Source organism: Chrysemys picta, chromosome 2, assembly GCF_011386835.1.
Source record: "Chrysemys picta bellii isolate R12L10 chromosome 2, ASM1138683v2, whole genome shotgun sequence".
Taxonomy (NCBI): Eukaryota; Metazoa; Chordata; order Testudines; family Emydidae; genus Chrysemys; species Chrysemys picta.
The window spans coordinates 230,148,217-230,418,412 of NC_088792.1; the positions used below are offsets into that span (position 1 = coordinate 230,148,217).

General features: G+C 43.5%; 3 protein-coding genes and 4 non-coding genes across 23 annotated transcripts; 4 read left to right on the forward strand and 3 right to left on the reverse strand.

The window, feature by feature from the left end:
* The first annotated feature begins 36,332 nt into the window (after positions 1-36,332).
* On the forward strand, positions 36,333-80,723 carry DNAJC5B (DnaJ heat shock protein family (Hsp40) member C5 beta). The gene is made up of 6 exons (XM_005288086.4): positions 36,333-36,399; positions 37,543-37,672; positions 40,458-40,588; positions 66,546-66,759; positions 72,123-72,297; positions 79,077-80,723. The coding sequence occupies exons 3-6, from the start codon at positions 40,482-40,484 to the stop codon at positions 79,169-79,171; spliced, it is 591 nt and encodes a 196-aa protein (XP_005288143.2). The 5' UTR covers positions 36,333-36,399; positions 37,543-37,672; positions 40,458-40,481; the 3' UTR covers positions 79,172-80,723.
* Positions 80,724-85,619: 4,896 nt separating this feature from the next.
* TRNAY-GUA (transfer RNA tyrosine (anticodon GUA)) lies at positions 85,620-85,709 on the reverse strand. Its single transcript is given in 2 exon segments — positions 85,620-85,655; positions 85,673-85,709. It is a non-coding gene; the product is annotated as a tRNA-Tyr (tRNA).
* Positions 85,710-85,823: 114 nt separating this feature from the next.
* On the forward strand, positions 85,824-232,159 carry TRIM55 (tripartite motif containing 55). Of its 17 annotated transcripts, none has more exons than XM_008173220.4 (15): positions 92,592-92,764; positions 95,425-95,577; positions 104,170-104,361; positions 105,270-105,792; positions 107,034-107,206; positions 113,280-113,445; positions 115,265-115,360; positions 126,194-126,427; positions 127,813-127,835; positions 127,958-128,082; positions 133,078-133,268; positions 135,546-135,833; positions 137,390-137,434; positions 138,244-138,334; positions 158,065-160,032. In XM_008173220.4, the coding sequence occupies exons 4-15, from the start codon at positions 105,625-105,627 to the stop codon at positions 158,073-158,075; spliced, it is 1,611 nt and encodes a 536-aa protein (XP_008171442.2). In that variant the 5' UTR covers positions 92,592-92,764; positions 95,425-95,577; positions 104,170-104,361; positions 105,270-105,624; the 3' UTR covers positions 158,076-160,032. The 17 variants fall into 17 exon arrangements, 15 of the variants coding, with proteins under 15 accessions (XP_065441732.1, XP_065441733.1, XP_008171442.2 ...); XR_010598889.1 differs by lacking the exon at positions 138,244-138,334 and adding an exon at positions 162,206-162,537 and having other exon boundaries at positions 92,594-92,764; positions 158,065-158,297; XM_065585660.1 differs by lacking the exons at positions 92,592-92,764; positions 138,244-138,334 and adding an exon at positions 85,824-85,982.
* TRNAR-ACG (transfer RNA arginine (anticodon ACG)) lies at positions 86,513-86,585 on the forward strand. Its single transcript has one exon. It is a non-coding gene; the product is annotated as a tRNA-Arg (tRNA).
* Positions 90,238-90,310, reverse strand: TRNAR-ACG (transfer RNA arginine (anticodon ACG)). The gene has a single exon. It is a non-coding gene; the product is annotated as a tRNA-Arg (tRNA).
* TRNAY-GUA (transfer RNA tyrosine (anticodon GUA)) lies at positions 92,927-93,016 on the forward strand. The gene is given in 2 exon segments: positions 92,927-92,963; positions 92,981-93,016. It is a non-coding gene; the product is annotated as a tRNA-Tyr (tRNA).
* Positions 161,659-168,005, reverse strand: CRH (corticotropin releasing hormone). The gene is made up of 2 exons (XM_065585667.1): positions 163,410-168,005; positions 161,659-162,777 (listed from the first exon to the last, which is right to left on the reverse strand). The coding sequence occupies exon 2, from the start codon at positions 162,754-162,756 to the stop codon at positions 162,232-162,234; it is 525 nt and encodes a 174-aa protein (XP_065441739.1). The 5' UTR covers positions 162,757-162,777; positions 163,410-168,005; the 3' UTR covers positions 161,659-162,231.
* Positions 232,160-270,196: the final 38,037 nt, after the last annotated feature.

Here is a 270,196-nt window from a genome sequence, read left to right on the forward strand (position 1 = left end):
CTACGAGGAGGAGCCACCGGAGCCCGTCCGCTCCCGTCACTGGGAGAATCCCTGGGAATCCCACCAACCCTGAGGGTGAGACTGTACCCGAACCCCTCCGCCCCTGCTGCTACCCAGAGGAGCCGACTGAGGACCATTGGCCTGACTTCCCGGCAGAGCTACCGGACCTGCCACCGAGCCCTGGCAGAGAGGAGCCCATGCAGATGGACTGGCCCGAGCCCGGCGCGACGAACGAGGTAGGCTTTGAGGGGGATCGTGGAAGCAGCCCGGGGGTAGCCGACCCCGGTCCGGCTGCAACCGAGTGTGAGCCTATGTCAGTGTGTTGCGGTCTGGATACCCCACTGACCAGCAGCGGCAGTAACCGCTGCTAGGGCCCTGGGCTGGAACGCAGTGGAGTGGGTGGGCCTGCGTTCCCCCTGCCACCCCCGCTCACGAGTGGCAGGTTTCCCCCTCACCCAACGCTCGGCTACAGAAAGCCTAGGCGTGCCTTACCTGGGCTTCTGAACTGCTTCCTCGCTCAGCCCCTGCCAACAAGGGCCTGAGCTTAACTGTGTTTGCCCCGCCCTGATCCAGGGCCTGGGCTCTGAACTATTTGCTCGCTCAGCCCCTGCCAACAAGGGCCTGAGCTTAACTGTGTTTGCCCCGCCCTGATCCAGGGCCTGGGCTTCTGAACTGCTTGCTCGCTCAGCCCCTGCCAACAAGGGCCTGAGCTTAACTGTGTTTGCCCCGCCCTGCACCAAAGAGCCGGAGCTTTGGGACTAACTGACTGCTTGTTCCCACAGTAGTGAGTCGGTGTGGCTCCCCTCCTGCCCGGAAGGGTCGAGCCCCGGCTAAGACCTACTACAGCCCCTAATTTATATAGTAATATTCTTAGCTATACCTTAACCAATCATTCTACTAAAATTTACCTAACCAATCCGAACATATTGTAACATGATTAGCTAACCAATTATATCCCACCAACTTAATTAGTTTACACCCAGCAAAATTAATTATACAGCAGACAGAAACAATCACAGAACCAGACAGAGACCATGCAAATAAACATACAAAACAATACAGAAGTGAGGATTTCACAACTACATCTAAACAAACATAAGGATTTCCCAGCTGTGTCTATTGATAAGTGAGTTCTTACCAGACAGAAAACAATCAAACTAAATTTCCTTTTACATCTTCTAGGCTCTTCCCTTTCTCTGGAGGTGATAGATCGGATCACCTTCCTAACAGCCCCAGATTGCCTTATTTCAGTATGACTAAACAGGGCCTCAGACTGTCACAGTAAGAGAAGGCCCTTACAGAGATTCTTTCTTTTATACCTCTATAACTAAATAATAAACATACCTAAATTCTTAAAGTATGGGCCTTTACAGACAGGCTTGAATATCTATATCCTAACAGCCTCTTCCCCAACATAGGAGGAGTGATGAATGCTGGCTGGGCAGCATAGGAGTGAAAGTTTCCCATTGGTGACCTGTAAAAAAAAAAAAATGGAGGGTTCTGTTTCCCAGAGCTGTTGAGTAGGCTAACACCTTCACCATCACTAAGTCCGCACTATTTTTAAGGTGAAATTTGTGTTTATATGAAAATTATTTTCAAATATGCAAATCAGTTCATTAAATTAGTTGCATAAAATGTCACATATGGAGTTGAATGAAACTCAGCAGCTGGAAGGGTGGCCACTTACTCCATTACTTAACTTCCCTAAAATAGTTCCTGGGTCCTACATCCTATCTTAGATCAATATAAGGCTGTCCTCTGTTGCTTCAGCAGTAGACACTGCAGCACACAGTGATATGTCAAAAGAACAGGAGTACTTGTGGCACCTTAGAGATTAACAAATTTATTAGAGCATAAGCTTTCGTGGACTACAGCCCACTTCTTCGGATGCATATAGAGTGGAATAAATATTGAGGAGATATATATACACACATACAGAAAGCATGAACAGGTGGGAGTTGTTTTACCAACTCTGAGAGGCCAATTAAGTAAGAGAAAAAAAACTTTTGAAGTGATAATCAAGATAGCCCAGTACAGACAGTTTGATAAGAAGTGTGAGAATACTTACAAGGGGAGATAGATTCAATGTTTGTAATGGCTCAGCCATTCCCAGTCCTTATTCAATCCTGAGTTGATTGTGTCTAGTTTGCATATCAATTCCAGCTCAGCAGTCTCTCGTTGGAGTCTGTTTTTGAAGTTTTTCTGTTGTAAGATAGTCACCCGCAGGTCTGACATTGACTGGCCAGACAGGTTAAAGTGTTCTCCCACTGGTTTTTGAGTATTATGACTTCCTCTCCCCAATAAAATGGTCAGAAATGGGCAGCTTTTAGTACTGCCATTTCTCTTTTCTCCCCCCCCCCCCCAAAGCATTCAACAATCTTGAATCAAACACAAGAAATCACAAGTTTGTCTTTAAAATCATGATATTTTTAAAAAGTAATATATTTGGGAAGAGGTAATAATAATCACAGGCTTCCAGTAGCTGGGACTTTAAGAAAAACATTGAAAATATGATAGCTACATAGATTAGATTACATTAGACAGGACAGATAAAGCTGTATTCATTTGTTGTTTCACTTATAGAGAACAACTTTTTTTCTCCCTCCCTCCCTGGAGCTGTTTTTTTAATATTCAGCTTTTATTTCTCTATAGTGAAAATTCTTATATATATCATTATAGAGAAGGCAACATTTCTGGGTTTTGAGTATCATATTTTACATTCATTTAATATTTATAGTATATATTTTGATATTACAAGTGTAAAAAATAAATACAATGATATGTGCTTCAAAATTCCTTTCAGCTCCATGCACATTTCCTCTCACTGGTTGAAGGTGGGCCTTTAAGAGGCCAGCAGTACTCATATTGAGCCAGAATTCCTCTGAATGGGGTATCACCACTTTTTTTTTTTTTTTTTTACTAATAACATCTTTGAGGTTTAGCTAATGTTACTTACACCCCTGTTAGCAGTGATGAGCTGCTAAAATCTTAACAACCAGTTCCCTATAAAAAGTTCTGATTTAAGGGATGTGCCACAGTATGTATTTTTTGTACCAATAGGGTTACCATACGTCCGTATTTTCCCGGGAGGAATTTTTAAATTTTAAAAATTCCGCCCGGATGGCGATTTAAGAACCAAAAAGCCTAACATCTCCAGGATGTATGTTAACCCTACCTAAAGTTCTTTTTTAAAAAGATGGGCCTGAACTAGAAATGAGCTCTGTTTCACATGTGTGGGTCCCGCTATTCCCTGGGGGTGTGCTAGGGTGAGCAGATGTCCTGATTTTATAGGGACAGTCTCAATTTTGGGATCTTTTTCTTATATAGGCTCCTATTACCCCCCCACCCCGTCCCGATTTTTCACACTTGCTGTCTGGTCACCCTAGGGTGTGCACATGTGTGGGTCCCAGCTGTTCCCTGCCCCCCTCATTGAAGCAGGTATGCAGGGTTACTGCTCTGGGAACTGCAGGGCACCAGTGGACGTGGGGCTGCCTGCAGACAGGGGCGTGGGGCAGGGCTAGCTGGAAGCAGGAAGTGCGACTCGGACTGGCTGCAGGCAGGGGCTGGCTGCGGGCAGGGGGTACAGCATTGGCTGGCTGTGGGCAGGGGCTGGCTGTGGGCAGGGGGTGCAGCAGGGGCTGGCTGTGGGCAGCATGGTGGGTACTCACACAGGGGCAGCAGCTCGGAGCAGCAGGACGCAGGCCAAGCCCAGCAGAGCAGCCAGGGACCCACCAGGCAGCAGCAGGAGCCCCAGGGACAGAGGTCCGAGGAGCAGCAGCAGCAACAGGGCCAGGAGCCAGCCCACATGGCTCCCTCAGCGCAGCGCCCCCCGGCGGGCGGGAGGAGGAATTACACGCTTCCTGGCCGGAGCCCATCAAAGCTTCCCTCGCAGGGAAGCCAGTTAACAAGTGGTTCTAAAACCGCTTCAAAATTTAACAGCCGGTTCGTGTGAACCGGCTCCCTCTCACCACTGCCTGTTAAGAAGTCTTACCTTGAAATTAACTCTTATGAAATAAACTTAGATATTCCAGATAATGAGTGTTTTCTTAAGTGTCCTGTTCTAAGAATATACAATAATGATATATTCTGTAATTAATACATTGCTACTAGTATTATCGGGGCAAATTTGATCACTACAAAATTAGTAGTACAGAATCCCAGTGAACCCATACACAATCAAGTTAAAGATAGTTAATTTGTAACTGGTGGATTAAAAACTGTTAAAATTGTGATCTGTCACTAAATTCTCAGGTTTTTTACTGATCCTGCTTGCAGGCAGGGGCTTCTGTAGTGAAGTGTGTGATCTGGGCCTAGCAGCAGTCAGTCTTCAGACAGCCAGCTTAGGCCATGTCTATGCTACACAGGTTTCTTGACAAAAGGCAGTGGAGATGTACACATTGCAATGCTCTTCCCACCAATTTAACTCTTCTGCTACACCGACATAATAAAACCACCTTGATGAGAGGCATAGAGTTTTTTATGACGGTTAGAGCGATGCTGTGTCAGTGTAGACACTGTGTTGTTTGTGTATGTAGGAAATAGTAATGTTTGTATAGCTGTTTAGTAAAAATTTATTTATAGAACTAAAATGAATCTTTAATTGTCTCCTATACACAGTGGTTGCTGCTGAAATTCACACACATTTGCAAACTACAATTAATGCTTACACAGCAATCATTACAAGGGTCACTCAATGGTACTAGAAAACAATGCCTGGCCCAATGCATTACAGAAAAACACGTTATTGGGGCTGATTGTCAAAATGCTCCTTCGAAGCCTTCCTGATTCAAATAGCCCCCATTATGCCCCTCTAACAGCTCTGGTATCTGGCTGCTCAAAAGCAGCCACCAGCCGATCCAACTCAACACTCCACTTCTGCAGAAACTTTTCCCTCTTAGCTTCACAGATGTTAAGCAGAGCACAGCAGGCTGCAATGACCATGGGAATATTTTCCTCATTGAGGTCTAACATGCCAGAAAGGCAGCATCTGTGACCCTTTAATCTGCCAAAGGCACATTCAGTGGTCATTCTGGACCTGCTGAGCCTGATGTTGAAGCACTCCTGGCTGCAATCAAGGTTTCCAGTATAAGGCGTCATGGGCCACAGGGCAAGGGGTAGGCTTGGTCTCCCAGAATCACAATTGGCATTTCTACATCCCCAATTGGAATCTTCTGATCTGGAAACAAAGTCCCTGCTTGCAGCATACTATACAGGTCAGTGTTCCTGAAGATGCATGTGTCATTCACTACCCCATGTTGATGTCAGTGAAATGACCATGGTGATCCTCCAATGCTTGCAATACCAGAGAAAAGTAGCCCTTTCTGTTGATGTACTCCATCACAAGATGGTCTGGGGCCAAATGGGGATATGGGTGCCATCTATCGCCCCTCCATAGTGAAGGAATTCTATTGCCGCAGAGCTATGCACTATTTCCCACACATTGCCCAGAGTCTCAGTCCTTCCTAGCAGGCGGCGATTAATGGCCCTGCACACTTGCATCACTGCAACACATTGGACTTCCCAACTCCAAACTGATTCACGATTGATTGGTAGCAGTCTGGAGTTGTCAGCTTCCACATAGCAATCGCCACTTGCTTCTCCATCGTGAGGGCAGCTCTCATTTTGGTATCCGAAGGATAGGGGCGAGCTCTGCACACAGTTCAAGGAAGGTGGCTTTGCGCATTTGAAGGTTCTGCAGCCACTGCTTATCATCCCATACCTCCATCACGATGTGATCCCATCACTCAGTGCTTGTTTCCTGAGCCCAGTAATGACTGTGCACTGTGTGCAGCTGCTCTGAATGCCAACAACAATCTTGAATTGTTTCTTTCCATGGCACACAGCAGGGCAGGTACCACAATGTCATCAGATTTGCAGCTCATGAAATACTGCAGGATCATCACAAGACTGGAGAGCAGTGCAGGGTCCATTATTTCAGACAGAGATGGCTTCCTGCTTCATTCTGGGCAACATATTAATCAGATTGCCTTCTGTCTCCCTTTGTTCTTGTTACCCAGGATTTTCAGAACCCAAAGCAGTGGTAACTTAACTGTTTCACTCCTGGCATCATCAGGAATAAATCAATGGGAACACAGCGCTTCTGGCTGATGACAGATTGATACAAGTAAGCGTGCTCTTATCTAAAACTACTATTTATTAGAGTTAAGCACACACAGACATCCCAAATAATTACCTAAAATCTGAGATGCTATAGAGTAATTAGCAGCAGGTCAGCGATGGCCAGTCGCTTCCCTATTGGGGAGTGTGGTGTCAGGAAAAAGTCTCTCTGGATAGCTTCAGAGAACTGCTCCAAAGTACATTCTATTATCTAGTCTTTTTATAATTAATTTTTACAAAACACATAGTTCATAGTGACCCCTACTGGATCATCACTTCTCCTAACTTCAGCAAACTACTTATCCACAAAACATTCCTAAAAATCTTAATCATCATAAGCTTCTATATCAAAGGTGCCCAAACTCAGTGTCTCCACCCACTTATTTTCTTTCAGTCTCATAATTTGTTGACTCTTTTCTCCCCGCCTCCTATTCTGATTAGCAGAAACTGCAAGCCTGCAGCTAGTATTTGACCTTGCCTCCAAAAGCCCTGCTTGTCCAAATTAACCCTTAACTATGTGGCATTCTGTTTGATTAATTCATGGTGGGAGAATGCACACAATATGGCAACAATTAGCTTGATCAAATTCTGGGGTAACACACCCTTCAATTCCATGGTAACAGTCTCGCTTCACCTCTTGTCACCAGGATCCCAAGACTTCCACATCCAAGTTAAGGTCATCATCCTCCCACTCTGCATCACCCAGCGAACGCTATTAATGGATTCTTATGGTCCCCAAGATTGGCACGTGCCTCATGGTCGGAAGAGAGGCCCTTGTCAGGTGCCTACTGGCCATCAATGCCTTAACCACATCAGTGGCCTCCTTGGAATCAGTGGGATGGCCCTTGTTCATGGCGGTCCTGCTCTTTGTCTGATTCAAAAGCAAAAGCACCCGCCAGATCTGCAGTCGTGTCCACAGATCAGCAACGGGCTGAGACTCCAGCTGTTTTCCTCCCCATGGAGCCTCCAGAGCCTTCTTGTCTGGGTGTGTTATCCCTGGAGCAAGATCCGGTCTTGGCTCAATTACATGCCTAATCCTCATCTCTGGACAAGGCTGTACTACCAGGTCCATCCTCCCCTTCAATAGTGAAGGACTTTAAGGCATATCAAGACCTTTTGCGCCATGTGGCTGCATCCTTGAGCATCCTGCGTGAGAATCCCCACAAGCTGGTGGACATTTTGCAGTCATCTGCCCCTTGGAGAGTTGCCCTCTCTTACCGTGCCTCAGTGGGTCACAACTGAGAATACCAAATTCAGGACAAACTGCTGAGAAATAGGGCAGACACACACCAAACTGGTGGTTATTCCTCCATAAGATATACCAAACCAACAACAAAAGTAAACTTCTGTTTCACCACACTGGCTAATAAGAAGTCAGGTAAGCAGTTTCCTTAGATATTCCAGTGCTTGTAGCACCCCCAAAAACACTGGATTTAAAGACAAGTGGTTCTTTAAAACCAGGTTCATCAAACATAAGGTTCTTCTGTTCCCAAAGGACAAGCCACACACCCAGGTCAATATATAACTCAGATCTTACCCGAAAAGCATGCTATTGCCAATCCTTTAGTATCTAAAATCTAAAGATTTATTTATAAAAAGAAAGAAAGGTGAGACTTAAAATTGTTTAAAGGAATCAAATACATACAATAAATGCAAAGTTCTTGGTTCAGGCTTGTAGCAGTGATGGAATAAACTGCTGGCTTAAGTTAAGTCTCTGGTTGCTTCCAAATCATTGGAAGGTCCTACCTCAGTCCATTGGTTAGAATGCTCCCATTAGTATAAATCCATAGTCCAGACGTTTGAGCAGGAAAGAGGCAAAATGGAGGTGTTTCCAGGGCCTTTTATAGCTTCTGCCATGTGGAGGGAAACCCATTGTTTCAAACAAAGCCCTCAGCACAGCTAGTGGAAAATTACAGGTAAAAGATGGGAGTTTGGAGTCACATGTGCAAGTCACATGTCCATCCATAATTTTGCTTAGTCACAGCAGGAAAGTCCATTATCTGTAGATAGGCATCTCTCATGGTCCATTGTGAGTTAAGTGTCCTTTTGGTGGGCCACTCAATTTGAATAGGTTTCAGAGTGGTAACCATGTTAGTCTGTATCAGCAAAAAGAATGAGGAGTCTCAATCCTCCAACAAAAAAACTTCAAAAACAGACTCCAATGAGAAACTGCAGAATTGGAATTAATTTGCAAACTTGACACCATTAAATTAGGCTTGAATAAAGACTGGGAGTGGATGGGTCATTACACAAAGTAAAACCTATTTCCCCTTGCTAATTTTTTTCCCCTACTGTTACTCACACCTTCTTGTCAACTGTTGGAAATGGGCCATCTTGATTATCATTACAACGGCCACCTCTGTCCCCTTAATTAAGTTCCCGTATTTCAACCAGGTTACCATGAGCGATATCACTCTCCTGAGGATTACACAGCAAGATAAAGAGCGGATGTTGCTTGAATGCCAGCAAACACTGGGACCATACGCTGCCAGGCTTTGTCAGGCAATGATACCAGATTACTTGCTGCAAGCATGGCGTGGTCAAGTGTCCTACCATGGAGGACGGAATAAGGCTGCACTGCCCAGAAACCTTGTGGCAAGGCTTTTGGGGTACCTCCAGGAGAGCTTCATGGAGATGTCCCTGGAGGATTTCCGCTCCATCCCCAGACACGTTAACAGACTTTTCCAGTAGCTGTACTGGCCGCGAATGCATCCCAAGTCCTCAGGGCAAAGTAATCATTAAAAAACGCTTGCTTTTAAAACAAGTTTTATATTTTAAAAGGTAAACTCACCTGAGGTCCCTTCCCTGGGGTCATGGTCTTGGATACTGGGTTGGGAGGGTACTTAAGTCAGGCTGAGAAAAAGATCCTGGCTGTTGGGGAGAACGGAGTGCTGGGTGCTCTCTGCAAGCTCGTCCTCCTCCTCCTCCTCCTCCTCCTCTTCCCCATCCGCAGAATCCTCAGGTGTGGCTGATGAGACTATCCCCGACCCGGAATCCACGGTCACTAGCTGCTTGTAGACAATTTTCAAATAGGAAAAAAAGCAGGATTCATCAGACAAATTATTTATTTGTTCAATTCTAATAGTGACGCTATTTTAAATGATCAAGCCTAATTTTTAAAACGGAGCCTCCACCATTATTGTCACAATTATTCACTTTGGGATTATTGTTGTTGTTGTTTTTCATTCTGCAGCCTACAGCTGTACATTTTCTATTTAGGTGCTAAACTCTTAAGGGCAAAGATCTTATCTTCTTCCCTTTGTACTTGCCTTAAAAGTATACACTGCACTATCAGACACTATTGGAGGTACATTAAGAAGAAGAAAATTGGATTCTATTCAACTCTGCCACATTTGTAACCTTTGGCAAACCATTTCACCTCTGTGCCTTAGTTACACCGTGTGCAAATTGGAAATGGTTATGCTTCCCACCTTACAGAAGTGTTATGAAGCTAAATGCTTTAATGTTTGTAAAGTGCTTTGAGAATCTCTGTTGGATGTCGTCTTGAAAGTGGCCTTAAAAGTGTTTGTTTTTTAGAAGGATGTAAGAAAGATAAGGTATCAAATAAACCTTTGTTAAGCAACTGCTTAACTGATTCCCCATACCACCTTTCTTAGTTCTTTTAATTTCAATTGTTTAGCTAAAAAAAAGACTCAGTTGAAATTAGTTTTAGAGTTCATTAAATATCCTTAACAATAGCAACTATAATAGTATAGGATATAAGAGGGCAAAAATGGTATTGGACTATGATTTGGCTTCATAAATTAGAAAATTGATTGATATAACCATTTAGTTTCTTCTTTGAGTAAACGCAGACATGTATTCCAAGTAAGTGTGTGCGCCCCGCACACTGGAGCCAGAGACTTTTGCCTAGCAGTACCTGTAGAGGGGTGGCGCTCGTGTCCTGTGCCTGTAGTTCCTCCTCTGGCTATATGAAGCGGTGGCGTCTCAATCTCCCTCAGTTCCTTCTTACTGCCCATCAGCTGCAGTTGGAACTTTGTGCAGTGGTTGCTTCACAGCTTTGCAAATTTATATCTTAGCCTAGTTTGTTGTATATAGTTAATAATTAGTTAGTTTTAGTTAAAAGTTGTGGTAGTGCTCACCAGGGATGCTGTCACTGGGGTTTGAGCATTGCCCTTTGTGTGGAGTGACCCCCACGCATGGTGCTTGCTCTGCCTTGGCAAAGCCACCTTAAGGAGTATTGCTTGATCTGCAGATGATTCAAGAAGTAACTCAGGTGGTGTGGGAATTTTGCCTTAAGCAGCACCTGCTTGAGCAGGCAATGAGGCCTGACCCAGTACTGAGGCCTTCCTCAGGCCTCAGATTGCCCTCTGGCTCAGAAAGTGCTCCAAACTCCCATTCCAGGGCAGGGACCTCTTTGAAGAAGTGCAGGAGTTGTTCTCCATCATTGGCTCCAAAGAAGAAGCCACATAAGATCGATCGAGAGCACCCCAGGTCTTGGGGCAATTCTTCTGCCTCCTGTAAGAAGAGCACAGCCCAACATGGTGCTGGTTCTGGCACAAAGGATGGTGTGGGTGCCTCTGACCCTCCCTCGGTACAGGGTAGGGAAGGCATTCACCCTGTATTATTGACTCTGGTTCTGGTCTCTGGGCATCTATTGAGTCCAGTACTGATGGGAATGATGTCAGTACCAACAGTATCAATGACTTTGGGATACCAGATTGCGGTGGACCTGCTGTACCTTTTGGTTCTATCCTCGCTGCATGTCCAGGACTTTGCAAGGCTGGCACCCATAGTGGGACCCTAGTTGGAAAGTGCTGCTGAAGTTTCAGTACTGCGCCACAAAGCACCTCTTCTGGGAATTGGTATGGGACACAGTACCAGAGACAGTACAAGGCTCTTTGGTAGTTGGCTTTTCCTCAGCACCAACAAAATTGACCCCGCAGATGGTTCCATGGAGGTTGTTGCCACAGTCAACATCAAGGCACGCAGAGGCTCCGGTACTAAAACTTACACCAGGATCAACCTTGCCTGTGGCACCAATCATTTCGGTACTGGTGGTGCCAGCTACTATGGGAGCACTGAACCTGACCTCGTTCTGGGCTATGGATGAGTCAGATAACCTATTGGCTCCCTCTGGAGTTGCCCCCCCCCCCCCCCCCCCGTGTCTCTGAGGTCCCGAGACTCCTCTGCTTGAGAGTTGAGCTCCTCATTCTCCCGCTCCACTTTGTGACAGATTTATGTTACCAATCTGCCTGTGGTGTCAGGTGATCAGGCTGAGGCCACAGGATCTTTAGGGGAGGAGATGAAAGAGCACACCAAGTGTCTGAATTTTAAAGCTTTATTAATAAAATAATAATATAACAGTGTAGAGTGCTGGGGATCCCCCATGTCACTCAGAGGAAGGAAAAAGCAAAGTGTTAGTGCCCCAAGCTCTAACCCGCTTTCATACTCACACCCACACTACCTGAGGCTGGCCAAGCCTGGGTGTAACATAAGAAGAAGGGGAGGGGGAAGAGTGGATGGGAGTTCTTGTCCTGTGCACGGGTCGTCCAGTGTCCGCTGTGATCTCCAACTTGCTTTGGCTCTCAGGAGGGTTTTTAAGTCCTGGGTTCTTTTGGGGGTATTTCGTTCAGGGACCTCTGCTCCTGGTGCTCTTTGTACCAGTCCAAACCGGCTCGCTGTGGCCTCTTCGGCTTTCCCAAAACACACCGGCTCCAGAGACTTTGTTTTCCCCGCTGTTGGCCTTCGCTGTCTCTCTCGTTTTGCAATCTCTGCAGCCCTGCTCTGCTCAGCTCTCCTTTTGGTACTCATTCTAAACAATGTCAAGTCAACTTTATCCTCCATTCAAATATAGTTCATTGGGGCCCTGTTAGATTCCATGACATCAAGGACATTCCTGCTGACCAACCACTTCCAGATTATTTGAAAGCTATTCCTCAGTTTGCAATCACAACCATCCATGGCAGTCCACATGTGCCTGAGCCTGTTGGGCCACACATCCGCTTGTACCCAGATGGTCCATCTTGCCAGGTTATGTCTTTGTCCTCTTCAGATGTGGTTCAGTACACTTTATGTCCCTTTCCTGCATTCTCTAGACAGGTTGCTTTGCGTTCCTCCATCAGGCATGGAATCTTTGTGCTGATGGGAGTCTGCACACAATGTGTGCCAAGGGGTCCCCATCGCTCAGCCCTTTCCCACTAAGTCAGAGGTTACCAATGTGTCCCTTCTGGGTTGGGGAGTGCATCCTGACTTGCTGAAAGTGCAGGATCTGTGGTCAGAACAGGAGGCCACACCAAGTTTTGGAACTTCGAACCATCCACAACATGTGTCATATCTTCTGGGATTGGATCAGGAATTCAGTGGTTCATATACTCACGGACGATACCACTGCGATATACTGTATGAACAAAAAAGGGGGAGCTCACTCCAGAGCACTCTGTCTGGAGGTAATCAACCTATGGCAGTTCTGTATCAAAGAGGACCTCACCCCAATAGCAGTCCGCTTACCAGGGGTCCAGAACCATCTTGCGGATTATCTCAACAGGTTTTTTCCTTGAGTCATGAGTGGTCTTTAAAGACGGAGGTTCTTCAGATGGTGTTCACTATGTGGCATCCCCATGATCAACATCTTTGCGACAATAGAAAACAAAGTGTTGCCTAGTCTGCTCTTGAGAGGGGCCCAGCCTGGGCTCCCTCTCTGATACTTTCCACTGAAACTGGAAGTCAACTCTGTTGTATACATTTCCTCCTGTCACAGTCCTTCCTCAGGTCATGGCCAAGGTGGATCAAGCCAGACTCATCCTCATTGCCTTGGCATGGCTAAGGCAGCACTGGTTCTTGGATCTCCTTGTGCTGTAGGTTCAGCCTCCCATGCCACTTCCTCTCCTTCCTGATGTCCTCACCCAGAATCACAGTCGCACCCAGCATACAGCGACCAGTTCTCTGCACCTTATGGCATGGCTACTGCATGGCTGAACGAGGAGGAAGGGCATTGCTTGGAGGCTGTCCAACAGGTCCTACTTAACAGGAGGAAACCTTCCACTAGAACAGCCTACTTGGCAAATTGGAAATGGTTTTCCATGTGGTCCTTGGCTCATGGGACCTGTGATGTTATCTGCTTAAATATGACCATGTAGATCATTGTTGCAACCACGGTTATATATTTGCAACAAATCTTGTACAAAGGTTGTCAAGTAAGGTATCTATGGAAAGGTTATGATTTGCTGAATATGATTATGCTAGTTGTATGCATGTATCATAGCTTTAAATACAAAAATGAGTATTGGCTCTATACCTGGATTTCAAATATTTGCTCCTGGGGTAACGCCCACAAGGTATTTAGTCTGCATATTTTGGAAGGACTATTCAAATTGAGTGGCCCATCAAAAGAAGATTTAACTCACAATGAAAGATGCCCATCTACTCTGAATGGACTTTCCTGTGAACGTGCTGTTTGAGGTATAGGTAATGGCTTATACTGTGTCTAGGTGGAATCATGCATGGACATGTGACTTGCCCATGTGACTCCAAACACTATCTTGTCACCTATGCTTTTCCACTAGCTGTGCTGAGGGCTTTGTTTGAAACAATGGGTTTCCCTCCACATGGCAGAAGCTATAAAAGGCCCTGGAAACACCTCCATTTTGCCTCTATCATGCTCCAGCCTCTATCCTGCTCCAGCTTCTGGACTATGGACTTATACTAATGGGAACATTCTAAACAATGGACTGAGGACCTTCCAATGATTTGGAAGCAACCAGAGACTTGACTTAAGCCAGCAGTTTATTCTGTTACTGCTACAAGCCTGAACCAGGAACTTTGCATTTATTGTATGTATTTGATTCCTTTAACCCAATTTTAACTCTCACCTTTCTTTATTTCTTTTTTATAAATAAACCTTGAGATTTTAGATACTAAAGGATTGGCAACAGTGTGATTATTGGGTAAGATCTGAGTTATATATTGACCTGGGTGTGTGGCTGGTCCTTTGGGATCAGAAGAACCTTTTGTTGTTTGAGACTGGTTTTAAAGAACCACTCATCTGTAAGTTTAGAGTTTTGGTGGCTATACAAGGACTGAAATATCTAAGGAAACTGCTTTTATGACTTCTTGTTAGCCAGTATGGTGAGACAGAAGTTTACTTTTGTTGCTGGTTTGATATATCTTATAGAAGAATAACCACCAGTTTGGGGTGTGTCTGCCCTGTTTCTCAGTAGTTTGTCCTGAATTTGGTATTCTCAGTTGTGACCCATGGAGGCATGGTTACAGGACCCACCTGGTGGAGGCTTCCATTCAGACATTTTGGAATACCTGTTGCATCTTCAAGAATTGGGCCTAGCACTCAGTTCTCTGAGAGAGCACTTGGCACAATATCGGATTCATCCACCTGTCCAAGGGACATCAGTTTCCTACAATGCCATGGTGATGAGCTTTCTGAAAGTCTAAGTGCCAGTGGGACCTGAATACAGTTAGTGGCTCTAATGTGGTCTACATTTGAGCCCCTTTCTTCCTGACCACCGTCCCTCCTGTTTCAAAAGACTGCATGCTTGATAGTCATTACTTGTGCCAGGAGGGCGTGAGAGTTTCAGGCCCTAGTGGCTGGGCCTCCTTATATGCAGTTCTCCAGGGTCAAGGTTACGCTTTGACTACACCTGAAGTTCGTATCCAAGGTGATCTCTGTTTCACTTGAACCAGGTGGTATATTTGCCTGTAGTTTTTTCCCCAAGCCGCATTCCTCACCACAGGAGCAATGTCTCGATATGCTAGAAGGCTATACAGCATCTAATATCTATCTGAACTGGACGGAACAGTTTTATGCTTCACCTTGCATGTTTGTCTTATATGCGGACCACATGAAGAGTCAAGCAGTCTCTGCACAAACCATCTCTAGATGGATAACACTTTGCATCAAGACTGCATGCAAGATAGTATTGGCTAAGCCTCCTCAACAGATACGGGCACATTAAATGAGAACACAATGTTGGTGGCATTCCTCAATGACATTTCCATATTGAACATCTGTAGGGCAGCCATATGTTCGTCCGTGCATACCTTTATGGACCATTACATGATCACTGCTTCTTCCACAGTGGATTTTAATGTCAGAGCAGTCCTGTGATCCTTGCTCAGGTAGACTCCATGCCCTGCCTCTGGATGGGGGTAGTGCTCGCTAGTCACCAATTGGAATACATGTCTGAATCTACTCAAAGAAGAAATGATTAGTTACTGTCACTGGTTTTTCAAGATGTGACGCAGCTGTGTATTCCATGACCCACCCTCCATCCCCTCTGCATCAGAGTCTTCCCCCTGTATGTTGGATGCGAAGGAATAGAGGGGTGTTGGGGCAGCACGCCTCATGTAGCCAGGGAGAGGCTAAAGGCATGAGTGCCGTCCCTCTATGGGTACTGCTAGGCAAAAGTCTCCGGCTCTGGTATGCGGGGCGTGCACCCACCTACTTGGAATACACGTCTGCATCACATTTAGAAGAACTGTAGTTACAGTAAGTAACTGTTTCTTTTCAAAATCCCATTACATAACCACAATAGAAAATAACGCATACTCTATTATTATCATGGGAAGGTGGCTTGTTTAGATTTTTTACTTGAGTCCCTCAGAATAGGGCCTCACATGTGACAATTGGTTATCAACTGTGGGGTTGCTCACACAGAGGAAAAGCAATCCAAAGCTAGATCACAAAACAATGTGGTCAATTGCTTACATGCCAATTCACCAAGGTCTCCTTTCCTATAGATCAATAGTAGTCCATTCTTTTTTAACCTATTTCCCAATTAATGTTAATAGCCCCAGGATCTGACTAATACTGTTAACTACCTAAAATAAACTCCTACATTTATGACAGCCTGTATAGCATGTAGTACAAGAAGCTAGCACACTTGGTTGTATTTTGTGTCCGTCTGTATACACCTAAGACTTGAAAGGCAGTATGAAACCATTCACTATGGTAGACACATATACAGGTCTACAATAGTAGTTAACAACAGTAACTTGTTCATTTTTAAAGTTACTTTATAACAGTCTTGATTGGAACCTGTTACAAAACAAAGACATACAGTATCAGGGGATAACCGTGTTAATTGCATCTGAAGAAGTGAGGCTTTATACCCACAAAAGCTTATGCCCAAATAAATGTTAGTCTTTAAGGTGCCACCGGACTCCTTGTTGTTTTTAAAGACATACAGTGTAACTCTGTGACTATCTGTAAAATACATACACAAGCATATGTGCTTTCTTTCTAATTAGGTATTTAGTTTCAGGAAGTAGTCAGTTGACTGATTTGGGTCATCACCCAAGTGAAAGTTTGTGTGTTACTTATCACCAGATCTTTGCTCAGCCATCAGCGTTCATCTCAGTTATTGTTCACAGTAGGAGTTGACACGGCAAACACAGGTGGAGTGAAGGATGATCACGACTACAGTATTTTCCTGAAGTGCTAGTGGGCAACCTGAATTGCTGGAAAATAGAGACAGTTAAATGTGCCTATCCAAGCTAGATATTTGATGTCACCAGGACTCCCAGGTGGCCAGCTCAGGACCTAGGTCCAGGTGTTTTTGACTTTCAAGAAGTGATGGGCTGCAGGAGACAGGCCATTTTAATCCTGTTTTTGCTGGCGGGGGGGGGAGGGGAGAGTTTCCAACTTAGTTCCTCTTCTTAGAGATGCTGGCATGGACCAATCAGATGATGATCCATACTTCTGAAGATTTGAAATGTCCAGCCAAAATGAAAGTCATCCTCTCTCTGCATCCAATCAGGGAACAAGACATCAGCTTTTGAGTTATTGCAACTGGGTTTGGAATTTTCCAGTTTCTTTGTGTCATACCAGAATGTAAGACAAGTTAGATAACTGTTGGTAAACCATCTTGGGACATACTTTGAACACTGGCTTGTTTGCTATAGTCAGCAACTTACCTCCACAAGTTGCTTTCCATGCTCCCATTTGTGGTCCATCCCTTGACCAATTTTGCAGTCATGTGTTAGGGAGCGGGGGCCTCAAACGCTGAAAGGGTTCAGACCATGGCCATCACCCAGCAGCTCACCTGGACCATTGGAGAAGGGTGCCAGTGAATCTCTAGTTCACAGAGGGCCTTGTCCATGAAGCTCCTGTTTGGGGGAGACATCCAATACCGCCAATTGGTTGGGATGAACAACTTAAAACCAAAAAGAGGCATAGGGAGTTGTCTAGTTTAATCCCTGACTGGCTGTTACTATGAATCCTGCCTACTTGCCTGACTCCTGAGCCCTGACTTCTTGCCTGTTCTTGGTTCTTGTCCTTCGTATCCCAGATCCCCCTGTCTGTTCCCAGTTCCTGCTTTCCTGTGTCACTCCAGGTCTTTGCTCCTAAGCCCTAGCTTGTTGCTGACCCCGGCTCTGATCTTCAGCATGGCACTGGATTTTGTCTCTGGCCCCAGCCTTCAGCTTGGCACCTGACTCTGACTCCAGCTCTGACCCTGGACTTGATTTCTGATTCTGTCACCAGCTCTGGTTCCAGACTTCTAAATCTGACCAACCACCCTGGTCTCTACAGGATTGCAGGTGCAGAATGTGCAGCTGACCACTGAGAATCAGGTGTTTCAGAAACAAGTCCTGCAACTCCACACAGTGAATGCTATGCTCTGGGTCTGTCCAGCTACACTGTCACCTGAGCTGGGAGCTGCTATCTCTCTGCCTGAATGCTTTGATGGGAGTTGCTCCAAATTCCCAGGCTTCATGAATCAGTGCCTCCTCTTGTTCTTGCTTTGACCACAGACATGCTTCCACCCCCAAATCCCGCTTCGCCACCAGCATTTATAATAGTGTTAAATATAAAAGTGTTTTTAATATATTGGGGGGGGAGGGGTCACACTCATAGGCGTGCTGTGTGAAAGGGGTTACCAATACAAAAGTTTGAGAACCACTGCACTATTGGATTCTGCCCCACCAGCTGAGCTGATTCAGATAAACCTAAACCTGGCAACTCACCCCTGAAGAGAGCACCTCTCATGTCTTAATCTGCATTACTACTGTGGCAAGCTGAGCCATGCTATTTTCAGTTGCCCCACAAGGAATCCAGTCCAACGGTATCCAGGAAATGAGCCAGCCCAGGCTTGATAAAGGGGGCTAACTAGACATCCCCCTAACACCTGAACTAAGGTCCTGAAGGAAACACACACCAGCTTCTGTTCACATGCACTGCACCTACAAGTACCAGTTGCATTATGAATCCCAAGGCATTCCCAACTACTCCATCCACAGTGGGCCTCATTGACTTGGACGCAGCAGATAACTTCATTGATGCAGATGCAGCCTGGGCACTGTAGATTTCCATGTGGCCCAAGTCCATTCCAGACCTGTTAGAGATGATTGACAGGTCCCCCTTATCCTCCAGACCACTGGCCATGGAATCTGTTCCCCTTAAGATTGTTATCCAAGGGCATTGAGCCCTACAGTTCAGTGCTATCCATTACCCAAGATCAGAGGGACATGCGGGGATCTCTTGGCTGGCCACCCACAGACCACCTTATCAACTAGCATGAACTAAAAGTTGAATTTTTCTCAGAATTCTGCCAGCAGCACGGCTTGACCCCAGGAAATGGGCAGTGTGCAGTAGTTCCCCAGCAGTCACATGCCAGGGAGCTGACTATGCAGAGCCATCCACTATTTTTGTCCTCGATTTCCATCCAAATACAGAGACTACAAGGATGTCTTAAAACAAACCAACCAACCAAAACCAAAATCAAACCTTGCCCCCCCCCGCAGGATTACAAATGCGTAGTTGAGCTACAATCAAGGGCAAACATTCAGTTCAGGCATATATATGCCATGTCTAAGCCCGAACTAGCCACACTATGCATCTTCCTTTGGGTTAACCTAGGCAAGGGCTTTATTCGAAAGTCCACTTCATCTGCCAGGGTGCCAGTCGTCTTTGTTAAAAAGGATGGAAGCCTCTGATTATGTGTAGACTATTGAGCCCCGAGTTAGGTCACCATTAAAAAATGATACTTGTTACCACTAATCCCCAAGCTAATGGACCATGTGAGCACTGCCTGGGTATGCACAAAACTACACCTCTGGGGTGGAGCATACAATTTAGCATATGTTAGAGCGAGGATGAATGGAAGACCACCTTTCAAATGCATTACTATCACTTGGAATATCTCATGATGCCCTGTGGTTTGACAAACATGCCTCTCACATTCTAACATTTTATTAATGATGTACTCTGGGACTTTCTAGACCAATATGTGGTAGCATATCTGGATGACATCGTTATTTTTTCAGACAATGCTGAACAACACACCATGCATGTCTATTCTGTCCTGAAGAGTCTAAACTAACATGGACCCTATGCTAAGCGAGAAAAATGTGCCTTTGAACAGTCCTCTGTAGAATTCCTAGGGTTCATCCTATCTCCTGCTGGTATTGAAATAGACCTGTGCAAGGTAAAGGCAGTCCTTAAGTTAGGAGCACTATGTAATGTTCATGAACTACACCATTTCTAGTGGTGGTTCATCCTGAAGTTCTCAGAATGGATTGCTCCTCTCACTGCCCTGCTCCGCAAAAATACCAGGTTCCTCTTGTTTCCCAAGGCCCAGCAGGCCTTTGAGCAACTAAAACTTGCACTTACCACCACTTCTATATTAGTCCACCTTGACATCTTGCAAGCCTTCAATCACTGAAGCGGATGCTTCCAACTTGGCAATTGAATTAGTGCTTCCCCAAAGGCACAGTCCTCAACACTTGCCACATTCATTAGCCTTTTAGTCTAGGAAACTCACACCCCTGGAGCAAAATTCAAAATTTTGGACAAAGAACTCTTGGCAATTAAGACAGCCTTCAAAGAATGGCACTGCTATCTAGACGGGGTCCAGTACCTCACAATGTGTACACCAATCATAAGAAACTTGAATATCTGTGTAGGGCCAAAGATCTCAACCAGAACTTTGGTGGGCCTTATTCTTTTTTGTGCTTTGAATTTGTAATCTCTTTTCATCCAGGAACCAAAAATAGCTAGGCTGATGCATTGTCCCAGAAGAGCAAATATTACACTGACCAAAATGACTTGAACCCTAAAATCTTCTGCATCCTCAAGCCTCATAATTTTCTGGATATGGCTCACTACCAAGATCTGCTCACCTTCATACAATAAGCCTCAGTCCATGAGATCCTTCCTGATGAGCAGGAAGTCATAAGAAAGGAACACCACGACATCCAAGATTGAGTAGCCTATCTAAAAAGACATATATATGTCCCTCCCAGGACTCTTAGGACTATCCCCTTTGGCAGGACATTTTGGCTGTTTTAAAACTCAGCACCTAGTCTCTCATGTCTTCTGGTGGCCTTGCATGTGGGCTACAGTACCTGTCTGGCTTCATGCAACATATGTGTCCACTCCAAGATGCCACACAATAAAGATCTCAGACTCCTGTAACCCCTCAAGACTCCACCTGGCCCCTGAAAAGTCACCATCTTAGATTTTGTAGTTGATTTACCTGAATCCATGACCATTCTGACAGTAGTGGACCACCTCACAAAGATGGCATACTTCATCCTCTGTACTGGCCTACTCTCTTCTCAGAAAACTGCCCAACTGTGGGTGGACTAAGTTGTCCATCTACATGGCTTTCTGGAATGCATCATCTCAGACTGTGGTCTTCAACCTCCATCCCACTTCTGATGACACTCTATTTGTATTTTGGGCATCTGCTCCTGCTTCTCCTCTGCCTATCACCCTCAGACAAACAATCATGCAAAGAGAACCAAGCAGATCCTGGAGCAGTATCTTCAATGATACATAAGCTTCCACCAGAATTACTAGTCCTTGCTGCTACCTTCTACAGAGTTTGTATGCAATAATGCAGAACATGCTTCTGTGGGGCAAAGCCTTTTTTATTAAATATGGGTGTGTCACTCTGAACCTCAGAGTAGCACCCTGGCACCCCCATATTCACCATGGTGATATGATTATGTTTTATACAAAATATGCTTTGTGAGTAAATATGACTTTAAAAGTCTTGATCTGTTGAACATTAATATCGTGTTGGATTGTATGTGCTATCATCTATGTGAAGTTATGAAGTTTAGCTATATGCGTGTTATTGAAATATGTTGTGAGGTTGGGAACACCCACAACCAGCCTTTCAGGTATAACAATGGAGTAGCCAGACGTGTTGATGGCCCATTAAAGAATATCCACTATCCCAGGAACTATACAATGGAGACTTCTCAGAGAGAGCATGTAGACAATGGAGGCTGCTTGGCTAATGAGGGTGAACCCCCACATCACAAGCATAGATCTTTCCATCAAGCTGGAAGAAACTATAAAAGAAGGGGAAGTGACATCATGACTTGGTCTTACACCCCCCGCAACTCAACACCTGGAAACACTCTGGAGGACAAAGATTTTGAACTGGGGAGGGTGATCCAGGGCTGGAAGAGAGTTCCAGGCTGTGTATTGAAGATCTGTGACCTGTTTATACCATCAGGGTGCGACACTTCTTGATTCAAATCCTATTTAGTTTATAGAACTCCGATTGTGAATTTACTTTTATTTGTTAGGTAACCAACTTTGATCTTTACACTTACTACTTATAATCACTTAAAATCTTTCTGTAGTTAATAAATCTGTTTTATATTTTACCTAAAATATTGTGTTTTGGTTGAAGTCTTTGGGAAATCTCAGTTCAGGTTACAAAGGCTAGTGTGTGTGTTCTCCACATCGAGGGAGGGGTGGACTGGGCAAGATGGTATATTCCACAGGTGCAAGGCTGGAGAGCTGGGGGGAATTGGCTGGAGCCTCTCTATTGTTGGTTCATGAGTGGCTGGTAGAAGCATTCATGTAACTCAGTTGGTTGTATCCTTACCCGTGGATGTCTGTGTAAGTGCAGTATCTCCCAGAGGTTTGTAGCTTGTCACAGCACCACAGGTTAGTGGGACAGAGGGCTCAATGGTCCCACAGTTCAGGTTGCACCCCAGGAACCCCATCACAATGGGTTCCATCCTTGGTTCTACTCAGAGCTACCTGCAACTTCCCACAATGCAGCAGCCTTTGACTGGATACAACAGACATGTCAAACCCAAGATGACCGAAAAGTTCACCTGGATGGTGCCAAGAAGAGATGCAAACAATATACAGACCATCAACGACAGGAGTGGCCTGCCATTTTGTAGGCCAGAAGGTATGGCTCTTGATGAAAAACAACACACAAATAGACCATCTCGTAAATTGGACTACTGGTTACCCGGCCCCTAGCGAGTTTGCGGCAAATTAACCCCATCACCTTTGAACTCGATGTACCCCATTCTCTCTGTATACACCCAATTTTCCATATATCACTTGTGAAGATCCACATTCATAACCCATTCCCTCACCACACCCCACCACCCTGTCAGCATATATTCAAGACCTGAATGAGTACGTTGTCCACGAGATCCTTGATGCCAGAATCAGGTGGGATAGATTCTGATATCTCATGGATTGGGAAGGCAACAGTTCTGAAAAGCACTTCTGGGAATCATCAGAGAATGTACTCACTCCTGTCCTGGTAAATGTCTTCCACAAAACCCCACCATGGAAAGTCTGGCCCACTAACATCTGGAGGGCATCCTTAGGAAATGGGGTAAAAAGAATGATTACGGACCTTGTACCCAAGCCTGTAGGTCCCCAGGCATCCACCCAGCAGCTCACCTGAACCACTAGAGAAGGGGCCCAGTGAAACTCTAGCTCACATAGGGCCCTGCCCATGAAACTCTTGACTGGGGGAGATGTCCAGACTCACTGATTGGCTGGCATGGACTACTTAAACCAGAAAGAGGCACAGGAAGTTCTTAACAACTAGGTGAATCTCTTGTTGACTATTACAATGGACCCTGCCTACTTGCCTGACTCCTGAGCCCTGCCTTCCCATCCATTCCTGGCTCCTGCCTCCCAGCCTGTTACTGTCGTTCTTATTCCAGATGCCCATCTGTTCCCTGTTCCTCCTCCTCCTGCCTCACTCCAGGTCTGCTCCTGTGCACTACCCCAGCTTTGACCCCTGGCTTGGTACCTGACTCTGACCTTCAGCTTGACTCCTGACTCTGACCACAACTTCAGTTCAAGGTTCCTGATTTTAGCCATTAGCCATGACTGCCCATGCCCTGCTCTCTATATTATGCTTGCTTAAGTTGTAGTTTCTCCGTAAACAATCTGCTAGCTGCTGAAATGTCCAGTTTAAAGTTCATATAATTTATATAAAATCCTCCATATTCTTTGACACTCTTTATCCTTGTTTTAACAGTCCATTACACAATGCAAAGTCACTTCAAGAACTGTTGTTCTCCAGCAGGGCGGAAAAGTTGTATACATTTTCCATTTCTGTTCCCCTTGTTTTAACAAGAGCAAGACTGTAGTATGTACAAGTACGGATGAGCTGAGTTTGTGCATTATTAACCAGATAGTTACATGTCTGATTATTCCACACTAGTCAAGAGTCCTTATAAACACAAGTATCAGGGGATAGCGATGTTAGTCTGTATCCACAAAAACAACAAGGAGTCCAGTGACACCTTAAAAATGAACAGATTTATTTGGGCATAAGCTTTCGTGGGTAAAAAAAACACTTCTTCAGATGATAAGGCAGAAAGCTTATGCCCAAATAAATCTGTTAGTCTTTAAAGTGCCACCGGATTCCTTGTTGTTCTTATAAACACAGTCACAGTTTATTTATTGCTTCTTTGATCATATCACACATGCATAGTCTTCTGAGGACCATTGCGACAGCCAGGGTGACCACAGTCGATGGTGTCAGGTTACCCACCAGGTATTGTGTAGTGAAGTTCCTAGATCCAGGCTAATCCTGTGGATTGCCTCTTCCAGCACAGTTGTATTTCACTAACATGATAGAATAAGCATGCTTGATTGAAAATGAGTGCATTACTTCTTCACTTTATGACAAAACTAAAAGAAATCAATATGAATGCCACCTCTTTATTTCCTAATAGGATTGCCCATGAGGTAAACCTTATAATTAAAGTTTACCATATTTTGGCCAATCTCTATTACTTATTGTTTACTTCTCTTTTATAAGAAATACAAGGTGGGAGAGGTAATATCTTTTATTAGACCAACTTCTGTTGGTGAAACTTGCTGTTCAGCTGTGCAGCTTGAAAGCTTGTCTCTTTCACCAACAGAAGTTGGTCCTCACTCACCTTGGCTCTCTCATATCCTGGGATCAACATGTCTACAACAACAATAGAAGATATTGAATTTTTCTCTTTTATATAAATTTTAATTATAATATTAGATTCCATCAAGCTTCCTATTTTACTACTGTTTGGCACATCATCTAATATCATCAGTGTTTGATATCAATGTCGTATGATTTTTAATTCATTCCCTGACAGTGAAAAAGGGAAGTCTCTTTAGCTGTACCAGTGGTACACTCTTAGGAAAGGCTCAGCAACTCTGAATTTCCTCAGACTGTTGAAGAAATCTAGCTGTTAGACCTTGGGTTTTTATGCTCTCAGACTTCTGTTATATCTTTATTAAAAGATCTTGATATCTGGGGAATTCTTAAATCGTAATAACTCATAATTTTGGGGCCTTAGTTACTTCAAAGAAAACAGATCAACACAGCCTTCCTTCTCCTGAGTTGACTCTTCTCAGGGACACACCTCTTACAGGAAAAACCCTATAGGGTTTAATCGGGATTAAACTAATAAGATTCTACAGAAATGAGTAGGGTTCTATAAAAATTACTCTAAAACCCCGTAGGGTGAAATCCTGCCCCACCAAAATCAGTAGGAGTTTTGCCATTGACTTCAATGGGGTCAAGATTTCACCCACTGAAAGTAATAGAGAATGAGATTATTTCTATACGTTTTGTTAAAACACTGCAGATTTTATAGCACACATAAAACTCTCTATTAAATTCTATAAGATGTCCCAAAGTTATCCATTCCTATTAAATTTCTATAGGATCTTTCCATATGAGAGAATCCTTCACTGTTTCAGGAAGATGCCATTTGCTTTGCCTGTACTAGCAAGGTTGAATTTTACCCAGTAATGTACACATTCACATTCAAAGTTAGTTTCTTGATAATAGTATTATATTTTTCAATAACAATTGTAATTTAATTACAGTATATTGCCCTGAATTCTCTATTTCAATCAAGAAAGTTCAGAAATCATTAAGTTCAGAAGTGTATAATGTGCCTCACCTGGAGAAAATCTTTGCTCTCTGTATCTTTATGATTTTATAAGCATGTTTATTTTTTTTTTTATAAAGGAGAAATAGTTTAACTTGGAAGTAGGCCAATTTTTAAATTTAATTCTTGCTAGTATCTTGCTTTAAAAGACAGCCTATGTCCTGTTGTCATTGTTGCATAACTGAAATTTCTGTCACACAGCTTGTTCATACACCAATAATCACTATAGCTTTGGCAACTGGTTATTGTTGTTACACTAATACTTTGTTGTTCAATCATACATTGTACTCAAATTAAATCAGACAGCTGGAACATCAGCAGTGAATTGTGTTAATTAAATCTTCCCAGTATGAGAAATAAAGAAACAAAATAGAAAATGACGTTGTTTAGTCTTAAACAGTTCTTATTAAAAATAAAATAGACTAAGTTCTTTCTTTTATTTCTATAATAGACTTGCTAAAGAGAAGTGTCTCACAAATCTGATTTCTTTTTTCTCCATATAATCCCTCCACTGAGGAGCTAATCCTTCATAGAAGGGAAAAAGAATGTATGACAATAGAATTATGCTGTGGTTTTGCAGGAGCCATGCCATGGAGATAGGTTTGTGGGTCAGGGAAAGGACTGAGGGACACAATGGATCTATAACTATGCAAATCACTAGTTAAAATCCCATGTAGGTTCAACTATAGAGGGTACTTCAGCCCTGAGATTTCAGTAGCAGATGCAGAGCTAGCTGAAAGAGGATTCAATTTCTGTATTCCTGTGGTTTTCCCCGGCACATAGTCCATTTGCTTGGGCTGTATTTTGGGTTTAGGATGTGGGCCTGTTAGTCTCTGACTTTTAAGATCAGTTATGCATCATTTATAGCTGAATTGCCATTTCACAATAAGCATTAGGAATTGCTTCTATTGAATTCCAGTTGCACAATGTTATTTAGAAACCAGTCAGTAAATATTTCCTATGATAAATTCTGTATTTCCTAATCCTTAAAGTTTGGGAAGCAGGTTACATTATGCAATAGGATCTTTGCTTTAAAATTTTTCAATACATAAAAATTGGTTACACAAAGCCAGTAACTTTATCAGATATTTTCTTTTACCAATGAAAAGGTGGATATTTTTACGGGATGGACCACCATTTCCTGAATAAATTGTCATTTACAAATATTCACACATTTTTTCAATAATTAGCAATAATTTTAATTTTTACCTGCCAGTACCTCATTTCTTAATTATATTGTAAACAAAACAGATTCCCAGGACCTTCTACTTCCATTCATACCTGTGCAACCCCATTAAAGTCAAGGAAGTTACTCTAACTTTACTCTGATTAAATCTAGAAATTGGCCTAATGGGCTTTCATTGGCTATCTTGAGGTACAAAATGAGGTTGGATCTGAGATAAAAATAGGGAAAGAACAAGTTAAAAATTACTTAGACAAATTAGATGTCTTCAAGTCACCAGGGCCTGATGAAATACATCCTAGAATTCTCAAGGAGCTGAGCCATTAGCGATTATCTTTGAACAGTCATGGAAGATGGGTGAGATTCCAGAGGACTGGAAAAGGGCAAATATAGTGCCAATCTATAAAAAGGGGAATAAGGACAACCCGGGGAATTACAGACCAGTCAGCTTAACTTCAGTACCCGGAAAGATAATGGAGAAAATAATCAAGTAATCAATTTGCAAACACCTAGAAGATAATAAAGTGATAAGTAACAGTCAGCAGGGACGGCCTTAGGGATGGGCCAAATGGGCGACCGCCCAAGGTGCTGTAGTCAGGAGGGCACCATGTGGTAGCCCAGAGGTGTGCACTGCCAGCAGAGGCGATGTGTGTGTGTGTGGGGGGGGGGGGGGGGAGACAGATTTCTTCCTGCTTCCTCCCAGAAGAGGAATGGTGCAGGACAAGTGGTGACACACAGATACTGCTCTCCCGCAACGTTCCTCCGCACCCCCTAGGGAGTTGTGACATGGGGAGTGAGGAGCAATGTCAGGCACTCCCTGCATCCAGGTCACTTTCCCTACCTGGGCTGTGTTGTGAGGCAAGTATCAGGAGCTGCTGCTCTCCTGCCCTCCCCTTACACAGCCCAGGTGAGGAAAATGACCTTGATGCAGGGATCACCTGATGTTGCTTCTCCCTCCCCCTCTCACAGCCCCTTAGGGGTGCGTGAAGGAGCATTCGAGGGGGGGAGCGAGCAGCAATGCCAAACATTCCATGTATCCAGGTCAGTTTCCCCATGTGGGGTGCAGGAATTAGGGGTGAAGGAGGCACCATGCAGCGGTTAGGGGCGAAGGGGTTAATCATTATTATTGTTGTTGTGTATTTTACAAATAATTTCAGACAAGTTCATGTGGTGTTGCTGCCCAAACGGTTTGATGGGGCTGTCAAAGTTTCTGGGGGGTTTCTTGCAACAATGCAGGCTGCTCTTCCTGCTTTGCCCCACAGACCAGACGAGGGTAGAGCTAGCAGTCAGCTTCTCACCGGCAAAACACTCGATTGGGCTTCCGCTCTATTGGAGCAGAACAGACCAGTGGTCTCCAACTGGGATGCCTTCCCGCAAGCCTTCTCAATCATTTTTGATGATCCACATCACATCCACTCCACAAAGGCTGCCCTCCAGAAGCTTCACTTAGGGCGAGGGCCAGCCACTTACTAGGCCGCTCACTTCTGACAGAGTGCAGCTGATGTCAAATGGAATGAGGCAGCCCAACTATACCAATTCCGATAGGGACTCAGTGAGGATGTAAAAAGATGAGCTAGCCCGCATTGAAATCCCCAGAGGCCTTTATTGATCTTGCCCTACTCATCTGCTTTCAGCTGCACAAGAGGATGGAGGAAAGAAGGGGCAGCCAGATGCCCTCCCATGTTCACCCACTACAACAAAGCCTGTAGAACTGAATCTTGAATCCATGCTGGTTGACCTGGGTTGCTGCTGCCTGACCTCAGAGAAGAAAGAATTTCAATAGCCGCTGAATCTGTTTTTACTCTGGGGCATAAGGACATGTCCTCACTTCCTTTCTAGGTCAAAAGAGCTCTGGATACAGACCAGCCCAGGCCCAGTAAGGGGGATATAGCATGGGCATCATCAGAGCTCCATGCTCTGGAGCCTGCCCTTAAGTAGAACCTGATCCTGGAACCATAGGGTCTCCCTGCATTTCCAATTGCCACTGCACTTGCAGGTTTTGAGGCAGACAAAGCTGATTCCCCCCGTCCCTCCGGCAGTCGGTGATGTAGACTCCAGGGCTGCTGCCAACTTTATGGATGCCCAAACCCTCCAGATCCCTCTCTGACCAAAAACCACACCCAACCTGGTGGAGATGATTGACGGGTTGCTCCTATCATCAGGACCAGTGACTCAAGAGACCATCACCATAGAGGCTGTAGGGAAATGGCACTGGGTAATAATATGCTTTAGTGTGATCCGCTCTCCATTTTTCCTGGTAGTTCTTGGTTGGAGCAGCATGACCCATGTATCTCCTGGTGGTGGAGGTGTATTAGCTTTTCCTCTGAATATGGTCAGAAAGCTTGTCTCCAACAAAATCGATTAACCTGCAGGTGACCTGCACTTGGGGCCTTAGGGTTGCATTAGACTCTCAGGAATGAGACCCCAGATGGCGGGGGCTAACCAGAAGGGAGTAGCTCTAGACCAGAATCCCAGTCTCCCTGACAAGTACTGGGACTACCTGGATGTGTCTGAAAGGAAAAACATGGATTCACTACCCCCACACAGGGACTATGACTGTCCAACAAAACAACAACCCATGGCAAAGGTACCTTATGGATGGATATAAACCATGTCTGAACCAGAACTAGATGCACTGTGCATGTATATCCAGGAAAATATCACAAAGGGCTTAATTTGGGGATCCACCTCTCCAGCAGGAGCACCATTCCTATTTGTGTGAAAAAAGGATGGGTCACTACACCTCTGCATAGACTCTTGCACATTGAATCTGGTGATTACTTGTAATAGTACTCCCTGTCCCTCATCCCAGAATTGTTGGACCACCTGAGGACTTCCAGGATCTTCACTAAGCTAAATCTTTGGGGAGCATACAATCTAGTTTGCATAAGGCTGGGAATGAATGGAAGACTGCTTTTCACACTCAAGATGGGCACTTTGAACATTTAGTAATGTCGTTTGGCTTCACCAACACCCCCACAGTGTTTCAATATTTCATAAACCATGTGTTCAGGGACATCCTGGTGCCCAGAAAATCAAAATAGGAAAGCTGACCCTCTATCTTGAAAGGGGGAATATGACCACTAAAACAGGGAGCCTATTTCCGAGCCCCCCTACCTCCTCAATCCTAGTATCTTTGTCAATGCCACAGTTCATCAAGACCTGGTCTCCCTCATACAATCCACCTTGAAAGAAGACACATTTTCCCAAGGAACAGTCTATGACATTAGGGGTTAAGATGCACTGTTACAATGCTGGATGGAATAACATACTTTCACAAGCACATATGTGTCCCCCCAGGTTGCCTCCAAATGGAAGTGGTACGACTGTGCCATGACGCTCTGTTAGTGGGTCATTTTGGCAATCTTTAGACCATCTGTATGGTTGCCCAGTTTTTTTTCTGGTGGCCTTGCATGTGGGCTGAAATCCAAGCTTACGTGGACTCCTATGAGTGCTGTACCTTAATACCCCTGGAGACTCCAGATAGGCCTTGGTCTGCCATCAGCCTAGATTTCATTGTAGAACTCTCAGCATCCAGTGACCATACAGTAGTCTTAAAGGTTGTGGATCATCTGACTAAAATGGCCCACTTCATCCCCTGAAACAATCTGCCCTTTGTCGAGGCTACAGCCCAACTCCTGGTGTAAACACGGTTTCTCTCCATGGCATTCCAAACCATATAGTTTTAGATTGAGCCCCACAATTTACATCTTGCTTCTGGCATGAAGTGCTCCGGTTACTGGATGCCCACATATGCACCTGCACCGTGTACTACCCCCAAATAGACAGGCAAACTGAAAGGATGAACTAAGTACAAGATCAGTACTTGAGCTGTTTCATGAACTATCAGCAAGATAACTGTACATGCTCCTGCCATATGCGGAGTTTTCATATAACAGCACCGACCATAGAATCATAGAATATCAGGATTGGAAGGGACCTCAGGAGGTCATCTAGTCCAACCCCCTGCTCAAAGCAGGACCAATCCCCAGACAGATTTTTGCCCCAGGTCCCTAAATGGCCCCCTCAAGGACTGAACTCACAACCCTGGGTTTAGCAGGCCAATGCTCAAACCACTGAGCTATCCCTCCCCCCAGACCATGCTTCTATAGGTTGGAGCCCCTTCTTTGCGAGTTATGGGTTCCACCCCTGTTTTCACCTGGTGCTACCAGAAGCCTCTCTGAACGCAGGCACCACCAACTGACTCCAACAGCTCTATCCCTTTGTCATGGGGTGCATCATTCACAACTGGGCTGACGCCTCCTCCTGGTCACTCTGGGGATTAGCTCCCAAGGCCAACGCCCCTGTCCATGGTTTGCACGCTGCCACTTCGACTCTGGTCTGCAGCTCCTCTCACTCCAGGACCTTCAGCGTCTCATTCATGACTTAGTCCTCAGGCTAGGTCATTCAGCGTTCCCCCTTCTGGGGTACAGTCCATCAGCAGTCCTAGGCAGTCTTCCCGTTCACTGCCTCAGTTCTATACCATGCCCTTGGTGGCTGGCAGGAGAACCGGGGCCCGCCCTCTTATCCAAGTTCCAGTGCAGGGACCCTCAGCACAGCAGTTCTGGACTTCCTCCCTCTGCCCTCACAGCTCCTTCCCAGGATTGCTTCCTACTCTTCCTGGTGGTTCCCCCACTTCTCTGGGAGTACCAGCTGCAAATCAACTCACTCCTCCCAGGGAGTAACAGCAGACTATCTCCTTGCAGCCCCCAAATACTCCTCCCTCTTCCCAGGAAGTGACTGCTTCCTACAGCTTTTCCCAGCCTCCCCTGTCTGTAGTCAGCTTCCTAGCTTTATAGCGCCCGCCTGTTCCTGTACAGGTGAGATTCTCTCTGAGTAGGTGCCTCCAGCCAAAAGCTCCCCTGTTTGCAGCCTAACTAGCTGATTGGGTCCACCAAGCCCAACTCAGCTCATGCGGGGCTAGTGTGGGGAGCTCTAACCCCATCACACTCATCCAGAAGGAGCTCAAGAATCTCGCAGAAGAGGCAAAAAAGGCTTACAAGAGGGATGCGGACTGTTGGTGACAGTGAGCTCCAGTATTCACAGTAGGCCAGAAGGTATGACTTGCTACAAAGGTCTCCAGACCAGTCGACCCATCAGTTCCTGGAACCCTTCCAAATATGCCAGCAGATCAACCTGGTTAACTTTAAACTACAGCTTCCCCCGTCCCTCAAACTATATGCAGTTTTTCTGAAATCCTATGCTGAGAATCCGTCTCCTGACTGAACCATACCACTACCTCTACCAGTCAAAATCCAGGGTCATGAGGAGTACAAAGGGCATCCCATCCTTAATTTCTAATGGATGGATGTCTGCCTGTACTATCTGGTGGACTGGGAAGGCTATGGCCCTAAGGAGTACACTTGGGAACCTGCTTGCTATGTCTGTCCCCCTGGGGAGGGGCTGAACTGGCATCACCATGAAGGGGGGCCTAATGTAAGAATGTGTGGGACTGGGACCAGGGAGGTTCATGACTGCTGATGCATCTGCATTGCCAATGGAAGCTCAGGCCAAGTTTTCGCTGGAGGACCCTGTGAAGGTAAACACTGGAGGAAGTACTTCTGAACAGGGCATTCTTACTCCTGGGGGCATTCTGCACCAAAAAAATAAAAATTCTGCAAAATTCTGCAAATTTTATTTGTCAAAATAACACTACATAATCATGCCAGTTTCAATTATTTTGGTGATTTATTTCAAAATACCTATCAGCAAATAAGTCTGTAACAATACAGACACACACAAAAATTCCCCCAGGAGTAGAGAGTTAAAGAAACCTCTATGATAACACAGTTCCTGTTTCTCTGCCCCCTTCCCATGCAGAGCCCAGCCAGGGGGGGGGGGGGCAGACACCCACAACCCCTCCCCCGCAGAGCCCATCTGCAGCCCCCCACCACCAATAGACCCATACCCCATCCCCCCCAGAGCCAAGCTGTGGGCCCCCCAGCCAATACACCCGCATCCCCTCCCCCCCAGAGCCCTGCTGTGCCCCCCCTTCCCCAGACATCCGTTCCCTTCCCCTCTCAGAACCCAGGAATCCAGAGGGAGAAACAGCCTCACGCTTGATCCCAGGCTTGCATGGAGTTTCCTGCGCACCGCCCTCTCCTTCCCTAAGGGCTTGCTGGGAACTGCAGCTGCCAGGAACTGTCTAGTCCCTCTCCCTCCCACAGCAGTGTCTTCTATGGGTAAGCTGGGCTCTGCCCAGTCCAGTGGCCCCTACTGGAGGCTAGCAGCATTGCAGCCCATTTCTGTGGGGGAAAGGAAATTCTGCGCGGACAACATTAATTTCTGCAAAATTCTGCATTGTGCAGTGGCACAGAATTCCCCCAGGAGTAAGGGCCTGAATGACTCTTCCCGCCCCTGCCCAGACCACAGATAAACCAGGAAGCCCTCATGGGGAGCTGTCTGAGCAATGCTGCAGACTTCCTGCTTGCATCTCCTCTAAACCTTACCTTGATTGAACCTTGACTCTGGCTCCTGACCTGGCTTGATCCTGACTCTGCTACTTGCCTACTGTCTGTAATCTGGTACCTGACTCTGACGTCTAGGTATCCTGACCCAGCTTGATTTGATCCTGACCCCACTACTCACCTCCTGGTGACGTGGTAACTGATTGGTGCACACAGGCCACCCACATCCCAGCTCTGACAGGTTCTTGAAAACTTCTTGTCTAAGTGTCAAACTTTGCTTTCATTTCCAGGAAAAATATATATTGTATAGAGTACATGCCAGGCAGTCCAACAGCTTTTGAACTAATTTTATATGGATTATCTAAGAAGATGCACTGTGAATCACTTTTTGAGTAAAATTATGGCGATCATGTCATGAGAAATTTAAACATATAGCAGATTGTTCATGCAAAGTTAATATTCCTTCATTTTACCAATTTTTTATACAATTTATTTGTTCTGAAGGATTATTAAAAACTTGCTGTTCATCTGAATTGAGACATTCTGCATGAATAGTAGCACAAGTACGTCACAATATGTTCAGAGAATTCAAAGACCTGAATGGTCCTTTACGCATAATTACTTCTTTTGCATGGATATGATTGCAGATGGGTTATCAGACAGAGTGCCTTCTTTCTAATGACATAGAATAGAGAGATTATATATAGCTGCTTTAAAAATCAGCCATTCATTAAATGATGGAATTGTTTTTGAAGCCATAATATAGTAAGTAACCATTCTGTAATAGACAAAGCTTTGGTAATAAAAGCCTCATTTCTAGTATAATTACAGAATTTACCAAGATGACACGGGGGCTAAAGAAGTTCCTCAGATAAGTGCCTTAGAATAATTCTCCGTTTTCAGAGGTTTTTGAGATAATCTCCTAAATAACTTGCAATATAATTCAGTAAGAGCACAAACACTCAAGCACATCTTAGGCACAGCTCAGCTGAAGAGGGGAAATTTTTTTTAAAAAAGGGCAGCTAATCATAGCCACGATGAACTTCCTTGCTTTGCAGACCCATCATTGTCTGTAAAAGACAAACAGGGTTCCTAGGCCAGGGTCAGGGTTTAGTGGGCCTGAGACAAAAGTGCAAAAATGAGCTCCTCATTCCATTTTTCATCAATCTCCACCATTTGCCATCTTCTCCTTATTTATTTTTAACAAACTTGTTTAATAAGCATTTGTCAAATAGATGTTTTTAATTTCTTTAATAGTTCTGTCACCATTATAATAAATTTTGATCATTTTCTTTTATATTCATATATATTTTACCAGAAGACCCAAGGCAAAGTAACGGAAGTAGGAGCAACAATGCAGGCGAGTGAGTGAGTAACTGAGATAGGGAAAGGAGGCTGGTAAGACCAGTAGGAAGCTCCAAAAGTATCCTGTCAATTATAGCTTCCAGTCTAGGAATCTGGTTGTTGAAGTAATTAGTACACAGCATCAGTGCATACTCCATTCCCCCATATTCTCACTCTCTTAGGAGTCAACCTCATCATGACTTACGCCACTCATGCTTCAGTCACTTTTTCCACAGAAACCACCATTTATCACCTGCAAAAATCCACCTATCCACTCACTTTCCCAGCTCAGCCACCCCCCACACTCATGCAGATCGCTTCCTCTCCAAGTCACCTCACACGTACCACCACCATTACCTCTTATCTCACTCATCAGATTCCTGATTCTGTAAAACCAAGGGTATCTTCTCTCCTTTTTATCATAGGACTGGGGAGAAGAAACCAGGAGTAGGAAGGCCTGGGATTGTCTCTCATAGAATCATAGAATATCAGGGTTGGAAGGGACCTCAAGAGGTCATCTAGTCCAACTCCCTGCTCAAAGCAGGACCAATTCCCAACTAAATCATCCCAGCCAGGGCTTTGTCAAGCCGGGCCTTAAAAACCTCCAAGGAAGGAGACTCCACCACCTCCCTAGGTAACGCATTCCAGTGCTTCACCACCCTCCTAGTGAAATAGTGTTTCCTAATATCCAACCTGGACCTCCCCCACTGCAACTTGAGACCATTGCTCCTTGTTCTGTCATCTGCCACCACTGAGAACAGCCGAGCTCCATCCTCTTTGGAACCCCCCTTCAGGTAGTTGAAGGCTGCTATCAAATCCCCCCTCATTCTTCTCTTCTGGAGACTAAACAATCCCAGTTCCCTCAGCCTCTCCTCATAAGTCATGTGCTCCAGACCCCTAATCATTTTTGTTGCCCTCCGTTGGACTCTTTCCAATTTTTCCACATCCTTCTTGTAGTGTGGGGCCCAAAACTGGACACAGTATTCCAGATGAGGCCTCACCAATGTCGAATAAAGGGGAACAATCACGTTCCTCGATCTGCTGGCAATGCCCCTACTTATACAGCCCAAAATGCCACTAGCCTTCTTGGCAACAAGAGCACATTGTTGACTCATATCCAGCTTCTCGTCCACTGTGACCCCTAGGTCCTTTTCTGCAGAACTGCTACCTAGCCATTCGGTCCCTAGTCTGTAGCAGTGCATGGGATTCTTCCGTCCTAAGTGCAGGACTCTGCACTTGTCCTTGTTGAACCTCATCAGGTTTTTTTTGGCCCAATCCTCTAATTTGTCTAGGTCCCTCTGTATCCGATCCCTACCCTCTAGTGTATCTACCACGCCCCCTAGTTTAGTGTCATCTGCAAACTTGCTGAGAGTGCAGTCCACACCATCCTCCAGATCATTAATAAAGATATTAAACATGTCTATCAGGCATGCTGAGAAAACTGAGGTAAAGGCTGGCCTTTTTCTCTTCTCTCCTTGCCCATGGAGAATGGCGTAAGAGTTCAGCCAGGCAGTGGGCATGCAATACATGATGCCATACATGATGAAACTTTCTATCTCTCTTACCAGGTCCAGGCTCATACCCTATTAGTCTGTTACAAACCAGGGGAAGTGTAGGGAAAATGGAAGGGCCAGGCTGGAACAGGATTCAGCTTGATTTGCTCTGATTCTGCTTGTATGACACTGCATTTGTCAGAGGCTACCCAAAGCCAGTTTTGGCCACATTTCAAACTTGTCAGAAGTTAATATGCAAATGAGAGTCTCCTATTATGTCTAATTTGAAATATAAGTAAGATATTAGACTACATGTCTTACACTTCATAGTTGTGTATCTTATCTAAAGAGCTAAAGAGCTTTGATAGATTATGAAATGCTGAGTGGTCCAAAGATTATAGAGATTATAGTGATTGGGATATACGACATTTCCAGTGGGAAAATCCTAGACTTGTAAGGTCTAGGTTTGTTCTGGTGGGAGATCCATCACAAAAACTAAACAAAACAAAAAACACCTAAAAATGGTGTTAAAAAGAAACAACTATTAAAGTTTACAAAGGAAGATTTTAACACTAGAGGGAGCTGTAAACACACAGAATAATATGTTTAACTTTTAACCCAGAATAATGGTAATATTTTTCTTGATAACAGGATGTATGAAGAAACTCACAGGATTTCAACGATTTCTGGCAAAATTTATTTATGTGATAAGGTATGTTATTCTGACCAGCGCAATGGATAACCAGTTTGTTAAACTCTTTTTCTTTCTTTCTCTCTTTCTATAGTAATTGTCTTTACATAAAATCATTTGAAATTTGAGAACAAGCAAGCTGAATGGACAAGCTAGTTTTGTGTGTTTATACAAAATAACAGGAGTGGCAGTATCTGCTGTAGTTAAAGTTTTTAAAAAAATCATTCCAACCATATTATACTTTGTACTTGAAAAATATATAGAGTATAGCTCTATTCCTGCAGTTGGATCCAGGCAGATAGATCTTTGTGTACGTCTTCACTACCCGCCGTATCGGCGGGTAGCAATCGATTTATCCGGGATCGATATATCGCGTCTCGTTAAGACGTGATATATCGATCCCCGAACGCGCTCACCGTCGACTCCGGAACTCCACCAGAGCGAGCGGCGGTAGCGCAGTTGACGGGGGAGCCGTGGCCGTCGATCCCGTGCCGTCTGGACCCCAGGTAATTCGATCCCCCCCCCAGTGTAGACCAGCCCTTTTGTCTGCACTGGCCTATGACCTCAGTGGGGCTCCATGAATCCATTTGCAAGGCTAACCTATGTTTCATATAGTTCGGTCTATATAATATATACGAGGGGTGAAGACCTTTCAGGGAGTTCAAGGATGCCCTCCTTTGGGAATTTATTTATTTATTTGTGTGCCTGACATTTAGTTCAATCTGCTCCATTCCAAAGACAAACTAATAGCTCTTCAGACTTTTTTTAATGTGCTCCAGGGGAAAAGGTATCTCTGGCAAACAAGAGGTGAGCTCCAACAGAGGCAGCGAAGTCCCCCCAAGCCTCCTTTCTGTGTGGTTATGGAGTTTTAATGAGGAGCACCCCTATAGCACATCACCAGTGTTGTTTTGGAAGTGAATATATGGTGAAATTATACCGCTAACATTAGAAAAATGAGTCTTAAAGTGAGGGTTCAGTGTCTAGACAACTTGAAAACACTGATGGAGGAAATCCAACAAACTCAATACATCTATTAGAGTTGGACACAGCAGAACGAGGGATTTGAAACATAATCAAACATGAATGTAGTATATTTTTGGTGTCATAGGCTGTCACGTAATAGCAACCTTTATGTTCATGAATTTTTTATTCATTCTTTCATAGGTCTTCCAGAGGGAGAACCAATTGGATACTAGACTAACAAAAAAAATAGTAACCAGACTCCAGTGACCTGTTTAACCCTGAATGTGAGGGATGAAAAGCAGCAGCCTTCTTGAATGGGACAGTGCTTCAGGTACGGAAACACTTTCTTCTGTTGGTTCTTGCTTTCTTTCCTTCTGAGTTAGCAGATCACTAACAAAAACTGTCAAGACACTGAGTTGATCAAGTTGTCTAGATAAGACTTTGTTCCAGCAGTTTTAGAAACAGATCTGTTATTAGAACCACAATAGCTTATTTTTGTTATACTTAACATAAATCTAAATGAGTTGAAAATGTAGTAATTTAAAAGTCGTATTATCTTAAATGAGAATGAGATATGTAATTGTTTACCAATATTTCACTCGTCTTTTTAAATATTGTGTCAGCTTTCATGGAAGTAAACAATATTCTCCTTTCTTTACTAAAAATAGGATTCTAATGTATCTCAGCGATAGGGTATAGGATCTGGTACTGAAATAGGAACTGTGCCTACCTTTATCTTTATTAACAAAGAAACTTTAACTTGCTCTAGAAAACTCGATTTGACTGTTTATAATCATCTATTATTATTCTGATCATATTTTTATAGGATAACTAAAAGTAAGTAGGCAAAACTCCCATTGATTACAACTGAAGGATGATCAGGATGACTTTGTTAGTGTCTCAAAGTTTGCACAGCTGATCAACTTCTTGAAAATTTAGTGACAATAACAAAATATTAAAAACAGTGCTTTGTGAGAAAGTACAAATTATGTTAGTTTGCTGTCCTTTAAAGTAAGATCCATCTTAATTTACCTTTGGTTTTTGCCTCTGCTCTGGTGCAATGTATCCAGCTTTGGGTAATGGAATTTTTAAATTGTGGTGTAGTTCAGTGACTTTATATTGTTGTCTGGTTATGAGAGGTTTGATAATGTCAGTGTGCCAGATCCTTCTCCCATTGACTCGAGTGTGAGCAGGATGGGTCCCAATGCTAGTGTCATGTTAAACATGTTATAGCCATGTAATTCTTAACAAATAGAACTGTAATGCAGCTGGTAAATTAATATTTTAGGCCTGAAATAACATAATTCTTAATGATTAATTTTTTTAGTATGTTTAATTCATTTAATGGGTACTTTTGCACTATGACATTTATTTCAGCTGGATGCGTGAATTTCAGTAATTCACAGGATCTTGAACCTTGCTTTTATTTATTAGAATAAGAAGTCATGAAAAAAAATCATAAATGTAAATAATGTTTCCTTAAAGAAATCAAATAGGTTTTGCCAAAGTTACATAGGTTAGTTTACTTTTGTGTGTAATCTCGTGTAACATTTTGACCAACATGATGGTTTGGGTTTTTTTGTTTGGGTTTTTTTTTGTTGGTTTGTTTTTAATGGCATGCTTACTCTTATTTTACAACTGACTACAGATAAAGAGTTTGAATTTGTTACAAAGCTGAATCTAAACCAAAATGTGGCCTAGTAAATAATATATGAAGAAAGGCAGGATAATGTTTCTAGCTCAGCAGTGAGAAGAGAGAAATGGCAGAGTAGTAGTTTTATTTGACACACTAATCTTTTAGTTCTCAGAAATGTCTGTCTCCAAAGCATGCCCACAACTCACTGTAGATTTTTCCTATGGTTATATTCTGCTGTGATCAGAGCTTTGTTGTGGCTGTTCTGTTGTCAAAGAGGCAGATCTTTCCCTCAACACCAAATTCAAGTATAGGTGCCAACAGCATATAAAGAAATTCTTCAGGTATCACGAGCACTCCTCCTCATACACTGCAAAGCGGTAGTGGAGCCACTCTGTGGGTGGTAGTTTGGCTGCCAATTCCACCTGCAGGAGGAATGAGGTTATGGCTGATTGATCTGCGCAGCAGTGTATCCAATGATTAGTCTACATTTAACCTTCATTCATGCCATGCAACTGAGGGGCCCTGTAGCAAATTTATCAAAGACTTCTTATGAATTCTGCTAGAATTATTGCACTATAAGATAAAACCATGACATCTGAATGTGAGACCCTACTTCACTTCAGCTTTTCACACACATAAGATTATTATAGAAGCAGGGCCAGCTCCAGGCACCAGCGTAGCAAGCAGGTGCCTGAGGCAGCCAATGAGGAGGGGAGTGGCACGTCCGGCCGTTCCGTGGCAATTCGGCGGCAGGGCCGTTACTCCCTCTGGCAGCGGAGGACCAGCCGCCAAATTGCTGCCATAGAATGAAGTGGTGGTAGAGCTGCTGCTGATCGCGATTGCGGCTTTTTTTTTTTTTTTTTTTTTGCTGCTTGGGGTGGCAAAAACACTAGAACCAGCCATGTATAGAAGGTTAATTCTATAATATAGTCCATTGGGCTTAATCCTTGGCCTCTAGTCCAGTCACTTTGTGCTGCTCAGGAAGCAAAAAGTGGGCAGAAATCTGCTCTAAAAGGGGTGACTTAGGTGATATAAAGCTGACAACCCATTGAAAGAAGCCAATGATCTTAGTGGAAGATTCAATTATATGTGTAGGACTTGAAAGAGAAGGGGAAAACAAACTAAACAATTATCCTGAAATGTCCTTTTACTCTGTTCAGGCCTGATTCTGCATGAAGTTAATGAGAATTTTGCTATTAATTTAACTGAGAGCAGGATCAGGCCTTTTATTTGGGACATTCGGCACTTAACCCAAGCATTTTTTGTGTGTGGCCATTTTGAAAATCACTTTAAAATAATGTATTTTGGGGGAGAGGAAGTGTCTGTGGCTTTTTTGGAAAGGTATATGCTTTTCTAATTTTACTTACATGTAAAATAGTTCAGAAAGTAACTTAACAAACTAATTAAACCGTATTAAAATTAACAATAAGAAATATTATCCTTACATCTGCAATCCCAGTTGTTCTTTTTTCCCCCTCAGTAGTCTTGGTAATGCACAGATAAGATGGCTGAACAAAGGCAACGGGCTTTATCCACATCAGGAGAAGCATTATATGAAATTCTGGCTCTGGAGAAGGGGGCAACACATGAAGAAATTAAGAAATCTTACAGGTATTTAAGAAATGTCTAAAACACAGGCAACAAAAATGTTTTATGTCACAGCAACATAGATTTTACTGTGCTGAGATATTATATGTACTGTCCAGGGAACAGCTCCTACAAACAGCAGCTATTCAAAGGAGTGTAAATCAGGAGTAACTGCACTGACGTCCATTATTGCATGTTTGAATTTAATAATGATTTGAGATTGTCAAATAACAGGCTCAAATGTAATTATTAAATCAAAGATTAATACAGCACTATACAGAATACAGAAAGAATAGATACATTCTAGATACATTGGTGTAAGGTAAAGAGCTGGCCTCTGTGTCTCTCTTCTCTGTAACTGGTGGGATACTGGCAATCTAACCTGCACTCCCCAAAGTAACTTCCCAGCCCTCTATCCTTTCATAGGGTGTGAGACAAACCCCATTTTGGAGGGGAAAATACTTTCCCATCCTTAGTTTTACCATGTATTCTGTTTTCCTAATTACTAATGGAATGTCTTTTATGGTCCACAGTTTACCTGACTGATGAGCAACAAGGAATCTCTAATCTGGTCATAAGTACTAACTGCTATGACAACTGACAGTTCTTAATGAGTTAAAAACATCCTTCAATGGGGTCATTATTTCAGCCATTACAGAACACATCTGCATTCAGAAATATCCCTTATCAATCATTCAGTTTTGCTTATAACATACTTGTGCAGACACTTTTTCATTAGTTTGAGGGGTCTCTTCCCTGGACACCTGGACTGCATTAAAATCAGAGTAAACAATAGGGTTAAAAGATTAAACACATTCCATTATTGAATTCATTTTCCCATCACCCATTAGTTTCAATTGAAAGACAAGAACTTTTTAGTTTCATAGATGTAGGACACTAAACGTATCAATACACAACATAAAAAGGATTTTGGGTAGCATATAAAAGAATTATAATCGTTTATCGTACAAAATCATTAAAAATTAATATTTACTAACACCATGGAGTTCCATGGTGTAAATTGGGGTGTAAAAGTGAGAGTAAAATCAGGCCCTCCAACATCAATAACTTACTGTATGGCCAAAATGTTCAAAAATAGTCTTTTATTGGACCAACTTCTGTGGGTGAGAGAGACAAGCTTTCGAGCTACACGGAGGTCTTCCTCAGGTCTGGGAAAGGTACTCAAAGTGTCACAGCTAAATATAAGATCAAACAGGTAGTTTAGCACAGGGGTCGGCAATCTTTCAGAAGTGGTGTGCCGAGTCTTCATTTATTCACTCTAATTTAAGGTTTCGCGTGCCAGTAATACATTTTAATGTTTTTAGAAGGTCTCTTTCTATAAGTCTATAATATATAACTAAGCTATTGTTATATGTAAAGTAAATAAGGTTTTTAAAATGTTTAAGAAGCTTCATTTAAAATTAAATTAAAATGAAGAGCCCCCCGGATTGGTGACCAGGACCTGGGCAGTGAGAGTGCCACTGAAAATCAGCTCGTGTGCCGCCTTTGACACGCGTGCCATAGGTTGCCTACACCTGGTTTAGCATAAGTAGTTATCACATATCTAAGGGACCATTCAGGGTGAAGTGGCCTGTTAATACCCCTGTAGGTATAGGACAAAAAGAGGGGTTAGTGGGTTACAGATTGTTGTAATAAGCCTTAAATAAATAAGACTGTGGTCTTAATAAAGACATTGGATTTGGCCAGGAACCCATCCTGGCAAGGGTCTTCCTGGAACACTGATCGCCTGCCAAGTGGAGATTGCCGCCTCCAGAGCCTGTGCCAGATCTGTTGAGGCTAGGGTGACCAGTCAGCAAGTGTGAAAAATCAGGACAGGGAGTGGGGGGTACTAGGAGGCTATATAAGAAAAAGACCCAAAAATCGGGACTGTCCCTATAAAATTGGGACATCTGGTCACCCTAGTTGAGGCTATCCCCTGAAAGACTTTTGCCAAGCCATGAGAAGGTGCTGCTCCCAAGCACCCCGGAGCCGCAAGGGACCTGTTCAGCCTCCCAGTAGTGGTATCACCAGCAGAAGAAGGTCTGCCACTGGTATTAATGGCCGCAGCTCACACTTCAATGCATCTAGATCCTGTGGTACTGCTATCGAAGGCCTCTGTGAAAGCGTATGCTGTCAAGAGGAAAGCCTACAATGATTTCCCCAATACCACTGTGATGGGTTAGATCACAGAAACCCTCTTGGGAGCTGCCACCTGATTTGCCAAGACTACTTCTACCCCTGCTTTCCTTGCCAGCTCAGGACTCCAGCACCCTGTCTTGCTGAGCCAGACACTCCCGTCTGCTCCAACACAGACCCAGGGTCTGAATTACTTGCCCCAAAGCTGCAGGTTTACCTGAAAGCAGCTAACAGAAGTGTTCCTGTCTTTAATATTCAGATGCCCAACTCCCAATGGGGTCTAAACCCAAATAAATTTGTTTTTCCCTGTATAAAGCTTATATAACACTCTCCCTCTATAACACTGATAGAGAGATATGCACAGTTGTTTGCTTCCCCAGGTATCAATACATACTCTGAGTTAATTAATAAGTAAAAAGTGTTTTTATTAAATACAGAAAGTAGGATTTAAGTGGTTCCAAGTAGTAACAGACAGAACAAAATAAGTCACCAAGCAAAATTAAATTAAATACGCAAATCTATGTCTAATCAAACTGAATACAGATAAGATTCTCACCAGTTCCAGAATGCTCCCTTTTACAGACTAATCTCCTTTTAGCCTGGGTCCAGCAATCACTCACTCCCCCTGTAGTTACGGTCCTTTGTTCCAGTTTCTTTCAAGTATCCTGGGGGGTGGAGAGGCTCCCTCTTTAGCCAGTTGAAGACAAAATGGAGGAGTCTCCCAGGGGTTTAAATAGATTTTCTCTTGTGGGTGGAGACCCCCTCCTCACTCCTATGCAAAGTCCAGCTCCAAGATGGAGTTTTGGAGTCACCTGACAAGTCACATGTCCATGCATGACTCAGTTTTTACAGGTAGCATCCATTGTTTACATGCTACCTTGAACGTCCTCAAGTAGACTTCTTATGTGGATTGAAGCATTCCAAGATCCATTGTCCTTTAAGTGTTTCTTGATTAGGTACTTAATTTCAACATTCCTTTCTCCAGGAACTGACCAAATGCTCTACTAAGGTTATTTAGAAATCAAGCCAGTACATAGCCAACCTTCATAACATTCATAACTTCGAATACAAAAATTACACATGCATCCAAATAGGATTAATACATTCAGTAGATCATAACCTTTATGTTACATGGCATATGTAGCATAAAACACATTCTAAGCATATTTCCATAAAACCTTATGGGAGGTACCGTCACGACCACCATCCCTGGACTCGGGCTACCTCTCATCAATCCCAACTGAATCTGTCCCTTCATTGTCAGAAGTATCTGGCTCTTCTTCAGACTTGGAGATGAGGTCACTTGTATCCCATTCAGGACAGGAAGCATACCCCCCCCATCAAAAGCTTTGGGAGCATGGGCCATGAAGCAACCTCAGCGTTGGCATCCTTCTAAGGTTCAATGGTCCAGGCTAGGATGGGTTTCCAGCGCATACCAGTGGCATTTTGGACATCATGGGGCCTCCCCCATGCCAGCTAGGACCTCCCCTCAATGGTCCTGCTTGCTATCATAGAGAACGCACCGGAGACATCAGCATCAAGAGCATCATTCCCTGGTACCTGGTACCAAGACCAGTACTGAGCAGCCAGAAGTCACTCTGGCAGCTTCTCCACCACAAGTCAGATACCAACCACCACCTCAGATGCCTGTTGCATTCTTGTCCTTGTCACCAGATGAGGCTATTGACTCACCACTGTGAGAGGACCACAGGGCTCATCAAAATCTTTTGAGAAGAATGGCCTCTCTACTTAACATTCAGGCAGAAGGTGTGTGTGAAAGCTCTCACAAGTTGGTGGACATTCTGGTATCGGCAACTCCCGGTCAGTGTGGCTCTGCCAATTAATGAAGCCATCATGGAGCCAGTCAAAGATCTTTGGCAGGCACCCTCCTCCTTGCCCCCCACAAAAAAGCAAGCTGAGAGGAGGTACTTTGTGCTCTCTAAGGTGTATGAACATTTTTACTCTCATCTCCCCCACCTCCAGTTCTCTTGTGGCGGCAGCTGCCAATGAGTGGGAAAGACAGGGACAACAAGCATCGACACCGAAAGGCAAAGACTCAAAGAGACTGGATCTGTTTGGTTGCAAATTTTATTCCTCAGAGAGTCTACAGCTCAGAATTGCAAACCAAAAGCCACTCCTGAGTCACTATGATTTCACCCTCTGTGAGAACATTATAAAATTTAAGGCCAGTTACCAGAGAACTGTAGATAGGAGTTTGCAGTAATGGCGGAAGAGCATAAAGCTGGTCACTAGGTCTGCTCTCCAGGACAGTATGGATAGTGCAGACTTGACTGTTTGAATCATGGCATCAGCTATTGCTATGAGAAGGTATTCATGGTTGCTGTCACTTGGGCTACCCCTAGACATCCAACAGACTATCCAAGACCTCGCTTTTGAAGGTCCCTTGCTTTTTTGGGGGAAAAAATGGATGACGGGCTTCATAGCCTTAAGGATTCCAGGGTGAAACTCAAATCCCTGGGAATTTATACCCCAGCCACAAAAAGAAAGTGGTTTCATCCACAGCAGCCATACAGTCACCGAGTTTTTGCTCCCTGACCCCAAGATCTGCTAAGAAAAAGGGCAGGGATTATGGAAAGCACCCTCCAATGCCCTCCTCTTCAGCATAAGTGGGCTCATTCTGTGCAGCCATCTCATCCAAATAGGCATTTTCATGGGGTTGGTCGAAGGCAATGTACCAGTTTCCATAGTTCCATCAATTCCCCACCTTTTGTTTACCAATCACTTGTCCCAGAAAAAGTCCAGAGGTACTTCAGGGAAAAGGCTTCTATTCCTGCTACTTCCTCATTCCTGAGGCAAAAGGAGGCCTCAGGCCTATTTTAGATCTAAGAAATCTGAACAAATTCCTGAAGAAAATAAAATTCCGCATGATTACCCTAGCTTCAATTATTCTTTCCCTGGAACAGGGGGACTAGTTTGCTGCCTTCGACTTAAAGAACATTTACTTCCACGTGACAATACATAACGACCATTGGAATTTTATCAGATTTGTAGTGAATAGTTGCCATTATCAGTTCACAGTGCTTCTGTTTGGTCTGCCAGCTGCTCCTTGGGTGTTCATGAAGTGCATGGTGGTTGTGGCAGCGCATCTACAAAAATTAGGTGTCCATGTGTTCCTGTACCTGGATGCCTGGTTGAGCAGAGGTCAGGCCAAGACTCCAGTCCTATCCAGCATATCCACCATCCTGTCCACATACAATGCACTGGGACTCCTATGTAAATTGGGACAAATTGCTCCTAAAACCTCTACAGATAATAGAGTTCACTGGGGCAGTCTTAGACTCCTCGAAGGCCAAGGCCTTTCTATTGCAAACTAGGTTCAAAATGTTATGGGATCTAGGTCTGTGGCCGAAAGCATATCCTCTCACCATGGCATGCAGCTGCATCAGTCTCCCGAGTCACATGGCAGCTATGTAGTTCAGCATGCAGGCTGCATCTCAGAAAGCTGCAGGCATGGCTAGCATCAGCGTGTGCCCTGAGTTGTCACCATGTGTAAAAAGTGGTTTGAGTGCCAACGTTAGTTTTGTCATTTCTGTATTGATGGATGGACCCTCTGAAAGTTTCCATGGGCGTTCCTTTTGTCCCACAGCCAGGGCCGACTCTGGCTTTTTGGCCGCCCCAAGCAAAAAAAAAAATGGGGCGGCAGGAGCGCAGGTGAAGGGGGACTGGGGGGGGGAGGGGGAGGGAGTGGGCAGGAGAGCGAGAGAAGGGGGTGGCCAGGGCTATAGCAGGGGCGCTGCCACGCGGCCCCTCCCGCCTCCTGCCGCCTGCCGCGAGGGCTCCGCTCTGGTCGGAGGGGAGGGAAGGAAGATGACTGCCCTGCAGGGTGCTCTGGTTCTCCACACCGCCGCCCCCTACAGGGCGGCTGGAGCAGAACAACAACAAAAAAAAGCGGCCGTGCCGCCCTAGGATTGGGCAGAATGCCGTCTCGAACAATCTGCCGCTCCAAGCACCGGCTTGCTCAGCTGGTGCCTGGAGCCGGCCCTGCCCGCAGCTACTATCCCTCACTCTAGTCACAGATGCATCATCCCTGAATAGGGTAGCTCATATGGGATCCCTGCAGACTCAGGATCTCTGATTGTCTCAAGCTCTAAAGACTCATGTAAATGTCAGGGCATTCAGAGTGGCACGTCTAGTCTGCTCGGCCTTCCTCCCCCACACAGTAAGAAAGAATTTATTAATTCTAACAGACAATTTGGCAACCATGTTTTACAGTGAGGAGCACGGTTGACTCAGCTGTGCCGGGAGGCAATTCGCCTCTGGGACTTTTGTACAAACAACTCAATTAATCTCAAGGCTGCTTACCTTCCAGAGCAACTGAACGCTTCTCTGATCACCACGAGTGATAACTATATCCAGATGTGGCCAGGTCTGTGGGACTCCACAAGTGGAACTGTTTGCAACAAGAACAACAGAAAATGCCATCAGTTCTGTTCCTGAGGAGGGATCAGCTCAGGATCACAGACAGATGCTTTTCTCCTACCCTGGAAGAATTTTCTCCTGTTTACCTTCCCTCCAACTCCTTTACCTTCCAGGGTAATATTTAAAGTCAAACAAGACCATGCTCATCTCATCCTTATAGCACCAGTATGGCCTTGTCAATATCAGTACATGATCCTATTAGCCATGTCAATCAAGCCTCAGCTATCTCTCCCATTGGATCCAGACATAATTTCCCAGGACCATGAGCGCCAACTTCATCCCAACTCCAAGCCCTCCATCTGACAGCATGGACACTTTATGGCTGACACCCTTTGAAAGGTCGTGCTCGAATGTTGTTCAGAAAGTGCTTCTGAATAGCAGAAAACCCTCAGCTAGGAACATTAACCCGGCTAAGTGGAAGCACTTCTCCATATGGTCTCATCAAAAAGATGTATCCCTAGAGTGGGCACCCTGAACTTTGTACTGGACTGTTTTCTATATCTAAAACAGAGTTTGGCTATTAGCTCTATAAGGGTGCATCTGTCATCTATTTCAGCCTTCCATGTCTCGGTGGATAGTAGATCTCTTTTCTCCAACCCCATCATCATCCAATTCCTAAAGGGCTTAGTAAGATTGAATCCACACATACAAGATCCCATCCCTCCTTGGGATCTGAACTTAGTCCTAGCAAAGTTGATGGGACCACCCTTTGAGTCCCTTGCAACTTTCTCTCTCCTACACCTTTCTATGGCGGTAGCATTTCAAGTGGCAATTACCTCAGCTGGTAGGGTTATATTAGCCAGTTGGTAGCATAAATTAATGCACAAAGAGATCCAGGATGAGATTATTGAGTGGAAACTGGTAGGCCACTATAACCACTGGTGCATTCTAGTAGAGCACAGGCAACTTCAACGGCTTTCTTAGCACAAGTGCAGATCATAGATGTTTGTAAAGCAGCAATTTGGTCATCAGTGAATGCTTTTGCTTCTCATTATGCCATTTTCCATCAGTCCAGAAATGATGCCTGTTTTGGAGAGGCTATCTTACAATCACTGTTCCGGTAGACTCCGGGCCCACTTCCATGCATGTTTGCTTGTGAGTCACCTACAGTGGAATGGACATGTACAATCACATGAAAAAGAAAAACTGTAACTGTTGTTCTTTGAGATGTCTTGCACATGTCCATTCCATGACCTACCCATCATCCCCTCTCTTTTGGAGTCTATCCTGTACAAAGGAACTGAGGAGGGCGAGGGCGGCCCCATCATCTTATACCAGCATGCAGGGATGCATGGTGACAGAGGGCACTCAAGCCACCCAGATAGGTACCGCTGAGGGAAAAAATCTCTGACAATCGTGCATGAGGCGTGCACACATCTACAATGGAATGGACATGTGCAACACATCTTGAAGGACGACAGTTACAGAAAGGTAGGTAACCATTTTTTTCAGATAATTGAGGTCTGGATAACTGAGAATACACTGTGTAGGTTTCTGGACAGTGGTGATTATGAAATATCCATGGCTGAAAGAAACTCAGAACTCTGGGTCAGCTTCTTTTAAAATATCTGAACAAATTACAGAGGTATTTCCTGTGTTTTATTAAGAAAAGATAGAAATGTCACATGGTTACATGTCACAATGGAACAAGATTTTGAGAATCAACTTCTTGACACCTTTAACAATTGCGTCTTGCCAAGTAAATCTACAACATGGAAGAGAAAAGACTATTCTTGACTTAGTTCTAAGTAACACAGAGAAATTAATTAAGTAAATATTTAATTATCATCAGTACCCAGGGCATACATTTAGAACTACATTCTCCCCTCAGAAGTCCACAGCCCATTGATGCCAGTGGGAGGTTTTTACAAAAATCAAGACTAGAATATGGCTTGTATTTAATACTTATGTTTTTAGTTATCATCATTTTTATTATTTGTTCAGTACTTATTATCTCAACATCGCTCAATGAAAAAATAACCTCATCTTTAGGGTCGCCACTGTCACTCCTTGTTTCTCTTCTTTCCCCATCTGCTTGTCTCTCTTTCTCTCTCTTTTCCTTTTGTGTGTATTTCCTCTACTCTTCCCTCTGCATTTCCTTACCATCAGGGCTTAATTTCTCCCCGAGTATTTCCCAGAGCAGCGGGGCTCAGGGCTTCTGCCCCGCAGGGCGCACCGGGGCTCCCGCACATTTAAAAATATTTACCAGCCTCAGGCAAACATTACTGCAATGGTTTTTGCATTGTGTGTTTGAGTGGGGTGGGACATGGGATAAGTGTCTGTGAATCCATCTGTCTCACCACACAATGAATCTATGCATTTGATAGTGATGACCCAAATCAATACTATATTATGTGATGTGGATCAACACACACTGGAAAACCCTTTATCACCCTGAGGGGATTTGGGAGTTGCGAGTAGCAGAAAAACATGGGCAATATGGTTCCTAAAAGTGTCATGGACACTGGGTGTGGAAACACAAAAGAGTGAAATCCTGATTCCACTGAAGTCAGTGGCAAAACTCTCATTGACTTCAGTGGGACCAGGATTTCACTCACAGTCCCTACATGGATGGCTCTAGCCTTGACGAATATCCTGAGATCTGTGTGGTTTAGGGGGCCAAAAACTATGTTAATTCCAAAGGTGAGGGGAAACCTTTCCCCCTGAGGGTACAAAGCTGGATAAACTCTGTGGGTGGGAACTCCTGTCTCCTAAGTGTTTTTTTTTCTCAAGCAAGAAATGATTCACATATGGTGGATAAGGATGTTAGTTTAATTACAGGCTCCAGACCATTATAAATAATAATGAATATCTGTGAAACCAGAAAAAAATAGGGGGAAATTGCATGGCAGTCGCCCATCTGGTCTGCAAAAAACAAAGCCCTTCCACAAGTCCCCTCCACTGACTTCTATCAAAACTATAATTAAAATGCCATTTGTAATTTACATTCATTTCTGTGAATGAAATATAATTTGTGTAATTGTTTTATTATCTGAGATTTGTTTTATTAACAGAAAAATACAATATCTTCCAAGCATAGGTTGTATAAAGTTTATTTAAACACCAAATCTACAGCATTTTCATACAACAATCAGTATGTTACACTTAGTTTTTTATTAATATTCCCCACATTTTTTCTCTGCTGATTAGGGTAATAGAATGCTGCAGAAGGCATTCAGATCCATCTAACTGACACATTTGTATTCTGTTAGTTATTCAAAATGTTTAATCAGGCTGAAAGCCCACTGAGAATATCATTCTTGTACTCAGGGAGGTGGAATAAAGCCATCACAACATTGTTAAATTAAAAACCTGTGAAATGTAATGAAACTGCAAGGCTCTTTACTCACAGTTTTTCAGACCACTTCACTAGAGTTTGTGTAACTATTGTCACTGTATGTCAGATGCCTCATAAAAACAAATAGTTTCATAAACGCTTTACACCTTCTTTGTGCTTTGAAAAGAGGAAACTGGCGTATGCTACCATGACTCAGATACCACAATAATGCAAATTTTGGTTTCCTAAGAACCATTAAAATGCCAGATTGCATTAGGGTTATAGGTTTGTCTTGGTACATGCAGGAAAAAGTCAAGAATTAAGAAAACTCATCTCAGACTGTTCTAGACCAATAAAACTGGGATGTGTTTTAATTAAATGGTAAGAAATAATAAGCCATATTCATTGGGTAAGAATAGTATGTATAATGTCAAAGATAGTTTACCATCACTCATCTGGTAGAACTTTTACTGAACAACAATGTACATGATGCAATATATTACTGTGGTTGTAAAATGACTTTTTTAAGGCATTTGACTTAGTGCTGCATGACATTCTCATTAAAAATGTAATCCTAAAAATATCAATGAAACACACATTAAATGGATTAATAGCTGGCTAACTGACAGATTTCAAAAAGTAGTTGTCAATGGGAAATCACTGAATGCTAGTGTTTCTGCAGGGATCAGTTCTAAGTCTGACACTATTCCACATTTTATCAGTGATCTGGAAATAAATATAAAATCCCTGCTGGTAAAATGTGCAGATGACACAAATACTAGCAAAGTGGTAAATAATGATGAGGATAAGGCAGTCATATGAAGTGTGGTAAACTGGACCCATTCAAACAAAATGTGTTTTAATATAACAGACTACAAGGTCATACCAATAGGAACAGAGAAGGCAGGCCAGACCTACATGCTGGAAAGCAGTGACTCTGAAAAGGATTATGGGGTCAGAGTGGACAAACAACTGTATTGCTGTGTGATGCTGTGGCAAAAAAGGCTAATGGGTTCCTTGGATGTATAAACAAGAGAATAGTGAGTAGGAGCAGGAAGGTGATTTTACCACTGTGTATGGCATTGGTAAGACCAATGAGTCCAGTTCTGGTGTCCACATTTGGATGTTGAAAAATTGGAGAGGGTGCAGAAAACAGCCACAAAAATTATCTGAGGGCTGGAGAAAATGTCTTTCAGGGAGAGACTTTTAAAGAATTCAATCTGTTTAGCTTTTCAAAAGAAGACTGAGAGGTGACTTGATTTCACCTTCGCTGGGAGAAAATATCAGGTACTAAAGGGGTCTTTAATCTTATGGAGAAAGGCATAAAATGTACCAATGGCTGGAAGCTGAAGAAGACAAATTAAAATGAGAATTAAGGCACAAATGTTTAATTGTGAGGGTGACTAAACAACGGAATAAACTACCAAGGGGAGTGCTGGATTCTCCATACCTTGATGTCTACAGTTCAAAACTGGCTGCTTTTCTGGTAGTTAAACTCTAGCCCTGCCAGGTGCAAGTTATTGGGCTCAATTTAGGGGTAAATGGGTGAAATTTAATGGCCTATGATATACAGAAGGTCAGACTAGCTGATCTAGTCCCTTCTGGCATTAACGTCTATGAGTCTGTTATGTTTTTATTAAAACAAGAAAGGGTGTTAAATGTCCAGTGTAAAATAACTGTTATTGAAAAATGAATATAAATATTATAGTACAGGCCAATTTAGGCAGTATCACAGTTACAATATTTGTGCTTAAGGTTATAGGGGCTTGATGCATATTAACATATATATAATGCACATAATACATATTATTTATATAATATATATGCTAAGTATCCCATAACTCCTTGCATTTTCTGCAGTAAGCATTTGGTAGATAGGAAACTTGTTAAAATCAAGATACATTCATTCTATGTCTTAGTACAAGCTAGGGAAATACCTTCATGGATCAGTAGCTCGAATGTGTAACTTATAAAATCATATAAATAATACCAGCTGAAATGTGTAACTCAGGGAGCACACCATGTGCATCAGGTGAATGTAATATTGCTGCACAGGACTGGTATTATGTGCACCATATATATATGTTAATATGCATCAAGAACCAATAACTTTAATCACAAATATTGTAAGTGTGATACTGCCTAAATTGGCATATATATATATAGATATAGATAGATAGATATGTTAGCCAGCATATATTAGTCAATACATCATACCGGTAGTCAACTACTTTTAGTCACTCACATGTGACAATGTGACTCAGTCTCATTTTTGCAGGTAACACATGGCCAGCTTCTCCCTTATGCCGAGTATCCCATCATTGGCCTATCATGTGATGTTTAATACTCCCATCTACTCTTGCTACTCAGAGAGGTGACAATTTTTGGAAGGGTCTCCAAGCAAAAACTTGAAGTGAGGCCCCCATGTCATTTCTTTCCATCCCCTGCCACTCTATCTCTTTCCACTATTCTTCCTGGATGTGTACACCACATGCATGCCTGCGGATTCCACTCACACCCCAATGTCAGTGCATACACGTGCGCACCAATCCCACATCATCACTATAAGCAGTAACACACAACCCTACACGATTAGCATCCACACCAGCCTCCATAGGTAATCCATAGAGTCAGCTGCACTTTCTTTATCTTATACAAATGAGGGCCTGATCCTGCAATTAACTCCACATTAGGAGATACCTGCATGCATGCAGAGTCAATTGCTAGTTCAGGGTTTAGCTGTGGTAGCCTTCAGCTGGACAAAATAAAGATGTCACTGTGCATGAATGAAGTCTCTACCCCATTTTTACTCTTCCAAAATATTCATGGGGGGAGGAGGGGTGGGAGGATGAGAATGTCCACAGCTTTCAAAGTAAGAAAAGGACAGTTACCAGTTCCATAACTGGCGTTCTTCGAGATGTGTTGCTCAGGTGTATTCCACTATAGGCGTGCGTGCTCGCCACGTGCACCGGTGCTGGAAGTTTTTCCCCTAGCAGTATCCGTAGTGGGGGAGCACCGCTGCGACCCCTGGAGTGGCGCCAGTATATCGCTCCATAAAGGGGGCTGCGTGCTCCCCCCACCCTCAGTTCCTTCTTGCCAGACAACTCCGACAGAGGGGAAGGAGGGTGGGACGTGGAATACACCTGAGCAACACATCTCGAAGAACGCCAGTTACGGAACAGGTAACTGTCCTTTCTTTTTCGAGTGATTGCTCATGTGTATTCCACTGTAGGTAACTCCAAGCTATCCCTGATGGAGGCGGGTAGGAGTTTCAAGTGTAAAAAAATTTCTAGGGGTTACCCGGGCGGAGCACCGCCCTACCAAACCCGGCGACATCCCTTGTCTGGGAGACGATCGCATAGTGCGATGAGAAAGTGTGGACAGAGGACCACGTAGCAGCCGTACATATGTCCTGAACAGGGACATGAGCGACATAGGCCGCGGACGAGGCCTGGGCTCTCGTCGAATGAGCCTTCAGTATAGGAGGTGGGGGAAGCCCTGCCAGGTCATAACAGGCCCTGTGATGCAGGAGAGTACCAGGTTTAGATCCCAGAGCGGGACCGGGGGTCTGGCGTAGGGGAATGCCCCATCTAACCCTTTCAGAAACCTGGCCGTCATGTGATGTGAGAACACAGACAGGCCCTGCATTGGGGGATGGAAGGCCGAAATGGCTGCCAGGTGCACCCTGATGGAGGAGGGCGCCAGGCCTTGGGTCCGAAGGGACAAGAGGTAATCGAGGACAAGCTGGATAGGTGCGGAAGAGGAAGAGAAACCTCTATCCCTCGCCCACATAGAGAACCTACACCACTTATTGCCACATGGAGGGTTTCCTATTTTCCAGCAGGACCCTTTTCACATCCTCAGAACACCTCCCCTCCTCCTCATTCAACCACGAAGTAGCCACGCTGTCAGATGGAGCATGGCTAGGTTGGGATGGAGGAGGCGACCTTCCTCCTGGGAGAGGAGGTCCGGACGTAGCGGCAGCCTGCAAGGAGGGGCCGCTAACAGTTGCGGCAGGGACCCGTACCAATGCTGACAGGCCCAATCCGGGGCTATGAGGATCATCCTCGCACCGTCTGACTTCACCTTCTGTAGGACCCTGTCTATTAAGGGGAAGGGCGGGAAGGCGTACAAGAGGGGCCCCGACCATGGGAGCAGGAACGCATCTGATATGGCCCCTTCGCCCTCTCCCACTCTGGAGCAGAATCGAGGACACTGTCGATTCTGGGCGGTAGTGAACAGATCTACCTGGGGAGCACCACACTATAGGAAGATCCACCTGGCCACCTCCTTGTGCAGGGACCACTCATGTTGCTGGGAGAATACCCTGCTCAGGCGGTCCGCGAGCGTGTTGTTCTTGCCGGGTAGGTAAAAGGCCCACAGGAGTATACTGTGGGCTATACAAAACTCCCACAGGAGCTGGGCTTCCTGGCATAAGGCCCGGGAATGCGTGCCTCCATGTTTGTTGTTGTAGTACTTGGCGGTAGTGTTGCCCGTGAGGACTCTGACCACCTTCCCTTGTATGTGCTGGCGAAATGTCATGCATGCCAGGCGTACGGCTCTGAGCTCCCTGACATTTATGTGTAGGGTTAGCTCGTCTGGTGACCACATACCCTGGGTCCTGAAATCCCCCACGTGGACTCCTCAGCCCAGGTCTGAGGCGTCCGACACTAGATCCAGTGAGGGATGGGGCTCTTGGAAGGGGATACCCCAGAGCATGTTGCTCGGGAGGGACCACCATTGGAGGTCTGCCACCACCCTGGGCGGCACTGTGACAACCTTGTCCAGACCGTCTCTGGCCTGGGAGTACCGGGAGGCCAGCCAAAGCTGGAGGGGCCTCATCCAAAGCCTGGCATGTCGCACCACATAAGTGCATGCTGCCATATGGCCTAGCATTTGAAGGCACACACGTGCCGTGGTTATCGGAAAAGTCGTGATGGAGGCGATGAAAGCCTTGAGCATCTCGAACCTGTCCCGTGGCAGGGAGGCCGTGGCTACTCGGGAATCTAGCAGTGCCCCTATGAATTCTATGCGCTGAACTGGAAGCAACGTGGATTTCTCCTCGTTTACCAGTAGGCCTAGAGCCCTGCAGGTGTCTAGCAGGAAGGTCGTCTGCTGTTGTACCAGAGCATGAGACAGGCCCTTGAGCAGCCAGTCATCAAGGTAGGGGAAGATCTGCAGCCCGTTCCTCCTGAGGTGGGCCGCCACCACCGCCATACACTTTGTAAATACCCTGGGGGCAGTAGAAAGGCCAAAGGGGAGGACCATAAATTGGAAGTGGTCCTGACCCACCAGGAAACGGAGGTAGCGCCTGTGACCCTCGAAAATGTGGATGTGAAAGTACGCATCCTGGAGGTCCAGCGCCGTAAACCAATCCCCCTGGTCTAGGGATGGAATAATAGAGGCCAGGGACACCATGCGGAATTTGCAACGCACCAGAAACTGCAGGTCGAGAATGGGGCGAAGCCCGCCCTTCACCTTGGGGATGAGGAAATATCTGGAGTAAAAACCCTTGCCCTGGTATTCCTGAGGTACCCTTTCCACCACTCCCAGAGAGAGAAGGCGCTCTACTTCCTGGTAGAGGAGTAGGGCATGCTCCGGAGCCCCGTCCGGCTGCCCAGACGGGGGACAGGCGGAGGGCTGAAACAAACTGCAGCTTGTACCCTTGGGAGATGGTACTGAGGACTCATTGGTCCGACGTGATATGGGACCACCGCAGTCGGAAGTGCGATAAACAGTTTAGAAAAGGTAACTTTATTAACTGGGTGGGGGGTACACTGGCAACAAGCCCGGTGACCCCCCTCAACGAGTCAAAAATGCGTTTTCCCTGCCGTTTGGCCTTCGAGACCCAAGGCCGTGGGGCCGAGCGGGATTGGCGTTGGGACCGACGTCTTTGATCCCTCTGCCGCTTAGGCGGGGGTTCATATCTGCCCCTAGCGTGTGGAGCAGAGGGTTGAGGCCTGGGTTTGTCCTTAGCAGGCGGGACGTAGAGACCTAGCGTTTGCAGGGTGGTACGGGAGTCCTTCATCCCGTGCAGACGGGTGTCTGTCTGGTCTGTGAAAAGGGCCTTGCCATCAAACAGCAGGTCCTGCATTATGGACTGGGATTCTGACGACAGCCCCGAAAGCGAGAGCCACGCCACCTGTCACATGGAGACAGCGGTAGCCATCGAACTATCGGCTGTGTCCGTCGCGTCTGAAGCCGCCTGGAGAGCCGCTTTGGTGGCGGTTGCACCCTCCTCAACCAACGCTCTGAACTCCTTCACCTCCTTCTCAGGAATGAGGGGCTCAAATTTGGGGAGGGCTCCCCACAGGTTAAACTCATAGCGGCTCAGAAGCGCCTGATGGTTGGCCACTCTGAGCTGGAAACTCATTGACGAATAAACCTTTTTACCAAAGGCATCAAGTCTACAAGCATCCTTGTCCTTTGACGTGGGCGCGGGCTGGCCATTCCGCTCGCGGTGGTGGACCGATTCAACCACTAAGGAGTTTGGAGCTGGGTGGGTATAAAGGTACTTGAGACCCCTCGCGGGGACGAAGTACTTCCTCTCGGCCTTCTTGGAAATAGGCCCAAGAGAGGCCGGGGTCTGCCAAAGGCCAGTGGTGATGTTGGCAATTCCCTGATGGAAAGGGAGCGCCACACGCCCCAGTACCAAGGAGGTGAGGACATTGAAGAGGATGTCAGAGGGCTCCTCCATCTCCTCGGCCCGGAGCTCGAGGTTGGCTGCTGCCCTCCAAAGCAGCTCTTGGTGGACTTTAAAGTTCTCCTGGGAAGAGGGAGGTGGTACCGCAACCGAATCACCCTGCGCCGACGAGGTGGACGGAGCGGCGCCTTCAGCGGCTAACGGCACCATGGGCTCCACAACCCGGGTCGGTGCCAGAGTCGGTGCCGGGGGTTCGGCACCCACGACTTGATCTCAGTGCCGGGAAGGTGACCCGGTTCGGCACTGAGAGGCTCCAGCCACAGAGCGATGACCTGGCGGTGCAGGTGCCTGAGGCCATGGTGCCCACTGGCACCACTGTCCCTGCCAGGGCACGGCCTGAAGCAGAGGCGCATCAGGCGCCAGCAGGGCAGCAAGAAGGAATTGAGGGTGGGGGGAGCACGCAGCCCCCTTTATGGCGTGATATACCGGCGCCACTCCAGGGGTCGCAGCGGTGCTCCCCCACTATGGATACTGCTAGGGGGAAAACGTCCGGCACCGGTGCACGTGGCAAGCACGCACACCTATAGTGGAATATACATGAGCAATCACTCGAAGAAGCTAGACTTTTGACATCCTGGGTGAACAGACCTATAAGGTCAAATTCAGTGCTGACTTATACCCTATGTATTCCCATTGATGTCATAACAGCTTATGTGATTAATGTAATTTATTATATACATTTGACATAATACATTTTGGCTCCAGAAGTCATCAAATGACTTGTACATCAAACCTCATGTTGTTGTTTTTACATTTAACTTTCTGGAAAGGAAACATTCTTTAGTCCCAGAAGGGGAGAGTTGTCATGGAAGAATGCAAAGTGAGGTGGATTTTATTTTGCACTGAACATAAATAAGGATGGTAAAACTGACAGTGGTGCTTTACCCATCTTTATTAGTAATTACAGGAAAACAGAGACTGCTTCTGAATAAAGTGGAAATGTCAGAGGGATTCACATTTAATGGAATAGTTGTAAATACTTGCAAGATAAAATGATGAGTCAGGCTCTTAGATTTGTTTTAATTAAACTTTTATCTTATGCTAATTTGTTTCATGAGTCCAAAAACCTGCTGTTGAACTAGTCTTCAGTGCAGTGTAAAAAACCAGCAATACCTGATTGTAAGTTTCTTGCCATTATTAATTAAGTTGGTATTCACCATAATGACACCGCCTAGGGGAAAATTTTGTTTTAATAAACATGACATAGATACCGCTCCATGATTTTCTTTGCAATTTAGCATCAGCTAATTTACCAGGGAAATAAAGAGTTAGCAAGGTTTCTAATTAAAAAGAACTTGTTTATATTTCTGGGGTCTAGGGTAGACCCTAAAACAATTTTTTTTTTAAACAAGTCATGGGATGGTTCCTTTAAAACAGACATTGGGGCTTGGGTTTCATAATGGCAATGAAGTCACTTGTGGTTGATGGTTACCTTATTTTCCAGGGTGTTTTCTTTTTAATTGTGAAGAAATGTAATATTGGTGAAAGGAGCCAGATTGATAGGCCTGAATACTGAGATCTCCTTCTGATTATCTACGGGACAGCTACAGCACAGACATTAGCTGGGAAAGCTTCTGCACATGGTCCTGCCAATGTAACTCTACCCTGACCTACAGTTAGGGATGAGAAGACAGATTAACCCATTCATAACCATGGTGACATGGAAATTCCCATTAAGATCTTGGAAAAAGACCACCAAGTTTTTCAATATTTTTAGATTCTGGTCCTTCAGTAGCTACCACATAAGTAATAAAGCCCAGATTGTGTGTCTGTATAGGTTAATTAGAGGGTGTAAGGAGACCCCTTCTTCTCTGGGCTTCCTACCTATATTCATGGGTCACAGCTCTGAAGGAGTAAAAGGCAGGTACTCCAGCACAATCACACCTTCCATGTTCATAGCTATTTCAATGACAAAGCAACAAAAGCAGGGCTGGTCAAAACTGCATTTGATCCAAAAAATTTCCACAAAGCAAAATACACTGCAAGAAGTGTGGAAATTTTTAATATTTCCTTACAATGCCGAAACCAAAATATTTCAATTCAAAATGGTGCAGCTCTGCCTCAGGGGAGTTGTAGTCTTGGTGCCTTTTGCTCCTGTTCTCCGATAGGATGGACTCACTGGAAGACAGCCACACTCCACAATGCACCACTTTCTTCCCTCTCTAGAGGGGTGGGAAGAGGATGCATCACAAGAGTCCCAGGCCAAGATGCATCATGGGAGATGTAGTCTGGCCAGAGATCTCAGTCCCTAATGGAGAATGGGCGCATAGGGCACCCAGAACTATAACTTCCATGAACACTGCAGTGACATTTTGAATTGAATTATTTCAGGTTTTAGTCAAAATGTTTTGTAGAAAAGTTGAAAATGTTGTGGAAATAAGTCCTATTTTCTCAGCAGCTCTAAATGCAAACCCTTCCTTTCCTTCTCAAAGCTCCTGAACACTAAGTAATAGGGGTACATTATAGGAGTCCCGAGCCATGGTGCATCTTGGGCGATGTAGTCTATCCACAGATTTTAGGTTTTGTCTTGTCTAGTCTGAACGTCTCTTTTGAAAGTCCCATGTGATGTGATTGTTTTATGTTTAGTGAACTGCAAAGTAAATAGTTGTCTTAGAATAGGAAATAAGTTATCAGCATTTAGGCATAGTAGCTATTTGACCATCCATCTGCACTAATATATTAATTGCAGTGAATATATTTTATCTAAATCAAGAGTCAAATTCTGACAGAGTCTGTGTTGATATAGAAGGCAGAGGGAGGTAGTGAAAGGAGAATCCTTCATCCCTTTGAAGTCAGAAGAAATTTTGTCCAAATAAGGGCTCCAGGACTCAGCCCTTAATTTGTATAATTTTGCTTAAGAAGTACAGGGAGAGTGGAAATGTCTACAGATATATTAGTGCAAAAACCATGGAAGCCAATAAAGTGTTTAGTGTTATCCTTAGAACCAGCCACCAATTTCCAAGAAATACCTCAATCAGTATTAATCTTAATAGCCTGGGCCTTTCCCCCCACTTAACAAAAAAGAACAGATCCCATATGCAACCTAAGGTCTTAGACACCATGGAATGTCATTAGACATGTAAAGTCAGCCTGTTTATTCAGTCTACATATTTCAGTGTTTAATATTATTTAATACTATGTTTAAGTATAGGATGCATGGTCTACTAAATACCATTAAACATGAGACATTAATGATATTAAAGGTATGATTTTAAAAATATATTTAAGGCATGCAAGAGGAGATATTATTAAGTTAAAGGTATAAGACTAAATTTCCCACTGGTATAAATGCCAGCAGAAGTGTGTTCACAGGCTTATGTCAGTATAAAAGATGACAGAGTGCCTCCAGGCCAGCAACCGTACTCCAAAAAAAGGGTTGGCCAGTGGAAATCGGCTTTATTGTCTCCTGATGGCAATTTTACAGTGCAGCTCCTGTGGAAAATAAAGCTGTACTCCAGCCTCAGTGTAAATTGAGCAAGGAGCACTGCTTGCACTCTAATGGAGACATCTCTCCTTTGGTGCAGTTAGGGTGACCAGATGTCCCAATATTAGGAGCTTTGTCTTATATAGGCAATTATACCCCGCTCTGAAAAACAAATGTCCTGATTTTTCACACTTGCTATCTGGTCACCCTCAGCGCAGTGGGCTTTCTAAGCTCAGGGGACACCCTAGCAGTGTATTTTACAGCTCCCTGCACCAGCCTTGCTGAACTTGGTTTGTACATTAGAATCATGTAATTTAACAAGACATAAATCACTTTTATTGCCACAAGAGGGCACCTCCTGTCATTTAATAATTGTACTAAGGAAACGACTTGTGTCAGTCCCTCAAAAGAGAGTATAGTCTTCCAAAATACAAAGCAGATATAAACATGAGCAAAACAAAAATACTGTCTCTGAAACCCCCCTACTTGAGTTATGAATGGGACCTAGTTATCATGTCAACAGACTTGATATATATATAGTAACTTTGATACCAGTATGTTGTGTTTTGGGTGGGCCTGGGCATGAGCTCTACTGCAGTATGATCTGGTCATGGGGAGAGCTCCCTGCAGGTCTCACTTCTTTCCCTACCAATTCCTTAAAATCTTTATAGCATCTCAGAAGCTGCTGTACCTCAAAAATATAGCCAGCTCATATTAAGTTTTAGAAGTGCAACTCTTGCAAGTCACAGTTTCAGGGTTGACTGCACCTTTGACAGCCCCCAGGTATCCACTTAAAGGTTTCAGGCTTCCTAGCAATCCCCTCTCTCAGGTAGAAACTAATGTCTCCCTACAATAGGCATGCGCAGCACATTTCATTAGGGTGTGCACCCAGGGAGCCCTGCCCTAGCCCCGCCCTGCCCCCATCCATTCCCTCCTACTTCCCGCCCCCGACTGCCCCCCTCAGAGCCCCCAACCCCCCTGCTCCTTGTCCCCTGACTACCCCCGCCTGGGACCCCTGCCCCTAACTGCTGCCCAGGACCCTACCCCCTATCTAAGCCTCCCTGCTCCTTGTCCCCTGACTGCCCCCCTAGGACCCTACCCCCTACCTGTCCCCTGACTGCCCCGACCCTTATCCACAGCCCTGCCCCCTCAGACAGGCCCCCGGGGCTCCCTGCCCCCTGACAGGACCCCAGAACTCCCGACCCATACAACCCCCCATGCTTCCTGCCTGCCCTAACCCCCTCCAGAGACCCCCCACCCTAACTGCTCCCCCAGGACATTCCTTGCTCCCTGTCCCCTGACTGCCCTGACTCCTATCCACACACCCCCCCGCCCCCTGACAGACCCCGGGACTCCCATGCCCCATCCAACCTCCCCTGCTCCCTGATTGCCCCCTCTAGAGGCCCCCCACCCCTAACCACTCCCCTCAGGATCCCACCCCCTATCCAACCCACCCTGCTCCCTGTCCCCTGACTGCCCTCACCCCTTATCCATCCCCCCGCCCCCCGGCTCCGGACCCCTTACCATTAGGCTCCTAGCAGCATGTTCTGCTCCGCGCATGGGTGGCAGGTTTGTAGAAATTTTGGTGGTGCACAGAACCCGCCCCCCCCCCAACTCCACCCCCCAACTGCCTAAGGCTCTGGGAGGGAGTTTGGGTGGAGGGAGGAGGTCTGGGGTGCAGGTCCTGGGTTGGGATTAGGGTGCAGGAGGGGTGCAGGGTGCAGCCTCTGGGATGAAGTTTGGGTGGGGGAGGGGGTCTGGGGTGCAGGCTCTGGGATGGAGTTTGGCTGCTGGGTGCAGGCTCTGGGCTGGGGCAGGGGGTGGGTGTGCAGGAGGGGGTGAGGGGTGCAGGCTCTGGGACAGAGTTTGGGTGCAGGCTCTGGGCTGGGGGCATAGGAGGGGGTGAGGGGTGCAGGCTCTGGGAGGGAGTTTGGGGTCTGGAAGGGGTGTGTGGGAAGGGGAGAGGGTGCATGCTCTGGGAGGGGGTTTGGGGATAGGAGGGGGTGCAGGGGTGAGGGCTGTGGGGCTGAGGATGAAGGGTTCATGATGCAGGAGGGGTCTGAGGGCTGGGGCAGAGGATTAGGGTGCGGGGGGATGAGGGCTCTGGCTCTGGCTTGGGGATGAGGGGTTCACGATGCAGGAGGGGGCTCAGGGCTGGGGCAGAGGATTAGGGTGCGGGGGGAAGAGGGCTCTGGCTGGGCCTGGAGGTGAGGGGTTTGGGGTGTGGGAGGGGGCTCAGGGCTAGGCCAGAGGGTTGAGGTGTGGGGTGAAGGCTGTGGGGCTGAAGATGAGGGGTTCATGATGCAGGAGGGGATCAGGGCTTGGGCAGATGATTAGGGTGCAGGGGGATTGGGGCTGGGGCTGAGGGGTTTGGGGCGTTGGAGAGGCTCAGAGCTAGGGCGGAAGGGCAGGGTAAGGGCAGCCTGCCCTGCCATTAGAGGATTGGGGGCACTAGGACCCTGGGGCAGCAGACAGCAGGCACACCAGCAGCACAAGCAGGCATGGGAGAGGTGCGCGCTGCTTTCTTCCAGGCAGGGACGCGGCGGGGTGGGGGGGAGCCCCATGGGGGGGGCAGGCGGGGGCCGGGGGAGAGACCCAGCTCCAGATATTGGTGGAGCAGCAGAGCCCCCAGCCCTGAATATTCCTGGAGCCTGGCTCCAGGAGAGAGGGGAGGGGCCAGCGGCTTGCTGCGCCGGGGAGAGTGGAGCCATTTGCCCACCCCTGCATTAGGGTGTGCCTGGGCACACCCGGCATACCCCGTGTGCACGCCTGTGCTCCCTACCTCCAGACTGGGGGTTTAGGCTTGCAGTCCCTCTGCAACTCACTGTGACATAATTTCCCCTGTCTGTCCAGCAGTTGTGGTTAAATTTTCTCCAGGGGCTACAACAGTGTATACCAACCAGCCTTCACAAAGCAAAATACATTTATTGGTAGGACAAAAGCATTAAAGAGAAAACGTACAAAAAATACAATAAAAGTTCCTATACACATGTTAAAAGCTTATCAGAGGTCACCCATCAGCCTTATGGGGCCCAGGTAAGCCAAGGACCTTCCAACTTTTCTGCAAAGGTTGTTGGAGCCCTCCTTGGACAAAATGTCCTTTTCATTTTCTGAATCATAAAGAAGGTGTGGTGTCAGTTTAAACACAGCCTTTTTATACTAAAAGCCCTTTTTTTGTCTGTTGGTCTGTGGAACACCCACCTTGACCATGTACATGCAAACCACACCAGAGGGAGATAACTCTCTAGAGTTGTTTACAGTTTCAGCAACTATCCTTAATCACCCCCACTATTTTTAGCTCCTGGAGGAGCAGTGGTAACCCTCCCCTGCTGCAGTTGCAAACAATCCCTGGCCCAAGATGTTACATTAAACCATTCATAAACTTAAGACGGTATGGTCCCCCAAAGATACTGCATATGGTTGCAGTATCTGTGAGAGTGACATCAAAGTGAGAGGAAAATACCTTACTTAAATATTTTATGCATTTTTCCTGTTTGGAAATATGTCAGCTATTTAAATACCATGGTGTTGGATGCAGTAGAAATGGAAAGACAGAGCCAAGTGCTGTCCCAGCAGAGACATAAATAAAGTTATTAGAGAGACAAGGTGAGTGAGGTAATATCTTTCATTGAACCAACTTCTGTTGCTGAGAGAGGCAAGCTTTCAAGCTCACACAGAGCTCTTTTTCAGCCCAGACCTTGAAAGCTGCTCTGTTTCACCAACAGAAGTTGGTCTAATAATAGATGTTATCTCATCCACCTTCTCTCTCTAATATCCTGGGGACAACCCAGCTACAACAACACTGCATAAAGAAAGATAGGTAACTAGCTCAGCTCTTTGCTAACACAGCTGGTATTATGCGTGGAAGGTTGTAAAGGTACTTCCTGTAGAAAGCCTTATATTGTTGATTTGATTCTAGCTTGAAGGAGAATTGAGGTTTTTTTGCATTCAGATCCTGGTAACAGATACGATAACAGGAACAATATAAGAACCTGAACAGAATAGTTAGAAACATATAGAAAATTACATGTGCATGCATCCTCCACGGAGAGGCCCGAGGGAAGATTCTAGCTAATTCTACAGTGAAGCAGAGAGAAAATTTAGGAATAAAATTGCCTTCATTACTCTCATAAAGTTTCTTCTTTGGTATAAGAAGACAGTGGTTGTTTCTGTAATTCAGCCTGTGATCATGAATAGATGACAAAGTTGTAAAAAAGCCTGACCCCTGTTTGTGCTATCATGGTAGTCAATGGAATTTCTCCAGAATTTCTCACTGGTGTACATGAAATCAGAATCTGGCCCAGTGTGTGCATGTTGAGCTATAAACATGTGGACACTCCAGTTACCCTATTACCACCTCTATCATATACTAGCCAGGTTAGTGTTTACATTTTTATGAACGTACCATCTTCTATCTAGACATAGTAACATGGTATCCAGTACTTGCACTTATCTAATTTCCTTTGGTATTGACATCAGACACTGTCTCTGGACTTACACTGCATTTCCCATGAGATCATAGGAACAGTATTAACTCATTTCAAGGGAATAAGGGAAGTTTAACACTGTGTAAAAGCATATATGAAGAGAAATAGCAGAAGCACAGGTTCAGTAGCTACTTGACAGCAATTTGTAAATGGATCAAAAGTTTTTATTGAAAGCATCGAATGAGGTCAGCCCACTTTAAAGACCAACCCCCTGCAATTTCATTATTTTAGAAACAACGGGCCCAATTCACAGTTGTTATACACCTTTAGTCATTTACATCAGAGCAAAGTGGATATAAAATGCTATCAGATCCAAACAGTAGCATTTTAAACCCAATTTGCACCAGTGTAAAATATTGCATATGGTATAGGCAATGGTGAATCAGGTCCACAGATTGCTTTTGCCTGGAGCTTGGCAAAAGGGCGTTTGAAACTGACTCTATTCAAAACCACTATTGTTTTCCCATTCTGTTCTTCAGAAGGATGCTCCCATTCTATTGGAGCTCCTGAATTTCTTTTTCTTTACTGTTGTTAGGGTTTCTGAAAGCCTAACTCCTGTATATAATACCTTGAGGTAGCTATTGATCCATGAGATCATCAAATATGTTGTATAGTATTTCCCTTCCTTTAAGGAAGGTAATTTTGAGGGAATTGAAAAGTTGTTATATTTGATACATTTGCTTTAAAACTGACTTGTTAAAATCATTTTTGGAAAGAAGAATAAGAATCTGTGTTTTTAGCATGTATCAATTTTCTGCCTGGAGGGTTTTGTAACTGACAAGGTATCAATGCCTAACACATATTAAATAAAATATAAAACATAGAGTCAGCCTTAACTACAGCAGTGCCATGTTAAGGGAAGACTTCTTTTTTCTCTCACATTAGAGCGATACTTAAGGGCCTCACAAAACTTCCTCTGACTTCAGTGGAAGCAAGACTGGGCTTGTAATCTCTACAGTTAAAGAAAAATTATGCCCCTTTTCCTCAGATGGAAAGTCAAAAAGTTTGAGAGGTAAGAAGCCCATGTCTTTACAAATTAAGAGTAAGGCGTATTTTAAGGGTGACCTCCTGGCCCTATTTAATGCATTGTGACTTTTGCCACTGACTGCAATGGGGCCAGCATTTTACCCTAAAGGTAAAATTACTCCAAGTGTTACAAATGTCAATACAGCCATGTGAATTACTTCTACTGAGGAAAGGACGTTTATTTAATATTTATCCCTATTTAGGAGAATATTTATTATTTTTCTTTCAGAAACTATCCTATTCACCTTGCTGCCATCTTTCAAATCTGTCTTAGAAACTTACCTCTGTCATCTTTGCACCATTATCCATTATCAGTTGCTATAGAGCCTCGCACTGACATCCTCTCATTTAGCTCATGCTACAGTAAAGCTGTAACTAACAAGACTCAGGCCAGACCTTCTGCTCAGAACAAAAATGCATCAACTAAAATATTTTGTAAATATTTATAGCAAAAACGCTCTTTTCCTTCTCTTTCTTTCATGTTTAAGAAAATTGGCTCTGAAATATCATCCTGACAAGAATCCTGACAATCCAGAGGCTGCTGAAAAATTTAAAGAGATCAACAATGCTCATGCGATACTGACTGACCTGTCCAAGAGAAACATATACGATAAGTATGGATCATTAGGGCTATATGTGGCAGAACAATTTGGAGAAGAAAATGTTAATGCATACTTCATGCTTTCAAGCTGGTGGGCAAAGGTGAGTGGGTAAAATAAAATCCTCTATTCTCTTTTTTAAAATGTACTGAGCAAGCTAGGAAATCATGCAGTCTTCTAACTTAGTTTGGCCTTGGTTCTGCAAAGTGTTCCATGTGAATGGACCTTTACACTCATGTGGAGTCCCATGGGAGTTCATGGGGCTCTGCATGGGACTAGGAGTCCCCCGATGTGAAACAATTTTGAGGATCAGGGCCTTAAGTCATAGCAGCTTTATTAAACAATGGCATGTCTTGAATGATTAGAAACTCGCAAAAATATAATTAAGCACCTCTCCAGAAAAGTGATAATGAAGGATTTTTCCTTTAATTTACTAGATAATTAAATACACTTCATGTCTGGTAACACTTAGAGGCATAAATTATATTTGAAACTGGAGCTCCAGGTTAATTTTGATTTTCTTTTCAGTAATGACTAAATAAAAATGACTCATTGCTCAAAAATGAGAAGTCCTACTTGTGTGACAACCAGCTAATAAGTTACCGTACAAATTTAGCCATGTTCTTTGCTATATATAGCACACAGCATACGTAAGCAATAATAATACATAACACAGTGTGTGATTATGGTGTCATATAGGTGCACTTTGGGTACATTGTGAGGGGGCAGGGGAAAGGAAGTGGAAGAAGAGGTGAGAACTGCGGAGTGGAGGAAGAAAGTAGGAAAGGGAGAGCATGATATCTCAAGTCAGCAAATTGAACGAGGAAAAACCGCTGGTGGGGATTCTGATGACATAAGAGCTCGGTTCATTTGGTTTATTATGTAACTGTAATCCTTTGCTATTTATGTATATATTGCAAACCCTAGCATTGCAATCAGTGTGTCAGTGAATGTAACAAGCCTATGACATCACAAATGTGGAAAATCCCACACTTTGGATTTTATTCTTAATGCTATTTCCAGCAACAAAATGTTGGGGCAGCAAAGAGTCCATTGGAATAAATAGAAAAAATATCTTTATGTGAATCAAATACACTGTGATGACAGGAGAAATGACAGATCTGATTTAGGAACATGGGAATCTCCATCCTGGATCAGACTAGTGGTCCATCTAGCTCAGTATCCTGTCTCCAACAGTGGTCAGTGCAAGGTCAGTTCCATGTGTCTGGGAAAGCATACTTCATATACTACTTCGGGTGGGAATAGAAGCAGCTCAAATACAAATTAATGGACTACATTTTCAAAACTGGGCAGCTAAATCATATTGGCAAAATTTGTATCCACACCAGCAAAAACTGAAGATGGACGTGAACCACATCTCCATTCTGAACTCCCAAGACTTTACAGCTGGCCCCTATTTCTCTGGCAGCAAATTTGCACCAGCTGTGGCTGCTGACTCCTGCTGTGTCCTGGACTTCCTTCACTATTGATTGCTTCTACTACTGCCACCTGCTGTGTCAATCTTCCTTCTCTTTGCTCTCAGCTACCCTCTCCTCAGCCTCCTTGTCCCCATCTCTGAGCACAGGGAGTCATTGGCTAAGAAGGGAGAGAAGAGAAGAGACACTGATAAATCCGCTAGCAACAGCATCAGATGAGCCACTCCCTTGACTCAGATTACGTGAATATGGCTGTGAAATGGATGTGGGTATGAGAATAGGAACAGAGACAACAGCAGCAACAGCAACCTTGACCAACAAGAAGAGTAGAGGAGAGCATAGGGTGCAGCTGAAAAGTCTTATAGGCTGTATGAAGGCAGGGAGAGCAATTGCTGGGTTTGTTTTGGGCTGCTATGTTCTGGAGGTATGGAAGGATTTGTTATGGAGCCTGTATAAAATTCATTACATTGCATATTGCAGAACCTCCTATGAAAAATGTACCACAAAAATCTGAGGTACTTATGTATCATCCCTCCCAGATTGTCACAGGGTGGTCTCTCCATTGCCACTAAACCAAAGTTTTCCCATTTCCACAGTATAAGCAGGTCAACAAAGGCTCCTCTCAAGTTGAGTCCAGCCATTTTCCCAAGTGCCTAGCCATACCTTTCCTCTTCCACCTCTTATACCCAATAAGCTAGGCCCTGTAGTGAATGAGTCTATTTCGGGCCTTATACTGCCACTTATTGCCATAGTATCTGTCTCAGTGGCATCTGATCCCCAGTCTGATTCATACTTCTGTAAAGCCAACAGGAAAACAAGTTAGTGGGCCACAGTTCTTGCTGGTTATACTCCTCCTATACTTCTCAGGGCCCTGATAGGCAGTGTATCCCATCATACTCACACACACTCAGAAGATACTAAGTGGTGGCACAAGTCATTAAATGTAAGGAAATGAAAATTGAAGGTGAAGTGCAAATCAAAAATGACTGTTGAGTTAAGCCCAGAATTCTCTGAAGGCTTAACCAAACTGGGATAGTGTGGCCATTTTACACAGAAAAAAGCTTTAACTAATATTTCATAATTCCTTTTTTCCCCATAAGGGCTTGTATATACACAGTGATTGTGCCACTTTAACTACATCAGGTTGAAATCAGTATAGTTAAAGTGGTACTACTCCCTAGTGTAGACACAATTATACTACTATAAAGGTGTTTATACTGATATATCTTATTCCCATAAATTTAGGGAAATAATCTATGCCATTTTAAAGAACCTTTATATGGGTATAACTGCATTCACACTTGGGAGTGTGTGTACCAATTTATCTATTTTTCAGTAAAAGTCACACCCTAACCCAAATAGTTAAACCAGTACAAAATCTAGGTTTGCTGTGAAAGAAGGCACAGCATTCTGAAATAACTTCAACTCAGCATACATCTGGCCAGTCTTTTGAAAACATCTGAGGTATTTGTGCGCTTAACCTGGTACAGGTATTACCATTGGCCTTGAGCCTCAACACTTGCTCAGATGGTTAACTTTAAACATGTGAATCATTCCCCTGACTTCAAATGGGCCATAATTGCACCCATGCTAACATTTCATCATTTAATTCACATAGTCACTTCCATACTATTAACCTGATACCTATCCTCACACATATCACAATCCTGCGATGGATTTGGGGTGGTGGAGGGGAGATTGTTTTATTATTAATTAATATTATTATCAAGCCGTATATTTTATTTTTGAATACATTAAACTATTGGTGAGAGCACTTTTTCTGAATTAAGCTGTACGTGTTAAATCATTCTTGACAGTGGCCTTTTAACTATAATCTATTCTAAGGGGTAAATTGAGCCTCCTTGATGAAAGCAGATTTGTGCCTGAAGGCCATAGAATCTGCACTGACCAAGGAAGCCTTTTTCTCCTCTACATACACCTGAGTAACTTCACTTGATTTATCCCAGTATGTGCAAGAGGAAAATTAAATGTTTCATCTTAGCCACTCCAGCCTTTAGACTCCTTATTTTGTTTCTTTTTTCTCATATACTTGGCTATTATCAACACTCTATCAATGAATAAGAATTTACACAGAAATCTACTGTAATGAACCATTTTTAAGGGAGGTGGGGGTTTTGCACTATGTTTGGAATTTCTGGAAGGCCTCACTCAGCACTCATAACTGGGGCCAGATTTGCAAGAGCCCAGCATATTGGGTGCATGTTGGGTGCTGAACCCTTGAAAATCTAGCCATAAATGTCATAATGACAGAGGGTGGGTGGGGTGGTGAGTGGTCTGGAAATCTCCCCATATTTAGGTTTTTGAGTGGCAGCTAAACTCTTGACAATCTGGCTCCGATTGTGGGTGTGGAGCACTTTACTCCTGGGGGAATTCTACACCACTGCATGTGCGCAGAATTCATGTCCCCCACAGATTTCTTCACTTCCCCCACAGAAAAATGACTTTCTGACAGGGAAGCAAAGGGAAGCTGCAAGAGCAGTTATGCACCACTCCCTAGCTACGCAGATACATTATTTCAGGCACCCAGAGCAGCCATCGGAGAGGTAAATCACCACAGGGCTGGGGACACCCCAGGTAGTGGCTCCTACCCTGAGCTGGGATCAGCTGCTAGTTCCGGCTGGGCTGGAGACGGTGGAGGATGGGATTTCCTCTTCCCCTGCAAGGAGTGGTTTGGGCTGTGTCAGACCCACCCCCAGAAACCTCCCCTAGTTGCAGGAAGCTCAGCATCATCCCCTGCTTCCTGCCCCCATCGATCCTCAGCTACAGGGGGAGGGGTCACTGTATGGGGAGTTGCTCCCCCATCCACCCAACCCCCATGCATCTGAACCTCCCATACCCAGACACCCCACCAAGCCTCTCCCCGTACACCCAGAACCCCCCTAGCCTTTCATACTGAAACTCCACCCCACTGAACCTCAACCCCTGTCTCTGGAGCCCCAACCCTGCACCCAGACTACCTCCCACTAAACTCCCTGCACTCAAACCCCATCCTGATGAGCCCCACCCTCCAGCACCACCCTGAGCCCCCACATCCAGACCCTCATGCCACTGACCCCCAACTAGCTGCACCCAGCCCCCCAGCCCACCAAGTCCCACTTTCCCAGCACCTAGACCCCCTGCTGAGACCCCCCACACCCAGACCTCTCTGCTGAGCCCCAACCATTTTCACCTGGAAGCCCCTGCAGAGTCCCATTGCCCCTGCAACCCTCTTTGCATGCAGATCCCCCCACACTTAGACCCCCCACTGATCTGCCTGCACCCAGATTGTTCAACACAGAATCCTCTCACCCCACACCCGGATCCTCCCACACTGAGTCCTTCCACACTTGGATCCTGCGTGGTTGAGCCTGCCTGCCCCACATCTGGTGCACCTGGTGCAGAGGGGCAGGGCCCCAGGGTGTTTCTGGGGTAGGCCCAGACCTTTTGCTGTGTCAGGGTTGGGTGCAGCCTCACCACTGAGTCCGTGTCCCGGGGGTGGGGCTGGGGAGATTGCAGGGTGATTTTCTACCTTCGTACAACCAGTGGCCTGTGCTTCCCACTTCCAAGCTGGAGCCTCTGCATTTATTTATTGACAAATAAAGCTTGCAGAATTTTAAAATATTGTGCACAGAATTTTTAATTTTTTGGCGCAGAATGCCCTCAGGAGTGGCACACGCAAATCTGGCCCTGAGCTCTTTTGAAAAACTGACACTATGTGCCTTAAGCAACAAAGAGTCCTGTGGCACCTTAAAGACTAACAGACGTATTGGAGCATAAGCTTTCGTGGGTGAAAGCCCACTTCGTCAGTCACATGTGTCTGATGAAGTGGGCATTCACCCACGAAAGCTTATGCTCCAATACGTCTGTTAGTCTTTAAGGTGCCACAGGACTCTTTGTTGCTTTTTACAGATCCAGACTAACACGGCTACCCCTCTCATACTTGACACTATGTGCCTTATGTCTGTTACAAACTGTCATTAATTAAAGGAAGTTCATGTGGTAATAGGGGTTTCTCCCCCATTTTATCTAGGCCCTGTTTGCAGTTTGTGGCCTCTTGACAGGCTGCTACTTTTGCTGCTGCCTGTGCTGCTGTTTCAATTGCTGTTGTGGACAGTGTAAACCCAAGCCACCAGGAGGGGAAGAACATGAGTTCTGCATGTCTCCTGAGGATTTGGAAGAGCAAATTAAGACAGACATGGAACAAGGTACTGATTATAGAGACTTAGTGTATAGTGAAAATATACAAAACCATTAAAAAAGCTATTGATCAGGTCCTCTGCTGGTGTTAACTGGTGTAGCTCCATTGATGTCAATGGAGATATGCTGATTTACAGCTGCAGAGTATCTGGTCCTACAAATCTTCTATATGGCAACTAAGCCAAAAGCAAAGTACAGCAGAACCTCAGAGTTATGAACACCACCGTTATGAACTGATCGGTCAACCACACACTTCATTTGGAACCAGAAATATGCAATCAGGAAACTGCAGAGGCAACAAAACAAATACAGTACAGTACTGTGTTAAAAGTAAACTACTAAAAAAGGGAAAGTTTAAAAAAAGATTTGACAAGGTGAAGAAACTGTTTCTTTTCTTGTTTCATTTAAATTAAGATAGTCAAAAGCAGCATTTTTCTTCTGCATAGTGAAGCTTCAAAGCTGTATTAAATCAATATTCAGTTGTACACTTTTGAAAGAACAACCATAACATTTTGTTCAGAGTTACGAACCTTTCAGAGTTATGGACAACTTCCATTTCCGAGGTGTTCATAACCCTGAGTTTCTACTGTATATTGCATATAGAAATGGCAGTTTCTTTGGATCTGTTATTGTCTTGATTACGCAGAAGTGTTGTAGCAGTATCAGTCCCAGCATACTGCAGACACAAGGTGGGTGAGGTCATATATTTTATTGGACCTGCTTCTGTTAGTGAGAGAGACAAGCTTTTGAGTTTACATAGAGCTCTTCTTCGGAATGGAATTGATTAGACACATGAACATTAAAGATCCCGTGACACCTTGTGTAGGAGAGGAGATTTGCTATATTGTGAATGGCCTATATATCCTATTTCACCCTTATGTCACGTGCTGTCTCTGATCTGCTGCTTTCCCCCAAGAGCTATCTGAATGCCAGTGGGCTTGATTGTGTAACCTTTATTTATGGAAACAGTCCTATTGACTTTGATGGGTCTACTCACTTGAGAAAGGGCTGCAAGATAAGGCTTATTCTTTTAAAGTGCTTTGGATCTTTTGTGGTAAGGGTTATAAAAGTATTTTCATTATACCTAGAACCACCATGTCAAAGCGCACACCTGCCCTGTAGCACTCCCTTCTGGCCAATTGTGGCTCTGCAGTAGCGCTGCCTCCATTTTTCCTTAACTCATTCTCCTTTTAAAAAGTCCACACAGGCCAGATAGTCAAAAAATTCCTCTTCCTGGGGTCCAAGTTATTTACAACACAGTGTTTCAAAAGAAAACTCGAACTTTCAAAATCCCAGAATTGGGCCTACCCCCTCCCCCAAGAGGGTCTTTCCACACTTTAACAATTCATTTATTTTGCTCTATCACACTGATGTCTGACATTACTGAGATACCCGTTTCCCGTTTATTCAGAATGTTCACTAATTTGCCAGTTTTAAAAATGAATAAAACATAGATTTGGATTTTGTAAATCCAGATTTCACAGGGAGGGCCTGAAATAAATTAGGACTTTTCCAGGTCTCTTATCCCTCTTGTCACTTTTGTTACACTTTTCATAAATCAAAAGCAACAGTATAATTTCAGTCAGAACTGCCTTTATTTTATATTAACAAAGCAAGAACAACAACAAAAATCAAGAACAAAAGTAAGGTCTCCATGTGACAGGACAATGAATGCATTTCCTCTGCATCTGAACACAAATAGCATCTGCCTCCCTTTAAATTTGTACTTCAAAGAAAACAAGTGATAACAGACCCAAGCTGCACACACAAGTTGTATGAATGCTGGTTGAAAAGATGTAACTGAATGAAAATGGCATAGATTGGTTCTAGCATTGGCTCTTCAAGCAGACAATTCAAACTTAATTGTCCTAGATAGGCAGGTTCAGACTTTTCTGCACCCCCATAGGTTTATGTAAGCTAGCTTCTAGAGAAAGGTTCCATCAGGTAATTCAGAAAACAAATGTAAATTCTCCTGCAGCAGGCTGCTTTGGAAGAGAAATCCACATTTTGAGCCAAATTCCTTATAGGTCGCCTGCCCACAGTGGGATCACTCTCTCTAGTAATTAATCTCTTTGTCTCTCACTGTTCTCAGCATAAATAGCATTATTCAAAATTTTGCTACAAGGTCAAAATGTAGATCCTCAACCCAAAGTCAAAGTTTAACTAAATAATTTATTGTAGTGTTTTGTACATAATAAGTCATTTATTTTCCAAAGAGCTCAATATGCAAAAAAATACATGATTCTTGGTTTACTTCATGATATCTATCTCTGAGTACTGTGCACATTATCAGCCACATTATCACCACACCCAGCAGTTCCTGTTGCTTTCAAAGGGAGCGCTAGGTGCTGAGTAGAGCTGTGTGAGAACTGGAATTTCTGTGTCACAGGAAATTCCATGATTTTGAAAATTGTTTGTGTTGCAAAAATGTCAAATTTTGAAATTTCCAACATTTAGTTTTGATAAAATCAAAATGATTTGTTTGGATTTTGACTTTATCTTTTGTTGTTTTTTTATAATATACAATATATTTCTAAAGGAAAAATCGAAACATTCCATTCTGAGAATGTGGGAATTAAATGAAATTTTTTTCCCATTGACGTCCCACAGAAGGTTTGGTTTTGACAAAACAGCATTTTCTGATGAAAATTTTCAAATAGCTCTAGTGGTGAGCTACTTTGAACACCTGCCCCAGTGGGATGAATCTTGCAATCTTTACTCCTATGAGTAGTCTAGCAAAAGAACTAAAGAAATTTATCCATGAATAAGGTTTGCAGGACCTGCCCTTTACTCTTATTATAGTCAAGAGACTGATTTGTTTCCACTAGCAGAAGTTCTAATAACTAGGGACCCGATCCTGCTTCCACTGAAATTAATGATAGTTTTGCGTTGATTATTACAACATTGGACCAGTTTCTAAATGTTTTTATGTAACCATTATGCCCTAAAACCAACATATTTTAAGAGTCAGAATAAGACAATAAATAAAAAGTATATTGCAATGCCTGCAGTAACCACACTGTTTCAAATGCTTTGAGAAAAGGCACAGCAGAAGAGAAGGAAGTAATTATTTCTGTACAGCTGGGACCTATGCTCCTGCTTTGGAGCCCAGTCACGCAATGTTCTCACTCACATAAACAGTTTCATTTAAGTTAGTGGGCCCAATTCTGCTCCCATTGGAGTCAGTGTCATATCTCCCACCGACTCTCCTGGTGCTGAATGAGGCACTGTTTGAGTTTGGACTTCTCATGTGAGTAAGGTGTCAGGCACTTGGTATGTTAGACTGTGGTGATGTTCTCCAACTGTTTGTCAGTGGGTTTTTTCCTGGCTGGTTATCATCATAATAACAAAATGATACCTTTCCAAACAATGTTCAATTTTAAAGCAAATGTAATCAGAAAAGTGTGGGGGGAGAGGGGAAAGAACTGGAATGAGCTGAACTACTTTCCAGATTCATAAGCAATAAGTATTTAGCACATCATTGTCTCCTCCGCACTCCATATGATATCAATGTAGGCGAAGAGCGAACATGAGCTATCTATAGAAAACAATTTCAGCTGTGAATTCTGCTGCACCTCCATTCTGCATCTCTCTGTTAAAAGGCTATATTTGTATAGCTTATTATACCCTGGGTATCCACTCTGATGACACCCAGAATAAATCCTAGAGGTGTGCAGACAGCAAAGTATTTGGATAAGCTGCCAGCCTCCTGAAGTGTTTTCAGATTAGTTTGAAACAATGTAGTATATTTCTAATAGATCCCCCTCTCTTGTAGTCACTGAGTTCCTAGCCTTGACGTGCACTGTTTCTGGATGCAAATGACTGCCCATAAAATTAAAAACTCTCACACACACAAAACCCTATCAATTTACATGAAAATCCAGAAAATATTTTGCTTTTCTAAAAGGCCTTAAAAATGAATGTGAACTCCCAATCTAATCTAAACCAGAGTCATGTTTTAAAAAGTAATTACTTGTAAACTTTGTATAAGTGCTAATAGTGAGAAACAGTGCCTCTTTTTGACCTTGTGTCGAAATATGGAATTTTCCATACAGAGAAGCTGCTTGCAGTCTAATCACTCTTGCCTTTCACATTGACAAAATCAAACTCGTTCCACAGCCACTGAGGTGATGCCATCTGGCATGCAATTAGATGCCTGCTCCTGGTCGAGTTATTACTGTATGTTATGTTTTGTGTCCATAATTCATCCCATTTACTGCCCAGAAAAAAAATCACAACAGTATTCATCTTACTCCCAATCCCAAAGGACCGGTCCCTTACTCCAAGTCAGTTGCACTTTAGATGTTTGTAGCCAATCCTATAATAAATTAACTAAAGATGTATTAACTAAGAAAAAGAAATGAGAGTTATTTACAAGGTTAAAGCAGGTAAATATACACATACAAATAAGTTATAGTCTTAGGTTCCAAAAGGTAATAGAAGCTGCCTTAATATGCAAGCTCTAGGGATAACCCAGACTAAGCAGCTGGGGATCCCTTGCTTATGCTTAGAAATATTGCCCTCCCAAAGTCCAAGGGGCATAGAGATAAAAATCTCTAACAAGAAAAAATTGTATCTCCCTCTCCCTAAAGTTCAAGCTGATGGGATGAGTTCATGCACATATCTCCTCTTCATGGAGGACTGGAGGAAGGACTTCGTTCTTTGATGTTTCACAATAGGCTCATTTGGTTTCAATGAGCCTTCTTGGTGGGCAGGACCTAAAATCTGCTGTAGGAAGCCAGCATTTTACATTAACTAAAGCTTCTTTCCTGTTGAACTTACACAATTACAGAGGAATACAATGCAAACACTGTCACCTTATAACATGGGGCACAGATGTTATAAGTGAGATTAATACATGCATCATCCTCCAAGCATTTCATAAAGTCTAAACACTTAAACACATTCTTATAAACTTAGCATCTCTTCTAACAATACTAACATACTGGTGAGCCAGACTGGTTTCCAGCTATGTATTGGTCAGTGTTCAGTCGAGGCCTAAGGCTCTTGGCAGAAGTTGGCACCTGGTCTGCCAGCCTCACAGCCACTCTAGAGGCATGTACTTATATCAAGACATAAAAGCATCATATTGAGATTGCCCTGCCTTTAGGAGCCAGATCCTGAGCCCTGCACCAGCTTGAGGAGCTGTGCCAGGGAGATTCATAGAAGAGACAACGAAACCTTGTATGTTGTAGAAACTGAACACAACAATCTGTGGACTGACTGCAGCTTTCCAAGGTCCTAGCTTTTCCCCATCACAGCCCCTCTCACAAGAAAACATAGGCATCTTTTTTACTGATGTACTTTGAAAGCAAAAAAGCAGAATCTATACTGAATGACAATATATAAAACATTAGGGATTAATCTAGTTATATGAATCTTTGCCAGCCCCAAACTGTTTTGGACAGTAGTTCTCAAACACCTATTGTAAATGTGTTACATGGGATTTCAAAAGACAGTTTATCATTTGAATATAGCCTAGTGGCCTTCAGAATGTATATGATTTTATTTCTACTGAATATATGCCTGCTCACTGCTTTTCATTTTAATCCTCATTCTTTCTTTCTCTACCATTATCTTCATATTCTTAAGTTCTAATTCAAGGCCCAGTCCTGAAAACACTATCAGTAGGGCCCTACCAAATTCACGATCCATTTTGGTCAGTTTCATGGTCATAGAATTTTAAAAATAGAAATTTCATGATTTCAGCTATTTAAATCTGAAATTTCACCGTGTTGTAATTGTAGGGGTCCTGACCCAAAAAGGAATTGTGTGTGGTGGAGGGGTGCTGCAAGGTTATTATAAGGGGGGGTTGTGATACTGCTACCCTTAATGCTGCGCTGCTGCAGGCTGCGACACTGCCTTCAGAGCTGGGCAGCTGGAGAGTGGCGGCTGCTGGCCGGGACCTCCGTTCTGAAGGCAGAACCGCTGCCAGCAGCAGTGCAGAAATAAAGATTTCATGGTATGGTATTGACACCCTTACTTCTGTGCTGCTGCTAGTGGGGCACTGCCTGCAAAGCTGGGCGCCCGACCAATAGCTGCCACTATTCGGCCATCCAGCTCTGAAGGCAGCGCAGAAGTAAGGGTGGCAATACCATGATCCCCTCTAAAATAACCTTGTGACCCCCCTACAACTCCCTTTTGGGTCAGGATCCCCAATTTGAGAAAGTCTGGTCTCTCCTGTGAAATCGGTATAGTATAGGGTAAAAGCACACAAAAGACCAGATTTCACGGGGGGAGACCAGATTTCATGGTCCATGGCACATTTTTCATTAATTTGATAGGGCCCTAATTATCATGGTAGTATTCACTATAGTCAGTCTAAAGAACTCACAGTAGTAATCATTACACCCAATAGTATTTGCAGGAGCAGGCACTTAGATTGTAAATGTTAGGGGCAAGGATCATGGTCTTTTTAATCTCTGTAAAGCATCAGGTAAAATGATGGTGTAATAATAATAATAATTAATACTGGTTTATATAGCAACATAACTTCCTATGTGAACATTTGGGTAAAGTATACATAGGCTTAGTGTAAGTATTACATTGATGGTAAACATAGAATTCTGTTTAGTGTGCATACGGCTGTTTAGAACTCTATCCTGCAGCCCTTACTCATCCAGGATTGGACCCTAAAAGGGTTGTAGATGAAAGATTGTTTGAAAGATCATTCTACAGTACACTAGATCTTACTATTTTTGCTAAGTCATTCTATCAAGAAAGGCAGCTTGACTTTTGTATCAAATCAATGGTGCTTAGAGGGGGTTGTTTTTTCTGTTTGATTTAGATGGAGAAACTCCAGTCATACTTCAGCCGACAAATGCAAATGAGAAAACTCAACTAATCGGAGATGGCCATCGCAGCTATCACACAGACGCATAAAGCAAGAGCTGACTGCAGTTCGCTCTCTAAGTAGGAATGCCACAAAGAGGGTTCAGAACAGCTAATTGAAAAGCACTGTAATTTTTTCCCATATTTGTATTTGATTTTTAAGTTAGGCAAAGATAATTTGAATGTAATTTCCTGTGGACGCAGACTCTTTAACTCATGGGGCCTTCAAAATGAACAGTCCCATCCTCTGTGTTCTGCCCTGAGATACTTACCGTTAGCATACTGTTATACTGATTAGCCCTTGAAGGGGGTTAACACTTTTGAGCTCAAGCTATCCCTTCAATACAATAATATTCCTCTTTCTCATCTCCCCTTAAATGGAGCTCCCTTTCCTCACCTAAGCAAGGACTTTCCCTGATTAGGGCTTTGAGTCCACTTAAGAAGGCACCAGTTCTGTCATTGTCTGACAATGTAATGTTCTTAGTTTGCCACACAGTTTTAGGGTAGAGACCATTTATAATGCTATTGCTTCCTTTGAGGAAATGATGCAAGTGTTTTCAATAGACAGCAAAGGAACGGTAGGTATCAGAAAGGGTCTGACTTTGCCAAAGAGGGAGTGTTGCATGACAGCACTAGTCTGCCTAGTAGACTGAAGCTTGCTGGGGATGGGACCAGAGCAGTAAAGAAGCTGAGTCAGCTGTTCGCTGATTGGCACAGGGCATGATTACCAACCCCAAGAGCTTAACGGTCAGAAGGCAGTTCAGCCTAAACCCAGGAGACTAATCTCCTAATTGAAATGCACATGATCTCTGTGTCTTGATTCTGTGCATGTGCATTACAGCACCTGCACAGGAGCAGAAGCAGGAGACCGGCAGGAAAATACCACACAGATGTGGATGGTTGATGCTCCCTATTTACCAGTTGTAAGACTTGGCAGCAGCAGCATCTCTCCCTCATCTTGGACTGACCAATTTGAGACACATATCAAAGTTCTGTTGTTGTTGTTTTTTAATTGGGAGTATGCCTGTGACCTCATGCAACCCTTGGCTCCTCAAACTCCCTACCTTTCGGCTCCCTAACTCCTTTGGGATGGGATGGAAGATGACCCTCAGCCGAGTCAACAGACAATTGCCTGCCTGCCTACTTATTCCCCTTACTGATGGCTTTATACTTGTTCTTTCCCAACTGTCCTACTGACATGCAAAAAATGGGCTGAGGGGTGGGGTCAGGAATTGACAGGAAGAGAAGGAGGCAGTCATGCTGAAAGGACAAGAGGTAGCTTCCTGGCAGAGGGAGGCAGAGCAAGATAGAACTTGCTTCTCTTAATAATCTTGCCTTGATCCAGTGACCATTTCTTCCACCCTCTGCTTTGCTACAAGTCTATAATACATGTATTGCACTTCAAATCATATAATTATTACCCAATCAGGTTTAAATTGTATTCCAGAAGCAGGCTTTCTTTGCTTTGTTTAACCAGCACACTGTTGTAAGATATTTCCAGCCCTGATTCCATGGTACTGACACGTCTTAGACATGTAAACCATTCTGTATAGACAAATTTCGGGCAAGTTGTATGTTAATAATAAATGTGTCCTTTAATACACTTAAAGTTCCATTTTAAGTCAAAATATAGTCTTTACTAGCAGTGCTCTGCTGCACAAAACTCTCGTGGTTGAAATTGTAATTTATGAATGTGTAATTTATGAATGTCTCATCAGAGAGACAAGAAAATATTGTATGGTTTTAATTTAAAATCTAGGGTCTGATTCTTCTCTCTTCACTGAAGCAAATGAAGTACATCTCTTTAGAAGGCAATGGATTTATACCAAGGTAAAACTGGAGCAGGTGGGAGGAGAATCAGACCCCTAGTTTGTAAGAGCTAAAGCACTAGCTCAGAAATCTTGAACTTAGCACTGCGCTGGTTTGACATATTAGCTTCGTCCTTCTGCAGTTTATATTCTCCTTACTGAAAATATTCCATCAATTGTTCTGTGTATTTGCTATTGTGGTTCCTCTTTTCACAATTCAGTCTTGGGGAGGATGTAATACGCTACTAAATTATAGAACCCAGGGAATATATTGTTTGTCAAAAGTTTAAATGGTTTCTATCTTAAAAATTGGATTCTGTAGTTGTGAAACATTTTCTTCCTCCTCTTCCCACCTTTCACATCAAATGCCATTCAGCTGCAGCTAAACATAAAGCTAAAATCAGTAACTATAATTCCAAAGTCATTAAATACTACCTTCTTTAAAGCTCCTTTAAAGTTCCTATGATACACTGATATTTTAAAACCCCTTAATACTCAGTTAGTATATATCTCCATAAAGCTGTGCAGGTATTATAGCTACTTCTACCCTTGTAATCAGAGATAGTACTCCAATTTACTTCTATCAGGCCCTATGCTACCTGCACATATACAGCACATACTTACTTCCCTTGCTCTAATGCGTCAAGTTCTGTCCCAAGGAATGCACATTCAACTTCAACTGATTTTAGTGGGAGATGTATACGCATGTATCTTATGGATAGAATGCAGCCCACTGTATTTATATACATTCATACATCATCAAACATACACACACACATATCTGTGGGCCTTATGTTCTACTCCTTTACACTGATTTTATGCTGGTGTAACACTACTGAAGCCAATATAAACCCACTGTGCTGGAATGGAGAATCTGGCCCTATACAGATACATATTACACATGCAGTGTAAATGATTTTCTAAGTACACTTTTTCAAATTTATTTCAATAATTTACTGTGAAAGTGTGAAAATGCTAGTGACTGTTTCCTGTATAGAGTTAAATGTGAAAATGTATCCAGTTAAAAGTCTAGATGAAAGTTACACATGGTATATAAAAATCATCTTACAGGTGCTGCTCCCATAGAAATCAATGGGAATTTCACCACTGATTATTGTGGTTGCAGCAAATCAGACCCAAAGGTAATAATTCATTGATTTCAGTGGACTTTGGATCAGGCACTCAGGCCTAGATCTTCAAAGGTATTTATTTTTATTTTTATGTTATTTAAACAAGGGCTAAAGCCCAGACTGGGAGTTAGGCTCCTAAATACCTTTGAAGATCTAGGCCTGAGTGCCTGATCCAAAGTCCACTGAAATCAATGGAAGATTCCCAATGACTTCAAAGGGTTTGGGCTCTTGGCTTAAATCCTGTAATTTTTACTACATTCTTAATGGAGAAAGGATGCCTGAGAAAGAATGTAGGCCCCAATCCCTCATTGTGATCCACACAGACAACTGCTGCATCTGCAGGGTGCCCCACTGTCTTAAGCGGGGCTCTGTCTGCAAGGATCACTATGCACTGTTACAGCCTTTGTCAAAAAAAAACCCAGCAACTCTGAATACAGGCTTCAGGATAGGTCTCTGAAAGAATGTGGCTTTGCTAAAATGACACAATTAGACTGATAAAATCTATGGTCAACCTTTCTAAAGTTGGTTCCCTAAATCCACATTTAGGCAGTTAAACAAAGGCAATCTGATTTTCAGAGGTGTTGGGCACCTGTAGGTCCCAGTGAAGTCAGAGAGTCTGCTTATCTGAGGACATAATAAAAACTGAATAAGGATGTCCAGATTTGGTCCATAAATATGAATTTAATTTTCTTTTGCTTTTGTTTGCTTTTAGAAGGTGTTCTAAAGTGGAAACAATGATTACATGATTTGCTTCCATGTAAAGTCCCGTTGAAATACTATTAATCTTTTGAAAGCATATAGTTGCAAATATTTTGCTCTATGGTGTTGCATTTATTTGTATGAAAAATACTATGTATTTGAAATCTACCTTTGCTGTCAAACACTCTCTGAATAATAAAGACTCCCTATGTGTAAGAATTACAGCATACCTTTATGTTTCTACCCTAAGAAAAAGTTGTTCTAGTAACAGCCAAAATAACCAATAAGATCCTGATCCATACACAATGTCTATGGTGACTTTCCAAGCTGGTAAATTGGGCTGTAGTCCACGAAAGCTTATGCTCTAATAAATTTGTTAGTCTCTAAGGTGCCACAAGTACTCCTGTTCTTTTTAAAAGAACTTTGTTTTCCCAAGAGGAGCTACTTGGCGGAAAAGTTGGCATGTGGCAAATGAACCTACCCAATGCAGTAAAAACAAAACAAAACAGAACTTCAGCTGCAAATGCCTTCTTTTTTCTACAGTGCAGGATGCTACTTATCTAGATGGGGAAATCTGGCAAATTTCCCACATAGACAATCGCTTAGATTGTTTAAAGTTCTCACCAACACTGTGCATCATGAGGTGTGTTACTCCATCTCTTTCCTGAGTTACTGGTTGTGGGGAGTCAATGGCCCATGCAATAATGCTTGGGATTGGCTAGCAGAATCCCGCAACGTTTTTCGCATGAAAAGAGCCTGAAGAGTCAGGTGGTGAAATCCTGGCTCTATAGAAGTCAATGGCAAAACTCCTATTGTCTTCAGTGAACAAAGGCTTTCACATAGGGAACTCTGCCCTTGTGAAGGTGGCAGCACAAGATGCCAAACATTTCTATGCCTGCTAAAGTGAGGGATTTTTTTCCCCCTACAATGTTACTTAGTCCAATCAAGTGATTGGAAATTACCCGAGCAGCAACTGTTTTGGCTGGATCTATTATATGAGATCTGTTCTATTGAATGTTTGGAGAATGATTCAGACCCAGGGCACACAAAACAGAAAATGGGAGAAATATTTTTAAAGATTAAAATCTAGCAAAAACTTAACCTGCTGTTTAAACTTTTTGTGCACTTTACTCCCCTGTAACATAAATACATAATAAAATAAACTGTTTAATAGGAGACATTTTTCAAACATGCCTGTGGGCTTTAATTTCATTATTTTACCTTTCCTTAAGATTTCATATCCAAGATACTGATGTAATTTTAGTCAAGAATTTTTATGTTTTTTTCCCATTTTCAGAATTAGAGCCATCAAGGAAGATGGAATGACAAAACATATGCACAATTAAATATATACTTGGCATTGCTGATTTATTGTATAAAATTCAAATGAAAAAGCTGTCTGGTGCATTGATGCTAAGTGGCAAGGAAGACCAAAGCGTGGGTGTAGCATCTGTAGTTTTTTTTTTCTCATGAGCTATTAGGTTTGATCTACATCTAACACTTAGGTCAACCCAGGTACGTCGCTCAGGGGTATAAAAAATTTACACCCCTGGCTGAGAAACGTAGTTAAGGAGACTTAAGTCCCAATGTAGCCACATCTAGGTTGTCGGAAGAATTTTTCTATCAACCTAGCTCCTGCCCCTTGAGGGGGTGGAGTTACTACAGTGACAGAAAACCCCTTCTGTTGCTGCAGCAAGTGTCTACACTACAGCAGGGTAGTTGCAACACTGCAGCGCTTGTCATGTAGATATACCCTTAGAGCTCACTTAGTTTAGATTACAACATACTCTTCCACTTTGGGAGGAGATGAACAGATACTCGCTTCCAAAGCTCCTCAGAGTAAGACTGATAGCCATAGAACAAGTAGCTTGTTCATATTTGATGGCCATCTTCAAGGAAGGAATCAAAGAAATGATGATCTGCAGAACTGTTAGTTTTTATGGTTAACAAAGGAGAATCCACCAATAATAACAGAGATAAGAAAACAGAATGTATTATGATAGCACTCACAGTGTGCACACCCAGACTCTGTCCTGAAGAATTTACTATTAAAGGCCTCAATCCTGCAAGTTATTTTGTGTAGGCAGACTACTGCCTCTGCTGAGTCTCTTTATCTAGACTAGGATTTGAAAGATGTTACCTGACGAGTTAATTAACATTTGTTAGCTAACCCGAGTTCAGAGACTACAGTAAGCAAGGCACTCTCTCTTGGTCTACACTAGGCTGTTAACAAATTAGCTAATTTAATATACATATTAACACCTTTCAAATCCTAATCTAGATAAAAATACAGAGTTTCCACATAGGTGTAGGAATTTGCCTGGAGCAATTTGCCTATTTTAGCAACACTATTGCTTTTTTTCCTTTCAACAAATTATTAGATTTTGATTTTCACATAAAGGTAGCGCAACATCCATTTTTACCACCACCTTTTTGCTTGTTGGTTTGGAGCAGATCCTAGTGAAAGTAGAGCTGGGCCTAAACAAAATCACTGGATCCAAGCTTTCCCACGTTTTACAAAAGTTTGGATTGGGACTGAAATTTGCATTGGGAGTCCATCTGTAATTACAAGTGCTGAGCAGCGTGAAGGTACAAGTTAAATGATATCTGCCTGCCTCTGTGAACAAGAGATCCAAAAATGTCCTTTTCCAGCTCAAAAAAAAAAGCAGTTCTGTCTTATTTTGATAAAATATTTAAAACTATTATCTATTTCCTATAACTTTTCACAAGTATTACATATGGATTGTCATATGTTGGAACACAGCGATCATTCCGACTACCTGAGCCAGTACTGTAAGCCGCAACATTAAAACAATGTCCTAAAGCGCAAATAAAGATGGATGGGAAAAAAAAATACAAGTCTCCTTCGAGCCGGAATCGAACCAGCGACCTAAGGATTCCCGCAGGCAACTCCTCTACAGTCCTCCGCTCTACCAGCTGAGCTATCGAAGGGACATGAAGCAGCAGATCCTCAGTAACACACTAGAACTGAGAGAGTCGGTATTAACGTAGCGCGTGCGCAAACCGTTTTGCTAGTGCTACAAGGCGCATGCGCATGGCCGCTGAGCGGGCCTGGTGACCCAGGGCGGTGCGTCAGGTGGTCCAATCTGGACACCCACAGACCCCGGCTGGGCGCTAGTCGCTCCCGGCTGGGGGCCCTGCGCCGAGCCGAGCCGAGAGACTGCGGGCTGGGGCGAGGCCTACGGCTCCGTGCTTGGCCGCAGGGTGTGTGTGTGTCTGGGAGTCCCGTGACTGGCAGTGCAGTGTGCGTGGCCCCGCGGTGCGGTGTGTGCCCGGGGAAGCCGAGCCCGGCCCCGCGGTGCGGTGTGTGCCCGGGGGAGCCGAGCCCGGCCCCGCGGTGCCGGGTGTGCGCGCCTTGGGGTGTGTTAGTGAGACCGGCCCTTGCTGTGCAGAGTGGGTGTGTCGGGAGGGGGCTGCCTGGTAGTGCAGTTCTGCAGCGGGGGTGGGGCTGTGCTGGACTGTGTGCGAGGGGAGATGATGGGCTTGCCTGGTGCTGCCGTGCAGTTTGGGGGAGGGGCTGTTCATGGCCTTCACAGTGTTCGGGGGGGGGGGGGGGGGGAGGAGAAGGGCTGTGCCTTCTCAAGCAGTGCTTCTATCTGCAGGGCTTGGGGGGGTGGGGGGAATAGTCTGGACCTTGCACCACAGTTATGTCCAGGGTGGTTGGGGAGAGAATGGACACCACCATCTTTCCTCATCCCTTTACTTGATACTCAGATATTTTTTACTTCTGTCGTGGGCCAGTGGCGCAATGGATAACGCGTCTGACTACGGATCAGAAGATTGTAGGTTCGACTCCTGCCTGGCTCGACAGTGTGTGTTTTGTTCTGTCTGATAAAATTCAGTCTTACAGGCATATTAAAGAATGAGGAGGAAACACATAGTTGTTTGGCTGAACAGCCATGCTACTTTTATGCCTGCATGTCCAACAGAACTCCCAGATCACAATTGAACAGTGGCCTAAATTAGAACTGGTAAATTGGAATTGCAAGAAATATTCAAGTATTTTTACCCCATTTATAGTTAACCTTTTGAAATAATTACAAATGTGCATTCTTTCAAACAATTAAATTCAGGGATTGCATAATGAGCTGTGAAATGGTGAAAATTTTAAAAGCATACCAAATCCCTCTAGAAAAGTAACTGCCTAAGAGCGGTACTTATTTTTGGGAAATGTAGGGGAAAATATGGGCTTCTTTTAGGTAGCAGTTAAAAAGATACTAACATGGAAACTCTTGGCCTAATAGAAAATGAAAATTAGGAATATGTATTGTTAAAAACAAAAGTATTGCTTTTCAGGGAGCAACGACCTATTAAAGTTCACCTACAAGTGGTGAGTACTGGGTTTCATTTTTTCCCCAGCTATTTTATGAAAATAAATTTTTTTAGGCCAGATCCTAAAAAAGTATAGGTCCATTCATTGACTGATCTTTGATCTGGCCTATCATCTTTAATTAAACAAAGTATAGCGGGAAATAATTAGGTCTGGGAATCCAGTACTGATATTCATATGATAAATTATTTTCCATGATGATGATGTTATACTTTAGAAATATCAGACCATATTATATATTTACTAACCTGCAGTTTACTTTTTCATTCCTAGACCCCCCCATTCACTATCTGATCTTTGTTTTATGTTATGAAAATTACTCTAAGAAGTCTAGTTAATATAGAAGTATTTTGCAAGTTATTTTTGTTTATTGCCTGTGACCTGTCCCTGACTTTTACTAAAAATAACTGTGACAAAATGTGGAGGGAGGAGGGTTCAGCACCCACTGCTGCTGGTATTCTGGGGCTCCCCCCGACTGCCCATAGTGGCTGAGTGTGCTAGGGTCTCCCCTGCCACCCATGGTAGCTCAGAGCTGCAGGGCCAGCAGCTTAAAGCTCTCGGAAGCCCCCCTGCTGCACACTATGGCTGGGAGCTCGGGGTACCCTGTTGCCCCATGGCTCAGAGATGCAGGGGTCCCTACCAACACCCATGGTGGCTGGGAGCTCTGGGGTACCCTGTTGCCCCATGGCTCGGAGATGCAGGGTTCCCCACTGTTGGCGTCACTAGGCATAGCTCAGGTAACTCGGGGGGATGGAAGGCCATAAGTGCCGATGAAACCCCCCTGCTCTGGGTCTAAGTGAGCTACAGTAACTCCATCTTGTGAACTTTCACCAGCCTCCATGCTAACAGCCAAAAATGCTGAAGCAGAATATGTAATGGTCAGCTTTTTAGCAGACAGCTGCAGTTTCGCTCACATTAGCAGAAGCAGTGATAAGAAGGGAGAAAGGAGGAGGGAAAGGCCTACTACGTAGAGCTTGCAAGGTCGAAGATAAGCGTGTGGACGAGAACTTTTCTAACACGCCACAATGTAATGCTTGTTGTCGGGAAGGGAGGGGTAAGGGAGAAACAGAACAAAGGCTTGTACACAAACAGCTTGGAATATAAAATGGGAAACTTGCTTGTATTTGCTGCGCTTGATTTGAGACATGCTGGTCTCCTAGTTCCTATTCAGAGCTCTTGAATAAATTTGGTTTGCTTCTCCACCCTGGTGTGTCTATTGGTGCGACGCACACCGGGCAACGAACCCTGTTGCCCCCCCTCGGGCCCTTTGGGCCGGCAACACCACCACCTGGCTGACAGCTCCAGCCCCATGGCCCCAGGGCTGAAGCAGAAAATGTCATAGAGTTCTCTGGAAGTCACAGATTCTGTGACCTCTGTGACAAAATCTTAGCCTTAATTCTAAGATATTTTTAAAGTATATGTGATATTTTCAGTATGTTTAAAGAAGAATAATTTTTGATCAGGAAGCTAACATAATTGAAATGGTAAGAAATACTCAAAATACCAAATATTTGTAGATTTAATAAAATTTTCCATAAATTTACAGTGAACAAGCCCCATGATCACTGATAAATGTTGTAGTTTGAGCTTTAGTTTTAGCACTCTATCATCTTTACATCAAGATCATAGCTTTTTTTTTCTTTTACAAGTTTAGTAAGTTGCACTCTCAGCAAGTTTGCAGATGACACTAAACTGGGTGGAGTGGTAGATACGTTGGAGGGTAGGGATAGGATACAGAGGGACCTAGACAAATTAGAGGATTGGGCCAAAAGAAACCTGATGAGGTTCAACAAGGACAAGTGCAGAGTCCTGCACTTAGGACGGAAGAATCCCATTCACTGTTACAGACTAGGGACCAAGTGGCTAGGCAGCAGTTCTGCAGAAAAGGACCTAGGGGTTACGGTGGACAAGTAGCTGGATATGAGTCAACAGTGTGCCCTTGTTGCCAAGAAGGCTAACGGCATTTTGGGCTGTATAAGTAGGGGCATTGCCAGCATATCGAGGGACGTGATCGTTTCCCTCTGTTCGACATTGGTGAGGCCTCACCTGGAGTACTGTGTCCAGTTTTGGGCCCCACACTACAAGAAGGATGTGGGAAAATTGGAAAGAGTCCAGCGGAGGGCAACCAAAATGATTAGGGGGCTGGAGCACATGAATTATGAGGAGAGGCTGAGGGAACTGGGATTGTTTACTCTGCAGAAGAGAAGAATGAGGGGGGATTTGATAGCTGCTTTCAACTACCTGAAAGGGGGTTCCAAAGAGGATGGATCTAGACTGTTCTCAGTGGTACCATATGACAGAACAAGGAGTAATGGTCTCAAGTTGCAGTGGGGGAGGTTTAGATTGGATATTAGGAAAAACTTTTTCACTAGGAGTGGTGAAGCACTGGAATGGGTTACCTAAGGAGGTGGTGGAATCTCCTTCCTTAGAGGTTTTAAGATCAGGCTTGACAAAGTCCTGGCTGGGATGATTTAGTTGGGATTAGGTCCTGCTTTGAGCAGGGGGTTGGACTAGAAGACCTCCTGAGGTCTCTTCCAACCCTGATATTCTATGATTCTAAATTGTCCACAGTACTAAGTGCAGTATCATTATCTGAATAGAACAGAACTCCCACTCCGGAGTAAGCCATGCTGCAGATGGAAGCGAACACTATGAAATAGTTTGGAATGGCAAGCTCTCTGTTTGAAGTCCTGATTTACTGCATGTCCACAAAACCCAGTTCAAGTATTTATAACTTCATAAAGTTATTTTTTCAAATTCTCATGACTTATTGGGAACTTGTGCTGCTCGATTTGAATATGTGATGGCTGCACTGTGAAAATGTAACTGTAAAGGGCAAAAATGCCAAATTTAAAGTAAAAAAGTGCAAAAGAGAAATTAAAAAAACAGCAGAAAGTATTTTACAGAAACCAAAAGGTTTTCCAGTGGCCTGACACCAAGAAAGGAAGCTTCAGGTCAGAAGGAATTTGGGGTTTTTAAGAGTGTTGTGGAGCGAAACTAGTAAATTATAATGAAAGTCATTTTGCAATGTTAGCTATAACAGCAGTTTCTCCCAGGCAAGCTCTAATCAATTAGTAAAATGTCAGAAAGAAAATAATTCAGGAGACTTGTTTTTCAGAAAAGAACACTCGAGCCAGGCAGGAGTCGAACCTACAATCTTCTGATCCGTAGTCAGACGCGTTATCCATTGCGCCACTGGCCCTGAATATTGGCTTTTGATTATGAATAGAGAGACATATAGTATTATTCTACCCAAACTTATAAATATGGCATTAGGGTAACAGTATACAGAGGCTAGGTCTATATTACAAACTTACATCAGTAGAACTACATCACTCCTGATTGATTCCGTTATACCAACCTAATCTCCAGTGTAAAGAGTGCTATGTTGACAGGAGAAACGCTCCCATCAACATAGCTATCGCCACTTGCTAAGGTGGATTAACTACACTGACAGGAGAAGCTCTCCTGTTGGCATAGTAATGTCTTCATTACAGCTGCACTGAGCCAGCCTTTTAAGTTTAAACCTGCCTTTAGGGTGGATAATGTAGAAGGGAGCATGAAGAGCTAGAGGATACTTATATAGTATCAAAAGTGTGGAAGGTTATTTAAAGGCAAAGGTTATTTGCCCCAAAGAGCTTGCAATCTAAACAGCTGATCTTACAGAGGGGTCTGCAAAAGCAGACACTAGGGGCTTAGCTAGACTACTACTTTAATTATGCTGGGGGGTCAATACCAGCATAATTAAAGGAGGTAGGATATGACCCCACCTACTGTGAGCACAGTTATACTGATATAAAAGTGCTTTGTAGCAGTATAGCTTTTTCCATATGGAAAGGGGAATAACTATACTGGCATAAGTCATATGGGATGCATCAGGCGAGGTATTTCCAGTAAAGATAAGGAGGTGTTAGTACCATTATACAAGGCACTGGTGAGACCTCATCTGGAATATTGTGTGCAGTTCTAGTCTCTCATGTTTAAGAAGGATGAATTCAAAGTGGAACAGGTACAGAGAAGGGCTACTAGGATGATCTGAGAAATGGAAAACCTGTCTTATGAAAGGAGACTCAAAGAGCTTGGCTTGTTTAGCCTAACCAAAAGAAGGCTGAGGGGAGATATGATTGCTCTTTATAAATATTTCAGAGGGATAAATATCAGGGAGGGAGACGAATTATTTAAGCTTAATACCAATGTGAACACAAGAACAAATGGATATAAACTGGACATTAGGAAGTTTAGACTTGAAATTAAACAAAGGTTTCTAACCATTAGAGGAGTGAAGTTCTGGAACAGCCTTCCAAGGGGAGTAGTGGGGGCAAAAGACATATCTGGCTTCAAGACTAAGCTTGATAAGTTTATGGAGGGGATGGTATGACAGGATAGCCTAATTTTGGCAATTAATTGATGGTTGATTATTAGCAGGTAAATATGCCCAATGGTCTGTGATGGGATGTTAGATGGGGTGGGATCTGAGTTGCTACAGAGAATTATTTCCTGGGTGCTGGCTGGTGACTCTTGCCCACATGCAGGGCCGGATCTAGCATTTTTGCCGCCCCAAGCAGCAAAAAAAAAAAAAAAAAAAAAGCGCCGCCATCGCCAGCAGGTCCTTCGCTCCGAGAGGGAGTACCGGCCCCTCCGCTGAATTGCCGCCAAACGACCGGACGTGCCGCCGCCCTCTTCATTGGCCGCCCCAGGCACCTGCTTGCTATGCTGGTGCCTGAAGCCGGCCCTGCCCACATGCTCAGGGTTTAACTGATTGCCATATTTGGGGTTGGAAAGGAATTTTCCTCCAGGGCAGATTGGCAGAGGCCCTGGAGGTTTTTCGCCTTCCTCGCAGCGTGGGGCACGGGTCACTTGCTAGAGGATTCTCTGCACCTTGAGGTCTTTAAACCACGATTTGAGGACCTCAATAACTCAGGCATAGGTTAGGGGTTTGTTATAGGAGTGGGTGGGTGAGGTTCTGTGGCCTGCGCTGTGCAAGAGGTCAGACTAGATGATCATAATGGTCCCTTCTGACCTTAATGTCTATGAGTCTATAAGTCACCACTACAATCATGTCCAGGGTAGGGCTTTGACTGGTATATTGGTAAATTGTTATACCACTACAAAAGCTCTGTGTAGGCCAGGCCTTACTCCCACCCAGAAATCCATGGCAGCCCAAGGGATACTGCACAGGACAGGAGTAAGGGCTCTTCCTTCAAAGGACCAGACGCAGTGAAAGGCAAGTGCTAAAACAATGGTCCGCACGTGAGAATTTGGAGCCGTGATTTAAAAAAACCTATCTTGACAAACACTTGTCAACTCTGTGGGGCAGATGAAAACATGGGCCCTGCAAACCCAACAAGGGGGAGAAAGACAGAGCTGAGCTGTGGAGAAGCAGAGGCAGCGCTGGGGGTAGGGCACGGGAGTACTGCCAGGGCTGTCAGACCATACGGCGCAGGAGTCAACAAAACATCAGCCTTGGGGTAGTGAGGGACAGGGCAGGGATGAGAGAGGAAGGGCGGAGGTGGTGGGGGCAGGGAAAGAGCCGCGAGAGCGGGCAGAGGCTGGGGTCTTTCTCTTCCCCCAGCTTTCCTGCCCCTGGGGAAGCGCGCTCCGGAGCCGCGGGTGCGGGACTCGCTGGGCCAGTGGTGCAGTGAGCGAGTCTGAGACCGTGAGTCTGACCACGCGCCGAGCGGAGCCCGTGGCAAATAGCGGGCCTTGGCCCTGATGCTTCTGCTCCATCTTGCACCGCTCAGTTGTGGTGCGCATGCTCGGAGTTAGAACTCGCTCGTCTGAGACTCTTGTATGTGTCTGGGGCAGTTTTTTCCATGTCCCTTCGATAGCTCAGCTGGTAGAGCGGAGGACTGTAGAGGAACTGCCTGCGGGAATCCTTAGGTCGCTGGTTCGATTCCGGCTCGAAGGAGACTAAGTTTTTATTTTCTCTCTCTTCATATTTTGAATGGTTTTGTTCCCAAGATTCAGTTACTAGAGGAGGGAGGCGCGCGGAAACCGCCCCTGCGCAGGTAGCATCCCTGGCCCGGCCACTGCCTGCTCTGCCACCGAACTGGGAGCCAGGTGTGGGGCCCGGTGGTTCCTGCCTTCCCCCCGGTAGCCTGGTCACGCCTGCCCGCCCAGCCCCGGTCACTGCCCGCGCTCAGGCGCGGGCGGGCTGCCGCGCACAGCGGTGGTGCAGGCCAGGCTAAAGCAGCGTGACCCACCTTCCCCCGTGGGGGGGTCCCCAGGGGCAGTTATCCACCTCTTGCCTTTCATCTCTAGGGCCCTGAGCCACGTTGTTTTATGGACAGTCCCTGAACAGGCTGCAAAGGAGCAGGCCCTTGGGTGCTTTCAGCCTGTGGGGGTTTCTTGTTACTGTGATTAGGTTTGTTACAGAGCAGTAGGCAGCGCTAGAACTGTACATGGAGCATTACCAAAATAGCCAGGCTGTGATTAGTTAGTATGTGACCTAGAAATCTAGCTAAAACTACATCATCTTGCCTGGCTGTATCCAGCACCGTGGTAAAGAATCCCCTTCATAGTCATTTATAATTTGTCTAATACAAATTATACCCCAAAAATCATCATTTTCTTTCCATCCCCAAATAGGGTAATAATGTGTCAGATGTCACCCAAGTAACAGTAAGTGGCTCTGCTTGATGCTACATAGTTTTTGTACCAGCACACTTATTTTGGCTAGTTTATGGTGTTTACTGAAATAGTTATACTCAGGGCGGCTCCAGGCACCAGTGAAGGAAGCAGGTGCTTGGGGCGGCCAATGGAAAGGGGCGGCACATCCGGGTCTTCGGCGGCGGGTCCCTCAGTCCCTCTTGGAGAGAAGGACCCACTGCCAAATTGCCGTCGAAGAATGAAGCGGCGCAGTTGAGCTGCCGCCAAAGTGCCTCCAATCGCAGCTTTATCTTTTTTTTTCCGCTTCGCTGGTTGGGGTGGCAAAAAAGCTGGAGCCGGCCCTGGTTATACAATATAATCTCTGCAGCTAGATGTGTAATTTCCAGCTCAAGTAGATATATATGTGCTAGCTTTAATCAAGCTAGCATGCTAAAAATAGCCTGTGTGGTTCACAATATAGGCTAGCCACCAGAGTATGTAGTTAGGGTACCTGGGACGGCCAGCCTGTCTCACTGCCCCCACAGCCACATGCATATATGTGCTCAGGCTGGAAATTACATCTCCAGCTCAAGGGTAGGCATATCCTCATTCCCTGTGGTGGGAGGGCTTCCAACCTGATTTTGCTATTCATGGAAGCCCCAAGAGAGAGCAACTCCTAATAGCAGCTGGGAGGGAAATCACCCACAAAATACATCTGGTTTGGTTCTCAAGGATTCAGCAGTTCTTAAAATTATTTGCATATGTTCAGAGAATATTTCATCTTGCAACATGTGCAGGAGCCTGTGCCAAACCTGGTCAAATATAAGGAGATCTTATGGGTTAAGCATTAGCATAACACTCAGAAAATCTATGTTCAGTTCTGCCTCAGAATTCTTTTATGACCATGGGAAAGACATTAAACTTCTTATCCTACCATATATGTATACACTGCAATGAGGAGCCTACTAGATCAAAGCTACCTCAGATATGTCTACATGTGCTGCAATCACACCTCCCAGTTGCTGTATAGACATAAAGCTGTGGGGATAAATTCATGAATGCCATTGATGCTCAGATCAAACATTAGGAGTAGGGAAATGATTTTACCTCTGTCTATGACATTAGTGAGACCAGTACTAGAATACTGCACACAGTTCATGGGTCCACATTTGAAAAATCAGAGAAGGTGCAAAAAGATATATAAAAATAATTTGAGGGCTAGGTAAAATGCTGTATAAAGACTTAAAGACCACAAACTGTTTAGCTTATAAAAAAAAAAATAGAGAGGGGACTTGATTACAGACTTTAAATATCTTTACAGGGAGAACATTCCAGGTACAAAAGGCCTCTTTAATCTAGCTCAGAAAGGGATACCAAGAACAAAAGGCTGGAAGCTGAAGCCAGACAAACTCAATTGAGAAATAAGACACAATTTTTTGAATAGTGAGGTTAATTAACCATTGAAAAAAACTTACAAGAAAAGTGCTAGATTCTTCATTTCTCAATATCTTCAAATCAAGACTGGATAGCTTTCTAGAATGTATGCTTTAGAAAAACACAATTTACTGGTCTTACTGGGATAACTGGATGAACTTAAAAAGCCTGTGATATATAAGGAAGTCAGACTAGTTGATCTATCCCTTCTGGCCATACTATCTGTTAACTGTTGTATGCCAGTTTTTATTTGTTTTCCTGGGAAAGGTAATTTATGCTTTTCTCCTTCTTTAGCTGAAGTCCAAGATATTTTTTTGACTGCAAACAGAGCAGTATGTGGTAGGATGCAGTGGACCTGTAGCATCTTTGAAGAAAAAACGTGCAAACTATATTCTGCTATGTACACTGTACTTGCTGAGTGGAGGTCCTTTCCAAGGTGTTGTGTAAGTAAGTATGAAGGTAATTTGTTATACACTATAAAGATGAAATCTCTGGACGAGGTTTGTGGAGTTATGACAGGGTAGGGTGGAATTGGCTCAAGTGACCAAAGGCTTCCTTATTATATAAATAATAACAGGATTGGTGCCTGCATTCTCTAAGATGTAGGGTTTTTTTTTCTTCTCTCCTCTTTTTTTCTTCTACCTTCTATCTCTTCGGTTGCTGGTTTGACTGCAGCTTGAAGGAAATTTTTGCCTTCGCTGCACACTCTTCTTTCGAGCTTGGATTGTGGCCATTACCATATTTTATTCATTTCATGGGCCACTGGCAACTGGAAATGTACTTGAGTTAAAACACAACTTTCAACTACTTTCATCTGCCACACCTGCTTCTGAGTACTTGGACACCTTTTATAGGCAGAGTTCCTTTTTCTTTGCCCTCCCGCACCCACAGTGCAAGCAGTATCGATTTTAAGGCTTAGAAGTTCCATTCATTATCGCCCTCATCTTGGGGCAAATTTGATACAAAATAGACTGGCCATACTAATTACTGTAGCATGGCTATACTTCATGGAGTCTCTGGCTTCTCTCCACTGTTGGCTTAGATAAAAGCTGTTTGCTTTTGTTTTTCTCCCACTTGTTTTTGTTGGGTTTTTTTTTTCTGAGTGGTAGGTTAGAGGTGCAGGGGAGTTAGGTTTTGCTGCCTGGGAAGAAGCAGAATGGGGGGTGAGCAAAAAGCCTGCTGCTGTGTGCTGTTATTGTAAAAATTGTAGCAATGTGTTTGTTTTTGAGAGTGTTTCAAACATTAGATTCCATTTTGTCTACCTTTCATCCGTGAGCTCTATTAATCAAGTACTGGCAGGAAGCAATTCCATTTCCCTGAGTCTTGGGTTTTTGTCCATCACATTGGTAGTGTACGTATTTATTTTTACCACTGTCATTGCTCAATGTACGTAAAACCTTTCTGGTTGAGAATGGTTACAAGCCCCAGCTCAAGGATTTTCTTGTAATGAGTTACTGGACTATCCCATAGATAATCTGAAGAGTTGCTGCCCTTGCCCTATGCAATGAATACACAGGCAGGCAGGCAGCTTGTCCAATTTACTTTGGAATTTTTTCTCTTCTTCTCATTAAACTGAGGTACTAGGTATAGTTAAGGCTAAGACCAGCTTTCTGTTTAAAGGGCAGCTCTGCTAAGTGCTCTATAATTGACATGCTTAGTTGGTTTGCCTTGACATTTGGTGTGTTTCAGGGGGTGCTATGCTCTGTTAATGATCCAAATTTGGTGCCCTTTGACTAAGGAGTTCTTGACATACAAGAATTTAGGAAGCAAATAGAGACATAATTGTAGCTATAGGCAATAGCATACACATTGGGCAGCTAGTTACTTGCTGCTGCTGACCTTAAAAGCAGGCCTGCTGGCTTCCTTCAGCCAATCAGGCAGGCTGATTAATCAGGTGGTCCTACCGCAACCCAGCTGAGCTAATTAATCCACCTGGAAAGGTTGACCTGGCTAGTTTTAAGGCTCAGCAGAAAGAACTTGCTGCTGTGGTGATCTTGACAAGGCAACCTTATTTTGCTCACACAGGTAGAGCTTAAACCAGGACTCAGACCACACCAGAGTCTCCAATGCTTGGGGGTTACCCCAACAGAGTGCATGGCACTCGCTAGTCCATGAGGGAAGATCAATTAAAGTATAATTTTAAAAAGATGTTCTTTCTCCAGTTAGGTTTGTTATGAGCCTCATGTGCTTATTCACATACCTAATAGATATCATTGATCATAACTATCAGAAGCTAACTATCTGGAAAACTATTTCTTCATCACAGGACTTGGCAATGTGTGCGTTTCAATGGTTTGCTCTCTCTTTGTCCATCTTTCCTCAGCATCATAGAGCTCAATTGATGGAGTAGTGTGAGGTTCCATTTCTTTCCGTTCGGGGCTTTTGTCCATCCCATTTGTAGAGCTGGGATTTCTTTGGGCAACTGTGATTGCACATAGTGTGTAAAAGGCTTCTGGTGGAGAATTGCTACAAGCCCGATCTGGCGGAATTTCTGGCTGTCCGTAGATAATCTGAAGTTTTGCTGTCCTCGAGCTGTGCGCTGATTACGCGGGCAGAGAGGCAACTGGTCCCTTTTCCTTTGCAGTTTTTGCTCTTCTTGTTGTCATGAACAGAGGTGTTAGGTATGGGTGCGTGTGCAAGGCAGGGGCGTTTGTATGTTTCTCTGATGGTCTCTGGAAAGGTGTATTTTTTTGAAAGTTAAGGAACCGGGAACAGCGTAGTTTGCTCTGTCCCCTTTCCTTGTTGAGTTGAGGTACTTTCGTATTCTTAGTTCCTTTGGTTTGGGGTGTTTGTCGTCCTCCTGGTACGTGCTCTGAGCTGTAATCTCTGCTTAGAGTAGGAGTCCATTTCTATGTCTCATCTTCAGGGTGAAGAGAGCATAAGAACAACAAGAGTCTTTAATCCTTTTGTTGACAGGTTCTCTATGAAAATGTATTGAATTTCCAGTTATAGGAGGGAAACTGAGTCTAGACAGAAATAATGGGTCTCCTATTGGGAAGGTGTAACAATTTCAGTAGAAGAGCATCTCTTCACACTAATTAATGTTCCGCTTCTCTATGATTATTCATACAGTGACAGAGGCTCACAGTACAACCACACACATCAGGTTGTAATTTGGAATACAGATATTAGAATTAAGATTAATGCATGGAGCAAATCACAAGCATTCAATAGAGTGTAAACTCTGTACACTTGCTCATAATTCTAATACCTGTTTTATCAATATTAACTTACAAGTCAGACAGACAGCTTCCAGCTATGCATCATTGAGTGTTCAGTGTAAACTTTGTGACCTTAGTTTGAGCTGGCACCTGGCTTCCCAGTTTCACAAAAGCTAGCATCAGAGTCAATTAAGTGATGATTAAGAATGATCATAAGAACACTGCATTGCGATGTTAATCTGATTTCATTTTGTTGTGTGGGCAAGGAGCCATATCTAGAGCTAATTTCTGTGGACTGGATCATTCCTTCTGTATCTGTGAGTGGAGGTGACTAAGGCCATGTCTATACGTACAGTGCTGAAGTGGCACCACTGTGTTGGTACGGTTAGGGTATGTCTACACTGTCAGAGTTAGAGCACCAACAGTTACAGAGCTGTTCAGAGAATGCTGAAGGGAAACCACTGTCGTGTGTTCACACTATCAGTTGCCTGTGCAATAGCGTGTTCACACTTGCGGCACTTGCATCAGTATTCGGAGCAGTGCACTCTGGGCAGCTTCCCACAGAGCATCTCTTCCTCTTTTGACACTAAGGGTTCTGGGAAGGCGGAGGGGGTCACGGGGCATCCTGGGTCCTGTCCCAATGCCCTGCGATGCATTGCTTTGCAACCCAGCAGTCCCTGTGCTTTCGTCCGCATTTAGCGCCATATTTCAATGGTTTGTGTACTGTGCGTTCTGCCTCTTCGGTCTGCAGAAATGGATCCCGCACTGTTGACCAGTATGCTGCTTACTCTGACTAACACGTCACGAGTGGCAGTGGAGTTATTCCTTAAACTACAAAGGCAAGAGGAGTGCGACATTGATCTCACCATGCGTAGTAGCTACGACACGAGATTGCTTGTTGCATTCACAGAGGTGCTGACCACAGTGGAACACTGCTTTTAGGCTGGGGAAACCAGCACTACGTGGTGAGATCACATCATCATGCACGTCTGGGATGAACAGTGGCTGCAGAACTTTCAGATGAGGAAAGCCACATTCATGGGACTATGTGATGAGCTCGCTCCAGCCCTGCGGCACAAGGACACGAGAATGAGAGCTGCCCTGCTGTTGGAGAGGCACATGGCGATTACACTGTGGAAGCTGGCTACTCCAGACTGTTACCGATCAGTCGCTAACCAGTTTGGAGTGGGAAAGTCGACCGTTGGACTCGTGTTGACGGAAGTGTGCAGGGCCATTAATCGCATACTGCTCCAAAAGACCGTGACTCTGGGCAATGTGTGTGACACTGTGGATGGCTTTGCACAAATGGGCTTCCCTAACTGTGGAGGGGGATAGACGGCACGCATATTCCAATTCTGGCACCAGATCACCTAGCCACTGAGTACAGTAATCGGAAGGGGTATTTCTCTGTGGTTCTCCAGGAGCTTGTGGATCACCGGGGGCGTTTCACGGACATTAACGCTGGCTGGTCTGGAAAGGTGCCTGACGCACTCATCTTTCAGAACACTGGCCTGTTCAGGGAGCTGCAAGCAGGGACTTTCTTCCCAGACCAGAAGATCATTGAAGGGGAAGTCAAAATGCCCATTGTGATCCTGGGAGACCCTGCCTACCCCTTAATTCCGTGGCTTATGAAGCCATACACGGGGCACCTTGACAGCAGCAAGAAACGGTTCAACAAGAGGCTGAGCAAGTGCAGAATAACAGTTGAGTGTGCTTTTGGCCATTTAAATGCCCTCTGGTGCTGCCTATTTGGGAGGCTGGACCTGGCCGATAACAATATTCCTATGCTTATAGCCATGTGCTGTACACTCCATAATATTTGTGAAGGGAAGGGTGAAAACTTCACTCAGGGCTGGACCGCTGAGGCTCAGTACCTGGAGGCTGAATTTGACCAGCCAGAGACCGGGGCTATTAGAGGGGTGCAGCGCAGGGCTATAAGGATCAGGGATGCCTTGAGGCAGCAATTTGAAGCTGAAAGCCACTAATATTTGTTGCAATGCTCGGGAGTGCAGTGCTTGTAATGCTGGGAGGTGATTGTGATTGGTACAGACGATGCAACATGAAGGTTTAAAATAATTGTCTGTTGCTTTGCAGGGCTCTGTTTGCTTTCAATTAATGGAATAAAGATTGCTTTCAAACCAACACAATTCTTTTATTAAAAAACAACCAGTGGAGAGAGACAAACAAAAAAACACATCAGCACTGAGTGGGATGGGGGAAGGGAGGGTCCCCGGAGGAGGTGGGGTCCCGGGATGGTTAAAGATTTGTGTATGTCCAGATATCATATGCTACCTTGTCCTCTGGAGTACAGCGCAGCGGGTACTGTACTTCAGCAGGGCTAAACTGCAGAGGGATGGGTGCTGAGTGCAGTGGGTACTGGGAGTCTGCAGTGCTGGACTGTGGCAGGGGAGGAGTGGAATGCTGCGAGTACAGACTGGAGCCAGGAGGTTGATAAGAGTGTGTTGGCGGTATCTGGGGGGTGCATGGTATAACGATGCTCGTTCTGGCGGGACCCAACTGAGAGTGCCAATTTAGGACAAATTGCTCAAACAGGGCAGTTACAGCCCAAGCCTGGGGTTTTTCCGCCTCTAAGGCAAACCAAACCAGCCAGACAAAGAGGACTTTGGTCTCACTCCACTGGCTAACCACCAGTCACACAAGCAATTCCCTTAGACACTCCAGTTTCCCAGTATCACCACCACTACCAGTCGTTATGGGGACAAATAGTTATGAAAACCAATACCCCAGTAAAAGAAAAAGGTTCTCCTGATCCCAAAGGATCAAGCCCCAGACCCAGATCAATATACAAATTAGATCTTAACCACAAATCACGCTGTTGCCAATCCTTTAGAATCTAAAATCTAAAGGTTTATTCATAAAAGGAAAAAGATACAGATGAGAGCTATCAATTACATACAGTAATGGCAAAGTTCTTGGTTCAGGCTTGTAGCAGTGATAGAATAAACTGCAGGTTTAAAATCAAGTCTCTGGAGTACATCCACAGCTGGGATGGGTCATTCAGTCCATTGTTCAGAGCATCAGTTTGTAGCAAAATCCCTCCAGAGGTAAGAAGCAAGATTGAAGACAAGATGGAGGAGAGGTATCAGCCTTTTATAGTCTTTTCCAGGTGTAAGAACACCTCTTTGTCCTTACTGTGGAAAATTACAGCAAAATGGAGTCTGGAGTCACATGGGCCAGTCCCTGCATACTTTGCTGAGTTGCAAGGCATATTTGCCTTCTCTCAATGGGTCAGTTGTATAGCTGATGGTGCTTAATGGGCCATCAAGCAGGCTAGGCAGAGCTAACACCAACTTGTCTGGGATGTTTCCCAGAAGCATAGCATAAGTTTGAAATACAGACAGTATAGAGCCAATATTCATAACTTCAACTACAAAATTGATACACACATATAGACAGCATAATCATAACCAGTAAACCGTAACCTTGTCTTAGACACCTCATTTGACCTCCTTTATGCAAGATTTGGTGCCACTGCAGGACCTTGGTTGCAACAATGATCTATATGGTCCCAGATTATATCAATAACGTCACACATGGGAAAGAGTTTTGTGACAGCGGCTGCAGGGGAGGGCGGACGCGGAGCTGCTCAGTTTGCAGTGCTAGTAGCGCCTGGAACGTGTCCACTTGGTGCTCTATAATGTTTTAAAAAGGGAAGAAAGAGAACCTGGAGAACTACAGACTGGTCAGCCTCACTTCAGTCCCCGGCAAAATCATGGAGCCGGTCCTCAAAGAATCCATTTTGAAGCACTTGGAGGAGAGGAAGGCGATCAGGAACAGTCAACATGGATTCACCAAGGGCAAGTCATGCCTGACCAACCTGATTGCCTTCTATGATGAGATAACTGGCTCTGTGGATATGGGAAAAGCGATAGATGTGATATATCTTGACTTTAGAACATAAGAACATAAGAAAGGCCGTACTGGGTCAGACCAAATGTCCATCTAGCCCAGTATCCTGTCTACCAACAGTGGCCAATGCCAGGTGCCCCAGGGGGAGTGAACCTAACAGGCAATGATCAAGTGATTTAGCAAAGCTTTTGATACGGTCTTCCACAGTATTCTTGCCAGCAAGTTAAAGAAGTATGGATTGGATGAATGGACTATAAAGTGGATAGAAAGCTGGTTAGATTGTCAGGCTCAACAGATAGTGATATCTAGTTGGCAGCCGGTATCAAGCGGAGTTTTGTTCAACATCTTTATTAATGATCTACATGATGGGATGAATTGCACCCTCAGCAAGTTCACAGATGACACTAAGCTGGGGGGAGAGGTAGATACGCTGGAGGGTAGGGATAGGGTCCAGAGTGACCTAGACAAATTGGAGGATTGGGCCAAAAGAAATCTGATGAGGTTCAACAAGGACAAGTGCAGAGACCTGCACTTCGGAAGGAAGAATCCCATGCACTGCTACAGGCTGGGGACCAACTTCCTAAGCAGCAGTTCTGCAGAAAAGGACCTGGGGATTACAGTGGACAAGAAGCTGGATATGAGTCAGCAGTGTGCCCTTCTTGCCAGGAAGGCCAACGGCATATTGGGCTGTATTAGTAGGAGCATTGCCAGCAGATTGAGGGAAGTGATTATTCCCCTCTATTCGGCACTGGTGAGGCCACACCTGAAGTATTGCGTACAGTTTTGGTCCCTCCGACTACAGAAGGGACGTGGACAAATTGGAGAGAGTCCAGCAGAGGGCAACAAAAATGATTAGGGGGCTGGGGCACTTGATTTATGAGGAGAGGCTGAGGGAACTGGGTTATTTAATCTGCAGAGGAGAAGAGTGAGGGGGATTTGATAGCAGCCTTCAACTATCTGAAGGGGGGTTCCAAAGAGGATGGAGCTAGTCTGTTCTCAGTGGTGGCAGATGACAGAACAAGAAGCAATGGTCTCAAGTTGCCACCATAGCTGAGATTCTCCTTACCATCAAAGGCCTATTAACAAGAGGCTCCTGTGAGCCACTTCTGCCTCCTCAGTGAGTTTCTACTAAAATAATTCCACCCCCACTCTCTTCTGCAGCTTATTGGCAGCATAAACGTTTCTACACAGAACACCTTGTCTTCCCTCTCAGTCTTGGCTGCTTAGAGATTATACCCATCTATACTGACATTCCACCAAATTCCAGTTACGCCACTGCATCATAGTCTCCATCATTTAGTAGCCCTTCCACTTTGGCTTGCTTGTTTCTGTGCAGTTGTGTACAAACATTTTAGTACATCGATACTTGTATTATTTAGCTTTTGTTTCAGAAGATCATCATCTTCTGCTTTACTTCATAGGCTAGAAGAACAGGCCTAGTCATTTGCGTAAAGCAAAAGCTCCCTTTCTCCCCTTTCTCTACTGAGTTTAAAGGAAGTAGAAGGGAGGGATGAAGAAGGGACAAGCTGGTTGAGTGCTGGGGGAAAGGGAATGAGACTTCAAACTTCCATAGACACTAACAGTCATCTCTGACTCTGCCACAGAGGGAAGGGAAAGAGATGCATCTCTTCCCTATTGCCAGAAACTTCCCTTTCCACCATCCTCTGCCTGGTGCCAAAACTCCCTGCTGTCCCCAATTCAGCTGCAAAAACAACTTCCCCCTGACAACTTTTAAGGCCTTGTCTGCACAAGAAAGTTGCACCGGTTTCATTAAAGGTGTGATCTGAAACTGATTTTGTCAAACTGGTGCAACTTTCTTGTGTAGACAAGGTCTCATATATTTATACATTTTGGGTGAAATCCTGGCCCCATTGACTTTACCTTGAAAATCAACAGCAGACTAAAATTAATTGAATTTAACGTGATTCGCTTACTTTGCATACAAAGTGTATTACTTATTTTCATATGTATGTCAGCAAAAACCTCCGTTTTTTTTTTAATTCACCAGAATCTGCTGCAGGGTTTCCAGACCGCTGCCTTGGTGTTGCATGAAAACTAGATGTCGTGCTATTGAATTTAGGTCCATCTTGTCCCAGAGAACACCACGTTTGTTAATAGCCTATAGCACATGTATAGCACTTTTCCTATTCAAAACACTTCATGAACATTAACTATTGTAAACAATAAGGCCATCTATAAGGTACTTTACTGATCAATTATTCTGTATTCCTCTAATTATTCTTATAGTTAAATAACACTGAAGATAATATGTTAATTGCATGTACAGTATGTAAGCAGACAGTGCAATTCCTTACAGTATGTTTGGGGATTGGGCTTAAATTTGGAGATGGAATATGTATTGTTTGTACAGTTGTGTGATAAATTACTGGCAAATAGAAGCACAGATGGCTTTGCCCTAAGATCAGGCATCACATGCCAGAAATTATCTGGGAAATTGTCATTTTAAAAATAACTCTAGAACAAGTGCCAAGTTTTGAAGGATCCATGTGTCTAATAAACAGATATAAACATCAGCAGTGTCCAAAGCTTAAGTATATTTGGATTATATTATGGATATGGAAAACATGCACAATTATCACCTATCTGCTAGTAAAAATTAAATCTCTTCATGTATCTTTTGTGCTTTTAATCAGGAACTGGAATTCTTTAATTGCTATGGAATGAATGGACCAAATAGTCACTCTAAATTAAGTTCTAGTTACCTAAGGAAGTTCAAGCAATTATAAAGTCTGGAGAATTTTTGTATTAGTTGTTTAAAGTTATTACACTTTATTCACAGCTCTTATTGTCTTCCAGATTTGTGAGTACTCAGCGCTACTGAAATTCAGGCTTTGAGTTTATTAATACTTCAAAGTCAAATTATTACAGTTTATTAAAGTTGTTGTAACTTTTCAGTTTATTAAAATTGTATTTATTACATACAGTAATTAAACAATGGTTGTTACATTACTATTCCTGATAATAGTCTTTTGCTTCACCAGAAAGTGACATCAGGTTATTCAGGGCCCTATAATTTTCACTATGGTGCAGAGGTAAGAATGAACTAGATTGCATTCACTGTGCAGTTAACACTTGTGCTTCTCCAAGGGGTGAGTGCTGCCATGTGTCAGTGACAACTGTCAACTCCTCTCCCCTTCCTCCGCCTCCTCCTCTCTCTGAGACAGGAATGTTGATCTCTCATCTCTGTAATCCATCACCTGTCTAAATCTGTCCTTGTGTCACTTGCATATATGGACAAGTTAGAATGGCAACTTGTGACGTTGTGCTGCTAAAAACGGCTCCAGCTCCCTTCAGCTCTTTGTTTTAACAATGTCCTCCAGTGAAAGAAATTCAAAGGACATTTGATCACACAAGCTGTGGAATTATTTCAAGGAAACTAACCCGGAAACTGATCGACGGTACCCTTTTATTCTGGACATATGCACCTTGGAACAGCTAGGAGATGAGCACTTCTCTGAATTACAAGTCCTTTTCCAAAGAGCAGCAAACCATGGATAACCTGGAGAAACAACTTATTTGTCCCATCTGTTTAGAGATGTTTACTAAACCTGTGGTCATCCTTCCCTGTCAACATAACCTGTGTAGAAAATGTGCCAGCGATATTTTCCAGGTAGGTTTATTTCAGTATGAAGATTTGCAGGTATAAATATCATTTCCCCAAGGCAAAAGGGAGGGGAGAATTTACACGATCAGTTTATTTGCTGTTAAGAATTTGCAAGTTTTTTAAAAAGGCATAAATAGAAGCTACTTAGACAGGAAACATCTCTGTTTGTCTCTCTCTGCCTGGAGATCTGTGGGGGAAGATCCTCTGCTGCTGTGAGTTGTCATATGGTGTTTACATGTATGGTATCCATATATAGAGGCAACTTGTACCAGCAGAGGATCTGCCCCCTTGTCTTTTACATTTTGACCTATTTTTTGCATTTATTTTTATTCAGACTGAATTTTTAATTTCAAGTATTTAGAGCCAGGAAGATGTATCAGAGGCAGGGCCACCTTGGTTGAGGGGAGCGTAAACGGGACAGTTTGCCCCCGGCCCCCAAAATGATGGAGAGGTGGCCGGGACGAATCTGAGTGAGAGCATTGTGACCTGGTGCCCTGGGTGGCAGTGCCACTCAGGTTTGGTGCCTGCCATTGACAGTGCGGGGAGCCACTTTCCCAGCTTGACCAGGTCCAGATACCACCACTGCCACTGGGCTCATTGCGCCGGGCCCAAGGGAATGCACCAGGCCTGGAGTCCGAAGTAGGAACCAGATCAGAGATACTGCTCCAGAGCTCAGGGAGAGGTGGGATTTGGAACAGCCCCCTAGCTGCATGCAGGGCAGACCCCTCACAAGCCTGGGCCTTCTATGGCACCGTCTCACCCCACCTCCTTAAACTCTTTTGTCTCCATAATAATTTTTTTGGAAGGATGGGGGAGGGGCTTCACTTTCAGATTTTGCCTAGGGCCCCCCAAAATCTCTGCGCAGCCCTGAAAAATGTTTACAAGTATTTAATTTCAAAATCATTTTTGTTCTAGCACTATAGAATGGTATGTTTATCTGTAGCACAGGTTGTTGCAATATTATTAGCTGGCAGGTGCTAAGTAAAGTGATGTTGGGCCATAACTTTCATCTTGGGATTTTTAAGTCAATTGAGAGTCCTGCTTTAAGGGCCTGATCCAAAGATCATTGGAGTCCTGAGAGTGTTTTCACTGACTTCAGTGGGCTTTTGGTTAGATCTGAAATAGGTGGCCTGATATGTGCCTTGTTTTGTGAAAATTAAGGCCATTATTAGAATAACCACAGTGTTAAAAAAAAAAAGTTAGACATGGCCTTATTCACCTGTAATTTTACTGCTTGGCAAGAACAGGCCTCTAACCCATATCTGCCAACCAGAGGAGGCACCACTATGGCATCAGGTGGTCGATTTCGCTGTCCCTCCTGCAGACATGAAGTAGTTCTGGACAGACATGGTGTGTATGGACTTCAAAGGAACCTATTAGTGGAAAATATCATTGACATATACAAGCAGGAGTCCACCAGGTAACATACTAATTTGTATCCTTAAAATAATATTTACCATACAAGATGATGCAGCTTATGACATTCTCATAGTCTACCTTTCTTTCCTTTGCTTTGTGAGTTGTTAGTTCTGTTTATTTTATTTTATCTTTTGGAGCTGGTGGAGATTTACTATACTGAGAGACTGGAATGATATCGTAAGTGCCTCTATCTTTATTGTGGAATGAAATCAGCCCTCCCTTATTATTCTATATCACTTGACAGAATGCAATGTTAAAATAGGTGCTGATTTTTTGCTTCCCACATATGGAATCTGATTCTGCAGTCCTTATTCACATGCATGATCCTTAGTCATGCAAGCAGAGTCCTCAAAGTCAATTGGGTTAGTCACATGAGTAAGGAAAGAAGGGTCTCACCCATTTACTCGTCTTACAAATTTTTCAAAACTTGGATGTTCCACAGTTTGTTTTCAGTCCATGTATTCCTGTCTGTAAAAGGTGCCAGCACTTGGTAGGAAGCCCTCACAAATAGAGTGAGAACAAATATATCTGAATTATACTCAGAAGCCATTCTGCATCAGAATACTGAATCATCAATATTTTAAAAAAACACTCCTGTAAGCTTGGGATGTGAACTCATGAAATCAAGTTTTATTTAGGCCTCACTTTCTGTACAGAAGAGAATGAAAAGGCCAAAAATAACAGTTCATGACAACACAGTGTACCTATGCAAAGGAAAACCAAAATCCTGGAGGGGAAGCATGAGTTAACCCTAAAAAGTAAGATTAACACTAAGTCACAACTAGTGGATGCATAGCTGAGCCAGCAGTAGAACGTTACCATTTTCTTTCTTACCAAGTGATAAGCAGGAAAGGTGCTCACACGTCACTGATCATACTTCCGTTTAAATCACAGAGAAGAAAATCTAAATAGCAAACCCAGTTCTACAGTCTTGCTCAAGCCAGTAATCCTTATCAACTCAAGCAGACTTCAGTGTGAGTGAGGGGCTGCTTGCAGCATTGGTTTCATGCTGAATGCTGCCTTTTAGAGGCAAGCTGGTTGGTTATTGTTTTCCCTTATTAATTACCAGCTTACAAACCTTTTTGTCAACGAGACCATGTAAGACAGTTTGAGTAGAAAATCACAAATCGACCACAAAGAATGCCAACAAAGAATAGCACATATCCACTGAGTTAGTGGAAACTTTGTCAAATATTTACTTTATGTATCAAACTGTGCCCAGCCCTGTGATGGTGTACAAGGGGAGGAAGGGTAAGGAGACCCAGTTGCAGTTGTTGTATTCCCTTCTGCACAAAAACTGCTCCTGGCTAGCGAATCTAACGACACCAAATGATGCAGGAAGGCAGAGGAGGAGGCAGGGTCATGGTCTTGCATCCTATTCTCCCAACACACACCATTAACTCTGAACGTAGTGACACAGGAGCTGTGCTCCCTGCCAGAGGCACAATGTCTCCCAGTGCAGCATTATAGTGCCTTCATGCCTCCCCAAGTACAAGGCTATGGCTACAAGGCATAATGGAACCCTGCATGCCCAATTCACAGCCCCACTCCACCCCTTTTGCACTACTCCAGTGTAGCAAAGGGGCCATAAACTGGCTAGGTTTGGCTCCTAGAAAATACCCCTGATGTAAAGATGTTCTTCAATTGGTGCAGGCTCCTCTACGCTGTCCTTCATTGCAACCCCATGTTGAAGCATGGGTAGAGAGAGGAGTGTGAGGCTGGAGCACTGGCTATCCTTGGCTGTAGAATGGCCCCATGGAACTGCCCCAAACCAAGAAGCTGGGGAGCACAAAGTTGACTGAAAGCTGTATTTCCCTTCCCCCTAGAGCTCAGCTATTCCCATGAATCTCTGTCCCTGAATGTGTCAGTGATATACAGTTAACAGGGAAAATCACAGAGGAAATGAATCAGCAAAGCTACTTCACTGGCTGTAGCAGGCAACAGAACAAGCTGATCATGTGCGGGTCTTTAAGTTCTTTTTGCATTTTTCTATACAGTGTGAGGTTAACTTTAATACTATGGACATTACTCTTTTTTCCACATGAGTCCCTGGCTTTATTCTGAAGCCATTGCAGCAAGAATAGGTAAAAGATCATAAGAGATTTGGTGATTCTTATTTTTTTTAACTTCACAAATATAAAATGCAATAAACTGAATTGAAGAAGAGAACAAAAATATGCATATAAATTTACGTTGTCTCTGTTATTTCTCTGGAAGGATTATTTTTAATATATGAAGGTATTTTTAACCTTCACTTATGTCCTTAGAGTTACACTAATTATCAGGGCTATCCTGGCAACAGTAATGCATCATAGCATTATCTAAGCTATTTGACACGTTGTATGCCTCAGCTGCTTATCTCCCTCACCCTAACTTTTCTAAAGCCATCATGAGTATGTTGCCAGGAGTCACATTGCCTTATTCTATGCTGGTGTCACCCCATTGAAATCAGTGGCATTACCTTCCCAAAAAACTGGGGCAATTTAGGCCTATTACCTTTCCTACATATCTGCCACCTTATTGAGTGATCTACAGTAACTACTCCACTTTCTTTATAAGGCTCTGTAATATAACACCTTCTTTGTCTAATTACTTCCCAAATTAAAGGCTAGGTTTTGCCAGGCCCTTGCCCAGGAGGAGAATGCCAAGAGCCTTCTTCATATCCTTTCCCAGTGGCCCTCTTCACCATTGCAATCCCTGAGCTTTCTTGACCATGGGAACCTCCCACCTAGTGTCCTTTGGGGGATGTCACCCCAAAGGTGGATGCAAGGAGAGGGGCCCATGGCTCCCAGCTGCACTCCACACAAGCCAGTGGAGCTGGCTGGGTGCACAAAGGGGAGCATCCTAAGGGACTGTGTTCCTGGCACGCTCAGCCAATGCTCGCCGGGGTGTGATGGCGCTGCAAAGACCCCAACATGGGCCACTGCCTTACAGACACAGTCTGGCCTTTATAGAGGCGAATGTTACTTTTTCAGTATTAAATGAAATGACTGGCATTGTTACCAAGTAAAACACTGCATAGTGTGGGAGTCTGAATTTCAATAGAACATTTCAACTGAAGCTTTTTGGCATTGTATAAATCCTGAGACAGTCGCTCATGACTAAACAGTTCCTCCTCTATTCTGGTAGTGTAGTACCCATTCCTGTAAACCTTTATTCAAGTAAGTATTTTTTTTCCTTTAGATTTGCACTGGTGTAATGGAGAGCAGAATCTGGCCCAGAAAGCTTACACATACTATAAGGCGGCATTTATTAGAACAACCATTCTTTATCAGGCTCAATCAATTTTTCCTTTGAATGACAGTGACATGAAAATATAAAATGAGTACACAATGGTCCATATCCTCAACTCATGTAAATCAACATAGCTCCACTTCTGGCCCTAATGATACTAACTGCATATTTGCTAATTTATTATTCCACTTAATTAAACAGTTCATCTTCTCATGCATTAGCTTTGTTTTTAGTTTTTGTTTTGCTTTTTTGTTCCATAAACCCAACACATCAATGATGCAAAGCGCTCTCTGCTTTAAGGGACAAATCCTATCCATGCGCAAAGCAACAGTAAGGAGGCTCTATTCAGGGGATCCAGAAGCGTGGGAGCCAAGATGCATCCCAAGTCAGATCAGGAGCTTCAATACTATTTGTGGATTCTCTCTGAGTTGTAGTTTTAGTGTCTGATCCTACAAGCCATATGCACAGGCATTCTCATGGAAGTCAGTGGAGTATATAATACATGTGTGTCTCATAACCCTAGATGCTAGATCAGCTTAGCTACCAACAGCTTCTTCAATAGGTTTATGATTAATCTTTTACTACTAAAACTAAACTATTTTCCTACTGACTAGTATTTAAATTTTTATTTCAGGAGAATCTGACTTCTGTTACTCCAATTTAAATCCAGATGATCTACTTTGAAGTCAGTGGAGTGACTTCGGATTTATGCTGGTATAAAAGAGATCAGAATGTGGCCCAAGGGGCTCTGGTAAAAGTCTCTCTTCTTTTGCAGGGAAGAGGCTTGTAAATTAACAGTATATCAGTTTGTTTCCAGTTTGCTATGCTAGTTTTGAAGGCCTCATTGGTCCAGAGATTTCTGCCGTGGTTTCTTTGAATTCTTTATGATACCTTTTGAAGATTGGCTACTTCTGACAGAGAGTCCCTCAGATCATTGTTGGGTCTACTTGATACCTTTACCTTTTTGACCCTTCTTGTCTGAGTCACATGTTATTGGTCATGATTTCAATGACAGATAACATGCTGATGGTTTATAGTCTTGCAAATATTTTCAGGAAGTGCAGGCATTTCAGTCGTCTTGCCATTTCAATGTTTGCTGTCCATCCACCCAGGTGTGCAGAAACTCCTGCTGCTGCCCCACGGTATACATAGGGAGTTGGGTGTTTTGGAATCATCTGCACACAATTTAAAGCATCCTTTACAATGTATGTGTTATGCAACTGCCTGGTAGAAAATTGATCCTAATAATATAGAATATTTCTAGAAATCTTGTTACTTCATCTTATTATTACTGGGGGGAGGGATAGCTCAGTGGTTTGCGCATTGGCCTGCTAAACTTAGGGTTGTGAGTTCAGTCCTTAAGGGGGCCATTTAGGGATCTGGGGCAAAAATCTGTTTGGGCAGGGGGTTGGACTGGATGACCTCCTGAGATCCCTTTCAACCCTGATATTCTATGTATCCTGTTATATTGCAGAGCATAGATTTTGCTTACTGTACGAACAGACTCCTATAACTTTTGTTTCAAAACCACATGAAATTAAAAACATGGAAGCAGAAAATATTTTCTTTTCAGCTCTTTTTTTCCAACTTTTTAATTTAATTTGTCTTGATTTCCCTTTCAAGTAGCGCAAAAGAGAAATCATGCCTGGTATCCATGAAAAGGAGTAGTTATCCCCACTGTACTAATCTGTATGGAAGAGTTTTATATCATTGAATAGAAATGATAATCTTGTTAGTTTTTGAAGCATCTAATAGAATGTTATGGACAGTTGTTTCCCTACCACAGAATTCTGTACAATGGTTTAAAAGTATGAAAACTAACTCATTCTTTGTTCAGTTCTATAGGTTTTTAGAGTAGTTTCTATAAACTATTAAATTTCTGTGGAGCAATTGTCTTCACCTCTGTTAAATTCTATAGGACTTTTCTATAAGGGAAGCATTGGGAATATGGAATGTGTTAAACAGAGACCCCATTTACACTTGATCAGGACTCAAATTAAAGAAATAGTTTAAATATGGTTCCAACTAAACTGACTCGTTATGCAGACAGATTGGCTAGTTTGGCTGAGGCAAGCCATGCTAAAATGATATTAAAAGTTGTGTTGTAGCCTATGTAGCCCTCCTGTAAACAAGGGGCATTTTTTATGTAAGCTCTATCCTCAGTGGCTAGTATAGCAGTGTTAACTACTCTACAAAGTCCATGTTAGAAACTTGTTGAGTTAAGCTCATTTTAAATACAGTTCCAAACATGATTCTTTAATTTGGTTCCCAGGCTAGTATGGACGGGGCCCAAGGTCTCAATCTTGCATGGTGCCAAGCACAGTGTCTTTAAATTCTTTAATTTGTAACAGGGACTTAATTTGAAGTATATGAAGTTCCTTTGACACCTATGGGACTACTTGTGTAAAATTAAGACCCTGCTTAAGTGTTTTACCAGATCAAGGCCAGATTGCTCAACTTTTTGTATGACTGAGCCCTGAAGACCTCAAGCATGTAGGTGCTGATTCAGAGAGATGTTAAACAACATGCCTAACTTAAGTGCATGAGTAGCCTCACTGACTTCAATGGGTTTACATACTCAGGTACTTTCCTGAATAAGGGCCATACAATGAAGTCATGCTTCCCAGCTTGTCATATTGTGTCAGGAAAGATTACAAGTACCTGCACTTGTTTATTCACCACTGGTTGGCAGGTTTAAACTATTTTGTGGTTATGGACTGAAATCTCAGGTACTGTTTTTATCCCTTTGTTTGTGTTGAAGGACACAGGTGTTGTTATCAAGATCAGTAAAGCAAGTAAGCAAGTGACTATTTTAATGTGTTTAATGATAACTTTCACAGACCTGAAAGAAAATCTGAGCAGCCAATGTGTGAAGAGCATGAGGATGAGAAAATTAATATCTATTGTTTAAACTGTGAAACACCCACATGTTCAATGTGCAAAGTTTTTGGTGCCCATAAAGACTGCCAGGTTGCTCCTCTCAAAAACGTTTATCAGCGACAAAAGGTAAATATCTTTTTGCTTCTAATCATAATGACCCCCTCAATTTAAAGGGACACTGTCTACATGAGATCTAGTCAGCTAAAAAAAAGAAAGTTCAAAGTGCAAAATCTTCCCCTCAGCTGCCCTGCCAATTTTGTGGTTTTACAATTCATATTTCTGTGGTGTTGGTTTTTGGTTGTTTTATTTTTTTAAGTTGTTTTCTCCCCTCTTGCCATGTGAAAGACCCAGACAAATCACCAGAGAAACCGACTCTACAGAGTGAAATATTTTACAAGAAATTGAGAAAAGTTATATTTTTCCTGTCTAATTTCTTTCACTTATAATTACATACATATTAGCTGTAATAATAGTAAGGAAATACTTTCAGACAGACGTGTGATTTTTAAGCTGATCTCCCTTTACTTTTCTCAGACTCTGTTTTCAGTCCTTTTAGGCCATGAGCACAGGCAGGATTGCCAGCAGAAGTGAGGGAGAGAGCAACCCCACTCAAGTCTAATAGTTTTATATTGGATGCTTCTCTTGTTTCTGTTTAAATAGGGATCTTTGGGGGGAAAACCCTCTTTTGCTAGGAATGTTAAATAACTGGCAGCTCTTTGTGTGCCCTGTATCCTCTGCCATTACTGTGACTAGTAAAAGACTTGGTTATTTATTTTTAATACAGTATTCATTTAAAGACTGACTCACTGGGATATCTACACGAGATAAGGAGCTCTGTGTTCCCTCACATTCCTGGGTCCCCCATTCACCCCATGCCAGCAGTTCTGTATGCTCTCCCATTTTCCCCATACCAGGGTCCTCCATCAGTCATCGTCCCCCCCGCACACACACACCAGGGGTTCTGTCTGCATCCTCATTTCCTGCCCCCCATTCCAGGGGCTCTGTGTGGGACACAATTCCTCCTTCCTTCATGCCTCTCCATTGCTCCCTTGCCTTGCACCATTCTTCTTTCTTCTTTTTTTCTCATTCAGTGTGTAAACCTTTTAAAACTTCGTTGGGAGGATGGGCAGAGCTAAGATGAGGGGTGTTGTGTTAGGAGGGATGTATGGCTGCCATCAACCAACAATTACAGAGGTGGTTGAACATGGTAGCTCTGCTAACTGGATGCCAGGGGCTCCATCTATCCCCCATTTCCCTCTTTTTTTTGTTTTTGTTTTTTTTGGTTTTCACCATAATCAATGGGGTTCCTGCCCACTGATTCCTCACATATTCCCAGACATTTGGAATGGATTGGGTGTGGCATTCAGAAGTTATTACGTTACAGCCAAATGCTAGCACGGTGAGTGTAAGGCCGTGCAAGCTTGGCCAGTTAACAAATTCATACAAATTATAATTTATTCACAGATAACTCAGGAACAGAAAAAGGAGCTAAATTAATGAATAATTTATTCACTGTGAATAGCTTGCCTGAGACTGCTGCAAAACCAAATTTTTGTACCTAATTACCCACATTGCCTGCTCAAAAGGTGCTTTATGCATGTACAAATGGATATGCCTGTACATTTTTTCCAGTGCATTTTTAGAGGCTTTCAAGGCGTCTCACAATTTTTTAGAAATTTTCATTCCAGGAAAAGTTTCAAATTTTCATTCTAGCTCAGGATGGAAACAAAATGTCAAAATACTAGAATTTTCCATAGGATGGAAATTCAGTTTTTTCAATCAGCTCTAGTTCTGAGCCTTGTGTAGCCCACTCATCCACTGTCTTTGCATCTCAGGTTAATGTGCTATTTTGTGAACAGCGCATGAGAAGAAAGCATATAAAGTAAAACTGCAGACAGTGCATATTATTAACTCTGCATATGCTCATTCTCCTACTCCTGTTTAGTCTGAACTCAGTGATGGCATTGCAGTGCTTGTGGGCAGTAATGACAGAGTGCAAGGAATAGTAGGTCAACTGGAGGAGACCTGCAGGACAGTAGAGGTAAGTAATCCAGCTTGAGTTATGTGTTGAATGTGACATGCAGGAACATATCTGGTTGTTAATGATAATTTTCATGCATTTATATAATTTGCTTCTTCCAACAGGTTCCCAAATTATTTTGCCAAATGACTGTATATATTACAACAGTGCTGCCAAGTCTGATGATACTGTATTGAGTTTCACACTTGCAGGAATTTTTTTTAAGCTTCTCATGATTTCCTCACATCCTGTAGCAATCTCACAAACTATTCCCCTGATTTGTGGCTGTCTCCCGTTACGCGTTGGTTAACATAAAACATAAAACAAGTTTATTAACTACAGAAAGATAGATTTTAAGTGATTATAAGTGACAGGAAATAGATCAAAGCAGGCTACCTAGCAAGTAAACAAAACTGCAAGCTAAGCATAATATACTAGATAGATGGGGTTTGAATTAGCAATTTCTCACCCTGACTGATGATACAAGCAGGCTTGCAGATTCTTAAGGCACAAGCTACATCTGCCTTGCATCTAGGGTGACCAGATGTCCCGATTTTATAGGGACAGTCCCGATTTTTGGGTCTTTTTCTTATATAGGTTTCTATTACCCCCCCCCCCCCACACACACCACCTGTCCCGATTTTTCACACTTGCTGTCTGGTCACCCTACTTGCATCTTGGATTCCCCTCCTCCGTTCCAAGTCCTTTGTCTTCCGGAGCTTCTTTCAGGTGTTGAGTTGTGGGGGAGTGAAGGCCAGTCATGATGTCACTCCCCACTTTATATAGTCTCTCCATATTGCAGGAACCCTTTGTTTTAAGCTAAGTTCCCAGCCTAGTTTGTGGAAAAATACAGGTACCAAAATGGAATTCAGTGTCATGTGGTCTGGTCACATGCCCATGCATTCCTTGCTGAGTCATAGCAGCCATTATCCATAGGCTGTCTGAAGCATTCCCAGGAAGGCTAAGTTCTTCTATGGTTTATTGTCTTTGTTGATGAGCCATCAGCGCGGTCTAGATTCTTCATTGTTGTACCTGAAATGCTAGTTCTTCTTCGAGTGATTGTTCATGTCCATTACACATTAGGTGTGCGCATGTTGCGTGCATGGACGTCGGAAACTTTTTCCCTCAGCGGCTCCTGTCGGGCCGGCAGGGCCCCCTCCTCCCCCGCCAGAGCGGCGCCCCGCTCTAGCGTATATATATCCCTGTGGGCCCGACCCTCCCTCAGTTCCTTCTTACCGTCCGTGACGGCGTTGGAACAACTCTGTCTCTCGCTTGAGAGTGTCCCTTAGCATTAATAGTTAGTGTTCTTCTTAGCAGTATCAGTTCTTTAGTACCTAGTGTTAATCTTAGTAGTTAACAGTTCTTTAGTAGTAGTTAAGCTCCTTTGTGTTAGGTGTTTGGTCGATCCCAACACCGGCCCTGGGCGGCGGGGCATGCCACATGCCCAAGGCTTCAAGGCTTGTGCCACGTGCCACAAGCCTATGCTGATAAGCGATCCCCACGACTCGTGCCTCCGTTGCCTGGGGGAAGCACACCAAAAAGAGCGCTGCAAGATCTGTAAGGCCTTCAAGCCCAGGACTAAGAAAGAGACGGACTTTCGCCTTAAGCAGCTGCTCATGGAGGCTGCATTACAGCCCTCCATTTTGAATCAGGCCACAGCACCGTCAACTTCGGTACGGAGTGCCCCGGCATCGGTTCCTGATCCGGCACCGGCGGGACACCATAAGCCGACGGCACCGGCACAGCAAGACCGCCCCCAGCACCGGTCATCTTCGCCGGCAAAATCGAAGGGCCAACCCAAGGCCCGAGGACACTCCCCACATAAGAGGGCAGCGCCCGCGAAGACCTCGAATGCGCCTAAGGGAGTGGCGACCCCAGAACAGATCCTGGTGCCAGTGGCTCCAGCGCTGAGGGGCCCATCGAGCCCCGGAATAGGCGCATCGAGTGAGGAGGAAGGGCTGGAGGAGCTTTTGGAACAGCCCTCCACGCCGGACATGTTTGAGGCAGCAAAGGACTCATCGAATTGTCCGCTGTGGGCCCCCTCCAAGCCAAAGATAATCCGCCAAGATGGCTGTCCAGAGGCAAGCCAGCAATGGCACGCCCATCACGGTCACCATCTCGGCACCGTTCACGGCGCCATTCCCGGTTGAGCTCCGCCTCGGTGGACTCCCGGCTACCCTCGGCGCAGAGGGCTGCACAGCTGTTGGGCCCCAACAAGCGCCCGGCACTGACCCAGCAGCCCTACTCGAGTGGGCACTGGGACGTGTCACATTTTCAATTCTTGGGCATCAGTCTCCAAGTTTAAGGACTCCCTGCCCCAGAGTTCACAACCAGAGTTCGCTGCCCTGGTGGACGAGGGGAAGGCAGTAGCCAAAACCTCTTTGCAGGCCTCCCTTGACTCCGTGGACGCAGCAGTCAGGACAATCGCATCAGGAGTGGTGATGAGGCGCTCGGCATGGCTACAGGCCTCCGGCCTTCCCCCAGAAGTACAAAACACCTTGCAAGACATCCTGTTCGAAGGGGCAGGCTTGTTCTCAGACCAGACGGATGCCCGATTGCATAGCCTCAAAGACTCTCAAGCAACCCTCAAGTCGTTGGGAATGCACACCCCAGTGACACAGAGGAAACCCTTCAAGCCCCAACCGCTGCAGAGGCAATACCACCCTCGTCCTAGACCGGAACCGTACCGCAGAAGGGGCAGAGATAACAGGCGTAGATGTAACAACATGCCTAACCAGGGCCAAAACCACGGCCAAGGCAAGCCGCAGCCGGGAAATAAGCAAGGGTTTTGAAGCTGCGTTCGAGGACAGCGTACCGACCCTTATACCGGATCCTCCTATATGTTTTAGGGACCGCCCGTCCCATTTTTACCGTGCTTGGTCCTGTATAACATCGGACCGTTGGGTCCTTCGCACGGTGGAGGCGGGATACACCCTTCAGTTCTCCTCGCCCCCTCACTCCCACCACCCATCCCCGTCCCTCTTCGGGGACCCCTCTCACGAGCAACTCCTTATGCAGGAGGTGCGGACCCTCCTCAAAGTAGGAGCAGTGGAAGAGGTCCTTCCGGACCTAAGAGGGAAAGGGTTTTACTCCAGATATTTTCTCATTCCCAAAGCAAAAGGGGGCCTCCGTCCCATTTTGAACCTACGCAAACTAAACAAATTTTTGGTCAAGGCACGTTTTCGTATGGTCTCCCTTGGCGCTATTATCCCATCCCTGGATCCGGGGGATTGGTACGCTGCCCTCGATATGAAAGATGCGTACTTTCACATCGCCATCTGCCCGGCCCACCGGCGGTTCCTGCGCTTCACCATCAACCAACACCATTTCCAATTTATGGTCTTGCCCTTCAGCCTAGCAATGGCCCCGCGAGTGTTCATGAAATGCATGTCTGTGGTGGCAGCCTTTCTTCGAAAAAGAAAGATGCGGGTATACCCGTACTTGGCTGACTGGCTCCTCGCGGGCAGGTCAGAGGACTAAGTCCGCTCCCAGGTGGCACTGGCATTACAGGTATTCCACAAGCTCGGTTTACTGGTCAATGTACCCAAGTCCTCACTGATCCCCACACAGAGACTGGATTTCATAGGAGCAGTCCTGGACTCGGTGGCGGCACGGGCAAGCCTTCCAGTGTCACGGTTCCTGGCCATTCAAAGGGTCATAAGCTCCATCCAACAATTCCCCACGGCCAGATGCTGTATGCAACTCTTGGGACACATGGCGGCTTGCACACATGTAGTCAGACATGCCCACCTAAGACTCAGACTGTTACAGTTGTGGCTGGCCCAAACGTATCGCCCCAACAGAGACCCCTTAGACCTAGTAGTGACAATCCCAGCGCGGCTGTCGAACTCCCTCCGCTGGTGGCTCGATCAGCAGCAGGTTTGCGAAGGAGTCCCTTTCCCCACCCCGCAACCCACTCTGACTTTAGTAACAGATGCATCGGACCTGGGCTGGGGGGCGCATCTTGGGGACCTGCGGACCCAGGGCTTATGGTCCAGGGAGGAAAAGTTGCTTCACATCAATCTGAAGGAGTTAAGGGCAGTTCGCCTCGCCTGCCAGACCTTTCACGCTACCATAGAAGGCCACAGCATGTCAGTTCTGACGGACAACACTACTGCCATGTTCTACATAAACAAGCAGGGCGGGTCCCGATCCTCTCCCCTCTGTCATGAGGCACTCCTCCTATGGGACTTCTGTATAGCCCATTCAGTCCACTTGCTGGCAGCATATCTTCCAGGGGTCCAAAACGGGTTAGCGGACCACCTCAGCAGGTCCTACCGCATGCACGAATGGACTCTGAGAGAGGACGTCCTACATTCAATCTTCTAGAGGTGGGGGTTTCCCCAGGTGGAACTCTTCGCCACCAAGGACAACAGCCAATGCCCGCAGTTTTGTTCATTCCAGAACCTCAGCCCGGGCTCATTGGCAGATGCCTTCGCGATTCAGTGGGGCGGGAGCCTGAGGTATGCCTTCCCACCATTCCCGCTCATCCACAGGGTCCTGCTCAAGACCCGCAGGGACAAGACGACAGACATCCTCATCGCACCAGCGTGGCCACGCCAGCATTGGTTCACGACCCTGCTGGAACTGTCTGTGACCGCCCCGATTGCCCTCCCCCTCCATCGTGACCTCATCACGCAGGACCGCGGTCGCCTACACCACCCGAACCTACCGTTGCTACATCTGGCTAAACAATACAGAACACAGGTGCTCCCACCAGGTCCAGCAAATTCTTCTTGGTAGTAGGAAGCCCTCCACAAGAGCGACCTTCCTTGCCAAATGGAAGAGGTTCTCCCACTGGTGTGAGCCTCATCACATACAGCCTCTACAGGCCTCCGTCCCATCAATACTGGACTACTTGCTGCACCTCAAGCATCAAGGGCTCGCCCCCGCCTCAATTAAAGTGCATCTGGCCGCCATATCGGCGTTCCACCCCAGAGAGTTGGGGGTTTCGGTGTTCTTCAACCCCACAGTAGTCCGATTCCTCAAGGGGCTGGAAAGGGTCTTTCCCTACTTGCGCCCGCTGGTCCCTGCATGGAATCTTAACCTGGTCCTAACTAAACTCATGGGGCCGCCCTTTGAACCCCTAGCCTCTTGCTCCCTCATGCACCTCTCGTGGAAGGGGAAGGTAGCGTTTCTAGTGGCCATCACATCGGCTAGGAGGGTATCGGAATTGAGAGCCCTCACTTCGGAACCCCCTTATACAGTTTTTTATAAGGATAGGGTGCAACTGAGGCCGCACCCCAAATTCCTTCCGAAGGTGGTCACGCAATTTCATATGGGGCAGGACTTTTGTTTACTGGTGTTCTTCCCTAAGCCCCATACGGACCCAAGCCACTGCAGCCTGCGTACCCTCGATGTCCGTAGAGCCTTGGCATTCTATCTGGAACGGACCAGGCCATTCCGCAAGTCGATGCAACTGTTCATTGCCATTGCGGAGAGAATAAAAGGCCAGCCTATCTCGGCGCAACGCTTGTCAGCATGGATTGTGCTTTGCATACGCACATGCTATGAGCTCGCCAACGTACCAGCCCCGGAGATCAGGGCTCACGCGACTAGGGCCCAAGCGTCCTTGGCGGCCTTCTTGGCACAGGTTCCACTCCAGGAAATCTGTAAAGCAGCGACCTGGTCGTCGGTGCATACGTTCACAGCCCACTACGCAATCCATCATCAGACCAGAGAGGACACGGTGGTCGGCAGGGCTGTGCTTTAATCGATTGTTCCTTGACTCCTACCCTCCTCCAATGGTAAGCTTGTGAGTCACCTAATGTGTAATGGACGTGAACAATCACTCGAAGAAGAAAAAACGGTTACCTACCTTCTGTAACTGTTGTTCTTCGAGATGTGTTGTTCACTTCCATTACACTTCCCACCCTCCTTCCCCTCTGTCGGAGTCACCGGCAAGAAGGAACCGAGGGAGGGTCGGGCCCGCAGGGATATATATACGCTAGAGCGGGGCGCCGCTCTGGTGGGCGGGGGGGGGCCCCTGCCGGCCCGACCGGAGCCGCTGAGGGAAAAAGTTTCCGACGTCCGTGCACGCAACGCGCGCGCACCTAATGTGTAATGGACGTGAACAACACATCTCAAAGAACAACAGTTACAGAAGGTAGGTAACTTTTTTGTGGGTTTTTTCAACTTCACATCATCTTTCAGTAACACATACATAGCAAAACTTTATAACTTGATAGCACAAACAATCCAACGAGATATTAATGTTTGGCAGATTAAGATTTTTAGAATGATACCTCACAAGGCATACTTTGTACAAGATGCCACATAATTATATCATTATCATACCATAACCATATTACTGTGGTGAATGTGGGGTGCACTACCTTCAGTGGACATGGAGAACAGTCGATCACAGTCCTGTTTAACAGCTTTTTACATATTTGAAGACTGTTATCAGGTTCTCCCTCCATCTTCTTTTCTCAAGACTAACATGCCCAGTTTTTTAACCTTTCCACATAGGTCAGGTTTTCTAAACCTTTTATAATTTTTGTTGCTCTCCTCCAGACTATCTTCAATTTGTCTACCTCTTTCCTAAAGTGTGGTGCCCAGAATTGGATGCAGTAATCCAGCTGAAGCCAAACCAGTGCCAAGTGGAGCAGGACAATTACCTCCTGTGTCTTATATGTAATATATATATATATCTGTTAATATACCCTAGAATTATATTAGGCTTTTTTGCAACTGCATCATTGTTGACTCATATTCAATCTGTCATTCACTATAACCCTCGGATCCTTTTCAGCAGTACTACCACCTAACCAGTTATTCCCCATTTTCTAGTTGTGCATTTGGTTTTTACTTCCTAAGTGTAGTACTTTTCACTTGTCTTTATTGAATTTCATCTTGTGGATTTCAGGCCAATTCTTCAATTTTGTTAAGGTTATTTTGAATTCTAATCTTGTCTTTCAAAATGCTTGCAACCCCTCCCAGTTTGGTGTCATCTGAAAATTTTATAAGCATACCATCAGCCATTATCCAAGTCATCAGTGAAAATCCTGAGTAGTACCAGACTCAGGACTGATCCTTGTGGGACTCACTAGGTACATCCCCAGTTTGGCAGTGAACCATTGATAACTGCTCTTTGAGTACCGTCTTTCAACTCATGGAGAGCTGCCTTCTTCTGTTGTGTGAGCCAAAGGGCAGGTAGAGGTCAAGCACATGTAGGTGGGAAAGAGCACATATTTGATCACAGAACAATGGTTAGATACACTGTTAGGGTACTGCAAAAAGGCTAGTCTTAGCAAAAGCCCATTTACTCTGGCAGATTAGAGACCTCAATATGGTTGATGTGAAAGGGAGAAGAAACTCATGCCTGGCAACTCCTAATTACATTTGTGTATTATATTAGACAGAAGGGTGTCTTTGTAGACTGAAATAGTTAGTGACATTGTTGCTTTAACTTAGTAGCATAGGAACATGACTGAGACGTTAGGGTCCAATCCTGGAAAGTATTGCGTGCCATCATCGCTCAGTGAAATCAGCAGGTAGGATCAGGAACACAGCATCTCCCAGGATTGGGGTGTAAGAGATTGATATTCATCTGCAGACTCATCCTATCCATTGAAGCCAAGAGGAGAACAGATCCCTACTTTCACCAGTAGTTTATCTCCCCAGACATTTCAGGAGTGTGTGTATTTATTTACCTTGCTTTAGGTATACTGAAAGTAAACTACTTGTTCATGAGTTGTACTGTAAGGAGACCACTTTTTTTTTTTGTAAGGCTTTTGCTCTGAGAGAGCTGGGATGGATTTCATTCTTTTGCTAGCACAAGTGTCTTTCATGCAGTTCTTCCAAGATGTTTGTATCAATAGAGCAAATAAAGATCACTATTCTGGTCAGTTTGGGAGCAGCACAGTTTGACGGGCCATGGAAGGGAGCCCATATGGAGAGTCACTTTAAGGTCAGACCCTGATGAAACACCCAGAGAACCAATCACACACCAAAAGGGGGGGGGGGATTAAAAACCTCCTGATCCCTCCAAATAGGAGAAATAAATAGCAAGTGCAGTAAATAACATTTAAAGACAATATTTATAGGTTCTAACTGGCAAGAAAAATGAATTCCACAGTCAATGCATAATTGCCAAGGGCACCTATTTCCCTGTGCAACCAGAGTAGGGAAGAACAGATAATGTCCAGAATTTGGTTCAAAGAATATAAAACCGTTAACCCACGGAAATGAGAGAGGGTGTAAGCGGCAAAATCAAAACTTTGTAGTCAAGAAGCCTTTGCATTGCCAGGATGAAATTGGCTGCTATCGGGAGTTTGCAGACAGAAATGAGCCTTTCAAGTAAGTTCAGTGTAGAAATTAAAATAGTACAAAAGCTTAGATTTCTTTCCCTTCAGATTTGACTAGTTAATCCAAAACCAAGACTTCAAACATCTAAACTGAAGTTTACAGAGAACACTCCATTAAAAAAATACATAAATAAATACAGCAATATCTGAAATTAGCTTTCTCAGAGTCCTTCACTCATATGTAGAACCCACCTTTTGAACTACAAATCACAAATAGAGATTGATAGAACAAGAAGTGCAGAGCCCGTCTACCTTCACACACCTTAACAGGCTTTGCATCCGTAAAATCAGAGATTACAGAAAACAGAGATTACAACTTTACATAGTGCTTCCACTTCTCATTGCAGACAAATCATACTTCTTGCCATCACATGACCTTCATTTGAATTTGACCTTGAAGGCTCAGATGAACAGGTGGAACCAAGACACCCCAGAATCAGGCTTGCTGGTTTTTCCTATCCCCTACTTAAGTCGACACATTGCACTACTTACACTACTTTAGAGTGAGCAATACAGAAAGTACGTGGTTAGGTTGCTTTTAGCTCTTGTAAACAGTAAGCCCACAGTTCTAAATTTAGCTACAGTTTCTATGCAAAGTTTTAAAAAACAGGCCAATATATATTCAAATTACAACAAACTAACCAAAAAGTAACACAATTTCACATATTTTACTGAGAGCCACAATGAAGTATAAAAATCTATATAGTGGTAAACCATAATGAAAAAAGAAACAAATATTTAGGACTATAAAATGTGAGAGTCAAATAATAAATAAAGTAGGAATTTCCATAATCCTGTCTATATTTGTATAGATATGATACTTACCATAGTATACAATTTTCAAATGCTCAGAATTTTGGTCAATCAAGCCAATATTTTTCAAAGCAAGCAATGGCACTAGTACTTAATGATGAGTGTTTCAGGTCTCATCTTGTAGCTCTTTTTAATGTAGCTGTTTTTAAAAAAGTGTGGTGAAAATTTTTACAATTAGAGTGGTTTTTTTTTTTTTACTTACTCATAACTCAAAAACTGATGAGGTGGTTTGGTCAGACTTAAAAAAAAAAAACTGTTCACACAGATTAAATATGAAAAATTTCAACACAAAATGTGAATATTTTGGAAAACAGGGCATAGTGGAGACTGTTTTGCAACCTGGACATACAGAGTTTACTACCGATGACCTCTGTAATAGATGCTGATTGCAAATTTTAATGTAATAAAATACCAGATTATATATATATAGAGAAGGACCTCTTAGGTCATCCAATCCCCCAACCCATAGTGATATGAAGAATGTTTAACACACCCCTGTTGTGGAATGATGCTTGATGCTATGTCCACTAGCAAATGACCTACTTTAAGGTTCAGGGAACGTAGTTGTAGACAGTCTGAAATGGAGGACAAGGGTGGAACAAGAGGAAGGAGAGATACGCTAGGTAGGAAAAAGAATGGGGGGGGGGAAACTGTAAAGGATGTAAAAGGGGAAGGGGAAAGAGGCTGAAAAGGAGGAAGGGAAAACACAATGGTACTCAACAACTGTTTATTTGATTTTGGCACATCTGTCATAAACCCCTAACTACTGCAAAAAATCATGTGGGATCTTTAACTATCACAAGGGATCAGGAGCTAAGTTTTATGTCTCATTTGAAAGATGTCAGCAACATAGTGGCCCCAAATCTTCATGGGGAGTTCGTTCAGTTACTACTCCTAGGGAAGAGCACCACATATAAATTCTCCAAAACTACTTCCCACTGCACGTTATGTTCAATCCAAACATGCATCAACCCCAACCTTTTTTTAGCCTGTGAGTTCTGCTAAAATGACAACATGAACGACCATAGGTACAGCACAGGCATATTTACTACAGTAAAAATAACTATACTAAAGAAATATTATTTAGGTTGCAAAGTCAACTGTTTGAAAGTTAGGAAAAGCTAGAATTTAGGTTGGAACCTTAATTTGCTCCTATTTTGTGCATTATTATGATAACATGACCACATGTTATTTTTGGCACAGGACCTCTGCCTCATTCAGTGCACAGTAAAAGTAGTATAATTGACACCCATTTTAAGCCCCTTCATGCTACCTGAGTGATGTAAAGGGGCCTTAAGTGTAAAGGATAAATAGGACCTCACAGTCTCAGTAGCATTTTAGGAGCTCTGGTAGTGATGGAATTTTTTTCTAGAACTCATTTGAGCTGATCTGTCCTGTTCTGCTCATTTGGCTGTTAATATAACAATTATCTTCCTGATTTTCCTATGAACTCTTAAGTATTACTACAAACATAACACAAATGTCTTTCACCTTTTTTAGAATGCTGGAAATGAAATAGTCTATTTGTTTTTAAAAATATTCACAAGTATTCACAAAACTTTTTGTTCAAACAGATTTAACTTAGAAAATTACAAAAGTCTCTGGGGTCTTTAAAAAAACCTTGTATTGTTCAGAAAAGGATTTCTTTGATGAAAACACTTCCAAGTAATTGTAAAAATAGAAACACTTTTAAGCCACATAACACTTTTAACATAAAACAAATGATTCACAGGAATGCTGCAGAAGACAAAAAGAGCAACTGTGTGAAAAATTTGATTATCTGTATGCAATACTGGAAGAAAGGAAAAATGAGATGACACAAATAATCACTAGAAACCAAGAGGAGAAACTGGAACATGTCCGCTCCCTGATGAAAAAGTATGCAGATCACTTGGAGACAGTGTCTAAGCTAGTTGAATCAGGAATCCAGTTCATGGAAGAGCCAGAAATGGCAGTGTTTTTGCAGGTATATTTCAGAGGATTCTAAACAGAGGTAGGAAAAGAGTGGGGGAAATTAATCACAAACAAATTGTGACTCACTTTTCAATTCAAGCACAATCCCTGTTTGTTCACTTCCCAGTGAACATACACACACACGAGTTTTCATTCACAACAATGTGCAGAAATGATTTTTCTTCATTTGAATAACATGCAAGCAAAGGGTAAGCACGAGAATACGAGCATTTTCTATTCACACCAAAATTGCTGTCCTGTTTATAAGTTTTCAGTCATCCAACCAGGAAGCAGAAATAATATTTTCATATATATTTATATGATCCCCAGGACTGCAATATTTGAGCACCCCCCAATTCTATATATGGATTTAGCCATTTCACCTCTGTGAGGTAGTGGAGTATTATTATCCCTATTTTGCCTATGGGCAGTTGAGGCGCAGAGAGGTTAAGTGACTTGCACAAGGTCACACAGGCTATGGCAGGGCCAAGAAGTTTTAGGTTACATTCCAATTCCTTAACTATAAAACTATTCTTCCTTCTTACTATGGGTTTGAACCTGCTACCACTGAAACCAGTGGCAAGCTTCCCAATGATTTCAGTCAAGTAGGATTTGGTCTCATGTGACTTTCCATCCTGGAATCTTAAAATCCCATCTGACCCCCCAGCAGGGAGGACTTTTTTACAAGAACAATGTGCAGGAACAGGAATTCATCCTGAAGGGCAGAAAACCCTCTGTAGGATATGTGGAACTGTAAGGCGTCAGAACGAGAGGTGACCAATCACACACTGTGAATAGTCAGACATAGTCCGAGAAAGAAATATGCTAGAGTGAAATGTTCACGGAACAGTTATGAATAATGATAACTTTGTAAAAATTCAAAAGTCTATCCTCAGTTAATTTACACATAGCAAAAGGGCACAATGCATTGGATAAATTAGTCTGTAGGAAAAGTTTACCCAGTCCAATTTCTAGGAAACAGAAGTCACTGTCAAGGAGAGCAGGAGTAAGTGGGTCGTGTCCGGGAGGGAATATTGGTTGGGCTGGTCAGCTTCAGTTTTGCCACTGTGTGTGCACAGCATATGAGCCTATGTATCTATCTCAATAAAAGCAGATATTAAGGGCCTGATTCTCATTTATACTTTACACTTCCAGAGCAGTATAAAGGGGTCTTAATGTAAATGAGAATTAGGGCCTAAAACACTCTGTTGTTCACATGTAAGCTAGTTCTAACCTCAGTCTAATCTTATTCATAGGCCTCAGAGCTCTCATTTATCATGAGAGCTCAAGCTAGCATATTTAGAAACAGCACATGTAAGAATCAGGTATCAAAGTATAAAACCTGTTTAATAAAACAAACCTTTTAAGCATTCAGTCATTTCACTTTTGTTTTCACAGAATGTCAAAGCATTGCTACAAAAGTAAGTACTTCCCATTTGAAAGGAAGTGTATGTTTTTGATATTTATCATAAATTATCCATTTTGTAAACATTTATTTGCCAACCCAAATGCAAATGTAAATGACAAAATATCTCTATTTTAGAATTACTGAAGCATCTAACGCATTTCAGATGGAAAAAATAGAGCCTGGCTATGAAAATATGAGCCATTTCACAGTCAACCTCAATAGAGAAGAAAAGATAATAAGAGAAATTGACTTTTACAGAGGTATGTTACTGATGTGACCAAAACTGCTTTCTTTCTTTTCAGTTGTGTGCAATTTACATGAAGATACCATGTAAGGAAAATTCAAATCAGATATTCCCTTCTATCCACCAATGTACCTAGATCATTTAACATAAATTTTAATCAAAAGTAAAACCCACCACGGTTTAGAATCATGTAACATGTTGATTCTTATTTTCCTTTAATATAGCCTAGTTCTTTCCTAAGGACCTGATCCTTCAGCCCTTACTCGTTGATTGCTCATGTAAAAGAGCTGTAGGATTGGGCCTGTATAGGTACTAGTCTGTCATTACAATGAGAAACAGCAGTTTTATGGACTGTCAGATATAGAAAATCATTAAAGAAATAGAATAACGCAAACTAATAAAAGTAACTATGAATAATATATTTTTCTTTTTAATTATATCAGAGAAATTTCATTGAAAATGTAAATGGAGTTCAAGATCATACATTTATGGAGACGAACAAGGATGCCATTATTTCTTATACATTTAGGGATCTCCTCTGGTGTCATTTATATGCCTGATATTTCAGAATAGATGAAATAGTACACAGTTACTATTCTATGCTTAACTAAGTAGCATGCAAACGGGGCACCGTTATGCTTCAGCTTACAAAATGATGGGAAATCAGAGGGTCTGAATAGTTGAAATAAACAGATTTCTCTCTTAAAATCTTGAACATCTGAAAATATAGAGAATCACAAAGCTGGTCCTCTATTCTTTACCTACTAACCTTGGGCTTTACTGTTACATTTATATTTCATATGATAGTAACACCATTACTAGGATGTATGTTAATATATAGTGTCAACATAAGAAGGTCAATCCTGAACTCCTAGTACATCTAACACTCCCACTGAAGTCAATGGGGCCTCTGTTTTCAGAGGGCTTTCAAGATCAGGCTCAAGATGACTTCTTGTATCAGTATATAAGAAAATTCCTCATTGTGATAACTTTGTCTAGTTTGCAATTCGTTCTTGGTATCTTCTTAGTCATACAAAACATGTAAGCCAATGAAAAGGTTTAGTAAAATCTTCCTGAGTGAAAGATAAGACTCTCCCTACCTTTACAAAATATATGGTCAGTTTGAAACTACAGTTAATACATCATGGGATCATAGAAATATAGGGCAGGAAAGGGACCTCAAAGTCATCTAGACCAGTGGTTCTCAAAGCCAGTCCGCCGCTTGTTCAGGGAAAGCCCCTGGCGGGCCAGGCTGGTTTGTTTACCTGCCGCATCCACAAATTTGGCCGATCGCGGCTCCCACTGGCCACGGTTCGCCGTTCCAGGCCAATGGGGGCTGCGGGAAGCGGCGCGGGCCGAGGGATGTGCTGTTCGCCCTCTGATTTCCTAGTTGACTATCATATTGCCATTTAATTCCCATGTTGTTGATTACTCTAGACCCTTTGTATTAATTCTGTATCCTCACTGGTATTTAAAGCTCCTCTCAATTTAGTGTAATCTGTGCAGATTTTATTAACTTGCTGTATATTCCTTCCTCTACAAAGATGTTACTTGAGATCAGGACTAAAACAAATGTCTGAGGTTGACCACTAGACACATCCCTTCAAGTTAATAGTCTGTCATCTATCATAAGACTTTCTTTACAGTCCTTCAGCCAGTTTTCAATCCATGCTGACAGTGTTAATATCCAAGCTGATTTGAACTGATTTTGAGAGGAAGATTTCATGGAACACTGTGTCAAATGCTTTAATAAATCCAAATATAGTACATCTACTAATTTCCCTTCAGCCACTAATTTTGTATTCCTGACCGGGCCATTAAAAGTCCAGTTGGCCACCTGCAGTGGGGCAGGCAGGCTCCCTACCCAGCTCCTTGTGGTTCCCAGAAGCGGCCGGCATGTCCCTCTGGCTCCTAGGCTGAGGGGCGGCCACGGGAGCTCTGTGCACTGCCACTGCCCCAAACGCCAGCTCCGCAGCTCCCATTGGCCTGGAGCTATGGCCAATGGGGGCTGCAGGGGCGGTGCCTGCAGGCAGGGGCAGCATGCGGAGCTGAGTCACCTGGCCACCCCTGCGACTAGAAGACAAAGGGACATGCTGGCTGCGTCTGGAAGCTGCCTGAGGTAAGCGCTGCCCAGAGCCTACACCCTGCACCTCCTCCCGCACCCCAACCCCTGCCCCAGCCCTGAGTCCACTCCTGCACCAAACTCCCTCCCAGAGCCTGCACCTCCTCCCACAGCCCAACTCCCTGCCCCAGCTTGGCCACCCGGAGCCTGAACCCTGACCCCCTCCTGCAGCCCAATCTCCTGCCCCAGCTCAGCTGCCTGGAGTCCACACCCCAACCTCCTGCCCCAGCCCTGAGTCCCCTCCCACACCCAAACTCCCTCCTGGAGCCTGCACCACACATCTCCTCCAACACCCCAACCCCCTGCCCTATCCCAGAGCCCCTTCCCGCACTCCAAACCCCTCATCCCCGGTCCAGAGCCCCCTCCTGCAGTCCAAACACCTCATCCCTGGCCCCATACCAGAGCCCACACCCCTATCAGGAGCCTGAACCCCCTCCCGAACCCCAGTCCCCCACCCCAGCCCAGAGTCCCCTCCCACACCCTAACCGCTCATTTCTGGCCCCACTCCAGAGCTCGCACCCTCCAGCCCAGAACCTATACCTTATCCCACACTCCATCCCCCTGCCCCAGCCCGGAGCCCGCTCCCACACTCTGAAATCCTTGGCCCCAGCCCAGAGCCCACACGCTGAACCCCTCATCCCCGGTCCCACCCCAGAACCAACACCCCCAGCTGGAGCCCTCACCCCCTTCCGCACCGCAACCCTCTGCTCCAGACTGGTGAAAATGAGCGAGTGAGCAACGGTGGGGCAGACCAAGTGACAGATAGAGGGGGAATGGAGTGAGCAGGGGTGGGGCCTCGGAGAAGAGACGGGGCAGGGGCATGGCCTTGGGGAAGGGACAGAGAAGCGGGTGGGGCAAGAGTGTTTGATTTTCTGCAAATACAAAGTTGGCAACCCTATGCCCTAGGGGAGCTTCTGGAGGCTATTTACTAGGGCTGTCAAGCGATTAAAAAAATTAATTGCGATTAATTATGCAGTTAAACAATAATAGAATGCCATTTATTTAAATATTTTTGGATGTTTTCTACATTTTCAAATATATTGATTTCAATTGTAACACAGAATACAAAGTATACAGTGTTCACTTTATATTTATTTTTTATTACAAATATTTGCACTGTAAAAAACAAAAGAAATAGCATTTTTCAATTCACCTAATGCAAGTACTGTAGTGCGATCTCTTTATTATGAAAGTTGAGTTTACAAATGTAGAATTATGTACAAAAAATAACTGCATTCAAATATAAAACAGTGTAAAACTTTAGAGCCTACAAGTCCACTCAGTCCTCTTTCTTCTTCAGCCAATCGCTCAAACAAGTTTGTTTACATTTGCAGGAGATAATGCTGCCCACTTCTTGTTCACAATGTCACCTGAAAGTGTGAACAGGTATTCTCATGGCATTGTTGTAGCCGGCATCGCAAGATATTTATATGCAAGATGCGATAAAGATTCATATGTCCCTTCATGCTTCAACCACTATTCCAGAGGACAGTTGCTCTTTTAAGACTCCTGAAAGCATGCTCCACAACTCATCCCTCAGATTTTGGAATGCACTTCAGATTCTTAAACTTTGGGTTGAGTGCTGTGCTTTAGAAATCTCACAATCCCACAATCTTCTTTGTGTTTTGTCAGATCTGCAGTGAAAGTATTCTTAAAATGAACATGTGCTGGGTCATCATCCGAGACTGCTATAACATGAAATATATGGCAAAATGCAGGTAAAACAGAGCAGGACACATACATTTCTCCCCCAAGGAGTTCAGTCACAAATGTAATTAATGCATTATTTTTTAACGAACGTCAGATGCATGAAAGCATGTCCTCTGGAATGATGGCCGAAGCATGAAGGGACATACGAATGTTTAGCATATCTGGCACGTAAATACCTTGAAATGCTGGCTACAAAGGTCCCATGCAAATGCCTGTTCTCACTGTCTGCTGACATTGTAAATAAGAAGTGGGTAGCATTATCTCCCGTAAATGTAAACAAACTTGTTTGTCTTAGCAATTGGCTGAACGAGAAGTAAGACTGAGTGGACTTGTAGGCTCTGAAGTTTTACATTGTTTTGTTTTTGAGTGCAGTTGTGGAACAAAAAAATCTACATTTGTAAGTTGCACTTTTATGATAAACAGATTGCACTACAGTACTTGTATGAGGTGAACTGAAAAATACTGTTTCTTTTGTTTATCATTTTACAGTGCAAATATTTGTAATCAATAATATAAAGTGAGCACTGTACACTTTGTATTCTGTGTTGTAATTGAAATCAATATATTTGAAAATGTAGAAAAACATCCCAAAATATTTAATAAATTTCAATTGGTATTCTGCTGTTTAACAATGTGATTAAAAATGTGATTAATCACGATTAATTTTTTTAATCACAATTAATTGTTTTGAGTTAATTGCGTGAGTTAACTGCGATTAATTGCCAGCACTACTTTTTTACCTCAGGCAGGGGGAATGCAACTGCTACAACACCCTGTGGCAGAATACAGTGTGTGTTCCTGTCTCCAGCACCTGTGGGGAGCCTACACTGTTGGTGGCACTGGCCGGCTTGCCCAGTCCTTGTGTTCAAGGCCTGTGCACAGAGATGCAACATGTGGGGAGACGGCTCCTCCTTGGTCTCTGTCTCTCTCTTGCATCGTCTTCCTTCCTTTTGCATGCATCCATGGCAGATTCCAGTCTTGGCCCTATGAGCGTCAGCTGAAATTAAAGCTGTACTGTCCCTTGAGAAAACCGTCACTGTGGGTCCCTTTAGCTATCAATAGACCTACTGTATAGTTACCATAGTAACTTCATATTTCAAAATCTCTGTGTTGTATAAAGAGCGTACCCCATGTATTGTTGTGTTAACCTAGTGCTGTGCTTACATGAATGTTTATTAGAGGAGGAGGGTGATGAGGAAGATGAGGTGATGGAAGGTGAAGAGTTTGATGAAGTCCGCACAGAGTCATCTGGTGAGGAGGAAGAGGTAGCTGAGAAAGTATCTCAGCTAGACTCAGAACCCAAGAGCACAACAGGAGGCCCTCAGACTGAATCAGCCCCATCATTACCACCAGCTGCCTCAGTTAGTCAGGTAATTGCATCCAACTATTCTCCGGCCTATCGGCTATGCTGAATGTTTCCTCCATTCTAGAGCACTATGAATGATCTAATCTGACCCGATAGATGCTGAAACATATGTCAGAAACATGTCAAAAATATAGCCCATTCAAGGAAGAAAGCAAAGATTTTACTGCCATTGCTTATATTCAAGCTGTGTATGTGTGTGAGTTCATTGGTTTAAAAAAACAACAGTGTTCTCTTATGTAAATCAAGGAACATTTGGTTACTAAGATTTCATTTTGGAGCAAAACCCTTAAGGACTGACAACTCGACGCTCAGTTTTGGTGTTTGTTATTTGCTTAGTAGAAACTAACAGTTATAACTGAGATGAAGCATGCCTTCTGAAGAATTCATAAGCCATATTACCTGATCTCTCTAAACTTTTGTTCCTATGGATGACATTTACCTTCCTTTGGTGGTCTTGTCACTGGGGATATCATTTAGAAGTTCACGTCTCATAATGTTAGATGCAGAGAAGTAAGTCTGTTTGTTATGAAATGGCAGCCCAAACACATTCTGGGTTTGAAATATCTTTATATTTGAAGCCATGTATTTAGGATATGTTTGATATCTTTGTACTTTCTCTCCTGGAATACAATTAAAATAAAACACCAATGACTGATACTTTGTGAGATCTACACCAAAACAATACCTGCTAATATCCTTCAGCTATCAATATCGGCAATTAACTTACCAAGCAGGACAAATTAATCTCTTCTGCAACTCCAGTTAAGTCCTGACTCCAGCACCATGCTGAGGTCATTGACAGTGGTGCACAAACAAGGAAGCAAATAAAGAGTCCGTGTTTATGGCAAAGTTCTGATTTAACAGAACCAGGGTGGGAGGGGGGAATAAATTATCTAGATGTATGCCTTCTTTGATCTATTTGAGGGCTTACACAGGTTTGTGCCTGTTCTCTGTGGATATTCTTAAATCAGTTTAGAAATGGCATATATCTATTTAACTTGATTCTTTACCAACTTAATCTAAATCTAAATAAGCAAATTTAAACTGATTTAAGAGTGTTCACATGCAGAGTTGCACTAATTTAACTTCATATGTAGACCAGGCCTAATTAGAAACTGAACTACCTCATAATTTTGTGAAGTCTGACACCTCCTGAGTGAAAAAGAATATAGAGACATGCTGGTCTAGCCCATTAGTAATTTTAAAACGCCATTATGAGTTGGTCAGACTGGCATGTGGGGGATGCAGTGTGCAGGATGCTTGCAGTTTAGCTTTTTCCTGTTGGCCTAGAGAAAGCAAAGTAAAAATGTTGTAATATCTAGTCATCTGTACTAATGGTACCATGTGGTCAAAACCTGCAGTTGGCTAGTCTGGAAAGACTTGACATTGATAGAGAGGGTGCAGTTCTGTCAGCTGCTCCAGTCATCGATAAGGTATAATTACAGTCAACTATTATATATAAACAGTTGTGTGGTGGGCAAGCATTTATCTCTATTGTCATTATAGTCTGTTTATTCTACCTGCTCATGTCAACAGAATCAATGTTGAGTGATACAATTCTGTATATTTATTTTTAAAAATAAATTATTGTCCCAATCCCAAACCCAAGGAAATGATTTAAAAGATTCCAATTGACTTCAGTAGGCAGTGGGTAAGACCCCACATATGTCATCTTCAACGTATGAGGCCAGTACTGGAAGTTCTTACGCGTTGTGTAGTATAGTTTAGCTCAGTGATTACACAGAGATGGGAGCTCACTTGAGTATGAACTCAGGTAACTGAGTAAGAACCTCCAGATTGGCACTTAGACATTTCTGTACACTAGGTAGTTTTTAGGCAATATCTCTAAAATAAAGGACCTCATTCTCCTCTCAGACCATTTTTTACTATCATGTGACTTCACTGACTTCGGTGGAGTTATTCCTAATTTATACTTGAGAAGAGAATCAGGCCCAAAGTGTGTAATGAAATTAATGAAAGGAACATCTCCTTCAGTCTTTTCTCAACCAAGGTTCCCTTTGAAGCTAATGGGAAGTTTTGCTGAGTGGGGCTGCAGGATTTGACCCAGTGTTTGTATTTTCCATACATATATTATCCAAATGCTAGACACTTTTGCTCTGTATTTCAGTTATAATTCTTTTGGACCTCAAACAATAAATTCTTTGCAGTGAGATAAAAACAAACATGGCATGCAGAGAAATACAGGCTGAACACAGGAAGGTAACATAGTGCACTCTGCTTGTGTGTTTTTTTTGTTTTTACTTTATCTATCCTGATGAAGGGTGAGGTTGTGCCAAGTGGTGCTCGACAGACTGCGGAGTCTGAAACACAAATGCCATCAACAGCAGAAACCATCGATCCCTTGTTTTACCCTAGTTGGTATAAGGCCAAATCACGGCAAGCAAGCGGCCCAAGTTTGACCCAACTGAGTGATGGGTTGGGCCAAGTAGGGCCGTCCGTTTCTCTGGAAATGAATGTAAAGAAGGCAGAAACTACAGAAGCAGCAACAAGCAATGAGTGTGAACCTGGGAGTGGTAAGGAAATTAGCACAACTGCAGCTACTTCCCAGGTTAGTGTTAATGATATCTCAAAGTGTATTTGTATGCAGCTGGGGTCCAAATGGGATATAATATTGAAGGAAATTTTGTTTTAAAAAAAATGCAGAGGCAAACCATTATCTCAGAAATATGGAAACACAACTCAGTGTGATTTCAATAAAGTCCATGAATTAATACATTTGATTAAAAATGTATTGTGGGCCAGACTCTCAAACTTAGGAATCCACAGGCGTGTGCATATATTTTCTTGTGCCTAACTTATGTGCCAGTGCACCCAATATGTGGAAGCAAATACCTGAGGCGCTCATGCATGTGGTCAGCTAGATATCAGACACATGTCTAATTGGCCATGTCTGCACACATCAGGTATTTACACATTAGTGGCAAACAAATCAACACAGTTACCTTTATGCAATGTTGAAAATCTGAATCTATATGTCACATGCAATTTACAACCATTGCATAGGCAGCTGTTGCTTGAGACTTACCTACTGTAGTTTTACTGCCGTATCTGTCACACATCTGGAATGTACGGTTGCTCTTGGTTAGCCTTTTCTCTATGCACACTGGGCTATGTAAGCGTCAGGGTTCTTTTGTTTGTCTGACGGCAATTCTAAAAGCATGGTGTGATTTAAGTTAATTTTGCATTGTGAATAACTGTTCCAAAAATTTTCTTTCAAGAGTGTTTGCAATATGATCAAAGATCAGTATGAGCATCAGAAATGCTAGCCCTGTATTAGACTATCACTATTATGACATCGGCATTGATGGAATAATGGAATGTCATGTGTTTTTTATTTTTCTTCTTAAAAGGACACTGTCAGAGTTTGGCAGACCCCAAATTTGACTTTTTCCTCTCTGTTTGTTTGAAAAGTCCATGTAATTCTTAATGGGCCAAAGATTCATGGAGTGGAGCTGAGGAACATGTGAAAAATGTGCACAACACACATGCGCCTGCATTTGTGTGTGTAAATTGGTTAAGGCCTAAATTTAAAAAGTATCCAATAATTTGGAATGGCTCCATTTCTGGGTGCCAAACTCAAGAGATGTAGGTTTTTGAAGATTGTAGACCTCCTGTTTTTGAAAATTACTTGTGTGCATGCTTGTGTGTGTTGTGTATGTGTGTGCCTGAGCATGTATGTAGCAAATACTTCAATGCTATGTTTTTTCTTTAAAAAAAAATCAATGTCAGCAGTTTGGCACTCATGAGCAACCCTACAACAATAAACCAGTGTGTGGTGGGGGGGGAAAGATAAAGAAACAAGAGTAAATTCAGATATGGCATATGAGGACAAAGCTCTAATGACTGAGGGCCCTCTCCAATAACCACTGAATTCAGTGGAAAGATTTTCATTGATGTAAGTCATAATGAAGGCTAAAATTGGCCTATAGTTTTCAGTGTTAATCCTTCCAGGCCGGCACTTTATTTATGAACAAGAGTAGAGTAAAAATATTTTTTTAAATTATGAAACCTACCATGACAATGTCGTCTTAAGTGTGTTCTAGACAAGATGTCAAAAGCAGGTACTATTCAAAATGAAACTTCTTGTTGCTGTTGTTTCAACAGAACTGTTACAAAGAATTAGGGCCGCATCCTGCACGCCACACTCAGGTAAAATGCCCATTTACTTATCTTAGTGGGAGATTTGCCTGTGTAAGGACTGTAGTTTCCGGCCCTTATTATCAGGAGCAGTAAAATAGCAGAAATAAATGTTTGATGTGACTTTTACTTTTTGGAAACCCTACTGCAGTGGCTTTCAAGCAAACCAAGGAAGCAAACTGAAGCAATTAGGGAAAGTAGAAATACAAGAGTAAACAAGGGGGAAAGAATATTTTTTTAGAGTTGGGACAATTCCTGATGGTTGCGAATCATTGTGCACTGGTTACCATGCTTCAATATTTGTTGGAAATAAGTATGATGTGTATGCACACTGCTGGAGGGATAGCAGGTGAGCAAATAATGGGGGTGTGGTTCTGGGGCTGGGAGGAATTATGGGTGAGATTCACAAAGGAAGGTGGGTAGTCATGGTTTTGTAGGTCAGAAGGGTTGGTGGGAATGTGTTTTTAATGGAAGAGTGGTGAAGCAGTGCTTGGACAAGGAGAAATGGCAAGGTCATATGTAAAATGGCCTCTGCCATGTGGCAGTGATCATGTTAAGTAGGCAAACTTTAGTTTGTTTCCTGCCTGTGATTTTAACAAAGACCAATCTGGCATAGTTTCTAGAGTCATTGATAAACCAAATAGAGACTGGGTATATTCATCATGTCCCTGTTTTCATCAATCTCTTAAGTTAAATAATGACATGTAAAAGAATAACTGAAAAAAATGTTCTGAAAACTGAATCTCTTCATCAAACCTGGTGTTGACCAGCCCAGTTTACTATGACAACATTAGTGAAGCATTCTTCTTATTTCCTCACAGGAGTTAGCATTCTGCATATCAGTTTTGGCTTTTCTTATCATACTGCATCATCTCTGGAGTCAGATTCAATACATGATTTTTACTTTAATGGGTAGGAAATGTTTTGTTTTACCATTAACTAACAGCACAAGTAGTTTCTCTGGTAATGTTTCTAGGTGGTCTATAAAGGATTTTTTTCTCTTTCTGCCATCTAAAAAGAACCATGCTAGCTTATAATACCTGCTGCCTAAAGCTTTTTCTCCTCACACTCCCAAAATGCCATCCTAGAGTTTAATCCCGCATGGTTAAAAATTAAATATCCTTGATTAAAAAATGAGGGAAACCCTGCATCAAATTCATGGGCTCATATTTCAGTTGTTTTTAGGCATTTCAGTAGCTATTTGAAACTATAAATCAATAATAACAACAAACTACCACTATTTTTGTGATCTTTATATAACAGTCATGCAAACTTACCCAATGAGTAGTGAGTTTTGTTACAGTCTTAAAGGTATCACTTTGTATGAGAAAGGGTTTCTTTAGGAGCTACAATGCAGATGAAAGACTCTACATATAGATTTAAAATTCTGCTCCTTACCTCTCATGACAGCAAACTATTTATTATGTGAAAGAAACAATTGTCATTCGTAAGGTCATAGACCATTTTGTCATAGATCTTTCTCACTTTGTCCTAGGAGTTTGGAGGGTTGTTTTGGTTTAGTTTTTGAGGTCCCTGAGGCTGAATACTTTTGGGTCAGTTTCCCCCCTCTGTGCATGCGTGTAACTCCTGTTGTCACCAATGATAAGAACACTATTAGTGAGAACAGATTCATAATAAAATATCAAGTCGTACATTTTACAGCACTGGGCACTGGCCTGTTCTGGAAAAGGTACTAAGGCTTTGGACTGAATAGTTTTTTGACTAGTGTCATTTCTCATAGTAGTTAAGGAAGAAAAATGATCTTCCTTTAGAATAACATATGAGCCAGATTCAGCCCTGCCAACACAGTAAGTGTAATGTGTACCCTCTGCAGTGGACTGGGCTATTATTCCCCTGGGGGATTCCACCCCAACATCTCTCTGGGTTTTCAGTGTGGGAGGGCAACAGGAATTCACTGAAACTGCTCATTCCCTTGCTATGGGGGCTATGTCCCCTTCCCCTGCCAACACTGTCTGTTTCTGGGGTATTCTGCCTGCCTGCCTGCAGGTCCACTTAGATCTTCAGCAGACGGAACTTTTCTCCTTTGTTGCCTCCCTCCCAGGCCTGGTCCACACTAACCCCCCACTTCGAACTAAGATACGCAACTTCAGCTATGTGAATAATGTAGCTGAAGTCGAAGTACCTTAGTTCGAACTTACCGCGGGTCCAGACGCGGCAAGCAGGCTCCCCCGTTGACTCCGCGTACTCCTCTCGCGGAGCAGGAGTACCGGCGTCGACGGCGAGCACTTCCGGGATCGATCCCAGAAGATCGATTGCTTACCGCCGGACCCAGAGGTAAGTATAGACCTACCCTAAGTCAACATTTTGCTTCTGTTGTTCTGTGCCTGAGTTTATGCCAGGAGAAGCTGGGAATTAATCTGGTTCTGAAAATAACACGGAGCAAAATCATTCCTACCTGAGGCTGAAATATTTCTATCCTGTTTGGCTGAGGGCCTTCTTTTGATGGGATTGTTAATAGAACCTGAAAATTTCCAGAGAGCTCTAGTGAACTACTGGATATACTGGTTTGCTGACAGACCACAGTATCAAACGCCAGGTGGAATTTTGCAATACATGCTGTTTGCAACCACTATTGCAGTAACCCCAAATGCCTTCTTGCCTGGCCTTCACTCTGGGGGCACCATGGCTTACACATGATTTGCAACAAATAAAGCAAAATAGAAGGTGACTATAACATTGGTGGTGGACGTCTTGGCAGAGCTTGAGCAACTGAAATTTTTGAAGCCTTATTCTCTTATCTGCTGTTAAAGGTACAGAAAGTGTTCTATGCCTCCATCACAGGCTCTGTGAAACTTGAACAGCAGACCTTTTGTGGCTTGCCTCCGTCCAGCAATCCGGGCTGAGCAATCAGCTATTGAGATTTCAGAGCAATACACTCAGGGGTCAACTGCAGCATCTTCTAGATTTCAGTTTCAGCCAGTATATCTTGATGCAGTGCTGAATTGTGTTGGGCCACATCACATATCTGGTTCATGTCTGTTTTGTCTGGTTCAGACCAGCAAGGAAACATTGGGCCCTCTGTGAGAGTAAGTTGACAGGTGTGCTCAACAGGGCACTGATTAAATCCTGTTCAATAAACTGTCATTCAACACTGATAATCTTGCGAGCTACTGACAAAGATTTAATCTCCCATATTTAGGAGTGATTACTGAGAAGATTACAACAAAGCAACTCTGATAATATCTAAATAATATCCTTGACTCTGGTTAGCTTAATTTCAGACCTGGATATGGAAAACGAACAGATTGAGGGTACATCTACACTACAGGGGGGAGTCGATTTAAGATACGCAAATTCAGCTACGTGAATAGCGTAGCTGAATTCGACGTATCGCAGACGACTTACCCCGCTGTGAGGACGGCGGCAAAATCGACTTCTGCGGCTTTCTGTCGACGGCGCTTACTCCCACCTCCGCTGGTGGAGTAAGAGCGTCGATTCGGGGATCGATTGTCGCGTCCCGTTGGGACGCGATAAATCGATCCCCGAGAGGTCGATTTCTACCCGCCAATTCAGGCGGGTAGTGTAGATCTAGCCTTAGTAGCACTGTTGATGATCTCCTCTTAGAGCTGAATAAGCCACGTGGCCCAGGTGATATTAAAACTAGCAGCCACCTTTGATACCATTTAGCCATAAGGTATTGTTGATACAACTTCTACATCAGACTGGAATGAATGGATTAGCCCTTGAGTTGCTAATCCTTTACTCCTTCATGAATAAATGATTACAGTGGGTGATGTTGGGTAGTTTTTCTTCTACTCCACATGCCCTTGTATACAGAGTACTGAAAGGGTCTATCTCATCCCTGCCACTATGTCCTCCTCAAATTATTGATAAATATATTGTATAATTCCAATGGAGTTAATGTAACTCATTGACTTTGTCCAGACCTTCATCAACTTAATCTGTCCTTTCCGGTTTCTATCCATCGGGTTTTTGCCATATTCCATTGATATTTAATCATTTCACAATGTCTCTTCTCAAGCCCAGCTACCTTTATTTCTAATAACTGAATCTCCTACAGCCCTCCCTAACTCTCATTGCTACTTACCACAACCCTTCCGGCATCTGGAAGGATTTTCTTGATGCGTAAGTAATGGCCATCCTCCTGTGTATCTGCTGGAAGAAAGGGATCGCCTCCAAGACCGGTAACATTTTTTACTAATTCCTAAGGATAGTTTGCCACAATCCGGACTACTGCACCTGAGAAAGAGACATGCATCTTTGAATAGACATACCCTATTAAAATAGACTGAAAGTGGTAAATTACACAACTTCCTGTAGGCCATAAATGATATCTGGATTGATTTATTTGTATTATAATTAGTTTAGAATAATTTCTGTATTTCAGTTGCAATGGTCACCAACATAGTGTGGTCCAAAGAGAAGCAACCCGATCTCCCATATGAAAAATAAAGAATAGATGCATAAATCACCAAAAGCAGCAAAGAGTCCTGTGGCACCTTATAGACTAACAGAGCATGAGCATGAGCTTTCATGGGTGAATACCCACTTCGTCGGATGCATTCGACGAAGTGGGTATTCACCCATGAAAGCTCATGCTCCAATTCGTCTGTTAGTCTATAAGATGCCACAGGACTCTTTGCTGCTTTTACAGATCCAGACTAACACGGCTACCCCTCTGATACATAAATAACCAAGTAATTACATATGGATGATAAAATAGTTTTTATGCAAATGACCTTAGAGACCAACATGTCCCTATCCTTTACCCACTTCTTATGGCATGATTAAATAAATAGTCAAGTAGCCACGAGAGACCATGTGCCCTGAGACCTCAAATGCTGGAAATGCTGATAGCTTTCTGCATTCAATTATTTTTAATTTCAAAAGGTATTTTGAAGAAAATAAACCATAAGAAAAAGAGCATAATGTTATTCTCATGCTTAATTTCCCATGAGCACAAATACGCTTTATGTATTATTGTAATAGTATATTTAAATTTCAAAAACAAACAGAAATAAATGAAAATTAAACTGTGTTCTGTACATTTAATTGAGAGACTCATAGTGTCAGATTCTATTCAAATTACTACCACACCAGTGCATCTTTTAGCATAAATTATACAGATAAAGTACAAATAACAGCCTGTTTTGTGTATCAATATCTGCACTTCTCTCACAGTGCTGGAATTTCAGTATGCAAAAACCAAGTGATAATTCACCATTGCTCATGTTTGTCATACATGCACAATAAAACATTTTACAGTGCTTATTAATGCAGTAAAGATCATGTGTTCTTTAAACAGTTAAAAAGCTGGCATCTTTGTATTTTGAAATGATACACCGAAGTAGATTTTTCTGTTTTGTCAGTATATCATACAGGCAAAGATGGGTATTGCTGTGTTGTGTTTACGGTCTTGGGTCCTTAATAAATAAGGTTTACTAGTCAGATCATAAAATGCAGGTCTCCATACTTTAGCCGTCCCATTCTTGAGTTTGAATAAAAACTGAGGGCTTGTCTATATAGGGAAGCAATTCTGAAGTAAGATAAGGTATAAATTTAAAGTGCTATAGCTTTTCTGGAATAACTGCCTATATAGACACTTATACTGGAAGAGTCCACACACACAGTTTTTCCACAATAACTATTTCAATCAATTTCCTTGTATAGACAAGCTCTTAGTCCCTGGTCCAGTGAAACAGTTAAACAGTTCCATTAACTACGGTGCCTTCAGTGGGAATGCTCATGTGCCCAAAGTTAAGCATAAGCCCAAAGTACTTAATTAAATGCTTTGCTGGATTAGGCCCTAATTAAGATCCCCAGGATTTGGCCCTGGAGATGGGCAGAAAGAACAAAAACCTGGATACAAACACCTCTGACATTGGAGTACTGTATTCAAAAGTCTGCACTCGGATCCAAATTTTGTGACCGAGCCCTATATATCTCATTTGCCAAACTAAAAACTTGATCCAAATACCAGGGGAACAGGCTTACCGTCATTATTAGTAAAGCCTAAGGCCAAACATTTTTAAAGGTGGGTGTCTAAAGTTAGACATCTAAATCGCCGTTTAAGCACCTATCTAAGTGCTACTTATTTTCAGAGGTGCTGTATATCTGCTGCTTCCACTGAAGTAAGGGCTAAGTACTTCTAAACATCAAGCTACTTATTTATGTTACTAAATATGGATCTAGCTACCTAACTTTAGGCAAAGAAGCTTGACTTTTGGGGTCTAAATTCTCTCCTTTGATTTACTCATGCAGATATCTGATAGCTGGTCCAATCCATGCACTTTAGGATCAAGTATCAGAGGGGTAGCCGTGTTAGTCTGAATCTGTAAAAAGCAGCAGAGGGTCCTGTGGCACCTTTAAGACTAACAGAAGTATTGGGAGCATAAGCTTTCGTGGGTAAGAACCTCACTTCTTGCATCTGAAGAAGTGAGGTTCTTACCCACGAAAGCTTATGCTCCCAATACTTCTGTTAGTCTTAAAGGTGCCACAGGATCCTCTGTTACTTTAGGATCAGTGTCTGTCTGGGTCTCTGGTTGCTCTAGTTATTTTGTCTAAGATGAGGTAGAGAGTACAATATTTTGTAGTCCAAATGAGTTACTTACTAGCAACACGTCATAGAGCCAAGAGTCTAAAGAAATACCATAGTTCAAAGGGACTAAGCCACATGTGTCTAGCTGAAAAGGAAATTCAAGTTAAATCATCCACAAACCGTACTCGATTTCATTTCCCTTTGCAGTCAGTATCTACAGTGCTGTAATTCTGTGAGGATATAACCTATAATAAAGATTGAGCTGTTTGGGGAGAGAAATGCTAATTGAATGACCTATGTTATTCTTGTTTCATGGGTTTTAAAATTTTCCATTACTTGGTTGTAACCTTATGCTATCTACTAGAATTACCATAGGGACATTTCTGTCTGTATTCACATACTTGTAGTTATATCTGCCCCCGTTGCTGAATACTTTTATTTCTTTCAGCTGTGGATTCTCAATGTATTTGCCCATGACATAGTATTAAATCAAATGTCAGAGAGGCCTGTAACTGGTTACGTTTTAGCTAATTGCTAGTCATGTAAAAGTATTTTAAGTATGCAATGTAGACAGAGCATGGACAAAACAGATTATTAAAAGAAATATGAGATCACACACTGACTTACTGCTCCTATACATTTGGTTTTCAGTTGTATTTATGTACTCTGTGAAGGGGCATTTCTAAATTTCAGTGCAGTGATCCTTTAGAATTATTTTAGCCCTTTGTTGAAGACATAAATAATTTTCTCCCCCCACCCTCCGCCATAATATCAAGACTCAGCCCTGCAAGCCTTGCTCACCTCAATAGTTCTTTTGAAGTTAATGGCACTACTATTGTCAGTAAGACTTACTCATGAGAGTTTAGCTTTGGAGGACTGGATCTTATGCAAAAAACATCTAGAGGCAAAGTCTTCCTCTCAGTGCCACATAGTATCTTGATTCCAACATGCTCTCTTCACCAGAATGAACTTTAATGGACCCCAACAGCAACCCTAATACAGGCAAAAAAAAAATCCCGTCAGATCCTCAAGGCAGCTCTCAGCTCCATTAGTCTGCTCTCCCTATATGAATACATGCACATAGCATCAGCATGAAATATGCATAAAGGGAGAACAAAATATCAGACTTGAGCTCTGCCCTGTGGATCTGAATATCCTTGTATATAGGTCTATAATAAGACTGATAGATGGATGGATAGATATATAATATATGTCAAATGACTGAGCTGAATGACCAGAGGGATCAGTTCACTGTAAGTGATATTCCCCCCTATGCAGTAGACCTGTGCACTGCTTAAGTGACAATTAAACCCTGTTTTGAGGCTCCTCTCTACAGGGCTGAATTTCAGTAGTGCAGCAAAACCAGAGGAAATATCAGCTGCGGAAGACTCATAGGCGAAAAACACTCCAAAAATGTATGATTCTGTTTCTCTCTAACTTTATTACAGAGCTGGGTCTTAGTTTTAAAGTTCAGGTCAGTGGCCATTTGGTTTTGAGATTTAGTTTAGGATGGTTTCTTCTAGATTTCCGTTTTGCACTATGCTTTTATGCTTACTGCTAGATTTCGTTTAACAAATACATTCAACTAATGCAGGGAAATCCTGACTGATCTTCTCTTAGCATCTCTGTTTCCCCTTGCTCCTGACAGTTGTGTGATTCAGTAGTGCTGGTGACGAGTCGTGGTGACAATACATTGAGAGCAGTCTCAGACAACTGTGTTCTTGTTATTAATTTGAGTGGCAAATAACAAACCTGAAGTTTTGCATTTTAATAGTCGGGTCTGTGAATTGTCTGATTAGTCACGAGTATCTTCTTGTTTGTGGGTATTTCAATTTTGTTCCATTTCAAGTAATAATAGATCATAAGAATCACAGAGTGGACAAAATGATTTCTTCTGTTCAAATTGTTGTAATTACCTAATTTAAAAGCTGAACAGACTTGAATTCTGATCTCCATTAAACTGCCTTTTCAGGGCATTTCTCATTTGGTTGTTTAATAAAAAAAATTTTGAAAGGAAAATTATCACCTTCAAAAAAAGTATTATTTTCTTCTGTGTCACAGCTGAATTGCTGCTGTTTTATATCATATCACAGCAGATTCGCTTCACAACGGCACAACCCACCTGTTTGAAAAATTATTGTGTAGATCTCATCCTAATCCTGTGAAATACATCAGCTTTTCTGTTTAACAGTAAATGAATCCATGCTAAGTAGTACTTGGTGATGTGTACCCATTACAGGTGGGTGAGCATTGAAATATTAGCCTACCTGGCTGCAAATATGTACCGCTGAAATTCCCTTTGACAGTAGGATAATTATGACTGTGAGCTTGTGTTTACACACTGCTTCATCCTGCTGCTCAACCTCCCTAGGTTATGAACAAGCAGATATTGAAATGTGAAAGAATTAACAGCATACTGGATATTTCAGTGCCTACCTACTCACAAGAATAGCCCAATTCATTAGAATGGAGGGATAGGGTGGATGTGCACATGCAATTTCACAAACCAACACAAATTTAGGGCTGATTGTTAAACACAGAGTGTCCATTAAAATACTCATGGTGCAGTAACCATGTACACAAAGGGAGCAGCTATTGTTCACTATTCAATAGTTCACACCCAACTGTACATATTACAAAATGGTTTATTGATGGATGTTGCTGTTTATCATTCTGATGGGGTATATTAGACCCGGAGACCCCCTGCTGGAAGGCTGTCAGTCCTGCCACACCCTGTCCCCAAAAGAGCAATAGAGGAGAAGTTTAGAGTGGCTGCTTGGGATGCAGCTAATCAGAAAGAGGCTGCAGGGAAGCAGCCAATCAGGGTCCAGCATGCTCATATAAAAGGAGCTGCAGGAACAGTGTGAATTCAGTCTTCTGGCAGAGATTGGGGGAGCAAAGAAGGTGTTCCTGGCTGGCTGATGGGACTCAAGGAAGATACAGGCCATGGGGAAGTGGCTCAAGGAAACACTTGAGGGACATGGCATGTGGCTGCTACTTAGAAGGTCCCTGGGTTGGGGCCTAGAGTATTGGGTGGACTTGGGTCTCCCCCAACAGCCAGTGGAGAAGTGGCTGCACCCTGAGAGAAGGAAGTTTAGACAGGCCTAGGGAAGGGACTGTACGTGGAACTGTTACCCCCGAGAAGGGGGCTGAACTGAGACTGACCCAGCTAGAGAGCTGGGGTCACAGGACTAAAGGGCATGCAAAGAATCTCCAGGGAGGAAGCCCTGTGGCCATAGGCACCAACTCCATGGGTGCTCTGGGGCTGGAGCACTCATGGGGAAAAAAATAGTGGGTGCTTAGCATCTACCAGCAGCCCTGCCTATCAGCTCCTCCCTCTCCCCCTCAGCGCCTCCCAGCAGCCCACCAATCAGCTCCTCCCCCTTCCTCCCAGCGCCTCCTGCACACTATGATCAGCTGTTCAGCAGCGTGGGGAGGAGGAGGTGCAGGTGGAGGTGGGGAGGAGGAGGTGGAGCGAGGGCGAGGTGCACTCGGGGGAGGGAGCAGAATGGGGGCGGGAAGAGATGGGGTAGAGTGGGGGCAGGAAGAGGCCGGGGTGGGGTGTTGGGGGAAGTGATGGAGTGGGGTCAGGGCCTGGGGTGAAGTGAGGGTCGAGCACCCCCAGGGAAATGAGGAAGCCGGCACCTATGCCTGGGGCGCTGCTCCATCCCAGAGCAGGAACCTTCACACGTAAGCTAGCCAACTAGGGCAGTGGTTCTCAACCAGGGGTACATGTACCCCAGGGGGTCTGCAGAGATCTTCCAAGGGGTACATCAACTCATCTAGATATTTGCCTAGTTTTACAACACGCTACATAAAAAGCACTAGTGCAGTCAATACAAGCTAAAATTTCATACAATGACTTGTTTATAGTGCTCTATATACTATACACTGAAATGTAAGTATTATATTTATATTCCAATTGATTTTTTTATAATTATATAGTAAAAATGAGAAAAGAAGCAATTTTTCAGTAACATTGTGCTGTGACACTTTTGTATTTTTATGTCTGATTTTTGTAAGCAAGTAGTTTTTAAGTGAGCTGAAACTTGGGGTTATGCAAGACCAATCAGACTCCTGAAAGGGGTACAGCAATCTGGAAAGATAGAGAGCCACTGAACTAGGGTACTGAGATAGGGCCTGTTGGTCAGACTGAGGACCAGAGTCTGAGGAGGGCTACACAGACATTGCCAATGGAGGGGTACCGTGATGGGTCTTGTTGTACTGTTGAAGGACTGAGCCTGGGGAGGGCTACAGAGAAAGGACACATCCAACTGAGGGGTACTATGATAGGCCCCGTTGGACTGTTAAAGACTGAGCTGAGGGAGGGCTGCATGACATTACCAAGGGCCCTGAAATAGGCCCAGTTGGATGGTATACCCCAGAAGGGGTTTGTTTTGCTGTGCACATGGACTGAATGTGACATGGATGGAAGGCTGAGGCACCAAAGACCCTCCTGAGGAGTGCAGTGGCCGACCAGGGGCACCATGAGTGGAGAATTTGACAAAAATTGCAGGCGTGCACACACTCGCCAGGGGTCGACTCACATGAGGTGAGCCCCACCCTGTTACAATCATCTACTCTTTTTTAATAATTGCTAGTCAATGGGAGTTGCACCTGTTTCGCCAAAAGGAGGATTATCAGAATCTTTAACCTTCCCCTGGAAAGCCACCTGAGATGGGCAGAAGGGGCCTTGGTTTCTCATCTTATCTAAAGGGTGGCACTTCTCTCAGTTCAGCAGAGTACTGCACTGTAATGCCACCATTGCCCACACCAGAGTGCAGAGCAGAGTGGGACTTAATTCCACAATCATCTGTCTAAGAAGTGATAGTGTTATCAGTTGAGTTATATTATTGTTCTTAGGGTGTGAACACCTTTTGGCTGTCAGCGCTCAGTATCACTGTCCTAGCAAGGAGAAAACACCTACACTCACAGATCCAGACCAACAAGCACATAGCTGAGAAGATGTAGAAACATGAGATCAGGGCAAAGAAAAATGTTTAACTGTGCCGTGGAATTTCTCTTTCCATTGCATGGTAGCTCCAAGAAATTAGAACTTGCTGCTTCAGCTGACATTTCAGCAAGTTGTTTTCTTCCTCGAGCGCTCTCAGTATTTTTCTGGCCTTCATAGAATGTGCAACATGTCCACAGCTCTTACGTGCCACCCCCAACATATTTACAATAACACAGCTAAGCCATTCATTCATGACTAAGTTAAAGTAGCATTCAAACCTTCAAAGCATGCTGTGTCTATAAACCCCATAAATTATGCTGGCTCTGTTATCTGATACAATGAATCAAATTCTTGGGTGAGTCACAATCTGAATTGGTGGGGTGTCTCATTCATCAGGTTTACCACAGCATCCATTTAAAAAAAATCTTTAATTTACAGCACTATGTATTTCCCAGTGGAACAGCTAGGCAGCATAGCCAAACTTGACTGATCCACTATTAGATTTTCTATCTATCCCTGGAGCAAGGTATGAAAGTTTCTTTTGGCTGGAATTAGATGGGCCATGTCCTGTAAGGTAACACTTGGAAGTTTTGTATATTTTAATTCAGTTCTTGGTTGTTTCTCCCTGCTTATCTGCTGGGAGAGAAAAGTGGAGGAAGAGAGAACCTTTGGGGGCAGGCAGTAGTGTGAGTACTAGATTTCTCACATTGGCAATCAGTACTCATTCATTGCTGGCGGGGGCGGGGGGGGGAGGTTAGAGGATTTTTTTTTTTATTGGACTAGTCTCTGGTGCAATTGGAAAAGGAGCAGGACCAGAAATGATCAGGGATAGTTGATTAACTAGAAAAGCCTCCAGAGATTTACTATGGGAGTATCAAAGAATGATGGATGGGTAAATCCAGAAAAGACCCATCAGCTTGAACACCTGCATTTTTGTAAAACTGCTTCCTTCACTTTCTCCCACTGAGTAGGGCCCTGTAACTTATAAGTTGGAGTTGTGACCCACTTTTCCTTATAATTTTTTCCTTTCTGTTTTCTCTGACAGCAAGACTAGGCTTTGATCCAGACTGAAAGCTAATTGCTCTCAGTAGAGAGAGTAAACGTCTTTGGTATACATAAAGAAGCTGGATGGAAAGTTAAAAGGGTGTGCTTTTGTTAGATTTTGGCCGAGGCATTGAGATCGATTAGGAATGAAGTGAATGAAGGGTTTTGTTTGTCCAAAAAGACCTTTCAGACAATACCAACACAAGGAAGCTTTTATTTAAGATACTCTTCCCCAGAACTGGCTTCAACATTTGTTCAGACTCCCAGACCTGTGGTTTACTTAATATTCTGCAGGGAATGTATGCAGCCTACGCAAAAATAAGCAAATCTGAACTGTTTTTGCTCAGAACTAAATTTGGTATTGTTAAGATCCTGAGTAAGTGACATTGCATTATCCGTTTGCCACACAGCACTAATTTGTAAGTAATGAAAATCCATTCAAATAAAACATTTAGTCCCAATGGACTTTTAAAGTACACTACTGGCCACCATTCAAAGAATGACACAGCTAGTATTATAATTGATGGAGTCTGCCTATGCATATGCTGTCTGCTACATATATAGCTGAACAGTTTTTTTTTTTCAGATAATATTCTGTTGGTTCACCCTGATTTTTTTTTTTTTTAAGGAAACATTTAATAAAAGCAATCTCTCATCTTGAAGCAGTATGGTGATAAGGGTGACAGCTGCCAGGTATTCTGCTGAAGCAGCTATGTTGCATAAACAGACATTCTTTAACTAAAGTTTAAACTATTTAAAAATAACCTCTTGCATTCCCTTTATTTTCACTACCTGAATATGGTTAGTGTCAGGGGTGTAGAACCTGACAGTTGAGGCACCAACCAGAGCCTACAGATTATGGGATAGGTATGTGACCAATTAACATGTTTTTAAACATGATCATTTTTGTCAACACTGGGTGCTAGTGGTGTTTAAAAATGTTAGTTAAAACTAGTTAATTAACACACCACTCAATTTCCTAGTCTAGACAAGCCCTTAGAGGCAGGATGCATGCATTGTTACTGCTCATTTTCCACTTTTCCCCCAAACATACATCCTTGCAATCCTCCCACCAACCTCCAATCAAAAGAAGCCAGCAGAAGACACCCTGCAGTCAGTGGGGTTGCTCAAGTGTAACTCAGAGCAGAAAGTGGCACACTGACTTAAGAAATAAACAGCTTTCTAAGGTCAGATTTAGAACTTTTGGCCCAAATTTTTCTTCTGCTGTATCAGTGTAAATCAAGAGCAACCTCCATTGAGTCAATGAAACTGAGAGAGGAATTTGGCCCAAGATCAATTTAAGAGCCATAGGCTGTATCCACACTGCAAAGAAAATCAACAGCACTGTGTCTCAGAACCTGGGTCAATTGACTCAGCCACACTGGACTCAGGCTGCAAGGCTAAAAATAGCAGTGTAGACATTCCCGCTTGGGCAGGAGCAGATGCTCCGAGACTCTCCACCCTTACCAGGTTTCATAGCCTGGGCCCCTGCCTGAGCAGGAATGTCTACACTGCCATTTTTAGCCCTGAACCCCGAGCCCTGTGAGCCTGAGTCAATAGATCTGGGCTCTGAGATTCAGTTTTTCTTTGCAGACATACCCCTCAGTTAATGGAGTTACTGTGGGAAATGGGTTATTTTGGAGATTTTACCTTACTAGCAGCAGCAATAAAATAAAATAAAAAGGTCAAATACTGAGATTTTTTACTTGATCCTTACTCAAGCAAACTCCCTCTGATTGGCTGAGTAAGGGCTAATGTGATTAAAAACTGAAAAAAACATGTCATGATTTCAGTCATATTCTAAAATGTCAGTGAACTCTATTTTCCTATGTAGCCACATAACCAATATGGGTGAACTTCACTCTTATGCAGAGGTCTAGCTCCAGGCCTATGCACCACTTAAATCCCTCAAAACAGGGCATAGCTGGGACTATTTTGAGGTCTTAAATGAATGTAAGAGGCACAGAGACCTTGAGCTGCCTTCTGCACAGGAAGAGTTTCACTCAGTGTAAAGAAAATGTACTGATTTCTGCTTTATTCATGTATAGGCCTTTTTGGTTTTTTTTGCTCTTGGACCATGAATACAGTCTTTGGAGGGACATGAAATTGTCGAGTAGCGGCCTGCATAAAGCAGCAGGGAGACCGCAGATTACTAAACTGGCTGTCACACAGAAGCCCTGATGTCATAGGTAGCATTCTAAGGAAAGCTTTTTACTGAGTGTTAGGTATTATATAAAAGAGCAGAGATGTAGAGGTAGGAAATTAGGGTGACCAGATATCCTGATTTTATAGGGGCAGTCCTGATATTTGGGGCTTTGTCTTATATAGGCGCCTATTACCCCCCCACCCCATCCCGATTTTTCACACTTGCTATCTGGTCACCCTATAGGAAATGCACAATAACAAATTCTACTCTGTATCTGATGTGTTTCTATAGCCTTAGGGAGATGAAGCTATTTCACCCCTCACTTTTCATTATGTTACATCATTCTGCAAATAGCCTGATGTAACCTTACACAATCCAGTACCCATGTAATAGTACAGCAAAGATCTGTAGAAGAAAGTAGGATTTTACACAATTAGATAACATCAAAAATATGCACAGCTACCAAAAAAGATAGTTATTTACTGACTTTGTAAAAAATGGTAAGTAAGACAAAGTTCTTAATTCCAGTAAAGCTTGTTTATGATATACTGAAGTTTTTGTGTGTGGACGTTATGGAGACTGGTTGGTGGCTGTAAGCAGAAAGCAGAATGTAAAACTTTGAAATATTCCAGGTAACTAATATGCACTAGCAGTCTATCCACTTTCCACTCCCCTTCCCCCAATATAAATCAAACAACTGCAGGACAAAGACAGGACTAGCAAAGTCAATTTTCCTGTATTAATGTGAACCTTGTAAAGATTTAACTGGTGCTTGTGTCTAGTGCTCAATGAACCGAATCCTGAGAGGTGCTGAGTACCTGCAACTCATCAGATTAAATAAATCCTGAGGGTCTTAATTTTACTCAATCCTTACTCAGGCAAACTGCGTGCACCAGAGCAGCTGCTGAATTCGGTAGGAGTTGCAGCTGGTCAGCACTTCTCAGGATATGGCCCGTTGACTTCAGCTATAATTTTGCTTGAGTAAAACCTGAATTAAGACCAGGTGCTCAGCTCTGATCATGACTTGACCAAATAGGAATTCCTGGTGTTTACTGAGGGCATGATCCAGTGCCTCCTGAAGTCAGTGAGGAAAGTCTGAATCATACCCTAGGTGTTTAGCACATCTCCAAAATTGCTTTAAAGTGATTAATATGATCTGAAGTGAATGTTTTAGTTATTCATTATTATTTTGAGTAGAGGCCCCAATCAAGGCATGGGACCCCATTATGCTTTGTACTGTATAAATACACAATCCCTGCCCCCAGAAAGAGCCCTAGTCTAGGAGATAAATTTCAGATAAAGGTTCATTACTTAATATCAACAGGAAGTCATTATAAAGTGTTGAATCGACTTTAGACACCATTTGAAAGGCATACGGTATAGACTGCTACAACCTGGAGAAAGCTGCCCTTTTTCTGAGTAGCAGTACACTCCGTTACGGGGGAGTGTTTCAAAGGCACAAGGGGAAGTTAGTTGCCCAACTTCCATTGACTTTCAGTTGTGTGCCAGACTCCCCTTTCTGCCTTTGAAAGTCTCTCCCTACCACTCTATTTTTAAAAGCTCTTTTTCAATGAATACTAGAGCGGAAAAGTTTGTCCTGAAATATCCTAATGATACAATATAGTTTTGCAGTGCACAGTCAGGCTGCTGTTACAAAGGGCTGGTCCACACTAACCCCCCACTTTGAACTAAGATACGCAACTTCAGCTACGTTATTCACGTAGCTGAAGTCGAAGTATCTTAGTTTGAACTTACTGCGGGTCCACACGCGGCAGGCAGGCTCCCCCGTCGACTCCGCGTATTCCTCTCGCAGAGCAGGAGTACTGGCATCGACGGCGAGCACTTCCGGGATTGATTTATCGCGTCTAGACAAGATGCGATAAATCGATCCCAGAAGATCGATTGCTTACCGCCGGACCCAGAGATAAGTATAGACGTAGTCAAAGGGAAGTGAGTTGAGTATACAAGCAACAACTTTCTCTGGGAGTTGAAGTAGAATTTAAGAATTTCCCTTTTTACCAATCCGATGATAATAGGTCTAAATGATTGTATGACTCAGTGAGTGTCAGATCTTTAAACATTCCAGGTCCGAAAACGCAAGTTTACAAGTCTGTGCAGAGCTGCATTCTCAGTATTGTCTCTACTCCACCCACAGCTAATTGTGGTGTCTGTTAATGACTCTTGAAAAGACTCATGGCTGGCCCAGATCAGCTGACTCGGGCTCAGAGGACTCGGGCTGCAGGGCTATAAAATTGCAGTGCAGATGTTCATGAAGGGGGAGGGTGCTAGAGCCAGGGCTCCAGCCCGAGCCCAAATGTTTACACTGCACTTGTAAAGCCCCACAGCATCAGCCCCACGAACCTGAGTCAGTTGACCCAGGGCAGCTGCAGCTGTGCTGGGGGTCTTTTATCACAGTGTAGACGTACTCTCTGAGGTTTTCACCAAGCAGAGAGCTAGTAGACTGGAGTTCTGTTGAGCATGGCGAAATGCATGGAGTAAACACTTAATACATCCGAAACCAAAGAGGGGTTGTAGGAGTCTTGAAGTTTGTGCCTAAACTGGGAAATACCATCATGTTATAACATGTATTAGCCTGCACAATGTTAGATCTGATTTAGTACTTGATGTAGTGTCATAGGGCTGCCCCCCGCCTGGAGTGCTCTCTTGTGGCAGACTGCAGTATAACAAGCAGGCCTGCCTCAATTCCCCTCCTTCAGAGTCCCCAGAAATAGTCCACAGAGTGTTCCCAAGTATAAATATAGCCCTTGCGGGGCTCATTTATTACAGAATCCCATGCACATAAATCAGAACAAAAGTCCCACAAGAATAGTCCAGACTGCCCCCAGCATAATCCAAACACTACAGGTAACATCCAGCCCCAGCGTCCCTCTCCAGGCCCTGGCTCCAGTAGTGTGATGGAGCTAAAAGACACTGGAACAGCGTTCCAGCTCCACTACACCACTGTGCCCCATTCCCTGCAGCCTGGGGACAGAGATGCTGCAGTTTAGGACTACACCACTGCCTGGCTCTCCAGCACAGCTCTGGTGTCCCTCACCATGCCCTAGCTATCCAGTATAACCCAGCCCTGTCCTTGTACCAGGACAGCCCTTCCAACTGGAATGTAACCAGGCTTTTCCCAATGGGAACCCCCCACAGCCTCTCTGCTGGGAACATCCTTGCCAGTGCACCTTCCTTCATTCTCCCTGACCCTTTCACTCTGGGCTAAGCTCTCTGGCCCTGAGATGTCAGTTGGTAAATTCCTCTGCTGCTCCCCTGCCTTCAGCTATCTCCATCCCTGGTTCTCTGGCTTGGGGATAACAGCCAGCAAACCATTCTCACTGCTCTTCTGCCTTCAGCCTTTTCCCTGGTCCCAGACATACAGTCTCCTAGTTCATTCCTTCCTCTTCCCAGAAAGGGCCTGCAAAGATCTTTCTGCAACTTTCCCCAAGACTCCACCAGTCTCCTGACCAACGCTCACCAGGACTCTCCCTCGGTAGGTCTCTCCCTGACCTTTTATAGCCCCCAGGTGCTGCCTCACTCTCATAATTGGCTAAATGGGAGCACCAGCTCTGGCACAGGGGAACTGGACCTACTTCATTTACTGGGGCCAGCCACCCTGTGACATAGACAAAAAATTATTGGGTTTAAACTTGTGTCAGCAGGCAAGGTCTACCATGCGTTAATTAATGTGTATCTCCTAATGTAGAGAAGACCGAGTAATTATTCTTTTAGGACCCAATCCACCAAAGCACTTATGCGTATGCTTAAATTTAAGCTTGTGAGGTGTCCTGTTGATTTAAAGTTAAGTATGTGCTTAAGGTCCTGATCCACAAAGTTAGTTAGGATCCTAACCTTCATTGTGTCAGTGAAAGTTAGGAGCCTACGTACCTTTGTGGATCTAGGCCTAAGTGCTTTGCTGGATCAAGCCCATAGTCTGAAAACCAAAATGAAATAGCTGTTGGAACATCAAGTGGAAGTGATCCATCGGGCTGATTCTGTACAGTAAGATAAATGATAGAATAATAAGGCAGCTTTAGAGAAGAAATCAGAGGTGAGGTGGGTGTTTTTATTAATCATTTGCCAGACATTTAAGACTATGTGCACTAAGGTTGTATATTAAGTGCCCTACTGGGGACTTGGGTGCACAAAAACGTGCATGCATAATGATAATTATTTTTAGCTGTTCTAGGCATTTCAGTTGCACATTTGAAAGTAAAAGGCAAACTTTTCAAATGTGGATTCCCTAAATTTAGGCATCTCAATCTACATAACAAACCCAAACAAATGGCTTTATTTTCAGAAGTGCTGAGCACTTACCACACCAATTGAAGTCAAGCAAAGGGAAGTGCTGGGTGCTCAACACTTATAAAAATCAGGCCACTTATTTACTGTTGTCATCTAACTTTAGGAACCCACATTAGAAGTTTTGGCCAAAAGATTTTACACACATTATTCTTCAGGCCTGTGGGCTAGAACTTCAGCTGAGGATCTGGCTGTTGTGTGTCTAATTCTTTAAAATGTGCAAATTTGAGAGAGACTAGGAGGGTGGGGTAATATATTTTATTGGACCAACTTCTGTTGGTAGAAGGTACAATCTTTCAAGCTTCATAGAGCTCTTCAAGTCTGGGGAAGTAACCAGAGTGTCTGAGCTAAATATAAGTTGGGTTCTTGCATTTGCTCAGGAAGTAATGTTTAGTCTGGCTTCCTTCTCCTTCATATTGTGAAGTTTCTAGAAGTTGATCCAATAAAAGATATTACCTCATCTACGTTGTCTGTCTCATATCCTGGGATCAACATGGGCACAACAATGCGGCAGACAAACCTGTTTACTAAGTTTAGGAGACAAATTTTCTCTACAACCTTGCTGAAAAGGAACTCTGGTGCTTAAATAGGTAATTATTCCTCCAGGTCTTCCACTAATTTTTGCACTCTCATTCAAGTGCACAATAGGTTTACTCACTGGAAAGCGTTAGCCATTGAAAATTTAAATGTAAATAACGACCAAATTTGCACACCACATTTTGAACCTGCAACAGAGATGCATCATTTTGATAATCTTGTCCAAATTAAGAGGCTAGATTAATCTGTCTTTCAAGTTTCAGGGACAGATTCTTAGCTGGTGTAAATTACCCCTATTGAAACCACTGGGGCTATGTCAATGAATACTAATTAAGGATCTAGGCCCTTAAAAATAAACTGAAAACTTCAATTAGATATAGGAAAAGAAACAGGAAACTACTTGTGTTCATGTTCAGGAGACTTTAGGACTTGTTCTATAGTGGTATGACATTGTCCAACTAGACAGTAACTGGAATGAAGCCCATTAGCCAACTTACACATAACAGACCATCATTTCTCACTAATTCCAGTATGGATTTTAACATTACATACTTACAAAAATTGCTTGGAAAATGCCAAATAATCATCCATCCTATGCTGTAGTTCCTCATGAGTATCTGTGATATGTTGTCAATACCTGTACATATGTTTGCACCATGATTTTGATAACTTTACATTATGCAACTGTTATAAATGGTTGAGACATATTTAGTGTTAAAGGACACGATTCTACCATCCTTACTCATTTTAAATAATACCTTACTTGCAAACAGTCCCAATGAAATCAAGTACGTATATTTCCCACAGTAAGATACCCTTACTCACATTGTGTAGTATCCTACTGTGGGAAATATACTTGATTTCATGTAAGAATTGGAGGCCTTTTGAGATATGCAAACACATGGGGTGAAATCCTGGCCCTATTGAAGTCAATGGCAAAACTCCCATTGGCTTCAGTAGGCCAGGATTTCATTCATGGCCCCTGCCCCCAAAGGCTTTTCATATTCCTTCTTTCTACTTCCTGTCAAACTTTATTGATAGAAAGAATCCAGTATTATAGAACTGTATTGCAAACATAATCCCAGCTTTAAAAGATGAGCTTTTCTTCTTCCCCTTGTAAACATTTCCTTCTCATACAGACTGGGTCTGAACCATCCCCTCAAGGACAAGTGGAAGACGTTCCAGTGAGCAGTGAAAGAGCTGATGAGCCGGCTCGTCATGTCTTCTCTTTCTCCTGGTTAAACTCATTGAATGAATGATGACGATCATTCCGGCTGGCTTTGGATGTGCTTACCTGAGAGGAGCTATGAGGCAGCAAGTGACTTGGCTGGAACCAACAAGAAATAGTTCATATAAGAGACATCTTGATCAGGTTTAATTCCAAGGGCCTTATTTGAATTCCATTATACTGTATCTGATACTTTTAGATTAGAGTGATGTTTGGAAATAGCTGAATAAAGGGAGTGGGAAAACTGGACTAATAGATGTCTTGATGAAATACTATATTAAGTTTGACTGTGTGTTCAAGTAAAACCTGTTTCAGAAAGGAGAATGTTGAACAGAAGCTTCATGCTATAATTACAGTTGCAAAATTAGTGAGCACTATGATTGTCTGTAGCCAGCCTGGGTGTCCTGTTGTATTTTTGTAAGTGCTTACCCAACACTGATAGTTGAAATATGACTAATGGCATCATTTGTCAATGAAAATATGAAAACCCCCTCACTACTCTTAATTACTCCAGTTGGAGTAACTCCATCTTTTCAACTTATTGATAACGCTTGTGGCAAATCCTTGACGAAAGCTACAAAATTCAAAGGTAAGTCTAAAACTCCACTCAACACAACCACTGTGCTGCATTACTCCAGCACAAGTGGTGCTACTGCATGCTGATGTGTAAAACCTGAGCATAAATGGGGATGGCAAGAGGAGCATTTCACCCTTAGATTTGTATTTTCCAGCTGAGGTTCATAGGTCACAATGAATAACACTCAAACCATTCAGAAATGTTATTTGGTGTTACATTTTATATAGCTGTAGACAATAAAGATATAGCTATAGGAAGCACTGGATTGGAACCCTTCCCAAATTATCTGGGGTATGGATCGGTATGTGGTTTATTATCTGTACTTCCTCAAAAGGCAAGGAGAGGGTTCTGGATGAGTATGTCAGCTTGTGCCTGTCTATATCCATATCTGTTATACCTATAGCGTCTCAACTTCCTTTAATACATGAAATCAACACTCACTTTTATCATACTGAGCAAAGTGATAGTAAAAGGGCAAGACCTTTGAAACCACAAAAGACCATTCTGAGCTGAACTGTGATGAGTTTATTGCAAGTATCTGCTAAAGATTGTATTTAAAAGATTATAAACCCATGGAAAAGGCTACCACAGTGCAGAGAGAAGTGTACTACAGATATTTAACTAATGAAACTGATTACATAAACTGACATGCCTTTTGAAATGGTGAGCAGATTGACATTGCATTTGATTCTGAAGGTGAAATCCTGGGAGTTTTCCCACTGACTTCCATGGGGTCAGGATTTCACCCTAACACTCTAAGGACAGTTAGAAAAATGATTACAGAATTGAATACTGTATTTCCTAATGGGTGCTGACTGTCATCATCTCTGAAAGAGTTCAATAGTCTTTGAGAGTGATCAATATCTTACAGGGCTAGGGTCTAAGAGAGGGATCCAAAGGCCAAGGGGAATCTTTCCACTGACTTCAATGGGTTTTGGATCAGGCCCTGAATAGCTCTTCTTATAGTACCATGACTGACCATGAAGACATGCTTTTTTTTTTTCATGGTACCATAATCAATAGCATGAAATGGTTGATTAATACATGCTAGAAGGCAATATAGTCTAAGGTGGGAGCCAAGTAATTCATGAATACAAAAGCCCAATTCTGACAACAGTTTGCAATGTAGCCTTTGGAAAGCCACTTACTATCTATGTTGTTTCTGTTTTTCTTCCTGTAAAATGGGACTATGAAGGATGGATTTGAGGATCAATTAGTTAATGTTTGTAAAGAGCTTTGAAATAACAAAGCATTTGTTAAGAGTTATATCTTCACTGAACAGCAGTAAAATTCATCACCGCATCCAGTTGTGTTTTTTCCACAAGATTTTGTTCTTGTTTTTTGACAAGAAATTCCTAATGAATATTTGCAACCAGGACTCAGATTTGTCTTCATTGGTTTCACAAAATCCTTCTTTGATCTCTTTTTTTCCTGATGATTCATAAGATAATAGGAGAAAGCTGATTTCATAAATATGGCAGCTGTATGAATTCAGTAAGGAACTGTCCGTTTCACGTACTCATGCGAATATGAGAATTTAAAGTGTTTAACAAAATCAATAGCACTTGAGTGATTGCCTTAAACCAAACATTTTAAAAATCAGTTTCATGACACCATAAAGTGCATTTCTCTGCTAGAGCGCAGTCTGCACACAGATGCATCCCCGAACTCAACGCTCACTTAATTAATGTTAATTACAGGCCCACCAGATCCTGCCGTCTCTCCATTCACAAAACTCCAGCTGTAGTCAATGGGAAGTTCTTACCTACAAGGATGGCAGTGTAGGGTCCAAGGAGGAGAATATACTCCAGAGACTGAACCCTCCTTTTAGAGCAATTTAATTCTTTGGGGTTAAATTCCCATTCGGCCAGTCACACTATAGACCCTTCAGGGCACGTTACAGAGTGTGAGGTGTAATCCCTAATTAGAGACACATAAAAGTGCGTGCTCCACCCAAGAGATTGGAACATCTGCTTTGAAGTTAACACAGGACCTGTTGTGCTAATACTGGGAGCCCAGTTCTCCGTTCCCCACGCCCCCAAACTCCCACTGGTGTGAGTGAGTTAGTGTGTTAGTGCAGGATTGGGTGTGTTTAGACAGTTCAAAAAGGCGTCCAGTCTTCCCTAGTGGCTGTTGTGGCATTATACCCTGCGTCAGAAGTGTTTACTCATGCAGGGGATGGTTGAGTTGCTGGACACACAGCAGCTCGCTCAAATCTGGCCTCTCGATAGACTGTATGGGGAGGTTAGCGTGAAGGAGGCGAGTACATTTATGTCTGTTTAAAGCGTTTTGTAGAAACGTTCCTTCTCGTGAACAGAATTGTTTTTTCAACATTAAGCATTCAACTTTACAAAGCAATCACCAGTGGCATTGCCAAGCGTGTGGCTTAATCCCCGCAAAACTTCATGTAAAATAGTTGTCAGGTGCAAAAAGCTTCCAGCTCCTTGGTTTGTTTTAAATTGCATCCCTGTAAACCCAGCACAGCCGCGCTCATTTTGTTTAAATGGGAGACAATAAAAATGGGGAGGGGGATAGACTGGCTGTTTGAACGACAGGTTTTAGATTGGAGTCATTTTCTTTTAACAGAGCTGAGTTAAACAATTGAATTTGGGAGCGGAGAGTGAAAATGCTGCTAAGTACCCTGAAGGATGCATTTTCTGTACATGTAGCGCATGAGGTGTTAAAGAATGTAACCGGGAGAAAGCATAAATATCCCAGAGACCCTTGAACTGCACTAATGTCCTTGTACAGACCCATACCCTTAGCTGTATCCTCAGGACATACCCTTAGCTGTGTCCTATAATTTTCATACACTCATCTTACACCTCTCTCTTCTTGAGCTATCCGCGTGCAGTTATTGACCAATCCTCCGTTTCATTTCAGCGCTGTTACGGGTGGGTGTCTGTAAAAAAACCCCAAACAAATAGCTCAGGAAAAGCTTTTTATATATACAGAAAGGAAACCTCTGCTGAATCTAGAAGACCCTAAGGCAAGAAAGTCTATAAAACCACAGTTACTTTGCAGCTTTTATTAAAAATATAAATATTAAACATTCTCTTACACAACAAAATTGACCGAGCGCTGAAAAGATGTTTTATTACGGAAATGGTACAGAAAAAAGTTGAGTCGCAATAGCTTACAGAGATCCCCCCCCCCACACACACAAACACACACCTTTTCCCACAAGAAAAGTATCTCTCTTGTCCAACGGCTTCTTTGAAACCTTTCTTCCGCTGTCCCCCTCCTAAGTAGCGATGTCACTAGAACAACTTTGAAATGGAAAAATAAAGGTGGGAAAGTTACAAATGACACTTTTCTCGTCACTGCACGGGAATACACTGCTGTGCATGCTAACCAAGGGACATGGGCTCTGTTCAGCGTACACCCTCTATGTTTAAAGCTATAGAAAAATAAAGAGATGACATCAGAGCAGCACTATGGTATATAATACTGTATCATTTTGTGCTAACTGCAGAATCTCTTTGGCAAGGCGAGGCCGCTTCATTTCCCGATGATCTCCATCAGTTTCCTGTTGCTGTGAGCCTGCTGCGCTAACTGTTCGGCTCTGGCCATTTCCAAGACTTCTCGGAGGAGGTGGAAAGTCAGATCCAGGGAGATCGGGGGCTCCTCGGATCGCTTCTCCCTCTCCATCGCCTCTCGGGGCAGGCTCTCGGCTTCCCCCTCCCCGGGGCCCGCCGCACTCTCTAGCGAGCGCTCGGGGAGCTGCTGCAGCTGTTGCACCGCTGCTCGGAAAAAGTTGGTGGCGGGGGCGCCGGGCGGTAGGCGGCTGCTGCTGCTGGAGGCGAAGAAGGAGGCGGCGGGGCTCTTGTTGAGGTTGCCCAGCCGCAGGAAATACTCTTCTCCCATGCGGAGCAGCACGGGCAGGCTCGGCGGCGGCTGGAGGAAATCGGGCGGCAGGGGAGCGCCGGCGGCGGCGGGGGGGCTCTTGCCGAGGGCTCTGCATTCATGGTAGGGCAGGAGAGCAACCAGCAGGATCCCTGTGGAGACCAACAGCTGGAGCTTCATGATCAACGCCCGGATCTGCAACTGGGGACAGAAGCGGGGGGAGGAGGGAGGGGAAGGCGCGGGGCGGGGAGAGAAAACCTGCCGCGTTGGAGTTAGACGGTCGGGACAGGGGCGCTCGCAGCCCGGGCGGTGCGGCTGGCTGCCGGCCGACCCCAGGGAGGGAGCTGCTCGAGCCGCTGTCCGAGGTGCTGAATGGATCAGCCGCCCCCGGCGCCCCCCAGTCTCTGGCCCTGCCCCAGGCGCGGGGGAGATGTTTCCTTCTCCGTCTGGTTTACAGCGCTGCCCCGGCGTCTCAGAGGCGCTGAAAGGAGCAAGCCCCCGACGGGCCCAGGCTCTGGCTACAGAGGAGAAAGCCCCGGCGCTGTACCACGGCCAGCAACCGAGGGACGACAGCCAGCTGGTGCTGGGCAGGGAGCAAGTGTCCCGTTTAAAGACGTACAGCGGCTTGGCTGCTTCCCAGGCAATATTACACCCGGCCCCGAGGTCATTGCTCCCTCCCGCGGGACCCCCACGGAGCTGGTTAGCCAGGCTCGTTGCAAGTATCTGAAGCCATTCGCCCCCCAGCCACGCGTTTGTCAGTCCGAGCAGCACAGCTGCACCCGGGCAGGCAGAAGTTTGCTCGGTTGCGGCTCACGCCGGTGATCGCTGCCTACCTTAGAGATGCCGCTGCCGGTTCGTAGGGCAGGTGGAGTCTGTCCGGACTGGGGGCTTGCCGAGGTCCCGCTGTCACTCTGTCCGCGCCGTCTCTTCCCCAACTTGTGATCAGATTTTCTCCTAATCAGAGCCCGGGTGCGTGATTTTTATAGCATAGACCCTCTTCTGGAATCACGCAGCACTTGCCTAATAAGCTGACGCTTTCTTGACAGCTCGATTGCGTGCCCCGATCCACTGCTGAATAAATCATGGGGGCCCTTTCGGAGCAGCAATGGGCAGAGTTTTGCTATCACAACACAGAATCTCACATCCAATTATATCAACAGATATTTATCGCCTCGTTAGTGACGTCAGCCGGAGCTGGGTCGGGGGAGTTGAGCAGGGCGCTCTCCCATTGACAAAAATCCTTGAATGAGATTTCCCAACGGGAGCGGAAAGCAACAGCGACCGACTTCTTACTATGAAAGACCAAGCGGGTAGAAAACTTTCCACTCTAGTCCCGCATGAGAGGTACCTGCTGTCAACCCGGATCCAGAGCCGGGCAAGGCTGCTAATCAGATTCAGAGATTGCAACCTGGCTTTGTCAACCTCCCGAGCCCTTCCCGAGCGAGTTTATAGTCAGAATGATGAACTAGAGACAGAGTTTGTTCTAATGCCAACGCATCTCATCTCCATTACCAAGTTATATGTAAAAAGCAACAAAGAGTCCCGTGGCACCTTAAAGACTAACAGAGGTATTGGAGCATAAGCTTTCGTGGGTGAATGTATATGTAAGAACACACAAGAACAAAAAGTAAAACACCCCCATAGAAAAATCCCGATAAAGGACCCTGACGCGATATTTTACCAAGAAGATTTCCCATCACTAGCTTGATGAGAGGTGCTAATCTCCAGTTGAATATCTTAACACACTTAAGTACTCCTGTTCTTTTAACACACTTAGCTGTTCTGAACATTTAATAATTGGTAACATACACTCAAGTTAAATTTCCAGTAAAGCGGTAGGTAAAATCCAGCCAATGAGAGTCACGTACTAATGTGTTTTTATGGGAAACCTACTGTTTGAAAACACATAAGCGACATCAAACTGTGATACACAAGATCTGTTGTCGGGGGTGTCAGGTTTGCTGGTGTCTGTGTTTGCAAGTCGTAGGGCTAACGTTACCGCTTCCGGGCGCTTACTGTTAGAGAAATCAACGTGTGCATTTGAAATTAACTTGAGACGATCAGATGGGTGGCAGGTAGGAAGTGTTATAACTAAGTCTGTTGAAGTGTCTCACTCAAAACCCCCCTGCAAACGCGACAGTTGCCATTAGGTTGTACATTAACCGTGTGATCCGAATTTCTGTATTAACAGTGAGTCAATCAACCTACATATAACGATCGGGATTTATTGGAAACTTCCCCTTTTCTCATCCCTTGTTTTCTGCTTCATCGGTGAGCTGTTACACGCCTTGCAATCTATCTGCAGAGTCTCCTCCTGTGTATACCACGCTGACATTATTTTCCTATTGAAAAAATGTTGGCAGTTTCACGAGACCCTTGGTTTTGCCGTCTAGAAATTAAAAGCACACGAGTGAATGGCTGTTAAAACGCATTCAATGGCATTTGAGGGCAGTTGTCTGCATGAAAATGATACTATTGTGTTTGATGATACACTTGTTTCTTTGCTGCGCGGTAATCAAAAGAGCTCTTCAAGCCTTTATGCAGTTGATCAGAACTCAGGCGGGCTCCGAGGAAGGGCTGTGAAGGGGTGCAGGGTACGTTTCATCGCAGGCACTGCCGCGAGCGGGATGCTGCTGTAATGCTTCAAACAAAAACTAGAGACCCATGAATTTATGGTAAGAAAAAGAAGAAGCCTCGATAAACTCGGGCTTAAATGATGCAGTTGATTAACTGTTGCTCAGACAGAAACGGCTTGGTATGTGGAGGTTTTTCACCCTTAGTTCATGGCAAATAACGTCGTTTTAATGGATTAAACAATAAAATTATTTAGATGTATAACAAAAAGGGGGGTAACGTGCTCTAGGCATCATTGTAAAACTTCAGTAACAATGGAAACCGTAACCACACACGCCCCTTCTAAAAGTCAATTTAATGTTATTATTGTAGCACGTCAATACTGGGTAGTGTCAGATACCATCCCCCTGGGGGAAAGTGATTTCAGTCCCGAGTCAGTGAGTTCTTTCAATCCCCCGGTGTATTATTTTATTTGATTGTGTTTGTATTACTGTAGCACTTAGGAGCCCTAGTCATGAACCAGCACCTCATTGTGCTAGGCGCTGTACAAAGACTGTAGAAAAGGAAGACTGGATTCTCTAAAAGCCAAAAATCTAATCTGAATACATCTTATGCTGGTGAAATTACAACTAATATTAAAGTGCATATCACTATATTAAGATTATATTAAAGGAGAACTTTCATATTGCAGCAATTTTGGGGAAATAGATCACTGACTCAAAAAGATACTGGCAAATATTTTTCTGAGTTCCTGGTGTTGGTTCACCTACTTCCTCACAGATGGAATTCTCTTTTTGCATGATCCTGCAGCAACAAAACTTGCTCTTATGGAAATGTGTGCAATTCATTTGTGATATCAGCTTGGGTCAAATTCTGATCTCATTTACATTAATTCAGTCCCCACTGACAACACACTTTGGCCCTATCAGGATCCCATTGGAGGTGCAGTAGGGCTGCAAGAGACTTAAATACAAGGGACCAAATGCTGCCCTCTAAACTGTGTGGAGAACCCCACTGATATCAGTGCATATTTGAGGGCAAAACTTGCCCCAAATACTGTAGCTTTATTGGGATCCAGTGCAGGAAAGCCCTTAAGCAGTTGCTTTTCTGAATCAAGGTCGTAATTAGCAATGGAGGTAGGAACATCATGAAAAACATCTGAATGGTAAATGGATTTAAGTTTCCAGTTGGATGTATGAAAAAGCCTAGCTATGAGGCATAAACATACCAAAAGAAGGCAAGTTTTGATGGTGTAAGTTGGCACAGCTCCATTAACGTCAATTGCACTATGCTGATTTCCACCAGCTGATGATCTGGCCTTCAGAGTTTAGAATTCCACTGACTGCAGCTTCAAACCCATTACCCTCTAGAGGAACATGCCTGAACTTTGCAGGTATTTGAAATCCAAACTCAGACCTGAATTCAAATTTCACAAGTGGACCTTACCTTTATAAAGGGTAGAACCAAAACCCCACCCCACATCCAAGACATTTTTGTTGGTTCAAACTGCTGATCAGATCTTGGGCCCTTCCATAATTATAGTTCAGAATTGCAACTTGACCTTAGGTATTGCAACTTGCCAGCCCTCTGTCTTTGTTTATCTTGTGTAGATTGTAAGCTCTTTGAGGCAAGGCCTGTCTCTTCCTGTATGTTTGGCTGGCATCTAGCACAGTCTTGCCCCCAATCTTAGTTGCCCCCCTATATATTACTATTAATAACTCATATAAACATTTATGAGAGTTTCATAACAATAGGAATATCTTGCCCCAAAAGTAAGTTTGTAAAATAATAAGCAATGCACAGAATTGTTATATGAGGTCAGATCCAGCAAGAAGCGGAACATCTTCTGAGAGGCACTACACATCCTTAGCTCCCATTGTGTCTATCCACTAAGCTATTTTTCAAAACATATATAATAAACAACTGGAAAAACAGAAATAACAACATAACACAGGCAATTTTGCATGCCCATTAATGTGTGTTAACTCAGGCAGTCATGAAATGAAACACATATTATGACGAAAACAGAAAGGCACACATCTTGTAAATAGAAGAGAAGCTATTTGGATGTTTTTATAGTATGCTAGCACAACCTACACTGATGTTTGCAAGTGGTTCACAGAAACAGGAGCTAAGTTTGATCAAATGATAGCAGATGTAAGACGCACTCTTTAAAATGGACTCTAGATGCAAGCTGGGGTGTTTGTTGTCATAACATCACCATTTTCAGTCTGTGATATATTTGAAAAGGACATGAAGCCTATTATAGTGTGGTCACAGAACTAAAGGAGATGAAGTGCTGATATGAATGAGGTTCCAAGTACAATGGATGAGCTCCAATGGAATTATGCAAATTGAAACCAGCTCAAGATCTGACCCAATAGATTTTATATTTGATATCTTTTAAGTTAGATATTGCAGCCAATGTTATCCCCCTGCCCCTCATAAGAATGCTAGTGACAGTGAAAATAGCAGGTAGATTGGGAAAGGTTGCTCAATTTTGGCATAAGCCTGCACCTTGCAAGCGTACTGCACCTTGGCTTGCTCTTTAGATCAGCGATTCTCAACTGGGGGTACATATACCGCTCGGGGTACACAGAGGTCTTCTAATGGGTACATCAACTAATCTAGATATTTGCCTAGTTTTACAACAGGCTACATAAAAAGCACTAGTGAGGTCAGTACAAACTAAAATTTGTTTCATCAATGACTTATTCATCCTGCTCTATATACTATACACTGAAATGTATGTATGATTTTTATATTCCAAATTATTTATTTTATAATTATATTGTTAAAAATGAGAGCGTAAGTAATTTTACAGTATTACAATATTACAGTAATACAGTGCTGTAGAACTTTTGTATTTTTGTGTCTGATTTTGTAAGCAAGTACTTTTTAAGTGAGGTGAAACTTGGGGGTACACAAGAAAATCTGACTCCTGAAAGGGGTACAGTAGTCTGGAAAGATTGAGATCCACTGCTTTAGATGATCCTTCCCTTTGAGTAAGGTTTGTATTTTCACACATACTTGCTACCGAGCAAATATGGTCATATTTAACCCATATTTTCCCCTGAGATGGGTCTTTAATTATGTGTTGTAGGTCTTACAAATGTTTAAATACATGAAAGATTGTGACGATTGTACCGTGATGGAGACCATAAAAGTACCTATGATATCCAAATAGATGACAAACCACCTCCTTCAATCTTTCAAATACAGAATTGGCTTCCTAAGTGCAAATAGCAGAGATTATTTAGTTCCTGGGTGAAACACATGGCTCTCCACAGTTAATCCTTAAAAAGATTAGTCCATGAGACACCCTGGATACTATTTGGAATGTTCAAATATAGGAACAAGGCAAATATCAGTTATATCATATTCATGAGTTTCCTTTTTTCCCCCTATGGCTACTATATGAAAAGCTTTAATATTATACTAATTCTGCCCATTATGGGGTCAGACGTGCCATTTTCAAAGTTCTGAATCATAAAAGAATAATAATATCTACAAATGGAAAAGACGTAATAAGTTATCAAGTCCATCTTTTGGCTAGCTTCAATAAGCACAGACACAGTAAATGGTCTTAAAAAAACATGGATCTGAAAATATATGGACCAAATTTAAACCTGATGTAACTACTGAAGTTAATGGGGTCTGACCCCATATATTTTGGGAGATGGTAGAATTTAAGTCTATCACAACATGCTAGAAGGTTGATTTGCCTTTCAATTGTTTAGTTTACTACAAAAAAAGAATATTTTCCTTATCATTACCAAGCTTGGGGCAGAATTTAGCTGTTATTCATAGCAAACGTTTTCGTCATCTCATATTACTATGGCCCACGAGCATGGATTTTACATTCCATAGTTGTGCTAAGTCCATACAGTCAAATCTCTAACACGCAATACAACACAGCTGAGTGACAAGAAGGCAATTCTAAAGCATTATATCCAATAAGACATATTACTTTCAGGTGAGTGCCGTATATCTCTTCATGTTTTTGTTGTGTCTGCATTAATTGATATACAATGATGTATGAGTAAGCTAAGTTTTCGTATGTTGTTGTTTTTTTATATCCACTATTGATATTAGTGCTCACAAATCTAAAATGTAGTGGATTTCCAGGTAGACTAGGGAAAAAAAGACTAAGATACAAAATATTTTATTATGCAGTGAGGGTGATAAGTCATTTTAAAGGGACGGCATCTGCCCATTCTTCAGGTTTTAGCTTATGGGGAGGAGCTTTCCAAGCTACTCTTAGAGCAATTTGATTAAAGAGACACTGTCAAGGTAAAGACTGAGTAAAATCTGAGTCAGGACCTCAGGGTTTGGCCCCTTGTCTTTTCACCTGAGAGCAATGGGGCTTGGGAATGCTCCCGCTCTTGTCCAGTTTTAAACCATTTTAAAGCCAATTTAAAATAATTTCATTTTGGAAAGGCTTTATTTTGGCCGTTTCCTAGGATTATCTATGGTGCACCTCCCCCCAGTATCAGAGCTCCACCTGTGTTTTAAATAACATATCCTCACAACATCCCTGCCAGGTAGAGAAGTCTGATTCCCATTTTTCCAATGGAGAACTGAGGCATAGGAAGATTAAGTGATTTATCCAAGATCACACAGGTGGTCTGTGGCAGCACTCAGATTTCCTGAGCTTATGTCCAGTGTCTCGACCAAAAGATTGTCCTCCCTCACAGGATGATGTTTGTTTTGATGTTTTTATAATGTCCCCACGGAAGGGCAGGTCTGGTGGAGGCCCCACTGAAAATCAGACTCAAAATGTCCTTGATCCATGACAGCTGGAGTAATTGTTGGGTGGGATAAACCCTTGCTGCAGTTCATAGATTTGAAAGCCAGAAAGGACCATGATGATCGTCTAGTCTGGCCAGAGAACCTCACCCAGGAATTTCTGAATCAAGCCCATAATGTCTCTTTGGGCTCTAGCATGCCCTGTGCACAGAGCCACCGGAGCAGAAGGCTTACCATGTCTCTGTGCAATTCCCTTTAGTGTTCATGGGAGTCATGTGCTTAGTTCCCTTGCACCATGATAAGAATACAAGGGCCTCACAGTACCCACCTAATTATGACTGGCAAAAGGAGGATGTAAAATTAGGTGGGAAAAAGACTCAGCCTCTGAGCATTGGAAAGGGATATGTCTTTACCCTCTTGACAGCCCCTATCTAGAGAGGCAGCAGCTGACCTTTATATTTACCTCACAAGGAATTTAATTTGCTATTCTTGCACTCAGATAATGGATAGGGAAGGTGTTGAGGGTACATTTGTGAGCTTTCACAGCCATTACTGATAATTCTGCAGGAACTAATCATTTTACGGTTATTGATAATAGCAAAAGGATCCATCAAGTAAGTGTCCCGTGAAAGCATGAAAGCCATTTGTATTCAGGGCTTGCTTTTGTGTCTGCAGATATTTTACAATAAGGCAAATCTCGCTTCATGTTTGCAACCTCAGGGCCCAAACCATCAGACTTTTGTTGGGCCACACTCCCATAGATGGCAGCGTAAGGCATAAGTGCTGAATACTAATGTCAGTTACACTGATGTAAATCTGGAACAACACCACTGAAATCCATGGCATTACTCCAGTTTACACCGACGTAACTAAGTTCATAATCTGACCCATTGTAACAACTGCAGGGTGTGGGCTGATGTATCTAACAAGGGGAGCTGCTCAAGAAGAAATGTCAGCTGTAGAAGTGACCAAAGCATGCTCACTTTTTTAACTAGCAAGGCCTGAGCATCAGCTATGATGTTCTCAATCTGAAGGTAAGAAGGGAGGTGCACTTTACAATACTTTGAGCAGATGCTAGACATTGATTTTGGGTCAATATTTTAACATTAAAAGGCATCAGGTGCAACAAGTGGAAACAGCATTTTTTTCTGAGCATGTGCAGCAAATTAAGGGGGAGGAAAGGTGGAATAATATGGGGAACTCTGGGCTGGAAATGACGAGCTAGATGAAAATCTGAAATTGTCTCCTCCCAGGCCTATCACAATCTTAAATTTCTGCCACAGGGAGGTAAGGATCCCTTAATAGTCTCCCTCCCCACCACACACACGCACACTATTGTGGCTGGGGGGGAGGGGGCAGGGCTGAGTAAGAGGGGAGCCTACATTTAGCTCATAGAGTTCCCACATTGCAAAAACAAATCAGCATGATTGTTCCTGGGCGAGCAAGATAAATGACTGAACACCATAAAACCATAGAGAAATGATACATTTTCTATCCTGTTAAAACATCTGGATGAAAAATAGTCATCACTTAAGGGTCATTGGCCGGTTTGTGCCACCAGTTACTTCTGTGACTTCCAATGATTTCAAATGGGGCAGAATTTGGCCAATTATCTTTTGACAACGAGTTAAGTAATTGGTCCAATTTTCAAAGCTGGGTAACTTAACAGAGCTCTTAAATCTGGGAGTTTGGACAGTTACACACTCTGGCTCCCAGATTTTACAGAGTGTGGGTGCCTGCTTGGGTGCTTACTTCCATGTCTGTAAATGGAGCTTCCCATCTGATCCCCAAATATATTTTTAAAATGTATGTCTTTAAGAACCAATGCCCCCATTCCAGCCCCTGCTGCCACACTCAAAGCCCTGTTCTCAGCACTGGGATAAATTAAAGACCCTTGCTAATGCATCACACTGGACTTCTGCCACTAGAGACAACTGTGATTAGCTTGGACAATCTCCCACCGACCCCCAAATAGGTAATGAAAAACTGTTCAATAAGAAAACATCTGTGCCTTGGTCAAACTGATACACAGATCTACCTAAATTAGATTTGGAGATCCATAACTTATGCCTCCTTGCACACCCAATTTCCAGAAATAATTTGCTATCTCCCTATTGGGTCCTTTTCTGGTCTGGGGCAGGGACCTTATCCTTTTACATATGTGTTCAGGACCAAGCATGCTAGTAGTGCTCTGTTAGTTGGTAATAACAGTGGCATTTATTGTATTTTTCTGTAAGACAGGTTGTCACATTACAAATGTGGGAATGACTACGCTATTGAGATGATATCATGCCTGTATGGGAGTAACTTTGCTAATACTCATGATAAACGTCGGAGCGTGGTGACCTCACATGTTCCAGAAGCTGAGCAGACTCACTCTGAGCTGGCTACTTGAGCTGTGTTTTCTCACCTACCAACATATCTCCTTAGAGTGCTTACCAAACATTGCAGCTATCTTGAAAGAACAATTATAGCAGATCAGATTGGCTTGTAAGGAAATTTTGGATGAGAATTTGAAGAGTTCCAAACTGTGACATTGCCCCAGAGGAGTGAAAGACCAAAAAAGATTCTGGAAACAACGTGAAATAAATGTGACATTTACACACACACACACACACACACACACACACATGCAAATAAAGATAGTACTGGCTGTACTGAAAAACTCACATCGACTTTGGTGGGGCCAAGATTTCACCCCAGGGGTGTAATATATGATATATATATAATATAGTGCACACAGAAAGAGGGAGAGAGGCTGGGAAGTAAAGAAGAGAATATAGGTAAACACACACAGCACTGGTAATTCTTGTGATTTTTATTGTGAACCTTGGGAAATGTGGTGTTTTCCTTAAAGCCCCAGCCCCTGGAATCTTGTGATTATGTGAGAATCTCAGCTTTCATCTACAAAAACGGATAACTTTCTAGCCCTTGTGATTGTAGAGAAAAGCTTGAATACATGACCAGAGTGCACCCTCAAGGCTCAAAAGGCAAATAAAAAAACCCACTAAATTTATTATCTTTTTAAAACCTTGTGATTTTTAAGCCAATCTCATGATTGGGGCAGGGAGAGGCTGCATCATGATTTTTGAACACTTGGGGCTGGCAGTATTACAACTGTCATCTCCCTTCTTTTAAATGAGCAAATAGAGGAGGAAATATAAACACACTATCTTTTTTGAATGGCTAGGCAGTGAACTATATATAGCATCGCCTCTGTCCTACTTAACTTATGACTAATGCTAAACAATTAGAAATTCAGATGCCTGCATATTGAAAGGAGCAAACCTCTCTCATGCACTATTTGTTGTTTATTAAAAAATAGAAGGATCAAAGTCTCTCTGTGCTCAGACTAGCGTGCACTCAGCAACAGGTGCATGTTGCTGAAAGTGGAGTCTCAGGAGACTAATTGCAAAGGACCATGAACAAGGCATGTCTGGAAAAAGATTGTTGTCTTCATGATGCTCCCACTCATGCCATAGATTGTAACCTCTTTAGGAGACAGGCTGGCTTTTTGTTCCATGTTTGTACAATGGAGTCCCAGTTCATGACTGGAGCTACTAGGTGCTACTACAGTACAAATTAATAATAATTAATAATAAATACATAAACTGAGTAGCAAGAAGGTAACTGGCGGCTGCTTTATCTTATGGTCTCTGATGTAGAGGATCATCAGACATCTATTTAAGCCAGTGGCCTATGTAAAAGTCAATAATTTTTGAAACACTGAATTTTTATGTAAAGAAAACAAAGCTAGCACAACTTGAAGATCCCCTCTGCAGGATTTTTTTTAATGAGAACCTTTGACATCTGAAGTATTGGTGTAGGTTATAATATGAAGAAAATAAATGAAAGGATACCAGAGACATAGAACAATATAGAAAAACAAAAGAACAACAGATAAATGGAAAGAAACGATCAATATCCAAACATCTCCAAGTATTTCCATTTTCACTGAGCTTATTGTGGGGCTTTACTGTGTGCCTAAGCTATTTTATGTAACCATCAACATGGTGCTGCTGTCAAAGCATTTAAAACTCAATAACAAATAATTTGTGGGCCCAATCCTGAAGTCAGTGGCAAAACTCCAGGGTATGTGAAGTGCTGCACTAAGTAACATATCAGAAAACAGTATTTTTGCCATTCATTACCCTAATATCAAACAGAAAGTGACTAAGTGTATTCACCACCTATAGTGATTCTACTCTGATGTTACACGGTTCTACATGACATTTCTCCTCCCTGGCATATCCTCTCTCTTGCATCAGTGATGACAGTTCGGGCCCTTCTGGCTTCTCTGCTATTTTCAGCAGATCTAGTGTCTTTACAAACTTTCTTCCTGTTCCAATCCTCCCCCCCATCATGCACACACATACACATCTAACATTTCTGCTGTGCCTTCAAACCTGTCTAGACTCAGGGCCAGCGCAACCCATTAGGCGACCTTGGCGGTCGCCTAGAGCACTAACATTTGGGGGGGTGGCGACCGCGGCGACCAGATCTTCGGTCGCCCCGGTCAGGGGCGGCATTTCGGGGGCGGGACCTTCCGCCACCTAGGGCGGCAAAAAAGCTGGCGGCGCTCCTGTCTAGACTTATGGTATTAGAAAACCTAGTAAGTTTAGCCATCTTGTGTTTAATGAGTTTAATGGCTTTCCTAAATTTCCCTAATGCGCCAAAGTAATAATGGTCAATCATAACTTTAGGGCCAGGGTAATCAGATGGCGCTGTTACACACAGCCTTACAAGGTCTTTTTCTTAGTGTGTGATCAAGTTTTTAGCAGTGGAAGAAATTCTGCATTGTTGTTGGTTTGCTGATGCTGTTCTTTTTTGGTGGCGATCTGCAGCAAGCAGCAAAGGAGCTTTGTCTCTGACTTAATCTCTCTAACAAGAGGTAATTCTTGAGGTAGAGTTTTTCTCTGGGACACAGGCATTGGTGAGATCGTTGAGCTGAGACCCTGGAAGGATATTTGCATGATGTTTGTGACCACCTTTGCTGCAGAACTGGTACATTATGTGTAAATATACCCAGACTCTGAATCACATATTTCCCCTCCAGCAGGAAGTTGAGCTGCAAGGACCCAACATTTTCAACTGGTCAGCAGAGGGACAACAATAAAAAGAAGAAAAGTTTGAATGTCTATAGCCACCTTCCATCCGAGGACTTCAGTTTGTTTTGCAAATATTGATCAGTTGAAGTAGGGAAGGGACATAGAAGGCAGGGATGAAAGTAATTTAAAGGACTTACCGGTACTCCGGAGTCCTGAGTACGGGGCGTGGCCTCAACCAGAAGAGGCGTGGTCTCAACCGGAAGAGCCGGGGCCTTTAAATTCCCCGGGCCCTTTAAATCAAGATTTAAAGGCCCCAGGGCTCCGGCTGCGGCTGGGAGCCCTAGGGCCTTTAAATCACCCTCTGAGCTCCCAGCTGCCCCGGGGCTCACAGGCAATTTAAAGGGCCCGGGGCTCCCGCCGCTACCACAATGGAACTCCAGGCCTTTTAAATCACCATGGGAGCCCTGCCGCCGCTACCCCAGGGCTCTGACAGCGGGGCTCAGGAGGCAATTTAAAGGGACTGGGGCTCTGGCCGCTGCGGGGAGCCTCAGGCCCTTTAAATCACCAGCCGGTCTGGTCCAGCATGGCGTACTGGCTCTTGCTGGTACGTCGTACCAGGCTGTACCGGCTTACTTTCACCTCTGATAGAAGGATAACTTTACCCACCCTTGAAATGTACCCACAGCAGATGCTGAAGGGCCCAATCCTGCAAAGTGCTGAGCATCCCCAGAAAGGTGCTGACAATCCCTGGAAAGGTGCTGATGACTACCCTCAACTTCCACAGAGGTCAAAGAGAGTCAGCATGTCCTGCATCCCCCAGCATCAAGCCCTGTCCAATGGGTAAAAGTCTAGATGGGGAAATGAAGATGAATACTGTATCCAATTGAAACTGCTGGGGGATGGAGATGACAACTGAGCTAGAATTTGGCCAGAACCCCAGGGTTAATGTCAAGAGCACAGAGGTGTCCCATACTCTGAGGTATCTGAATCAGCCTGCCTCCTCTGGATGAGGGTTTTGGTGGAGCTTTGGACTGAGCTTGTGAGGTGATGGGTACATCTCAGAAAGGGCCAAGCACCTTCAGCTCCCATCACGGATTGGCTGCGCTCAGCACCTCCCAGAATCAGGCCTTTGTCCCTAGACAGGAGGGTTTGGAAGCTGAGAAAGTGGCCAAGGTTTTTTCCTTTAAAAAAGTACATTGAAAGCATCATTGATTTCCCATCTTTTAAAAGAGACTAATTTGGATTCCTACTTGAGATGATAGTGCCGACTAAATGCTTCACTTACTACCTGTAAGAGTAGCTGCTGCTTCAATGGTACCTTCCAGTCAAGGTTCTAAAAACTGTTAGCAAATGAACAACACTACTGTGCAAAAACCACAACTGTCAGTGAGTATTCACTCATTTGGTTCAGCTGTGCTCAGATTCATATTTAATATGCTACCACTTGAGCAAGAGGCTCTAATTGGACATGCTTTCATGGAAAATAAATCTTAAGCTTGCATGATTGACTACTTGAAGATTCCAATCAACTTAAACCCACTGCATTGCGTTATCTTTCATGAGACGGAGCAGTAAGAGATACACCAGAAGGCCACTTCTCCCAAAACTCTCTGGAACCATGCCACACCAAAAGATAAAACAAGGCAGCTGCGCTTTGCCTGTGCATGCCCTTTCCAATAAACACTCTGACCTGTGCTGTGTGAGATGATGAGAAAATTGGACTTAGATTGAAGGGCAAGTTGTAGAATTTATCAGGAACCTGGTTCTTCTAGGAAAATGTCTTTGTGGCTGTTGGCTTTTTTGGGAAGACTTGGCACCTTTTAAGCCCCAACCGCCGCGGCAGAGACAGTACCACCCTCGCCCCAGGCAGGAACCGTACCGCAGAAGGGGCAGGGACAACAGGCGTAGGCGAAACAACACGCCTAACCAAGGCCAAGGCCAAGGCAAGCCACAGCCTGGCAACAAGCATGGATTTTGAAGTTGCGATCGAGGACAGCGTACCGACCCTCATACCGGATCCTCCCCTATGTTTCAGGGACCGTTTGTCCCATTTCTACCGTGCTTCTACCGGACCGTTGGGTTCTTCGCACGGTGGGGGTGGGATACACTCTTCAGTTCTCCTTGCCCCCTCCCTCCCACCCCCCATCCCCATCCCTCTTCAGGGACCCCTCTCACGAGCAGCTCCTTATACAGGAGGTGCAGGCCCTCCTCAGAGCAGGGGCGGTGGAAGAGGTCCCTCCAGACCTACTCCAGATATTTCCTTATTCCCAAAGCAAAAGGGGATCTCCGCCCTATTTTGGACCTTCGCAAACTAAACAAATTCTTAGTGAAGGCCCACTTTCGCATGGTCTCCCTTGGTGCTATTATCCCATCCCTGGATCTGGGGGATCGGTACGCTGCCCTCGATATGAAAGATGCGTACTTTCACATCGCCATCTGCCCTGCTCACCGGGGGTTCCTGCATTTCATCATCAACCAACACCATTTCCAATTTACGGTCTTGCCCTTCGGCCTAGCAACGGCCCCTCAAGTGTTCACGAAATGCATGTCTGGGGTGGCAGCCTTTCTTCGAAAAAGAAAGATGCGGGTATACCCGTACTTGGACGACTGGCTCCTCACGGGCAGGTCAGAGGACGAGGTCCGCTCCCACGTGGCACTGGCGTTACAGGTGTTCTGCAAGCTTGGTCTACTGGTCAATGTGCCCAAGTACTCACTGATCCCCACGCAGAGACTGGACTTCATAGGGGCAGTCCTGGACTCGGTGGAGGCACGAGCAAGTCTTCCAGTTCCCAGGTTCCTGGCCATTCAAAGTGCCGTAACCTCCATTCAACAATTTCCAATGACCACAGCCAGATGCTGTATGCAACTCCTGGGACACATGGCGGCTTGCACACACGTAGTCAGACATGCCCGCCTGAGTCTCAGACCGTTACAGCTGTGGCTAGCCCAAATGTATCGCCCCAACAGAGACCCCTTAGACCTAGTAGTGACAATCCCAGCTCGGGTGTCGAACTCCCTCTGCTGGTGGCTCGATCAGCAGCAGGTTTGCGAAGGGGTCCCTTTCACTGCACCGCAGCCCACCCTGACGCTAGTAACAAATGCATCAGACCTGGGCTGGGAGGCACACTTAGGGGACCTACGGACCCAGGGCTTATGGTCCAGGGAGGAAAAGTTGCTCCACATCAATGTGAAGGAGTTAAGGGCAGTTCGCCTCGCTTGCCAGACCTTTCACGCTACCATAGAAGGCCACAGCGTGTCAGTTCTGACGGACAACACAACCGCCATCTTCTACATAAACAAGCAGGGTGGGTCCCGATCCTCTCCCCTCTGTCATGAGGCGCTCCTCCTATGGGACTTCTGTATAGCCCACTCAGTCCAACTGGTGGCAGCATATCTTCCGGGGGTCCAAAACGGGTTAGCAGACCGCCTCAGCAGGTCGTACCACATGCACGAATGGGCACTGAGAAAGGACATTCTGCATTCAATTTTCCAGAGGTGGGGGTTTCCCCAGGTGGATCTCTTCGCCACCAAGGACAACAGCCTATGCCCGCAGTTTTGTTCATTCCAGAACCTCAGCCCGGGCTCATTGGCAGATGCCTTCGCGATTCAGTGGGGCGGGAGCCTGGGGTATGCCTTCCCACCATTCCCGCTCATCCACAGGGTCCTGCTCAAGACCCGCAGGGACAAAGCGACAATTATTCTCATCGCATCGGCATGGCCACGCTAGCATTGGTTTACGACCCTGCTGGAACTGTCATCGACCACCACGATTGCCCTACCCCTGCACTGAGACCTCATCACATAGGACCGGGGTCGCCTACTCCACCCAAACCTACCGTTGCTACATTTCACGGTGTGGAATCTCTCTGGCTAAATGCTACGGAGAATATGTGCTCCCACCAGGTCCAACAAATTCTCCTTGGTAGTAGGAAGCCCCCCACAAGAGCGACCTACCTTGCCAAATGGAAGAGGTTCTCCCACTGGTGCGAGCCTAATCACATACAGCCTCTGCAGCCCTCCATCCCATCAATACTGGACTACTTGCTGCACCTCAAGCATCAAGGGCTCACCCCCTCCTCAATTAAAGTGCATCTGGCCGCCATATCGGCGTTCCACCCGGGAAAGTTGGGTTTTTCGGTATTTTCCAACCCCACAGTAGTCTGATTCCTCGAGGGGCTGGAAAGGGTGTTTTCCTACTCACGCCCACCGATCCCTACATGGAACCTTAATCTGGTCCTAACTAAACTCATGGGACCACCCTTTGAACCCCTAGCCTCTTGCTCTCTCATGCACCTCTCATGGAAGGTAGCGTTTCTAGTGGCCATTACATCGGTTAGGAGGGTATTGGAGTTGAGAGCCCTCACTTCGGAACCCCCTTATACAGTTTTTTATAAGGACAAGGTACAGCTGAGACTGCACCCCAAATTCCTCCCTAAAGTGGTCTCACAATTTCATATGGGGCAGGACATTTGTTTACCGGTGTTCTTCCCCAAGCCCCATACGGACCCAAGCCACCGCAGCCTGCATACCCTCGATGTCTGTAGAGCCTTGGCATTCTATCTGGAACGGACCAGGCCATTTCGCAAGTCGACACAACTGTTCATTGCCATTGAGGAGAGAATGAAAGGCCGGCCTATCTCGGCTCAACGATTATCATCATGGATTTTGCTTTGCATCCGCACATGCTATGAACTCGCCAAAGTACCAGCCCCGGCGATCAGGGCTCACTCGACTAGGGCCCAAGCATCCTCGGCGGCTTTCTTGGCACAGGTTCCACTCCAGGAAATCTGTAAAGCGGCCACCTGGTTGTCGGTACATACATTCACAGCCCATTACGCAGTCCATCATCAGACCAGAGAGGACGCGGTGGTCAGCAGGGCTGTGCTTCAATCAATTGTTCCTTGACTCCTACCCTCCTCCAATGGTAAGCTTGTGAGTCACCTAATGTGTAATGGACGTGAACAATCACTTGAAGAAGAAAAAACGGTTACCTACCTTTCGTAACTGTTGTTCTTCGAGATGTGTTGTTCACGTCCATTACACTTCCCACCCTCCTTCCCCTCTGTCGGAGTCACCAGCAAGAAGGAACCGAGGGAGGGTTGGGCTCGCAGGTATAATATATATACGCTGGAGCGGGGCGCCGCTCTGGCGGGGGGGGGACCCCTGCCGGCCCAACGGGAGCCGCTGAGGGAAAAAGTTTCCGACATCCGTGCACGCGACGCGCGCACACCTAATGTGTAATGGACGTGAACAACACATCTCGAAGAACAACAGTTACGAAAGGTAGGTAACCGTTTTTTCTTGCTAGAGCACACCTTCCAACATTTTTGAAACACTTTACTCAGCTGCAGGCAGAACTACTTGCCTCTCCTAACTATATAATCAAAACAGCTACATAATACACAAATATTCATGAGTTAATCTTGCTGCATTGTTCCTAAATTGAACACTAGAGCAACACACTCCAAAAAATGCCTGAATCATATCATGCTTAGAACCAGACCTCCATCGCTACCAGACTTTTGGCTATGAGGCTATTTTTATTAGCTGCTGTGCCAGCTACATTTCTAAATGTACTAGATGCTGAATACCAGTTAACTGTAGGCCAGAATGGAAGTAAAGGAATTGCTTTGCTTACTCCTTGTTTCTGATTGGCTAGAGTCTTTGGGAAGAAGGTGGAGATAGCACTACAAAGTAAACAATAGTAGGGTTATTGTCAGAGGAAGCTGATATAATACCCTGAATCTGCCTTAGCTCTGCTCCTGTAGAGTCCATTGGAAATGGGCAATCTAGCTACTTAGAGATGCTTCCAGTCCTGTAGCTGCCACCCAGAAGACAGCTCCACTTCCAATGGAAGTGTAAGGGAACTCTAGCAACCATGAGCAGGGAAGCTATTTCTCTGCTGAGAGAGCAAACAAGGTGAGCATTGGGAGTGGCCTTGTGACATGGATTTATCGAAAGCAAACTGGGCAGAGACCACACCCTCTGCTTACAGAGGAAGATGAACAACCATCAGCTGAGAACTTTAGGTTACTAGTTACTTGTACCAGTTATCTGCTGATGGTTTTAAAGAAGAACCTGGAAGGAAAGATCGCCTTTGTGTGTGAAGTCTCCATCACCAGCTTCGTTTATTCTACAAAAACAGCCCTCTAAAGACTTTTACTCAAGAACTGAGAGCAAGCTAATAGGGCATAACATCATGATTAATGGTCAGGGAATTGTCGGAAGAGCTCTTGAACAATCAGGTAATAATGCACTCCAAATGAAATGTGGCTGATGAATGAGCCTATTTTTACTTTCCCACATACAATAGCAGGTTTTATTGTAGTAAGCAGACAAAATGCTAGGGTATTACTGAGTTTAAACTAAGAAATATGCTGTATTGTGTCATATTTTTATCTATAGTGTGACATAGTCAGGCTGCAAGAGAGTGGTCCCATTGGGTTCTGGAAACTGGATGGGTGCATTAGCTCTAGAATGATAAAGGCCCTTTCTCCTATAAGCTGAGGGGTTACCTCAGGGCAATTAGAGACACCTGAGTCCCATTAAGGGCTTCCTGAGACCTTTAAAAGCCCATCCTGTGGTGAGAGAGGGAGAAGAGATACAAGCTGCTGTAGGGCTAGTAGCAGCAGGGAGACAGGTTTCTCCAGGGTCAGAGGCAGCTCTTCTCCCTACAGGGGGAAGCAACCAAAACTGAGTGCCCGCTTTGGGGTAGGACTGACACCGTGAGGCCAACAGCAGGACAACTCCACTCCTGCAAGGGGGCAGGGAAAGGTATCCCCCTTTTCTTGTGTTTGTAAATTGGTTTCTTTTTGTTGGCTGGAGGAGCACTCCTTGGGCCTTCCCAGAGGCCTACCTTGAAAATACTGATCAGAGAATACGGGGGGGAGGGGGGGGGAAGACAAATGCTCTCCAGCGTGGGGCCGATTTACCTCGCCACTGCCAGAGGGGAAAGTGCAAAGTGCGGGGAGACAGAGGAGGTGCCTTGCCACAGTAGTAAAACATTTCACTTGCAATCATTCATCTAGCAACATACATGGGAGTCTTATAATGGTAAGCAGAGCACCTCACCCTCCCTGATTGAACTAATCTCGTTATCTCCATACTGATTTATACCTGCCTCTGGAAATTTCCATCACTTGCGTCTGACAAAGTGGGCATTCACCCACGAAAGCTTATGCTCCAATACTTCTGTTAGTCTTAAAGGTGCCACAGGACCCTCTGTTGCTTTTTATAATGGTAAGATTCTTTAGCACAGTTCATCAGTCCAGTAAAGACTGAAATAAAGCCACAACACCTTTCATATCAGCACTGAACAGCCATCTTGCAGCAGAGTCTTTTGATCACTTAGGGCCCATGCCTCTGCCACAAAACATACAAGGAAAATCAAATCACGCACTTGTAAGGAATCTTTTTCTTAAAACCATGTATTTCAGTGGCCTGAGGCCTAATTTCTAAATCTGCTCTGGTACTGGACCACATTGTGAGAGCCTTGCCCAGTTTTTAGCTTACTCAGGTGAAATCTCATTGGCTTCAATGGAGCTTTGCCTTTGTAAAAAGCTGGGGCTTGTCTAAATGAACACTTAATTCACGCAAGTTTGGCTTGTAAATCTACCCCACACTAGCCTGCTGTGCACTAAGTTTCTGGGTGGACCCTCCTGCCACACATTAAAAGCCCCCTAGTGTGCTTCAATAATTTGGACTAGATTAAAGTGCACTAGGGAACTTTTAGTGCATGGAAGCAGCATCCACAAGGCTACTTAGTGCCCGGCACACTAGTGTGGGGTAGATTTACTGCCATGCCAGTGTTCAGTTAGACAATCCTTCACCTGCAGCCATTTAAGGTTTGTCCAAGTCTCGGGCTAGGGCAAACTACAAAAGTTTGCATTGTGGATGAAATATCTGTGGAGTGTTTTGGACTAACACTTACAATCAATTAACCTGAGTTAAAACAGAACCATACAATCTAGTCTATTACAGCCCAAAGCCACCTGAGGGGGCAGCCAGGAGTGATCCTTTAGTTCCTGGGATTGCAGAGGTGGTATGCCCACTCCTAAATCCTTCTGTGGGATGCAGTTTATTCTCCACCCCAATGTAACCCACTGGCCGGTATATAGGGAGGATGTAAACGTGGCCCCATATAAGTCTTCCTGCATTATGATCTCTGCTTTCTTTGTACCATGTTTGTTTGGTGTCTCTTGGAGCTCACAGATGGATCTCACCAGAGAGTGCTTCTAATCAGCCATCTTTTTTTTTTTTTTTGGCATGTATTTAATCATTCGCAGGGGACTCTACATCTCTAATGGTTCAGATTCTTCTAATTAATGTTTTCAGCATGATTGTATTTACAGTAATTGGGACTGATTTGAAGTACAGTAAAAGCTGTCATCTCATTCCCGACTAAAGAACCCAATTACCTTGATTTGTTAGCAAATTCATGCAAACGCTTGGCTTTATTACACTTGAAAACATGAGGCCAGTTCCTCAGCTGATGTAAAGCAGCATAGCTCCATCGGATTCAATGGAACTGCCCTATGCAATGTACACGGCTTGACAATTTGGCTCAGAGATCCCAATTCTAATCTTAGAGGCAGAGGTACAGATTCTTTCCTGATTGATACCCATACAACCTCAATGAAGTCAAGGAAAAATTTGACCCAAGGACAAGGATTTCCCTTGTGTATTTGTGTGTTGAGCAAGATGGTACCTTTTATACCAGTCACTTCTCAGACCATTCATGCACTTTAAAGACTTACTAGGTCTTTTCAGGCCTTATTCTGTCTTCGTTTACACCAGTGTAACTCTACTGATGTCAGTGGAGTTACTCTTTAGTTATTGAAGCCTCGTCGACACTTAAAAATTAGATGGACCTAGCCACATTGCTCAGAGCTGTGAAAAACTGTGCGCCCTGAGTGCCATAGTTAGATTGACTTAACCCCCAGTGTAGACATGGCTAGGTTGCTAGGAGAATTCTTCCATTGACTTAACTACTGCTTCTTGGAGACATGGATTAACTACCGGTACATTCTACATGGACGGAAAAAACCCTTCTGTTGATGTAAGAGGTGTCTACACTACAGCATTACACAGGCTCTAGGTTTTTTGCTGCCCCAAGCAAAAAAACAAAAAACAAAACAAAACAAGCACCTGCTTGGTTTGCTGGTGCCTAGAGCCGGTCCTGCTAACTGTCACGCTGAACTTCACTCTGGAGATCCATAAACCAGCTATTTGATCTCTCCCCTCAGATGCCTTATTGCGTTCTTACATTAAAACCATTGCAGTTACAAGGTATCCCAGTGAAGGGACCCTGCATTGGCTGACACATCTGTGCTAGCCCCTATGTGCTCTCCTCTTTCCAGATGTGCTGGCCCCTTGCACACCCCCGAAATTCAGGATTGAGGGCTTCTGAGTTTGATGCAAACTGGTTAGTTTGGAAACGGTACCGATTTCCGTTTAAACCCTACATGGATTCGAGCCCAGAGAGGCAAACCTGATTGGAAACTGTGAGGTCTGCGCTCAGATTGGTTCTTGATTTCAGCTCCATTGGGATTTTGAGAGTGGCCCTGCAAACCCTTCCTAGCCTGAGTAATCCTTACCCCACAAATTGTTCCACCGGAGCCAGTGGGGTCAGTCCCATTAGTAAGGATGGCAAGATCTTAAAGAGAACTAGACCCTGCAGAAGTTTGTCTGGGCCAGCCCCGGGCTCTGTTCCCAGCACCTGAGCTCCTTCTAGCTTTCCATATGCCCAGCTTCTCTTTTCTAGCGGGCAATTGTACAGTAAACCCCATGAATCTCGAGTAAGCACATGGGCCGGTGCTCTTTTCCTTGCAACACCCGAAAGCCTCAACTCCTGGGAAAAGGATGGCCGGAATGCCGCCCCTGGAAATGTGCCGCCCCAAGCACGTATTTGTTTTGCTGATGCCTAGAGCTGGTCCTGGCATTACAGCAGCACAGCTGTGCCACTGTAGTGTAGACATACCTTCAGTGTAAATCAGATCAGAAACAGGTCCGCAGTATTTACTTAAGAGAAATAATTACATCCAAACTGTAACTTTATTACCTTATGTTATAATCGAGAGGTACTACTTAGAACATTTTCAAAGTACTACACAAACTGATTAGCTAGCTGATTCATTCATAAAACCCCTGTGAGGTAAACAAGCAAGTTTATTTTATAGATTGGAAAATGGAGCTATAGAAGTGAAGTGACTTGCCCAAGTCCACTTTTTCTTCTTAGCATATGCACAACGTGACTCAGGTGGCACGTGACCAGAATTCATCACTGAATTTGGTCCCTTGGTTAGATCATTAGCTTCCCCAGCCTGGGCCAGATACTGACGGGGAGCGCAACGTGAATGCTGGTCTGTGCCCTTCACCCAAGTCCACTTGTAGGCCTTGTCTCCATGAGGGAGAAAGGTGTATATTTAACATGTGTGAAAATCCTAGTGTGGCCTAGGTAAATTGTAGTTTTAAAACATGTTAACTCTTCAAAGTGAACCCTAGTGGGGAGCCTAATATTGTCCATGACCAGCTAATATGTGTTTAGATGCAACAAACATGGTTAATTACAATGTGTCCTGTCTAGAGAAGGGATTTAAAATAAGTTAATTAAAATGTGTTAGCTAACACATTTTACAAATACACCTCTTTACCTGAGCTAGACAAAGCCTTGAATCAGTGACAGAACTCAGGAGTTCCTGGCTCCCAATCCCAGATTCAGAACACTAACTTCTTTCAGTGTAAGTTTTCGGTATCAAGTTTTCCACTCAAAAAGGGTTAACGTGCTGTTCAATAAGCAAACAACCCCTCGCTCTTCTTGTTAATTTCCCCAAGAGTTTCTTACAACTACTTTAGTTCATTTATTTTTTGTTAAAAGCATCTTCTTCCCAAAGCACCTACTTACAATTGAATCCTACTCTAAATTCATGTCAAGATCAGTTTATGTATTCACTGTTGAATGAATTTCAAAAATGTGCTCCCTGGGTTCTTTTCCCAAAGGGATAGAAAGGTCTCTTGAGCTGCTTTAAATGTCTCATTACAAATACTTCATTAAAAACTACGTCACAGATTGTGTCAATCTGGTCCACGCTTTCATGCCAAAAAGTAAAGACTTTCAAGCTGTGCATTTCTTACTATTAAGTTTCCAATCTGTTTTTAGAATCTCAATCAGTTCTTTAAGGAATGCTAATGTTAATTCTCCCTTTAGTCCTTAAACTAGCCACTGGGAAATGCACATGCATAATGCTTTCCTGTTCATGCATGTATTGTAATAATAATCAATGCTGGAAGGGCAGAGTACTGTGTACATATATATCTTTTCTGAAGGAGGCATAGACCTTCTAAACTCATAGGGCCAGACTCTGCTCTTCTTTACATTGGTGTAAATCAGGAGTAACACAGTAGAAATCAATAATAAGCATAAGTGACAGGACTGTAGTCAAAGCTAGTGTAAGGGCTTGTCTACGTTACAGCTGCTACAGGGGCAGAGCTATGGCTCAATAGCTGTGCTGCTATAGCACCATAGTGTAGACACTTTCTCCAGTGACATAACTGTTTTTCCATTGCTTTGTAGTTAATCCCCCTCTCCAAGACGCGATATCTAGGTCGATGCTAGCATCTTCCATCAATTCTGGGGGTTAGGCTGACCTAACTACATCCCTTAGGATTGTACATTTTTCACACCCCTGAGCAACATAGCCAGGTCGCTTTAATTTTTCTGTGTAGACCAGGCCAAAGTGAGAGGAGAATTAGGTTCTTTGGGCCTGAATCTGATCTCGTACCAATTTTACACAAGTGTGACTTCTTTAGGCCTCATTCTCCTTTCACCCACACTTGTTTTACACCAAGGTGACTTCACTGACTTCTTCAGGGGATTACTCTTAATTGACATTAGTGGCGGGGGAACAGGAGAACCAGGCCCAGGGTCTTGGGATAACATTCTGATTAGTATAATCTCTACCCATAATAGTTCCCTGGCTAATCAGAAATCCTACATGTCTTACTACCCATGGTCAACCATATATTTTGATAGTTCTTACAATAGTAGGAAACTGTTCTGTCAGAAATTAGGCTACGTGGGCCCTATGCTTCTGTGGCTTATGAGCCGTGGAGTGAAGTATAGTTTAGTGATGTGATTCTAATCTAATCCATTCTCAAAAGCCTAAGCATTCATTAAAACCCCCTACTTTGGTACAATTCCATAATGAATCAGAACAGGAAAATGTTACCATGCTGACAATCAGCGGAACAAGTGAGGTATAGTCCATGGAAATGTTAGATGGATCAGGGAAAAGCCAAAGAATTAGTATGATGCACTAGAAACACAAACCAAGCTACAATGGTAAAATACATACAGTAAATACATTACAAGTTATTGTTGACCTAGATCAGTGGTACCAATATAAATATGTCAGTGGCTATCCAAATCTGTATATGTATAATCTTTATTGCAGACACTCAGGGCCTCAAGAAAGTTTTCAGCATACTGTAATGATCAGTGTAGATGGTATCACAGTTCAGGGCAACTGCCCCTGTATTATTTCCCCTCAGTGGTTCAGCGAGGACACCCACTTTCAGGCTTCCAGCTCTCCAGATTCTGTTGTATGGAGACCTATGTCTCACTCCCTTCTGACCAGGGTATGTCCACACTGGAAAGTTCCCTGCCTTCATTGTATTATTTCCAGCAATTCTGCTTAAACAGACCTGCTTGCTTTCTCTTCGGATAACAGTGTAATTGCTACAGAGATAAGTTACCAGGCAGTTCTTTCCAAGCCAACCTACTGTATTCTTAAGGTAAAAGCATTACAGAGAAAATATATTAATGGAATATTAAAAACAATAAAAGAACCTTCACACACGTTAATAAGCTCACCAGACATCCCAACTGTAACAGAAGTTCTGGCAAAGAGCAGAGGTTTCTTTGCTAGGTTTCTTTCAACACCCCACCCTAAGGTTTATTTGGGTTACAAGTTCATCACAGCTTCAGCTCAGAACAGTCACACTCATGACAAGTTTAGTCCACCCTTTTATACAGATCAGGCATCTTTGATCTGGAGTTTCCAAAAGCAAGTAATTAGTATACAATGGGACTCTCTCCCTATGATGTATCTTGGCTTTGGAAGAGGGAATTTACATTTCCCCTCTCCTTCCTAGAAAATCCACTTCCCATATATTGTTCCAAAAAGACCTTTGAACGTCCCCATTCCTTCTAGAGATTTCATTAATCTTGTCTTCTTGCTAAAGAAGTTACATACAATCTCACAATAGTAAGTAAATATTTGCATTTCTAATACAATATATCCCAAAGGTATTAGCCCTAATTCAATAAGGTGTAACTTAATTCAATAAAGTTCATTCAGGATATTACAGGATATTGTCAGTCTGTCACAGACATCACCTCCAACAATAGATGGTGCTATATCTTAGAGTAACATTGTTATCCAGTAGGTTATTAAGTTGTTGTATCTGATGGGGGCGGCGAGGGGAAGGGGAGTGGGGCTAAGTCCTGCCTGTGGTGCTGGAGTTGTTACTTGCAGTGTCCCAATAAATCCCTGTGATTTCTATACACAAGTATTACAATTTCCCAACCCCCTTAGTTGCAGGCACAGAATACTGTGGTCTGCCCATAGATGGCATAATATGCTATGCAGCAATTTACTATACTTCTGTTTCACAGACCTTTGCACACAATGCTAGCCCTTTCATGAATGGGGAATGTAAGGCCCTATGGCTTTTGGCTCAAAGAAGACTGCAGCCACAGACGCTACCTTTGATCACGGAAAATTGTTCCCTTCCCAAAGATATGGAATGTCTAATTAGACTTTCCTCATTTCTCTCTTGCTTTGACCCTTGGGATCAGAAAACTTCCTGGCATCTTAACCAATTTTATTCTTTCCTAGCTGACTAAATGTAAATCAGCGGGTGGAAGAAATGTAATTGAGTTGTGGCCTTGAGGTGCTGAGTTCTGTGGCTGACAAGTTTCTTTCTGAGCCCAGTCTGGAAGAACACACTATGCCAGTTATTGATGTTTACCACCCCAAGGGGATAATCTGTTGGATCATTACAGAACATGAGCTCATTTGTGTCTTTATCTTGCAGTGTACTCCCAGAGCTGGATTTGTTGGTTTTGGGGTTTTTTTTTCTTTTCTAGATCAGGCCCAGACAGGTACATTTTCAATAGTAATGTTTATGATTTAGTTATAGTCCAAAGTGTTCCAAAGTGAACTAGGTGATTAAAGCCCTTCAAATTTGTGTCCCCAAGTTTTCAGCACAGAAAATATGGGGTACTCAAAATTCCATGCCCCAAAGCTTGGACATAAAGATTTTTGACATACTGTTTTAGACACTGGGTTGAGTGCACTTGGACACAGTTCTCATTTATCCTAGAGTCTCTTCATGCTACTCTGGCAGTGTAAAGGTGCCTTTAAGTGGGTTCAAAAGTAATTTAATATAATGTAAATGACTCTCACTTTAAGGTTCCTTTACACTGTTAGAGCAGCACAAATGGGACTTAGTGCAAATGAGAATTGGGATCTTTGACTCTAGCGGTCAGATATAGTTATATTTCACTGACTCTGTGGGTGCTCCAGGGCGGGAAGAGGTAGGGCCAGGAGGTGGGGGAGGGTTGAGCACCCACCGGGCAGAGAGGAAGTCGGCGCCTATGGATGGATCACTTGATGATTACCTGTTCTGTTCATTCCCTCTGGAGAAACTGGCATTGGCCACTGTTGGAAGACAGGATACTGGGCTAGATGGACCTTTGGTCTGATCCAGTGTAGCTGTTCTTATATACACAAACACCTACAGATTTAAACAGGCCACATGTAAACTACTGAGCAAGGAAATCCACGAATCTCACAAAGGGCTAATGCTGGTCAGCACAAAATGGTGGACTGATGTCTAATCTGAAAGAAGTTAGGATATATTCCCCCAATCCCAACCAGAGCAGTTTTGAGACACAAGACTATTCCTCTAATTGATATTAACTCCATTTGGGAGATAATCTCACCCCTGCGAGGGGTACACCTCTAAGGATGCCACTAGTTTACCTGATTCCCAGGGAACATAGCCAAGATTCCATCCATCTAATATCATAGGATTCCAGGATTGTCACTCTGTGTAACTCTGATGCTTAGAATATGAATTTAATCAGCGTGAAGTGATGGAAACAGCTACAAGCATGGTTGAGAGCTCTTTTTGGTTAGAATAACCACCAGGTTCAATCACCACTGTTGTAATCTATTTTTTAAGTTCTCCGCCATTTTGACTTTATGAATTACACCCATGCAACAGCAAGGCACGTGTCTATGCCATGTCAAGAGTCTTAGACCATTGTGATATCCCAAGTAAATCAACCAACCACCAGCCTTACTCTATAGCTAATTTGTGTGCAACAATTTCATTGGTTGTATGAGGGAGACTGCACAGATGGTGGATTACATGGACCAATTTGCCACACCCATACCATAGCACAGGCTTTCAGCTACTAGTATTATTATATGAAAATTAAAGATATCAGAGCTGATGTCTGAGAGGTGCATGTCTGTAATGAGAGATTAGGCATAGAACTGATCCAGGACCAGGGCTGGTAGAGGGCCAAGGGACCCTACAGTGCTTGGATCTGCTAGTTCCCAATCCCTGAAGAAAGCTGAGAGTGAGGATTGGTCTCCTGCCCTTTCTGCTGTTTGACCTGACTGCACTTCATTATGCACCAAGCAACAGCTCAGATCATGCACAGCGTGCTAAATTAAAACTTAGGAGGAATACAGAGAGCAGGCAGGGAGCTTATACAGTAGGCTCAGCACTAAGACAGCTGGGCACCCCCAGGGTTCAGAAAATGCAGCAAAGGCAGCACTGCCCACCCAGCCTCATCTGCAGGGAGAAGACCCCATCCCTATGCCAGAAACCAGCACTGGAGGGTGGGGGATAAGTCACCTGAATATGTAAATTGGGGAGTGGAGGGGCAGGCACATCTGTGCATAAAGCAGTGAGTTCTCCATCTATTCAACAGGCTTCAAACTGAGAACTGCTCCCTGTGCAACCAATCCAGCCACCACTGTTTGTGCTTTTTAAAATACATATTGTAGCCAAACCCAGAATCAAGGAAAGAAACTAACAAATAGAAACTCCTCGCTCAATGTGTGCATCAATCTATTTTCATACAAAACTAAAACTCTGGTTGAGTTCTTTCCCAGAACCTATTTATATACAGAAGAAAATAGAAGCAATCTTCTTAAACTATTCATAATGCATCTTGTTCAATAGTATAAAATTCTAAACTTAGCTTGCCCCTTTCCACCCAAAGTCACAAAACATTCTTATTAGACATACTTTCTTTTGTTTCCCACTTTTGGGAAGGAAAATAAATTATTTTTAGAGTTCAGATGAAAAATTAATGCATAGTGAATTACAAGTAAATTAGCAATTCACTCTATTATCCAACCAGCAGGTGTCCTATTAACAAGGGCAGTCTGTGGTCCCTAGATTACAAGGCCAATCAAACAGTTAATTTTTTAAAAATTTCATGAATTAAGCAAGTGTAAATGGGCTAACCACTACACGTTGGACTTGTTACATTTATCTGTGCACAAATGATTTAGCTCTATCATGCACTCACCTCAATTTATTTTCTGAAACTGGGATAGTTGATGTTTATATCAAATCTATCCCATGTGGTTATGAAGGGCCCCATCCTGCAAATCTGATGTGGGCAAAACCTCCATTGACTCTCAGTGAGAGTTATGCCTCGCAGGATTTTGCACACTACAAACCAGAAGAAGGTACTCAGAAATTATGTTAATGATACCCAAACTGGGAGGGGGAAGCTGTTCCTTCTACAGAGCCTGTTCTGGGAATTTAAACAGTATGTTCTCTTTACCAAACAGGTATATGGGCGGGTATGCCAGAAGACGGATTCACTCGTCAGGACAGCTCAAGTAAAGCCCAAACGCTTGAGTCAAGTTCTACACCCCTTTCCTCAGGGCGGGTTTTATTAAGAAGCAGGCGGTATACTAGGCTCAAAGTAATACAAATGCTTAGCAACAGAGACTTTCCCACTGTCCACAAGCTGAAAGTTGGGAGGACATATCCATCCTCATTCCCCACAATTAGTCCTTCCTAGCTACCATGAACAACCCCTTCCCAAGTCCTTGGGTCTCTCCTGTCTGCTGCTCCTCCCTAAAAGTCAGGTAGCCCTACATTTTGCTTCCTGTAGGTCATATGGTTGCCCTTAGTCATTTTCCCTGTGACTTCAGCTCCCAGCTTGAATGGGCCCAAAGGCTGCAACAGGTGCCACTGGGATGTGTGCCTGCACCCATGGCCTTCTTATAAGATAGTGAGTTGATATAATTAAATATACAGGGCTAGAGTCACGCCAAGTTGGTGCAGGGAAGCATAGGAGATGTGCCAGGCATAGAAGAGAGCATGGATGGAGTGTGCTCTCTCTAATGATCTCCGCTGGGATAACAGACCTTAGTGGGCAACTAGAATCTAGAAGAACTTAGAGCAGCACTGAGACTGCTCTAAGTTATGCCACAGGCCACATTGGCTCCCAGCAGCTACGGGAGAGCAGAAGTGGTGTTAAGCCACATGGAACAGAGAGTCTGGTGCATATGAGTATCTTTCTTAAGCAGGTCCAGGACCAGTGAGCTTACATCAGCAGTCAGCTGCACTGATTGTTTGAGTTGTTATATCTTTGAAGATTAAAAGAATTAGATGGCTGAGATAAAAGTATATTTATACTACATGATATCTTGAAGGCATACAATACACCTACTCAAAGAATTAGATGAGTCACCCAAAAATTCAGTACTTCAGTACATTATTTTTAAACACAAACAAAATCTGAATTAACTACTGCATTTGAGTCTTGAAAAGTTATGAATGAGCATATGATTTCTTTTATCCCTCTGTTACAAAACATGAATTAGGAGGGGGGAACTGAAGGCCAACAAACTGGTTTAATGAAAACATATAGCTTCAAGTGTGGTTATCAGAAAAGAGACTGTAAAAATGGTATCACCTTACCCATTGGACCTACTTCCTCACTGCTGTTCAGGTCACTCACATAAAATGATGCAACTTTCATAGAGTTTAAGGGCAGGAAGGGACCATTAGATCATTTAGTCTAAACTCCTGTATATCACAGGCCATTCAGTTTTACCCATTTACCTCTGTATTGAGCACAATAACTTGTGTTTGGCTAAAGCACATCTTCCGGTCTTGATTCAAAGATTTCAAGAGATGGAAAATTCACTACTTCCCTTGGTAGTTTGTTCTAATGGTTAATCACGCTCACTGCTAAGAAATAAGGCACAAAGGTTTTGGTTTTGTTATGCCTTTCTCCATTACACTGAAGAGCCCAACAGATGAGAGGATCAGGTATCCTCTGTTTATTCAGCCATAGCCGCTTGATTTACTAACTAAATGATTACTATGTCAGCCATTACTATGTGAGATTCCTCAGCTATTCCATTAAGGCAGCTTTACAATCCCTTTGCCCAGCCAGAGCATAGAGAAAAGACTGTATTGCTGGACAGAATTTGGCCCTAATTCCTAAGGGGCTGTCCTACCTTTGACCATTATGTCCGAGCCATCCCTGTAAGTTATGACCTGCCATAATATGAAAAATGATTTTTTTTAAAATTTTGCACTTAAATAACTGCACTTTAGGAAAAGACGGCCCATTGCCACTTACCATGATACAAGAGAGTTATGAGAAATTTAGGGCCATTACTCCAGTTTTAACTCCACTGACTTTAATGGAGATACACGGATGTAAAACTGAAAAAATGCAGTGGTGAATCAGCCCTTTAATGTTCAGGCCAAATTCTGCTCTCTATCAGACCACGTAAATCTGAAGAAACTCTATTGACTTCAAAGTTATTTCTCGAGATTTGTACTAGAGCAGGATTTGGCCACAAAACTGGTAAAAGATTATAAAATATAACAGAGGCACCGAGTTCCCGACTGGTGCTCAACCCTCTGCTATGCCGTAGGCCCCACCCCCACTCCACCCCTTCCCCAACCCCCCCCCCACCCATCTCTTCCCACCCCTGCTCTGCCCCTCCCCCGGCCTCTTCCTGCCCCCACTCCTCCCCCTCAGCACCTCCTGCACGCCCCTGAACAGCTGATTGCGGCGGGCAGGAGGCGCTGGGCGGGGGGAGGAGCTGATCAGTGGGGCTGTTGGTGGGTGCTGAGCACCCACTATTTTTTTTCTCTTCCCGCCCCTGCACCACCCTCACATGTCCCCATTCCCCCCCCCTTCCTATCTTTTAACCAGTTACTGATCCATGAGAATATCTTCTCTCTTATCCCAGGACAGCTTACTTTGCTTAAGAGCCTATGGTGAGGGACCTTGTCAAAACCTTTCTCCAAGTCCAAGTACACTATATTGACCGAATCACCCTTGTCCACATGCTTGTTGACACCCTCTAAGAATTCTAATATATGGGTGAGGCACAATTTCCCTTTACAAAAGCCAAGTTGACTTGTCCTCAACATATTGTGTTCATCTACGTGTCTGTTAGGTCTGTTCTTTCCTATAATTTCAACCAATTTGCCTGGTACTGAAGTCAGGCTTACCAGCCTGTAATTATCGGGATCATCTCCCTGGAGCCTTTTTTTAAAATTGGTATCATATTACCTATCCTCCAGTCATTTGGTACAGAAGCTGATTTAAATGATAGGTTTCATACCACAGTTAGTAGTTCTGCAATTTCACATCTGAGTTCCTTGGATGAATACCATCTGGTCCTGGTGACTTATTACCGTTTAATTTACCAGTTTATTCCAAAACCTCCTCTAATGACACCTCAATCTGGGACAGTTCCTCAGATTTGTCACCTTAAAAGAATGGCTCAGGTTGAAGAATCTCCCTCACATCCTCAGCCATGAAGACCGATACAAAGAATTCCCTTAGTTTCTCCGCAATGACCTTATCTCCCTTGAGTGCTCCTTGAGCATCTCAATCATCCCATATGGCCTCCTGGTTGTTTAGCAGGCTTCCTGCATCTGATGTAATTAAAAAAAAAATTGCTGTTACTTTTCAGTCTTTGGTTAGCTGTTCTTCAGATTCTTTTCTGGCTTTCCTAATTATAGTTTTACACTTCACTTGCCAGAGTTTATGCTCCTTTCTATTTTTCTCAAACTCCTTTCTGTTTTCCAGTGTAGCCTACAAGTCAGTGTATGTTACATATACCCGTCAGTGTCTGATCCACAGAGCATATTGGTCTGTTACAGCTCTCAGCTAGAGTGCTTATTTCTTTAATTCAAGTTGTAGATCCTCATGTACTCAGCTCTGGAGGTCCCTGATTTAATTCCTGATATTGGTTAATGTCACAGCTTTGGCATTTGAACATCGGTATTATTAGTCTAATGAAATTCGGTTATGCCTTCATGTATAGGGAGGGACTCTGTATTCACTTATCTGATAGTCACAGAATTTTGCCATAAAATTGTGCTCCAGAGTCTAAGATTTCATTTTTGACATAAATTTTCCAATAGTGCTGCACCAATTTACATCAGCTAAGAATATGGCCCTATGTTTCTCACCCTCATGATGATGAAGGCAACCTCAAAAAAAGATGAACTGAATGTATCTGATGCAGTGACATTTTCCTGAGTTTGCAGAGGACCTGAAACAATAACTCAGAGGTGTAAACTGCCCCATTCAACTAATGGGGTGTGTAGCAGGGTGGTCCCCCGCTCCTGCCTGGAAGGGCTTAAAACAGCCCCTGCAGAGGGATGGGGCAGGGGAAAAGCTGGGCTGATTGGCAGAGCAGCCACAGCTGGCCTGTATAAAAAGGCTGTGAGCCAGAGGTCCAGGAGGAGACTCTCTCCAGGCTGGGAGAGAGCAGGGCCTGGCTGCCTGCAGTAAGGATACTGGGAGTGAAACAGGTCTGGGGAAAGCCAGAGGAGCAGGGGAGCTCCAGGCTGGTAACTCCCCAGGCTGCAGAGCCAGGTCCAAGCCCATAGAGATACTGGGAGGCAGAGGAAGGCAGCAGGTCCGAACCCCCTTGCCTATGATGAGTGGCTTTTACACTGCAGTCTGCCCAGGGAGCGGGGGCTTGGTGATGACTGGCAGTAGCCCAGACTGAGGCAAGGTGGGGATTAGAGGGTTGGGAGTTTTCCAGAGAGGGGAGACCCATAGAGGCTGGTGGGGGTGTTGCCAGGGGGCAGTCCCCAGGTAAAGGGGCACCGGGGTCTGGGAGGGACATGGGGGCCAGCGGCAGCGAGACACTGGCCTGCAGAGGGTGCTCCAGAGGATGAAAGAGCTAATTCCTGAGACGATCAGCAGGAGGCGCTGCAGGGGTGAGTCCCGCACCATTAAGGGTGTTAACTTTGAAACCTAAAGATGACAATCTATGGCACATTATATGAACCTAAGCTTGCTCCCTGTTACTGATACTGTGGCGTGATGCTGGGTGGGGGGGGGGGGGAGGGTTGTGTGTGTGGATATAACACTTTTCATATTGCTGCTCTGTTCCCTGCACTTGTGAAATATTTTGGATTTGCTACAGGATATTCATGAAGAACTCTATTCAGCAAAGGACTTTTGTTCTCTTCCTGCAGCACGTATGGAAAACTCAAACGTTTTCCATTGGGGAAACAAAGAATAAAATGCCTTTGTATTATGGTTTGAGTAAGAGAAAGCACCCTCCCTTCAACGAAACTGTATTTAAGATGTCCTCCTTCCCAACTGAAGTTCTACAATAAATATTTTTGCCATTGGTAAGAACTCAGGAAATCTTCCAGTGTTCATTGGGAGCCACCTCCTCCCACCAAACCCAATTGGCTGAACTTGCCAATGAGACAGGGGTTCTACAGGGTTGAAGGGGAAGGAGTCCTCTCCCAGCAGGGCTTCTGCTGTGCCTCTACTTCACAGGTGACAATGGCCAGTGGCTCTACATCAGGCCCACACCTGCTCCTCCCCTGGCCTACCTCTGCCCTGTGTGTCCCAAACTCCACTGCACAAGGTTATACAGAGAGCCCTAGACCTGCTTCCTCTGCCCTCCCCATTCATTGAAACTTCCCCAGTTCCACTGCAGGCAGGGCACTCCTTGGCTGCTGAAGAAGGATCGGGATTTGCCCCTTCCATCTGTCCATACACAGACTTTGTACTAGTATAACTATTTTGGTTAGGGGTGTAATTTTTTTAACCAAAAGAGTTATACCAGTATAACCCCTTAGTGTGGGCGCAGTCATAGGCCTGGTCCACACTAACCCCCCACTTCGAACTAAGGCTACATCTACACTACGGGGGGGGGGGGGGTCGATTTAAGATATGCAAATTCAGCTACGCGAATAGCGTAGCTGAATTTGACGTATCGCAGCCGACTTACCCCGCTGTAGGGACGGCAGCAAAATTGACCTCTGCAGCTTCCTGTCGACGGCGCTTACTCCCACCTCCGCTGGTGGAGTAAGAGCGTCGATTCGGGGATCGATTGTCGCGTCCCGACGGGATGCGATAAATCAATCCCCGAGAGGTCGATTTCTACCCGCCGATTCCAGCGGGTAGTGTAGACCCAGCCTAAGGAACGCAAATTCAGCTACGTTATTCAACGTAGCTGAATTCGAAGTACCTTAGTTCGAACTTACCGCAGGTCCAGACGCAGCAGGCAGGCTCCCCCGTCGATGCCGCGTACTCTTCTCGCCGAGCTGGAGTACCGGTGTTGACAGCGAGCACTTCCGGGATCGATTTATCGCGTCTACACAAGACGCGATAAATCGATCCCAGAAGATCGATTGCTTACCTCCGGGTCCGGCGGTAAGTGTAGACTTACCCTTAGAATGCACTTGCAGAACAACTATAGCTAACCAAAAAGCCAACCCTACTGAGGACGGGGAGCAAAATGGCACTTTGAAGAACTAATTCTTCTAAATGCTGCAGCTTCTATATTTACAGATGTTGACACCGAGAGTGATGTTTGATGTCAGTTCAGGAAGAGAAGAAACAATGTCTTCAGGATTCCTTGGAACAAAGTCCAATGACTGCACTAGAGGAGCAATCAGTCCTATTTAACTACACTTGTTCTCACATGAAATTAAAGATTTTATTCACACAAAGAAATCAAAGGAATTTTGGTCTGGCTTTGACACTCTAAAAACCTGGCATTCTGCAGAACAATGAAGACTTTCAACATCAAAGGACTATTAATTTGCCCAAAAGAGGTTTCTAGGTGCTAATAATTTTTGCATTGAATTTTGAGATAATCTCTTTGATCTTTCTCAACCCTTTTATGTACAGTGTAAACAAGATTATTAACCACTTCACTTGACATCTACTACCTCTAAATAGTTTTATGTTAATGAATATTTGGAAATCCTGAGTGAAGTTTTAAATGTAAATGAATCTGTTCAAGTACGGTGCTTTGGACAAGGAACATGATTCGCCTTTCACTTTACCGTAGTTTAAGGAGTAACTGCATTGAAAGTCACCAGAGTTACACCAATGTAACATGGGTGTAAGTGAGTGGTGACGTTTGCTAGGTCTACACTACCCGCCTGAATCGGCGGGTAGAAATCGACCTCTCGGGGATCGATTTATCGCGTCCCGTCGGGATGCGACTATCGATCCCCGAATCGACGCTCTTACTCCACCAGCGGAGGTGGGAGTAAGCGCCGTTGACAGAAAGCCGCAGAAGTCGATTTTGCCGCCGTCCTCACAGCGGGGTAAGTCGGCTGCGATACGTCGAATTCAGCTACGCTATTCACGTAGCTGAATTTGCGTATCTTAAATCGACTCCCCCCTGTAGTGTAGATGTATCCTGAGTGGCAAATGTTAATTATCATACACTGACTAAGCCGTAGTCTTTATAGTGCAGTGACCCTGGCTAGGTAGGCCTGGGGTCAACTAAAAGGCAACATTTCTTGTCACTTCTGAATGGAGCTGGTCGACATTGGTCAACTGAAACTTCTTGTTGTTGAAAAATGGCCTTTTGGGGAAGAAAAAAAACTTTAAAACCTTTTTAGAAAAAATCCAATGGTTTTTTTTAAATGTTCTGCTTTTTGAAAATTTTTGATGAAAACATTAACATATATTTTGCTTGTTGGTTTCTCTGAGCAGTGACTTTTGTCTCTTCTTCTTGGATTTCCTGTTTTGATTAGTAAACTCAGTCTCATGGTTGGTTTCATTTTTGTTGGTTTTTTTTACACAGAAAGACTTCATTTTTTAAAATTATCCATTTTGAAAATGGATAGGAAATATTCCGTTAAAAAAATCCCACATAAAATTGGGAAAATGAAAAATCAAAGTGTTATGAAAAACAAAGAGCCATAAGAACATAAAGAACGGCCATTCTGAGTCAGTCCAATGATCCCACTAGCCCAGTACCCTGTCTCCGACAGTAGCCAATACCAGGTGCTTCCAAGGGCATGGACAGAACAGGGCAATTTTGAGTGATCCATCTCCTGTTGTCCAAGCCCAGCTTCTGGCAGTAGGAGGTATAGGGACACGCAGAGCATGGGGTTGCATCCCTGACCATTCTGGCTACTAGCCATTGATGGACCTATCCTCCATGAACTTATCTAATTGTTCTTTGAACCCCCTTGTACATTCTTTGAACCCCCATAACATCCCATGGGAACAAGTTCCACAGGTTGCCTGTACATTGTGTGAAGAAGTATTTCCTTACGTTTGTTTTTAAACCTGCTGCTTATTAATTTCATTAGGTGAACCCTAGTTCCTGTGTTATGTTAAGGGGTAAATAACACTTTCCTATTCACTTTCTCCATGCCATTCATGATTTTATAAACCTCTATCATATCCCCCCTTAGTTTTCTCTTTTCTAAGATGAACAGTCCCAGTCTTTTTAATCTCTCTTCGTATGGAAACTGCCCTTCTCTTCCCCTTTTTCTTTTGAGATGGGGCAACCAGAACTGCATGCAATATTCAAGGTGTAGGCAAATCAGGGCTTGATATAGTGGCATTATGATATTTTCTGTCTTATCTATCCTTTTCTTAATGGTTCCTAACATTCTGTTAGCTTTTTTGACTGCTGCTGTACACTGAGCAGATATTTTCAGAGAATTATCCACGAGGACTCCAAGATCTTTCTTGAGTGGTAACAGCTAATTTAGACCCCATCATTTTGTCTATATAGTTGGGGATTTGTGTTTTCCAATGTGCATTACTTTGCACCTATCAACATTGATTTCATCTGCTATTTTGTTCAGGGATGGCCTTAAGGGTGGGACACCTGGGAGACCACCCAGGTGCCATGATCAGTGGGGCACCATGTGGGAGTGCAGAGGTGCATGCTGTTGGCTGGCCGGAGTGCACTGCAAACTCACAGAAATGATGTTGGGGGGGGGGGAAGACACTCAGATTTCTCCCTGCTTCCTCCCAGTGGAGGAACATGGGGGGAGGAGCAAGCGGTGACGCACAGATACTGCTTGCCCCCCACAATGTTCCCCCCCCCAGGGAGCTGTGAGGAGGGAGCGAAGAGCAATACCAGGACTCCCTACATCCAGGTCACTTTCCCACCTGTGCTGTGAGGCGAACATTAGGAGCTGCTGCTCTCCTGCCCCCACCCTTAAGCAGCCCAGTTGGGGAAAGTGACCTGGGTGCAGGGAGCCCTGATGTTGCTCCTCCCTTCCACACCCTCACAGCCCCCTAGCCGGGTATGGAGGAGCAGCATTTGAGGAGAGCAGCAACCACCAATGCCAGCTGCCCCATGCATCCAGCTCAGTTTCCCCACATGGGCGCAGGAGGGGAATGCAGGGGTGAAGGGCACAGGATGGGGGAGCAGGGGTGAAGGGCACAGGATGGGGGAGCAGGGGTGAAGGGCACAGGATGGGGGCAGGGGTTAGCGGTGCAGGGGGCACAGTACAGGGTTAGGAGAACAGGAGGGCTGTGTACTGGTTATGGGAGAAGGGGATGCAGAAAGGGGTTGGGCAAGGGTTAGGGAAGAAGGGGGCTCAAGACAGATTGGGGAAAAGGGGGCTCAGGAGGGGTTGGGGAGAATGGGTTATTCATTATTATTGTTACTGTGTATTTTACCATAATTTCAGACATACATCTCAGATTAGATGCCTGAACTCCAGGCTCAGTTTTATCAGTGACACCATCTCTCAGCTTCTCTGCACTAGCACAAGATGGGTCTATCTCCCCTCTGTTTGTCTGGGTTCTCTCCATCCCTTACTTTATTCTAGAGTAAGGGTGGCAATACACTAGATACCATGCCACCCTGATTACTTTGTTGCTGCTGGTGCCAGCACTGCTTTCAGAGCTGGGCACCCAGCCAGCAGCTGTTGCTCTCCAGCCGCCCAGCTAGTGCTTAATTTGTGCCTGGGTTTGCTGGGGCTGAGCTCTGGCACCTTTTTCAATACAAATTAAGCCCTGTGGGGAGGCAGCAAGGTCCGGGGGGAGCCCAGGGAGCCTGTGGGGGCCAGGAGTCATGTGGGGGAGGGAGCTCGCAGGGACCTGGAGAAATGGGAGCCTCCCAGGGAGGACAGGGGCAATGGGGTTGCCATGCTCATGGGGGGGGCAGGGGCACCAAAATACAAGCTTGCCCAGGGTGCCATTTTCCCTAAGGCCAGCCCTGATTTTGTTGTTCAGTCACACAGTTTAGTGAGATGCCTTTGTAACTCTCTGTCAGCTTTGGATTTAATGATTTTGAGTAATTTTATATTGTCTGCAAATTTTGCTACTTCACTTTTCACCCCCTTTTCCAGATCATTTATGGAGATGTGGAACAGCATAGGGCCCAGTACAGATCCTTAGGCAATCCCGCTTTTTACCTCTTTCCATTGTGAAAACTGACTGTTTATTCCTATCCTTTGTTTCCTATCTTTCAACCAGTTATTGATCCAAGAGAAGACCTTCCCTCTTATCCCAGGACAGCTTACTTTGCTTAAGAGCCTTTGAGAGACCTTGTCAAAGGCTTTCTGAAAATCTAAGTACATAATATCCACTGGATCCCCCTTGTCCACATGCTTGTTGACAGATAAGAATTCTAATAGAGTGGTGAGGCATGATTATCCTTTACAAAAGCTGAGTTGGCTTGTCCTCAACGTATTGTGTTCATCTGTGTGTCTGTTAAGTCTGTTCTTTACTATAGTTTCAACCAATTTGCCTGGTACTGAAGTCAGGCTTACCAGCCTGTAATTGCCAGGCATGAACGCATTTTAACATTTTTTTTTCTTTTGAGTCTGTAGGCAGAGCTCAGTAAATGCTGGAAAAAAATTTACCTGAACTTGAACCTGAATTCACACTGGATGCACTCATTCCCTTTTTGTTTACTTTCTGCACACATTGTGAAAAATGAATTTTAAGCCTCTGTGCTTGAGATTACACAGAAAGCAGATTTTAAACCTTCACGCAGGACTATTTGTCCTATAACAGATGTGTATATATTTCCTTAGTGATGTCACACTGCAGGACACAGTAGGGGAAGTGGGTGTGACTATGTTGGGTGCATTTGGATGAGACCCATAGAGTGTCTACCCAAACAGTTTGGCTCAATTTTATAGCCCAGATTTGCCTAGCAGAGATGGAAAAACGTGCGAGCCAATATTTTTCTTCCTGTGCAGTGGAAATGTTTGTCCAAATGATAGTGCCAGATGAGAACATCTTCTATCCCTCCATTAGAAGAGAGATACCAAATTGACATGTGAGCTGACAATAGGAGGCAGTACTAACTTGCCTATTTTTCCCAAGGATGATTTAAAATAAAGTTGCAGAATCTAAGCAACGAGGTACCAGAGAGAGTCCTGCATGATTAGGGAACTCCAGTATTGCCAGGGGTGCTGGGAGTGAGACAGGGTCACACTGGGAATTAAAAAAGATTAGCTGAAGTGTTAGTATGTTGTAATACACTACAGAAGCTACTGCTTTAAAGTACTACTGTTGATGATGCACTGTTTAGATTTAAGATCAAGCACTGGCTCTTGCTGACATGCCATAACATGTGAGTGGTTAATTAGTGGTTGTAATCTTTAGATAAGGAAAAATCAGAGAGGATCTGAAAGAAGGCAAGCTTGCCAGTGGAAGCACCAGGGAAGCCTGAGCAATAGTCATTGGACCTGCCATAGCACTACAAGAACCACTGCAGAGGATCCACTCTGATTTTCAGTTCCACTCTTACCACACATTTAAGGTCTGTGTTTCTGTGCATCGTTGGTGATCTGGTAGGTGATGCTTCTCCCTTTGAGTCAGTACTGAACCAATGAGCCAAGTGCTGTAAGTGGCACTGTTCTACTGGAGATCCTTTGGTGACACATGCCATGAAACCAAGACCTTGAGCACTCATAATAATTACAGAATCTCAAAGGACTTCTGAGAAGACTTTTGGTCCTGGTCAAATTCTGCTTTAGGTAATCAAAACCTAGACATCCTCCTGCAGTTTCAATTAGAGTAATTATTTTTTTCATTAATTTTCCTTTTAAAATAGAAAGAAAAATACAGACCCTGTTGCACAATATTATGGACACAGAATGGTTTCTGTGTTCCACTGTACCAAGGGTGGCTGTATTTCAGCGGATAGTGAGTATTTATATGTAGAGCACCTTGATGAGATCCTCCAAGATGAAAAACCATATAAATGAAAAATAGTTGTTGTGGTATATGTAGCAGTAACACCATGAGATAGTTATCTAGCACTTTGGTTTAAAATGTAAGATACAACAATCTGAGAATCATTCTGTCACATCTCATGGGCAACAGCCTACATTCTGTGGCATATCACATTGGGCTGTATTAATGACATCATGTTGTCTTATACAAAACAGCCTGATGTGACCTATGCAACTTAGTTCCATGAGTCACACTCTGATGTATTGGGCAGGAAATTTAAGAAGACATTTTACAAAACTTATGATTAAAGAAATGTGGTTTTCAGTCTCGGAATGTGAAAAAATTACTTCTCCAAAAGGCCAACTACTCTTCCTATTTTTTTTTCTTTTCATTCTGTGTTCCTGCATATTTGTAATATAATGCAGTCCCTTCAGGACTTAAATGAATGGATGTGTGTTGGCAGAATGTACCTTTCCAAGTTGCTTTTGTTCTTGCTATGAGACCTCATTTTCAATGTTTTTATCCTCTTGGTAAGAGTGAAGGTAAAATAAGCAAACTATCAATAAAACCAATTGAGATGATGAATGCATGTCTGTCTCTACAGCCAAGGTATGACTTGAAATTATAAGGGAAATAGTTTTGTGCTGATTCTAACATGCTCTATTTTTCTTCTCCTTCCTGAAAACACCTAGTAAAATTTCAAAATCATATCAATTAGCAGGCTTCTCCCCCACCACCACCACCACCCATACCAGGGTTTTGATTTCTGTCTCTGAACTTTGTCCCAGGAATAATGATCTCAAAACGCAGTCAGAAAATTGTGGCATACACAGCCGTGTAATTCATCATTCCGTGTCCTGTACAGTGCACATTTACACGTCTACAGAGACAGTTGCCATTACTGAGCCCAGGTGAATGTCCATTGAAGTCAACGGGGGTCATTCCATTCACTTCAGTGGGCTCTGGATGAGGCACTTACAGGGTAAAAACACACTGTGCTCTTTCTCATGGAGACATTTTACTCTGTTTATCTTAACCTAAAATAAGTCCTTCTGACTAGAAATCTCTGGTTGCTCATAATGATGTTTGGGAAACATCACAAGTAAATCAATGCTCTTTTGGATTATTTCTCAGAGCAGCATGTGTGTGCAACCTATATCAATGGGCATCTCAAGTTCTTAGAGGTAAGATCCTCCACCTCTTCTATCTGATCATAAACTACTGTTAGTGGATTACATTAGGAATACATTAGTATAGAATGCTGGGCAGAGTGTGAGTATCATTATTCCTACTATGATTTTAACATTGTAACTGCAAGGAAGAAAGTAACACCACTGAGTTAACAATTAATCAGATAGTAAAAGCCAAATCTTCCCTCTTTGGGCAAAATCCAAGGGAACAGACTTTGTGCAGGGGTTCTTTGTGAAGGAGAGAGAGACAGAATCCTTCCTTGTACCGTGGTAAGTAGCTGCTCCCACAGTCCCTTTGCACTCACTGAGGGCCTGCAGTGTGGGATGGAGTATGGTTTGGCCAACGGAGCCAAATCGCTGAGGATACAGCTGTGTTCATGCTTCTATCTTCTCGAACTCTCCTAAAACCCTTTTTGCCCTCGCACAGATGTTGCACAGTTCCGTGGTGCACACAGCTTGCAAATCATCTGAGGTGGGATGTCTATCATCTACTCTTTTCTGTGCAGGATAACTGCTTCTGGGCCCTTTGTGCTCACAGAGGGGCAAGGCAGGAGTGGAGGCCAAACCCACTAAAAGGGGAAGGATCTAATAAATTCAACCTGTTGCTCCAGAGAAGCCAGTCCAATAAAGGTCTATGTATGAGTTACTCAGGACTGAACTACACCTAGAGTTATGCCAGGAAAACTTTATCAGTCAGGAAGATGTTTTTTTAATTGACATAGTTATGCTGGTAAAAGCCCTAATGTAGATACAGTTATAGCTTATTTTGCTTTGTTGAACCAGAATAATCTATACCCATATTAGCCAGGATCGTTAAAGCAGCAAAACTTTTCAGTGTAGACATGACCTCAAAGAGGTGTAGAGGATTTGCACTCCCATAGGATGTTTATACAGGAAACTAGCTACTGTGGAACATAGGTACTGCATTCAGCATTTGGTCTTGCATAGTACTTGTATGTTTTGCCCTCCTTCTAGGTACTCACTAGAACTCAGATGTGTGCCTGACATGGGATAAGAAAATGCCTTATCATGGCTGTACAGAGATAAATGAGGGGGGAGAACAGATGAGATCTATGTGCCTGGAAAGTGGCTGGGTGAGTGCAAAAGAAGCATGACCTACTGGGGGAAAAAAACTTCACACACATCAATGGAAAATATGCTTACTCTACCTCAGCAGGAGTAATTCTGCTGAAAAATTCTAAGGCTCTACTAGTATAGTCTGACACTCAGTATCTGATTCTCCAGACTCCCATTTTAAGTCCTTTCAGGAAGAGTGGAACATTTGTCTTTCAACCCAATCTCTCTAGAACACTTGCTCCTCGGCCAGGTGTAGACTGTGATAAATCAGAGAGAGCTCTCTGTCAGGGATGACCAAAGCTGATGACCACACCCCTTCCCTGCTAGCTCTGTAACCTATAAAGCATGCACTGCAGTTACAGAGACCTCATCTGTCTCACTCTCCCTATTTATCTCTGTACAGCCATGATAAATTGTTAGCCCTGTGGATCAGCATACTAGACCCCTCTTTCCTAACTGCTGCATGTGAAAGTCCTGTCTCAGGACAGCCTGTGCCCCCGGCAGCTCCCAACAGCCATTTGAGAATGAACTGCGCACCAGTGGTGTTGGACTGAGATTCACTTACTCAGCAGATGGGTCTAATACATCTTTATTAAGGCAAAACACTCAGCAAGTAGTTATCTGTTAATCACAAGTGGGAAGCTCAGCAGCATGATTTCCTCACAGTCCCCTCCAGCACCGGACAATACAGCTCCAACCTCCATTTGTTACACACACTTAGTTATAAAACTTTGTTATTTTTCCTAATACATAGGTATTAGTCTGTCATTTCCATGTTAACTCTCCTGCTGTCAGTACAGGTCAAGTTCAAACCCGTCTTTCCTTGCTTCTAGTTACTTTAATTTTTCTTGTTCTCCCAAACACGATTACTCTGCAATTTCTTACACAGACGCAGTTCTACTTTGCTTACGCTGTTAAACGTTATCAGAACAAACTCTTAAAATCCACAGCAGGCCTCTGTCAGATATAAATATGCCTTCGCACCCAACAAATGGCAGCGCTCCATGGGCGAATGCACTATGAGTGTTTGCCTAGCTCAGTTACTGCCTACAGACAGGCTGCTCTGAAAGTAAGGCAGGCTGCATCTACTTAACCGCACTCCAGAGCACTCATGCTGAGGCATAAACAAAAGCTCATTTACTTAGGCACACCTAATCAACCCACTATGAAAATGTCGCAGATTCAGCCTGCAGATGCGTTGCTGCTTTTTAATACACACATCCATTTGAACATGAGCACCTCAATGTCTGTCTGCAATGCTGAGCGTGTCAGCTCTGCAAAATGGATAGCAGCAGACACACACCACAAATAGTTCTCTGCAAAAGAGTGCAATAAATCTGTCCAACAGTTATACTTCAAAGGAAGTCAATTTTTACATATGCTATAAAAACTTAGCATACCACACCGTGGGAATCCTGAACATTTTGATTTAAGTCCAATACAGTATACAAAATTAACTTCTACTGTCTAATTATACACCTGCATATACCAAAATATGACCCCATTCAACCACCTACTTACAATATTCATTTTAATGTAAGTCAAACCTCGTCACAAAAATGCACCGCTCTATAAGAGAGCACTAGTAGAAAGATATTTCTATTGATTCTCTGTAGATTTACCTACTGTATGTCAGATGGCCTCTAAGAACAGTAGTTTGCCATTATCACCCAAGCATTTCTTTGAAGGGCAATTTAAAAATAAAGTGGAAGCTATGTTTGGAAATTTGATAGTATGATATGGCCCACTGGGATTGTTAATATAATTGTTGAATATAGTTAAGATAATTATTGAATATAATAACATTTTAGAATTTCATTCAGATTTTTATGCTTGAAGGAAAAATTAACAGAATTATAGCTTCTATCCAGCAACAAAGGTATAGGGATGCTATCAAGATGTCCAATAAGTGGCATGTAATCTAATTAAGGGAGGTGAGTTTGGTTTGTTCAGAAATAAATGACATTGGAAAAGAGAAAATTCAATCAAAAGCTCTTTATCTGGTCCAGCTAAAAAGGGAGCACTACTAAGGAGAACCTGCTTTCTGTGGTCCTGTCTACGGGGCTGCAGAGCATATGCATAGCCTCCATAATTATAAGTGGGAAACGAAAATTAATGTAGAAGTTCAGTGATTATTACTGGAGATACTGAGCCAAATTCTGGAGACAAATGGAGTAACTCCCAGATTTACACCAGTGTAACTGAGAGCAGAATTTGGCTCACTATGGCAGGTAGAGGAGCTGTAACTGTTATAAAAATCCTTTATTTATGAAGCAGCTCTAGATGTGATCTTCCCAAAGGTATAAATGTAAATACTTATTGGAGCATCCTATTCTGGCCCCATGACATTTAAACAAGAATCTATTAGTCAACATATGTCATTAACTAAAGCACATTCTCTCAAAGGATGACACTGATGAGCTAATCGATCAGTATTATTAAGCTACCATCAATCAACTCAAGGTAGACTAAAGCAGCATTCTGATAGAGAAAACTCCTCTATTAGGTCAGAAACAATCTGCTTATTTTCAGTCCATAGGTAAGTTTTAAAAACACTTCCAAAAATGGATGGGTCAGATTCTTTTCATTTACAACACAGTCTAGTGGAGTTACTCTTGATTTACACCAATGTAAATGAGTGAAAAATCTGTCCCTATGTGCTTTAGTTGTGAAAAGATTGAAGTAAAGGCTTCGTGGGCAGCGCGTCAGAACCAAGAGGGATAAATGGGATGGATGCATGCCATGACAGATGAGACCTTACAGGCCCAAAGAGCAAAGCCAGATCACGTCAAGAAGTCTGTATCTTGTACAGCATCCGTTTGTATACTGAAAAAAATATCTTTTTAAAATTCCTAGTCCCCTCCTCAAAGAAGTTTTAACAAAGCAGACAAGTAAGAGTGGGTTTAAAAAACTCTACATGAATATCCTGGAATTAATCAGATGCATGCTAACTCCAGCATCCATCACAGGGCTGCTGTTGAATTTCAACGTCCTTCCTCCTTTGTTTGTTTCCTCTTTGGGGCCAGATCATAACTCTGGTGTTATCTTGTGCACTCACCACCAGAGTACCCCGTCATGTCAAGACCTTGTCTCCACCCTACCTCTCCCAATGTGCTGACCAGCAGAGCTCAACCAGCATGGAGGAGGTAACTGGGTATGTCTACAGTATGGAGACTAGGCCAGCATAGCCCCAAAGTGTAGATGTAACCTATACTGACAGAAACGTTTTTTCTGTCTGTGTAGGAGCACCTCTCTGAACAATGTTAGCGATGTTGATGAAAGCCCACTTCCATTGACACAGCTGCATCTATACTGGAGGGTAGTCTGGCATAGCTACGTCAGTCTAGGATGTGGTTTTTTTTTTTTTCCACATTTCTGGCTGATGTAGCTAGGCTGATATAACTTTTCAGTGTAGATCAGGCCATAGTTTGGTTCCTGCAATTCAGTTCCTACAGCAGCACAGCTGTGCACTGCCCCTTTTTTGGGCTGTTTAGCGGGGCGGTCACCCCACTCCAATCAGAAAGGGGTTAAAACCAGCTCTGGGAAAGGGCTGCCCCAAGAAGCCAGTCAGGGGAGGGCACGTAGCAGCCAATCCGGGCTCAGGAGGGCTGGTATAAAAAGGGCTATGAGCTAGGAGGCAGGTAGTCCCATGCCAGCCTTGGGGTGGGACGGACTGGGCTGCCTGGGAGCACAGGGTACCTTCAACAAAGCAGTGCTGGGGAAGGGGTAGGCTGAGCTGGGGAGCTCAGGCCTGACAACCTCCCAGGTTGAGGCCTGACAGGAAGGCCTAAAGAGTTACTGGGGCTGCAGGGAAAGGCAGCAGGTCCAACCCTTTAGCCAATAACGAGTGGCCATTGCAGACTGCAGTTTGCCCCTGAGTAAAGGGGCTAGATGAGGACTGGCAGTGGGTCGCTGAGGTTAGGTGGGCTCAGGGGAGTGGGGTTCCCTGGGTGAGGGGCAGCACCCCAAGGTAAGGGGCACCGGAGTCCATGAGGGATGTGGGGCCTGTACGTGGTGGAAATAAAAGAACTGCAGAGGGGCAGGTAAGGGCAGGGAGAAATTGGTCAGAGGAGGGTGCTCCTGAACTGGATAAGCTAATTCCCGGACTGACCAGCAGGAGGCGCCATGCCAGTGAGTTGGCAAATCTTCTACAGGCTGGGTTACATGGTGCCAGTCCAACTCTTAGATTGTAATCTGCTCAGGGCAGGGATCTTGGGTGTATCTTTGTCTCTAATGCACTAAGTACATTTTAGATACTTAATAAATACCATTACTAATCAAACCGAAGGCAAATGACCAGCCACAGTCATGGAAGTTTCACCAGTGACTGATATTTTTTAATAACTGATTTAGAAGTGCCAGAGCATAAAGAGGTAGCAGCTACATGTGCCTATCATGAAACAGATTTGTATAGCCATCACTTTCTAATCTTTCTGGTATGTACTTATTACAGATGTCATGCACGCAGCTGTCCTCAAGACAGAAACTAGCCTGAGACTTCACCTAGCTATTGTAGGCAAAACCAGCACAGTTTCGATGGGCTGTTATACCAGCCACTGGGGAGAGGAAATGCAGCCTTAAGTGGGGGTGCATGTCAGGTTTGCCTCATCATTTGCAGATGTCACCAGCCTCCACTGTTTCTAATTATAAATATGACAGACATTCACATCACTCCATTGAGTGATTACAGTCATCCATGATGAAAGGATCTCAGTTCACGGAGCTGGCTCATGAGAATGATGGATGTCTAGCTGGCACTCAATTCTGTGTCAAAATGAAAATATATTTAAGTACTTATTCACTTGAAGTAACTTAAGCAGCTACTGCAGCTATTAGCCAATTAGGGGCCTGATTCTATACTCCCTTGCACCTTGTGTAGCGCTTATGGCTGAGATCGTCAAAGGGTCCTAAGGGAGTTAGGTGTCCAACTTTCACTGAAGTTGAGTGGGACTGAGGAGTCTAAGTCCTGTTGATTACTATGAAAACCCCAGTGAGCATTTGTACAAGTTGATTGCAAAGTAGATGTAAGATGCTGTAGCATTCTACACCCACTTTGCACAGCAATGACGATGCATGGGGGGGGGCACGCGGAGTAACATGCCCCCCCAGATTTAACTTCATGACTTGTACTGAGCATGCTTATATGGACTGAGCATACTCAGTACCATCTGCTGAAGCCATTGCCATCATTCTGCCCTTACTTGTGCCCCTCCCCCTATTATCAGCAGGTACAGATCGTCTCTGCTGCACAGGTGTAAATGCCTGCATGAGATGCAAGGCAGTGAAGAGTGGGACCCACAGCGTTCAGTTGTAATATTATCTGTGCGTGTGGCAGACAAAAGAACCTTGCCGTAAACTGTGAGACAGATCCTCAGCTAGTGTAAATCAGTGTAGCTCTGTTGATTTCAATAGAACTACTCTGATCTTCATCCCCAACTATGTTGGTTGGGGTGAGTGAGTGGATGGGTTTACCAACATAGATACACTGGCAAACTCCCCTAGTGCAGATACAGTTATAGCAGAATAAAGGTGCCTAGTCCTACTATAGATTATTTGGTTCTCAAAGAAGAATAAGCTAGCCAAGTATAACTTCCTCCACACTACAGTTTGGTTTTTTTAATTTGGTTCATTTGTGTGGGGGGAGGGGAGGGGTGGCATTGGGATTTTCTGTTTGTTTTGTTTTGTTTTTTTCTTCTTTAATTATACTGGTGTAGTTAAAGCAGAAAAACTGTCTAGTGCAGATGAACCCTTATCAAAGTTCATCTTGGCCCCAGAATAACTGCTTTAGAAAGAGCTTTGATAACACCTTTGGGTTTTTCTTTTTATTCCGAGCATGTGAATTAGTCAGAAAAATAAAGAATGAAGTAACCAAGAGGAAGCGAGCCACTGCTGGCTCTAACTAAGTGAACAAGATAAAGTTTGGTTCACACTTAAAACTTACATTGCTGGAAAAAAATACACATGCACCTGAGCGACATTGTCAAATAATGAAGGATGCATATAAATAAACAACACAAACATATAGGGACAAAAATTAGAAAGACTAAGGTGCAGAACAAGATTAAGCTAGCTAGGGACATAAAGCTTAACAAGAAATCATTTTACAAATACATTAGAAGCAAGAAGAAGAGAAAGGAGAGAGTAGGCCCATTATTCAATGAGGAGGGAATGATAATAGCAGAAAACGCAGCAATGGCCGAAATGTTAAATGCCTTTTTTGTTTCAGTTGTGAGCAGATAGCTAACATTGTGAACATAAGTGTAAATGTGGTAAGATCTGAGGCTGAAATAGGGAAAGAACAAGTTAACTACTTAAGGTATGTCTACACTTAAAATGCGATAGCTGCGCTGCTGTGGCGCTTCAGTGTTGCCACTCACTACAGCAACGGAGGGGAGAGGGGGTGGTTCTCCCATTGCTGTAGTCAATCCACCTCCCTGGGAGATGGTAACTAGGTCAACAGAAGAATTCTTCCATCGACCTAGTGCTGTCTACCCGGGGCTAGGTCAGCGTAGCTACAACGCTTTGGGTGTGGATTTTCTATCCCCATGTGCTTTGCCAGAAATGTTGTATGTTGTCGGAAGCAAGGTGGCTGTAGAATCAAACTGGATTCTCTAAGCAAACTCACAAAGTGGAACAGTTCACCATCTTCATCCCTGATTCTGCTTCTTGTACTGTATGGGCAGACTGCTGTGCCTGTGCAGAGACCCAAGTTCAATGGAGCTGTGCTGAATTACACCAGCTGAGACTCTTACCCTAGCATTCTGATGTGGCAGTATTTTACATCTACTTTGTGTTAGTGTGAATGAATACCCAAGGTGCAGGGTAGTGCTGAATTGGGTCCCCAGTATCTTCCTCAGAATTAGCCTTAGTTTTGAAACAGAGCTTTGAGTTACCCACCCCGTGAGATCTGAGGAGGTTACTGCCCGCTGTGGCATGGCTACTGTATAATTCAATGGGGGTGAATTTAATTCCCATACTTCTGGGTTTTTTTAAAAATCTGGATCCAGGTATCATGTATTCAACACACATAGCTGGGTTGTTTAACACCGCAAAGTATATGTCACAGCTCAGGGCAAGTGCACCTGTATTTCCTCTCAATGGTCCAGGAAGGGCACCCACTCTCAGGCTTCCAGCTCCACAGCTGTTGCCTCTCTTGGGTGGTGAATTGACAGGTGTCTTGCTCCCTTCCAACTAGGGTATTTCCAGGCTGCACAGTTCCCTGCCTTCACTGTGTCATTCCCAGCACAGACAGGTTGCCCAGAACACCTGCTTTCTTTCTCTTCAGAGACAAATAACAGTGTAATTATTACAGATATAATTTACCACACAGCTCTTTCTAAGACAAACTACTGTGTTCTTAAGGTAAAAAGCATTCAGAGAGAACATATTAAAAAACAATAAAAGAACCTACACACATGCTAATAAGCTCACGAGAGATCAGCCCAACTCTCACATGGGCTCTGGCATGGGTGGCAGATCTCATAGGCAGGGGGAGGTATTGCCTCCCCAAACAATCAGGTGTGACCCCACCCCCTGCCATGACACTCCCTGCTTGTGGCTCCAGCCCTCCCAGCTCCAAGTCCAGCCCCCCAATGGTCTCGGGCTGGGGCCACCTGCCTTCCCATGCTCCAGAGATGGAGAGGCTGGGCCGTGTGCCACTCACCTTCCTGGTGCTCTGGGGCTAGGAAGGCTGGGCCGCATGTCGCCCACTCTCCAAGACTGGGGCCCTGTGCCGCCCATGCTCCCGGGTTGGGGGGCTAGGTGCAGGATTGGGCCAGTGGCTCTGGCAGGATCTCAGGCAGAAGGGACAGGGCTGGGTGCTAGCCTCCCACAACCGGCAGTTCATGCACCGCCAATGGGCTCTGGCAAGTGCAGTCTTTTAATAGACCACCCTAAGGGCATCCTTCTGGTTGCAAGTCCATCAGTGCTTCAACTCAGCACAAACACACAGTCTTATGAGGCCTCAGTAGGCCACGTCCGTACACACACACACACACACCCCACCACAAAGGATGAGGGCCTGGCCCTCCATGGACCAGGGTTCCTCTCTGTTTGTTGGATCAGGAAGAAAGCACTGAGAGGCAGGTTAAACCCCCAGGCTTTTATCCAAAAGTCTTTTCATTGTCTGTTGTCTCTAGAGAATCCAGTTTGAACCAGTTTATGCATATTTCCCCAGGGCAGTGACTTCAGAGGGCTGATAACAGAGGAAGTGTATCAGCACCCCACCTCTGTACTAGAGAAATTGCATACAATACCACTGCAACACACACACACACACACAATGCATTTTTAATACAATGGACTCTCAAAGGTGATAATCCTAATTCAATAAGGTTTAATTTCTCAATAAAGTTTATCTTAATTTCATGAGGTTTGTTCAGGATATTACAGGGCATTGTCAGTCTGTCACAAAGTATATCAGTCATTCTCACTTACCACATATCAAATTATCTAATCTATTCATGAGAAACACTCTTTATGGAATACCAAATAGGCTTCTATATAATAGATTTTTAAAACAAAATCTGTGGGTACTATTTTCATATACAGGACAAACCATGGACAGCTTTTCCTGTTAGCCATTTCAAGACCCCTTTGGTTTCCCCCCTAATTTTATTGCTATAAAAAGACAGTGCTGGATATATTAATTCAAAAATCTGAATAAAAACATTAAAGCCATCAAGTATTAAATAGTTCATGAATTGCAATAAATACTTACAGGTTCAGAAACAGATCACAAAAAATCCCTTATAAATAAATCAATGTAACAGTATCCTACAATTTTACCTTTCAGTTTTTATGGTTCCATCTGAATCAAATATCCAATTGGCTTCACAGTCAATATATTGGGGACAAATAATGTAACTCTTATCCACCTATTTCTCTATTTAAAATTGATATATATGGTTTATCAACATACTGCCCTTGTCTAACAAAATAGATTCAAAGATCTAGCTGCACTTGAGAAAAATATGGTTTAACTGGAAGAAATAAAGATGCATTTGTCATTATAAAATAGCTCTTCACAAAGCCTAGGGATAACTTTGTGTAACAAGTCTTAACAACAACAACAGCCACAACAAAACCTTCATTGCTTCTCTAGGTTTATTCTAAGAAAGGGAAGTGCTGCATGTTCTGACCTTTCTCAGGATGATACACTGTATCTATCCCTGAAAGGCACAGGTTGACTTTTGTAATAGGTGTTTCTGGCTGAGAAAGCATTTGTTACTAAACAAAAATCAAATCAGTGACCTTTAGTTTAAATGGATCCATAACATCTTCCAATGACCTGATGGTTGTATCTTGTCTATATCTGATATAGCAGGTGTGAAGACTTTTGATATCAACCTTTCTAAATATTTTTGTTTTGTGCAAGGACCTAATAGTTTTCACCTATTCCAAACCGGCAATGCCCTGAGTCTGTTGTCACAATCCAATATTAGCCTGGCTTCAAAGACCAGATTCTGCTTTCATTTCAGCAGCAGAAATTTAGAATAACTCAACTGAGTGTTCCTTTACTCAAGCCAACAACCCCTGCAGAAATCCGACCTCCTGAGTATGTGTCTTATTTAGTGCCCAGTTCCACAATCCTTATGTCATGTGGAGATTTTATGGATCTATTTAAACTAATGGTCAAACTTCATGCATGCACACTAACTACTTAGTAGCAGTATTTTAATAATCATTTCCCAACATTCTGATGGAAAGAAGACTGCAGTTTGCATAAATAATTTTGGTACAAGTCATTTGTACCCTGCTGCCAGGGCCGGCTCCAGGCACCAGCCAAGCAACCTCGTGCTTGGGGTGGCAGATTCTAAGGGGCAGCATTCTATCCAATCTTAGGGCGGCACGGCTGACCTATTTTTTTTTTGCTTTGCCTCTGGGTCCAGCCGCCCTGCACCCAGGGTTTTGGGGGTGTTTTTGGCTTTGCCTCCGGGTCCAGCTGCCCTGCGCCCTGCTTTTATTTATTTATTTATTTATTTATTTTTGCTTGGGGTGGCAAAAAAGTCAGAGCCGGCCCTGCCTGCTGCATTCAATGTGCAAGTTTGCAATCAATAAGAGAGGACTCCATACACTCTTTCCAAGTATGTCTGGAAGGAGGCAGGACTCTGAAGAGGTCTTTGCTTCACTGAGAGGCTGATCCTGTATTCTTTACTCATGATGAATAGCACTTGCTCATTTAAAATAGGATATCCGAATTTTGGGTTTAAACTACCCAAACTAATTTTTTTCAAAGCTTACAGAAGCAAGTAGGGTTCTGCAAAGGAAAGCCAGCATTGGGATTGTAATGTTATAAGCCTATTTGAAAATTATAACACAAAATGCAGTCAGGAAGGTTTGTGTAGCTCAAAAGCTTGTCTCTCTCACCTGTAAAAGCTATTACTTCACCCACCTTGTGTCTCTCATATCCTGGGACCGAGACAGCAGCAACAGCACTGCACATTTCTTGCTCGCTATTCTTACCATGTCCCACTCTCTCCACTGGCTCTTCTCCATCACATCAAGTTCAAGCTTCTTGGGTTTATATTAAAGTCCCTATATAACTCTACTTTCACCTACTTAGATGCCCTTGTCTCTTATCACGTCTCTGATCTCACCACCCCATCAATGATAGCAGTCTCAACATCCAGTTTGCCTCTTCTTCCACAACCGTCTCAACATGTTCTATAGAATGTTCCTGAAAAGTTACTAGTTCAGTGACACCTACAAGAATCAACCTAACTCATCTTCTTATCATGTGAGCAAGCTGCTAATATATATATGGAGGGAAGGGAGTGAATGTTGGGAAGGAGAGACACTAGGACACTGAAGTTGGGGATCACTGTGAGGAAAAGACAAGGCGTTGAATGGTAGAGAGAGAACAAAGAGGGGAATTTGAAGAATTTAGCTTAAAAACAACACAATGTTAAACTAAGATATGTGCCAATCATCACCTTGATCACTTTGCTAATATATTGTATATCACTTTCCCCCACCCTTTGGTTTTTGTAGACTGTATGCTTGCAGGGTATAGAGTGCATCTCCCTGTGTTTGGAAAGAATCAAGCACATATTGGATGTTACTGGAATAGAAATTATAAATATTCATAATTTTGTAGTTGTAAGTAAATGAATTAAGTTGATTTATGGTAAGAATGGTGTAGATAACTCTGAAGAGAGGTAACAAAAATATTGGACAATGATGTGAAAGGAAAACAAAGGATTTTGGTTTTGGGTCCTTAAAATATAAGAATATTTTTGTTGTTATCAAAGATTATACTAGTGTCAATGTTTTTAAAGCTAGTTCCTGTGTAAACTTGTATCATGACATGTTTATGCATTTAAGGCGTAAAAACGATCAGGGATTCATGCAAAATTGTTCTCTGGGATTATGCTGATGAATGAATGCAAAGTGAATTATTAACTAAAGACAGAGGAACTTCTGTGTGTCAGTAGAGAGCAGGCCAGAGTTTGCTCTCAGCTAAACCAGCATAAATCAGTCAGTGGGCCTGATTCTTAATTTTGTTACACCAGTTTTATACCTGGGTAACACCACTGATTTCCTTCGAGATATACCAGTGGGAAACTGGTGTAACAGATGGGAGAATCAGGCCATTGGCTTCAATAAGCTTACTCCGGATTTACTCTGATGTACTCTATCAAGTCCATAGCATACAAAGCCTGAAAATATTGCCCAAAATATTTCTAGGTACTAAAGCAAGCAAAGAGACTCCAGTGAACGTTAGACCTCATCAATGGGCCTGATCCAAAGCCCATTGAAATCAATGGAAAGATTCCCATTGACTTTAGTGGGCTTTGGGTCAGGCTTTATGAGCCTTTGAAGGTTCAGTGGGTCTCTCTCTCTCTCTCTCTCTCTCTCACACACACACACACACACACACACACACACACACACACACACACACACACAGCTTGTCTACACTACCCGCCAGATCAGCGGGCAGCAATCGATCCAGCGGGGGTCAATTTATCGCATATAGACGCGATAAATCGACTGCTGAGCACTCTCCTGTCAACTCCGGTACTCCACCAGTACGAGGAGCGCAAGCGGAGTTGACAGGAGAGCGTCAGCTGTCGACTTACCGCAGTGAAGACATCGCGATAAGTAGATCTAAGTACGTCAACTTCAGCTATGCTATTCACGTAGCTGAAGTTGCGTATCTTATATCGACCCTGTGCAGTAGTGTAGACAAGCCCACACACCGTGCTTGGTGGACCTCACATGATCATTTTTATCATTCTTTCTTTTCCATTGACAAGCCTCTCCAGAGATTAGGTTACACCTACAGCTTAGTTTCTGCAAGGATAAGGACTAGACTTTCATTTATTATTTTTATTAAAAGGTTAGGTTTCCAGAAGTCATTTGATGTTAAGATTATCAGAGCCACTGTTCCCCAGCAGTGTTACCAATTAAAATCCTTAATAACTTTTGAAATTAGACTTTAATCAACTAGACCAGGGTCTCTAATGGGGCCTAAGAGAGCTAAGCACATGCCTCTAATTGAGTTTCAATGGCCCCTTTGCAAATCCCAACCCTAGACATTGGTTATGTGTACTAGATCTCAGTTAAAGCAGTCCAGTACACTGAGTTTAATTTCTCTCCTGCTTTCCATTGTTTACTACAAAAAATGCCAAGAAGTTAGAAGACATTTTGAACACTGGCAAACACTTCTATTTTTAGAGTGTCCTCATTCAAGAACCCCTTTTTCCATCTGCCTGAAATTTTACAAAAAAATTCTCCATAATAAGAGGTTACTCACCTTGTGCAGTAACTGGAGTTCTTTGAGATGTGTGCCCCTATCAAAAACAACAAGGAGTCTGGTGGCACCTTAAAGACTAACGGATTTATTTGGGCATAAGCTTTCGTGGGTAAAAACCTCACTTCTTCAGTTGCATCTGAAGAAGTGAGATTTTTACCCACGAAAGCTTATGCCCAAATAAATCCGTTAGTCTTTAAGGTGCCACCAGACTCCTTGTTGTTTTTGTAGATACAGACTAACACGGCTACCCCCTGATACTTGTCCCTATCAGAGTTCCACTTCAGGTGTGCATGTGCCCCAGTGCTTTTGATTGGAGATTTTTGGTAGCAGTGACCGTTCAGCCCACGCATATGCTCTTCAAATCCTTGTGCCCTGTACTAAGGATATATAGGGCGGCACAGGTGAACCACCCTCAGCTCCTTCCCTACCGCAAAGTCCCACTGAGAAAACTCCAAGATCAGAGGGGAAGAAGGGCGGACAGTAGAGTATCTGTAGGGGGACAAATCTCAAAGAAATCCAGTTACTGCACAAGGTGAATAACTCCTTCTTCAAGTAGTGTCTCTATGGATGGTCCATTTCAGGTGGTTCCTGAGCAGTATCCCCTCAAGGAGAAGGAAGCTTCAAAACAAAGTCTAATATTGAAGACAGAATTGCATAGCCAGCTGCAGCATCTGATCTAGAGGCAAGAACCACAGCATAGCAGTTGGAGAAAGTGTGTACTGAAGTTCAGGTTGCAGCTCTAGAAGTTAACAACTGGAACACCGTTGAATAATGCCATGGAGGTAGATTGAGACCTTGTATAGATTCATAGATTCTAGGACTGGAAGGGACCTCGAGAGGTCATTGAGTCCAGTCACCTGCCCTCATGGCAGGGCCAAATATTGTCTAGACCAGCCCTGATAGACATTTATCTAACCTACTCTTAAATATCTCCAGAGATGGAGATTCCACAACCTCCCTAGGCAATTTATTCCAGTGTTTAAGCACCCTGACAGTTAGGAACTTTTTCCTAATGTCCAACCTAAACCTCCCTTGCTGCAGTTTAAGCCCATTGCTTCTTGTTCTATCCTTAGAGGCTAAGGTGAACAAGTTTTCTCCCTCCTCCTCATGACACCCTTTTAGATACCTGAAAACCGCTATCATGTCCCCTCTCAGTCTTCTCTTTTCCAAACTAAACAAACCCAATTCTTTCAGCCTTCCTTCATAGGTCATGTTCTCAAGACCTTTAATCATTCTTGTTGCTCTTCTCTGGACCCTCTCCAATTTCTCCACATCTTTCTTGAAATGCGGTGCCCAGAACTGGACACAATACTCAAGTTGAGGCCTAACCAGCGCAGAGTAGAGCACACCTGTTAATACATCCCAGAATCATGTTTGCTTTTTTTGCAACAGCATCACACTGTTGACTCATATTTAGCTTGTGGTCCACTATAACCCCTAGATCCCTTTCTGCCGAACTCCTTCCTAGACAGTCTCTTCCCATTCTGTATATGTGAAACTGATTTTTCCTTCCTAAGTGGAGCACTTCATCCTGTTTACCTCAGACCATTTCTCCAATTTGTCCAGATCATTTTGAATTATGACCCTGTCCTCCAAAGCAGTTGCAATCTCTCCCAGTTTGGTATCATCTGCAAACTTAATAAGCGTACTTTCTATGCCAATATCTAAATAGTTAATGTAGATATTGAACAGAGCTGGTCCCAAAACAGACCCCTGTGGAACCCCACTTGTTATGCCTTTCCAGCAGGATTGGGAACCATTAATAACAACTCTCTGAATACGGTTATCCAGCCAGTTATGCACCCACCTTATAGTAGCCCCATCTAAATTGTATTTGCCTAGTTTATCGATAAGAATATCATGCGAGACCGTATCAAATGCCTTACTAAAGTCTAGGTATACCACATCCACAGCTTCTCCCTTATTCACAAGACTCGTTATCCTATCAAAGAAAGCTATCAGATTGGTTTGACACGATTTGTTCTTTACAAATCCATGCTGGCTATTCCCTATCACCTTACCACCTTCCAAGTGTTTGCAGATGATTTCCTTAATTACTTGCACCATTATCTTCCCTGGCACAGAAGTTAAACTAACTGGTCTGTAGTTTCCTGGGTTGTTTTTATTTCCCTTTTTATAGATGGGCACTATATTTGCCCTTTTCCAGTCTTCTGGAATCTCTCCCGTCTCCCATGATTTTCCAAAGATAATAGCTAGAGGCTCAGATACCTCCTCTATTAGCTCCTTGAGTATTCTAGGATGCATTTCATCAGGACCTGGTGACTTGCAGGCATCTAACTTTTCTACGTGATTTTTAACTTGTTCTTTTTTTATTTTATCTGCTAAACCTACCCCCTTCCCATTAGCATTCACTATGTTAGGCATTCCTTCAGACTTCTCGGTGAAGACCGAAACAAAGAAGTCATTAAGCATCTCTGCCATTTCCAAGTTTCCTGTTACTGTTTCTACCTCTTCACTGAGCAGTGGGCCTACCCTGTCTTTGGTCTTCCTCTTGCTTCTAATGTATTGATAAAAAGTCTTCTTGTTTCCCTTTATTCCTGTAGCTAGTTTGAGCTCATTTTGTGCCTTTGCCTTTCTAATCTTGCCCCTGCATTCCTGTGTTGTTTGCCTATATTTATCCTTTGTAATCTGTCCTAATTTCCATTTTTTATATGACTCCTTTTTATTTTTTAGATCATGCAAGATCTCGTGGTTAAGCCAAGGTGGTCTTTTGCCACATTTTCTATCTTTCCTAACCAGCGGAATAGCTTGCTTTTGGGCCCTTAATAGTGTCCCTTTGAAAAACTGCCAACTCTCCTCAGTTGTTTTCCCCCTCAGTCTTGATTCCCATGGGACCTTACCTATCAGCTCTCTGAGTTTACCAAATCTGCCTTCCTGAAATCCATGGTCTCTATTTTGCTGTACTCCCTACTACCCTTCCTTAGAATTGCAAACTCTATGATTTCATGATCACTTTCACCCAAGCTGCCTTCTACTTTCAAATTCTCAATGAGTTCCTCCCTATTTGTTAAAATCAAGTCTAGAACAGCTTCCCCCCAATAGCTTTTTCAACCTTCTGAAATAAAAAGTTGTCTGCAATGCAGTCTAAGAATTTGTTGGATAGTCTGTGCCCCGCTGTGTTATTTTCCCAGCATATATTTGGATAGTTGAAGTTCCCAATCACCACCAAAACTTGGGGTTTGGATGATTTTGTTAGTTGTCCACCTCTTCCACCTGGTTAGGTGGCCTGTAGTAGACTCCTAGCATGACATCACCCTTGTTTTTTTACCCCTTTTAGCTTAACCCAGAGACTCTCAACACTTCCATCTCCTATGTCCATCTCCACCTCAGTCCAAGTGTGTACATTTTTAATATATAAGGCAACACCTCCTCCCTTTTTCCCCTGTCTATCCTTCCTGAGCAAGCTGTACCCATCCACACCAACATTCCAATCGTGTGTGTTATCCCACCAAGTTTCAGTGATGCCAACAATGTCATAGGTTGTATTTATTTATTTATTAGCACTTCCAGTTCTTCCTGCTTGTTACCCATACCATTGTAGAATGGGTTAATACTCCAGAAGGAGGTTGAATGTTGGCAGAGTCATAACATGAAATGCTACACCCAGAGATCCACTGTGAAAACCTCTGGGTGGAGATTGTGGATCCTTTGAATCTGTCTGCAATTGAAACAAACAGTCTAGGAGACTTTCTGAATGGTTTGGTTCTGGTCAAATACAAGACTAATGCCCTTCCAACATCCAGGGAATGGAAGGCAACTTCCTGTCTAGTGTGATGTGGTTTCAGGAAAAAAGTTGGGAGATGAACTGTCTGGTTAATATGAAATTCAGAAGACACTTTAGATAAAAATTTTGATGTGGTCACAATGAGACCTTTTCTTTGAAGAATATTGTAAATGAATGAGGGGAGGGGTGTCTGCCAATAAAGGCCCCAGTTTTCCAACCCTCTGGGCAAAAGTGATGCTCACCAAGAAAGCTGTTTTCATTGATAGATGAAGCCCACAGCCCATGTAAGGGACTCCGTGTCTTTACAGACACTGTCACCATAACTACACTGACATAAGCCTTATGCCACTCATGGAGTTATGTCAGTGTAGTAGGCCCTTACATCGGTGGGAGGAAGGCTGTAGTGTAGGCACTGACTTATGTCAACCTAACTGTTTAGTATAGATAAGCCCTGCGATAACTTTTTTGGTGGATTTTGTGGAAGGTGGTAAGGCTTATAATAAAACTCAGCTGCAATCTTAACTATGGAGCTATTGTCATTGTTTCATGATGTAAGCAGAGTCAGAATGAGCTCTCCACTGACATCTGGTGGTGAGCTGTGGAAAAGGACTTCAGGGGCTAATCTCATTTGCATGGACACACCCACCCTACATAGCATGATGGGACTGTTGCCCAAATGGTCACTTTGGCTGCTGTGGGATCCCCAGTCTCGTTGTTGTTGGGGCAGGAGTAATAAAGGGTTGTTATCCTGGTTATGTGAATCAAGGACTTGATATTTTATGACTGAGGGACTCACCCTCAACTAAGCAGCACTCTCTAGGCAAGAGACAGGGGTTCCAAAGCCTAGTGAATTGAGAGAGGCTGGGGGATAGGAATTTGTACCTAGTAGAGTAGGCCTCTGTCTGAGGGCAGTAAACACCATCTTGACCCTTTCTCTTTCTGCTGTGTAATAAGAGAGCTAATTTAGACTCAAGTAAGAATCTTATTATGTGCTACAAAGCTGAAATCACTGATACCTAGGTCTAAGTGTTAGACCTACATTGGGATAGTGGTTCTGATGCAAGAAGACTATCCAGGTGTACCAGCAGTGAGGCTCCCCTACTAACAGCTGAAATCACTAAGAGCTGAGTTAAGTAGGGGGACCTGAAGACCTATTGGTGAATGGCTGGTAGAGAGGTGTGGCCAGCTGGCGGTGAAGATCAGAGCAGAACCCCACAGAGAGGTGTGGCAATCGGTCGTCGAGGGCCTGAGCAGCAGAGCATGTAAGGTGCCTCCATACCTCCCCCCCCTTCCACCCAGGCTGGGAAGTGAACTCTGCAGATGAACTTCTGAACTCTGGGGCTGCACTGACCATTTTAAACACTTACAGAGCTTTACATGATCAAAGTGCTCTACGAACATTAACTAGCACTAATCACAAACAGTAACTAGCTTTAATAGCTGTTCATATGTGCAGGAAAAAGCAAAGTGGAATTGTCACCGATGTGTGTAATTACATGGTTATTACGAGAAGTAAACGTTCAGCTTAACTGTGGGGAGAATGTGCAAATATTAAACTAGTCATATTGCCCCAGCATATGGGATGGTGCGGAGCCAAGGAAGGCAGTGCCAACACAAGCATTGTAATTGATCCCAGCCCTTGTGTGAGGTGCAAGGGATAGAATTGGGAGGGAAGAAAAGCTCTTTGCCCCTTCCCACCTTGTGATGGGGCATTTACCCCACACTTGCCCAGAAAGGATTAATGTGGACAGAGAAGGGTGCGAATTAACCTCACAGGCCACAGCTGAGGGGAATCCTGTGGCTGACTGAATGAGGGAGCCCAGCTGAGGAGGAATGAGCTGGGGAATGACTATAAAGACAGGAAATTGGCATCAGAGGGGTCTGCTGGGAAAAGTCACTCTCTGGGAGTATGAAGGCATGGAGAGGCTGCAGAGATGGGTAGCCTACAGTCCCTCTTGTGTAGGAGGGAGTTGAGAGATTGGCAACCCTAGAGAGAGGGGGGGAGAAAGAAAAATATGCTGGTGGGGGCTAAGGAAAGAGCTCAGGGTAAGGTCTGGAAGGGAACAGACCTTTGCTGCTGACTAGATGGTCCCTAAGCTGGAACCCAGAGTAGAGGGTGGGCCTGGGTTTCCCTGCCAGCCACTGCAGAAGTGGTACTGAGGCAGTGAATGGGAAGACTGCCTCGGACTGCTGAAGAAGACTGATACCCTGGAAGGGGAAAGTATGGCTAGTGACCTGCCTGGAGGACTGAGTCACAAAGATGCAGCAGCAGCTCCTGGAGAGTGTGGGGAATGGAGAGGGTATGCAATTAGGGTTGCCAACTCTCCTGGTTTTGCTGGGAGTCTCCTGGAATCAGGCCCTATCTCCTGGAGGCTACTGAAGCCAAACTGGGAGATTTTAAGTGCTGAAAATCTGGCAGGGCTAAGGCAGGCTCCCTGCAGCTCCCGGAAGTGGCTGGTACCAGGGAGGGTGCAAGGATGTTTTGCACCCTAAGCGAAATTTCCACCTTGCACCCCTCTCCTCCCCGAGTCCTGTGGCAGCTCTCTGCCCTGAGGTGCCCCCCCTCCCCGCAGCAGATCCCCCGGCCTGGGGAGCCATGTGGCAGCTCCCCACCCCAGTTCACCTCTGCTCCGCCTCCTCTCCGAGCATGGTGTCGCTGCTCCACTTCTCCCGCCTCCCAGGCTTGCGGCACCAATCAGCTGTTTGGCACCGCAAGCCTGGGAGGGAGAGAAGCAGAGCAGGGCAGCGTGCTCAGGGGAGGAGGCGGAGCAGAGGTGAGCTGAGGCAGGGAGCGGTTCCCCTGCATGCCGCCCCACTCCACTTAGTTGCTGCAGGCGGCCCTCCCCGCACCCCCCTGCCCCAGCTCCCTCCACCTAAATGCCGACGATGACCGGGGCGGCCGAAGATCTGGCCGCTGCTGAAGGACCCAAAATGCTGCCCCCCCAAATGCTAGCAACCTAGGCGACCGCCTAGGTTGCACCGACCCTGGCTGGTACCCCGCTGCGGCCCCGGGAGGCAGGGAGGCTCTGCGCACTGCCCCGAGCACTCACTCCACAGCTCCCTGGGAACTGTGGCCAATGGGAGCTGCAGGGCCAGTGCTTGCATGCATGAGCAGTGCACAAAGCCCCATGGGGCCACGGATGTACCAGCTGCTTCTGGGAGCAGCGTAGGGCCAGGGCAGGCAGGGAGCCTGCCTTATCCCTGCTGTGCCGCTGACCAGGAGCTGCCTGAGGTAAGCGCCTCCTGGCCATAGCCTGCATCCATCACCCCCTCCTGCACCCCTACTCCAACTCTGAGCCCCCTCCAGCACCTAAACTCCCTCCCAGAGCTTGCACCCCGCACACCCTTTCTCACCCCAAGCCCCAGATTCAGGCCAGAGCCCACACCCCAACCCCCTGCCCCAGCCTGGTGAAAGTGGTTGGGGGAGAGCGAGCGACAGAGGGAGGGGGGATGGAGTGAGTGGGGCAGGGTCACGGGGAAGGGGTGGAGCCTCAGGGAAGGGGCAGGGCAAGGGTGTTTGGGTTTGTGTGATTAGACTGTTGGCAACCCTATGTGCAACTGTGAGAAGGGGTTTTGACCTTGTAAAGCTAATCCCCAGAATGGTGAGGAGGAGGTGCCATCCTAGTGGTGAGTAGAGTACTCCATTACACACTTGTATCCCCTGCTATACAGCAGGCAAAATCTGGCCTTCCTGGGGAGCAATATACAATTGCTAAGTTCTCTGAAGACCCAATCCTGCCCACGCTGAAATTACTGACTTCACTGGAGCAGGATCAAGCCCTAATGTATGAGAGGAACATACTTTTCCTGTCTGCATTCTATGGCTGCTTCTGTAGCTATGCTCCTAATGAATTGTCTGCAAAGCACTCAGCCACTCTGGTGGTGAGGGCCATAGAAGCACCTAGGTAGGTAGACAGGGCCCAGGCTAGTTTACAGGAATCTAACACCAGTCAAAGTTAGTACTGCTAAACAGTGTCTTTCTTCATAGAAAAGAGAAAAATGTAATTATTGATATGAGGTAGACAAATACCTGTGAGTGCACTGGCAATAATTAAACGTACAATCCAGCTGGGAATACCACCCAGGGGATAACACATTATTTTATGACTCATGCCACCCAGGGTACTGACAAAGAACCCTTATCACAATCCCCATTCCACTGCATAAAAAGAATGTGTCATGCTGAAGGAGTAGCACCTTTGTTGCTGTATGCTCACCTCCTGCATGAAATGCCATCGGAGCTGTTAAATGACACTTTAAAATGAGTGTTAGCACTTAACCAAAAATATTTTCAAAATAACACTTAAACGTAAGTACCCTTAACTGTCAAACTTTCCCTAATTCACTGCTGATAATTGCTTCCTGAAGATGCATCCCAAATGGAGTGCTGGAAAATATTTGACTGAACCAAATGATCATCACATAACTGGCTTTTAATAAGCCCTTGATGTGTCTAATTCTGACCTTCTGTGGCACAGTGTTCCTCAATTCTGATTCCTGTTTTTATTTGAGAAGGAGAGAGAGCAAGAATATATATATTAATCACACAAACTATGTTAAAAGACCATTATGCTTGCAAAGTCAAGCACTCAAATTAGGAAGTGCTGGAATTAAGGTTGCCTTTGGGGAAAAAAGAATGTTATCTTGAAATTAAAGATTGTATCATAAATGCATATGCACAGGAGTGGCGGGGGGGGAGGGGGACAGGATTAAGGCAAACTTAGTTCTGGCATTTCCTAACTTGAATGCATTTGCAACCTTCATAATGTTTAATATTTTTGTGTAATTTCCTAGCTTTTTAAAAAATGCAACCTGAAAATTCTGTCCTGTTGTCATATTGACATCCACATGGGATGTCAGCAGGGTTGCAGCCTATAGATCCATGCAGAACAGGACGCTACTACTTGATCTAATGGTGTAGCAGATAGTAGTAGGTTGTCAGCCTCTATGTGTACCGGTGTAGAGGGATATGAGACACTCTGCCAGAGCACAGAGATTTGCTGTCAGCAGAGGAATGGTGAGGCTCAGGAATCTTGGGTTCTCTGACAGATTTTGAAGGGGAGTAAGCACTAACGGTCAAAGGCCCTTATGCCCCTGCTTCCCCCGAGTTTGACTCCTTTTGCTCTGTCCCTACCAGCCTGTCCCTGAGCCAGTCCTGTATCTTCCTTCCTTTGGCTTCTCATCCCAGTTTCCTCTACCCTTCCTTCCTTGCTGGCTCCTTGACCCAATCCCAGTTTCCTTGCTACCTAGTCTCTTGTCCCCACCCTCATCCTTCTCATTCAGTCTCTTTCCCCTGCCACTCCTAGTCCTATCTCCTCCAAAGGTTCCTTTCCCCAGGTTCCTTGCCCTACGAGACACCATCCTCCCTGATTTCTTATCCAGTCTGTCTTCTCCCAGCATGGCAAATTTCAGCCCGAATGGTAAAAGTCTAACAAAGTTATAAGCAACTGAAAACAGTCTTATAAAGAGAAGTGTCATGCAACCTTAATAACAGGCAGCATGACCAGCTCTGCCTATACAACTATGAAGCTGCCTGAATTTATGCATATGAATTTTCCAGTAATGACTAGCTGAATATTTCAACCCAATGTCTGGCTAAATCCATGGGCCAAATCCTTGGCTATGCCAGATCTCCACTCATCCCAGCTGATGGGATACAAAGGAGGTTTCAAGATATCATTGCACTCTCCTGGACCAGTGTGACCCCTTCCCCTGTCAAAGTTGTGACTCACCCTAGTGCCCAGAGCCTTCAAGGGAGGTAGGGTCGTGGGAGTGACATTAACATGGGCTCCAGGTTTCTTCACAAGCAACCTGTGTGTGTAATCCATGGCCCTGATTCTCCTATCACTTAGTGGTTTTATACCTGAACAACTCCATTGGCTTCCACAGTGTGATTTCTAATTACACCAGAATAAATAAGAGGAATAACACATTTTAAACCATTGGAGCTGTACCAGTGTAAAACAAGTGGCTTAGTGCTGAATCTGATCAGATCACTTGTCTGAAGGACACAAGGAAGCAAATGGTCCATCGCTCCCTGTTACAATGAAGCTAGGAGTTTTAGTAACCTGAGGATACACAGTAGAGTGTATGGTAGTCACCAGCTAGAGAAAATCTTTGCTCCTCTGTTTAAAAATCTGTAATGTCTATTCAAAGTTTAAATGTCAGTGCTTGTCATATTGGCTTTTGTCTGCCTCAAGCTATTCTTATGATAGAAGTGTGTACATATCCTTATGTGCATGGAAATCTGTCATCTTGTGTTGGCCTGACATTTTCCTGACCAGAGCCTGTAATGACTAAGACAGTATATGCGTTGTATTCTAACTTGCTGTTTGACAGTAATAGTCACATTCGACCCTGTGAGGCTCTGAAGAGCAGTACAATTTTTTTAAAAGCATCTCCAGCAGTTTGAGGATGTTTTCTACTAATGGTATTAAAGTTTATCTGTTTTGAAATAGTTAATCGTTTGGTGTGTGATCAAATCTGAAATTCACTTTAAATCTTAAAATTAGGATGTTAATGCAAGAAGCACTGTGGCTGTATTTTTAAGCACTGCAAAGATCAGTAATTTGAAATGACAATTTGGTAACAGAACATCTAAATCACAAACCTGTAGTGTAAATCCCTCTCAAGCTGCCTCCTCTTTACTTCCAGGAAACTCATCATGACAGCCATTGGTACAAATCACAATAAACACCTGATATTTACTTTCAAATTAATTGACAATTATTATGACTGGAAATTTGCAGCAATTGTAGCTTTTTAACAATCTATAAATCAGCCATTAGCTGTGTCCTCTTACTTGCAAGAGGCAAGACAGGTTGTCACTTACTGCAGCTGGATGGGTTTTTTATTGTTAATATGCAGGACAATTATGCAGCCATCATTTGAAAGTTTGGGGGCATTTTGAATATGACTTAATAGCAAGTGCAAAACACAAGTGAACGTCGTAAGTAGGCCCCAGAGACTTTCAAATGGCATAAGCAAAGGAGGAGCTATTGATTGTTGCCTAACATGCCTGTTGAAAATAACAGGGTTACAGCCTCTGTGCTATAGCAAATAGTCTTTCCATCTGTAGTGCCAGCACCAATATTTGCACATGTCCAAAGCTGAAGCCTCATTATCAGTAACGCCAGCTCTGCTGTAACCAAAACTGAAAGCGAACAGGACCCCATTCCATTTTTGCTATCTTGTACCAAAATTGTGAAGCTGTTTGAAGGAGAAAAGGCAAATCAATAAGTAATTATTGTACAGCCTCACCATCTTTGGGCCATGCTGATTAATTGAACTGATAAATAATTCATGGCTTTTGTGATACCTTGTTTTAAAAGGTAGCAGTTTCCTCAAATGTGTCGTCCCTATGGATACACAGGTGACAGACAATCTTTCAGAATCTCATTTTGTTCATGTGTGAGCTCGTGAGTTTCAATGTGGGAGCTTCTCTCACTTTGTGCCATGCTAAGTCCTCTGCTGGGGGGTGAGGGGGAGGAAATGGTTTCAGAGAAGAGGGCTGTCTGTTGCTAGGTGGTGGCATTTACTCAGTTACCTACTGATAAAGCAAGTGGGCCCCATAACCACAGTGACATATGTGCAGATGGTCCACCACTCATGCATATCTTTGTAATTCATACAAGCACCCTACAGCTTCAAGTAACCTTGGGGACTTCTTTAGTCCTAACTGAAATGTATTAACGTAGATTATTTCAATAGTTTCTACCAGCATCATCGTTTTTCATTATTTTTGGTATTTAATTATTTCATTGAGACGGTTCAGTCAATGCTGGAGAAACATACAAAAATAATTGAAATGAGCCCTGCTTGGCCTTTCCTCTAACTACTGAGTGGAAGAAGGACCTTGTCAGCAGAGGAGTGTTTTGATTTGGCTTTTTTTTTGTTCCTCAGGGAGGACAAACTTTCAAATTGACTCCAAAAATTGCATGCACTATTTTTATGTACAATTTTCACATGTGGCATTTGAATGGGAAAAATTATATCTTCAAATGTGGGTAAGAAATTCTGTAAGTTGAAATTTGGTAAAGTAAAATTGCACCCACAGATTTAGAAGCGGGATTGAAATTCCTTTTAAAATATGGTCTAGGGTGCCTATCTGGTAATTTTTCTTTGTCTTGCTACAATGTGGCAATGTGTTTATTTTAGTTTGGCCCTAGCCATGGATTTCAGACCTAGTCCACAATTCCCCAGTATTATAGGCACAACTATAGTTAAGGTTGCCCAGCATTTCCCACTTAAGACTGTTTTTGCTTGAATATAACTTTGCCAAACTTTAACCATTGGGGCTGGATTTTTTGATGCTGGCTATCTGCCTTAGGCTGAAATTTTTGAAATGTTTCAGCTAGAATGGTTTGATTGTTTCAGAGAATAAGCTCTGGAGCAGGTACTTGAAGTTTGGTGGCAGGGGCTTGGGGCAGGCTGGTGGCAGGGATGTCTTTTTGCTGTTCCCCTGAAAAAGATACCCAGAGTTGGCAAAAGATCAGTCTTCTCTTTGCACATGCTCAGATATGTTAGCATTTGGCAGCTAAATTCTCTGAAGACTGTCTGCACTGAGCGTGCCCCAGCCCAGGCAGCAGGGGTTGAGCAGGACTCTCCTTGCAATTGCTGCTCTCAGCTGCCAGAAGCTACTGGGGCACTAGACACAGGAACTGAGAGCTATGAGATTCTCTCCTGTATTCTCAGTGTTGTGCCTGCTGGTGCGTAGGCAGAGGAGGAGAAGGAATTGGCCTGACTGAAAAAAATGCAGAGAGGACAAGCTCTAGATCAAGGGGAAATAGGATCAGAGGGAGTAGACTGAGATAAGGTGGTAGGGAGGGAGGGGGGAGTGGGACTGAGAGCTAGAATTCTGAGACAGAGTGGTCAAGGAAACTGGAACTGGGATGAGGCACACAGGACAGGGTGGAGACTGGGACTATAGCATGTAACCAGGGTGTGGAGGGAAGACAACTGCAAATAGGGATCAAACTAACAAAAGTTTTGCCATTCACTTGACTGGAGCCAGAATTTCATCCCAAAGTTTTAAACATACTGCCGGAGATCCCAAATCAGTAGCAGAATGCATCTGTGCACTTAACTTACAAATGTGTTTGCACTTTAAAACCAGTGATGACCTCAGGACCCAGTAGAACGTCACTTGCACTGTTTTGGGTGCTTGCGATATAAGTAGTTGCACATGAAACTGGGACAGCCACATCCTCAACAGGTGTAAAACTGTAATTACTCTTGACTTTAATAGACCTAAATCAGATAACACCTGCTAACAATGTGGCCTGAAATTCTGCACTTGGAATTTGGAAATCTAAACATGCATTTTAAAATCTACTGCCTGGTGTGTGCCTGCCTGCACCCATGGACCTAGCAAGACTCCTCAAAATACCATGTGAAAAAACAAGGGCAGGATTCAATCTAGGTGAATCAGAAATCACTTTTCTGGCTTCAGGCTTGAGAATATCCAGTCTTGCCTTATGCATTGATGTATAATAAGTTTGTTAACGAGTAGAGGAAAAGCAATGGCTGCAAGCTTCTTTAAATTAGTCAAGTCAGAAGTGACAGGAAAAAATTACTAATGAGTGACAGTACATTATATCCCCAGAGGGAGACTACCTGGAGTTTTATGAATTCATATTGTTTCAATAGTCCATGTTCAAGACTTATACATTTAATTTGATTGTATTAAACATATGCTGCATATTTATCAAATTAATGGAATTTCTATTTTTAGATCAAGACTCAACATGAACAGGGGGACAAATATCAAAAGTGGCCTCATTGATTCCATATTATTTCCTCTCCATGTGAAGGCGAATTCAGTATTTCTCTGCATGCTCCCTCTGCTCTCTAATTCTCATGTTCGCTCACTGCAACTAGAGGGGGCAGGCCACGAGAGATTCACCATCTGACCTGGAGTTACATGCCACTAACATGTTTGAAACATGGCACATTGTGTATAGGCAGACATGCACCCACCATGCCAGCATTTACTTTAACTGTATATTATATATACTATAACGTGTATTATACTACCCAATCAAATTCCATGTTTAAAACTATTCCAAACCTGCTCCTACCTTCATCTCTATTCTCTTCCCCTCCCATACTACACCCCCACTCCCAGCCATGCACAGGCAGAACACCTTTCATTTTGCTAAGTATCGGGGGTAGCCATGATAGTCTGTATCCACAAAAACAACAAGGAGTTGGTGGCACCTTAAAGACTAACAGATTTATTTGGACATAAGCTTTTGTGGGTGAAAAACCCACTTCTTCAGATGCATGGAGTGAAAGTTACAGATGCAGGCATTATACTGACACATGAAGAGAAGGGCGTTACCTTACCAGTGTTGATAGGGCCAATTCAATCAGGGTGGATGTAGTCCACTCCCAATAATTGAGAGTAACAATAATTAGGGAGCCCTAAGATACAACTGAATTTGCTCCAATCCCTCAGACAGAAACAAACACCTACAAGATCTTTATCAAGCATTCTTAAAACTACAATACCCACCTGGGGAAGTGAGGAAACAGATTGACAGAGTGAGACTGGTACCCAGAAGTCACCTACTACAGACCAGGCCCAACAAGGAAAACAACAGAACATCACTGGCCATCACATACAGCCCCCAGCTAAAACCTCTCCAACACATCAACAACAATCTACAGCCTATCCTGGAAAATGATCCCTCACTCTCAGACCTTGGGAGGCAGGCCAGTCCTTGCTTACAGACAGCCCCCCAACCTGAAGCAGATACTCACCAGCAACTACACTACACACCACAGAAACACTAACCCAGGAACCAATCCCTGTAACAAACCTTATTGCCTACTCTGTTCCCATATCTGCTCTGGCAACACCATCAGAGGACCCAACCACATCAGCCACACCATCAGGGACTCATTCACCTGCACATCTACTAATGTGATATATGCCATCATGTGCCAGCAATGCTCCTCTGCCATGTACATTGGCCAAACCAGACAGTCTCTACGTAAAAGAATAAATGGACACAAATTGGACATCAGGAATCTTCCTGGACATTCTATAACAGATTTAAAAGTAGCCATACTTGAACAAAAACTTCAAAAACAGACTTCAAAGCCAATGCTGTCTTGGGATGCATTAGGCGAGGTATATCTAGTAGGGATAAGGAGGTCCTGCTTCCGTTGTACAAGGCGCTGGTGAGACCTCATTTGGAGTACTGTGTGCAGTTCTGGTCTCCCATGTTTAAAAAAGATGAACTCAAACTGGAACGGGTGCAGAGAAGGGCCACTAGGATGATCAGAGGAATGGAAAACCTGTCGTATGAAAGGAGACTAGAGGAGCTTGGGTTGTTTAGTCTGACAAAGCGAAGGCTGAGGGGGGATATGATTGCTATCTTTAAATATATTAGAGGGATTAATACAAGGGAGGGAGAAGAATTATTCCAGCTTAGTACTAATGTGGATACAAGAACGAATGGATATAAACTGGCCGTGGGGAAGTTCAGGCTTGAAATTAGACGAAGGTTTCTGACCGTCAGAGGGGTGAAATATTGGAACGGCCTTCCGAGGGAAACGGTGGGGGCGACGGACCTGTCTGGTTTTAAGATTAAGTTAGATAAGTTTATGGAGGGAATGGTTTAATGGTAAAACATAGTAGTCAAGGAAAACCAAGCAATGGTAGGTAAATAGTATAATGGCTAACAGGGGTCAGGCTGGAGACTCTTGCCTATATGCTCGGGGTCTTACTGATCGCCATATTTGGGGTCGGGAAGGAATTTTCCTCCAGGGCAGATTGGCTGAGCCTCTGGAGGTTTTTCGCCTTCCTCCGCAGCATGGGGCAGGGATCTCTAGCAGGAGGGTCTCTGCCGATTGAAGTCACTAAAAACAGGATTGGGGACTTCAACAGCAGAGTCCAGGGAAGGGGTAGGGACGGTTTTATGGCCTGCAGCATGCAGGGGGTCAGACCAGATGATCATAATGTTCCCTTCTGACCTTAAAGTCTATGAGTCTATGAGAAACTGCAGAACTAAAATTCATTTGCAAGTTTAACACCATTAATTTGGGCTTGAATAGGGACTGGCTGGCTAACTACAAAAGCAACTTTCCCTCTCCTAGCATTGACATCTCATCAATTATTGGGAGTGGACTATATTCACCCTGATTGAATGGGCCCTGTCAACACTGATAAGGTAACTCCCTTCTCTTCATGTGTCAATATAATAATGCCTGCATCTGTAATTTTCACTCCATGCATCTGAAGAAGTGGGTTTTTTACCCACGAAAGCTTATGCCCAAATAAATCTGTTAGTCTTTAAGTTGCCACCGGACTCCTCGTTGTTTTCATTTTGCTATCACCACTCATCGTCATCTTACCTTGGTCTCCTCCTTCCACTCTAGGATCCATCTTTCACACTATGTGTCTGCCTATTATCAGGATGTCTACACTGAAGCTGGAGGTATAAATTCCAGCTTGAGTAGACATACTCATGCTGGCATGCTAAAAATAGAACTGTAGCCATGATAACAGCAGCATGAGATGTGGAATAGGCCAGCTGCCACCAGTACATCCCCTCAAAAACATAGTTTTCTGGTGGCTAACCCCTCCCACTGCTTGTGCTGCCATGGCTACACTTTTATCTCAATCAGAGCTAGCGGTGCTTATGTCTACCCAAGCTGGAAATTACACCTTCCAGCTCCAGTGTACACAGACCCTTAGAATGTAAGCTTGCTCAGGCTGGGACTGTCTCTTGGTTCAGTGTTTGTACAGCACCTAGTACAGTGGGGCCCTGGTCCAAGCTTGGGGCTTATAGGTGCAGTGATAAGACAAATAATTATAGAATTGCCTCACTCCCAGTGTGCCTTGTGACCTCACTCTCCTCCTACATATCCCTGCTCAAAACTAACCTATTGTGGCTACCACTCTGCTACTAACTTCTACTCAGGCGCTTACCATTTCCACTCCAACCTATCGTCAAACTGTACAATTAAAGTGAAAAACTCCAAGAAGCTAGTGTTCGATGGCAACTCAAATTATACCAAAGCTCCAGCATATGAAATATCATAAATAAATATATTTTCTTCTTATCCCTTATTTTGCCATCCCATTAATCCCCTCCCATCACCACATGAATGCTGTCTTTATTCACTGTGTTAATCATATATATTAGGGTACGTCTATACCCAGCCGCTAGTTCGGCGGCTGGCAATCGAACTTCTGGGTTCAACTTATCGCGTCTTGTCTGGACGCGATAAGTCGAACCCGGAAGTGCTCGCCGTCGACTGCGGTACTCCAGCTAGACGAGAGGAGTACCGCGGAGTCGACGGGGGAGCCTGCCTGCCGCGTGTGGACCGAGGTAAGATCGAACTAAGGTACTTCGAACTTCAGCTACGTTATTCACGTAGCTGAAGTTGCGTACCTTAGTTCGATTTGGGGGGTTAGTGTAGACCAAGCCTTAGATGGCAAGATCCTTGGGTTAGAGAGATTGTCTTATTTTACAATTGTAAAAGCTATCCACACCTATGGTGCTCTCTCCAAGCATGGAGTTCAATATAGATCTCTAACTATGTTCACGTCAGTGGACATGATCTCAGCTCACTCTAAACTGGTGTGAGATCTATCTCCATTGCAAACAGATTCTCAGCTGGTGTAAATCTATTTTACTCAACTGAAGTCAATGGAGTTAGCCTGATTCACACCAGCCAAGAATCTGGCTCACAGACTTTAGGAGTTGCTCCTCCTTTACACTGGGGTGATATCAGAATAAGGCTCATTTTGTGTCTAATTTGAGAAATTGTGATGATACTGCAAGTAAAGGGTTAATGTTTGAAGCCTGTGCACACTAGTAGCCAGCTCCTTGAGTATATCTGCATATACAGGGTAGCAGGGTGACATCCCTGAGCAAGCCCTCCCATGGCAGAGCATGGCCCTACATTTACCCCACCTTCAGCTCCCTCTTGGTTCTAGCATTAAGTTGCTCACAGGACATTATACTTAAAGTAAGATCCCCTGTTGTGAGCTCGTAGTAATTCTTTTCAGAATACAAATTCTTTGGCCCTTCCTGTCCCCCTTCTCCTTGGTTCAGGAGTCCAACAGCCCTCCTGGTGATGTGCTGTTGGCAGTCTCTTCTACAAGCTATCTGCCCTCTCCCCTTCTTTTCAGGAGGCTTCTTTTATCTTCAACCTTGGACTGATTTAGCCACATGACCTTCCTGTCATGTAGCTATACTAATTTCTCCAACTGGGAGGAGAGCTGAATGAGTCACTAGTGGGGCTAGACCCCATTACCTCTTAAAGGGAGCAGTAACCCTGTGTCTTATACTGTAGCAAAGTCTATACAATTTCACTGATTGTGTAACTTGTCCTTAAACATTAAACATTCCTGATTACTTTAGTGCAGCCCCATCTCTGGTCACTCAGGGAACAGAAAACTACTAATCCAGTGACCAATATATTTGCCCTCTACCAGACTCCTGTACCCCACTGGTCTGGGTCTGTCACACAGTTTACCCTGAGATTGTGACACAGCTAGAAAATTCCTGCATTAAGTGCACAAGCATAGCTGAAAGTAGAGATGCTAAAAGAAAGACTGAGAAAGTTTGGAGCTCTGACCCATTAGTAATGTTATACCTCCGCATCCACCCACTCCAGACAAAGTAATTTAAATTTGAAGTGTATTGGAGGTAGATCTCTGATTACTGAGTGAATGTGAGATAGATCTGGTTCTTTTGCTTTATATATGTGGGAACTATTGATTTTAAACGAGATAACAAGAACAGGAAACAGGTATAACACTGTATAACAAACTAGTTACAGAGAACTCAGCAGTGATTAACAATGTTTTCTGCACACTGGTATAAGTGTTAAAATTCTTTTAAATCTAAACTACCAAATAGGAAATAGCAACTATAAAAAGGAAGTAATGAACAGAATCAAACTGTGGCAAAGTCACCAGAGCCTTTAATATTTACCAACACCTTGAGCTGGGCTGAGATGGATACCAATACTTTAATTCTGCCTTTCCTTTGGCTATCTCAAAGCACTTCGCAAACCTTGGGGGAGGGAGGCGGAGGAGGTAAGTGTGATATATTGAGGAATGTGTTGGAATTGCAAGCTGCCTCTTTAGGAATGGGGGGATGGATTCCTGGTCCTGCTTGCAGGCCAGGCAGCTCTGCAATCAGTCAGCTAAAAGCAAGGTGGCTTTTAGGGAGCAGCCTGCTTTCTTTCTATTTTGGAAATGGGCTATAGGTCAGACAACTTATCTTCTGAAATCTACACCTTGACAGACATTTTTTTTACCTTAAAGCTCATCAAGATGGAAACTGTTTAAAACAGCGGCTCTCAAACTTTAGCAACCTGAGGACCCACATTTTGATTTTAAAATTTTCACAGACCCCCAAACCAGCTTCTAATTTTCCCTGGGTGTGCTTAACCCCCACTCAGGCCCAGGCCCCGTCCCCACTCCACCCCTTCCACCAAGGACTCACCCCCGTCCCATCTCTTCCTGCCTCCACTCCAGCCCTGCCCCTCCTCTTCCCCACCTCTTTCTGCTCCCTCCCCCGAGCACACCCTGTCCCCATTCCTCCTCCTCCCTCCCAGCGCCTCCTGCACGCCACTGATGAACAGCTGTTCCACGGCATGCAGGAGGCACTGGGAGGGAGGGAGAGGAGTTGATCAGCAGACCCGGGGGCCCCAGATGTGACTCTCAGACCCCCTAGAGCCGGACATGACTTGTGGACCCCAGTTTGAGAACTGCTGGTTTAAAACATAAAATTTGAAATTTTATATTTTAAAGGTCTGTATACCATTTAAACTATTTTCACATGCCCTAGATATTTCAATGAATATTCTTATTTAATGGTTTAAACCCAAGGTCCCCATTGTTTTCCTCTCACTTCTCACTCCTGTGTGACTTGTAGAAACTGTATTTTGTGCAGAGAAGGTGCTGTTCCATATATAAAGAGGAAGGAATTGTATGAAGATTTACACAAATAGCTTTTGATGGATGACTCTAGGTAAACTTCTCACTCTAGTTTTGTTCTCCTGGCCATAATGTAAGTCCATTACAAAAATTAAACTTGGAGATGATCTTTTCAGAGACATTGTAATAGTCTTACAATTTATTAAAAAGTTGTATATTAAAATTCATCCATCAGCTTCGTTGACCCCTCCTACACATCTCCTGATAGAGCTGTTTCGTTCTCATGGATAAGATACAATATCCCATTCAGTTATTTTAAGAGCATCTTCAAACAAGTAATTGCTGGAAAAATTCACCAATGATGTAGCAATGCACCATATACAAACTGAATGGTCTGGATGTGATTTTAAACTAGACTGAGTTCTGACAGTGTTTTTTGCACCCTAAACCAATAGCAAATCTCCATAAAACAGAATTCAGATTCCATACATTTTACATACCTATTGTACTGTATTCATAGAGGATTCCGTCAGTAAAAATAAGACCACTCTAAAATAATTTTCCACTCCCAGGGCCAAGTGCTGCCAATTGAAAAAAACCATCTCAACATTTACTGAATTCAAAGGTTGCTGAGGGTGCATTTTGGAGAGTGACATTTGGCCCAAGAAAGGGTTTTGAGGCACCATTAAATGCAGAGGGATCGTGATGTTTGGGCATGCACTGGAGTTGCAGACGTAAAAGGAAATATAAATGATGGTGCACAATGTTTGTTAGATACCCTAATTTTTAAATGTGGCCCAGATTTTCATGATATTACAATGGGCAAAGAAAGACAGCTATCGTTGCTAGGCAGAGGGCCAGGTTCTGTATTGGTTTCCACTCAAAAATCCCATTCTGGGTAGGCATAGAATGCAGGATGGCATTCGGAATATCTGACACATACTGGCTTCATCTATACCATACAATGAAATATTATTTTCAGATTGTGCTAATTTCTTCTCACCTCTTGAAGCTCACATGGCACTATCAGAATTTAAAAGGATCATAGAAAACAAAGGGCTTGATTTTGATCTCACTCCAGTAGGCGGACATTGTCAATGATGCTATTCCTGATTTACACTATTTTAAGTCAGAATAGACTCCAACCCTTTGATCCTAATTCTCTACTGCCTTGACCTTGTGTAGTCATTTACACCTGTGCAAGAAGTGGGTGGGAAATACTACCACTCTGATTTGGGGAATTTTTTTTACACGCACTTTGCACAGAGATAAATATCCACGCAAGGTGTAAAGCAGCAGAGAATCAGGGCCTTTGTCTTTACAGCTAAGACTATGGAAGAGCTGTCTAGAGAAGATTTAATCTTAAATGTACGCCCAACATAGGACCTGGTTCTCATTTACATTACCAGAGCAGAATAAAGGGGCACTAATGTAAAGTTTGATAGACCAGTACAAAAGAGACTAAGTGTAAATGAAATCAAGCCATACTTACAGGTGCAAGCAGTCCCTGTTCTTATAGCCAAAGAGAACTGAACTCCAGTTAATAAAAAGTAATAACCATATAACTCATTGCCTTTTTATATGTCACTTTATAAAAAAGGCTAATGAAATGTTTCTCCCTACCTCCTTATCCATACTCAGCCAGGCTTCAGGCCCAGGAGTCTGTAAAGGTGATTAATGTTATGCAAGCTCTTGGCATGACATGATGATTTCATTCAATTGGTGTGGTGAAACGGTGGCTGCTTTTTGACACTTGAAATATGGTTATCTTTCACCAATGCACCTTAAGTGCTTCAAGGCTCTCATGAGAGTGATCAGCAGTGCTCAGTTGAATTAATTAGTGTTCTGAAAAAGCTGAAAATCATGACAGTACATAGAACCATTGTAAAGAGAAAATACATTACTTAGGAGCACATCACATTATGATATGCCTAGGGGGAAAATACTGGAAAAGGTCACTGACTCAATTTATTTTTGACCCACTTTAACCTTTTGTATAAAGGACATGATTTGGTGAGCTCATGTACACTGGACTGAACAGCACAGTTAATGTGCTTGGGGTGATAATCATTTCAATTAATAAAAGGTAACAATTTTGATTGAAAAATTTAATCAGACTCGTAGTTGTCTCCTTAATAGTCAAATGTGCTGGGTCTCTATTTCAAAGTAAAATTAATTGAGTAAAGTTAGTGTTGATGCCTTTCCTTAGCGTTGGGCTTGGCCTCTGTGTCTCCTACAAAGACCCATCTCTCCCCGAACAACATTCAGAACTGAGAGTTGTTACAGCAGGCAGGTGGTTCTTCCATCTTGCCTTTCTTAGTCAGCTAGTCTCTTTCCTTATGGAAAATTCCTATGGAATTGAAAACTATAGCTTTGCTTTAAGGTTTTTTTTGTTTGTTTTTTGTGGGGGGGTTTTTTTTTGGGGGGGGGGGTCATGGACAATCCTATAGAATAGGAGTGGCCAAATTTACTGACACTCTAAGCCTCACACAATAATCTTTAGGGGTTCGAGAGCTGCAAAACATGCACAAGCTGCCCCACGGGGTGGTGTCTGCTGGGGTACGGGGCTTCTGCCCCGACACCTCCCTGCAGGGCTAAAGCCCCTAGCCCTACGACCCTGCTGCAGAAGCCCCAGGCTCCTCCGGCACACTCTGGTAGGTGGAGAATGGGGGGTGAATGGGAGGGGCTCCAAGCCACACTTAAACTGTAAAAGAGACGCATGTAGCTCATGAGCTACAGTTTGGCCACGCCTGCTATGGCATATCATTATAGAACTGCCAGTTATAATTTTAATAGCTAAGATTGTGCTGAAATTTTTCACTTACATTTTCATTTTTCATACAGTGATTTACTTTTCAGCGTATTGCACCACACTCATCACAGGTATTCATAGGGTAAAGAGTGAACTTACCTCTAACTTCCCTGAAAATTCATTCAGTGATTTAAGACTTAGAAGCAGTTAAAAGTCATTCCATTTAGAATTTTTGCAGTCTCACCTTTTCTTGAATCTGTCTAGCCAATGAGTGGCTGGATTATAATTCTTCCAACTTTAGATCCATGAAGCTGAAGTCTAATATCGGACATAGGCTAATATTTTTAATTAAAATAAAGTTAAATAATTAACTCCATATTTAGGTGCTTAAATACAGGCAGCCTGATTTCCAGAGGTGGTGAGTGCTTACAGTTCCCAGTAACTTCACTGGGAGTTGTGGGTACTCAGCACTGCTGAACATCAGACCACATTGATCTAGCTGCCTAAACATGGATATAGGTGTTTAACTTTAGGAACTTCCATTTGAACACTTTACCCAATGTTTTTAGCCATATGCATCTGCAGCCTTCCATGACAGGCACCCTGGAGAGCCATTGCTAGAGAGGGGTTGGCAATCAATGGACATGATATGCATATTTAGGCACATCACCTCTTCTCCAGCACTGGCAATCCAGCACCTCTGTCCATCGGTGCTGGAACTAGGGGTGCTGCTGCACCCCCTGGCTTGAAGTGGTTTCCATTATATACAGGGTTTACAGTTTAGTTCAATGGCTCTCAACGCCCCCACTATAGAAATTGTTCCAGCACTCCTGTCTTACTGCCTGTTAATGTTACTATTGGAGAGTCAATAGAGGGCTCTCTGTCAGAGAGGGCACCGCTATTCAAAACATGGGTGCACTATACCACTGGTTTGGTAGAGTTAATTTAAACCCATTTTAGGGCCATGCGTAATATAGGCCCGAACTGTCCCTAAGCATAGAATGCAGCAGCAATGTACATATTATAAACACTTGGCATTAATATTTAAGTTCCAAATCAAGCAACCTTTTTAAAACAAATCCATTAAACTTTTAATTACCAATGAGAATGAACAGCTTGTTTGTGATAATGGGCCAAATTCATCTGTGGTATCTTCATTAGAGTTAGACTAAGGATGAATTTAGTCCAATATGCCTGCTGTAAGCCATTTTTCTGCAATGCACTGGGTGTGAATATCGGTGTCATGCTGTCTTGTGTATCTCACAATTGCACACCTACCTCAGGGCAGACTGTCAAAAACAGAGCAGACACCTGAAACTGGTGGCATGTGCTCTATAATTAGATTTCACCAAACCAGTAACAAATATAAACTCCTGGATCCCTATAACAGTCTTACCATGGAGTCACAAACAATCCCCTTAGACTCTCCACTCTATCTTACCACACAGACAAATGACTTGGTGATAAATGGTCACTTACACCAAAAATCACACAATATTCAGGTTACTTCCAGTCCCGAGAGACCAGTCACTTACCCCAGATCAATTGGTACCCTAAATCTTATGCCAAAGACAATGCCTGTAGCCAATCCTGTAATAAACTCTCTAAAGGTTTATTAACTAGGAAGAAGAAATAAGTTATTTACAGGTTAAAGCAAGCAAACTTATACACACAAATAAATTATCTAAATCCTAAGTGACAGAGTTGTAATGATCTGTCAATTCAAAGTTTCCTTCAGGGTAGATCTAGGGGTAGCCCCTAGGGATCTCTGCTTCAGTTCAGAGTCTCTGGCCCTGTCAAAGTTCAAACTACAAAGAGAGATGGAAAAATTTCCTATGACTTTGTTTTATTTCCTTCCTTCAGCTTCCAAGTCCACAAAACAAGCTTCCTTCCACATAGCATTTCCAAGGTGCAATAGGGCCATTGACTAATCTATTGTGTTGTGATGTTCCTTGATGGCCCTTGTGATTTTGATAGCTCTTCTGGTTGGGTGGCGATGGATGATTCCCGTGTCTGGGCTCACAAGTTCAAAGCAAACTTTTTCAAAGTTATAAATCAAAACTTACATATTTTCTTATAACATGGAATACAGACATTGGAAGTGAGACTAATGCATGCAGCAACTTATAAGCATTTCATAGTCTAAACACTAAATACATTCTTATAAGACTAATACCTATTTTTTGAGCAAAACTACCCTAACAGGTTACCTGGTCTGGTCTCCAGCTATGAGTTCATCAGTTCTTAGCTAATGCCTGCAGCCTGGGCAAGAGCTGGCATCTGGCCGGCCAGTGTCACAGTCGGAGTCCCTACCCATTTTTGGCTGAACTGCAATGCTGCTTTGCTGCATCTTGACCAATTGTTAAGCAAAATAATTCTTACCCAATGAAGCACAACTGCTTTTTTTTATATTTATAACCCACATCAGACTAGTCTTTTGTGGAAATATTCAGACGTCATTGGCACATTGTTGAAGAAAGATAAGTCTGAAACCATCTCTGGATGAGAATTGCAAAGATCATTGATGGGAAGCAAATAGCCTTGGTCAGACATGGGAGGAGTAGACACCACAAGAACTGAGCACTTTCAAGTATTTCAGATAGTTTGATGGATCTTTTCCCACCCTCTGTGATTAATAGGACTCACAAGCTATTTAATCTCTAAGCATTTTGCTTGAGGAAGCTTTGATTTGAAAAATGAGACAAGTGCTGTCATTGATAGGAAATTAGGTGATAAAAGAGAGCACATTTAAATGGCTCTTAAACATTCATAATTAGGACTGTCAAATTACTATACTGTCCCCTCTCTCTTCTGCCGCTCTCCCCAAACTTTCTGTCAGGAATAATGAAAACAACACAACCAGGGATGTGACAGTGCTAATACATTTCAGAAACAAGTGTAGCAGGACAAGCAGATTTTTCTGATCTAGGCCACACCATGGACATGATCACCAAGGCAGACTTCAGATGCATCTGGTAATTAACTTGCTACCATGTGGATTTTTTTTTTTTAATACTGTGCCTATATATGAGATTCTGCTCCTGTTGTCACTTCCTCTCTCTTCCTGTAAGTCACAGTCCAACAGCATCAAACTTCTTGTCAAATTGACTTTTTTTTTTTTTTTTGTCCTAAAACTAGATCCCAAGAGGTTTTTACTCTGGTTTGTTTAAAAAACAAAAAAAGTTGTACAAGTTTTCTTTTAAACAATGTAAATATACATATAAAATATGCTATTGAATAACAATAGCGATACATAAATATAAGTTATCTCCTTTCATGTTAAAGCGCATTACAGCCTATAGTGGGTCTAACATTGGGACACCTGGGGCAATGACCTGCTCAGAAGAACAAGGGAATAAAATTAGAGTAAAACTCCTTTACCTCATCCCTTTTCTCTCTGCCAGTGACAGCTGCAAATTTAACAGAGTAGTTCTTTTAATTTAACAGACTAGCTCCACCATTACTCCATTGGTGCAGGCTGTACCATTCACATTGCAGTAAGTGTTTCCCAAGCTGCAGCCTCAAGACTTCATTGACCTGCCTGTCAACCACAGCAAAGCACTGTGGGTATTCTACACTGCAGTTAGACACCTGTGGCTGGCCTGTGCCAGCTGACTCATGCTCACAGGACTCAGGCTAAGGAGCTATGTAATTGTAGTGTAGACGTTCTGGCTTCGGCTGGAACCTGGCTTCCAGGACCCTACGAGATGAAAGGGTCCCACAGCTCAGTCTGAGCCCCACGAGCCCAAGTCAGCTGGCAGGAGCCAGCCGCATGTGTCTGTTTGCACAGTTGACATACCCTGAGTGTCCCTTTCAAGACTGCACCTACTTGAGAGCCTGGTCTCAAGCACATTGAAGTTTTTAGGGCACTTTCCATGGACTTCAGTGGGCTTGGATTGGCTCTTCATGAGCACATGTGCAGCAAAGGCAAGTTCTTCACCTAAATCTGTACCTACAGCTGTTTCTAAATGTGAACTGAGCTATTTGGCCTGTTTCAAACACCTCTGAAATGCAGCCTCCTTTGGGGTGAAACAAAGCAGTTACTTACCAGTACATCGCAACACTACACAACAGTTTTGGTAGAGGAACTTGTGACAGTCTGCACCCTTATATTCATCCTTTTTAAAAGACCATGTTGTACAAAGTATGCCTTGTGAGGTATCATTTGAACACTCATAATTTACTAAGCACTATTGTCCGGGTAAAATGTGTATCAATATTGTATGTAAAGTTATAAGATTCCACTGTATAACATTTCTGTTAAATGCTCCAAGTTTAGAAAAGCAGGCACAAACCAGTTCCTCAGCCAGGTGTCAATAAAGTCAAGTGGACCATCACCATCACCTTGCTATTCTTCAGCTGGAAGAAAGGTTTAAGCCAGAACTCTACATATTGACAATAGAACAATTGGGGGTTCCTGTGTAAACAGACTGGCTGTCATCTGAATCCCAGCTGGAGATTATTCTCATACCACTCTCCCCTCCTTGAGGATTAAGAACAAGCACATCACAAATTACCTCTCTGCTCTACTTCTCTCTGCTCATGGCAGCAACAGCGCCTGAAGAAACACTGAACGGGGGGAGGGGTCCTGGTCTGGAGGTTCCAGCCAGTGAAGACTGTAAAGAACATATGGTGAGAAGAACCTTTGTTTGAATCTGTTTAGCTTGCTAAGTTAGATATCAGTGTATTTTATCTTTTATTTTCTTTGTAATGAAATCTAACTTTTATGCCTCATTACTTGTAATAACTTAAAATCTATCTTTCTGTAGTTAATAAACTTGTTTTACTGTTTCATCTAAACCAGTGTGTTGGGATTGAAGTGTTTGGGAATCTCCATGTGAGATAACAAGGTTTGTGCACATCATGTTTCCATTGATGAAACGATGCACTTTATGTGAGTTTGCATTGTCCAGTAGAGAGCTGGGCAGTACAAGACACATTTCTGGGGGAAGGTCTGGTACTGGGAGTTTGCTGGTGTCGCCCTGTATGTAATTCATGAATGGATGGCCAGAGCATTCATGTAATTCAGCTGGAAGCGATTTTGCATGCTGGCGGCTGTGTGGGAGCTGACCAGGAGTGGTTGCTCTCACAGCAAAGCAGTGTAAAAGGCACCCCACACTGGAGAAGTGAGGGGACACAGCTCTTCAACAGTCCAGATTGTACCCTGGGGAATGTCACAGAACTGAAGAAAATACCTTTCCAAATGAAACTGCAGGGGCATATATGTATGCAGAATGGAATTACCTAAAATGGCATTTAGTCAAGACACTAGGGTTAACACCCCAACTCTCACAAAGTGAGCCTGGAGCTTTAAGTATTATAGTCATCAGGACCAGCGTGTTATGGCTCATCTGAAAACAAAGTGTCATGGCCAGAACTGGGTGGAGAAAGGTAATTCTTTAGCAGAGGATCAACATTCTGAAATTTAGTTTCAATCCTATTGGGAATAAACCCTCAAAATTCTGCATAAAATTGAAGGGAGCCCCAGCTCTGGGGCAGTCTGTACGGCAGCTCCTCCAGGGCTCTGAATCCTGGAAGCCTTGGGACAGGCTGCTCTTGCGCTGCAGACCCCTGACAGCCCTGGGGTCCCCAGCAATGCACAGGTTAGGCTAGCAAAGGAGCCAGATGGTGGGTTAAAACCTTCCTGGCAAAGAGGTTCTATCAGAACTTTAGTGAAAGCAAACCATCTCTGCGAAACATTTCAATTTCCGCTAATTGGCAAAGTCCAACAGAATGGTGTTTCATCAGAATTTTTCCTACCAGCTCTAGCTATGGCTGCTGGACTAGTGGTCCTGACCTACGTGTAATGAGTGACATGACAGACTAAAAGAATGTGGTCTATTCTAAGGAATATGGAACTCAAGCTGTCAGCCAGCCACTCAAACGGGGAGAGAGTTTTTTTGCTGGAAGAGAGTACATAGTGAATGTGGGCTGTACATTTATTTGCAAATGCAAGTGGGTTAACTGTATACACTAATAGATATCTGTATATGCAATGAACCACTTGGGGCAAACAGTTGCAGGTGCCTCTACATACATTTTTGGCATTTGGCCCTCATCCGCTATTCTTGAAAGTTTACCTCTTGTAGCCCAATCCAGTGTTTTCATTGAAAGCAATGGGAAAACTCCCTTTGCTTTCAATAGAAGTAAGATTGGAATCCATAGTATTTTCTGTTCCAACAATAGGATAGATTCCATAGTTCACTGGAATGAATGACACCGTATTGTTTGCAACTCTTTATAAGCTATGCAATTTACTTGTAAGACTAATAATTCTCAGAGTAGTGAAAAGGGCTGTAACTAAAAAGAAGAATGGACTTTATAACCCAACGTGTTGGATCACTGTCTTTTTCTCATCTTTTCCTATCCTTTCATAAGCGGTGAGTGCACATTAAAACATCTCTGATGGCATATTTATGATTTTATGTGGCTTCATCTGTGCCTTAATTTGTTGTTGTTTATAGCTCAATGCTAACAAATAGACTTTAATACATATTACAAAAAATTCTGTGAATATCCATTTGAATTTTTAAACAAATTTTACCATGTTAATTCTCCTTCTGGGATCACTTCCCATAGATAGTCTAGTGAATGAGTTGAATGGGAAGGAATGTTCATGGAATCAGTGAATTTAAACAATTGTAGGATATTCACAAAGGTGAATTTCAAATTTGAAATTGAGTATTTGCACCAGAAATTTGATCCTAAGAGCATGTCTCCATTGCAATAAAACACCAGCAGTTGGCCCAGGTCAGCTGACTCGGGCTCACGGAGCTATAAAATTGCAGTGTAGCTGTTTGGACTCAGGCTGGAGCTTGGGCTCTGAGACCTTCCCCCCACATGGAGTTTTAGAGCCCAGGCTCCAGCTTGAGCCAGAACATCTACACTGCAATTTTATAGCCCTGTGGCCCAAGCCCTGCAAGCCCAAGTCACGTGACCTGGGCCAGCTGAGGGTGTTTTACTGCAGGGTAGCTTTAACACTGACAGACCCGAGTCTGCAGCAGCCAATATCAAATCTGGGACACGTGTCTCTTAGCTAAGGCTGTAGCAGGCTCATCAGTCTTTAGCTAGTCTAGCCACCACTAGAAGGGACAGAGTGCCACACTCAGCAGACATGGGTTATATAGACATAGGCTATTCATATTTCTCCAGTCATGAAACTAAGCTATCATGTGACCCAATCAGACCCAATTAAATCAATTTTTCACAAACAAGCTTCAGAGCAAGAATTATTCAAAAAATCATTCCAAACAACAGCCACTCCTTTTTCTGCCCATGAATTGAAACTAAAGAAGATAAGAATGGCCATACTGGGTCAGACCAATGGTCCATCGAGCCCAGTATCCTGTCTTCCGACAGTGGCCAGTACCACATGCTTTAGAGGGAATGAACAGACCAGGGCAATTATTGAGTGATCCATCCCCTGGTATCTGCTCCCAGCTGCTAGCAGGCAGAGGTTTAAGGGCACCCAGAGCATGGGGTTGTATCCCTGACCAACTTAGCTAGTAGCCAGCGATAGACCTACACTTCATGAACTTATCTCTTTCTTTTTTTAAAATCCAGTTAAACTTTAGACCTTCACAACATCTCCTGGCAATGAATGCCACAGGTTGACTGCATGTTGTGTGAAGAAGTACTTCCTTATATTTGTTTTAAACCTGCTGCCTATTAATTTCATTGGGTGTCTGCTGGTTCTTGTGTTTATGTAAAGGGGTAAAGAACACTTCCTTATTCACTTTCTCCGCACCGTGACTTTGTAGACCTCTATCGTATCCCACTTAGTTGTCTCTTTTCTAAACTGAACATTCCCAGTCTTTTTATCTCTCTTCATAGGGAAGCTATTCCATACCTCTAAGCATTTTTTGTTGCCATTCTTTCTACCTTTTCAAATTTGTTACATAAATTATTTTTTACCAATTATTTGCACTATCTTTTAACAAACTTGTGGGCAAAGTTCTTCTAATTTGAGTTCTGCTGTAACATGAACAGAAAAAATAAAAGTAAAGTATAAAATGAAAATAATAAATTTGTTTTTGGAGCAATTACATTTTTCAGAAAAAAGTCTGGAATAAAAGACAGTGTTACTCAATTTCAGCTATTGTGTGATTTGAAATCTAGACATAAGACAGTTTAATAATTAAAAAGAATATATATCAATGGAATACTAGGGCTTTCGGGACATTGTCTGCTTTTATAGAGATACTTCCCATTAACTGCCCATAAGGATTTTTTTTTTTTTTTTTTTGGTACTAAAAAAATTTATTCCACCCTGAGAGTAAGCCTTAAGGAAGAAAATGAGAAATTCACAAATCACTTATATATTACTTACTAACTACACTATGTAGCTCTTATGGTTTCTTAACATAATTTTACTCTGATAGCATTAGCACAGCCCAGTACTTGTATAACTGCTAGCAGCATAGATTATTTAATGAGATGTGACACATGAAGAACCAAATAATATGCTAATTAACACTTGTTGAAAAGTAAGTGTTGTTGTGACCTTTTTCAGCACAGTAGGAACTACTTTTCGCAGGGTCTAAGAAAAGTTATTTGAATGCACCAGGGTGGCTACAGAGGGCCTGATCCTTATAAACCTTTACTCATATGAGCAGTCCCATTCATGCAACGAGGTCTATGGCCTAGATCCTCAGCACATGTAAATTGGTGTAGCACCAATGGTACTATACCAGTTTTCACTTACTGAGGCTCTGACCCCACATTTGTGCACAATGGCATTAATTACCTGAGTAAGGTTTTGCGGCATCAGACCCTTTATCCTTAATGTCAGAATCTCCAAAAGAATAGCTTTATTTTATTTATTCTTTTGGGTTCTTGATGAAAAAGTGCAATTGGGATACCCTGTTGGAAAAAAAAACATGAGGTGGGAAAAATCTTGGAACTAGTGCAGACAATTAGGCCTGGTCTGCACTAGAAAATGAGGTTGGTTGAAAGATCTTACTTAAAGAGTAGTCATCCATGGTTCGCTGTCAAACTGGGAGGGTGTATCTAGTGAATCAGTCCTGGGTCCAATACTAGTCAATATTTTCATTAATGACTTGGATAATGGAATGGAGTATGCTTATAACATTTGCAGATGACATCAAGCTGGGAGGGCTTGCAAGCACTTTGTAGGATGGGATTAGAGTTCAAAACGACCTTGATGAATCGGTCTGAATTCAACAAGATGAAATTCAGTAAACATACATGAAAATTACTTCACTTAGAAAGGAACAATCAAACGAACAACTACAAAATGGGGAATAACTGGCTAAGCAGTAGTACTGCTGAAAAGGACCTGGGGGTTATAGTGGATCACAAACTGAATAGAAGTCAACAATGTGATGCAGTTGCAAAAATGACTAATATCATTCAGGGGTGTATTAACAGGAGGTAATTATCCTGATCTACTCGGCATTGGTGAGGACTCCACCAGAATATTGTGTCCAACTCTGGACACTGCACTTTAGGAAAGCTGTGGACAAACTGGTGAGAGTCCAAAGGAGAGCAACAAAAATGATAAAAGATTTAGAAAACCTGACATATAAGAAAAGGTTTTAAAAAACTGAGTATGTTTAGTCTTGAGAAAAGAAGACTGAGGGGGGACCTGATAAGTCTTCAAATATGTAAAGGGCTGTTATAAAGAGGACTGGGAACAATTGTTCTCCATGTCCACTGAAGATAGGACAAGAAGTAATGGGCTTAATATGAAACAAGGGAGATTTAGGTTAGCTATTAGGAAAAACTTTCTAACTATAAGGGTAGTATACTCTGGAATAGGTTTCCAAGGGAGATTGTGGAATCTCCATCATTCAAGATTTTTAAGAACAGGTTGGACAAACACCTGTCAGAGATGGTCTAGGTTATATGATCCTGCCTCAGTGTAGGGGGTTGGACTTGATGATTTCTCAAGGTTACTTATAGCCCTACATTTCTGTGATTCTATAATTCTGCTATCTGTCTGCACGAAAGTATGGGACAACTGTTAAACTAACAAAGCGGAGGAGAAGGAGTTGCTCAGTTTTCACACATTGACAGCTGTTTTACTAAGTATATCACATCCTGTTCTTCAAAAAATCTGAACTACTGTGCTCTTCGAACTTTGGTTCCCAGACAGTGACTATCCCATCATGCTGCTGAAAAAGAAACTAATTTAAGTTTAAAAAATTATAAAGAAAGGGTAGTGGGCTGGTGGCAATTGTCTGTATTTCCAACTCACATGATTTTATTGTGAGTTCAGTGGATTTACTCCTTATTTATATTAGTCTAAATGAGATTAGAATCATGCCCTAAACACCAGTTGGGGGGAGGGGGGAGAAGCAGAGAAAGTTCAAAGCTAAAGAACCCTGATTCTCATTTTAAAAAAGGCCACTTTACATCTCTATGACTATGTAAAAAGGACCTTTAAGTGAGCATGAATGTAATTTATAACTGCCAGAGAGGTGTAAATGCTGTTGTGTAAATGAGAATTAACAGTGAAATGTGTTTTCATCCTCAGGACCTGAATAAAGATTGATTTGATTCTCTTCTCACACCAGTGTAAATCAGAAATAACGCCACTGAAATCAGTAGAATTACACTGAGGTAAAACTGGTGTGACAAGAGACTCAAGCCAAGATAGTTCCACATTCATGCAGAGAAGGATATTTTTCTATTAATTATACTTATCATAGTGATCATTGTATAGAACAAGAGCAGGCTTTCCAACTGTATTAAAGAACTATCTTGAGTCTCAATAGTGCATAAACTAATTTATTAGGTAAGCATTTCCCATAAAGGATGTTAAACATTTTAAAATCTGAGTGTGGGGTAGAGTATCATCACATTAGCAAGCTATCAACAATGATGCTACAGGTTAACAAAAGTGTGTGAAACACATGAGCAAAAAGAACTCAAAAGGCTCCAAGTGACATGCCTGGCTTCCATTATCAGGCATAATGCTCCTAATGATTCATTGATCAAATTTTCTCTATTCATCAAAAGTGTCATGTGTTTAAAAAGGTTTCACGAACCCATGGGAGATTTTTTTTCTAACAGCTACATTTGACAGCTGACCTTTAATCTTTATTTCACATCAATGAGATATTATTTTAACAAAGAGAATTCAGATGCATTTTTCAGAATGTAATGCTCAAAGAATCCTCCATCCACAGTATAACAGTTAGCTGCTTAAACATACACTAACATTAACCACATTCCTGTGAATGCCTTGACTATTAAAAATCTCCACTCATCTTGAGAGTTCCTAAAACATCAAAGCCGAGAGTTCCAAAGCCTCTGCTTTCTAGTGCATGTGGCCTGTTGCATGTTCCCACAGGGGATCAGCATGCTTGGGCATTCAGGAAGTTTTCAGAACAGACATTTAGTGCTGCTCAAGTCCCCGTGTGCGTTTCTGGGTGCTGATCACTCCAAGATGGTGGGACTAGTGTTTTCAAAAGCACTGAGAGGCCCCCTCAGCAAGCTGCTCTTGACCAATAGTCACAGAAACCCTACTATGCCAGGGTGCAAGCTAAGCCACTTACACACCAGCCATGCGCGGGGTGCTCTCTCTGCAACACACAGGAGGGAACCCCATTCCAAACTGATTTTAAAAGAAACCCGAATGTGGAGGAGAACTTAAATGTGAGAGTAAGATTCAGAGACTGTCGGGCACAGAGGCAGACAAAGTAAATAATAGCTAAGGGGCTTGGGAGCTATGACAGTGCTCCAGTAAGAGTACAGTACAAACACTACAGCGATCCTGGGCCTACCAGAATGGTCATAACGAGGGCATTTTGCCCTCTTAAAATAAGATCCAAGTGTTTGCACTGGACTGGTGGCAAATTACAATACGTTCCTGAAAGATTAACAAACTATTCCTGGCATGTTGTATGTTCCACAGCATTACCATGAGATGTGGAATGCACTTACCCGAGGGGCTGACATTAATAACATAATGAACTCTGATAGTCAAGGGGACGAGAAAGAGGAATAAGAAGATCAAGAACAAGAATCAGGTGGCAGAACGTGAACAACAGCCAGCTGTCCCAAGCCCCAGAACCACCAAGAGCAGATTGATAGCCAACAACTATGCAGGTGAGCAGTAAAAGAGGAATGAAAATTATTAAAACTATCAAAAGCCTGGAATTGTTCAAAAAGTATGTTGCAGATTCTGCAAAGACCCTTGGGACACTGTCATTGACATAAATTGAGTTTCTTTTGGCTTATGCCAATTTAAGCAATGACAGAATCAGCCATAATGTGTTTTAAAAGCACTCCAGGGCTTGAACTGGTTCTGCAAACACTAAAATTCTCTAGTGTAGACCAGATTTTATCAGTAAAATCACTGGCCTTGCAAACAAAGTAATAGAAGTTCAATGGGAAACGGGAAAATAATAAAGCATATTAGTTTAAACAAACGAACATTTGTATTGTTTACATTTTAATGTATTGTTTTACAGTGTACTTTTGCTATGGCTAAGCAGTATTGTATCCCAATATGTCAAAACTTGATTTTTTTACAGTTCCAGAAATGTATATGCATCTGTTATCAGCTTGATACTTTAAAATTATATTAAATTCTAAATTTAAAGCAGTCCTGGAATAAGAGGGAAGGTCCTCTCATGGATCAGTAACTGGTTAAAAGACAGAAAACAAAGGGTAGGAATAAATGGTGAGTTTTCAGAATGGAGAGAGATAAGGAGACCAAACGTCTTGTTTTGGCTGGGAAAGTCCCTTTTTTAAGCCCAGACACAATTATTTTTTTCAAAGGGAGGCATTTGTCCCATTTGCTCTTGCTCACTTGATCAGTTGGCAAGAGCAAACGGGACAAATGTCCACTTTTGTCAAAAAAAGTTGGGTGTGGTGTGGAGGAACATGGTGGGGGCAGCAAGGTTCCAGCAACAGGCCGACAGCCTCCTGAGAGCGCCCCCACAGGGTTCCAGCAACAGGCTGACAGCGTTCTGAGGGGTTCTAGCCATGGGCTGTAGCCACAGACAACAATCTCAGGAGTGAGTGTAAAATCTATGTTAGCATTGACTTTGGTTTCTTTTGTCAACTGAATTAATTTGAATGAACTTGAACCTGAGGCACCTCTTTTGGATTTGATGTGCAGAGAGGATGAATGCAATGCCACCTGCCTTCTTGGCCTGTCTGGGTCGGTGATGTAGCATGCATCCTGTGGGGACAAGGTTGGCTAGCACAGGATTTGCAGTGTCTACCAGACAGGTCTGGATGCAGATTCTATCAGGTTCTTCATAGCTGATGAGGTCATGTATGGTTCATAAGTGATCGTTGGCTGTCTGGCTGACATGTGATGTCACATTCCTTATGGGGAAGGAGAGAATATGACTAGGGGAGGATGACTTACTTATAATGTCACCAATCCAAACTTTTCATTCCATAGTTAGCACTCCAGTAATCATCAGACAGTTGCTCATTAAGCAGAGAGGGGCATGAATTCTACCACTTTGCCAATGGGTTTCACGGATATTAGCTGATCTCAGAGGAATTTTGAATCCATTCTAGTCTCTGCAGGGAATTGTGCTGTAGTGGGCAGAGACTCTTCTGCCCTTTTCCCCTCTTAAATGTGCCCCTTTCTCTCCAATCTATCTCTCCCAGTCCTGTCTTTTCCTCTTTCATCTTTCATCCCATTCCCATTCTCCTCAACCAGCCAATTCAAGTCTCCACTTTTCTGGCTTCTCAGCCCAATCCCAGTCTTCTTGCTCAGCAAGAATAGTCTGATCTCTTCAGACTTCCACCTCCCAAACCCAATCTCCTTGTCCAGCCATTTCCAGTCCCCACCCTCTCCTGGCTCCTCCAATCAGTCTCTCTTCCCCACCCTGGTCTCCATTTACCTCCTCCCACACATGTTCCCCATACTCACTCCTTTCCAGTCCCAATCACCCTCCTCTGGTTCCTCATCCAATCTCAGAGTCCTCCTTCCTCCCTTCCGGATCTTTGTCCCAGTGTCTTAGCCCAACAAATCCCAGTTTCCCCCTGCACCCTAGCTCCTCATCAAATCTGCCTCCTCTCACCATTGGTTCTCTGTCTCAGTTGCCCTTTTGGCTCTTCGTCCTATCTCTGTGTCACCCCCCAAGTGCTGTTTCACAGTACTCCCTGTCTCCCCAGCCTGCCCCAGTCTCCACACACCCCAACTCCCAGTCCCATATTCCTTCTCTCCCACCAGCCTCCAATCTCAGTCTTCTTCCCTCTTGTCCTTGTACTAATCTACCCCTCCCCACACACAAAGGTTCTGTTCTTGTCCCCTCATCTTTGAATGAGGCAGCTTCCTCCTCCATGCTGCCTGGGCCCAACAGAAGAGTCATTGAGAACACAGGAAAGACAGGCTCCTAGCTTTCCCTTCAGGTGCCTTGGCCCTGGCATAGCCCACAGATGCAACTGCAGGAAATGTCCTGCTCAGACCCAGCCTGGAGCCTGCCCAGTGTGGACAGAATCTTTGGAGATTTTAACTGCTAAAGACAAAGAAGTCTCTACTGAGCATATGCAAATCGTGATTTTTTTTCAGAGACTGGATTTGGGCAGATTTTCATGGAGATGGCAAAAAAAAAAAAAAAAAGGCACATCCCTGACATCCTATGCCACCTTTCAAGTCCCTGGTCCCAAACATCAGGGCACTAGAGCTGATCAAAGAAAATGCAACCCCAGTTCAGGAGAGGTGGAAGCTCCCTAAAAGTGGGAGGGCCACCGGTGCCTAAACCGTGCCCCACCCCCACACCACCCCTTCCCCTGAGACTCCCGCATTGCCCCTTATCCTCTCACCCTCGCCCTCACACTGCCCCCTCTCCCGAGGCCCAGCCCCCCCGCTGCCTCTACCCCCCAAGACCCTGCCCTCTGCTCACTCCTCTCTGCCCCCTCCCCCCATCACTTGTCCTGACGGCCAGTAAAAAGTGGGAGATGGAGCCATGGCCCCCTGTTCCAGCACCCCTGACCCAGTTCACACTACAGTCAACAGGGACCCAATTCAGGAGGGCACAGAGGTATGTGTTTAATTATAAGCATGTGTTTAAATCTGTTGACTTCTGTGAGTTTGCCTGAATCAAGGCCTAATGGCTGCAGGTGCTCAGCACCTTTGAAAATCAGGCAAGGGGGGCTTGATCTAGGGTTGCCAACTTTCTAATCACACAAAACAAAACACCTTTGCTCTACCCCTTCTCCGAGGCCCTGCCGCCCTCCCTCCATCACTTGCTCTCTCCCACCCTCACTCACTCACTTTCATCAGGCTGGGGAAGGTCCCTTTTCAACTGGGTGTTCCAGTTGAAAACCGGACACCTAGCAACCTGTCCTTAAGCACATACCTAGCTTTAAGCTTTGAAATCATTGAAATTGCTCATGTGCTTAAAGGTAGGTCTGTGCTTGGCATCCTTACAATCCAGGCTGAAGACAACAGTTATTTTTCCAGTCAGTTCAGTGGGAGCTGGAGATATAACAGGGCTGAAGACAAGTTACTACTGGTTCCTTTAGTTAGCACCAGCCTAGCTTTAGTCATCTTTTATCTTTGCATCAAAAGCCCCAAATTCCCTCATGGCAGACCATATGGACAAGGGTACCAAATGAGAATGCTCTCATTTACACTGAAGTGAAACCCGGCTTAACTACACTCATTTAATTGGTGCTACCCTAGGTACTGGTGCACCTAAAAGCAATATTTGACTCCTGGATCCCATGGGGCAAAGGCTATATCATGCCATTAGTTTTTAGGCAGAACTACTATGCTGATGTGAACTTCTACTTAAAAATCAGTGTTATAATACGGCCCTGGAAAGAGGGCAGAATGGAAGATTTAGGGCAGTTTATTCTGGGACCTGAATATCTCAGACATTTGCATGGAGGGGCAGGTTTGTAATAATTTAGTTGAATTTTACAGAATGATAATAAAGAAAATCAAATAAAGATCTTGGGCTATATTCTGCTCAATTACATCTACATATTTCTATGTCATGAAACACATAATCAGGGTTTCCAAAAGAGAGGGATCAAGGCCCTGATTCACTAAGGTATGTAAGAATGTGTTTAACTATAAACATATAAATAATCTCTTTAAATCAAAGGGACTACCCACGTGCTTAAAGTTAAGCACATGCATAAGTACCTTGCTGAATGTGGGCCTTAGTGGGAAAGCTCAGGCTTACAAACATGTTTCCTTAAAAATTTACAATCTACAGTGCTATGTTTAATATGATAGGTGAACATCACATGCGAATGTATAAAACAAAACTATAAATTGTTTCCAAAGAATCTCAAATTGCAGTGTTTAAGTTTGTAGTGTCGATATAAATTTCATATGATGCCTGTGTCTATGCATGCATACATACAGCAGTTCTTTCTTATGAAGCACTGAGGACAGTTGTTGAATCCATTAAGATTACAAACATGGATCAGTAAATTTCCAATCTGAAACTAAGGTTTTTAGCAAATAAGAGATTGATAGTATCCATTTATTTTTCTCTTTACTCAGTTGCTTGAGTTTAGAGGATTAATTTAGAAGACTGAGTTAGTATCAGGTAATTTCCCCATCATAATAACCTGTAGTGTGAATAAAACTGCATACCAAGCTTTCTGAATAGCCACAACCGCTCCCATACCAACTACAGCTTTTTTTTCCCCTGCACTAATCAGCGAAAATGTAATGAGAATGTTCTCTAGTTAGGGCTGTTTTGCACAGCTTGAGTAAATTGGAATGAAGGAAACGCCGCAATCATTCAAACCATTCATTTTTAGGAGATGTTGTTCTCTTCCTCCTCCCCTACTGATCCTTTTCAACTCTTTTATAAAGTACTTTTCCATTTGGCTTCCCTTCTCCCTTCCTATATTCTCTATGCCTGGACACATTTGTGATGTCATTGATCTAGCATGAGAAATACAGAAAAGCAAAGACTTACCAGGTAAGTAAAAACAACTGCTTTCCAATCTATAGCTCTATCTGCACTCTGTGTACAACCAAGGCTTTGTAACTAGTTTGTGGCCCTTTCATCTGATCTGATTGCAACTGTGTCAGAGTGCTGAGACCAAGCCTTTGAACCAGCACTCTGGTCACTGTAAATCCAGTTATTCCCCCAGAGAAAGCCTGGCTGAGGGAAAGAGTGGCTAATTATTAGATCAGCCTGGGGGACAGCTTGGGGACAGCTAAGGAGCTAATTAGGCCATTAATTGCACTAGTAGAAAAGGAGCATGGGAAGGAAGTGTGAGGGGAGAAGAGAGAGAAAGGCTAGCAGGGCCACAGTAAAGGGAGAGCTCTTCCCTCTTTTATGATTGCATAACACTGGAAATAAGAATTTCTTCACAGGACTGTAAGAGGGTGGTGGTTGATAAAACACAAATAAAGTATACAGTGGTGGTTACAGACCGGAGGGGTCAGAGCAATTTATACAAGAAGATAGGAGCAGAGTGCCATGTCGCATCACAGCAACAAACGTGGTTGAGTTGTAAGCTTAATTCAATCATATTTCAGATGTATTGGTGCATCCACACTTACCACATGACTAACCATGTTCATATCAGTGCTTTCTGGAAAAATCTGGGCAGCTATTGTATTGTGCCTTAGCAGAGAAATCCCTGCAGAAGTTGGGCAACACACTCTGGAATGCTCTTCCACACAGAGAACAGGGAGGCAGGAGAACCAGCTCACCCAGTGCATTTAGTAATGGCACTTTTTATCAGCGGCGGCTCCAGGCACTAGCGCTCCAAGCATGTGCCTGGGGCAGCAAGCCACGGGGGGCGCCCAGCCAGTCCCTGCGAGGGTGGCAGTCAGGCTGTCTTCGGCATGCCACCGAATCCGTGGGACCAGGTCCCTCCCGCAGGCATGCCGCCGAAGGCAGCCTGCCTGCCGTGCTTGGGGCGGCAAAAAAGCTAGAGCCGCCCCTGCTTTTCCTGTACTGCCTTTTATTCAAGAATCTTAAAGTGTTTTACAAACATGAACTAGTTCATTAAGCTTCTGTGCAGTATGTATCTGAATTATAGCTATTCTATAGGTTGGTAAATCAATGCATGGAGAGGCTAAGCAACTTGCCCAAGATTTCTCAGCAAGTCAGTGCACGTGGTGATAATAGAACCCAGGTTCCCTAACACTTGGGTCAGTGCCCTATTGAGTTAATTAGGTGACATGAACAGCCCAGTGCTCAGTGGGAGATGGAGGGGCATAAGATACAGGAGTGGATAAGTAGGGAGGGGCTGAGTTGTGAAGGGCCTTATACATGTGTAAGCAGAGTCTGAATGAGCTTTCCCCTGACATCTAGTGGTGAGCTGTGGAAAAGGAATTCAGAAGCTGATCTTGTTTGCAGGACACACCCACCCTGCCTAGGTGCTCAGCATGATGGGATTGCTTGCCCAAATGTTCACTTGTGGCTGGTGTTGGACAGAGGTGAAAGTAAGCTGGTATGGTACAGTCCAGCGTACCGGTAAGAGCCGGTACACAACCGACCATATAGGCGGCAGCCGAGAGCTCCAGGGCATGGAAGGGCCGCCGACAGTGGGGTGCGAAAAGGGCAGTGATGTTAAAGCATTGCCACGGCAGCACTTTAACGTCGGCTGCATATGGGCCGTACCAGCCCTTACCGGCCTACTTTCACTGCTGGGAAAAGAACACTGCCCAATTTACTTGGGGGTGGGTCTTTTGCTCGTGGTTTAGGTGTATGAAGCCTGGTTGTAGTGTTTTCCCAAATTAATGCTGAGTTACTCCCCTCCTTTTATTAAAAGCTTTTACTACACTCAGACTCTGTGCTTGCGAGAGGGGAAGTATTGCCTCTTAGAGGTCCCTACGGGTGGTGCGTAATTGTCTTAGGTCAGTGGATGGGGACTCGAGCCAGGTTTGTGTTATATTGTTGAAAAGGAACCCCTAGATACTGAACCCGGCCCTTGTTTCTGCCAACTCTGACTGGCAGAAGGGTTACACATGAGGACATGAAAATTGAACTGAACGCAGTGAAGGAGGGATTAAAAGGCAGGAAGGAGTAACAGGATCAGAATGACAGGCTAAGACGAGTATCTTAGACTTTGGATGGCCCTGATGGGGACAAGGTGGCTGTTGGGAGGGTTAGAGAGAAGAAAGTTCCAGTAGTTAAGAGGAAATGGCAAGGCCCTGGAAGAGAAGTTTAGCTGTATGGGTAGAGAGAAAAGGCCAGATTCTGCAAATGTTATGGAGGTAGGAGCAGGCGATTTGGACATAGCCTAGCTGAGGGAGTTCAGAGGCACAGCTTGAGCAGAGTATTTAGGCATGTTCTAAATCCACCTCTCTTCAGCAGAGAAGTTAAATACGTGCTTAACATTAAGCACATGAGGAAGTGCTTTGCTGAACGGGGGATGGATTCAAGGTCTGATAGAAAGCAGAGGCAAAGTTGACATTCAGGTTATAAATCTGAGTGACTGGAAGATGGTGACAGAAAGGGGGTGCTATGGCTTTGTTGCACCTTGATGATGGAGTTGATTGTGTTCGTTAAGAAGGAAATATACAGCTGGGTGTGTTGCCCATGGCATCTCGCAACCTTTCCCAGTGGGCTCAGATGTAAATTGAAAAGAATAGGTCTCTGCATAAATTACAGGTGAGGGCCCTGGATGAGGGGGAGGAGGTCCCATGTGACTTGTCTGAGAAGAATGAATGGAGTCATTGTAATGCCGAGCAATCTACTCCAACTGTATCCTCAGGAGCTGTTGTATTTGTATTCAATGCTGTTGCAAGCTACGAAGAGATTGTATATTACATATTTATTTATGTATTATTTGTATTGCTGTAGGAACCAGGAACTTTAGTCATGGACCCCCTGGTGCTAATGTGCTAGCTGCTGTACAAACACAGAACAAAAAGGTGGTGCCATGTAGGGTATGTGTAGCTACATGCCATGGTGAAAAGCCTATTGCATCCACACAATAGTGCAAACCTGCCTGTATCAGTGAAAGGCTCTGGCATAAAATGCTAAACTGCATTATACTGTTCAGCCACTAGATGGTACTGTGTGTAAAATACATTATTTAAAGCTAACCTTAGCCAGGGCAGAGCATTAAAGGATTTTATAATGAACACACGTGGTGTGTATAAGCAAGCTTTGTAGCGAGTCCATATCTGGTACAGAAGTACATGACAGCTTCCCACTGCTAGAGCCTTTTACTATGGATGGGTCTTTCTCCCCTGCCTGAGGTCTTTCTCCCTCTCCTTTCCCAACTGTTGGAGTCTTTCCCTGGGGCAGGAAAAAGCTCTAGCAAGGAGGAGGTAGCAGGACACTACATTGCCTAGTAGTGGCCTTCTAGACAGGGAGGCAGGGCTTGGGCAAGTAGAGAGCCCTATAGGGTATGAACTTGGATACATATTCACAGGCTTCAGGTGGGTCTTACTTGCCTAAGCTGTGCCTCACCATCTACGTTGCTATTTATACCTGTATTGTGGGGGACTATCCGAGTATGTACTCTACATGCTGCCAAAAGAAGCATGCACTATGGACGTACCTTCTGTCTCCCACAGTCCCCTACTTGTATTGCTCCTTTCACCACTACTCACTGCTTGTGCTTCCTGTCCCTGGACTGAATTAGCCGGTAATGGAGTGAAATGGCTAGAACCCCAATTTCTGAAGCACCAATGTAGAGCACTTCAGAGACTGAGATTTTAGTCCATTTTACTGTATTGCCAGCACACTCAGAATGGAGCAGCAGATGAGCACAATGCAAGACACAAAGGCATGCTACAGAGGAAACATGGAATAAATACTACTGTGCAGAATAGCTGATGTTGTTATGGCAGAGTGGGGGGGGGGGGCTGGCTTTTAGATCAAAGTGTCATCCTTTAAACAGGAAAGCAGAGCACTGACTGCTGATCAGAACAGAGAGCTCCCTGCTGGTTTGAGTGCTGTTAGGTGGTTGTGCAATTTAAAATCAAATAATTTATGTGTTAACACAACTCTTCTTGTGTTAATGTGGAGAACAACCTATGTACTTGGTACCAGAGTGTACAACTGTTCGTAAATGACTCTCATCTTCCATGAGTCACTTGCAGTTGTCTGTGAATGGAAACCCTGCTTGTCTGCTGCCTAATAACCTGGATTAAACACATAAAGTGCTGCAATACTGTGTGTAAAAAGGTTTAAATCAACAGATTTTTTTCCTTTCGTTGATAATTGTCAACAGAAAACAGGTTAGTGAGTGACTGTAACTGATGTAATTGAAACATCACATTGGTAACATAGCACTTAGTATCTTTTACATGGACACCTACAGGGTATGTTATCAAAGTAGCGTGTGGGAGGTACACTCACACATACGAACATTTTGCTATTTGTGAGTAGGACTTGTGCATGTATTTCCCCCCATGAAAGTGTATTCAGTAATTCTGTTTGCAGGGATAATTTAAATATAAAATAATAATAATAGCCTAGCTTTTAGCTAGCCCTTTTCATCATAGATTGCAAAATGCTTCACAATCTTTCAATGTATTTATCCTCACAACACTCCCTGTGAGGTAGGGAAGTATTATTATCCTCATTTTTTACAGACCATATTGAGGACCAAATTCTGAACTGACTTATATCCTCTGCAACTCCATTAATAAAGGAGACCGAAGAGAGTATAAATCACTGCAAAATTTGGCCCCAAATATATGTTATTGTTTGTGCTGATTTAGGACCTAGTCCTACAGTCCTTTCTCAGGCAAAATCATCATCCAAATTGCAATAGCCCACATTTTTTTGCCTGTCAATATATTTGTACTTAGAGGTTATGGTGAACAGGAAAGGTATCATCTAAAGCCAAATTCATTATTATTATTATTATTATTTATTTGGATTGCAGTAGCATCTACAGGCCCCTGGTGTTAGGAGCTATACAATGTAGTAAATTAGGATATTATTGTTATGCAGGGCACAATTTGGCCCACAGTCTTCAGCATTTAATCTAGATCCAGATGAGCAAATAATTTGTATAAAGTTTGTCATATAAAAGAATCCTTAAAAGTAAACTTTTACTTCAAGCAATATTGAATTAAAACCATAAATTAATTAAGAGGAATGATTTGGAGAGAGTGTAAGTATTTTAAGGGCTCCTTTTCTGCTATTTTACTAAATTACTAGTACACTGAGCTTTCCTGAAAAAAATACTCTTAGTACTATTCTCAGAGCAGGTTTAAGAATTGGTTGAATCATCTTGTAACTATATCTACTGCCATCCAGAGGTAACTGACAAAAGTTTGGAGAGTAAATCTAAGTAGTGGAGTGTCACCAGAGGGGGGAAAAGAATGAACATGAATATAATGATTTATACCAAGAAAAGCCCTATTGTATAGCAACCTTCAAGTTGTAACACAATCCAACAGAAGGAAAGAAATTCAAGCTTAAGCTATGTATCAGAGGGGTAGCCGTGTTAGTCTGAATCTGTAAAAAGCAACAGAGGGTCCTGTGGCACCTTTGAGACTAACAGAAGTATTGGGAGCATAAGCTTTCGTGGGTAAGAACCTCACTTCTTCAGATGCAAGAGCTTAAGCTATATAATCCCTTTCTTCTCTTCCTCTTTGAGGATAAACATTTTAAAACACAGGAAAACAGATGCTGACATCTTATCATCTTATCCTTTCTTGACCATTGACCCTTGACCTGATCTTGGAGGATCTATAGTTTTGGGTAAAATAATGATGAAAGTTATTGAATCTGTAACAGCAGGTAGAAGAACCAACATATATTTATTAAAAAATAGGCTCAGGTATAGGTCTTAAGTATTAAGGGCTTACAGTGAGGCCTAGAAGTTAGTAATATGTATTTTGTGATAGTTTAGCAATGCACTTTGTGATAAATAGGTAAATCATAAACAGATGGTAGCATCTTAAGGGCTTTTTGCAGTAAGAGCTAACCACATTGACATATCAAAACTACTGGGAAAGGGACTAAGGCGAATGATTGGATTAACAGTTGGAAATGGAATTATAGTCAACTGGAATAACACATATGGACAACTAGAACCCTAAAATTGGTCTCCCAGAATTCCAAATATAAATAGAGACTGACACTATGGTCCTGGATGTATGTGGGTGTGTGACATTGTGCAATCTATATGGTTTTATAAAAACTTGATAATAAGTCAATATAATGTAACTGAGATAGTTTTAGAGAAAATACGGTAATAAGTGAATGTAATGTAACTGGAAAAAGAAGAACAGGAGGACTTGTGGCACCTTAGAGACTAACAAATTTATTAGAGCATAAGCTTTTGTGGACTACAGCCCACTTCTTCGGATGCATATAGAATGGAACATATATTGAGGAGATATATATACACACATACAGAGAGCATAAACAGGTGGGAGTTGTCTTACCACCTCTGAGAGGCCAATTAATTAAGAGAAAAAAAAAACTTTTGAAGTGATAATCAAGCTAGCCGAGTACAGACAGACAGTTAGATAACAAGTGTGAGAGATTCAATGTTTGTAATGGCTCAACCATTCCCAGTCCTTATTCAAACCGGAGTTGATTGTGTCTAGTTTGCATATCAATTCTAGCTCAGCAGTTTCTCGTTGGAGTCTGTTTTTGAAGTTTTTCTGTTGTAATATAGCCACCCGCAGGTCTGTCACTGAATGACCAGACAGGTTAAAGTGTTCTCCCACTGGTTTTTGAGTATTTTGATTCCTGATGTCAGATTTGTGTCCATTAATTCTTTTGCGTAGAGACTGTCCGGTTTGGCCAATGTACGTGGCAGAGGGGCATTGCTGACACAACTCTGTCCACATATCTATTCCAGTGACATCATCATAGGACCTAATCACATCAGCCATACCATCAGGGGCTCGTTCACCTGCACATCTACCAATGTGATATATGCCATCATGTGCCAGCAATGCCCCTCTGCCATGTACATTGGCCAAACCGGACAGTCTCTACGCAAAAGAATTAATGGACACAAATCTGACATCAGGAATCAAAATACTCAAAAACCAGTGGGAGAACACTTTAACCTGTCTGGTCATTCAGTGACAGACCTGCGGGTGGCTATATTACAACAGAAAAACTTCAAAAACAGACTCCAACGAGAAACTGCTGAGCTAGAATTGATATGCAAACTAGACACAATCAACTCCGGTTTGAATAAGGACTGGGAATGGTTGAGCCATTACAAACATTGAATCTCTCACACTTGTTATCTAACTGTCTGTCTGTACTCGGCTAGCTTGATTATCACTTCAAAAGTTTTTTTTTCTCTTAATTAATTGGCCTCTCAGAGGTGGTAAGACAACTCCCACCTGTTTATGCTCTCTGTATGTGTGTATATATATCTCCTCAATATATGTTCCATTCTATATGCATCCGAAGAAGTGGGCTGTAGTCCACGAAAGCTTATGCTCTAATAAATTTGTTAGTCTCTAAGGTGCCACAAGTCCTCCTGTTCTTCTTTTTGCGGATACAGACTAACACGGCTGCTACTCTGAAACCTTTCGTAATGTAACTGGGATATGCTTCATGCAAAAGGTCTCTTGTAAGGTATCATTACAAAGCTTATAATCTACTGAGTATGATCATCTGATTTGTATAAATGTACCACTCTTGTATCTAAAACTAGAAATATAAAATGTAACTCTGAGGGCCTATTGTAATTGTGTAAAGTGTGGACCATTAATGATGGTTTGGAATCTTGATGACTCCCATTGTCTGCAGATGGCTGTATTTACCTGTGAGTCTTCCTGTATATGTGTGTGCTGGCAAGTGAGTAATGAAGTCTTGCAATGACATGTGATCATGTCACCTGAACTGGAATCCATCTTTAACCTGGTGCTTTTCCAGTGAGGGGGGGTGGAAACCCAGAGGGACAAAGGGTTCCCGCCTTATGCAAAAGATATATAAAGGGGGGAAGAGAACAGAGAAGGAGAGGAGCCATCATGAAGAATCCCCTAGCTACCACCTGAGCTGGAACAAGAGCTGTACCAGGGGAAAGAATTGTGCCCAGGCCTGGAAGATGTCCAGTCTAAGAAAAACTTACTGAAGCATCTCTGAGGGTGAGATTATCTGTATTTAGTTTGATTAGGCATAGATTTGCGCATTTTATTTTATTTTGCTTGGTGACGTACTTTGTTCTGTCTGTTACTACTTTGAACCATTTAAATCCTACTGTCTGTATTTAATAAAATCACTTTTTATTTAGTAATTTACTCAGAGTATGTATTAATACCTGGGGGAGCAAACAACTGTGCATATCTCTCTATCAGTGTTATAGAGGGCGAACAATTTATGAGTTTGCCCTGCATAAGCTTTATGCAGGGTAAAACGGATTTATCTGGATTTAGACCCCATTGGGAGTTGGGCATCTGAGTGCTAAAGACAAGCACACTACTGTGAGCTGTTTTCAGGTAAACTTGCAGCTTTGGGACAGGAGATTCAGACCCTGGATCTGTGTCTGGAGCCAGACGGGAGTGTCTGGCTCAGCAAGACAGGGTGCTGGAGTCTTGAGCTGGCAGAGAAAACAGAAGCAGGGGTAGTCTTTGCACATCTGGTGGCAGCTCCCAAGGGGGTTTCTGTGATCCAACCCGTCACAGGGTGGAATGGGAAAAGGTGTATAAAAGGTTGTCAAGCCCATCCCCAGTTGGAACATTGGGGTGATAACAGTGGCATGGTGTGGCATTTTTAATCAGGCAGTGGTATACCCTATGCAGCGTGATCTCACACTACGCCATTTTGTTTGGGGGGCAGATGGTATAGTCCCGCAGGCACAGCCAGAACTGGGGCATGCCATCCATGCCTGTCATACACCAAAAGTAGGCCACTGGGTGATAAGAAGGCAGAAGCCTGGACTGTCACCTCCTCCTATAATGCACTCTCCACTTACTTTGTTTCATCTTCATCTCCACTGGCTTCCCTCAGCTTGTAAGCATGTCAATATTGGGGAATTGCTTTATCTTGTACCAGCCTAAGCTGTAAGCATGCACAATGCAATGCTGTGGACTAAAGGGTGCTTTACAATACCTACATGTTCCTGTACTTCTCTTGCTTTTCTATAATTTCTTGTATCTAAGATTTAAATAAAAACTTCATGTCTCTATGTGTGTTTTCACTAGTCTCATAATTAATATCTTACATAGCTGGAAGAGTAAAGAATCTGTTACCCGTGACTGGTGCACTTTGCTCCCTAGATTAATCCCCAGCTACAACCTAGATGTTGTAGCTTATCTGGAGTTCAGTCCAGTATACTGCTGAATGCTTCCTACAAAGCTGAGCATTCTCAATTCCCATTAAAAACAATGGGAGCTGGGGGCATTCAGTACTTCCCATGATCGGGGCCGTGGTGGACCAAACTTTCAAATATGGGTGGCTAAGGCAGGGTAGCTAATTTTACATGTGCATTTTCATTTCAACATCTAGATCAGGGGTTCTCAAACTGGGGGGTCGGGACCCCTCAGGGGGTCACGAGGTTATTACATGGGGGGGTCGCAAGCTGTCAGCCTCCACCCCAAACCCCGCTTTGCCTCCAGCATTTACAGTGGTGTTAAATATATTTAAAAGTGTTTTTAATTTATAAGGGGGGTCGCACTCAGAGGCTTGCTATGTGAAAGGGGTCACCAGTACAAAAGTTTGAGAACCACTGATCTAGATTCTCAATCTAGTGTAGATGCCTAATTGCCAAATGGGTGCCCAAATCTAAAAACTGGATTTGATATGTGAAATCAGCCTGGGATTTTCAAAGGGACCTAAAGGAGTCAGTTGCCCAACTCCAAATTACTTTCAATGAGAATTGGGTGCCTAACCCCATTAGGTCTGCTGAAAATCCCAGCCTCAGTGACTAGGAAACCACTGCAATACATCCATATAACAAAGTGTGTTTAAAAACTATGGTTACACTTTTCATATCTATAGCATTTTCCACCTATCTCATCTGTCTAATTTTGTATGGCTATGGCTATCTTAGGGTTTTGTACAGGTGTCCAGATATATATCACGGTGATAAGTGAGTAAAAACCTATAAACCAGAATCACCTAAATACAACCTGAAAATCCCAGAGCACTTAGCAAACAATAGCGAAGTAAGCTTCACAACACTCTGTGAAGTAACAATTATTATGCACATGGAATAGATGGGGAAACTCAAGCAGAGAGAGGCCAAATTTTGTAGTGTCCATTAATTTGAGGGCCTCCAAGTTTGGGGTGCCCAATTTGAGACACCAAGGCTGATTTTCATAAGTGCTGAATACTTACAACTCCAGTTGTAATCAGTAGGAGCTATCGGTGCTCGGCGCCTCTGAACATTAGACCTAGGTTTCTAAAGCTGGGCTCCTAAAACCTGAGACACCTAAAAATAGTGGGCACCTTTGAAAATTTCTGCCTAAATAACTTGCCCAAGAAGCCTATATAGTTGTCATGAAACGTGGGGCAAAGTGAGATTAGAATTCACATCTCCTAGCTGCCATTTCCATGCTTCAACCACAAGATTATCTGTCCCTCTTTTATAAGAAGCCAGATTCTTCCCTTGGATATGGATGGGCTCCTACACATTTTAAGGGGAATTATGTGTTTGTTTTTATGTTATGACCTTAACATTAAAGTGTGGTTGTGGTTAAAAAAGGACCATCTCTAAAAATCACATCTCACTGTTTCATATTTTCCCAGGCCGTCATCAATGACTTCCACTCTCCAATTTTATTTGGTTTACAAATCCAGTCAAGCATCTTTCCAACAGCCACGATTACACTCACATCCTGCTATCACAAAATCAAACTTTTTTCCTGTCTGCATCATCACTATCAAAACCAATAAAGATTCTGGAGTCAGAGATTTAATAGCTAGCAATTTAGTTGATGATACTTGAGGCAGAGTAGAATACAGCTTGCTCTTCAGTTACATTATACAGGTTCTTCAGTGCTTGCAGCATTAAAAGTTTGGTTTCGTCAGTAAATTAAGCAGATATATATCCCACACAGAGGGAACAGGTATGTGCAGTACTAAGGAATCACTATATAAAAAGGTATACAGGGGGTGAAATCTGACACCTTTGAAGTCTATGGCTCCACTGAAGTCAGAAGAAGTTTTGCTGTGATTTAACAAATGTTGATTATATAAAAGATTCAAACAGTTCCTTCAGAGCCTTTGTGTACATACATATTTAGATCATTGTAAAAACTTGTATTATTACCATACCATGGGGTATATTCTTTCCACAAAAGATTGTTACAACACTTTTAGACCTATTTCTGCCACAACTTCAAAGCTCCATATAATGTGCTGGGCATGTCATTTCTTTTTCAATAGAAAAGGACTTTTTCTACAAGTTACCACAAGTGCTTATGATGGTTTCTGTATAATCATGTATTCAGAGATTTACAAACTGAACCAGTTCTTTGGCTTTGTCAAAGAAACACGGCACAAACCGGAGGGAGGATGAAAAAGAGGGTGTAAAGGTCACCTTTGCACCGCTGAGCTGTGTGCCAGGTCTGCTCCTCGGCATAAGTTACATTGGCTACCAACAATCACAAGGGGCTGAAATAGGGTTGCCAACCCTCCAGGATTGGCCTGGAGTCTCCTGGAATCGGCATTGATCTCCTGGTGACTATTGAAAGCAATCCAGGAGATTTTAATAGAATATTTTAAGAAAATGACATTACGTCATATTGGGGTGGAAAATCTCCTGGGATATCTTCAGTCAGAGTTGGCAACCCTAGGCTGAAATGATTGTCAGAGGTGTGTGAGACATAGGGAAGCTCAAGCAATAGCCTTGTTGCTCCAGCAATGGAATCATACCAGAGTAAAACTGGTGTAATGAAGTGGATAAGCAAGCCTATTGACTTCACTAGATACTACTCAGAGTAGATAGGAGTGCTGGAATTAAATCCTAAATAGGAATTACCAAAACTGGAGTTTTTGCCTTCAGGATTTTTTTTTTTCCAAACTGATTCTTGCTACCATTCCAAAAAGTAAGCCAAATGCATTGGCATGCTTTTGGTGCGCTGTGCTGTTCCAGCAATACAAAACAACCATAAACTCAATTAGGTCAGGTTTATGGCTGCTTTGTGTCATTGGAGCAGCACAAAACAAAGTGTGCCACTGAATCTGCTCGAATGTTTAATACTTTACAGCATTAGTAAAAGAGATGAAAATAAAACATGGCAATGGAACTTTCTTATGCAGGACACAGGTGTAAATATTTCCCACGTTTCTGAAATAGTGTCCATAAGCCTTCAAAAAGATTAGAACAACGCTCCTTAAAGTCACTTGAATCTGTAATTCTGGCTGAAAACATCAGTTGTCCGGGGAAGTGAACACAATGTAATATGCAATATAGTGCCTTCTTGTGGTAACCAAGAAAATTGTCCAGAGAGGCATTGATCTGTTTTTAAACACCCAGGGCATTTCCTATGTCAGTG

Bases quoted from the DNA above. Each gene is read 5' to 3' on its own strand.
- DNAJC5B (XM_005288086.4), top strand. From the start codon at position 40,482: ATGGCTGAACAAAGGCAACGGGCTTTATCCACATCAGGAGAAGCATTA. The intron at 66,760-72,122 runs GTGAGTGGGTAA...CATTTTATCTAG, and splicing joins TTTCAAGCTGGTGGGCAAAG to GCCCTGTTTGCAGTTTGTGG. The intron at 72,298-79,076 runs GTACTGATTATA...TGTTTGATTTAG, and splicing joins TAAGACAGACATGGAACAAG to ATGGAGAAACTCCAGTCATA.
- CRH (XM_065585667.1), bottom strand. From the start codon at position 162,756: ATGAAGCTCCAGCTGTTGGTCTCCACAGGGATCCTGCTGGTTGCTCTC.
- TRIM55 (XM_065585660.1), top strand. From the start codon at position 105,625: ATGAGCACTTCTCTGAATTACAAGTCCTTTTCCAAAGAGCAGCAAACC. The intron at 128,083-133,077 runs GTATGTTACTGA...AATGTTTATTAG, and splicing joins AGAAATTGACTTTTACAGAG to AGGAGGAGGGTGATGAGGAA. The intron at 133,269-135,545 runs GTAATTGCATCC...ATCCTGATGAAG, and splicing joins CAGCTGCCTCAGTTAGTCAG to GGTGAGGTTGTGCCAAGTGG.